Raw genomic sequence first — 251,528 nt, forward strand, 5'->3', positions numbered from 1 at the left:
TATTGAAACTAATAAAAGTTTGTTTGATCTAGGGAAGCCGATAAAATATCTTGAACAATAGATGGTTTCACTTTTATATTTGATCATAGGTTTAAATGTGAGGTGACTGTTTAATATTAAATATATGGGGTGTTGCTGGAGCGGACAGGGACGCTGGCTCTGACCGTGTGACTTGTGGTTTTGTCGGGACCACAGACGGTCTGTTTCCCGCTCCACGGTCAGGCGGGTGGGTCAGCTGATAAGACGCTGACTCAGCCCCAACTTGTGGAGTCCAGTCCACCACCACCGGTCGGTGATCAGACATGGCCGCCTCCTCAGACCTGTAGTCCTGATCCTGTCAGACCTGATCCCTCACAGCGGGATCTTTGTCCGGATCCTGGATCTGCTGGAGTCACGAGTTGCTCACGACACCGAAACAGCAGCAGTCACTTCCTCCACAGCAGCTCAGCTCAGAGAGCCGCAGCTCCAGCTCCAGCTCCAGCTCCAGCTCCAGCTCCAGCCTGCAGCGGAGGACAGGACAGGACAGGACAGGACAGGACAGTCGGACCTGGAGGGGACGAGTTTCAGACAGAGACCCACGATGCTTTCTGTGGACCAGGTGAGACAGAGTCTGGACGGCGCGGGACAGACCCACGTCCTCCAGTTCTGGTCGGAGCTGTGTGAGGAGGAGCGGGACGCCTTCCTGCGGGAGCTGTCCCAGCTGGACCTGGACGGGCTGAAGGAGCACTGTGAGGGGGCTGCGGGGGCTGCAGCCGGCCCCGCCGCCAGTCTGGACCAGCACCTGGAGCCGGTCCCGCCGCAGTTCATCGGCAGCGTCCGGAAGAGCGACGCCAGCTGTCTGTCGGCCTGGGAGGATGAGGGTGAGTCTGCGGGGGACAACCGGAGAGGACTGGGAGAAGAGGAAGAGGAGGAAGGGGGGTGGGGGTGGGGGGCAGGTTTGTGAACAACATGGAGTTAGTGTTTTTAAGTCCAGTTCTCTCTGCTCTGCTGGTCTCAGATTCATCACGTGCACAGGTGACACTGATCTCAAATCAGCTGCTCTGACAGGCGATCATGTCTGATATCACTGGTCACTGTATCAACACAGCCAATCAGATCTCCAGACCAAATCAACAGTAGTATCAACATCTGGAAGTCACATTTTGTACCAAACACACGTGAAACTGTTGATTCAGTCACAGAACACACACTTCCATAAATCTGATCAGAGACCAGTGAAGAAGAATTGAAGATTCACCAGTGCTTCATACCAAACAGGAAGTAGATCACTCACTATGGTACATGTTATTTCCCAAAATATGTACAAACATGGAAGAGGGGGTGTTGCTTAAAGTTTGTACAGACTTCATTGTGTATGAGCTGCCCCCTGTTGGAGACTCCTGCCTCACTGCATGGAGACATGACTAAGCCTGGAAAGTAACTGTAGATTTACCTCAGCTTTTTAATTGGTACGTCAGTTCTCGTGACCTCTCAGATTGACCTGTAGACAGAAGAGTTGTTCAAACTTCTTCCATTTCGAGCAGTTGGAGCAATTCTGAAAACTGAACTCTAATGCAGCAGTGTGACACAGTCTAATGTTGTGAATGTCACATCATCTAAAGTTTCTGAAGTGTCAGCAGTAAAAAAAAAAAAAAAAAAAATTGAATGGGATTGAAGTGAGGCTCAGATATATGATGTTGTCAATGCAGCACTGTCCTGAGACCAGTGAACAGCTCGCCTACACCATCGTAAACAGAGTTAAAGGTTAATGCAGCTTATAAAGTTTGATTAAAGTTTGACTCTGAGCTGTGACAGTTTAAAGCAGAGGTGTCAAACATATGGACCATTGGCCAAAACCGGCCCGGCAGAGGCTCCAATCTGGCCCTCAGGATGAATTTAGTGACAATTTGAAATTGCACATATTTTTATCAAGAAATTTCAGGTTGTTCTTCGTATGTTTTGTAAAAGGATAGCTGTAAACTACGGAAGAGGATTAGGGCCACTGTGAAAAAAAGTCAATTCTGACTTTAAACTGAGATTCTGAGAAAAAAATCTTAATTCACTTTATATTTCACAGTGGCCCTAATTCTCTTCCACAGTAAAAATCTTGACAATGTACTAAAACAAAGGGAAAAATTCAAAGTTTTTTCTATTTATACTAGGTTATCATGCTATTATTTTACTGGTCCAGCCCACTCGAGATTAAATTGCACTGTTTGTGGTCCCTAAACTAAAATGAGTTCGACACCTCTGGTTTAAAGGCTTTGATTTGCAAGTCAGTTAAGTTCATCAACATCAAATAGAGCTCACACGTCATCCTCTTTCTTCATCCACAGGGCTGCTGCAGATCTCAGAGAGTCGAGTCGGCGTCCTGCTGCTGGCCGGGGGTCAGGGGACTCGCCTGGGCGTTCAGTATCCCAAAGGGATGTACAACGTCGGGCTGCCCAGCGGCAAAACCCTGTACCAGATCCAGGCAGAGCGGATCCACAAGATCCAGGAGCTGGCAGGGGTCAAGTATGGATCCAAGTGCACCGTGCCCTGGTGAGAGCTCACTGTCACAATCCAAGGTCTCTGTGCAGCGGGGTGGGACGAGTCATTAGTGATCTGTCAGATTTGTGTTTTACGAGCTCATCATAGATTTCACAAAGTCTCTTCTGTGATTTCATCTAAACCACAAGTCTAATGTGCTAATTTGTAAATGAATAGATTGTAATTTGAGTTTGAAGGTGATTGTTAACAGATGGTAGAGAAGCTGAGAGAAAAGTGTGTTTTCATTTATTTAGGTCGTATTCATGATCCACTTCAGTGATGTTTTTGTTGCCAAGCAACTGATCAAAACGACACAGGTTAATTGGAGCAGCTGTGATGGTGTTAAGTGATAACACATGAGTGTTTGTCTCTGTCATGAAGATAACTTGAATAACACATCTTTTTAGTCACCACCTACAGACTCGCTTTTACTGGACTTCCTATTGTCTTTCTTTGATTCCCTGTCTTATAACAGCCTCGGTCTCTTGGTATTGTTTTCATTTCCTTCATGGAACCTTATATATTATTTATATATTATTTTCTTTATTTGATTTCTCACTGTTTTATATATTTCATATCTGTCTCCATTGTTTTTATTTGCTTTTATTGCTTTTTCATCTTATTGTGTTGCAGCAGCGGATCTTTTTCTATCGTTTACTTTTCATGCCCTTTTTATCTCTTCATATCTCTTTTTATCTCACCGATTCCCCCTTTTATTATAATTGCATCATTAAATCATCTTATATTTCACTGTGGTTCCTCCTGGTCTTACAGTAGTTTATGTTCCTCGGTTCTCATGTTGCCTGTGTTTCTTGGGTCCTGATGGGTTTTATGTCACTGTTGTTGATTCGTCTGTCATTTATCTTTGTGTGTTTCTGCTTTTATGTCGCAGTACTTTGCAAATCATTTTTTATTGGTGCTATATAAACAAAGGAATTATAATTTATTATCATTATTAATGTGACAGTGAAAACACCTCTGCTCTGTGGCTCCTCAGGTACATCATGACCAGTGAGTTCACTCTGGCTCCCACTGAGACCTTCTTCAAGGAGAACAACTACTTTGGCCTGGAGCCTTCGAACGTGGTCATGTTTGAGCAGCGGATGATCCCGGCCGTGACCTTTGATGGAAAGGTCATCCTGCAGGGGAAAGGGAAGATAGCCATGGCTCCAGGTGAGGACACGTCAGCTGATGTAGAGACCCAACACACACGCTGTCAGTCACACGATGCGTTCAGGACCGTGTCTCTGCTTCTGTCTGTCAGACGGTAACGGTGGTCTGTACCAGGCTCTGGTGGACAACAAGGTGCTGGAGGACATGAAGAAGAGAGGGGTGGAGTACCTGCACGTCTACTGTGTGGACAACATCCTGGTCAAGATGGCCGACCCCGTCTTCATCGGGTTCTGTGTGAGCAAAGGAGCCGACTGTGGAGCCAAGGTGCAGTAACTTCACTCAGTGGTGTAGAGCCAGAGTCTGTCACATGACAGTTTAGAGTCACTATTTAAAGGGATAGTTCAACATTTTGGTAACTTCTCCTACTGCCATAATCCCTATAGTCATAGCAGTAGGTTCATGACCTTTAATTATTGGTGCATGTTGTTTTGAGATCTGCGGGGCAGAGACGTGAGCCGCTCAGCGAACACAATGGAGGTGAACGTTACATTGCCCCCTGTCCCTCATCAAACTCATCAAATACACAATCCAACAACTCTAAAACACTCTTGTGGACAAGTTGTGACCTGCACATTCACCACGCTATGAGATAATCATGTATAATCATGCAACATTACGACACATGACGCAAATACTCAGAACTACTCCAATTGCAATTCGAAATCACTCCATCCAGCAGCCGTGTCTGGAATGTTGCTCCGGCTACGCATTTGCCTCGAAAACAACTCTGTCTCATAATGTTACATTATTATTTAATAGTGTGGTTGAACTATCCCTTTAACCTAATGTTCATGACTTTGGACTGTGGGAGGAAGCCGGAGAACCTGGAGGAAACCCACACAGGGCCACAGGTAGAACTTGCAAACTCCACCCAGAAAGATCTGAGGCATGGGGATCAAACCCAGAACCTTCCTGCTGAGAGGGGAAGGTGCTAACCACTGCACCACCGTGCCACCCCCAACTCGATTCACCATGACCCAAAACATTCTGTTATTTCAAATAGATGAAATTATATTTCACACACAGAGACACCTGACCCAAAAGCTGGACTCATTATTGTACACATATGGCCGAACTTTGAATTTCTGTCCATTGTTGTCTCACCATCATCGTGTCTCAGGTGGTGGAGAAGGCGTACGCTGCCGAGCCGGTGGGCGTGGTCTGCAGGGTGCAGGGCGTCACCCAGGTGGTGGAGTACAGTGAGATCCAACCGGAGACGGCCGAACTCCGAGGACCTGGAGGAGAGCTGGTCTACAGTGCTGGAAACATCTGTATCCACTTCTTCACCAGGGCTTTCCTGCAGGACGTAGCAGAGTAAGAACCAATATTGTCACAAAGATCAACAGGACACGCCCACTTTTTGTAAAGGTCAGAGTTTGACTGGTTGTCGGTCTGGCTGATGATCAGAGCTGATATACAGCGGTGACCAAAATTTATTAGAATAGCTGACATACCTGACCTATTCTGATGGACACATGATTTTGTTTCATAATGTTCAAGATGGTCGCTCTGAGTGCAATCAGATAAAGTGAGTCCTACTGTTTTTATCAACTTTTATATTCAATATTTGGTGTGTCCACCTTTTGCAGTAATTACAGCAGCACATTTCTCTGGCATAGTATCTGTATACTTCCTAAGAACTTCAACACTTATGTCATCCCATGTCTTCTGCTACTGAAGCCAAAGGTTTTCCCTTGATTGTAGAATAGATCTGTCCAGTTTATTTTCTAACTCATCCCAAATTTGCTCGATGGGGTTGAGGTCCAGACTTTGTAAATAATTTAGCTTCTTCTGTGGAGGAACATGATTGTGTGACGCTGACAGTGAAATAGGAAATAGCCTTGCTTGTTTTTTTTATAAGGAAAACTACCTAAATCTTCTGGCTCTATTCTATGGTTTATAGTGCAAAATTAAATGTCAAGTGCTCTAGTAATTTTGGCCACCACTGTTAGTAGCTTTAGGATTATTGGAAACATATTAATTTAAAACCAATCACTGATCAATGAACAGCTGTGGTTTTAGTGAGGAAGTCACTAAAAGAAGCAGAGAGCTGTGAGCAGAACTAGTGTAAGGTTAAATGTACAAGCTGCTGGATGATGAAGAAAAATCTAAATAAATCAGAGTTAGAGCCCTTCTTCCTTTAAAGTCATAAGGCCCTGTTGGTAGACTCATTACACCTTCACAGCACTGATCTCCTTCACCCTATGGTGTAGTGTAGATCTTAAAGCTTTCCCCCGCCATGTTATTGGATGGGATGTCAGCCAAGCTAAAGAGACTCAAAGTACATCTTTTTACAATATGTTTGGACAAACCCTGTAACTGATCTTTCTTTGACGTCATTGGGTCCTGAACAGGAAGTTTAAAGGGAAACTGAAACAACACGTCGCTCTCAAGAAAGTGCCCTTTGTGGACTCACAGGGGAACCAGGTCAAACCCACCAAACCCAACGGCATAAAGATGGAGAAGTTTGTTTTTGACGTCTTTCCATTCTCCAGGTATCGTTCGTTGATGATTGTTTCTTCCCTCATTCACTTCCACTGTTTAACTTCACATGAAACTAACTACAGCTGAAACATTTACTCTGTGTCTTGAAGGAACTTTGTTGCGTTTGAGGTCGTCAGAGAAGATGAGTTTTCCCCTCTGAAAAACGCCGACGGAGCAGCCACGGACACCCCGACCGTGGCCCGCAACTCCCTCCTGGCTCAGCACTGCCGCTGGGCCGCAGCCGCCGGGGCCGAGCTGCTGGACCAGCACGGGACCCCCGTCCCTCCCAGAGCCAGGTCAGAGAGAGGCCCTGTACAACAGTGGTTCTCAAAGTGGTCCCCAACTTTTTCTTGAAATTTTACCACTTTTCCTCTAATTCTTTTTTTTTAGTTTTTTTTTGAGAAACTTTACCACTTTTTTCTAGGTTTTTTTTTTTTGGGGGGGAGAATTTTTACCACTTTTTTCTAAATGTTTAAACATTGTTGGAGAAATGATACCATTTTTTTCCAGAAGTCTCTCTCTACAATATTTCCAAAGTTTCACGCTATTGGTCCTAATTTGAATGTACATTGACTAAAAAAGTATCGTTCTTAAGTCAAAATTTTGTCCAGTGGGGGTCCGTGGTCTAATTTGTATCAATTTAGTCGTCCTTGATGTATAAAAGTTTGAGAACCACACTGCTGTACAACACCCTGCAGTAACATACAGCACCAAACTGATCACCTGCTGGACCTAGAGTCACATACTGTAGTCTCATCTGTCCAGATGTGTGTTCATCCTTTCCTCCAGTCAAATTAGTTTGGGGAAGTTGACCACTCCCATCATGTAACAGTGATTCTGCAGAGTGATGTCATGAGTCAGAGACTGGAAATAATCTTATATTTATCTCTGTGTGTGTGTGTGTGTGTGTGTGTGTTTTCTCCTTGCAGTGACAGTTCTCCAGCTCAGTGTGAGATTTCACCACTTGTCTCTTACTTTGGAGAGGTGAGGACAGACATTTTAATCTGACAGAGCTTCCTGATTGGTGTTAAAGTTGCAACTGGAAACAAGAGTTGCAATCATTTGTTGTGTTTGTCATTGGGTTTGCCAAACATTACATCGTATTGTGGTGAGCAATGGAGGACTTATCATATATGTCTTATGAAGTAAATTAAAAGATGTTTTTCTTTTAAGAGAGAGAATTATCTCCTCTTGACTTTTTCCTTGTGAATTCCTATCAAGGAGAAGTAGTTTGGATTATTTTTGACTTTTGTACCACAGCCAAATAAGAGGAAGTCCTCATCCTGGCCTCTGCTTTATTTTTATTTTTTAATTCAAAACTTTGTTTCACATTACAAAACAGTTGTTCAAAATAATATGTAATATATAAAGCACTTTTATGGTATAGGCCAGGGGGAATGGCCTCTGCTTTATTTGTTCAGTGGTTGGTTGAAGCGCCACCTGGTGCCTCCTTGTGGACAGGAGGGGATATGGATGTCTAATGTCGGTGAAACCAATATGTCAGTAACCCCACTGAGTGAGCTGTGATTTAACCAGCTCTCCTTCTTCTCCTCCTCCTCCTGCAGGGTCTGGAGCTGCTCAGAGGGAAGACCCTGACCACCCCGTTCATCCTGGATGAGAGACGGGCCAAAGAGCTGCAGTGATGACCAGCAGCTGATCTCAAAACAGTGAAGACAATCTCTACGTGTCTGAGGAATGAGCAACTGTTTAAATACAGTTCAAGTGTGAATGTACTGTAATGATGGACAAATCAAACCTCTGATTCATCTCATGTAACTGTCACGTGATGTGATCACTTGAAAACAATAAGGGAGCAACAACAATCTAAAGGAATTTACATAAAGACTGTTTTGTTTGTGTCCTCTCTTCTCTCCTCCACCTGGTCAACTTAAAGCTCCTACAGTCACATTTCAGCAGTCTCAGGACACATTGGACACACATAGTGTTAGGGTTTACTTAACATAAGACACAATCAAACTAAACTTAAATTAAGAAACCAAGAAGGTAGCTAGGTAGAGTTTCCAAACTTGCCCATCAGGGATGTTAATTAATTATTATGAATTATGGGTTGATGGTAATTGTCATTAAATATAGCCTACAGGCAAACTATTAAATGACCACTGCAGAGGCAAAAGCAAATCAAACTGCTCTGCAGCATCTGACTTTTCCTGTCAGAAACACACATATGCAGGACAACAACTCTAACATTCCGTTTTCTGTAGCTAAATAAGGAAGAAAAACAGAAAAAAACAAAAAAAAATTAGTCTGTACTAATGAATAATGCACAAAGAAACAAAATCACATTAATACAAAAGAAACTTCAACAAATCATCAAGTTGCGCGGGCAACAAACACCACGCCATTACGTCATCGACGTCGACGGAAGAAGGTCGGTCACGTGCCGTGGAAGACGACAACAATAACAAATGCGTTAAATGGAGCGGAGTGTTCGGTGTTAGAGCAGCGTCTCTCGCCACAGCCCGCTCTTATGTAACTGGTTTGCGTCCATTCATTCTGTTTTCTAGTTCAATAATTGTTTTTAATCGCTCGACACTGACACGGACGGCTCAGCAGCAGCAACAGACGCTACAGACGCGACCGTGGGACCGTTAATTCCGTGACGCCGCCGCCGCCTCGCAGCTCCGCGGTGACGGGACTCTGTGTTCCGATGAGCCGGGGCAGTTGACGGCGCTGGGTCGCTCTCTAACGCTCAGTGGTCGGTCACCGTCCACTCCAGCCCTGATGGCGGCTCTATCATGCTGCTAGGACCATGTTCAAAAATGTGTTCGGCTCAGGGTTTCTGGTGAGAACAGCTCATGTGATTCTGACATGGGTCATAACGTTGATTCTCTTCCTACACGACACAGGTAAGAGACATTTACATCAAGCTCCTTCAGGGTGGTTCTCTGAGTCCGGTGCACTGCGTCCCTCAGGTTTACCTCACAGATGCTCGATTTAAGTAACATTTTCTGCATTTTAAAAGCCATAAATTGATGGATCCATGTGTATTTGGATTATAAAACACAAAAAACGATAGACGTCTTTCTTATTTATTTTTTATGGGTTGCTAAGGAGTAGATGACAGCCACATATGTCACTGTTGACCAGAATCACTTTTTCATTCAATTTAAAACAAATAAACAATTGCAATTAACCTCTCTTTTTATTAATATAATAATGTTCCTGACTACATTAACCAAAACAATACAAAAAACTGAGAAAAAAATTGGTATATTATGTATAATATATTATATTTGTGAAATAGCAATATTTTATCATGCCCCCATTGTTCAACCATCATTTCCCCCGTTTTAAATAATAATGGTTCAGTTCAACATCCTCAGCACTGAGAAAGTGACATCACTCGTCTTATAAAGAACATACTGCAAAAAGAGGAAAGTGTTAGCATCTTTTTTGACATTATATATTTCATTGCTTTTGACATAGTCAAGCTCAACCTTTCAACTCCATTATATGAATAAATGAAAAATAAGCAATCATGTTGAAAAATATATATAGTTTCATGATTTCCTGAAGTCATGTGATGCTACATGCCCTGGCTTATTAGGATTTCTGGCTAATTTTAGCCAAAATCTTTAACCCTGTAACAAAACACTGTTAGAGGATTGAGTCATTGTTACACGGTTGAAAGTTAAAAAAATAAAATAAAAATCAGACAGCCCAAAGTGCACCGACTTGAGAGAATCACCCACACAGATGTTAGTGGAGGGGTCCAGCTGCTGTTCAGACCCGTCTGGACCTGAGTGTGTGTTACTGAGTGTTTGTGTGTGTGTTGCTGTTGTAGAGCTGAGGAAGCAGGAGGAGACGGGCCAGCTGGTCCAGCCGGTGCTCTTCGTCCTGCTGGTGCTGGTGTCGGTGCTGCTCTATTTCGCCGTCTCTCTGATGGACCCGGGCTTCATCCTGTCTGACGACAGCGATTTACAGGTGATGACTGAGTCTGATGAATGTTTCTGACACCGTCACAGAAGTCTGTTCAGCCAGTGGACAGATGTTACATGGGACACTATCAGGATAAAGATCTTCGTGAGATATCATAATGATTATATTAAAATGACCTGTAATCATTTAATCAACACCTACATCCTCCCTGACCTAGCAAAAGTTGATGGATTCAGATGACAGCATCTCTGGCATTGCAGGTGTATTGTGTTGCAGTGCAGGTGTTGTGCATTTGATCTGGAGTCAGTTCATCTCTATGCAGGGGGAAGGGACTTATTATATTACAGATAACCTTTACACTGAGAGAGGTTTGTGTTGGTCAGGATGTTGGAATGTGAGGTAGAGTCATACAAAGACTTTTATCTTATGGTAAACACAGCAGCCCCGATAGACAGATAATGATAAAGACTGAGTGTGTGTGCTTCAGAAACCCTGTGAAGAAGAAGAAGAAGAAGAAGAAGAAGAAGAAGAAGAAGAAGAAGAAGAAGAAGAAGAAGAAGAAGAAGAAGAAGAAGAAGAAGAAGAAGAAGAAGATTGTTAGGGAGAAATTCTGAGTTGATGCAGGAAGAAGAAGCACCAGAGTCCTGGATGTCTTTATACTGACGAAGATTATTAGGCTGGATCCATCAAGGAGAACAGAAGAGTCATCAACACAACATGAGTGCGTGATGCCACCTCAATTCTGAGGGCCAAACAGCAAAGTTAAGATTCTTACACTAGAAAGGTGGACCGAGCCTGCAAGGGGAGATGTGTTAACATCCTATTGGCTATTGTGCATAAACATTAAAAGGATAGTTCAACATTTTGGCAAATTGGCCCATTGCCATAATCCCTATAGTTTTAGCAGTAGGTTTGTTACCTTTAATTGTCGGTGCAAGCTATTTTTAGAACGGTGGAGCAGAGCCGCGAACTGCTCAGAGCTACGCTACGGATGCGCATAAGCAGTTTTGCAAGAATTTACCTCTAAAACAACTCTGTCTCATAACGTTCTGTTATTATCTCATAGCGTGGTGAATGTGCAGGTCACAACTTGTCCATTAGAGCGTTTTGGAGTTGTTGGATTGTGTATTTGATGAGTTTGATGAGGGAAACCAAGAAATCCCATTAGCCTCCGTAGCGTAGCTCTGAGCAGCTCGCAGCTCTGCTCCGCCGTTCTAAAAATAACTTGCACCGACAATTAAAAGTAACAAACCTACTCCTAAAACTATAGGGATTATGGCAGTGGGCCAATTTGCCAAAATGTTGAACTATCCCTTTAAGATAAAGATTCACACCTCCTAGATAAGGGGAGAACAACAGTGGTTTCTCTCCCTCACACAAAGTGTAATCCAGTGACAGCACTCGTTATCACCTAGCTCTACAGCTGTGTCTGAAAAACTGCCAAAGAGTGAGATTTGCGAGGCAAGAGGAGGGAACGTGGCCTTGGCGTGTTTCTGGGAGAGAATGTGGGGCAGATAACTGTCTCTAGCAGTAAATCTCAGAAAGGGGCATCTAATGCTTAGCTCTCAACTATAAAGACAGAGGGATTGACCTTTAACCACACAAACTACACAGAGAAGTGTAACAATGATGATGATGAGCTGCTGTTTGAAAAGCTGGAGCTGAAAACCAGTCCTTTGTTCCCTGTGTTGTTCCAGTTCACGCTGGGAGTGACGGAGGAGCAGCAGGACATGATCCCACCCACCACCAAGTCCCTGAGACAGCGCCGCTGTGGCCACTGTCTGCTGCAGGTACACCCCCCACACACACACACACACACACACACACACACACACCACCACCACCACCCACTGGTCTTGTGTTATTGTATCACTCAGGTTAACACAGTCAGAGTACTTTTCATCTTCTTTGTATGTTTGAGGTCACACAGATGGAGAACAAGTCAGACAAGTAGCGTTTTGGTCCGAGGGGTTGGTTACAGTGGGTGTGGAGTCAGTCATCTGTCATCTCTCCGTAGTACCAGTGTCAAGCTCAGCTGAAATGTGACTCCTGCCTACAGCACTTAAAGGATCCTTCAGCGGTATAAAGTAACAGCTGCACAGCTCTACGTTACACACTCATTCTACACAAAACACCACACAAAGGAGCAGGAGTCCGGTCCCTGCGCATCACGGTGATTGGATGTGGGTCACGACACAATGTCCACGGCCTCAGAGACTCTCAGATCTGTTGTCAGGTCCGATCACACAGTACGTTTTAATGCCTGTGTTAAAAGCTGATGACTGAACTTTAAACTGTGACCTCAGCTTCACCGAATGGAGGAAAGTAAAAGATTTCACCTGTGACATCAGCAGAGTTCACCTCTGTGATACAAATGCTCATATAGAGAGTTTCAGCTGTTCTTAGTAGCTCATCTTTTACAGAGGCTCTTCACTAATGTTGAAATTAAAGGACAATTCCAGGCAAATTCAACCTGGGGCTCTAGTTTCCTAATATTTTAGGTCTAAAAAAAATGAATCTGAAGATTTTCTTTTTAATGTCTCCTGTTATGCAGTAGTTCTGTCTGTCCCCGCATCACCACAGCAGCGTATAATGGGAGCGGACGGATCTTAGGCTGTTTACATCCCACGAAACTGCAATTTCCTTCCACAGACAACCTCAGATGGCTATTCAAACATACACTGAGGGATTTGTTTACTTCAAGAAAGTCATAGCTTGATGAATGTGCAGGTCACAACTTCTCCACAGGAGTGTTTTGGAGTTGTTGGATTGTGTATTTGATGAGTTTGATGAGGGACAGGGGACCTGTACCATTCACCTCTGTTGTGTTCGCTGAGCAGCTCACGTCTCTGCCCCGCTGATCTCAAAACAACATGCACCGATAATTAAAGGTAATGAACCTACTACTATGACTATAGGGATTATGGCAGTAGATGAATTTGCCAAAATGTTGAATTACCCCTTTAACAAACATGTTCCAGGTTTTGTGGGAAATAAACAGCCTAAGAACCGTCTGCTCCATTATTCGCTGCAGTGGCGATGCAGGGACAGACACAACTACTGCATTAAAAAGAAAATATTCTTTTCGACCTAAACTATTAGGAAACTAGAGCTCCAGGTTGAATTTGCCTGGAATTGTCCTTTAAATAACGTATCCGGTATTTTAAAGCAGACCTCAGTATGTGTGTCCAATAAACGCCCTGACCTTTGTTCCAAGCAGCAGCCAATGAGATCGAAGCACTGCCAGACGTGTCAGCACTGCGTGCGGCGCTACGACCACCACTGTCCCTGGATCGAGAACTGCGTGGGCGAGAGGAACCACCGCTGGTTCGTGCTGTACCTGGCCGTCCAGCTGCTGGTGCTGCTGTGGGGGCTGCACATCGCCTGGTCAGTACCGCGCAGGTCTCACGTTGCCGCAGCGATGCCTCGTCCTCCGCACGTCTCACCCGCTCACCCTCCTCTGTCTCTCCTCAGGACCGGCTTCAGCTCGGCGCCCGCCTGGCCGCTGTGGCTGCGCACCAACGGCGTGCTGCTGGCCGTGGCGGCGCTGGTGGCGTTGCTGTCGCTGGTGGTGCTGCTGCTGCTGGGCTCACACCTCTACCTGGTCTCCCTCAACACCACCACCTGGGAGTTCATGTCGCGCCACCGCATCTCCTACCTCAAACACTGCGGCGCCGACGAGAACCCGTTCGACCGCGGCACCTTCCACAACCTCTGGGGTTTCTTCTGCGTGTGGGGCACCGTGGTGTGGGAGCAGGTGTACTTCAGGGAGGGCAGCGACCAGGTCTAGGACCAGGTCTAGGACCAGGTCTAGGACCAGGTCTAGGGCCAGGTCTAGGACCAGGTCTAGGGCCAGGTCTAGGACCAGGTCTAGGACCAGGTCTAGGGCCAGGTCTAGGACCAGGTCTAGGACCAGGTCTAGGACCAGGTCTAGGACCAGGTCTAGGACCAGGTCTAGGGCCAGGTCTAGGGCCAGGACGGACACACTGAGGAGACTCCTGACCACAATCTGAGGGGTGGGCTGTCCCTGTGTGTGGTTGACCTTTACATAGACGCCTGTGTTGTGTGATGACATCACTTCCCTTCCTGCTGAACATCTCCTACTTCCAGCTCTTCTTGCTGTCGATCCGTTCCACTCTGCTACATCTGAATGAAGACAGTGTTTCCTGAACAAACCTCTGTGGAGCAGCTTCTCCTGGTTCCACCTGTAGTTGAGCAGGAATCCTCCACAGCCTGCTGCACCTCACTAGTCTCGTTTACATGCGGCTTTTTCCTCAATCTGATTGAAAACAGTCAGATTAAATGAATCTTATTCGATCTGTATACATGACCGCTAAATAAAGCGATCCACATTCAGTCCGCCTATACATGGCCCCAGCTGAAGCTGATTACTGCTGTGAGACTGACCGCTGTGAGTGTTTTGGGATGGAGGCGGGGCTTACGACAGTTATAAGTGCTTTCACGTCTTTCACGAGTCTCCAAACCAGAAACGTCTTTAACAACACCGTGAAAAGTCGCTAGATTTGTCGCTAGTCATTTTTGTCAAAGAAAAGTCACCAGATTTAAAATCGCCAAGTTGGCAACACTGCTTTGACTTTCCTATTTCCTGTTTCCTACATCAATACGTGACTCCTACGTACTAGGGCGGGCATGCGCAGGATGAATAATCCACTCTATCAACCCAATCCACTCTATTCAGCCGTTTATATGCAGCATCAAGCTGATTATCAGTCGACGTAGACTAGCTCTTTCAATCCTATCAGAAATGTAATCAGATCCGGATGAATCTGATCCGCAAAGGTGTTTACATGAGACATTTTGAATCTGATTGACCTATTAATCTGATTATAAATAGAATTTTTGGATCCATGTAAACGCGGCTATTGTGGCGAGTGGAGCTGCGTTAAAGGCCTGTTCATACTCTGTTCTCGCTCCCAGCGCCGCAAGAAAAAAATGACACATCAGCTTGGCAGAACTTTTTTCTCGTATGGTGTCCGACAACTATTGTGTGATTGGTCAGAAGTGGGCGGGGTCAATGCGGAAATATTATACATGTCATATTTCATATTGAGAGGTGGGACACACAGGCCACCTCTGTTGCCTTTCTTTCCATCTCCTCTGCAGTCGTGCATAATATCAGTAAATCCTCCTCCTCCATCATGAGAAAACTGCCATCTCTGCCGTTGTTGTTGAGGTTACAGTGATTCCCACAGGGATTCCCTTAGTGCGCGTGATGTGTACTGCAGTGGGCGGGGCGTGAAGTATGAAATGCGCTGGCCTGAACGAACTTTGTTCTTGCCACCTCGAGAAAACGAAACAAATTTCCTTCTTCCTGCGGAGCATGAACAGGCCTTTCTGCACCCACGTCCCTCCTGCCTCCGCTGACTCATGTGTGTAGGAGTTAGTTACACAGCGAACCTGACTAACGGACTGTTACTTTATTCTGAAATTTACTCTCGATACCTGTGTCACTTACTGCATCGTTTGTGTAAATGCTGTTTGCTTTTAGGAGCATGTGTAGACGATCTGATCCCTGGTCAGTGCTGGTTTCTCACTGCACTCGGATTCGCGATCGATAAACTGGAGACACATTTTTTTCAGTGGTTTTTTTGATGTTGTTTTATTCTGTTGTTGATTCATGTGATGAATTGCTGTAGTTGTTATTTATTCTGCGGTCCAACAGGGTCACTTTCTGTCAGACCAAGTGAAAGAATCTGTTTTTTTATTTATTTATTCTTTTGTAAACCCAAGTTCATTCAAAATATGAAGGTGTGGACACTGTACTGTTGTTTCTTGCATTTAATTGTACCATGATGTACAGAAAACATTTCAGACTATTTTATATCGTGAATCATTTTTAAACTGTTTGAAACCAGACTTTTGTATCCGAGTGTTTTAATAGAGGAAGTGGAAGAAGGTCTGAGTGCAATACACCTGTGGTTCTTGTGTTGGAGGTTTTTCCTTGTGCAATAGTAAGACAGCAATAAACGTGGTGTTGGATTTAATGTACAGCGGCAGGTGGAGTCATTGTTGGTGGGAGCCCTGCTTTATATGAATTAACTCATGTCATGTACTTCTGAATTATATGCAATACTGTCATGCAATGTTTTTTACTACTTTGAAAATATGTCGGTAAATAAAAATCAAATCTTTGATGAAGAGTTTCCTGCTCCAGCAGTTCTCAGTTTATTCATTCATATTTCCTTCATGTAGTTTTACATACAACCTTCCTGACGGTTCTGTTTTTAAAAAATACATCCGTATGTGGCAGTACTGACTGAGAAATATCACTATATCACATCCCATCAACATAAAACAGGATATGTAACAACAGGTGGATGTAAAGTGATCCGAGTAGAAAAGTTTTCAGTTTCTTCCTTTAAATATTTACAGAGTAGGACTGAGGAGGCAGCGTGGAGCGTCGCTGCACAACAAACATTTACATAAAAAATCATCATCCCATCACTCTTGGCACTTGGTTCCATGTCCGTCTGGTATAAAGTAGTGAGGGTCGGACTGTGGCAGTGGAGCGTGACGGGCCGGTTCTGTAGTGCAGGAAACGGTCCACGGAGATGAAGTGGTCCTGTGACTGTGGAGCTGCGTGGACGTGAAAAGGTGCAGAGTCGAGTTTAAACGAGTGGTGTTCTATCGGAGGCGTCGGGTGTGGAGAGGAGCAGCGTGGGACGATGACGTGGCAGAGAGGGAGACTCCTCGGGTCAACTCAGAAAGGAGAAGTCAAAGTCAGAGAAGATGTCCTGCTGCTCTGCGGTGAGCACGCAGGGCGTCTGTGGGAGCGTGAGCACCGGCTTGAGCTGAGTGAACTCCTCGTCGAAGTTGCTGACGTCCCGCGGCGCCCTGATGACCGGCAGGAACGGAGGCTTCACCCTCTTGGCCAGGAGAGCGTTCCAGTCCAACCCCTGTCAGCACACAACACCAGGAATCACTGGCTGATTAAAACATTATACATATCTGTTTTCAAAACTTTATTTAAATTTAAATGTGTACGCCTCAAGTTTATAAACCTGCACAGAGACAGAAATGTGCTTCATGTGAGTAAATTCACACTGAGTTTGCTCTTCTCAGACTTTTTGCCTGGATTTCCACAACATCACACTCTGGACACTGGACACACTAGCTGCAGTTCCAAATTTAATTTTATAATTTATTGTAGAAAAAACTAATTTTTTATTTTTTATTTTTTTTAGATCTATCCAGACCTGGAAAATAACTACGGTAACATTGAAGACTTTGGTTCTGTAGATGTCAGAGCTCATCTACAGCTGCAAAGACTAAAACCTGCTGCTGTGATTTAAAGGAGACATATTCTTCCCCTTTTTCACATATTAAAATAGTTCCCAGGTGTCTTAAAGACATGTCTGTGACATGGTTTGGTCAAAATACGTCAAGGATCAAACATCACAGCTCTTTTTATCCTCTCAAAACAGCCCTGTTCAGAACGGCTGGTTTCAGTGTCTGTCCCTTTAAATGCAAATGAACCACTGCTTGCCCCGCCCCTTCTACTGGTACCAGGTAGGGGCGGGGCTATGCAAATTAAAAAACTAGTTACATCACTGGAAGACAACTGAGGGAACAGCTCATAAAACCACATGGATTTCCACATATGAAGCGTGCACATTACAGATTTTTTTGTCAATTCTCACATTTTACGGGCCAGAAGGCAAGACAAACACCTAAATACATCTTACCTTCAAAAAGTGATATTTCCATAATATATCCCCTTTAAAGTCAATCAGCAGTGAGTGTCGGTGAACTGAAGCTTATGTTGCTGTGAAATTAAAATGTTTGACGGGTCATGGTGCACATTATCATCAGACCAGTGTCAGACACTAGGGCTGGGAATCACCAGAGGCCCAGTAATACGATATTATCATGATATTTGTGTCTCAATACGATATTATTGCAATATTAAAATGTTGCAATAAGATGCGATATTATTGAGATTTATTTGCCTTTTTCAACTGAAAATGATGTCTGCAAATGAAAACTTTAACATCTGTTTTTTCTCAACTTTACTAAAGTCTTAGTCTGTTCAGATCGATACTTGGTGTCTGTATATCAACACAATATTGCCATCCAACATATGGACAAAATATGCTTTATCCATTTTTTACCCCACCTCTATCAAACAATGTTTTCAGACATGACACATCAGCTGCTTCTGACTGTCTGCAGAGATTTCCTCTGCTGCAAACACATCAACACTTAACTTTCTGAATCCTGAAGTAGCTTCAGGTTCTTTTAGGACTTTTATGAGAAATGAGCCATTGAGCTGCTGTTACACTGTATCACATGGAGCAGACTAACGACCTGGAAGAATCTGTGTCTCTTGATCGCCGCGGCGTCGTCCTCTCCTCCTCCCAGTCTCGTCTCTGGGTTTTTCTGGAGCAGCTGAAACAGAGTGAGAGTGATGGAGGAGGAGTGAGATCATTCAGAGACACCTGCAGCTCGGTTGAACAAACATCCACATCCACTGGGAACTGACCTTCTGAATGAGGGACACGGACTCAGGAGAGAGGAAGCGTGGGTAACGCACTTCATCGTTGACGATGCTGTCAAACACCTCCTCCTCATCATCACCTGGGAACGGAGACTGAGGGAGAAACACAGGCAGCACAGTTTTTATTTTCTCTCCTGAAACAGTCCTGGTTCTGCTGAGTCACAGTCTGTGAATTCTTTTATGAGACAACTCTTCACACTCCTTTTCTGTTCTTGTTTAGATTTTTTTTATCAACTTATATTTTGACATTTGAGATAAGATAAGATTAGATTGGATAAATATGTTGGAACCAGTTTAGTTTATTCAGTTCAGAGAATTGTGAATCAGAGGTCTTTCACTTCCCCTCAGAAAATGAACACACATTTTGTATATTCTACATGTTTGTAGATATTTTCTATTTAAAATATTTCTTAAGTATATATATTGAATCTACTGATCTGCAGTTCTGGTTTCTTTTTCTATTAATTCTTCTGAACCAAACACCAAAGCGAATTCACTGCTGACTGATCGTACTGACCTCCCCCACCAACATCTCGTAGATGAGGACCCCCAGCCCCCACCAGTCCACACTGCGGGTGTAGTTGTTGTCGGTCAGGACTTCAGGAGCCAGAAACTCTGGTGTGCCACAGAAAGTCGAGGTGCGATCGCCGTGGCCCATACCTACACACACACACACACACACACACACACACACACACAGACTCGGTCAGAGCTGATGACAGACACATCCAAGTCCATCATCCATGTTGTAATAAGTCACAGTCTGAGTCCTGTGCTGCCCTGAGCCCGAACCTGATGTCTAGATCTGTATCAACTGATCTGGAAACCACTGCTCACTGGTTGTGTGTTATAAATAAACAGTTTGCATTATACAGAGTCTGACTTTAGTTTAAAATGTCATTACCTTCTTTACACAAACCGAAGTCTGCGATCCTGACGAAACCATCAGCATCCATCAGCAGGTTATCCAGCTTCAGGTCCCTGACACACACACACACACACACACACACAGACATTATGCTACAGGCTCCCAGATGACATGCAGCCAGATGTGATGTAACCCAGCTGTGGAAGCAGCATGAGGAGGACTCACCTGTACACTATGTGGTTCTGGTGCAGAAACTCCAGACCGAGCAGCACACACGACGAGTAAAACCTGAAAACAGAAGTGAATAATACGGAGATGATGAGATGTTGAGTGTGTGTGTGTGTGTTTTGGTGAACCGTGGCTGAGGGAGGGAGGCGGACTCACCTGGTCTGGTTCTCGGTGAAGATGCTGGTGTGGATGTGGGTCATGAGGTCTCCTCCCGGGGAGTAGTTCATCACGAAGCACACGTGGTCTGAGGTCTGGAAGCAGCCGTGCAGGTTCACCAGGAAGGGATGTCGGGCGGCGTTGATCACTTCAAATATTCTCTTCTCGCACATGAGGCTGCACAGAGACACACACACACATGAAATTAATGCTGGGTAATTTATCGCTTAAAGGGATAGTTCAACATTGTGGCAAATTGGCCCATTGTTATAATCCCTATAGTCATAGCAGTAGGTTCGTTACCTATATTTGTCAGTGCAAGCTATTTTTAGAACGGCGGGGCAGAGCCGCAAGCTGCTGCTGCTGCACAAATGTAAATTTCCCCACTGTGGGACAAATAAAGGAATCTTAAGCTGCTCAGAGCTACACTACAGAGGCTAATGGGATTTCTTGGTTTTTTTCATCCAACTCATCAAATACACAATCCAACAACTCCAAAACGCACTAGTGGACAAGTTGTGACCTTCATATTCACCACGCTATGAAATAATAACGGAACGTTACCAGACACAGTTGTTTTAGAGGTAAATTCACGCAAAACCGCTGATGCGCGTTCCCTTTGGCAGCAGTTTTTCGACAAGCTGTCTCTGCATTTGCCTCAAACAACGCCATCTCATAATGTTCCGTTATTATCTCATAGCGTGGTGAATGTGCAGGTCACAACTTGTCCCCCAGAGCGTTTTGGAGTTGTTGGATTGTGTATTTGATGAGTTTGATGAGGGAAACCAAGAAATCCCATTAGCCTCTGTAGCGTAGCTCTGAGCAGCTCGCGGCTCTGCTCCGCCATTCTAAAAATAGCTTGCACCGACAATTAAAGGTAACAAACCTTCTACTAAAACTATAGGGATTATGGCAATGGGTCAATTTGCCAAAATGTTGAACTATCCCTTTAAAATGAACTGCGGTAGGATGGCAGGTTATTAAATGATGGATTTCCTACCTGTCCACTTCGTCTCGTGTCACAACGTCTCCTTTCTTCAGAGCTTTGATTGCGTAAAGTTTCCCTGACTTCTTGTACTCGGCCAGCAGCACCTGGATCAGTGACAGGACAAACAGCTGATGAGCAGTGACCCTCATGTCTGTCTGTTAATATCTGCCAGCTCTCTAAAACACAGAGGAAGCTGAGGGAGGAGACAGAGGGAACCTTCATGTCTCAGGTTGACAGGCTGCACACGTACCTTTCCAAAGTGACCTCGTCCCAGCACTGATATACAGTTGAAGTCCCCCATCTGCAGCCCCTCACTGCTTCTGCACGTGGACACACAGAATTAGCAACTGATTCAATCATTCATTAACCAGTTTCACAGATGTCATATTTACTAGTCCTGGTACAATTTTTACATTATCACCTGATCGCAATCATTTCACATAATTTGTTTGTTCTACTTGTTTTAGTTTCTGTAATCTAAACTCTCTATATGTGAAGCACGTTGGTCACTTCCTGTTGTTTCGTAGAAAAAAACTACAACAGCTGTCAGCGCAGATCAGAGCAGAAACCATGAGTGGGAGGAACCTGAGCTAAATTTAGAGTCATAACAACAACCAAAACCTTGCCCTGTATATTTGCCTAGCCTGGTCACTACACATGAAATAAGTTTGATTCTTCCAGGAGGTGAAGAGAGAACCTCCATGTTCCCACTGTTTGACTTACTGTGGAGCTGGACGGATGGAGGGTTGTCTCTTTGGCTTTGGACTCTTGTTCTCACCTGGAGACTATTGGATCAGGAGGTGAAACAGGGAGAGACATTAACTGACACATCAGACCTGTTTAATCAAGCCGCTCTCAGTGATGATGTCACTCAGTGTTACTGTGGTGGATGAGCTCACCAGTGGAGAGTCTTTGCTGCTTTTCCTGGAGCGATGTGGAGATCTACCAGACTGATCCACGGAAAGTTCTCTGAGGAGAGAAGAGTTACATGGTGGTGATGATGGTACAGTCAAAGCATCATGTTGGTCAAATTACAATATTATATATACTTATTTCTTATTTATGAAGGGAAAAAAACGACCCATAAATAACAAACATCTCATTATTATCTTGTTTATGATCTTAAAGAAGGCAGCTGTTAGTTTGGATGTGGTCTCTTGTCTGAAGCAGGTGCTTTAAGAGCTTCAGCCATCTTTATATTTATAGGACAAGAGCTTCTCATACTGTACATCCTCTGAGTAGCTACAGTGACCCCAGAATGAGGGGATGGACCAGAGCTGCTGAGCAAAGATGTGATAGGAACAAGAGTGTTATTTCTGGTGAATAAAAGAATCAAGACTGATGCTGATCTCAGAACATTTCTACTAGACCGGCCAGTAAACAGATGTTAAAGGGGAACTTTGCAAGTCCGGTCGTTTTTTCACAGTTTTGGTAACCATCCTCCTGGTTATGTGCATTTGTTTACAAAGAAGCGAGTAGAAAGCAATCCATGGGGCAGTGGATAATGTTATTTATCATATACGATGTTGCGATGTGTATATTTGCTTAGTCTTATCTTTCATTAAAAAAAGATGATGGGTTACGGGACACAAGTCACAAGTCTATTATTTATTTTTCCTTCACAATTACTCATAAGCTGTTTAATTAAGGTAATACAAGAGTGTTATGGTTGGTGAGTAAAAGAATCAAGTCTGATGCTGAACTCTGAACATTTCTTCTAAACCGGCCAGTAAACAGATGTTATTGATGCTAATGTTAGCAACGCAACAGCTAAACTTTATTCTAAAGATTTTTTTTCATCTTGAAAAACTTCATGACTTTGCCTTTAAAAACATTTCACATGTAAAAATAACTCTTAAGAAGGGAAAAGAGCTTGTTGGGGACGATGAATCCACATTTGGTGCTCTAGTGAATATTTGGGGCGGCAGGACAAAGTGTGTGTAACTGAGCAAAATTAACTAGTGTGTGTTGAAGGACCATGTCACTTAGCGACACAGCGAGACTCACTGATTTGTTTTAATAGTTCGTGGAGTCGCACGCAGTCCTTGCTGGGAGGAACCGATTAAATGTTTCAGATCTATACAAGGAATTTTGTAGACAAAGAAGAAAGAGAAACACTCCATAAAAGCATTGTGTCGAAATGTAAACTCTGAAATACAGGTCAGTGGAAACCCGGCCGTCCACTGGAGTCACATCCTCTCTACTCTCAGTAACATGAGTGGGTCCGAAAAACAGCCTCGAGTCATAGTGGAGAGCCACACAAAGATGTTAATGAGTCAGTGTTGAAGCAGCTCTTTCATGGATGTGTTTCTGGGTCACGGCGTCCACAGAGTCCTACCGTGACTGGCACACGGCGCCACTGTTGGTGCCTGGTAATGGAGGACTGAGGGGCTCCAGGGAGCTGCAGGGGGGCAGGATGCTCATCATCAAACGACCCCACGTGGCAAAGTTCATGTTCATCTGGGCAGCACGTAAGAAGTCCTTCCCTGGATGGACGGAAATAAAAAAAAATTGAAAATGTTATTTGGAGAATTATTTACATTGTGCTCTACAGCGCAAATGTACGCACCATAACTAAGTGTAAAGAAATGAGGCAAAACAACATGAACATGAACAAATGTTCCTGCCTTTTTCTTTAGGGAATATCCTCCTCTGTCTCTGGAGTTTGGATCGCCGCTCGATGGCAGGATTGATGAATGTCACCTGGAGATGAACAGAACAGCTGATTCAGGTTGGATTCAGTGGAGGTGCTGGTCCAACACCGGAGATAAACATTAGAATGAAGCAGATTTGAATGTTTCATTTCTAGAACGATAATATTGAACGAGCTTTGTTATCGTCCTGCAGTGATAACTTTCAGTCTAATTCTACAGATGCAGACGTAGAGCTGAAGGTAAGGAACGAGAGTGACACCTCGATGAAGAGGATGCCCTGAGGCTCCAGCTGCACAACCATCCCATGTCTCCGGTTGTCCAGGAAGTCCTCCAGTCGCAGGAACTTCACCCCGCTTAACGCCCGCCAGTCTCTCCAGTACACAGCGATCTCCAGCTCCCTGGACTGGACACACACACACACACACACACAGATAAGATAAGATAATCCTTTATCCGTCCCATGATGGAAAAACACTAAGACACCGTTACAAATACTCACATATTTAGCAGCATATAAGAATATAATATAATAAGAATATAAACTCTAAACCATTAGGGCTTTTCCCATATGAATTACTGAAAAGTGACCTGATAGGTGAGATCGCTGAGCACAGCATCTCTCTCCTACTCTGTCCCACCACATCATGTCCTGTTGGTCCTCACTGTGCTGACAAAAAATGCTCACAATATACTGAAGGGATGCTGTAATACAGGAAAGTGCTAACAGGTAGATATTAAATTCTCCTAGTTGCATCATTGTGAAAACATATGAACAAAAACAAACAAACAAACAAACAAACAAACAAACAAAAAACTACTTAGCCTTTGAAGAAGTTAACTACAACTCCCAACATGCATTTCAGAAACAAACATCTAATTACTGAGCTCAGGAGGAAACAGTGCTGAAAATTGAAATTAAAATGAAATCTTTTCACATTCTGAAGAATTTCAGATTGTTTCAGAAAATCACATACAGTAACAAAGTGTTTTGATTTTTGTCTAACTCTCTGTTTCCTCCTAATGTTTAAATCATTTAATTTGAGGATTCCCATAAAAACAAAAAAAAACAGGAAAGGAAAAACAGAGTAGAGAAAAACATCTGGCTCCGGCAGCTCCTCACAGTCACACCACCTAATCCTTCATTTCCCATGATGCAACTCTGCCTCCTTCATGCCTTTCATACTCTGGTTTATACATTATTCTCTGAACCAAAGCCAGATAAATCCCTGCTGAGGCTGTCATGCTGAGATCATGCACCTGTTTCCACAGGTGGTGACATTTCCCTCATGACCAGTCAACTGATCCGTGTGAGTAACGACAGCGACTTGAATGAGAGAGAGAATGGGCGTTGGCGTTGGGTGGTTCGGTGCTAAAGCCAGGTCTTCAGCAGCAGCACGGTGCCTCAGACCAGATTAGAGCAAATATCAGAGGATTAGTGTTGGATTACACGAGACTATCAGAGACTCAGAGGAAGATAAAAGTCAGAGCTCTGTGCTGGCGGCAGATGTTGGATATTAGAGGTCGCAGAGCCGACACGCTGACCCCTGTTAGTTTCACCATGAGACTGAGCCGCACTGACACAGAGGTGGTGATGACACGAAGACAAAGAGGTAGTGGTAGTGTTACTAATGTGCTGACAGATTAGAGATCAGATCAGCTCAGCTCATAACAGGAGGAAAACACATTCAGTAACTGATTAATATTTTCAAACTGAACATATTAACAATAACAGTGATGATACAGTTTGATGAACTTAAGACTTTTTAACATCTCTCCTGTGTGACACACTAAAACCTGCTCATTTCTACATATGGAAGAGAAAAGGTGAGTTTAAAGGAAACGTATGGTTCCTGTTTTCTTTTCAAAAACACAACACATGTTTACCGATCACCTGCAGTTAAATGTTTCAAATTTCAAATTGTTTTTTTTTCCTTTTTACTTTGTTGTTATCACATTGTCTGAGTATTCTGTTTTATGTTTTGCTTTTTGTTTTTTCAGGTTTTTTAGGTTTAGAATGGGCTTTATGCACAGCTCCACTACTTCCTGAAATAAGCCAGCTCTTTTATTTCCTGTTTTACATTATTGGACCAACTGATTAATCCAGGTGTGCCTGACCATTGTTGTGAGGTCAGAAAAGAAGAAAAAAGAAAAAAGAATGACTGTGTGGGTGGTGGGTATATCTTGTGACAGCCTTGTTTTGTATTTATGTTCTGTGATCTGTGAATGTTTCTGGTGGTTTGTATGGAACGTCAAACAAATTTCTTGGAAAGCACAAAATAAACTTAATCTAATCTAATAGAGGTTGACAGATTTGAGTTTTAGCTGTGAAATTTATTGTGAAAAAGTCTTTTAAATCTTTTCACACTGACAGTTTGTGTTGAGAGTACATCCATCCTTCAGCCGTACCACTTTCTTATTACAAGAACAAAAAACTTGCTTTCACTGGCAGATTTTTCTACTTAATTCAAGTGAAGATGTGTTTGAAACAAGTTAAAACTATCTAAAAACAAGTTAATTTTTAAGGTGATGAGCCTTATTTTAAGTGTAAAGAGAATAGTTTTGACAAGAAATGAGGCAAATATTCTTGGAAAGATTTTGAGTTTTTGCAGTGTGGGTGTGAAGTGGGGTACAGCTGGACAGGTGGCCTGTCCTCACATCCCGTCTACAGGCACTTTACATCACCAGTTAACCTGCATGTCTTTGGGCTGTGAGAGGAAACCCAGCAGGCTCAGAGAGAGCATGTAAACTGCTGCTGTGAGGAGACAGTTGTGACCATCTCACGTCCTGATAAGAGCAGAGGAGCGCAGTGATCACTGAGCCGTGTGCAGCTCGGGCTCAGCTGTAATCAAGTGAGAGTCACTGACCCGTTCCAGCTCGATGCTGAAGCTCTGGCCCCAGGCCTCTTTGCCCAGCTGTCTCCAGTGTGTGCGCCCCACGATCCTGTTGTCCAACTTGAGTACGGCGCTGATCTCCGCTGACACACAAACACAAAGAGGCAAACTTATACACACACTGCAGCTACTGAAGGGAATAAAGGCTGTAATAGACTGTGTAGGTATTTTAAGTACAGTTAGCTGCTGTAACATCACACACACATACAACAGTCCCTCTGAAGAGCAGATGCACTCCACTGTGAGCATTGTACAGAAGACGGCAGAGCTCATCTTGTGATTATCTATAAATATCTATATAAATAAAGCTCCACATCTCCCTCCATAAGAAGATATAGTTGTAGATTTGGAACCAAAAATCCTTTCAATCTAGTTTTAAATCTCCATGGAGCTCTAGTAACAACAGGCTGATGTTGTCCAATCAGAGGAGAGGAGGTTGTGAGCCTCATTTCTGTAGCTCTGGAGCAGTAAACCAATAAATAAACCACTGATAGTAAAGATGATGATGATCCACAGGTAAGATCTGAACTGTTTCAGCTTCTGTCACATCAGCCTGTTGTATTTTAAATTATTGTTGTGATCTATGTGTTGTAATCATGAGATAGTTAGACATAGTTATGAGTTTTAGCTTCAACTCTTAGAGCTGCCTCTATGAGAACACATCAAACTCTCCTGTGACAGATATTTCTAACTGGCAGTAAAGACTAATGTCATATCTGAACTGAATCAGGACCTAGTGAATCTGAACTGAACTGATTTGGGAGTTAAAGGTGTCAGGTTAACACTGAATGACAATGCAACAACATTCCACTTGCCTACACACAGGGAATTAAAAAAATTAGCTTAGTTGGGTTTTCACTTACAGGACAGTTCATCAGACTTGGTGGGCTTGCCATTGGTACTGCGTCCTGATAGGCCAGCTCTCACCTTCAGGGACTTTCCTTCAGACGTGTTTGCAGGCGCGGCCGAGGCACCGGTCAAACGGCCGCGGCCTGGAACCGACTCCAACAGGTCTTGGCAGCCCATCAGACAAACTTCTAACCGACCTAAGGAACAGTATTTAGATCATCAGTTCACTGCTGTGCTAATGCAATGCTGTTGTGATGACGAAACCAGAATCACAACCTTGTTGTTGTGTTCACCCAGAGTCATGTGACATATTAGTCTGAGATTTTGTCATATATGCTGTGTTAAGTCTTTAAAGGGGACATATTATGGAAATATCACTTATTGAAGGCTCTTCAACATATATCTGGGTGTTTGTCTTGCCTTCTGGCCGCTAAAATGTGATAAATGACAAAAAAAAATCTGTAATTTTCAGGCTCCCTAGGTTGAAATCCATGTGGTTTTACGAGCTGTTCCCTCAGTTGTCTTCCAGTGATGTAACTAGGACTCAAATTTGCATAATATCACCCCTACCTAGGACTGGTAGAAGGGGCGGGGCAAGCAGTGGTTCATTTGCATTTAAAGGGACAGACACTGAAAGCAGCCGTTCTGAACAGGGCTGTTTTGAGAGGATGAAAAGAGCTGTGATGTTTGATCCTTGGGGTATTTTGACCAAAGCATGTCACAGACATGTCTTTAAGACACCTGGGAACTATTTTAATTTGTGGAAAGAGGGCAAAATATGTCTCCTTTAATGGGTAAAAAATGTTTTGTGAGGTCACACTACACAGTCACGTTTGAGCTTTGACCACCAAAATCAAACCAGTTCGTCCTTTAATCCAAGTGAATGTTTGTAACAAATTTGAAGAAATTCCAAGACTAAACATCATGTTGAAGAACAACATGCTCTGACTGCATGGACGCATGGAGAAGAGTTAATCTAAATATTGGTAACAACCTGTTAGACTGGCTGGTTTGAAGAAGGAGGAGGACGCAGCCTTGGACTTGCTGTTTGGTGTGCCGTAGGAAGGGAAGGTCCCCGACAGTAACTCCTCTTTGATGGCGGCGTGATAAGGGTGGTCAGAAGGCAGCTCGCTCAAACGTCTCTCCAGGGAGAGACGCAACAAATCCACCTTCTGAGACGACTCCTGCATCCGCGTCTGAGCCTGAGGGATACGACAGGAAAAACTGATGAGCACAGATGGACTGAGACATGGAGAGAGAGGGATGAGTGGGTAAAAGTGTCCAGCCTGAATCAAACTGAGGATGATTTGGTTACATGTTTGGGACTTTTGGGGTGCAGAGTGGGAGAGACGGTGTGTGAAAGGTTTAATGTTTGTGGCCTGACTTTCAATCAGCTGTCCATTTGGGCTTCTCATATGCCCTCTGTGTCTGTGCACAAAGCTGGACTATCTAAATCTCTCTTGAGTAAACCTGGATTAGTTCAATCTGAACTGCATTAGTGGAACGACTTGAGGCTTAATTTGGGGATGGTGCTAGTTTAAGCCTGGCTTTTTCAGGTGATCTTGGCTTTCTTTAGCTTTAACACCTCCCTGGATCAGTTTGTCCGGCTCTGACAATAAAGTGGTTTATAACGACACTCCTCAGGGTGCAGCTTCAGGGTGGGTGTCCATGTAGTCCATTTCCTGAGCACTAGCTTCATTTCTGTATCGCCATAGAAACAAAACCCCTGAGCAGGTCTTTCAGTAGAGGGTTTAGAGGACAAGGTGTTCCTCAGTGCCGAGCCCTAACCTTAACATTTGTGAGCCAGCATTAAACCACTATATACACTGAGTAACAGTCTTATTGTTTCATTGTAAGTTTGCATTATACTTTGTGCAGCAGTTAGGAAAAACAGGCACAGTTTCTGGTCTGACTGGCTGCTGGAATGTGCCACTTCCTGTTGAGGGAGTTTTAATTTCATGATGTCAAACCAGCAGCCTGCAGAGAAAAACTCAGGTTGGCTCCAGACAAGTTGGTTTATTATCTACAAAAACAGAGATTGTGATTCCAGATTCGATCTTGATTAAATCAAAAGTTAAAAGCTACCGTAAATCAGATTAGCCGGTTTGCAGACACAGTGATAATCTGATCCCCTGGTCACAGACTAATACCTGGTGTACACACCTCTGCCAGTATGCGGCGGTCCTGGGTCTTGCGCCCACTCAGCTGCTTCACCACATTCTTGGCGCCTTCTGCGACGGCCGACTCGATCTTCATGTGGTGCATGAGCTCAGCCACTCGCAGGTCCAGAGGACTGATCATGTCCAGAGTCTGACCTGAGGACAGGCAGAGGAAGACAGTCCAGCAGATTGTTTCTAACAAACAAGAACTTCAATGGATCCCTCAACACATGCTCTTCTTTACTTCAACAGGATTTCCATTTTTTACTTCCTTGTAACCACTAAATCATAGTAATTACATAGTGACACCTTTATTGATAGTTGTACTGGACAAACAACAACAACTCCATGCTGTTAAATGTATCGGTACAGAAATTACTGTTCTAATTCACACTCTGTCGTCCTAATTGTGGATTTAAAAGTAACAACTCACTAAATTACTTATGGTTTAAATTGTCTGAGCTCATCCAAAGCCACTGGCTGCTTTTTCCAGGATTTAGGGTGACACGTCTCTTATGTGGGATTAGTCACAGTTAAGTTTCAAACACAGTTTCAGTGATACAGTGTGTCCCACATTTAGACTTCTCTTGGGTGCAGTATCTAAGTATATTTGTGTAGAACTTCTCACAGAGAGGACTCACTAAGTGCTGTACGGGTTGAGGTACATACAGGTAAAATATAGTAAATACTAAGATACAAAATCATACAGTAAAATAAAATAAGTGTGGTTGATTTACCATGTGTGCCGTCCTGCTCCTCATCTTTGGCTTGGTTGACTTTGATGATCTGCATACGCAGCAGCTCAATCTTTGTGCGACTGTCCTGCAACATCTGCTGGGCTGACGACAGCATCTTCCTGTCCTGGAGAACAAAACGCACAACTCAGGAAGAATCAAAGTGGTAGAACAATGCTAGTACTTAGAGCTCCTTACTGTGTGTGCAGATATCATATTTTACACACAGAGTAATTTATTAAAAACTAATTTTTACAACCTTTAGAACACTAAAAGAATAGGAAGGAAAAAAACAGGAATGAGTTCAGCATATGAGGTGTGTATGTGTATTTACATCCTGGTGTGGACTTAAACATGAATACACTCTAACCCACAGAGGAAAAGTGAAGTCCCCATGGGTGGAGACTGTTTCAGTTAATTTGAACATAGTTTTAGGATTACAGTTAGAACCACGTTTAGGACTTTTGACCTCTCCTTTGGGCCCACTTACTTTAATAATACGTTTTTTTTATATTTACTTAGTATATATGTTAATATTGGTTACAGCCATGTCCTTGTTTATATGAATTATTATTTTCTTGGTTGTCTGTCTTTCTTTGTTGTTATTATGGTTTCTGTTTTCATAAATATTATGCACTAGATTCAGAATAATCCATTAACATTCCTGAACACTACCTGATAAAAGTCTATGCCTGTGCCTGTGCATGTTGTGTTTTACACAGCTTTACCATCACATAACCTGACCTAAAGTTGGAATAGGAGCTGAAGGTTAGGATCATGTCAATAAGTTCAAACAAGTTGTGATGAGATGTGTGTACTCATGGCCGCCTTGTTGTTACCTTAAAGGAGCTGTTGGCGTAAGTCTGGATCATGTTCTCAGCCCCCTGCTTGACTTTGGTCTCCATGGTGAGCTGCTTCTTCAGGGTCCTGACTCGACTGGCCAGCGGTGACGTGACATCTTCCCACTGACACGACTCTGGTGACTGGTTGTCTTCTTTCTCCACAGAGCCTGAGCACAAACAGTCACATGGTGGACCTTCAGTTCAGTTTATTGTTACAGACGGTCATTTTTGTGAATGCAGCATCTATTCACAGGGTGAATGTTTTTTATACTGCAACACAAACCTGAAGTAGTGGTGTGCATTACAGTTCACAACATCCTTTTGATACCATGATGCACCATTTTTTTGTCTAGAATCTTCCAAATAAACTCAAAATGCATTTAAATAATCAAATCACCATGACGCACTCGGCTGGAGCTACTGAAAGTTAAATATTCAAACTGGAGGGAAATTGAGCGGCTGTGTTGTTGCTGTTTTGTGTTGGTGCTGATATTTTTGTTAAAATTGTACAACAATTCCATGTCCTAGAGCAAATGACTTACTCAATCTGACTGAGATCTGGGTGAAAAACGATGGCAGAACTGGCATGCTTTGGCCAGTGTTTATGTTGTGTATGGGTATTTTGTCTTTCAGATATACAGATCACCCCTGGACCTCAAATTCATGTAATTGTCCAGTGTTTTGTGTTTGTCTTTTGTTTTACCTTTTCATTTCCTGTACTAAAATAAGAAAACTATCTATAAATAAAGAGTTTATAATAAAAAACATAAACATTTGCAGATAATGTAAAAGAAATCTATGATTAGTTAAGATACAACGTTGTTGTTTTTTCTTTCTTTTTTTTCTCTTCCTCTCTTGTACTTTGGGTGGCTTTAAGGTTGGCGAGGTGCCAACCAATGCCTTTGCCCGTACTAGTATTTATTTTATTTTATTTTTACATATATTCTTTAACCATTTTTAACTTTCTTTACAGTTACTTTTGCGTCTTGTCTGTCAGTGTCCTTTTGAGTCATGTGTATTGTCTGTATGTACACCCCCTGTGCTTTGGAATTATTCACTCATGTTCTTTTCTTCTAACTTGAAAATTGAAATAAGATTTTGACCAAAAAAAACAAACAAACAGATACAACATTGTGAAGCAAAGGTAATATTTAAACCTGGCTGTAGTAAGGACAGATTGAAGCAGTATAATCTCCGGTTGGTTCTCTGTACCTGTGCTGCTGTCCTTCTCCGTGCCCATGGACCGGGCGTTGAGCTCCTGCAGCTCCCAGTGCAGCTTGTCCAGCTTGCGGCTCGAGGCCTTCAGCTGACCCTCCACGTCGGCCGCGCTCTTGCGGCTGGTGACGGCCCGCCGCAGCCTCTCGGCCGCCTCCTTGATCTTCAGCTCTCTCTGGATCTCCTGCCTGAGCAGAGTGCGAGCATCCTCCAGACGCTGCTGAAACTCCGGGTCCAGGATGTCGCCCTCTTCCAGGCCCTGGAGGTTACCGCTCTGAAAAACACACAGCAGCTTCTGATCAGAGTCGGAGCTTTGTGGTAAATGTAGCTGTGGAGTTTATATCATATACAATGTTTACAGTCTGTATAGTTACATTTACCACAGTCTTTTATTGAGAATATGCAACAGGAGCAGGAGCAGGCTCAGTGGGGAAATGCTGAGAAGATTTGCTTCATGCATTTGTGAGTAAATCTATAGCCTGTAATTAAAAACACCAGATGCTGCTGCTCTGCAAAAACTGATGTTGCTTTTAATTTTTTACTTCTGTAAGTTTACAGCTTTTCAGTCTCTCTCTCAACTGTGATGAATCAATTTATTTTTCATCCATTTTTTGTTTTCTTACAAGTTAACCCATGGACATTTAAATTAACATTTCTAATCTAAAATAAGTGCGCTGCAGATGGAGCACAGATCTATTTAAACAATGTAAACAAAACCCGCTAACACCCACTAATTAGTGTCTTATTTGTTACTGTTGATTAAATTCTCATATTTTATCAGATTAAAAACTAACAGGCTTTCTATATCAGCCGTGCGATGGCCTGCTGTCTGCATATCAGCAATTGAAAAACCCTTATCAGCCGACCATGAATGCAAAGGGAAGAAAGTCCAGCGGTACTGAGGAGCTGACACCCTCTACAGTACAAAGGTCATCGCCCACGGTTTCTACCAGACTAACTGCTATAAGGTCGAGGGCGACCATCTTCATCTTCATCTGTAATTTCAGATAGTGAATGGAAATGAGGCGCAGCAGGCTTCACTGCTCCATGCAGGATGTAAACAAAGGACAAGCAGCTTCCACTGAAAGAAAGTTCAAGGCAAGCAGGATGTGACGGTTACACTGATCAATACAAATGATGAAACACCGCCCCCTGGTGGAGGAGCTTCCACTATAGGGAGCTTTGATAAACTTATAACATCTAATCTAAGAGCTGATCCAGGATCCTTTCATCACTTTGCTTAATATTGTGAGATATATCTAAACACAAGATATTGTAGTATATTGATGTACAAAAAACATCAGTGATAGACAAATTATTAGTAATGAGATCATGACTGTACCGTTTGGAACTAGATCCAGATGTGGAATGACCAAGTCTGAGTTTTACTTCTTTTTTTTTAGCGATTAGTCTGTTGTTCTGTTGATATTTTTCATTGTATTGATTATTTTTCTCTTCAACACATTAAGAACAGTTGTTATCATCAAAACGCTAATATAAATTCTGAGAGTCCAAAGTGACGGCTCAAAGAGTCTTGTTCTGTTCAACCAACAGTCCACTGACAGTCATCTGGTCAAGGTTTCTGCTTGTTGATAGGAAGTTTTTTCTTTTGTCCCGTCACTGAACATCAGCTCATGATGGGAATTCTTCTACCTCTTTAATAAAAAAGAGAAGAGAGTTCAGTTTAGACCTGCTGAATATATCTGAAATAACTTCTGTTATTTGGTCCTCCTATATACTTTTTTGTGTAGATTAATTTACATGTATACATAGTGTGGAAGCAAAGATGTGGTGTTGGTGGTGTAATGTTGTGGGGAAGTTAGCTCCAGATTCACAGCTTCTCATTCAGCCATTCTGGGGAAAAGTGATGTAAACTTAAGTTTCACTAGACTGATATGGTATTTTTGTTATCAATCATCAAGGTTGAAGTCCCAGCACTTTTATAAACCAGACCATTTACAAATCAAAGCTTAATTCACAGTGTGAGCAAGAGAAGCTCCAGCTGCTCTGGCCTCATCTATAATCCTGCACTTCTGCTGAGATCATCTATCTCATGTTCTCTTACCTTTGTCTTGTTTCTGTCAGGCGTATTGAATGACCTGCGTGTATGATAATGCGCTATACAAATAAATTTGCAAATTTGCCTTGTCTTACTAGAGCCAAACAGACAGGTGTGGCTCGCACACCACTGTGCTTACATACACCTTAGTTACACCTCTGGCTCTCATGTGGCCGCATATCCACTTCCTCCTCCCTCCATGTTCCCTGTGGTGGTCCCGGACAGGTCCACGCTAAAGTACATCTGATCCAATCTAATGTATTGTCTGGTTCTATCTAATGACACAATGATCTTTGGTGAAGTTCAATCTTCCAGTTTTGTCTCCACCCACCCTCATTTCCACAGAGACTCCTTGTGTCAGAAGCTCTTCCTGCCTGTGTTTCAATGTGAGGTTTTGTAAACAATAACTTGGCCTGGTGTCATTTGTCAGGTCATCTGCTGCTCCCTCTGTTATTGGTAGCGTGGTTCTTCCTGTTCCTCCTAATCACTGCTGCAGCTGTGTTTTACGGCACGTTCAGTATCTACTCAACAACTCCTGCAGTTCTTCTTTTGAACAAAACTCTGTCTCTCGCCTCTGTTCATCTTGTCCTACAGCTTCATCATTCTCTTTACCTGGCTGGGACACACCTTTACTGTCGTCTGTTTCAGAAGGAACACAACTCAGCCATTAGTCAGCTTGTTATTCATTTCATCATTGCATGAAGAATTTCTTTGGAAACCTGTCTTTGACTGCATCCTACGCTAACACCTGCTGCTATCACGTCACTTCACTGCGTTTACATCTTGTCATTTACCACACTGTCTATTGTGTCTCTTGGGTGTAGTCTGGATATCGACACACCAGTAATAATAATAAAGGTTTTATTAATCTGACATGATGTTTTAAACTTTCTTTATCTTCTATGAGAGGATCCAGTACACACTTGAGACTAAGTAAAGGGTTTAGTTAAGGTTTTTTAATGCACTTTATTAATGGTTAATTTATGGTTAAATTAAAATTCTCAGTACAGCCACTAGTAATATCCAATTCACAGGAGCTCCAGTTCTTTGACATAGGTACAAGTTATCATAACATGCTGTCAAAGATGAAGTATTGCGGTGCTACAGAGAAGTCCTGTCCCAATATAACCTATAAGGGAACATGTTTGTTTGCATCACAGTATATTTCCTGTATCAGTCCATTTAGTTCAGAAATCTTGGTTTTAGTGGCACTGAGACTTTAATTAAGATGTCTTTCACAGTCTGACAGCCATGAGTGGTTCAAAATGAAACACTAACACTGTGTCAGTCATGATGTCACTGCAGTCTCAGGTTGTTATTGAAGCTAAACTTCTGCTCTGAGCTCCACTTCACTGAATGGGACGTTTTTTGTGTTTGCTCAAATCACTTCCCAGCTTTAGGAGACAGGTACAGGTGAAACAAGTGTCGTTCTAGCTGAAACCTGGAGGTCTAAACGGTGCTACAGAGCAGGTCAAGTTCCCAGGAGCTGCTGACAGCCACAGAGTAGCCAAACTATGAAACAGAAACGAGACAAACAGGAAAATCCAGCGCGCCTCCCTCAGCGAGGCAGCGGTTAGCGTCAGGTCAGAGCTGTTAGCAGCCTGACTCTGTTTACCTGCAGTTTAACTCTTTTTTTTTCCTTCCGCTGAGACTGGACGAGCCGAGGCGGAGCACATACCTGTAGAGTTACACCTGACATGGTGGCTGTCAGCGGCCGGACATTCACACGACGTCAACGGCCGCTCCGGCTACCGACGACCGCCGCTCCCCGTCCGTCCGGTCAGAGAGTCGGTGGCTGAGCTCCAGCAGGACGGACACGGCTCGGCTCGGCTCGGCTCGGCACGGTTAGTATAGGTCAACTTTGACAGGAGTGTGTGAAATTCAACGTCTGCTAATGCCGCTCACAGCCTGGCCACGACCCCGCGGCGCTGACCCCCGTACACACACACACAAACTAACTAACCTGGGGAAAGTTTGAATCGAGTTGAACTGGGGAATCACGAAAAACTGACGTCATCTGACCACAGCGCGATTGGCTGGCAGAGCAGGTGAAGGAACCAATCACAGTCGAGTATTCAGTGCACCTGCCGAAGATGTTAAGTTGAGTTCACCTGAGTGAGTTCTTCTTACACTGTTTGAACAGAAAAAAATAAATGTAGATAATGAATTTAATGAACATGTTTACATGATTACAAATGTAATCTGTATTTGGTCTATCTGTTAATTTAACTTTTTTATAAAAACCAAAACGACTGCGGTATGCGTTATTAAACAGGTTCTTTAAAACCTGCCTATTCTGCTGCTGTTAATGACCTAACGTGTTCTTAAGTAATGGACTGGACAAACTGGTTAAAAACCTTCAACAGAACTCCAGCTGACATAAGCTTTTATCTCCAGACTGTGGGCGGGGCTGTTGGGCTGTGGGCATGTCGTGTAAAGAAAAAGTATCTAGCCTACTTTTTGTCATGTTAAACACATAAAAGAGGTGGGAGTGGAAAAGAAGAGATGCCAACAACAGGAAGACAGAAACACACATTGACACCATCCCTATATGTTTTTTAAAAATCAAAGTGAGCATGAGGCAAAATAATAAAGTTGGATTAAATCGCAAATTATAATGAAAATAAAGTAAAGTAATAAAATAAAACTGCAAAAACAAAGTTAAGTAAGATGAAATTAACATTTTAAGAAGGTTGATTAAAATCACCCATATCATCAGACAATATTGATGTGTGAATATGTTCCTCCTCGGATATATTCACATTGTTTGTTTACTTACTGCAATGAATGGACGGATGTCTCCCAGACTGGATCTCAGAGTCTGACCGTGGGATGAATCCAGATCCACAGACCTGGAGTACAGCAGTCAGGTGTAGCCTACTTGAAGTGGAGACTCTTATTTTGAATGCTATGGATCAACTATGAATCCAAACATTTCAGACCGTTTACAGCTGTAAGGGCTTTTAAACACATTTGCATTACAGTCTTACAGTCTGTAAAAAGTGGTCATGACGAGTCACAACAACGTCTCTCCATACTTGAGTGGGTTTTCTCTTGGTGCTCCAGTTTATTTTCACTAGCCTATCCGTTCTTGAATAAAGTACAAAATATCAGTTCTTGAATAAAGTACAAAAACAAAAAACAAAATAAAAGCATTTTTGTTTAAATGTTTTTCTTGCTTTTGTTACCATTTATTGCCAGAATTTCCACTACAGTGCAGTACAATAAATGAGTCTGTAAAGTCATGTAAGGGCTGATGGGAATTTCATTATGTGAAAAGTATACAACAGAAAATTTAGGGTTTTATTTAAAAAAAAAAATTATTTACAGTCAGGACAGATTTAAATACTGACCTGACAATGGCACCAGGGTCAAAGGCCAAAGTTAGTACAGTTCATTGAGAAGGGACCATGAATATTTGCAACACTTCTCAGTTCATTCAACAGTTGTTAAAATAGGACCAGACCATCTCCTTTATATGCATTTTTTATTTATTTTGACAAAGCGTAATTTTTGTAAAATGCATAAAGTGTAATGAAGTGACTACGAGAATAACTTTTTCAACATGACCAGTAGGCTAATATTTATATACAATGTATAAATGCATTCAAATTAAAAAGGATACAAGAAATAAGGAAACAAAATCAAGAAAAGTTCTGTTTAATTTATTATTGTAAATTTCCTGTTGACATTTTGTGGGTCAAAAAAGAGCTGCCAGATTAAAAGTTCTGTTTTATATTATTCCTGACATTTTATTATTTAACTAATTGTATTAATTATATAAAATCTTGTTTTAATTGATATTTAATTCTTAAGTAGCTTTTAAGTATTTTATTGTCACTCCACTGAACATCAGTGTAGTTAAATTGAAAAATATATTTTGGGAAGTAAGGAATCCTGTGTGATACATTTTTCCTAACTTTATTTAGGATAGGAACAGGTCGTATCCATAATGGGTACCAAACAGTTGAGATGGGATCATCTGCAAGTACCGGTCCGTGCAGTGTCACACTCCGGCCGCCTGGGGGCAGTGGAGGACAATAAATATGTTCACTGACCGAGCGCCACAGAGGGAAACAAGCGTGCAAAGCTGCGCTCATTCCTCCTCATCGTGGGCTCCAAGACACGCAGTGTGTAAGGTGGAAGTAACTTTTATCCCGCAGAGAAGAGTTCCAAACCGCCCGGGACACACATCTGGTCCAAAGAGTCACGGAGAGAGAAAACCATGTCGGCCTCATCGGCGAAAGTCAGTAGGAAGGAGAATTCAAATCACGACGGAGCGGACGAGACCTCTGGTAACGTTAAGGAATGGCGGTTATCCTGTACAACGCCATTTTCATTTGTTTTTCGTCATTTTGTTATTTTCGCTGTAGTTTTCCCGTGTGCAGTTTCCAGTTGAAATGATACGCGTTTGTGGACGAACGGCTGATTTCACATTTCCCTGGATGTACACGCCGAGGTTAAATGCTGTTGTGCAGGACTCCTCAGTAATGTAGCGTGCTAGCGTCGGCTAACCATGTAGCCAGCGTGATGGGTTAGCTAGCTGTTAGCTTACACTGGCTACCAACAGCGAGAAGCCATGAAGGGGGGGTGGGGGGCGATATTTGCATTGATAAAGCGGCATACAGCGTTGCGTGCAGCCGCTGTTTATGCAGACAGTTTAGGGGGCTTTGTTGCAGGAGGCTCCTGTGTGAACGGTGCAGCTGCGCGTCTCCCCGTGCACGTTGTGTCCGGAGCTCCACACGGTTGTTTGCACACAGTACTAGCAAGTGCAACACTCACCGTTTCCCCTCGGTAAAGAAAGGCCGAGCGGTGATAACATTAACGTTAGCATTGCGGTGAGTTAACATCACCATGCGGGGGGATCCTGTCTATTGTATGCGAGTTAGCCGAGCGGAATGTAAACAAGCGCTTCGGCTGCGCTGCAGAAAGCTGGAGCGTCTTTGTGAAGCGGCGGGTTGGACGTTCATGTGTTTAATGCGCGTGAAGAGACCGCGGCGGAGCTCGCGCCGTGTTGTTACCAGCATGAGGCGAGCGGCTTTTTGCAGCGAGACGTCGTCAAGCCCCTCATTCAAACCAGGCCGCCTTTAGCAGCAACAGGAAGCACCAGACTGCAGGAGGCAGTGGGTCTGTCTGCCATGAATCCACCATACACACACACACACACAGTCGTACACACAACCCAACAGGCTGGCGTCCCGCGTTATTTAATACACCACACACGCAACGGAGAGACTGAGAGGAGGTCCCGTGGCTGCACAATCAGACTTTCACTGAAACCCAGATATACTTTAAAAACCGAAACATCTGATCACTCTGTAATCACGCTGTAAACGGCACCACTCAGACACAAGCGAAGTTTTTCAAGGATTACGTTGAGAATATATTTAAAGATACAGTTATTGTAACAAAGAAATCGGCTCAACGTCGGTCTATACAGTCGGAATCAACACGTTTGCTTCGTCCTTTCCTTATGTACAAAAGAAGCCAGGAAATGATAAGAGCAATGCAGCAGGTGTTAATGATTAGTCAATTATACTCAGTGTTGAGGTCACTGTAGTATTGAGATACGGAGTCCGTATCTGGCCCTCGATGAATGGATAATGTTCTGAAAGGAAAATCACATAGACTATAACTAATTCAGCCCATTAAATTATTATTGATAATAAGCCTATTATCAGAACTTTATGTTCAATAAAATAATAACTAATAAGATAATTTCTTTTAAGACAAAAAAAGTTAAGTTTAAACAGAAAAAATGTATTTGTAATACAAATCAAATGCCTTTGAAATAAAATATAAATATAAATTTGTATTTGTACTATCTTGGATCCCTTTAATTTGTTTTGACAATTTTGCAAAACATGCACTATATGCAGATGATTTGATTCTCTATCAATGCACTGTGGGAGTCACCACAGCTTTCTAAAAAAAAAAAAGGTTGTAGTGCAGCCAGCCAGTGTCTGATTAATAAGTTGAACAAATTGTAAATAAATTGTTAACATAAATCATAATGGTAACCCAGTATGACACATTGTTGAATTTAAATGTAACCTGAAATAAATCTTCCAGGGTTGACTTTAATTAGATACTGGACAGTTGCAAAATAATACATAGGCCAATAGAATTGACTGAAACTAATAAGTGCAAATTTAATATGAACTGGCCTCGGCCTAATGTTAATATTGAATGTTGTGCTATTTCCTGCGATATATATTTAGAATTTTTCTGTTTTGCAGTTTTTCTTTGCGTACTGCAGTTCTCAGTGTACTTTGGCATGTGACAAATAAAACTTTGAAGTGCTTTTGGGCAGTATCACGTAAACCTAGAAACATAATACCATCTTATTACAGTAACAACATACAAAAAATAATATGTATGATTAAAAACACTAGAATCACTTGTTTATTATAATCATGTTGTATATTATTAATAATTTACCAATATTAAATTAAAATAACACTATACTACAAACATAATGTTATCATATAGTATATGACTGGATTTGGCCCAGACTGTATCAATATAAAATTTTGTAATGGAAATTTGCCAACATGAGACCTACTGAATAAAAATACCAAGAGAAAATCAAACAATATTTAAAAGCATCTCATATTTTTGAGGGATTTAGATTTAGACAGATTTTATTTCAAAGAGAGGAGAGAAAATATTGGTCAGATCTTATTTGAGAATCTGTCAAAAATGGAGACTTCAAAAACCACATTTTATAATTATTCACAAATCAAAAACCCAAGACTCATCTTCAACTGTATCCAATAATTCCATCTAATAAGGTGAATATTAAAATGCATCAGGTTCACTGTGAGCACCACTTAGAGACTTGGTAGAGAAAAAAACTCCAAACTAAGACTGTGTGGCAGCGTGAGATGAATTTAATTCCATCATCAGACACACAGGGATGGATATAAACTGTTATTAGAGATCTTTAATTTGGAGAGAGGATACTGATCCCTGTGAGAGTTTGAAATAAACTACAAAATGATCTGGATTTTAAAAAAATCTGTGCTTGAGCGTTCATGCATTTTTTAACACACGTGTCGGCTCAGATGAATGAAACCAAGACGAGCTTGAAAATCAAGTCAAGAAACATCACAGATGATAGTAGTGATAAAAACTGGGCATCAAACCACCAACCCTGTGTGGGTTTATTGTAGAAAGTATGATATGATGTGGTGTGTGTGTGTAAACTCTGGCTTTGTTTGATGTTTGTTAATTGATGTTTTTCTTCTCCTTTCAGAAAAAGAGCAACAGGAAGCCATTGAACACATTGATGAAGTACAGAATGAAATTGACAGGTGAGTGTGAGTGTGTTGAGCAGTAACAGCAGGTGGTTCACACAGAGCTTTCTCATTAACGTCTTTGTTTTTTTCTCCCTCCAGACTGAACGAACAGGCTAGTGAAGAAATTTTAAAAGTAGAGCAGAAGTACAACAAATTACGCCAGCCGTTCTTCCAGAAGAGATCAGAACTCATAGCCAAAATCCCCAACTTCTGGGTCACAACATTTGTCAACCATCCACAAGGTAAGCGCACATTGACTTCATCATCAGTGGGACACTTCTCTTAGACGTTATTGTACATGTAAACTGACGGTGTGTGATGTCTGACCTGCAGTTTCAGCTCTGCTGGGGGAGGAGGACGAGGAGGCGCTTCATTACTTGTCGAGGGTGGAGGTCACCGAGTTTGAGGATATCAAGTCTGGATATAGAATAGATTTTGTGAGTTGTCTGCTTCACTTTGTGTTTGTACGTTCTGAGTGGACACGCTGTGACAGAGGTGTGACGATGTTGATGTTCTGTCTCCTGCAGTATTTCGATGAGAATCCATACTTTGAGAACAAAGCCCTCTCCAAAGAGTTTAACGTAAACGAGAGCGGAGATCCCGTCTCCAAATCCACCGAAATCAAATGGAAAGCTGGAAAGGTCGGTCTCACCTTCACTCTGCGTGTCTGTGTTAGTTGTTAATGCTGTCACACAACCTCCCAAACATAAAGGGCAGGAACAGAAGAATTGAAAAGTTTAGTTTCACTTTCAAATAAAACAGTAATGGACAACACATGAAAAATTAAAAATAATTGAAAATGAAAATAATTCGATTTTTCATATCTGAAAAGGAGTGGGAAGAAGTGAAACCTATTTACTCCCACCCCCCCATTCATAACTATCAAGCTTCCTTGTCATTAATTAATTAATTTATAAATGAATATAGCTGGATTTATTCTAATATATTATCACTAATCTTTATCTCTCTAATATATAAACATATACAAACACATATATACAAAGACAAACTGAAGGTACCACAAACAGAGCAACAAATAAAACTGAGAATAAAATTCAACAAATCTTAAGTTGCCTGCATGCTCCTTGTTAATGGTACTGATGTTTATTCTCACATCAGTAAACATTGAACAGCCTGAATTCTCAACCACATACATTTTGTCTCTCAGGACCTGACGAAGCGCACGGGTCAGTCGCCCAACAAAGCCGGGAAGAAGAGGCAGCACGAGGAGCCGGAGAGCTTCTTCACCTGGTTCACCGACCACTCAGACGCCGGAGCCGACGAGCTGGGAGAAGTGATCAAGGACGACATCTGGCCCAACCCGCTGCAGTACTACCTGGTAGCTGTCACACCACACAGCCCCTTGTTAACGCACCTTGTTGACTGTTGAGACAGGAAGCTGAGATCCATGAGTTTGAAGTTTCATCTGAACGTGTCAGCCTCCTCTGCTCTGTAGCAGCACTTAACTTGATTTCACATCTCTAGTAGCTCTGAGGAGCGTCTGGTTGTGGATTATCACTTGAAGAATCAGAATGTATCATCAACTGGTAATTGTTGTCCTAACGAGTCAATTAAGACCTAATGAGCCAATGAAGTTCTCAATTACTTCATACTGCACATGTTTTACTGATGCTGCAATTACTGAGACTTCTCCCTAAGCCGATGAAATAAAATCATGTCAGCATCAACACAGAGGAAACTAACCGGTGTGTAGCTTCAGCCTCTAGGGGTCTCTCAATCAAGACATGGTTGGTGATGTCACGGAATAGTTTGGGACAATGGCAGTTGTTGTCCTCTTGTGGTTTGGTTTGGATTCCTAAAGTGTCAGTGGTTCAAAAGGTCAGATGGAGACATTTGACAACTAACATCCTTCATCTGATTAAAACAAATAGTTAAAAACCACCAAACTGAATTAGCCTGACATGAAATGACATGTACTGTTAACCACAAATAAAATCACAGCTTTCTCTGGTTATATCAGATTAAAAAAAAAAAACTCCTATATGACGTTGAGTCTGTCCCTCCGTGTGGTGTGAGACCAGACTGCGGCAGTGACAGGGAGTGAAGCTCAGGCTGCAGCCTCATGCGGTGCTCACCTTTAACCTGTGAATGCTCCTCAGGTCCCCGACATGGAAGACGAGGAAGGTGACGGAGACGACGACGATGACGAGGAGGAGGGTCTGGAAGACATCGACGAGGGGGAGGAGGAGGAAGGCGAGGATGAGGATGAGGATGGTGATGGAGAAGACGGAGAGGTGAGGACAAAGTACCGTTGTGGTTCATAATGTTCAGTCCATGAGAAGACGACCACCCTGATACAGATGCTGACAGCTGGGGAGTAAATCTAGGGTTGATGTAGAGAGAAGTTGAAGAGTTGAAGAATGTCCTGGATTGGTTACACTGAAGATATTTATTGAGCTTGACCAAGGAGAGCAAAAGAGTCAGTGATAGTGTGCATGATACTGCCTCTATTCTGAGCAGACAGACCACAAACCTCAGTTCTTATATGAAACAAAGTGGAAAGAGTCTGTGTAGAGAGACGTTTAGGCATTCTATTGGCTAACGTCAAGATAAAGGTTTAACACTTCCTCGGTAGAGTGGAGGTACCAATTGTTCCATCTCTCCTCCGGCCCAGTGTTATCACACATGGCTCCAACTATCAGTCAGTTCTGCAGCTTTGTCTAGAAGAACGCCAAATACTGAGGTTTAGGATGGAAAGGGAGGCAACATGGCCTTGGCATGAGAGTCAGAGGGAGTGCAGGGAAAGATAACCGTCTCGTACGAGACGAGCTGAACCTCAGTAGGTTGAACAGAGCTGTTTGACCTCTGGCCACACAAAGTTTCTTGTGGAGCATCTCAGATCCTCCCTCACACCGACCTCTGTTTTTTCTTCTCTTTCAGGACGACGGAGAAGACGATTAAACGTTTCAGCAAACACCTTTTTTTTCCCAGTCCTCCCTCTGTGATCATCCTACAACCCACGGGAGCAAGATATTTTCTTTTGGGGTGGGGGGGTTTTGTAAAAAAAAAAAAAAAAAATTCCTGTGTGTTGTCAGCCTGTCCATCCTCCTTCCTCTGCAGCCAAGAGCCTGTCCACGCCACCATGTCTACAGACCAGCTCACCACGGCAGGTCTCCGCGGGTCGCAGTGGGGTGGGGGTGTCGGTGGCTCTTTGGAAGTCTCACCTGTCATTGTTTCTCTACATCTCCCAAAGACATGCAAAAGAATAAAAAAAAAATTTGTAGCATTCTGCACGTCATCCTACGTAGATTTAAAATACGTACAATAGCAATTTTTATGTAAGATATTAAATGACAGTTTCTGTTGAAGTTGTGAGTTCAATAAAATAAGCCATGGTGCAGTGATAACTCAATCATAGCATCTTTAGCCACTTTTATATATAAATGTATATTATAATATATCCAGTGGTGGGGGGCGGGATACTAAGGCTTATTAGAAGTTGCATTTTCCTTTGTGACTTATTGTACTAATGGAACTGATTGAAAGCACCAGCTTGTTCCTTTCAACCGTTGTAAATGTTTTTGGGATATTCATGTACCTTGGTAAGACAGTTGTTAATTGTACACACTTTAATGGGGGGAGGGGGTGTGGTTGGGCAGCAGGGCTTTGACACCGAACTCTGGACTTCTGTTGAATAAATTTTCATTATCTTGTTTTTCAGGCACCCACAACAAAGTTTGAAATGTACATTTTTTTATAAAAACAACCTAAAGATCTAATTTTGGGCGCGGCTTAACATTTTGAGATGGGAGAGAGATTTCTGCAGAGTCCTGTGAGGAATCTGCAGCGTTTCTCCTGTTCCACTGGAAATCTGTTCACGTTAAATTAAGTGTATCAGTTGCTTTGTTACAATAAATAAATGTGTACATGATACTCGGAGTAGTTTGGTCACAGGTTGGTAGTCGAGCCGCTGCTTTTTGATTAAAAAACCTGTGTCTGGTTTTCCCATCGGGTTCAGCAGTGAGGAGCTTCCACCTCTTGTGTCATTGAATCAGCAGATAAGCAGCACAGTATTTTCTTTCTGTTATTCAGTGGTTTACAGGCATGTCCAAACTATTCAATTATTCCTGCTGGTTTTTGTTCCACAAACCAAGAGCACACAGCTGGACCAATCAACTCTGAAGACTGAGAACAGTTGATTAAATGATTGAAATCTGGTGTGCTGCTTCATGGTTGGAACAAAAATCTGCAGTCACACCGGCCTTTCGTGGAATAGTTTGGACATGTCTGGTTTAAAACATACACTACTTATTACTTATGTACAGCCTGTTTCTGTCCATGCTATGTACATAGTTGATACAGGTGTAACAACGATGAAGACAGTGAAGGAAACATGTTATTACAGCAATAAATAAAACAAGCAACAGTTAATTGAAAAAATTTGTTATTGTAGGCATCCTGAGGGCATCCCGAAGTCCTGAAATGGCAATGAATAACGTTAATTAAACGAACTCTAATGTGACAATATGGAAAAAATAGTAGCATGTTGTAGCAACTGAAGGATGCACACACACACACTCCACACAGTGTGTTAATAGGATAGAAATAAGCTGCGCAGGTGTTAATGAATGTCACATTATGTAAGGAGCTCAGGGTGTTTATTCACAGGGCAGGGCTTGGCTACTATCACAGGTCTGCGCTGTAAACCTCAACCCCGTACTCTTCGAATTGTAACAATGGCGTCCATCGTTCAGTTCTCCGCCGACAGAGGGCAGACCATGGATGTATTATATTGGGGCAGACATGTCGTGTCTACAGGCCCGAGGCAGCAGCCAGCCACTACGATACTACATCGACATACTTATAAGACCCCTCAGTTACATATGTGATATAGGAAAAACGTATAATGTGTTATTAACTGTGTAATTACGGTTTTTTTTTTAACGCCATAAATGCGCAGCTCCAGCTGGCTCTTTTATTCTGGAGAAGAAGCGGAAGTGATGTGAGACTGAACCGGATATCCGGTCCGTTACCATGGACACGCAATCTTTGTAGAAAATGGCTCCGGCGTCTCCACGCTCCAGGTGCTGGGACAACAACAAACGACACTGTGGGTGTGAAAAACATCACGCAGGAGGAAAAGCCCAGACCCGCTAGCATTCAGAAGTCAAGTGTGCAGTTAGTTTAACCACTCGAGTCTAACGTCACTTAGCTTAGCCTATGAATGGTCGTTAATTGAACACGGCTGGTCCTTAATGAAACACGGTTAATAGTTAATTGAACACGGCTGGTCGTTAATTGAACACGGTATGTTTACAGACGAAGCCCTGGACTCAGTGAGTGTCCCGTCACTGTGGAGGAAGTCCCTGCAGTCTGAGCGAGAGTCGGTACGGTAACGTTAGAGCAGCAGCTCAGCCTTTTACCTCACCAACCGGGCTCCGTTAGCATGAGGGGCCGTGGACTGGTGTCTGGTGTGGACTGTGGGTGTGAAACATGTGGAGCTCGTTAGAAACACGACAGTGTAAACACAGCAGTTAGCTAGCTGTCAGAGGCTAACTCTCAGTGGTGTTATGAAGTGTGACCACGCGCAGTGGCGATCCTACAGTCTGTGGGGTCTGTACGGAAAGTTAAGAGACACTTAAATTCTGAGTTTAGCACCCAGTATAATTTTGTGTTCAAACATTCAAGGTAATACTTAAGCGCTTTTCCAGAAAGGCTGAGTCATATAACTGTTTCTGACATGTGGATCTTTAATTAAATTTGTGTAAAAGGGACATTACACAATACTTTTTCATCTAGACCTGACCACATTAGACCAGATCCTGATTCAAAACCACACGATTTACACAAATCTGCTCTAGATTATCCCAGGGAGGATTAAATGACTTCAAAACACAGTTTCTCATTTTGATGTTCCTGTTTTTGAAAATACAAAATACTGCATTTTTCTCTAAATCATTTGATTATGATTATTTGTTTATTTAATCTAGACCCAGAGATTAAGAGTGAAGTCGTTTGGTTTTTGACAAGGGTCTATTTTGGAAAAGTGGAAAAAATATTACTTTCTCCTTTCTGGAAAACATTACAGTGTTACTTTGAATATTAAACACACTCATATCGCATTAGGAGGTGCAATAAACAGGACCGGGAGCTCAGCTGACATATTTAAGTTTCTCTATGGGAGATACCGTAACTTCAGCATCTTCCCATACAAGTGACATTATATAGGTACTCCTGCCAGATGATAAAATTTACAGATTTCCCTAAACGCCACCTCAGGGGCAGGAGATGGATGGTTTCCTCTCCTGACTGTGCAACTCCAAAACCATTTGACTATTCATTTTCATGTTCAAATGAAAGTCTGTTGTATACAGCTGTAGCACCCAAAGCTAATATTAAGATTTTTTTAGTCAATGGAATATGAGTCCATTAAAACCTAAATCATCAGTATTACACCTGATTAAGTAGATTTCTCTGTCTAATTCAAACTGTGCTCTTGCTGTCAGTTAATGTGTATCCTTCAGTAAATAACTGGGTCTTTACTTGCTGTGCTGCAGAGAGGCTGTCAGACCAGAGCGGTGCGCAGTGCCGAGGCCCAGGTCCAGACCGTGTCCACCACCACCGGCTCCACCCAGACGGAGCCTCAGGACCAGGAAACAGAGCAGCTCCTCCAGCAAAACCATGACCAGCCAGACCCACCTGGCCTGAAGGACTTCCTGCAGCGGGTCGAGAAACTGGTCGTCACAGAGTTGGTCAAAAATGCAAAGAGTCACGCCTTCGATGGGTTCCAGGTGAACTGGGGCGATCACAGTCAGCTGGTAAGCAGGATCAACGAATCAGGAGGCTGCTTCTTTGCTTATGGAGAGAGTGGTGTGCAGTGCATAACGTCGATCTGTTGTGTTTGCAGGTTTCCTGCCTCCATCGTCTTCAACATCCCATCGCTCAGGAGAAAGGTCTTCATGTGACCAGTGTGTCCTGGAGTTGTACAGGTTCAGTCATTGCCTGTGCATATGGTCGGTATGTTATTGCACCATGTGTCACCTTATTGAACATCTCAAGCTCACTGATTATTCTCTAGTTGTTTTCACCTCATTATTATGTCATATTTTCATTCTTCATTGTTTTTTTGTTTTATTTTATTTGCTCTTTCCAAACCTGGGATTGGAAAGGAGCAGGATGAAGAGAATTATTATAATACCTGCTCCCTTCTTAAAACAAAAAATGCTTACATCAGATGAAATGCCATAATAATGAACTGCTATTCTACTTTGGTTATTGTATATTGTATATTAATAAAAACAAAGATAAACAGTGAAATTAAAATACCCCCCCCCCCCAAAACAAAACAAAACAATTCTTTATTATTACATGTTTTTTTTGTTTTTTTTATATGTTTTTATATAATACCTAAATACCTATGTCTGTAACATCCATTGCACGTCTGTCCGTCCTGGGTGAGGGATCCCTCCTCTGTTGCTTACCCTGAGGTTTCTCTGATTTTTCCCTGTTAAAAGGGTTTCCCATTCAGTTTTTCCTCAGTCGATGTGAGGGTCTAAGGGCAGAGGATGTTGTTATGATGCCATGTAAAGCCCTTTGAGACAAACTGTTTGTAAAAACGGGCTATACAAATAAAATTGCCTTGCCTTGCCTATTTTTTGCTTATACATTCGCTTAAACTGGAAAATTTTTGTACAGCTTTTTTCTTTGACTGTTGAGGAATTCCACATTTTAACACCACTACAGAAAAACACATTTGTTTAAACATAGTCTTTGCAATTTGGTTCTTGAAATTAAAATTTCTTCCATGATTGCTCCGTGCACCACAACAACGTCCCCAATTCGGCCAACTCTTTGAGCTTCAACAGCCCAGAAAATATATATATACTGTATGTATATTATTCTTAGTGCTCTTTTCTGCAATAAAAACAATGGCTTTGTGCTACTCATAGAGGTATTCCCCCATATTTCAATACAGTAACTCAAATATGGCATAATAAGTAAACGATACGAAATCCTCATTGTCAAACAGCTTAAACCGTTAAGCTCTTGACATGTGGTCGGAGTGGTTCAGTTGAATGTGTGTGTGGGTGTTTTGTGTCGCTAGGATTGATGATGGACATTGGACCACTGAGAAGTCGTTTGTGTGCACGTGGAACCTGCAGCGTCGAGGCCTGAGCTCCAAACAAGCTGATCTGGTGATAGATGCTCCGTCTGCCGTCACCGCTCTGTGCTGTCACCCGGAGCAGCCCGCCCTCATCGCAGGTACACACACTCTCTGTGTCAGTTAATAATGGTAGAATTTTATTATATGTTTATAAATGACAGTAGAGCCAGGGTACAGGGTATACTAGGCCCAGTTTAATATAATACACAATTTTATAAATATTTAAAGTATGGGGGTTCCTGCTTCATCTCTCCATCAGTTTGGGGTTCCTTGGCCTGAAAAAGGTTGAAGAACCCTGACAGAGAGAGATAATATTAATAGTGTGTGTATGTGTAGGTGGTCTATACAGTGGTGAGGTGGTGGTCTGGGACACCAGTCGGACTCAGGACCCCGTGCTGGCCCTGACTGGGATGTCAGCGGACAGCCACAGGGAGCCAGTTTACCAGGTACAGTCTGTTTCTAATAAGTGATGACAGGTTTTGGTCACATGAGCTCAGTGGAGGTTCAGTGTCACATGATCTTTAAAAAAACATCAGCCTGATGGTGTCTGTTCTATTTTCTCTAATTTCAAGTGAAGAAACTTTAACTTGGATTATTAATCTGATATGTAGATTAAAAGACATCATGTACACTTTGTGTGTGTGTGTGTGTGCAGGTCACCTGGGTTCCTCTGCAGAAGAAAGGGGAGTTTGGGGTGCTGAGCGCTGGCTCAGGGGGGAGGGTGCTGCTGTGGACCGTGGACTCTGAGCAGGGCGTGTTTGTCCTGAGTGCAGCCTACGCTTTAGTACGACAGCAGCTTCCTCAGAGCAGCACGCTCAGCCTCAAGGTGAGTGTGCAGAGACTATATCACTGTGGTCAGTCTCACAATATGTAAACAGGGAGTCCTAATGTCTTATTGTGGAACAGTTTGTCATAATAAAAGCACACTGGTCTTTGACCTGAGGGGTATTGCACAAAACCTAGATAAGGGATTAAGCCGGGATATGTTGGTTATCCTGGCTTAATTTGGCCTCAAGTCGGTTGCATGAAAGCAGCTCAAATCTATCCTGGTCAAGTTACCATGGTGATTCATTCTCTGCAGCTAGCCTGCTCCAGACCAGGCTAACAGCCAGGCTTAGTTGATTCTGTTGTCTTTATCTGTGAAGTCAGCAGTCACTCTGATCAGAAATCAACGTGTTTCAGACAGTTATTCCATGTCCTTATGTTCATATTGGCCTGATTTATAAACAAACAAAATACATTTACAAATCTGTGTCCATCTATGATATTTTATGACCACTAGTAGCTATATATTACTGGCTTCTCATAAAAAGCAATGTAGCAAAAATGGCATATAGATTTATTTTTCTATTTTTTAAAATAAAATGTTAATATATTGGCTTAAATATTGGTTGAGGTAAGAAAATGAGAATAAAATTGAGTGACTGTGAGCAACCACCTTCCAAATAATTTATACACCTCATGTGAACATTGTTATCAGCAATTTATTGAAGCAGCAGACTGCATAATGTTTTTATATTTACCGGTAATTCATTTTCACCTGTTGAACTTTTGGTCACTTTTGCTGTATAAACTTGTATTACTTGTTATGTACTTAAGATTATAAGGAATTTGGACAATGAATCAACTTCCACTGCTCATCATTTAGGCAAAGTGCACAACTGTTCATTTGTGAAAGGAACTTGAGTTGTGATTATAGTTTTGGATTATTCAATCAGTCCACAGTTGTCCGCTGCGCTCTCTCTGAGCTTTATGACAGCGGTGCTTTTTTTTTTTTTTAAGAGGTGAGTCACCTGACGTCAGCACTAAGTTCCTGTTGATTGGAGGAAAGTGGCCACACCCGTCCTCTCATCAGTGAATCTGTGATCAATGTCTGTGGTCTACTGACGAGAGAATAAGTTCCACCTGGCTTGACAAAGCCGCTGCTCCTCAGCCTGGCTCGGCGTTAGTGCAACCAATTAAGCCAAGATGCTCCGACCAGACTAGGTCAAGCCGCGCTTGCTCAGTTATCCTGGATTTCTTTATTCTACTTTTGTGCAATAGCCCCCTGGATCAGGTTATTCAAATTATGCCTGCAGATCTGATACCACTGCTGGACTGACTGAGAATTTATCTGAGGTTTCAGTATGTGTGTGCTGTCAAACACTGAGACCAGGGGCCTGTTGTTCGAAAGTAGAATAAAGATATCCAGGATAAGTGGGAAAGCCAGGTTGGACAAAGTCTCATAAGTCCATCCTGGTTTAGTTGGTTGTTGGAACGCCGAGCCAGGCTGAGGAGGAGCAGCTTTGTCAAGCCAGGTGTAACTAATTCTCTCGTCAGTAGACCACAGAGATTGATCACAGATTCACCGATGAGAGGACAGGTGTGGCCACTTTCCTCCAATCAACAGCGGATCTTAATGCTGACGTCAGGGGACACACCTCTCTTCAAAAAAAAAAAAAAAAAAAAAAGCACCGCTGCTGTCGTAAAGCTCAGAGAGAGCGCAGCGGACAACTGCGGACTAATTTAATAATCCAAAATTATAATCACAACTCAAATTCCTTTCACAAATTAATAGTTGTGCACTTTGCCTTAATGATGAGCAGTGGAAGATGATTAATTGCACAAATCTGAAGTAAAGTTTACAGCACATGGCCAAATGTGCAACAGGTGAAAATTTATTAAATATTAGAACATTATGCTGTTTGGTGCTTCAATAAATTGCCGATAACAATGATGACGAGGTCTATAAATTATTTGGAAGGTGCTCACACTCACTCAATTTTATTCTTATTTTCTTACCTCAACCAATATTTAGGCCAATATAATCATAACATATTTTATGAAAATAATTTTGAAGGCCTAATTATGAAAAAAAAGCCTAATAAATATTGTAAATGTTATTGCTAATGCATTTTATTTGTTTATAATTCTGGCCAATATGTACATAAGAACATGTATGAAACACATTGATTTCTGATCAGAGTGACTGCTGACTTCACAGATAAAGACAACAGAATCAACTAAGCCTGGCTGTTAGCCTGGTCAGGAGCAGGCTAGCTGCAGAGAATAAATCACCATAGTAACTTGACCAGGATAAAGGTATCCAGCTTTCCAACAACCGACTTGAGGCTAAATTAGGCTAGGATAACCAACATATCCCGGCTTAATCCCTTATCTAGGTTTCGAACAACAGGCCCCAGATCTCCAGTCAGTGCTCAGGCTGCACAAACAGCTTCAGTGTTGAGTTTAGCTGCCATCTGTCTGAGTAAATCACTGTTTATTGTGGTTTCTCCCCACTTAGAACATGTGGTGCAGCTGGATGGCAGACAGTTTTGTCAATTTCCTTTGTACAGTGCATTGTGGGGCAGTAAAAAATTAACCCTTTGCAATCTTTGGACTTGGCTTAAAGGGATAGTTCAACATTTTGGCAAAAATGCTAATCTCTAAAGTCTTAGCAGTAGATTTATTACCTTTAATTGTCGGTGCAAGTTAATTTTAGAACGGCGGAGCAGAGCTGCAAGCTGCTCAGAGCTACGCTACGGAGGCTAATGGGATTTCTTGGTTGTGACCTGCACATTCACCACGCTATGAGATAACGTAACGTTATGAGACAGAGTTGTTTTCAAGGTAAATTCATGCAAAACCGCTGATGCATGTTCTTGTCGGGGGCAGTTTTTAGGCAAGCAGTCTCTGTATTCACCTCAAACAGCTCTTGCGGACAAGGTCACAACTTTGTTTTGGAGTTGTTGGATTGTGTATTGGATGAGTTTGATGAGAGAAACCAAGAAATCCCATGAGCCTCCGTTGCGTAGCGCTGAGCAGCTCACGGCTCTGCCGTTCTAAAAATAGCTTGCACAGACAATTAAAGGTAACGAATCTACTCCTAAAACTATAGGGATTATGGCAATGGGACAATTTGCCAAAATGTTGAACTATCCCTTTAATCACTTTTGAACAGTCGTGGAAAAGTGACAGCTGTGTGTTGCCCACAGGCTCGAGGCAGCAGCACTGTGGGCGTCACCTCTCTGGCTTTGTCTCCATGGGACCCCGACACCTTCCTGGTGGGCTCTGAGGGCGGCCTGCTGCTCCGCTGCTCCTTCTCCTCCAAGACGCTGGCCGCTGCTGCCACTGAGGGTCAGAGTGTGACCCTGAGAGCTCCAGCCGTCTTCTCCTTCAGGCCATGCAGCGGTCCCATCCACTCCATCCACTGCTCCCCCTTCCACAGGTGACAGCTCCACACGGACCAGACTAACACTTGTGCTTATCATTCACATGGATCAGTAGTGACTTGGACCTGTGTCTTCTGTAGGAACTTGTTTGTGAGTGCGGGGACTGATGGTCTGGCCCATGTCCACTCCATGCTGCAGGCCAACCCACTGCTGTCTCTCAGGGTGTCAGAGTCCTATGTGTTCCAGGTGCAGTGGTCTCCAACCAGACCGCTGGTGTTTGCTGCAGCCACAGGACAAGGTGCCATAACACAACTGTCTGAGTGATGTGTTTTTATTTACACATCTAGATCTGTTACTATTTGTAGAGTGTAGTCAGTCTCTCTCTGCCTCCTCTCACTGTGTCTGTGTCTCTGTCCTAGGTAAGGTGCAGATCTTCGACCTGGGTCGCAGGTCTCTGAAGCCGGTGGCCAGCATCGAGCAGGGAGCTGCAGGACAAGCTGCTACCTGTTTAGCCTTCAACTGTCAGAGCCCCCACCTGTTGGCCGTGGGGAATACAGACGGGACAGTTGGTGTTTGGCAGCTGAGTGCTGATCTGACGGAGCAGAGCCCCAGAGAGAGCAGCCAGCTGGAGCAGATAGCCAATCAGGTGGCAGAATGAGACTCATTACCTGGAAGGTCACAGATCTGTTTTGTATGGGTAACTGTGCAGTGAAAAAAACAACATGTTCAAGACTAAAGACTCACAAATAAAAACAAGTGTGTAGAGGTTTCCAGTTCTAACCAGTAGCGTTTATTAAAGCACACTGCAGTTGTTCAGGTGTTGGTACAACATCATTGTTACTATTAGGTTCTTAATTTGATCGAAAGCACAAGCTAAAACAGCTAAAACAATCACATTCAGATGCAGACAGATCACTATGCTATCATGAAAAGCACAAAGTTAAGGTAGCGCGAGATAAATAGAACAGACAGTTGATATTAGTGAGATTTTGTGGTGCCACAGTCATGCAGTTTCAGCCGTGTGTTCGTGTCGAAGTGTGTGGGGAAAACGCGTCCCGATTGGTCACTGGGGGGTGAGGGATCAGTTGACGAAGAGCGAGCGCGTGAATTCAACGAAGTCGAAGGCCGACGGAAGCTCGCGGCCCTTGCCGTCGAGGTACGGCTTCATGTGTGAGAGACAGTAGTCGGCCTGCTCCTTGCTCAGGTTCTGAAAGGAAGAGAGGGACAGTGAGACATGGAGGACCAGACCAGAGCCTGAGAGCAGAACCACAGAGGAGCAGCGCTCTCACCTGGTAGAGCTCCTCTTTAGTCACGTAGGGTTTGTTCTCGGTGCTCAGAGCTCGGAACGCGCTCTCTATCTCCTCACTGGACTTGACGTTCTCTGTCTCACGGCTGATCATAAACGCCATGTACTCCTGCAGCGACACGTTGCCGTCCCTGCACACACACAAGTTTGTCACTTGTTAGGCATCATACACCAGAGTGCGCAAAACACAAACAGCCATACTGTTCCACACACAGACCTGTTGGGATCCACCGTGTCAAGTATGGACTCAAACTCAGGATCAGGTTCTCCCTCTTCCACCATGGGCAGGTCGTAGCCCAGCGAGCGCAGACACGACTTGAACTCCTGGTGGTTCAGACGACCAGACTTCTCCTTGTCGAAGTGCCTGTGGAGAAGCAGCAGAAGGTGAAGCTGTGACTCAGATCAGATGCTGGGGCACATCATGGTGGAGACAGCAGGTCAACGACACTCACTTGAACATCATGCTGAACTCCTTCAGAGCCTCTTCTGTCACTCCAGTGGTGTTTCTGAAACACAGAGCATCAAGTGATCAGCAGCAGCCTTAAAACACAGACACTTTTCCTCTTTCAGAGGAAACTGAGGTGACTTATTTGTGAGAGTGATGCTCTGGCTGAGAGCCAGTAGGTTGACTGTTGGTGTGTACCTGGCCTGTATCTGCTGCTCCAGGTTGTGCTGCATCCTCATTCCCAACTGGTCCAGCTGGTCCCACTGCTGGGCCAGGCCCACTGTGCTGTGTTCTGTGTACTTGTTGTCTAAGATCAGCGCCTCCTCCATGGCTGCTCCCAGGTCTTCTATCTTCTTCAGCTGGCTGCGCATGGCCCGGATCTCCTGGTGTTTACGCTGCGCGCGCACGCACACACACACACACACACACAAACAGAGGGTCACATGACGTCACCTCCGTTAACACGAGCTGCAGCAGCGCTGCTGTTAAACATCAGGGTCTTTACCTTAGTGGCCTCCAGCTGTGACTCCAGGGTTCCGGACTCTTCCACCATACACGACCTGACACCAACACACACCATGTTAGAGAGGCAGCAGAGTCTGGACAACTGCTGCACTCACACACTCACACGCTGTTAGACGACACATTCCTACAACCGTCTACACAAACCCTCATGAATGATTAAATGTAGTCTGGAGGTGCAGGTAAACTGGTTCTGGAGTGTTTCATTCAACATGTCACTCGTGTGTGGGCCTGTTATTCTGTCTCTATGTCCTCAGGGTGGAGATTAATTCATGTCTAAGATCTACTGCTAACCCAAACCATGCAGGGCAGGGCTCCTGCACACAGAGTGGAAACTGCAACATAGTGAAGCTCAATATCAGTAATAGAGGACAAATAAAGCACAGAAATAAACCACAACGACCAAATGAATAAGAACACTTGTGCAGTTTCCAGCTCTGCGGTGCAGACTACACCAGGTGAACACTAGCCAGTCCACCAGCTGGAAGCAGTGCTGTCTGCAGCCTGGTGCTTTAGGTCTGAGGACTGGGTGAGTGTTAGTAGAGCAGGGAGGTGCCCAGCACACGGCAGCTTCTATCTAGACTCAAGTGCATGAGGTCACACAGCCCTCACACCCGCGTGAGGTCAGAGGAAGCAAAAGGAAACAAGAGCGAAGCTCGAAAGAGAGGTTGACCTTCCAGAAAGATCATCAGCAACCTGGTACTGATAGACACAGATAACTCGTCGATAGGCTATGCTATTCAGAGAGAGGACCAGAGTCAAAGGTCAGACAGCAAACAGGAAAACAGTCATCTACATCAACTCTGAGCAGGAGGAGCGTGTGGTTGTAAACTGCTCCTGTGAAGCTTCATTTCAATACGACACAACAGTTACCTCCATCACCACCATCACCACCGCATCCCATAACACTCACACAGACATCATAAAAAAGATAAAAAAGGTGATATTAACCCATCCAGAAGGTACGTCCTGATTAGCACAGTGATCCCAAGCACCAGCGCAGAAGCAGCCAGAGGAAGAGGAAGGAGGGGGAGGAGAGAGAGAGACACAAATACACATTAACAACATAAGGCAACAACACACAAGGCTCAACAACAGTGTGCAGAGTGGTGAAGTGTCTGGTGCCGCCATATTCAGTGAGCCAAACACCTCACCAGTCAACAGAACAATCGGTGGTTCAACAGGAAGGCTGAAACAGCAGGAAGCACCTCGACTCAATACTGTCGTGGCTGAGACGGAGCCGTGTTCGAAGGAAATCTGGTCTTTCTTGGAAAAGTCTGGTCAGAATTAACACCGACTTTCACTAAAGGTTCAGCCTGCTGAATTTTAAAATTGAGCAGCAGGCTGAGAGACTGTGCTTTGTGTAAACGAAGGAGGCTACCGCATCTTCTTCCTCCTGCAGCTGTCAGAGCCGCTCTCAGCACTAAACACAATTCACAAGTGTGTATTTAGAATTCTTATTTACTATTTTGTCTTAATCATACTCCATTACAAATACTACTTTCTTTTTACTGCTATGTATTACCGGTCCAATACATTTCTTTGCTGTTGTCTGTACATTTCCCCGTTGTGACAAATAAAGGATTATCTTATCACATCTGGCAAAGTATCTTCAGTTTGAATCCCACCAGTGGCCCTTCCCACATGCGTAGTCTACGAACTTATACTCCTGCTCTGTAACAGGCTAAGTTACCATGGTAACTGAACTCTGAGGCAAGGATTATACAATAACATAAGCCAGGATTTCCCACTATCTGCCTTGATGGAAGCTTAAGCAGGTGGGCTGGAACAGGCCTGTACCTGGTCTCCTGCAGCCACTGGTGGAAGGCGTTGGCGTGCTGCGCAAACTCCTGACGCAGCTTGTCGTTCTCCTCCTGCCTCCTCTGCTCCTTCTGCAGCTCCAGCTCGCGCTCCTGCAGCAGCAAAGAAAACAAGGTCAGTGAGCCAACACCTGCAGCGGAGAGGTGGAGAGCAGGGAGGAGGAAACAGAGTGAATGTGTTTGGGACCTTGATGATCTTCTGCAGGTTCCTCCAGGTCTCCTCCAGGGCCTCCATGGTGAACCAGGTGTAGGGGTTGGACACCACCTGGTAGCTCTTGATCTCCTGGTCCAGCTCGGCCAGCAGGTTGAAGTCGGCCTGGGCCGAGCTCAGCGAGGAGCGGAAGGCCTCGTGGGCCTCTCTGAGCGCCCGGATCTCCTCCAGAGAGTTACACCGGACCGGGTCCGTCAGGTCCTCCTCCGCGTTCTCAAACCAGCTGTTGAAGGCTGAGGCTTTCTTGGCGAATGTCAGGAACAAGTCTTCAACCTGAAGCAGGAGAGATGTCATCATTATAACTCTTCACTGATTTAACTGATGTTACAGTTTACTTTGTATCAACATGACCACCATCAGGCCTCCTCACCTTTCTGAAGTGCTCCTGAGCCTCCAGAAGCTTCTTCTTGCGGGCGGCTGAGTTGGACAGCAGCCGGTTCCAGCGCTGCATCAAGGCGGTGTGGCGAGCTTCGATGGGCGTTGACTGGACGTGCTTGGTGGCCAGCAGCTGGTCCTTCAGAGCCGTGATGTTGGTGATGCCCTCCTGCTGGAAGGCCTGCAGGCCGGCATCAAACGTCTCCTGCGGACACACACAGACACACACACATCGTCAGGGGAGAGGAAACGCACAGCAGTGTGAGAGAGGAAGAGGAGGAGGAGAGGTACCTGCTTGGTGAGCAGGGTCTGCACAGACGACAGGTCTCTGCCGTAGTCGTCAGTCTTCAGGCTGTGTTCCTTCTCACCTGAACACAAACCACATCACTGGTTCACAACTGATCGAAGCTCAACAAACCAGAAGGACTCAACACACCGACACCTCACACATTCCTCTGACCATGTGCACACACAGGTTTCCACAACAATACAAGTTACTGCAAAGTGAAAGTATTGATATAGCATTTCATGCGTCTGGGCCCTTATCTGGTTTCCAACACGATCACTGAAGGAACAGATTTATAATGAAGGAAACGAGGAGTCAGGATGTTGTTAGCCTAGCTTAGCATTACAACTACAACCAGTCAAACCTGGTAGGGCTGTCACATCGAAATTCGCTATTCAAACAGACTTTGAATTATTTTCAAAAAGAGAATATTCGAAGGTGGAAACTGAACATGTGCCTTCAGCAACAAACAATTTAGTTGTTGTGCACGACGTAGAGCTGCAGCTTCAAATATACGAGCAGGCTTTTTTTTTGAATTGCTCGTTTATTCGGCTAGGGCGGTGTGCTTACGCGTTCCTACACTACACGCACACATTATTTATTTCTTTTTATCGAGCAATCCGTGGAGCACTTATGTGCCGATCACGGATCAACTGTGATCCGTTGAACTACCACTTATAATATTTCGATTTCCTTTCTTGAAGTTTTATTGGTAAAAGCTGGTAAAACTTGTGTTGCAAATGTGGTTGGAATGCCCTTACATACACATAATAATAAGCTGGTATAGCTGGATATAATGAGAAAAGAATATAATAGCCCTAGTTCTCTCTAATCAATGAACTCCTCTGAAGCTACAGAAACTCTCTGCAGGTGAAGGACATGAGTCTGAGTGCGTACCGATCCAGGACTCCACCACGTCGGCCTTCCAGATGAACTGCAGGAAGGCAGAGTTCTCGTCCAGCTTGGCTTTCCTCTGAGCCGCCGCCCTTTCCAGCTCCGACACTTTGCCTCTCAGAGCCGACATCTTGGCACTGATGTTGTCCACGTGATGGTTGTTCTGTTGGAGACACGACAGACATGTTAATACACCGTTCCTTCAAAACTCCTACAGATGAACCCAGAGACAGATCAGATGCAGTCGTCACCTTCTTGATGAGCTCCTCTCCGTTAGCGCACACGTCGTTCACTCTGTCCCTGTGCACGGTGAAGTCCGTCTCAAACGCCTCGTGCTTCTTCAGTAAACCCTGCAGACGACAACAGTTTCACCAACGCTCAGTAAAACCCATCAGAGCAGTTACAGTATGAACACACTGATGTGTTTGTGTGAAGAGCAGCACCTGCACAGCAGCCAGCGTGTCTCCATAGTCCTCACTTCCAACCAGATTCAACTTCTCATTAATCCAAGCTTCTTCCTCTTCCACGTTTGCCACAAACTGCTGGTACTCCAGCGACTCCTCCAGTCTCTGTCCCCTGGAAGCAGAGACACACACACACAGTTACACAAAATCACACAACATTTGTCTTCAGGCTGCAGCTGTGTGGCAGAGCGAGTCCCTCAGGACTTCAGGACCAGGTTTACCTCGCTCCAGATAAGTCTTTAAGTTCCTTCCAGTGGTCGACAAACTGGGCGAGCCTCTGCTGGATCTCCTCCTGACCGATGGTGTTGTCATCAGACAGCTTCTTCCCAGTGTCCAGCACCGACTGGAAACACACACAAGTTCAGCAGTTAAGGCAGAGGAAGTCTTGAACTTTAGGAGGAGCTGTTCCTCATGCTCACATCCTTCGTGCTAAGCTAACTGTGCTAACTACGTTCTGACACCAGAGCTGGTGCTGAACAGATAGAAATCTCCTACTTTTCTTTGACCTCTATGAAAAGAAGAAAAAGAAAACCCTGAGGTATCGATTTCAATGTTACTACCACAAGGAACTGTGGAACATCATCATCTCCCTTCCTTTAAAAAAGAAAATTTACTTTGAAAAACGAGTTAACGAGGTAGGAAATGATAGTAAAAAACTATGGAACATTTTAAATGATCTGACAGGGAGAAAAAACAAAACGAATCCATCCTTTATGGAGGCAAATGGCAAGTTCATCACCAAGTCAAATGAAATTGCAAACTATTTAAATGATTATTTTATTAGCAAACTAGAAAAAATAAGAGGAAACATGTCTAATCTAAGTAATGATATATCTCACCTATTAATAAGAAATAAAATCATGAATGGAAAAAACCCCAAGTTCAAACTGGAGAATATAAGCACTAACAAGGTAAAGGATTTCCTAAAAAATTGCAAAGACAAACCATCGGGTGTTGATGGCCTTGACAGCAGGCTTCTCAAAATAGCTGTTGATCAGATAGCTCCTGCATTAGCCCATATAATTAATTTAAGTTTTATGTGTGGTACATGTCCACAAGCATGGAAGCAGGCGAAAATAATCTCACTGCCAAAAAACAAGAGAATGCCCTTTTCCAGCTCAAATAGCCGTCCTATAAGTTTATTACCAGTATTAGGAAAAATAATGGAAACGATTGTATTTGAACAAATTAATAATTATTTATCTGCTAATAACATTATCTGTAACTCTCAACATGCTTATAGAAGGGCTCACTCCACGGCAACGGCGCTGACTAGCATGTCTGATGATTGGCTTAGAGCAATTGATAACAAAAATATGGTTGGTGTTGTATTTCTGGATTTCTCAGCTGCTTTTGATGTAATTGATCATCACTTACTACTAACAAAACTGTCCTGCTATGGCTTTGAGCAATCTGCACTTAATTGGTTTTATTGGTTTTATAGCTATCTATCACTCTATCACTTACTACTAACAAAACTGTCCTGCTATGGCTTTGAGCAATCTGCACTTAATTGGTTTTATAGCTATCTATCAAACAGGACACAAACAGTATTTTTTAACGGCAGCTACTCAGAAACCAAAACCACGACATGTGGAGTACCTCAAGGGAGCTGCCTTGGTCCTTTATTATTCAGTATTTTCACAAATGATTTACCGTATGTATTAGAGAAGGCTAACACAGTTATGTATGCGGATGACGCAACCATATATACATCAGCATCTACTAATAATGTATTAGAAACTATTATGAATAAGGAACTAGAAAGTGTGGCTGAATGGGTTAAAGAAAACAAGCAGGTCCCTGAACATATCTAAAACCAAGTGCATGATTGTAGGCTCAATCATAATATTGATAGAAATCCTGTATTAAATATTAAAATCAAAGATATCACTATAGACCAGGTACATGAGACCAAATTGCTGGGAGTGACAGTTGACAACAAATTATCATGGAAAAAACACATTAATAATATGATTGCAAAGATGGGTAGAGGTATATCAATTCTAAGAAGACATGCAACTTTTATAAATATAAACATCTTGAAAACAGCAATCCAATCGATAATATTATCACATCTCGACTATTGCCCAGCAGTTTGGTCAAATGCCACTGGAGACATGTTAAATAAACTACAATGTATACAGAATAGAGCTGCCCGCACAATACTTAAGTGTGACTACAGGACAAGGATAATTTCTATGCACAAGAAACTTAACTGGTTACTGGTCAAAGACAGACTATTGTACTCACTGTTTGTTGTTATTAGAAATATATCTGTCCTAAAAACACCTGTTATCTTGTTTAAAAAACCTCGCTTTTAGTGCAGAGAGTCATAAATATATCACCAGACATGCAGCTGTAGGAAACTTTACATTACCTAAAGCAAGATCTAACGCCATCAAGCGTACGGTGTTGTATAGAGGTATGAAAGAATGGAATTCACTGCCGAAAAATATCAAACTCACCACGAACACAAAGAAATTCAAAATATTAATAAAACAGCATTTATCAAAGTAAGACAACATGGTATATTTATATATGGAGTATATTTCGATGGATATAGGATATGTGTTATTATAATGTATATTCGGTAGAATGAATGTATATACAAGTATGATGTGTGATGTGTAATGATGTATACATATATGATACGTAGAAATGTGGGTAATCGGATTAGTATGTGAACAATTAATATAACGAAGAATGAAGAATGAATGAAGCACAGTTAAGAAATGTAAACACTTATTCTGTTTTTGTTTTGTTAGGTTAAGCATATCGCTCACTTGTTTTTTTTGTTTTAAATTTTTATAATGTTTTTGTTTTGTGTTTTCAACTGTATATTTGATACTGTTGGACCCCAGGAAGAATAGCTGTGGCGTTGCTGCAGCTAATGGGGATCTTAATAAACAAATAAACAAATAAATAATCACAGGGTACGACAGCCTCTACTGCCTCAACTCAGGTGAGATGGTCCAACAGAAAAGCTCTGAGCTTCCAACACAGTGTCAAATCAAATGAGTGGAGGAGTTGTGAAGGTGTCAGTGAGTGAAGCTCTACCTGGATGGCCGGCTCATGAGCTCCCAGCTCGGCCTCCAGTCTCTTGTGTTTCTTCCTCAGATTCTGTACTCCTGTCAAATCACGTCCGTAGTCCTCCGAACTCACGAGCAACTTCTTTTCTCTGTGCGGGGAGAGGAGGGGGGTTATGGTAAACATGTGGTTAAGTTGTGACATGACTCAGTCACCCCCACCTGGTTCATGTCTACAAGAAATAGGGTAACTGTCTTACTTGATCCAAGATTCCTCATCATCCAGGTCCCTGAAGAACTGGTGCAGGCGGTGGGACTCGTTCAGTTTGGCGCGGCGACCGGCCGCCATGCTCTTGATCTTAGTGAAGCGGCTGTTGACGGCGTCACGCTTGTCCTTCACCTGTGTGGTGTCGAAGGCGTTGCTGCCCATCAGGCTGTCGGCCTGGCCGTTCAGATCCTTCAGACGATCCTACGGGGGAGGGGGGGGGGCAGAGGATCCCACTGTGATTCTGCATCATGTGAATCTCATTTCTGGTTTTACTGCTACTATAGACTCTTTTCTAATTGTGACAAGTCAGAGACAGACAGCTGCTGTGTGTGGTGGTGAATACCTCATGGGCAGAGATGTCGGCCTCCAGCAGCTGGTGTTTCTTCAGCAGGTTGTTGACCGAGGCCAGGTCTTTACCGTAGTCCTCAGAGGCCAGAAGAGCTTCCACCTGAGAACCAACCACATGCATCAGTCTGTGACACGCCCACACATGGGAGATGATGCCAGTGTTTCCGTAGGTCACACACACACACACACTCACCTCAGAGAGCCAGAAGTCAAAGTCCTTGATGCCGGTGTTGAAGTTCTGCTGCTTGTTGGCCTCTTTCAGTTTCTGGCTCTTCTCTGCAGATTTGTTGACCAGGAACTGCCACTGTTCATCCAGAGCATTGAGCCGCGCCTGACAACAACAGAGAGATAAGAGTTACTTCCTGCCTGTGAATTTCAGTCACATTCATCAGAATGTAATGAAACATACAGTCAACAATAAACCTGTATTCTTGTCAGATGCAGCATTCACAGACCAGATCAACGTACCTTGACTGCGTCCTCGCTGCCAGCACACGCTCCTCTCTGGATCAGAGCGTTGCCCGTATCGATGACTCCACGGATCCTGTCGGCGTTGGCGTGCAGCTCAGCCTCGAAGGCCTGGTGTTTCTGGTGTTTACTCTGGAGGACGCAGGGACAGAGCATGAGAACCACGAGGAGGAAGAGCTCCTGAGTCATGGTGGAAATGTCTGGACTCTCCTTAAAACTGAGATGCACTTTAGTTTTAGATCACCTCCGGTTTTAGAGTCGATATTTCAACAGCTCGAGTCAAAGGTGAGCCCTGTTTCTACAACCTCTGACACATCATTGAAAAGACTGCTTAGTGGTGTCAGAGTGGAGAGGAACAGACCAGTCAGTCACTGGTCTGAGCCTCGTCCTGCAGCAACGTAATGAGCCACAACATCAGAGGAACAGAAGCAGAGGATGAGCCCAGTAGATCAAAACTGAAGGTGTTCTAAAACAGTGCTTCGGCGTCATTTAGCATTAGCAGCTAGCAGAGCTTTCATACTTACATTCAGCATCAAGCTTCATGAACCCGACACTGACATCAAATGTAAATGAGTGTTTCAATTGTGTTTGTAAATGACAAACTAAAATTGTGGAAAAAAAACAACCAAATGACTTCAACACAGGGCGGCACTGTGACAGACGATGTGTGGGACACTGATACACACACACACACAGGACAAACAGGTGAAGAACAAAAAAATGGCAACATCTGCAGCAGAGCCAACTCGGAGAAATCCTACTGGAGGAGGAGTCACTTTAAAGTCACTTCATGTTTGTGTCTTTCTACAGTAAGTGTGTCTTTATAGATGAGCTGCATCAGACTGTCAATCATTTAAACTTCTCTTCTCATAATTTAGGATTAGTCCATCATCTTGAAATTCATCATTTCAAGTTTGGATTTGATTTGTTTTCGTGTCAAATACTTAATGCAAGTTTAAAGATGACCCTCCTCAAGGACTAAAATTAAAAATGAAGCCACACCCAAAAACTAGCTGCTTTTGATAACAAACTTAAACAAACAAACCTGGAATAAAATGAGAATGTGAACAGAATTAAGTCAAATATCAAAATTAAAACCCAAGTGGAAAGAAGCCGGCACTCAACAGTGCTGATGAGGGACAAACTGAGGATGGACAGAATGCTTGTTCTACGTTGTGTCTACACACACAGCACAGACATGGACACATGGAGGAGAACCTGCTCGGTTGTTAGTCAGCTGACACACTACTCAACAACTTACCAGCAGCTTGGACAGCTAAAAAAAATAAGACAGTGGGAGAAAAGTTCAGTCTCACTTCAGACAGGACAACGGGAGGGATTTCATTCAGTTAGAGAAACGCGTCGTCAATACAACAAGACAAAACACATTAGCAGTTTTAATGCAGCTGAATTCACATGGCTCGGCACCTGAGCTAGAACCAAGTAGCTGCTGTGAAAATGTTTCAGACTGTCTGACATTTTCTTAGACACAGAAGCAGCTGCAGTCTTTTCTTTTCACTGTATCAGTTATTCTCTGTTCTCCTGTTAGACTAGCTGTGTGAAATGTCTGCATGTGTCTGCACAAACGTGTACCTGGATGTTTGTAGGATCCTTGTAGGACTCATCAGTAGCCGTCTGCAGTTTCTCGCTGATCCAAGCCTCGATCTCGTCCACGTCCCTGCTGAACTGCTGCAGCGTCTGAGACTCACCCAGCTTGGAACGTTTTTCAATCATCTGGGCCTTCAGCCGGCGCCACCTGAAAACAGCCACATGTGAAGAGCCAGCTCAACCAAAAATTTAATCTGATGGAGTCAGAGTTGTGGCGCTGCTGCCTCCACACCTCAGATAGAACAACTAAAGATGCAGCAACTGTTGCTCTCGTGTTTAAGTGTTGTGTTGATTCCTGAATTAATCCAGGTGTTTCCCACCTGTCAAGGACTTCGTTGCGGCGGTTGTAGATCTCAGGTTTGGCGTAATGATCAGCTCCAATCAGCTGATCAGCAAAGGACTGAAGAGCAGCGATCTTCTCCTCCTGCACAACACACAACAACAGCAACATTTAATCATTTATGACACAAAAACTACAGAGAAGGTTAAAACTTTCACTCTGGAGAAACATCCCACTGACCTGCACATTGATGGCCTTGTCAAAGTCTTCATGTTTCTTGATCAGAGCCTCCACACTGTCCAGGGAGTCGCCCTTGTCGTCGCTGGCGAGGAAGGCCTCACGAGCTGCCATCCAGTTCTCGGCCTGTTCACAGTCTCTGTTGAAGAGCTGGTGAAGAGGAGGACAGAAGGAGGACAGGAGGAGGACATTGGTCAGAGGGTGAACAGCTGTCAGTCAGTGGAGACAGGAACAGAGCCATCAGTGATGATGTGGTCATCTCACCTGGAGCTCCAGGCACTGGTCCAGCATCATGCGGCGCTGCACCCAGGCCTTCTCCAGGTCGGCGCGCTCGCGGTCCAGAGCCTCCAGTTTCTGCTGAATCTCGGGGCTGGCGTAGTGACCTCGCGCCAGCAGCTGCTGGCCAAACTGTTCGAAGGCCTGGAAGGTCCCGGCACGAGCGTCGATCTCTGTGCGATGTTCCTGCAGAGAAAAGGAACAGGGGGTTGGTGTTGTTGGATGGTCAGTGACCTGCACTGACGCCTGCAGACGCAGAGGGAGGACGTCGGTACCTGGTGTCTCTCCAGAAGGGCCTCAGCTCCGGTCACATCTTTGGCCAGCTCCTCTGAGGACACCAGTCCTCGGATGCCGTTGATCCAGGACATCAGGTCTCTGTGGACACGTGAGGGGTTAGAGCCAAACGACAACACGTACACGTTAACACATCTCACTTCAAACCTGGTTTTTCTCACCTGAAGTCAGACAGGAAGCGCTGCAGGTCGTGGGAGTTGCCCAGCTTGTCCTTGCGCTGGTCGGCGCGTCCCACCAGGCTGCTCCAGGCCGTGTTCAGCTCGGTGCATTTCTCCTGGATGTCGTCCACTGCCTCTGGGTGGGACTGGATCAGACGCTCTGCTGTCTCGCCAAGAGAGTTCACCTGGGTGTGGAGCACCGAGCGTGGGTCAGAATCTCAAAGGAGCCTCATGTCAAATCTTACATTCATCTCAAAAGCTCTGTGAGTGGCTGACCTTATCACCCAGAGCTGCCAGGTCTCTCTCAAACCCTTCATGTTTGCGCTGGAGAGCCTGAACACTGGCCAAGTCGTGACCGTAGTTGTCGGTGTTGAGGGCCTGGTTCTTCTCCTCGATCCACTCTTTGGTTTCATCAGCATCTCTGTGGAGACACAAACACAACGCTGGTCAGAGCGAGTCAGTGTGTCATCAAACATCTTCTCTGAGTGGGGCGATGGATCAAGTGCTGTTCTTGATAGGAGGAGGTTGTTTACATTTGCTGTAACTGACTGCCTAATTTCCACAAACAAACAAACAAACAAGTTTACAGTAAATCTATCTAAAAAATATGTTGATACACAAGTTGTTGTGTCTGTGCAGTTGTGTTAATCTCTTCTGCACCACTGGGAACAGCAGCGAGTCACTGAACAAATTAAAAAGGTATGAGCAGTGATTGAGAGGTTTGAACTTCCATTTGTGAGAAGTAGCAGAGATTTCCTTAAAATTCTCCCTCATCCTAACAGATTTATTTTTTGCCCACAAGTTCTATCTTTAACAGTGATTATTATTTATTACCTGGAATCTGCTCCATACAAAAGACTTTATACAACAAGTACATTGTGGACTCCACCCTTCTGGCCTGTATTTGATTGATACGGCTCCAGTAAATGTGGTAGAGGAAGGTTGGTACCTGTGGAAGCGCTGCACCTCGTGGGCACTGCCCAGCATGTTGCTCCTCTCCTCAGCCAGCTGCTGCAGCGACCTCCAGCGGTTATTCAGCTCCTGGACATCAAACAGAACATGAGACGGCGCTCCACACTTTACACAGTCTGTGTTTTGGTGAAAACTACAAAGATTTGGAATACGACATGTGACTGTGTGCTCAATTACAGGGGCAGCCAGTGGGTGATTCAGTCATGTGTCTGATTACAGATGTGTTAAAAGCTGGCATAAATCAGCTTTGTCAGAAGTTTTTACAGTGAGAATAGCCACGTATTAAATTCAATTTAACTGGGTGTAAATAAATAAATGAATGAATGAAAAAATAAATAAAAGTGTCCATCATAATGTTCATAGTTTGTGCTGATGTGTATTTGATGTGCACAGGCAGTGATGGACAAAAACAGGCAGGTGGATGAGATGCAGAGGACTGGATGCAGGGTCAAAACATTACAGGGCTGGATATCAGTATTGATCTCACAATTGAACTGATTTCTGTTCAAGTCCAGAATCGATCGTTTACATTTGATTGATAATTCTAATCCATCGGCTTTACACCACTGTGGTGAAGCTCTTGAGAATTTATACTGGAAACCTAGACTTCCTCTGTGTCCAACTGTTATTGGCCCATTAGAGGCTGGATTACAAGTATATTTCAGTTTTAAACTGGAATTTTTTTTGCCTCAGCAGAGGAAAACAAAAACACAGCACATATTTTTTTGGTTTGTATGCATAAACAGTTGAGCAAGAATAATAAATCAAATCTGCAGTACATAAAAGCTGTCAGCGTGTTTACAAGATAAATCTGTCCCCTACAGATACACATGGACTGTGGGACTTGATCACAGATCACAGACTGACACAGACTGACAGTCTGTCATCGACTCATTTGCACTGTTTGTGTTGATAGGACATCAGCCTGACAGCTGCAGACAGATGTTAGCCACACATTGTTCATTCTGTAAACTGATGCAGATCCCGTAGACTTCAAAGGACTGTTACCAGACCAAACATTTTCACAGCTGTGTGTTTCTGCTGAGAGAAGCTGCAAATACAGAGATGGATCTCTGGATTCTAAGACTTGATTCTGAATCATTAAAATATAGAAATTGTGATAAATCTTTTTTTTTTTAATCCAGCCCTGAACATTACACAGTGACAACGAAGAAACGAGCAAAAAGTCAACATCTACACAGAGATGCTGACAACATAACTCCAGTGTTATGTCATTCACACTACAGTAAACAACAGGATGGACTGTAACAGGACGAGCGTGTTGTCACTGGAGACAGGATGGGACCAAACTACATCAAACACAACCAGCAGGCTTCAGGAGGGACAGGAAGTGGGAGATCATGTGACATTAAAAGGAAGCTGTGAGGATGGGTTAGTTCTGTGATCACGATGCAGGACACAGACGCAGGTTGAGTCGTGATGCGGTCGGGGTCAACTAGTTCATCTTACCTTGATAGTATTAAAGTTAGCCGTTGTTTGAACAGCCAAGCGAATATTCTACAGGTGAATAAACATGGCAGAAAGAAGGGAAGGAAAAAACAGAACACCACACCAGTCAAGAGTGTTATGGAAACTCCACGAGTTTGTCTTGGTTGTTGTCAAAGACCAAACTAAGACTTCACACCAACCAGGAAACAGTCAGCACTGCAACCATGGCCCCAGCTGAACCAGCCCCACCCACTGAATTACAATCAAGATTCAGATTTACTCATCTTCTCACACATTAACATTCAGCACTCTGCCAGTAAAACTGTCTCATTGGGCATGATTGCAGTAAAATCCACAACAGATGCACTAGCATCAAAGTCATGCAGTTACAGGGTCAGAGTATTGATCACACTGTGTATCTTACCTTCCATGGAGATGCTGTCTTTGAATCAGCTTCATCCTGATGAAAGAATAAAGCATGATGCTGGTGAGCAAACATCTCACTGTTATCTCAAATGAAGCTTATCTGTGGTTCTTATAAATTCAATTATAATTGTGTGTAAATTGCAAAAAGGTTGACAACCTTGCCAGGAGCTGATCCAAGCATCTCTTGTTGCTGCAAACAGAAACAAACACAATCTTCATTCATTTAAATGTGCATGATGGAGGAGGGCTCAAACAGCTGATCCAGGGAGAGAGAGCTCACCTGAGCCTGAACCATGGGAGCCTCCTCAGCCATGAGGCCTTCAGACTCCAGCTCAGAGGCCACCTTGTTGATGTCCCTCAGACGAGACTCATTGGCCTTCAGGTCCTGTACCAGACAAGAAAACATCACACACTTTGAGTTGTGTCCAAAGAAGCTCCAATGATGTTGTAGTTCATTCCATCCATAAATAGCCTCAGGAGAGAGTTAAAGTGAATTTCATAGACACAGAAGAACTCATGTTGTGATGACTGTGTCTGTGGACATCACCTTCTGGAAGTCGTCAAACTTCTTCTGCAGGACCTCGACCTGCTCCAGGTCAGAGCCCATCTCCTCGTTGGTGAGGGCGCTCTCCTTCTCGTTGATCCACTGCTGCAGCTCGTTGGCTTCACGGAACAACATGAATTTCTTGCAGCTCTTTTCCAACATGTCCTTGCGTTTCTCTCCCAGTTCCAACAGAGTTCCATATCTAGAAAACACAGACAACAGAAAGAGCACAATGTTAGAAAACCAGTCAGTGGGTAAAAACACAGTGATCTGATGTGAACTGGGTTTGGGCAGGTTTCAAGACCTTTAAAAGACCTTTATGGATGAAACTGAAGAACTTAACTGACTTATTTCTGATCCATTCTAGTAAAAAAAAAAAAGGTACAAAGAATACAAAAAAACAACTCTTATTCAAGAAGAATGAGAAGAATGTGTTTCCTGGTTGGTCAGTTTTTGTGTTTTTCTGACTTCCTATATACCTCTTATGCATTTATATCCAAAGGTCCTCATTTGAGTGCTTTAAACATTCTGTTCATAACTCAGATACTATTAAACTTACACTTAAGTATTAAATAATAATGATAATAATGTAAAAATAATTAATAATGCATAAAGGTAACATTAACAGAAACTATTTCCACTCAATACTTGTACACATAGAGGAAAGGCCAGATTTACCTAAGCACGACACAACACAACACAACATAGCAGCTGCTCTGATACAGTTTACATCAGTGGTTATTGTTTCAATATTAGTTTTGTTTTGGAGTCTTCTTACTGTGCTCAATATAAGAAAACAGCTTCAGTTTCTGTCTCACACACTGACAGAGAGTTTCTAACCTGCTCAAATCCAATCCATTCAATCAGTGGTTTAAGTTACTTACTGAGTAGGACTGTGGAATAGTTTCTGATTCAAGCTTTGAGATGAGAATGATCAGCTTTCTGTTTTAGTTAACTTTATACTGAATCCTCTGTACTGTTGCAGCAACAAAACATATGAAGAAATCCTGGACTCAGAGAAGCCATGTCTTATATTTGTCTGGTATTTTATATACAAAATATCTGATGATAATAATAACTTCACTACTTTGTCAGAGGCTCAGCTCCTCCAGTCTGTCTGTGTAACCAATCAACCCTGCTGAGGGCGGGACAGAGGTGTCTACAGACAGGGAGACGTCACTGCGTTTTTAGCCATTGGTTAAAAGTATAATTTTCTATACTTCATATTCTACAATTGAAGCCCCACTTTGATCAATATAAGGAAATAATTATGATTTTTAAAAAAACATCATAAAAACTGAGTAACTCATGAGCAGAGGTTTACCACATACAGGTCGATCTATACATTGTACACATTGTCCCATGTCAATCAGCTGATTCCAGTTATGATTGCTGGACGTACTGGGATCAGCTGAATTTACAACCAATCAAATTGTTGATTAATTAATGAAGACAATTTCTTTGACTGGGACCTTGTGCGTCTGGCTTGAGGTGGAATGGATCGATGTCTGATGTGGTCGGAAAATAACTGCTTATGAGGAAAATTGTGGGTTATGAAAGAGTGAAAGAAAAGAAAAGAGGAGGTGAAGATCCACAGACAGGCCTGGGGGGAGGAGGATGTAGGAGGCGAGCACCACAGGTACTTCTATCCCTGCTCTGGATAGAAGAGGAGGTGACGTGGACACAGTGTCACAGCAGGACAGTTTGAGGGGTTGGGGTGGTTTGGGGGGGGAGTGGGGGATGTAAAACTGCTGATGATATTTAGCGGCATCATGATCACAACAACACGCAGAGGGACACTGGGTCCTACTCACAGCTCTTCCACCTGCTTCATGCGCACTGACACGCTGCAGGCCTCCTTGGTGACCAGCCTGCTCAGTGGCAAGGCAGCGTGAACACACAGCGAGGCAAGATTAAAGTGTTACAGCGAGAGGAGAGACAGAGAGAGGCCAGGGGCAAAGGTCAATAATGTTAACACTGGAGCAGAAAACTTGGTTAGATAGAAGTCAAGAGAGGTTAAAAAAGCAGAAGAGAAACAGTTCAATCGTGTAGGAAAGGAGGAGTGAGTTAGTCAACTACATCATGACTGGGTTTGTCGTGTGGGTTTCTTACTGGTTGTCGATCTGGTCTTGGCGCAGTGCGATGCTGCCGTGTTCGTCCAGCAGGTTCTCCCTGGAGGAGGACTGGGTGGGGTCCAGCTTCTTCACGTACGCAGCAGGAACAAAGCCCTGACGGTCGTTCACCTCCACCTTCCACCAGTCCTGCAGCAGGAAGCAGAGGGATATGAACGGATGATCATGATGATGTTAATCATTTTTTATGGTGTTCATATTTTATTTGGGCAAAACGCCTAAATGACTGTTTCATTTCTAGTGATATTTGATGTTCCTCTGTGCCACCAGATTAATTAACCACTGAAAATAGTTCGCAACAAATGCATTTCTTCCTGTTTCACTGATGTTTGTTAAAACTTACGGTGAGCAGATGTTTGAGGATTTGAATCTTTTCTTTCTTTCAAATTAAAACTTTACACCACAGAGCCACAGCACCATGGCAACTCACAGATGTCCGAGTAATACTGATTGTCTTGTAAAAGATCAAGTTTATGTTATGTGATGTCAAGGATGTGAAAAAATAAAGATCTGAGCGGCTTTGACAAAGATCAAATCGTTAAGACCAGACCATGAACAACTCACCTATTTAAGTATCATTCAACATGCCTCTGATGCAGCTGTCTATTGATGTAGTGAGTCTGACTGTGTGTGGGACACTGAGCTGGCCTCATCCCTACCTTGTTGGTGCTGTTGAGCAGAGTGAGGATGTCTCCTTTCTTCATGGTGACTTCTCTGGGGCTCTTCTCCTGGTAGTCATACAGGGCCAGGACCAGCTCCTTCCCAGTCTCGTCATCAGTTGGTGCCACTTGTTGCTGTTGATTAACAGAGTGGTGTCACTGGTTTGTGTTTTCTAAAGTGTGGGGCAGCAGCCCAGTGTTCAGAAGCTCTGTTGTGCAGTACAGTGTGAAGTTTTACCCTGCAGGACTGGGCCTGTTCCTTCAGAGATGAGATGCTGCTGCCATAGGCGCTCAGGTCAGACATCAGAGCCTCGTGCTTCTTCAGCAGAGCCTGTAGAAGACAAAGTGTTCATCACAACTGTGTCTTTGCTCCAGACAACATCACAGTAATATACAGTAACATGATAAAAGGCTCAGTGACTTTATACAAAGATTACAAACACAAGAAGATTTTGTTTTTCTGTTACTTTGATGATTTGTTTATAACTACGGCCAGACTTACTGAAGGAAACACTGTGTGTGCTGGGTGTTTGTTTTCTTTTATGTTGTAGCTTCTATGATCACTGTCTCCTACTTGGATAAGAAATGCGATTCATGTATATGTGTAATGCAATGTGCATTTATATTATGTATTTACAACAACAGATGCACACAGAGTACATTATTTTCTTTGTTTTATTGTTGTTGCTGTATGTATGAGCAAACCTGGTCCATTAGACTGAAAAGCTGCTGTTAAATCTGACTGAATGGAAGCTGCCTGCTGAATCTAGATCTTTGTCTGATCTCTTAGGGTACTCAATCTGTCAATGTTGTGTGAAAAATTCACCGGTCTCTTCAATCAAATTAATTGGAATAAAAATGTATGTGAAACTTAAATGAAACATGTGAAAATGTGCTTTTTAAAGGAATAATAGCATATGAATCAATATCTGGCCTTCGTCTCTTCATGTCCCGTACCTCAGCAGAGTCCTCGTCTTTGCCGTAGTCGATGCTCCCCACGATGGGCTCCTTCTCCCTCATCCAGGACTCGGCCTCGTTAGCGTCAGCGAAGTACTGCTGGGCCTGCAGAGAGTCCTCCAGGTCCTGTCTCCTCTGGGAGGCTTTAGCCTTCAGCGTGTCCCAGCGTCCGTGTAGTTCACCCAGCTTAACCTTTACATCCTCACCAGCAAAGTGCCCTGGGTGCCCCAGACGTGAATGATTAGCATGTCAATGATGGACAATATTTCCCTTTCAAAAGGCCAGAAGCAAGACTTTGAATTTAGATGAATTACCTTCTTCGACCATGGCCTCTCCCTTCTGACTGACGGCCTTGATGCGAGGTTCATGACCAGTGATCTCAGCCTGCAGGGCCTGATGCTTCTTCAGCAAGTTCTGGACTCCAATCAGGTCTTTGCCTGAAGAAAACACCAAAAAAACTGCATCAGTCATCTGAACTGAAGCATCGTCCAAATCCACTCCTTTTGTCGGAGACAATGTGCAGCACAGTTCTGGATTCGACAGTGATCTAGATGCGAACATTAAGTTTTACCTCTGTTCGTTGAGGCAGCGATGGGCTCCTTCTCACGGATCCAGGTCTCTTCATCCTCCACATCCCTGAACAGCTGCTGGAGCCTGAGAGAGTCAGACAGCTTCTGCTTGCGTGCGGCCATGGGCTCACGCAGAGCTTCATAACGAACAACTAAGGCCTCCTGCTTCTTGGAGATGTTGTCAGCATCAAAGTGTCCAGCTTCTTGGAACTGGCGGGCCTGAATTGTTATGCCATCAATACGATCCTGGGAGAGAGAAAAAAATGAGACATTTAAAATATATTATTTAAAACAATAAAAGACACACAGACGGTATTAGGTATTCCTTCATGATGAATGTCTGTTTCTGTGTACCTGGTGAGCAGCCACGTCCGCCTCCAGGAGTGCGTGTTTCTTCTGCAGGTTCTGGACGCTGGTCAGGTCTTTCCCGTAGTCGTCTGAAGCCAGGTGGCCCTCCACCTCGTACAGCCACAGCTCGATGTCCTCCACGTTCCTGTTGAACTGCTGCTGCTGGTTGGCCTCACGCAGCTTGATGCCTGAAATGAAAAGCAGAAAACGCTCAGGCTGAATCCAATCCTCTACATATGTATGATGTGTAGCAGATTGAGATTTTATTCATCACATTTTACTCATATTGGACAAGATCACAATATTCGACATTACAAATGTTATATCCATGAACTGCAATCATGTATGAGGATGTTAACTCTATCCATATACTGCAGCAGCTATAGTATCTCCAACCCACGCGTTCCTATAGCCGGTACCTTTGAGCTCAGTGGCCTCCAGCAGTTTCTTCCACTGGGAGCTGACCTCCTCCATGCGGCCGTCAACCTCAGTGGAGGCGTAATGTTTTCCATCCAGCAATTCCTGGCCAGACTTCTGCAGAGCATCGATGCGGCTCTGGTTCGCCGACAGCTCGGCTTCAAAAGCCTGGTGTTTCTGCACCTTGCCCTGGAGGTTGGATGGGTCCTGTAAAGAAAGCAGAGGCATAAAAGGTTGGAGGAGAGAACTGGCATAATAGTGGCATGTACAGATACATTTCAGAAAGCATTTTATTAACTACCTTGTAAGCTTCATCGGTGGCGGTCTTCATCTTCTCATTGATCCAGCTCTTGAGCTCATCAGAATCCCTGAAGAACTGCTGCAGGTGGAACGAGTCCTCCAGGGCGGCGCGGCGAGACTGAGCACGCTCGTGCAAGGCGTTGCGGCGGCTGAGCAGCTGAAGATATGAAATGTGAGAGAAGGTGATTAGTTTGAGGTCACAGAGAGTTTCTGCCTCAGCTTCCAGCAGTGACACTTACAGCATCTCTGCGAGTCGCCACATCTTCCTTGGCGTAGTGGTTGTTCTGGATCAGCTTGGTAGCAAACTCATCCAGGGCCTGGAGACACACAGGATAAAGGGATAAAGAGTGTGTTAAGTTTCATGATAGTATGAGTCCAGAGATAAATGTTGACTGTGATTCCACATTTTCATGCTGCAGGATCATCATCATCATCTTGCTTGAAGGTGAAGCAACTTACAGTGATCTTCTCTTCCTGGGCGCTGAGTGACTTCTCAAAGTCCTCGTGTTTCTTCAGCAGTGCCTCTACGCTGTCCAGGGAGTCACCAAGGTCTTCATTCAGGAGGAAAGCCTACACAATGAGAATACATTAAAAAAGTGGCAAATCCCATCTGCCAGACCACAACCCACCGAGGTGATTGTTTCCTGAAGAAGAGGACTAATGTCAACTGGTTTGTTACCTCTTGTTTGCTCATCCAGTTGTCCACCTGCTCAGTGTCTCTGTAGAAGAGCTGCAGGTCCATGCACTGCTCGTACTGCTGCCTGCGAACCTCCCACAGCTCCAGCAGAGACTCCTTCTCTTCAGTGAGGATGCCCAGCTACACACAACACATCACACAACATTAAACATGGTGCACAATGCTGGTGTAGATCTAGAAGAGTAACGTCTCAGAGGAAAAAAAAGTATAATATGGATGCTGCCATAGTCCCACCTTTTCCTTGACCTCGTCGGAGGCGTAGTGTCCTGTGTTGAGTAAGGCCTGGCCGGCTTCATCAGTGGCTCTGAAACTGTCCTCATGAGCATCGATCTCTCCCTGAAACACATGGAGGAAAAACACTTAGACTGAAGCAAAGTCATTACTAAGTAAGTGCTCTGTTTACTTTGTGTTAAATTTTACTTTATGCTCCTGGTGGCGGTCCAGCAGAGCCTCAGCTCCGGCGACATCATTGGCCAGTTCATCAGCATTGATCAGGGCCTTCATTTCTGTCACCCAGCTGGTCAGATCCCTGAAGTCAGCGGTGAAACGCTGCAGGCTGAAAGACACAAGAGGGCAGGAGTGAGCAGGGTTTCCTCTCACACTCAGACTGAGCTGCTGAATACAGATTTCATATTTCCAGGCATAGCAACAGAAGGATACAGTTAATACTCAAAGTGATGGAAAACAAGACAAGACAAGACAAAAACATCATATGAAATTATCTATTGGGGAGTTCTTACTACAGAGAGTTCAACTTCAAATTTCAGATAAAAGCAGTTCTTCTGACAGTTTATGGTTATATAAAGCTAACTGTCTCTGTATGACAAACTGTATCATCTTAAAGAGCAACTCAGGCTCCAATAGACTTACAGTATATGCATTATTAATGAAGGTGTTGATTGTTCCTGATCAATAATTTTGCTTTTATAAAGGACGAAGGCGTAACTAGGAAATGTTTTGCTTTATAACAAATATTAGGTTATCGCTTATGTCGCTTATGAGTCATTCATTAATCAGCAAGGACTTACAGCTCAAACAGTGACCATTCATGTGGTAAATATTAGCTACAGTCTGATATAAATTCTAGTTTAACATTCCAGTGCTGCTTCATCAGTCATCTCACATATCACTTCTTCAAAGGTTTGAAACTGGCTGCTTGAGCGAATGTGCCACAACAACTGTATGAAAACATTATGAAGTGCATGTCTGATGTAATGTCCGGTTAACAGTGAGGTGGCTCAGCGGCCACCTCACTGACTGTTCACCACCGAGCAGCGTCTGGTGTTTTACCGGTAGGAGTCGTTGAGGCGGGTGTGGCGCTCAGCGGCCAGGGTGCGAATCTGCTCCCAGTTGGTGATGAGCTCGTCCTTCTTCAGGTGAATCTGGGAGGCGTTCTGAGGATGTGTCTGCTGCAGGCGCTCTGCATCACCACCCAGTGTGTTGACCTAAATGAAGGAGGATACAATGAGAAATTAGAGCAAAGTTTTATCTGCATGCCGCTCTCTTTGTGTGTTGACGCTCTGCGGGGCAGCATGTGTCCTACCTTGTCCTCCAGAGCAGCCAGGTCTCTCTCCAGACCCTCATGTTTGCGCAGCAGAGCCTGCACACTGGCCAGGTCACGGCCAAAATCATCAGAGGCCATGAGCTGCTCCTTCTCCTTGATCCAGCTGATGGTTTCGTCCACATCCCTGTTGTCAGAGTGAAAACACACAGCCAGTTACCGCCATCAGTCAGGCTCAGTAGCAACATGACACACGATTCCCAAGCACACACAGTGTCCAAGGCTACGTGTGTGATGTTTACCTGTTGAAGCGCTGCACCTCCGCAGCCCCAAACAGCTTGGTCTGCCTCTGCTGGGCCAGACCCTTCAGGCGCTGCCAGGCCGCGTTGACCTCGTCCTGTTTGCGGACGATGAGCTCTTGCTCGGGATGGGTCTCCTGGATCAGTTTGGCTGCCAGCTGGTTCACTTCGTTCACGCGCTCCTCGTGGGCCGCCAGGTCTGTCTGGAACTCCTCAAACTTCTTCTGCAGCAGCTCCACGTGCTCCAGGTCCTGGCCCAGCTCCTCTGAGGTGGCCATGGCTTCCTACAGAAACAAAAACATCAAGGTTAAACACTAAAGATAAATAAAAAATGGCCTAATCATTTCATGAATTTTATTCACAAGGTTGAATGACGTCATTTAACCATAAAGTCAAACTTAGGGTTGCAAACTCTTCACGTATGCAGTTCTTTTTAAGAAATTTGAAATTGTAGTTTAAAAATAGAGAAATATATTGATTCACAATTTGAATTAGGATGTTATATCCAACCTTGTTTTTACTTTTCCTGTTGCATTTGCTTTGTTATTTAGCTCATTATTTCTGTGGCGTTTCATTGTTTAGTTTTTTGTTGCAGTTACAGATAAATAAAGTTTCTCTGTTCATTCCTCATTCAAAGAAACTGGTACCAACAGCCTCAGGGAGGTTTTAAAGCTGTGAATCTGACCTTGTCGCTGATCCAGTCCAGGGCATCTTCGCACTCACGCAGGTACTGGACCAGCTTCTGGGCCTGCAGTAGGCGCATGCCCTTCTCCTTGGTCCTCAGCAGCAGAAGTTCCCACAGACGATGCAGCTCCTCCAGACGAGTCTAGAGCACATGGGAGAGGGGGAAAAATATTTCCTTTATTAAAAGCTCCAAGAAGAGAATACAAGTAATCAAGTAGTCCATTTACCCATGAATTTCTATTCATATTATTAATATACAAATATCAATAAGTTGGTAATCTGCATGACAATGTTTCCACTGTAAATGAAGGTAAAAAACACTCCAAGTCCAGGCAATACTAGCTCTTTCTTTGATCTCAATTAGAAATCTTCTGGGAATCTGTATCTAAAATAGAAAAGTGGATCAAAGACTTTTGAAGGCATCTATTACACTTCAATGTCTGTTTAAAGAAAACACCTGGAAACAGAAAGATTTCCACAAGCACCGTTCCTTTGTGAAGTGACCCATATTAACAATACACAAGTCAGTTCATTCCCTCACTAGAGAACGACAAGAAGGAAAAGCCGATTGTGAAGAGCTGGATCTGGAAGAAGTTTCACAGCACTCAGAAGTCACACATCACTTCAACACCTACTTGTATATATTCACCCATATTGACACTTGTAAGTATGGGTCTCTGTTGTGTCCGGTAAGGCGTGTAGGACTGGATCAGACGCAAGGGGTTAACGGGAGGCAGAGTATCCGGGAAGTCAAACTTAGTGAGCCTCTGAGATTCTGTTTGCTCCTCAGTCACACAGTGTGTCACCATGAACCCACTAATTATTGTATGACGACACCATGAAGGATTGCATCTTTGTCAGTGTGTGCTTACTCGGATGGTTTCAGAGGCGAAGTGGCCCTCGGTGATCATGAGGTTTCCGGTGTCATCCAGTTTGATAATGGCCCCGGCGTTGGCCTGAACCTCAGCTTCGAAGGCCTGGTGTTTCTGCAGCTTACCCTGTAAACAAGACCACATGTGGGATTAATAATTAGCATAACAACACAGATAATTTACAGAATAACACTGTCAAAATATAGAACAATAAGAGGTTATCTGATTCTACATTGGGATCTGTGATTTCTGGGACAGTACTGTTGGCAAGACAGTTTTTATGGTTGGATTCAGAGATCTTCATGGGTTCAAAAACACCAGCATCCATTCAGATCCACTACAAGGGCCTATGAAGGCCGCTGTTTCAAACATACAGTGAGACATTAAGAACCAGGCTAACAGACCTGCAGGTTGGAGGGGTCCTTGTAGTTCTCATCGGAGGCGATCTGCAGCTTCTCCTGGATCCACTTTTCCAACTCATCGGCGTCACGGCGGAAGAACTGGAAGCGGTAAGAGTCCTCCAGCTTCTGCCTGCGCATAATCGACAGCTCTTTGAAGCGCCGGTAGCGGTCCAGCACCTGCCCCCGGCGCTCCTGGATGTCTTCGGCTGTCTCCAGCACTTTGCCCCCCGCGGTGTCCATCTTCTACAAAAAGAAAACAAGAAAAAAGGTTACACTCTTTAGTTTAGTCCAGTTTAAACTACATCAATACTTGATCAGTTCCCAAAATAAATCTGATTCGAATTCATTGCGTTCAACTTAGACATTTTACCTGTTCAGGTCACACAGACACTGACAGTTGGATGACAATGACTGAAGAAAGGGAAGACTCAGACAAGGCAGCCTATACAGTAGGATATCTCCTTGTACTGTAATAGGTTTTGTATAAGTCATGATATCCAAACAGACTGGTAATATTAGCCAATGGCTAATCTTAAAGATGAGTCCTTCTCCCACATATCACATAATTATCAGTCATAAACCATTTCATTAATAATTTATGCCTTTTTTAATTTGAAATTTCTTTCATCCAACATGATAGCACTGATGGTTTAACATTCAGTCTCTCTGACTGTCATCCTGTATCATTAGTATAAAGGCTCTAAGAACAAATGAGAGAACATTTTGGTCTCCAGGATCTTGAACCTCTTCCTCTGAACTTTTATCTTGACACAGACTTGGATCAATGAGCCCAGCTATAACAAACAAGGCTGTTTGCTTGAAAACGCACACACACGCCCCCCCACCCCATCCTGTCCCAGGCTGTGCAGCGGAGGGGCCGGCAGCTGAAATAGTAGAATGCCAAAGGGGGGTGGGGGCGGAAATTCCACACACATGCGAAACAGTAACCAGGCTTCGCTGCACAATGGGATCGCTGCGGTCAGCTTCTCTGTCCAGTGTTCCTCTGGCTCCGCGGCCGGGGCGGCCTCACACTGTGGGTTACAGCTCGCTAGGTTGAGCTGCCGAACCCCACTGAACCATGAAAAAACAACATCAGATCATCCACAGCAGCTTGTACTTCTAGCAACCAGGAAACCAAGAGGGCGTGAGCAGCTCAGGCTGAATAGCAGAAATGAAACCTAGCCAGAAAATCTAAATAAAAACAATTACCTGTGAACCAATTAATTATATCAAGACTTTATTCAATTGAATTAAACAAAACATAACTTATACCCCAACAAATCAACCTGTGTTATCTAGTGTTATCAAGCAGGGAAAATTTCAAAGCACTGAACAAATGAGTAATAAGCACATATTCTTTGTTTATGTGTCAGACTCCGCCCATCAACAGACAGAGACAAAGAGGAGGAGCAGGACGGAGGGAAAAAGAGAGAAAGAGAGAGATATTGATCTGTCTAACCCGACCAAGGTCAACCAGAGCCTAAGTACAATAGCTGACAGCCTGGCTGAGTGCAGGGTGGACTGGGGTGTGTGGAGTCTGTCAGACCTAAATGTAGATCAAAGAGGTTTTGTTGATGTTGCAGACAGTGATACAAAAAGCGATGGGTGGATGTGAGGCTGAATGGGAGGATTAGTGGAGTCAGCACGGCAGCTGAAGTGGGCTTTTTATCCAGGGCCAGCACCGACATACTTTGGTCCCAAGGGGTGCCATTACCTCTCCAGACGAGGCAGCATCCCAGTGAGCCTGAACATATACACAACACATCAGTGTGTGTATACTGTAAGCTGATTACAGCCATCAGTGCACTGCCTGGCAAATAGTGTCCATCCAGGAAGCTGGTTAAGTGTTTCCCAGACATTGTGGCAGCGTGCCACTGTATCAACATTAGACACTACATTTTCATCTTATTACGGTATTCGTTTTTTTTTTTTACAATTTCAAAGGTCTTTCATTATAAAGCTGTATGTAGCGATAAGAGGCTAAATCAATGACGACATGTTTGAGTTTTAAAACTCATATTTTTGGCAACTACAATGTAGAGTCCACAATCTACTTCCTGTTTACATCGCTACACCCACACCTAGTGCATGTTTGTGTGGTCATGTGATACTATGTGTTTTATGGTGTGTCAATATGAACAGTTTATTTCTGAAAAAGAGCTAACACACTGGTCTGGATGGAGAAAAAACAAAAAAAAATCCATTATGTAATTACTGTCCTACTCTGGTCGTCTGTGTAATTTTCATTTGGATAGCACCACATGCATGTCGTGGGACCGGGCTCACTTGCCAATCACAATATGCAATAAACCCACCTCCCCCTGTGTATCAGCTCCGGCCACAAATAGAATCTAATTCTGTGGGAATCAGTGCCAGTCAGCTCCCCTCCCCCATCTAAAAGCCTGTCCCACTTCACAGAGAGCTTAAATCATCTCAGGGATTTAACAGATCTCTACCTCATTCTGCACTGGGATGTCAGAAACAGGACACACAAATGAGACCAACACTCCCACAAACTTCAAACATGCAGGGCGACACATCATTACGATTACTAGACTAAACTAGAGTTTAGACATGAAATGGTACAGAACTACGATTAACATTAACATGCTCTAAAAATGTCCATGAAGTAACGAAAAAACCTGAAATCACTGGACCACTGGACCAAATGAATGTCCTGGCGTCTGTGTCACACCTGTCACCTGCACAGCACAGCGCTGTCTATGTGTGTGCGCTGTGGTCATGTGACATCATGCCAAACTGAAGGGCAAACTCTCCCAACAAAGTAAAAGAAGTTAATCGACAACCCAGATCAACTACTTTCATAGTCAACAATGAACAGCGATGTAATTTCACCACATATAGATATGTCCTGGAAATTTTCATTCCAAATACATGACTGTTGTTTGAAATAAGGTAGGGATGCCCTGATCGCCTAGCGAATACCAATCATCTATGAGTGAGATCAGCTGAGCCACAGTCCATAGTGATCATAACTGGCTCTATTGCAGGTCTCTGAACCGCTACACACATCCAAGTAAATATCAAATCTGGCTGTAGCTTGGTCAACATTCATTAGGCTGTTTTGGTGCCACATGTTCAGCCTACCATGTCGCCATATCACACTACTAGTGAGGTAAATCTATTAGCATCAGTAGCAAATATTCTCTGACATCACAAAGGAGGGTTAAAGTTGCTGTCATGTCGCTTATCAAGGTCAAAGTGAGAAAAATTTTAAAAATCTGTTTTTACCATTTAGATGCATTCGATTGCCCCTCTACTGTTATTGAACGTCATTACTGAAATATAGTGAGTAGCAGTGGCAAAAAACGTGATTGATTTTAGCAGACAAATGCAGTTTAGACAGAACTGTGCTTCCAAATGACTTTACAACAGTTTCTGATAGGCTCACCATATCGATTTAGTTTTTTTGGGGGGGTTTTTTGCGTTTGCAGTTTTCGTCTGCCCTGTTGCTGTGCCCAGCCTCATTTCATTGCGTCACCTATTGTACATTGTACCTGACATGTGACAAATAAAACTTCTCCTGTAATTATATGGCAAAACTTGCACACTGCACGGACTTACTGTGCATGGTCAGCTACATGTCTCAGTTAATATAAACTGTAAATGTGCTGCTGTTCTGACTCTGCCTGTAAAGCTCTGTTTAAATCACAACCTATGCACACACGTAGCATAAACATAGGTAAATACTGCCTTTCACACTGCATGATCTAAGTCATCTGATGCCGACTGGCGCCAATTTCAAGCTTATGGTGACGCAGCACTTTTTTTCCACGACCATGTGACGTCTTTCAATGTCATGTAGATATACGTCTTTCAACAGAACCAGTTACCTAATGAGCTGATGAGTAAAAGGGACAAAGAAACATTTTTCACAATATAAAGTCTAATTGTAATTACGACAGAATCGATCAGGCTTTAATTGAATATGAGAAAAGAGGACTACATTAGTGTCGGTGCAGCACTGCTAACAGCTCTGTGACGCCCTGAAATACTGCACTGCCACTGCTGATAGCACATCCTCCCTCCTTGTATCAGTAGATAAGAGCTTCCCTCTCTTCACCTCTCAGCTGCCTCTGTGGGGCTCCGACACCCACACACTCTGCTATCAGCCAGCAGTACTGCTATAGCCTCTGGTATTTGGATAGCTGGTCATAACCATTACTTTCATCATCAAGCTTCCAAAGTCCAACTATCTACTTTAACAAGCACATACAAGGCAAAAAGGCAATGCCATCGCTATCAACACCTTCTCTTTGGAAAATGATGCAGAATTTGTTTTAATTAATGATGAGATATTGTGTTCCTCACAGAGAGATGTTGCTACTGCCAGAGCTGGAACAGGACATGAAGCAACAACACGAGGAGGAGCTCAAGAAACCAATAATAAAAGCTGTTCCTGCGACAAGAAGCTGCCGATGAGGAGATGTGCCAGTTTTAAACAGCATCTGCTGATGAGAGGTGGAATTTGTTAGAGAAGTGAGTCATGCCATTTATCACAACATCTGCAGTGCCATGAGGATCCTAAATGGTGTTCAGTGAGACAACACTAAGATGTGTCGCAGCAGTTTAACAAAAGCCAGTGCTTCCCTCATAAGCTGTTACTGCTGCTGCAATGTCACAGAGTGGCAATTACACCACTCCGCACAACGGATTTCAAAACGACAAAGTGCAGTGTCGTTGTGGCGAAACCTGACTGATTCAAAGTGGTGTTTTAACGCACATGCACCACCCAGGTTAAACATGACCCTTCACAATCAGAGAGGGCACCGCATGTAACATGACTGTCAATGTATCCATAACAACACCAGCCCTGGAAAAGCTGCAATAACAGCATCAGTTATAAAGAGGATGAATAATTTGGGTATCAGATATGCACATGCTACACTGATAAAAATAAAAAGATATAAATAAAATAGGCTATATCTAAGAATGCACTCACCATTAATACTGAGAATTGAATTTAAAAAGTGATCATCTATCAAACAAATACAAAACAGACCAGTGTATATTTTTAGAAACACTGTATGTCCCAGGATGCATCTAAGACCTGAGAGGAGACATAAGACATGAGTGCCAGGATGAACACAGAGCAAAGGTTATTGATTCTCTCCATTAAAATGATTCTAATCTCCTCATTAAAAAGGGATTATATCCATTTGACAGCCTCACAAGGTTCATGCATCATTCCAGTTGGAAACAATTACATAACCCATCACAAGCCTGGTACACCAACAACAAACTGCCTCTGACCCAAAACACTGACAACAGCTGAGAGCAGATCAGACAGGTCAGAGGAGGTTCATCTGATTCACAGGATCAAACTCTCTGCAGACCAACAAACGGATGAACACACAAGTTATCAACAAGGCTGGACTCCAACAAGATGAGCCCAAAGCCTGTTAAAACACAGAACTTCCTTAAATAAATAAAAGCGTATTGACTATGTAGAGAATGTGTAAACGACCTGAGGGTGATGCTGTTAGCATGAAGGAAGGCTACACCCTCGTAGAAGACTCTGCCTCGGAGGAAACGGCAGACTTCACTGACCTTCCCCGAGTTCTCTGCTACCACCAAAGTTGCAGAGGGGAGTCGGATGAAGTCATTCATTTGGTAACTCCCTGCTACTAAGGCAAACCATCTGTTGTGAACAGGGGTCACACTGACACCATGTTGGAGGGATGGGGGCTGACGGAATGAGCAGGAAATGGGTGAGTCTCATGAGACTAGGCGAGCCTTTTTCCCTGACGGAGGAGAGAGGATGACGATGACGACATAACAACAACTACTCTTCCTTTTCCTGAAACTGGAATGTGCATTGCAGGAATTCTTCTCCAGTCACAATGAGCCGATATATGTACATGTTCACAATAATTACTGATAGAATGATCTGGAATTCTTCTCAGCAGTCCTCAATAGTTACTCAGCAATTCTTGAGCAGCAGTAGCTTTTAGCTAAACACTGCAGGTGTTAACCAATTTAAAATCCATACCAGACAATTTATGAATTACATTCACATTTACAATCTACAGGGAAAAAAGCAACACAAGGGCAGGAAGGAAGCATCTTTTCAACAGGACCTCTGTCACTGCTCCAGTCAGGCTCATAACTAGCAAACAACAAGTAGTGTCAGAACTAAATTCAATGTTTTCTGCAGATATTTAGCTCAGAATCCTGAGTCCACTTCATTTAAAGATAGGAGCACACTTCATCTTCATGCAAACACCATCACACCAATAAAAAGCATGCAGTAAAATCCAACTGCATACTTGGAGTGTGAAACGACTCCTAGCAGCATATCAACATGACAAACGCATGCACAGTTCAGATCAGCAGCCACTTACCAAATCCCTGTGACATTCAACTTAAATGAAACATTACAGCTTTATACGAACAGATCTGAGCTGACAGTCTGACAGGAAGAAAAATAGTGTAAATCCAAACCACACACATGGGATGTCTCTGAGCCGGAGCCTCAGGTTCTCTGGTGTTACAGATGATCAGAGGGCTACATCTATGGCCCGAGTCACAGTCTGCAGCAGTGTGTACGTCTGTGGTACAGTCCTCCACAATCTGACTGTGATTGAGGAGGCAAAGTCTCATCTACAGCAGCACAGACAGACGCAGTGCACCTGCAGTGACTACGCTGTACAAAAGAGCAAGCCAAGATGTAGCCCAGCCCATGCGGTCTGTGCTCCGCACCACCCGCCCCTCCCTCCAGCTCTCTCCCATCCCTTTACTCAGCAAAACAACGCCACCACCATCACCACCGGCCTACACTTCTCTCGAATCTTCCGTCCTGCACAAACAAACACACAAAAGGCACACGCAAACACAACAGAGGCACGCGAGAGTGACACAAATGTGGTGGTTACCTTGAGCTTGGGTTTAGTAAAGGTCGACATGATGCTGTGTGTCTGTGTGGGCTGGCTACGGGGAGGGCATATCATTGATCGCAGTGAACAGTAGGAATAACAGGATGCTTTCAGATGCAGTTCATCAAGATGAGGTTTCAACAGTCAATGCAATTAAGACACAGGAGGACTAAACACAGAGGCTCCGTGTGTAGAAATGAGTTCATGCCAGCATGAAAATGACAATGCATTAGTAGGATGTGCTGTATCTCCAGGCCTCACACCAAATCTGACTGCCAGGAGACAAGGAGGCCTATTTTCTATTTGGGTCATGGTCACACAATGGATAAAGACAATCTCTAGGTTGCATTTGTGGGGAGGGAAGAGGAATGGCAAAAAGCTGGATCTATACTGTGTAAATGTATAAATCAGTATTACTCAACAGCACAAAACAAATATGTTGATTAAGGATGTGACTAGTTGTTGTGATAGGTGTTTACATCTGGAATCTCAGCTAACTGATGCACACTAGTCAAGCTATACACCCTAATAATGGAGTAACATATCAACTGGTGACTCATATGATTAAACAGAGTTGTGGTAGAGGGAGACTAAAGTCTTCTGGGAATATCTGAGAAGTATTTCCGGCGGTGCAGCCATCCTATTTTGCCTCCATGCTGCATCAGTTCAGACTCCATCTGATGCTGTTCACATTACCAGCAAATGTTGGCAGCATAGGCAGGAAAGAACTACCAGCAGTTCTCCTACTTGAGGCCCTAATGGCTGCACAAAAAGCCTTTGTCATCCATGAGTTCTCACAGACTCCTGCCAAACAATATGGTGATGCATTGCATGCTGTATGTTTGTCGTTTCACATTAAGTATTTCTGATATTTCGAGCCTAAATGGCAGCAAAACATACAACATCTAACATCGCAGACCTCAGAAAATGATCATTACTTTATATCTGGATACATATTTCTATTCCTCATTGGGGCTTTCTGAATTTGGGGTTAATATAATTTGATCAGTGATTATATCGTTGGGATTAATGGTTAAATAAAATGCATCTCTGCAACAACCAGGTACTGATGGATGGATAAATCTACCTTAACCTAAAATCACAATCACACCTACAGTTTATACGGTTTTCTTTGTTTTTTCCAAAAGAAACTGCATAATCATACATGAGTAACTGTGATTGACTTTTGAAAAGACCACTGGACATCTCAGTTAAATAACACTCGTCATATAACAGGCTCAATCCCACACTGTTTCTGAGGTTAGTAATGATTCCTAAGAGTTACTGTGGTAGCCTTTCATTGCCATGGTGTTTAACCACTATCTTTAGGCCTTCTATCTGAATTCCTCCTCAAAGTGGGGAGGGGGGCAGTTGGTATGTGAAGCACTTGGCACCACCCTGTCAAATTCATTTGCTGGGACAGTCAAGTAGCAGAGGTGTGAGACAGCACCTTCTCATTATCACAAGTCTGCTTTAACTATTCCCAACCGTTTTTATGCAAACTACACTATCTTCTTCATATAAACTGGACAGTATCAGCCTGTGTTGAAAATACCACAGGGTCTCTTCGTGAGCTTGAACCACTCCTTAAAAAACGTGTAAATAATGACAACAATTTGACTGATTGATTGTGTATTTGAGAGCATCCGTCCACCAAAGTGCTGGTGTGAATTATTAACGGTAACACTGTCCTCGGTTTAATTACATGCAGGGACATAAGAGGACGAACAGCTGGGGCCATATGTCCGAAGGTATTCACCAGCACTGGGCGGCTCCCTGTCGGCAATGGCCGACAAGCTAACTCAGCTATCTGCTTTAACCTTGTTAGTTTTTCGTATTGACAATAGTTTCACTGAACTAAACACGCCGTGTACAAACATTGAAAGAAGGGCTGTGTCGAGAAGCAGGTGAAAATATTCACGTTAATTAACGTGACTGCATATTTGAACTAACTGACGGACGCTAGCAGCACACAGCAGTTCAGAGCAACCCGCTAACGTGCGAGCGATAATATACATATATATTCCATATAATACGAATATTATTATAACGTCAGCTATACGTTGTGTAGCTATGACAGTTGGCTGTGTTTTGTCGACGTATGGTTGTTAAATAAACCACTGTGTTTGAATGCAACGAAGATCAATGGGTGTCAATGCAAGCCTATGCCGTCGGGCAGGATGGCTAATGTTAGCATTTCGATTTTATCAAACCCACAAACGCTTCAGAGGGAAACTGTTTAGTTGTGTCTGCTGTTAGGTGCATGTTATGTTAGCTACGATACTGTAAATATGGTTCAACAATAGGAGGGGCTGCGCTTAGCTAACGATAAGCTAGCAGGAGCTGCAACTGACCGAATTCAACCGGGCAGCTTGAAAAACACCGTCTGTCTACACTGTGCATCTTATCTCTATTAAAATGAGCAACTCAACAACACAAATATAGTATTTCTTAATACGTATCGTACCTTGGTGTGTTTTCAAAAGAGCTTAGACGAGTGGTGGTTATCCAGGCGGATCGACGACGAAGGATGAGGGGTCGCTTTCAGGGATGGCTGACTTTTTTTTTTTCAACTGAATGTGACGTCAACTCTGCAGCTGTACGGAAAGAACCGATAAACACCGGACGCACCCGACGCCCTGTGGGCCAAAAAAGTAGATTTTACCACAATGTCAAACATCTTCACATCTTCATATTATATTATATTATATTATATTATATTATAAACTTTATGTATCAAATATTATCACTAAGCTTCAGAATGGCTACATTTGGAATTACAAATAAATATGACATTTTGCTGGGTTTCTGGGTAATTTTCACACAGGGAACTATTGTTTCATGTCTTTTTTTCTCTTTTTTTAACCAAGGAGGATAATGATTCAAAGCATAACATCTATATGTGATTTTAAAAAAGAGTCTTCCCCACTTCATTAGTAAGAAGATATAGAAAACAGTTAAATTAATAGGTAAATATACTGTATGTCTTTGAAACAATAAACATCTGGTGAACAAACATACTCAACACAAAACTTCTTTATTTGTCCCTTCATTTCATTTGACCCATGTTATTGTAATGCTTAGCAGTAATAATGCTTGTGGATCATCTTGACTATGTTTATGCTGCATTATCAATACTTTCAAGTCAAAAGCACACATTTTTGTCAGACATACACTGCTCATGTGCAGCTATTATCGTGTACGCAGGCCCAGGCCACAGCAATGACGCAGAACTCTGAGACAACCCAGTAACACTGAGAAGTAAAGATTCTTTCTGTTCAACCATGAATAAAAGGCATTTCAGCTCTTACGTAGCTTCCCCATGAATCATCACTCTTGTCTGTGAGAACTCTTTCAGCAGACACTATCAGCTGAATATCACAAGTGCTCCTCTGGTAGAAACATCATTTTCATCTTAACTGTCATTTTACCGCAAACTAAAAGTGTATAGGCTCCTAGATGTGACCACACATCTCTGCAGTGTTTAAATGTAAGTACAGACAGTTGTTTAAAGGGCTTGTTGTGGGCCCATCCTCCTAAGATGAACACAGAATACAGAAAATTGCTGCTGCTATTGGACAGTATGACAACAACAGAGTGATTTTCAATCCTTGGTGTTCCAGCATCAAAAGGTCTCATGTTGGCTTGTATCCTCTTTCACACTACATCACATAAACAGTAATAAGAATGAAGAAAAAATTACACATAACATAAAACATTAAGTCAATGTGATTCAAGTGAAGAAACTTTTTGTTGCATATCATTGCTGTGCGATTAGATAAACTGTATGACTGTTATTAAATACACTCTAGGAAACAGTTAAAAAATGCCAGTCTATGAACAACTTTAGGTTTTATGAACAGTGTGCTAGTGAGAATGTAAAAGCAAAACCACACTATCTTGTACTGTAGTAGCCAGAGGACAGTGGTAGCACCAGTGTTTCTAGCTCTGCACAGAGCAGACGCACTTTTAAACACATGTGTCATGGCTGAGAGCTGTAGAGAGGTGAATAACAAAAGATAAGTTGAAGGATACAAATAAAATATACAGTATATGTGAATCTCTGCTTTATTCTGGTTTACATTAGCTGTTGTCATCGCTATGTAACGCTAAAGAAAATGTGCAATTTCCATTGTTTTTGGCCTGGAAAATACAAACTTCAATGTCCAAACGAATTCCTCTAGAGGACAATCAGTCTGAAATGCTTCAAGGCACTGTCAAAGCTAACTGATGAGAAATATCAGCTTCAGGAAAAACGAGGGTATTTGGTGTTGATGTTTGTTCTTGAGGATTGAACAAATAATTCTGATGAGATGATGGAAAATATAAGAAAAAAACTGAAATATCTTAAATACCATTGAGCTCCAGCAGCTGTTGTGCGGTAGCTTTGCATAGAAAACACCCTGGGAGTTATTGTTGTCTATTCATCTCAGTTTTAATGATATTACATTTGAGTTGAGATGCTAATTGCACACAGTTCATTGTGTTTGCACATTTTGCACTGCACATCCTTTACCACCCAGCCAATGTCATAATTTGCTTTATGCTTAATAACATGTGAATCTTGCTTTGTTTTCAACATCCACATTCTTGGAGTTGCCGTTTGCCACTGTTGTTCAAATAGTACATTTATGAACTGTAATCCTATTGGTGATTTTGTTTTGTAATCCAGTGACAGATTTTATTTTGTATCAAATCTGTTCTAAATAAAATCTTAACAGGAAGTAGTCCTACACTGTAAAAGCCCCACAGATCCTGTTGCTCCTCATCTGACTTGTTGACAGTGTATGAAACAAGCAGCTGATTGACACTGTCATCGTAACAGCCTCCAGCTCTCATTAGTAAATCTAGAGACACACTCGTGTACTGGACTTAGTGTGTATAAAGCTGCTCTAATGGAGGGGCTGTCAGATGGGTGAGGGGGCCCGCAGAGCACTGCTGAGGGCCACATCTCCAAACACATTGGTGTAGGAGGCTTTGAGGAACTGGACGTAGTTCTGCAGGCTTCGGTTTGTGCTGTCTGACTGCTCCAGCCGATCCTTCACATCCTGGAGTCGGCTCTGGTAACGTCGCTCCACCTGAGTATCACAAAACACACACGTTACACACATGCTTACAGTTTACACAGGCCTAAGTTTGAGTTAACTTGAGTTAACTGTTGGAGGCCTTCACCTCGTCTTTGTTGCGTTTCAGTTGGTTGATTTCTGAGCTGGTCCTGCTCAGCTGGGTCTCCAAGTCCAGGATCTTGGCCTGGGTGGAGCGTTCTTTGGTGACAGCTCGTTCTCTGGTATCCGACATCTGGAGATAAATACAACACACTGAACTTAATGACAGAACATTACGGATATATCCATAAAAACATGAACCTCAAGACATAAAAGATAATTATACACATCCATACAACACAGGCTGCAGAGTCTGGGATTAACACTGAGGTTTAAAGGGATAGTTCAACATTTTTGGCAAATTGGCCCATTGCCATAATCCCTATAGTTTTAGGAGTATGTTTGTTACCTTGAATTTTCGGTGCAAGCTGCTTTTAGAACGGCAGAGCAGAGCCGCAAGCTGCTCAGAGCTTGTAACGCTCCGTTATTATCTCATAGCGTGGTGAATGTGCAGGTCACAACTTGTCCACCAGAGCGTTTTGGAGTTGTTGGATTGTGTATTTGATGAGTTTGATGAGGGAAACCAAGAAATCCCATTAGCCTCCGTAGTGTAGCTCTGAGCAGCTCACGGCTCTGCTCCGCCGTTCTAAAAATAGCTTGCACCGACGATTAAAGGTAACAAACCTACTCCTATAGGGATTATGGCAAAATGTTGAAATATCCCTTTAAATACACCTCTTTCTATGACCAGAGTTGTGCTAGGTTCAGGTACCTGTTGGCGAGCGCTGTCCAGAGCCTCCTCCAGCTTCCGGCTCAGCAGGGAACACTCCCTGGTCTTCTCCTCCAGACGGAGCTGGTTGTTGTGGATGGTGTCTTCACGTTTGGTGATGACCGCCAGCAGGTCGTTGTTCTGACTGACAGCCTCCTCCAGCTTTCTGCAGGATGACAAAAGACAGAGACAACAACAATAAACTGTTAATATTAACAGTTAACTATAGTCTGTCACATTTTTTACAGGCTTAGCACTCAGGATTCATTTAGAGATGATTCTCTCCTCCTCTTTTTCAAGCAGTTTGTAGAAGAGAGTGGTTTTGAGGGCGGCTTCCAGAAAAAGTTTCTTGCAATTAAAGAAGTAGAAGCTATAATAATTGGCACATTGCCTCTGACATACATCCAAGATTAGCACACAGAGGGCTGGGAGAAACTGTCATTTGAAATGTCTTTGTACAGCCATGAGAGCTTAACAGAGTCAGGCCAAGATCCCAAATTATGACTATATTTGTATGTTGTTGTCTACACTAATTGAGCTGGTCTTTTTTTTTTATTACTTGTCTTAAAGGGATAGTTCAACATTTTGGCAAATTGCCATAATCCCTATAGTTTTAGGAGTAGGTTCATTACCTTTAACTTTCGGTGCAAGCTATTTTCTTGTAACGGTGTTAAATACTGGGATTAATTGTGAAAACAAGTAATCAAAACATCCCTACTTGGCACAATTGAGTAATGACACAATGTCAGACCACCTCGGATCGAACAGTGAAAGGCAGCAGACTGACCTTTCCAGACTCTCCACCCGCTGCTGAAGCTGTCTGTTCTCCTCCAGTAGCACCTTGTTCTTGTGTCTGAACAGCTCCATTTGGCTGCCCTGGGTCTCCACCTGACACGAGACGACACAAGCACTTCACTGACCTGACCTTGCTGTGTAATTCTGACTTGAACTGGCATTTAGACAAAGGACTGTTAGGGACCTTCATGCGGAGATCGGCCAGGGTGGTGGTGAGCTCCACACTGCGTCTCTCCTGGCTGCGCTCCCTGTCCTGAGCCTCCTGCAGCTGGAGCTCGGACTGTTGCAGGGCTTCAGGAAGAGGCTCCAGCTCGGCCAGGCGCCCCAGCATCTCCCTGCGCACCTCCTCTAGCTCGTGCTCCAGCCTGGCGCGCACGGCCTGGGCCTCTCGCTCCGCCTGGGCCAGACGGGCGGCGTACTCGTCGGCCTCAGCCCGCGTTTTCCCCACCTGGACCGATGGAAAAAAACTGGGTTCAGACTTTTTATACGGACGTTACCGGTGTATGTGGTACCTGTGCTGTGCTGTACACCTCTGATACCTGGATCTTGTAGCCTTCCAGCAGACTCTCATATTGCCTGATGGAAGCTCGGACCTGCTGAAGCTCTGACTCAGACATGTCGAGCTTCTCCTCCACTGCAGACGCCGTGGCCTGACAGGAAGACACACGTTTACATCACATGTCATCAGTTATCACTGTAATTAACCAGAGGGTCCGTCCTGCTAATCTAATGCAAGTCAATGAAAGTCTATTAGAGTGAAAAATGGAAACAGGAAAGACGTCATCCAGGACACAGACACAGAACAGACATGTAGAGGTTCTGATGCTCAGGTTCACTGACAGTAAACGTGTCCCACTGGTTTCACCTTGAGGTTCTGGTTCTCCAGTCTGGCAGCGGTGCTGTCTGCAGTCAGTCCGTGCAGGTGATCCAGCAGAGACTCTCTCTCCTGTCGGCCTTTATCCTCCGTGTTCTGCAGCTGCTCCGTCAGCTCTGCTATACGACTGTCAGTCATACAACACGTCAGATGTCATTACCGTACAGTATATGACATTTAGTAGCCCAGGCGTTTAATATGCTAAATCGACTTGGAGCCTAGGCATTTATAAGAACCAGGCGCATATTTGCAACAGGCTACAATTTATTTTTGCAATGAGCAGCACCAGACCATTATGCAAAGAACAAGGAGGTCACCGTAGGACCACTGGAACAAAACTACGTTTTTCCCCGAAACATCTTTATTGACAATAAAGTTTGTCTGTGTAGCCGCGACACAGGGAGCTGATCAGAGCAGCCAATCAGATCAGTGTTATGAACAGTAACGGGAGCGGGGGTTGATCGCGGTAACACTACACAATTAGCGCATTTATTTATTTGTCTTTAGCAGTCCAGTGCGACCTGTCGTGTTTGTGTGTCTGTGTGTGCGCCTGCATGCAAGAGAGAGAGCGGGAGGAGGGGCTGACTGACAGAGGTGAGAGCCGGTGAAACGCTGTTTAAAAAAAACACTTTTTTTTCTGTGCAAGATGGTAAACACTTAATCGCCCGGACGTTTAATTGAATGGGTGTTTAATAAGCTGAATGAGGTCAGCTATTAGAGCACAGGCACGTGGGCGACTATTTGGTCGTATAAGGTATTTTTTTTTTAAATTTACAGTAATGAGTTGGGTTTTTTTGTCGTCTAGCTAGTGCGGACTAGTGAGACTTGTTGCGTACGAACTGATGAAGCCCCTTGGATAAGAGGCGAAACGTCTTCCCAGACAAATACAAGTCCAGTTGCCTACGATTCAATTTGCCCCAAAAAAACGATGACCTGGATGAATGAGAATATCCATAGACAATAATGAGTATTGAACCAGGACGTTCACCTTTTCATTGCTAATTAATTTTTTTTTAGAATGAAGCCACAGTTTGGTGACAGTTTCATACTTTTTACAAGATGAGTAACACTTCCTGTCAGTGAGATACTTCTATAGATAACTGCAGGTAGTGGATACAAAAATCAATCAATCAATTAATGGTTAGAATAACTTCTAAAGTTCTAATGAAGAAACATGCTCAACAACTGTGTGTTCTGTGCTGTGGCTAATGGAGCACTTGGACCTGATAGTGTCTCCTATTCATATCTATAGGAGCAGAGTGAGACAGATTCATTTCCTGATGTGAACTGACTCTCTCTGAGTGAAGGCAAAGGCACAAGACTCTCCAATCACCAGCATTTGAGAGGGGGAAGAGATGACCTGTCATTCTGAAAGCAATGCTTGTTTATTGTTTTATTAGTGGAGGTGAAATGAGCAATGAAATAAAGAGCCCTATCCACAGTGTCTCCTGCCCCCTTCTGATTTTTGGTAAACCAGATTCCAATTGGTAAACGTCACCAGGTGAACTTTGGTCTGGCGGCAGCTCAGGACAACTGTGGTGCTCTATAAGTGTGTGTGTGTGGAGCTGTTAGAGATACCTGTTCAACAGCGACAGCTCGAGCTCCAGTCTAGTCTTTTCCTTAACCTCTTGTGCGTGACGGCTCTCCCAGGTCTCAGCAGCTGACACGGCGTCTGCCACCTGCTTCTCCTGCAGAGAGAAACTAGAGTCACCATCTCCACCAACCAGACATGTTACAGGAAATGCGGTCACAATCTCTCTATAATTATTGTATAAATAAAACAGCTTTTATGAGGTCAAAGTGTGTCAGAAGTAATGAAACTCTCTCTGGGCGTTCCTGACATGTTGCCTTTACAAGAATGTGAGATCACCATGACCTTTAACCACTAAAATCTAATCAGTTGAAGAAAATCCCTCAAGACTTAACTGAGATAACATGTTGATGAGAATAGGACAGATGTACATCCAGAAAGCTCTCAGCCATCCATATTCTAAAAGGACCTCATGTTCCCCTCCCATCTCCTCCTGCTGCTGCATCAAAGTATTGATCCAATCCATCCTCATGTACTGTCCCACCTGCTTCTTCAACATGTTACCGGTATCTGTTCAAACTCACACGCATAACCACCACAGCTTCCAGAATAATTGGTCTCCCCACACCAGAACAGATTTAAACAACAGGGCCGTTACACGCATTGCAGACTCAAGAGACCAGGACATGGAGAGACAGGAAATGGGGAGTGAGAGAGATGGGGAACAACATGCAGCAAAGAGCTGCCAGGGGTGGAACTGAACCCAGGCAGGGCCGCTGCAGCGGGGGCTCCTGCCCTACCAAAACAACGCCATCAGTTGGCAGCCCTTTGCTGCGTGTCATTCCCTCTCTCTCACTCCCCATTTCTTGTCTCTCTGACTGTCCTATAGGCCTCGCTGAACAGGCCAGAGTGTGGACTTTGTTAAAGGGATACTTCACCCAAAATCGATAATTCACAAATTTTCTATTCACCGTCATGCCAAGGAAGGGTTTGGAGAACTTTCAGAGTTATCAAAACACTTTTGGAGTTCCAGGGGGGTCCGGCTCACCTTTGAATCGTCCAAAACACACACTATGAAACATCATAACACCTCCATATTGCTCGTCCATACTGACCCAAGGGTCCTGAAGCCGCCACATGAAAAAGTTGTTCGGAAAAAAATGTGATCTCTGTTTTTATCCTTGTTGTAGCAGTAGCTCCCAGTGGCTCTGTTGATGTTTGTGCGCATGCGTGAGATTTGCTGCGAGATGTTCTTCCGTGCTTACATCATACATCCAATTGTTTACAATGACGAACGAACATCTCTAAAAACAGAGATCAAATTAATTTTTTCCGAACAACTTTTTCATGTGGCAGCTTCAGGACACTTGGGTCAGTACAGATGAGCAGTATGGAGGTATCTGGATGTTTCATAGTTGGTGTTTTGGACGATTCAAAAGTGAGCCGGACCCCCCTGGAACTCCACAAGTGTTTTGATGACTCTGTAGTTCTCCAGACCCTTCCTTGGCATGACGGTGAGTAGAAAATTGGTGAAACATTGATTTTGGGTGAAGTACCTCTTTAAGTGTGGATGCTGTTCTGTTTTCTAATGTGTTTTCTTGTTCTGTTCTGTCTGTGAAATGGAGACGGTGCTGTGAGAAGAATTTCCCCAAGGGGACAAATAAAGTCTAAAGTCTAGACAAGAGCAGCTCAGTTCTCTCTTCAACATATGATCAATAGTCTATTCCTAGTAGGAAAAGGCCTGGTGAGGATGTCGACCTCAGCCTGTGCTTCCACTGTTTTTGGAGGAGCCTGTTCGCTCTGTGCTGCAGCCAGCCGTACCATGTCCAGCAGCTGGACGCTCAGATGTCCTGCGGTGACCTCGCTGCGCTCCGCTCGCTGCTTCTGGGCCCGTGTTGCTCGTTTCAGAGCCTCTCGATCCTCGCCGGCCTCCTGCTTCAGGGTGGTCAGCTGCTCCTTCAGATGCTCCATCTCTACCGTCTGCTGACTGGCTGCTCGCTCCAGGTTCTGGAACCAGTGGGAAGTAGGAGAGATGACCGCTGGAGTCGCAGTGTGTAGATCAGACAACAGCAAAGGCCCTTTGCACACCAAGTCTGTTTTTTTCGTCGGAAGTTGCTGCACGTCTAAAAATAAATTTGATCCCATGTTGTGTCGATCATGCTTCTACACTGACTTAAAGTTTTTGGAACAGGTTTGATTTCCTGCATCTGGTCCCTCCTGTATTGTAGCCCCGACATGAGAAATTGTTCCACCAGTCAGTGCATCACGCAAGATTTGCACTGACACAGGAAGAGCAGTGAACCGAGACACTGGGAGCTTCCGCTACAAACAAGCTTATAATATAGACTTATTTAATTTTTTTTCGGAACAGTTTCTCATGTCGGGGCTTCAATACAAGAGGGACATTACAGAAGAGCAGTATGGAGGTATTTGGATGTTTTCTGGTGTGTCTTTTTGGATGAAGAAAAGTGGTATCCATTCACAACCTTTATATGGACAAATACTGCTGCGCGGACCCCCCGTAACTCAGAGAAGGAACGGAGGACTCTGAAAATTCTCACAGCTCTTAGTTGACATGAGGGTGAGTAGATAATAAGTGAAATTTGAATTTTGGGTGAACTATCCCTTTAACGATTTTTGTCAGGTGACAGAAAAAAACACATACAAAAAAAATGGACTTGATGTGCAAAGGCCTTAAGATGGACTGCAGCAGCCATGGTAACAAAACACATTGATTTAAGTTGCGTTCACACCGAACCTTTTTTTTTTTTGTCGCTGTCATGTGTTGTCACTCTGTTGCTCAGCTGCAATCGATCGTTAATTTGGCACAGACTCAGTACAGTATTAGAGTAGACACTATGACAAACCTTGATCTGCACAGAGAGACGGTTGTTCTCAGCTTCTTTGCCGCGGAGCTGTCCCTGTAAATGAGCTCTTGTTGTCTCCAGAGTCTTGGACAGATCAGCTGTGCTCTTTGCGTTGTCCTGCAGCAACAGCAGAATGTACACTAGTAAGAATATGACCTTTTAAACTAAACAATAAGATAATTCTTCTTTAACTAAAGGATTGAGACTGATTAAGATTTGTTTAGTTTTGGATGGTTGTGAGTTCAGTACCTTCTCAGTATCTAAAAGCCTGGACAGCTGATTGACCTCTTTGTCTTTCTCTTGAAGTTTCACAACAAGATGCTGCCAAAGGAAAAGTGAGACGAGCTTTACTTCTGTATCACGTATCACAAACAGAGGGGGAAAATGCATGGAAAAGAGAGAAGAGACAGAAAATCTTCTCTTAAACTCACAGCGTTCTCTGCCTCTGTGTCTGCAAGCCTCTTGAGTAACGTGTCCCTCTGCTCTGAGAGATGCATCGACTCCATCTGTCCAAACACAGTAAAATGTTGTGAGGCAACATAAACAAAGACGAGATTACATTTCTTATCTATTTCCTCACACAGCTCACAGCCTCCATCTGGGATTCACAGTAGCTCAGACTAAATTTACATCAACTCCAGAACATACCAGACTTTGATTAGATGCAGCTCTTCATGTCTAACTCCCTCTGAATGAAATGTAGAGCTGGTCATAGTCGTTAGTATCAGGCATCGCTATTGATGACTTCTCTCTTATGAGTAGGGATGTCCGATATTGGAAATTTGCCGATATCCGATATGCAGGCTTTTTTAACCGAAAAACGAAAAACAACAACATAGCGAATTAAGTAGCGTCGGTCCACCGCTACTTATCTCACTACAAAATCCAGGCATTACGTTCAGGTTTTCATTATCGGCAGAAAAACCGATAACGAAATGGACAGATATTACATTTTTATGCTAATATAAGGCTGATATTATCGGACATCCCTACTTATGTGTCTCATGTTTAGTTCTTCCTCTGCCTCCTTTAGTAATAATGATACATGGAATTAAAGTTGTTTATTTGCCATAATGGAAGTGAGGCTCAGTGTATTGGAAGTGCTCCTCCTCTTCTCAGCAGCCAGGAAGACAGAGCAGCTCATTAGACTGAGGCTCAGCACTCTGCTGACCAGTGGTGGCAACACCATCATCAGTCAGACTCCAATATACATGATTACAGTGCTGAGCCTGCGTCTGCAGCGCAGCCAAAAAAACATTAGCTCATTAAATCAGAGGTCTATATTTACACTCATCCAGCTAGAGCCAGAATTATTAATGATAATGTGGATATTTTGTGACAGCACATGAGAAGGGGTCGGTCTGTGTTTGTGTTCATCAAATGTGAATTTTAACTGCTTTATGTCTTATGATAATAACACATTAAACTCTCTAAGACTTCATGTAGGAAATGCTTCACTCTTAAGGAAACAATATGAGCCACACCGTCAGACATGAATTCTGATCTTGGCACTTGTGCCACTTCATTAGGTGACATCACACATCCAACAGCCCAGTATTCCCTGTGTATCCCGTTCAAAACATTGAAATAAGACTCCCTGGTGTAGTAACAGATGTGAGGCCCCTCCCGTTGTCTTGGAGCTAGTCCTGACTCCTGGCTCACCGCTGTGTCACATGGGAGAGTTTATTTGGCAGCCGCTCAGCTGGGCCTCCCAGAGCAGAAAAGCTGCTGACACATCCAACACCTTCACAGCATGAATGCCGCTCACCACAGATCTCTTTCATGAACACACTCACCTCACTGTTGAGGTGAGTTTGCCCACATTTTTTCATTTATTATATGTAGATTTCTTTCTCTTTCTATTTTGAAGAGCCATCTACTGGAGAGGCCTTGTACTTTCACTTGTGAGTTCATTGTGCACCTGCTCAGGTGTGTCTGATTTTTCATCTTCTTTTTGAATTTTTGTGTCTCCCACCAAAGAGCACCCTCATCACATGTGTTGCAACTTCCAAGCACTCTGCTTATTTCCCCTCCCCTCACTCAGTACTTTTACATACACAGTTTAAAGCAGAAGTAAGCGGAATGTTTGTGTTAATATAAGTCTTAAATAGTTATATCTTCCGACAGCAATCACTTATATAGAGTGTTTGGTCTGAAACACGGGTCTGTCAGTCACTCTGCTCTGCTGTAAGCCGAGGAGAAAACTTTCCTTGTATCCTACAACCTTTATCCAATGAGGAGAGAGAACGGCATAAAGGGGCGGTCCTCTCTGTGTGTGCAGCCAAGGGATGCGCATGAATGTGGTGACGTGGGGACGAGGGCGGGGACTGCTAACTCCATCGGCTGACCGGATCTCGTTTCAGCGGGTTAATACGACCCCCTTTCCAGTTGACCTATTAGCCAGGCGTCAGACCGGCATTTTCGAACAACAGCGAGATGGTTAATCGTACAGCTTTGTTCATCTCGTACGTGATGCGCACGTTACTTATTGTGCAGATAAGGTGCATGCTATCCCTCGTGGTCATGGTGATTTAGAGAGGCAAACAAGAACGCCCTAACGCTACAACAATAGCTTCTGCGACTGGCTTTCTTGAATGTTTTTATTCCAGCATCTTACGCCAGCGCAGGGGGTGTGGAGCATGAGCAGCGTTGTCCAGTTAAACTCTGATTAAGGCGTATACATGCCGGAGAAAGTGAAATTCCAATTGCATTATCTGGGTGTCTTTTTTTTTATATATACATATTTTTTGGGCTTTTTCACCTTTAATGACAGTTCAGAGAGAGACAGGAAATGGGAGGTAGAGAGGGGGGGGAATGACACGCAGGATAGGATATGGGGCGGGTGCTCTGCCAAGTGAGCTAAACACCGCCCCTTATCTGGGTGTCTTAATCGGAGTTGGAGAACTCCAATATTAGTCCGACTGATGCGTTTACATGCACTTCAGTTGTCCAGTTATAGTTGAATTAAGGCAATAATTTGGTTTTCTCAAGTGTCATGTGAACGTACTGAGTGTTTCTTTGTCTTGTGTTTTAGTTCTAATAGAGTGGTTGTTTTTTAGTATAACTGCTCTCCCTCACTGTGACATTCACTTACCCACCGTATGACAAACACCTACTGTAGACAACAGTACCTGAGATCCATGTTGCTCTCTGAGAAGGTTCCTCAGGGTTCGGTTCGTGGCCTCAAACGTCTCCAGTTTCTGCAGCAACAGCTCCTTCTGACGGGCCAGCACAGAGGACTCAGAGCCAGAGAGTCTCTGATCAGCAAACACCAGACAGACAGGAACACAGTCACCACAAACAGTTTCTGACAGTCACTCAACTCATAAATAACAATGACATCAATCCTCCTGACTATTTATTATTTAGGTTTACAGATACTCACACTGCCGCTGGCACTGCAGATTTTAGAGACTGACTCCCGCAGGGCTGACACTTCCTTGGCAGCTGCTGTTCCATCCACCTCGGCCTCCATCAGCTTCCTGAGCAGAGCATCTTTGTCTGGTTGGACGCTGTCTCTGTCTAGTCTGCAAGGATGAGACAGGGACAACAGTCTAGATAAACATGGACTCATCTTGTCTTATTTTTGAACAGATAATGTCAAACAAAAGAATCATAATTCTTCTCTCCATCAATTCCAAAAAACAATGCCAGCACTGACGTTCTCTCTCTGTGTCCCTGAGTCTGTCTTAAAGATCAGTGTGTGCTGTGAAGTACACCAAGCTTTATTCTAGTGTAACTCTATGTGATCTAAGATTAGTTTTTGTCACTGAGACAAGTGGGAGATGGTCTGGATGAAGGATTTTTGGTGCAAAAAACCATTGTGTGTATTTGTAGGGGGAAAAACCTTGGTGATGGGAGTGGGAGGTGGAAGAGTGGGAAGCAGCCAATAGAGTTAACAGCAACTGATGCGTCAGAGCCAAGGGAGTTAAGTTGATGTGTTAGAAGCAGGAAAAATGGGCGGTGTATGGATTTGGTCCAGTTTGACAAGGACGACTGGGTCTCTCATCTGAAAAGCTGCAGCTCTTGTGGGCTGTTCCCAGTCTGCAGTGGTCAGGAGTCAGGATCAAAAGATTGGTACCAGGAGGTAATGAGCGTAGTCCCTTTGGAAAATTTGACTTATAGCTTTCATAATAACATGGAGGGTTTCACAAGGGTATGGCAACCAGTTTTATATGTTGTGGATCCCTCTGGACTGAGCTTCAATGTTCCTCACTAAGTGATACAACATGGATGACTATGGTGGAGCGTTTATGTATGTTAGTTTGCAATCTATGTACGGTAAGATGTGTTACTTGCTTTGTTATGTTTATGCATAATTGTTGAGTAGCTCATGCTACAGGAAAAATGTATGGTTCTGCAGAAATGATATGCAAAGGATAATATGTGGACTGCTTGAACTTTAAAGGGATAGTTCAACATTTTGACAAATTGGCCCATTGCCATAATCCCTATAGTTTTAGGAGTAGGTTTGTTACCTTTAATTGTCGGTGCAAGCTATTTTTAGAATGGCGGAGCAGAGCCACAAGCTGTTCAGAGCTACGCCACGGAGGCTCATGTAATTTCTTGGTTTCCCTCATCAAACTCATCAAATACACAATCCAACAACTCCAAAACGCTCTGGTGGACAAGTTGTGACCTGCACATTCACCACGCTATGAGATAATAACAGAACGTTACAAGACAGAGTTGTTTTCAAGGCAAATGTAGAGACTGCTTGCTGAAAACTGGCCCCTGACAGGAACGCGCATCAGTGGTTTTGCATGAATTTACCTCGAAAACAACTCCGTCTCGTATCGTTCCGAATAGAACAGAAGCTGGTAACAATGTTCAAGACAGCTCAGTGCTCTGCTGCTGGGAAATGAGTGGTGCATTTACAGACACCAATAAAAGGATCAACTATCAGGTGACATCAGAGTATCTGGTTCTATTCTGACAAGAGGAAATTTAAAGACTGAACCCCAGAGGTGTCGGAGCTAAATGATGCACACCTGACCACACAAACAAAACACATCATGTTCCTTCAGAGTCTATGGCATTTCTTCTCTAATTCTCTATATTAATGCTTGAAAATTCTCAGCCTCATCATTTTTTTCAGAATATTCATGCTGTAGTGGTGTCATAAGAATGTAGAAAAAGCTATATGATCAGAAAAAGAAAGGAAAATTAAAAAAACTGAAAATAAATTTCACATATATTTGTTTAATTTAGACCCGCCAAGGAAATAGATGTGCAAAGATTTTTGCTTTTTCTACATATATTTGTTGGAAACACAGAAAATTATCATAAACTTCTTTTTAGACACTATTGTTCTTTGAGGTCTTCAGGATTAGGAGAAAAAGAATAATCGCAATCATACAAGGCAACAGAACAACCACCTTAATGTAAATTAATACTCTTTGGCCCATCCTGTGATGGGGCAGGAGTCTACTATTGGACACGGATGTTTGAGGCAAAACTACTCTGCTTCTGAGTGAGCTGCAGACACACCGGTGGACTCTAAAGTAAAGGTTGAAGTGTCCCACTTTCAATAAAAAAAAGAATTACGTTGCTATCATTCAGCGTTTCTGAGATAGACGCGAAAGAGTAAAACAATACCCTTGCCATCAAATACAATGGCACCGACCTCAGAGGGTTGAAATATCTGTGGTAATATTTTCTTTGGCCCAGGCTGCCTGAGACTCCACTGTCTTTGCCATTATTTTAAAGGCGACATATTAATATCACTTTGAAGGCTCTTTAACATATATTTGGGTGTTTGTCTTGCCTTCCAGCCCCCAAAATGTGAGAATTGACAAAAAAAATCTGTAATTTTCAGTGACAATCAAAAGTATCTCCAGCCTCTGACAGGTCAAACATGGTGACGGTGTGTAGTGCGCCGCCTGCCTGCTGTAGTCGGTCTCCTCCAGCATCTTCCCCATGGAATGTCTCAGTCGCGTGTTCTCCCGCTCGGTCTCCTCCAGCTCCTTGGTCACCTCGGCCAGCTCCTCCTCCTGCTCGGCGATCACGCGCTGGGAGACGTTCAGGCGCTCCGACTGGCGCTCCAGCTGCTGCTCCCTCTTCCGCAGCTCCACCTGCACACGAGCAGTACAGATGTAAGAACACACACGTGGACGAACAGACACAGGTCATACACACTCTGATATGTTATGATCATCATCGATTCAAGTATGTGAGCTATGGTGGTGGAAAACCTGCATTAAAGGGAACATTTTGGCAACTTGGCCCATTGCCATAATCCCTATAGTATACAAGTAGGTTTGTTACCTTTAATTGTCGGTGCAAGCTGTTTTTAGAACGGCGGAGCAGAGCAGCCAGCTGCTCAGAGCTACACTATGGAGACTAATGGAATTTCTTGGTTTCTCTCATCAAACTCATCAAATACACAATCCAACAACTCCAAAACGCTCTGGTGGACAAGTTGTGACCTGCACATTCACCACGCTATGAGATAATAACGGAACGTTACGAGACGGAGTTGTTTTAGAGGTAAATTCATGCAAAACCGCTGATGCATGTTCCCATCGGGAGCAGTTTTTTGGCAAGCAGTCTCTGCATTTACCTCAAAAACAACTCTGTCTCGTAACGTTCAGTTATTATCTCATAGCGTGGTGAATGTGCAGGTCACAAACTAACCTACTTAGTTGTAGGTTCTACCAGAAAAGCTTGTGTTCTACCTGCACCTTTACTCCATCAAATGACAACATCGTGTATATGTAATTGCAAAAATGACACGTCTGGGACATGCAGGGGGCTGTGGCTGATTTCTCAAACCCAAATAACTCACATAGCTACTGCTAATGTTTGTGTTTTGACTATGTTTTATTCCCAACGTTAGATACCAACTGGCATCACAGCTCCACTGAGCAAACTGTCTGTGCAGCAGGTGAAGTGGGTGTGGTGACAACAGTGTCAGGAGGCTTTAACTCAGCTTTTTCTCCTGAGGCTCTGAGGGATATGATTTAATTTCTATCTCGAATTAATTACAGCCAGCTAAGCTCAAATAGGTGCAGCTGAGCTGACACATCAAGTTGATTGGAAACATTCCTGGAGTGACAACTGAAATGGAGCTGAGTTCATTTCAGCTCAGGTAAAGCCTGAGTCATTTTCTTGTTGATTGACAACAGAGAGAACTTATGGGTCTGTTACAGCCATAACACTCACTGATGCCTTACAATCCTCCACACTATTTGTAGGATTTGCTGATTTTCAGGATCAGATGAGTGCTCATGTCATGAACCCTTGAGAGAACTGTGAATAGATTTAGTAAATGATATTGATGTCATGGAAAAGACTTCTTTCTTCTTTTTTTCCAAGAAAAAATAATTATTTAAAATATTATTTAACTATGGAGCAAGTGTATTAAATATGTAATAAGGCCCCTGAGGGCAGATTTAGTGGAAATGTTAAACAACAGAGGGTGAAAAGTTATTTCACTCTGAGCTCAGCCCACCAGAGCCTGATGAGTGAAAGACTCCAATCTGGCAACAGAAGAAACTGACCTCGTTCTTCAGAGAGCTGACTTCAGTGAGTAAGCTCTCTATCTTCCTCTCATACTGGCTGATGCGTCCGTGCAGTCCCTCCTCTTCCTCTGACGTGAGGTCAGCCAACCGCAGGGCAGAGTGGGAGCGCTCGGGTTCTGGTTCAGGGAGCGGAGGTGTGATCTCTAGGCGGTGCATTGGCCCCTTGGTGTAAATTACACTGTGATTAGCAACACATCTTTGACTGCCTAAATGTTTTCACTATGCTGAGGTGTGATGTGAGATTTCTTACCTCCCACTTGTACGTTACATCGCGTGTGGAGGACTTTCCTGGTGGAATCCATGGCACTCGAGTTTTGACCTTGGCTGTGGGACGGAGGTTTCCTTTGTCCATCTTGGTCTTCCCCTTTGAATGGAAGTGTGTGGAGACACATGGCTTTACTATCTGTAAGGATCCTACACTGCATAATAACTGAAAACAGTAAAAATAAAAGGACATCACTATGACAGAGTCCCAGTATAACTTCAGTCCATCTCTAACCTGTGATCTGGCGGGACTTGTCCTGTGGCTCTTTACATGCACGTGTACCGGTGTGCTGTCGTTGACGTGCACATGGATCGGAGGTGAACTTGACCGGGTTCTCATTGCTCTCCTCTGTGAAACAGTGGGTGATGAGAACAACAGAGAAACATTTGAAACTAGGGAAAATTACTTCCTTTTTTTGCACAAATTCTGGAAACCTTTCATGATGCTGATGCTTGTCTATGCTGATGTAGGTAAATAAATAAACAATGATTAGCCTAACATTAATACAAGTTTTAAAGGGATAGTTTAACATTTTGGCAAAATTGCCATAATCCATATAGTCAGTAGGTTTATTACCTTTAATTATCGGTGCATGTTGCATGGGCAGTACAGGTCTCCTGTCCCTCAAAACTCATCAAATACACAATCCAACCACTCCAAAACACTCTCATGGGGAAGTTGTGACCTGAACATTCACCATGATATGAAATAATCATGTATAATACATATGTAACATTACAACACATGAAGCAAATACTCTGAAGCTTTGCATTTGCCTCGAAAAAAAACTCTTGTAATGTTACATTATTATTTCACAGTGTGGTGAATGCGCAGGTCACAACTTCTCCACGAGAGCGTTTTTGAGTTGTTGAATTATGTACATGATGAGTTTTGAGGGACAGATACCATTCACCTCCATTGTGTTGGCTGAGCAGCTTGCTGCCCGTGGATCTCATAACAACATGCACCGATAATTAAAGGTAATGAACCTACTGCTATGACTATAGGGATTATGGCAGTAGGCAAAGTTACCAAAATGTTGAACTATCCCTTTAACCTTCTGATCTGTGTATAGTTTGGATTAAATTAAAACCATGAAGCTTTGAAAATTTATTGGGATTACTAATTAATTTCAGATCAAATGACTAATGAGTCAGAATGAACTCTTAACACAGGCCACAGATCAAAACCAATCAGTCACATCATTAAAAATAGTCTTTCTGTTTGTTCTAACTGGGATTATTGATGGAGTTCACATATTGTCAGATACATATGAGGACACACTCATATACAAACACACTCCTGGAGAGCATGTGCTGTTTTATATACTACTATAAGGTTATTGTGGACTATGTTAATTAAAAACTATATTTAGAAGCTAACACAAGTTAATCCAATTTAAAATAACACAAGTTCAATCCCGTTGCTAAAATCAATATAAATAATTAGGAACTATGAATTTCAAACTAATGTAATGTATGGAGTATGTGTGTTTCAGTCTATAAAATCAAGGGCAACGGATCTTAGCAAGAAGTATACATGAGCCTGACATTAGCCTTAGCCTGTTAGCTCCCACACACAGCATCCTCACCAGCCTCTGTACGTGTCACAGACAGATGCTCCGTCTTACCATATGAGAAACCAGAATAAAGTCGTCAAGACTTGAAGATATCTTTCATTTACAGAACAGCGTTGGTTTTGGGTAAATAGTACAAGTGCGTTCATTAAAAAAAAGCCTGTTGGAGTAGCAGCAGCTTGGATAAACTTTATCAGGTAGTGACGCTTCCTTCGCTCTGGTTGGTCAGTTTGTAGCACGTGACATCTTTTTAAAACAGTTGATTGGACCAGAGTCGCCATTATTACGTTCCTTAGCAACGCTCTAAACTCAACAGGCTGCGGAGGAGGCTCAATCTGCGCCTGCGCAGAGTCACTGCATTCCGGTCCGGTTCGTTTCTGAGCGACTTGTGTTGCGTTCAAGAAAACGGTGAACTCGGAAACTTCGACTTTGGACTGCTCAAGCTTAGAACCTTTACAGTCTAACTAGCTCTGGGCAGAAAGTGATACAATCACATAGTAGAACAGAATGAGAAGCTGTAGAAACTTTGGTGATAAACTGTAAATATCGTCTCAATTACGATGAACCATATTAAGATAGTAAGGTCAGCCTTTATCTTTATTAGTATTAGAAAGGTGAGATATTCTGATGCTTCGTGTCAATAGAGTGACACCTATGTCTGAAATATAAAAATACAAACAAATAGAAAGTTTTGTATCATCAGTCAAGTTAGAGTCTACATAATTTGAGGATGAAACCATTGGAGTCAGTGTGCAATATGGCCACATGAAAATGGAAAGTTATTATTAAAAAAATAACATTTTATGGTCATAGTAATGACAGTTAGAAGAACAGTTAGAAGTTAATGATAAACATGAAACAATCCTAAATCAATTAGTCAATTTGTGAGACACCTCCTTTGGCTGAGGTGTATACCGGTGTCCTAGTCTTAGTAAACTTGGCAGATCCTGTTTTTTTTATTGTGCAGCTGTAACATGGAGAACACTCTAAAACTATTCCTCACTTTTGTCCTTGGGGCAGTTTAAATCTTTTATTACATTGCACTTTACTTCCAGATTTTCCTGTGTTAGCTGGTCTATTCACAATCATTTTGGAATTTTATTTATCTTTTATGATTTGATTTTTTCTTCCTCAATTAAGGCTTTGTTGTTGTTGTTGTTTTATTTCTTGGCACTTTTTCATTTTTTATTGTGTTCCCTGTTTCCTGTGTAGGGTCAGTTCCCACATTAAAGAAAAGCTTGAATGAGTGTGTGAGTGAGTGAATGAATGAATACAGTACTGTACACCTTTCCTGTGTGATCATGTTTGGTTCAGGAAATATGATGAAAAAATATTTTAGCTTTTTTTTTTTCCAGAAAGGAATATGGCCACAAGGAGGTGGCTCCATTTCTGAGAATGTGGAACTGTTTAATTCTTTTATGAAAACAGCTGAATTCTGTGTAAACAGGAGTGCGCAAACAAAACAAATAATAATAATAATAAAATAAAGGAAGCATCACTGTTATGTGAAGTCAGCTGTTTACATGATGTTATGAATGCCAGATAACAGAAACAGTAAAGGTGAGCGGTGTGTTCAAGTGTCATAAAAGAACATGGAGTTGTAATTCCTCAGGTTGACCACAGGAGGGCAACAAGGACTACAACCACACTGATTCCATCACATCCGTGCCCCATAAACACTACAGATCTGGCTCACACTTAATTAATAGGAAACAGATACAAGTCATAAAACTGTACATTCAAGTTCTATTAAGTTAATCTATCTATCAGATAGTGATGACAACAGAGTGGTGCAGTCACACACCCCAGCTAGTCCCACAATGAAATCACATATTGGGCCTTGTATTAAGCCAAACTTTCATTTTCTTTATTGGCTTCATCTGGCAACACACAGAAAAAAAAACAAAAATCATCTGATACAATAATTGATTTCAATCATTGTTAAGATGGGAAAGTGACAGTACAACAGTCTTTGGCACTTTCTATTCTAAACAAACATGCTGCTTACAGAGATTATCATCTGTGCATTTTTTTTAAACTTAAATACTGAAAAATCATTTGACAGTTTGACTCTAACTAAAAATTCACAACAAGCAAGTCACACATGTTGCTATAAAGGAGTGCTGCACCCAACTTGTGGACATTTTTTTTTTTTTTACAGGTATAAAAAGATAGAAATGACCCCTGTGTGTCTGGGTGAGAAATCAGGGTTGATCGGTTGGCAGTTATCTGTGATGTGGTGGGTGGGCCTCTCTGTGGAAGTGGTTCCCCTCTATGGAACAGTGGCCTTTGTGCTTGTGCCTCTAATGTCAAAAACAAGTTTAATTCAGGTGCTCGGACGGACTCTAACAGTGGTTATACAGGGTGAGCAGTGGCTCCTTTTTCTGTTGCTTTCATATTTTCTATGAAATTTCGCATTAGGGACAAAATTTAGAAAAGAAAACATTGATTCTGTGGTAAAATTCAGATGTTTACTGAATCTATTTCAAGTAATGGGAATATTTTCTACTGAGAAACTTTATCATAGCTCCTGGAAACAACTTAAAGTTCTCACATAATTTGTTTATAACAGGTCATTTGATACTAAATCAGAGTGCAACATTTAAATCACTCACATCTTTGAGCACTCAGTGGGTTGTAAACCACAGTTGGTGACAAATTACAGGAAAAACCTAGAAAAAAGAAAAGAAAAGGGAAAAAAAACAGATTTTCAACAGGGTCCTCACTCCTCAGTCCTCTGCCTTGGTAGATGAGTGGAGATAAAGGATGAGTGTCTAGAGACACAGAAGTGGCTGATGGTCTGATGAGGGTGAAGATGTTGTGAATCATGGGATGTGACCTTCACTGTCACCAGATCTCAATCTGGTTGAACTATGGGGGAGGTTGGAGCAACATGAAAGACAATGCTCTCCATCACATCAACCATCATTCAAAAGTGACATTCAGAGACTTGGACATGTATGACTAAGACTCTTTATGTTGTTGTCTCCTTCAGTTTGTCACCATCTGTATTATGTAAAGGCAAGAAGAGTTTCAGAGGGTTTTTTCTTTTTTTTTATCTTGGGTTTGTCACAGTATCCACCCTGCATAAGGCTTTAGAGTCCATGAATATAGTATGAACTCTATACACGACTGTACAGCTTCTGAGATCTGAACACTTCAGACACACCATCAAAATTATCATGTGAGCATAAGTTATGAGCTATCATGTTTACACAGGAGTGTGATATATATATATAAAAAAAGAAACAATCATCTTCCAAGACTTAAAGGGGCTATTTGTAAGTTTTGTCTGAATCAGGGGCAGGTGGTGGTGGTTGTTACTTGTCAGGAGCTTCAATCATTGTCTTTAAACAAGCGGTCAGAACACATCCTATGAGCTGGTATGTCTTCAGGACGGACCGGAGGCTTCTGACTTGCTATCGGAAAGTGAGAGAATGGGGAGTGCTAGTTGGTTAGCATGCTAACTTCAGTACGATAAAAAGACATATTGTTTACTCTTGTCTCTTAACAACACGAGTTAACAACGGTGTTTGTTTCCACCCCTGCAGACAGCTGTTGGTGAGTAAAGGGAGCTGTTAACAGCTGTTATTGCTAATGTTAGCTATGTAGCACTAGCAAAAAAAACCTTACATATAGCTCCTTTAAGTGGCCGCTCTGATACACCCATCAAAGCATGTGTAGCATGAACATCCATTCGCATCACACAGAATCAGTTCATGCTCTCTGCTCCATGTGCTGCTGGGTTGATTATACAAAAACTGAAACATGAATTAAAAACACAATCACACACCGATGAACAATGAACAACCCTGTTTGTGACGGAATACAAGCAAATTCATCCGGTGCTTTTCTCTGCACTAATGGTCCCACTGATGCTACATAATAAGTGACAGTTTTTTTTAAATATGAAACGCAAAAGACATCAATACAGCGGATGGTCTGAGAAGAAGCTAGAAGTTTGTCATTTATTGATTTCTTTTTTAATAGTTAGAATTACGATGGCGGATATTTTCCATTAGCTGATGCTTATTTTGTGCAGCTCTGCCACAGTCTTTGCTCTTTTCATGGGGTCTTAGACCAGGGAATACACCGTACAACATGTTATAACATAGAAACATGAGGTCTTGAGTCTTAATGTACAAACTTATCAACATGCAATATTTGACAATTTAAAGGAATACATTTCTCCACGTCTTCTTCTTCTCCTTCTTTTGTCCTAATTGACGTGCAAACATGTAAAAAAAGTTTCGTAGGTTCCTTTGGAAAGTAAAAAATCATGACTGGTGTCGCACTGAAAGCACCACGGGCTGTAAAACAGCAGGTTTTGATCATTCTGTCTCATTTTGTTCACCAACATGTTATTGCTGCCTCTTCAACACTGTTTGGAATCGGCTGACATGTTTGACACGTTTCAGGCAGAAGCTGTTAGAAAGTGAAGCAGCGACAAGATGAAGAGTTTCTACAGTTCAGCCGGCATGAGGAACAATAACACGCAGGGATTCGTCTCTTTTTTTTTCTCCCCTAAAGCACAACAAACATGATCATAGCAATATTAAACTTCATAAAATACAAGCCAGCAATATCTTAATCTTCTCAAACTGTCAACACAAGGGAATGTGGAGGCTGATTTTTACATTGAAAGTAGAAGAAAGTGTAGAAATGGCTCACTGTCCCAGACAGAAGTGAAATGGAGAAAACAGCTGTTTCCCTCTGCTGCTCTTCACGTCCTCAGGAAAGTTGGAATGTAACGTCTTTAGAAAAACGGCCAGAAAACAAACTGGCCTCATTAACATGTCGCTCTCCTCCTCGAATTCAACTTCATGTCATCACGCGCTTTGCTAAATACTGAACACACACACATCTGTGCAGAAACATTGCCTCAAATCATCTGTACACGTTCTCTTGCAATGTCAATAAATTAAATAAACACTACAGTAGTGTTCTTTCCCATCAACTCTGTCAACTCAGAAATCTCAATCTCATCTCTTTCGGCTCCTTCCTGCGTCATTTTGGTCGGGGCAGTTAACTGAGCTGGTTGCTCTTGACTCTATGGTGAAAGCCTCCACACTGCTTCCTGTCTGGAGTGGGTCAGGACAATTCAAAACATGTGGAACCTCAGCAGCCTGGGCAGTGGTGGAGGAAAGGATGTTACATAATGAGAGTTTATCTTCTTCTTCTCTGAGCTGAGATCAGTGAGTGTCACTGCTACGCTGGGTCACATGTTCCTCCATCACACACACACACACACACCGTCCTGCTGCCACTACAGCACCGAACAACCTCTGCGTGGGTTTGGCGTCCAGCTGGTTTAGTGACTAACATTTTGTCTTAAAAACAAATCATTGCACCATGTTTGGAAATGTGCTGGATGCAATTCTTGTCTGGGACAAAACGTATGAAAACTTTTAGGAAGCTCCTTTTCAGTCAATCAACATATTTCCCACATGTTTGCTGTAATATCTCACTGACGTCTATTCAGCTTGTGGGGCAAGAGCAGAGGTTACAGTGGTTACAGACCAATCTGATCTGATCTGGTTTTCTACATAATAAAATTCTGATAACTGAAATTAAAAAGAAACTATCATTTAACAGTTTAAATGGTATTTGAGCACTGTTGATTTAGTCCCTGCTCCACCATTGTTCCCATCACCACTTTAGTCACTAAGTAAATTATTTTCTTCTCTTCTGTTTTGTAATCTGATCCTTCATTTATTCTATTCCCTCTCTCTTTTCGTGGTTCCAGTAGCTGACGGCTGGAGCCAATTGGGTCTAGAAGTAATACTTTATACTAGATTTTCAGCATTTTGCTTTTCAAGTCATGATAAGCGGCTACAACACACAGGGAAACTGACTATCACTGACCTCTAGTCTCAATGTCTGGACTTAAAGGGATGGTTCAACATTTTGGCAAATTGGTCCATTGCCATAATCACTAGTTTTAGGAGTAGGTTCATTACCTTTAATTGTCGGTGCAAGCTATTTTTAGAACGTTGGAGCAGAGCCGCGAGCTGCTCAGAGCTACGCTACGGAGGCTAATGGGATTTCTTGGTTTCCCTCATCCAACTCATCAAATACACAATCCAACAACTCCAAAACGCTCTGGTGGACAAGTTGTGACCTGCACATTCACCACGCTATGAGATAATAATGGAACTTTATGAGACAGAGTTGTTTTTGAGGTGAATGCAGAGACTGCTTGCTGAAAAACTGCCCCCGATGGTAACACACATCAGCGGTTTTGCACAAATTTACTTCGAAAACAACTCTGTCTTTTAACATTCCGTTATTATCTCATAGCGTGGTGAATGTGCAGGTCACAACTTGTCCACCAGAGCGTTTTGGAGGTGTTGGATTGTGTATTTGATGAGTTTGATGAGGGAAACCAAGAAATTACATGAGCCTCCGTGGCGTAGCTCTGAGCAGCTCATGGCTCTGCTTCGCCGTTCTAAAAACAACTTGCACCGACAATTAAAGGTAACGAACTAAATCTATAGGGATTATGATGGGCCAATTTGCCAAAATGTTGAACTACCCCTTTAATATGACACAGACTTGAAATAATATATAATCTATACTTTCAACCATCATAGCAGCTGCATGAAAACAGAGGAGACCACATGACCCAGCGTTGGTTATAATTATATAAATATAATAAATTAACAGATGAAGGGCAGTATTTCATTAGTGCTCTCTCTCTCTCTGTTGCTCCGTCTGCCTCCATCTTCACTTACGACACATAAACTGGCTTTGGTGCTTCACTGTTTATGTTCCCTCTTTGTCACACATGCAGAGTGGAAGTGTGTGTGTGTGTGTGTCCTTCTCTACACTTCCTATAAATCCCCTGGCAGCCACAGGAGGCATCTCACTTGCTGTGCTTACTACACGTCACCCCTTCACCGGGTCCCCTCCTGTTGTCTCTCTCTATAGATTGTCTTCATTTGTTGACTCAACAGTAACTGTAAAGGCCCATGCAACACATGCAACGGCTCCATTTGAAAATCTACAATCCATCCAATTTTCCATCCTCACAAAGCGGAGGCTGCTCTTAGTGGGGGAAACAAAAAGGAACTTGAACGGATTCATTCCTTTGCCCGTGTTCATGCAGATACGGAAAAGAAACAACCACCACTTTCAACACTACGCACGGGGCCGAAGCCGTGGACGATGGACTGCTGGTAAATGACACAAAGGAGGAGTGAAATTCTACAACTAAAAGTGCAACACAACAAACCTCATGCACCTCGGCCTGCTACAGGAGAAGCTGTTTTACAGCGAACAAACAAAAGATCCAGAGCAGCTCTGACATTTATGGTGAAATCTTTCAGATTCCAACGCAGCGTGCGAATCTTATTATTATAAGAGGCAGGATTTATTTATCTGCCTGCTCTGCATTCACCACCTTCACTCCGATACGCCATGAGAAATATTATTCAAAAAACTAAACACACGACCCACATTAACACCTTTACAACCGTCTGACATGAGGGAGGACGTCCCAAACTGCAATTTCGGACGGGGAGTCTGTCCTTAAATCATCTTATATTAACAAGTGAAGCCGCTGGGACTCGAAAAAGAGAAAATTTACACTGACACTTAAACTCTCTGGCTGCACTACATTTTGCTTCCACAAGTAACAGTTAAATGCAGGATGTGAACTTGGATGTGCTGAATCGATCATGTCATTACCTGTAAAAAACAAACAAACAGAAAAAAGAAAAAAATCGAAGGACAGCGGAGGGCTCTGGCAGCTGAGTCTCTATGTACACGTGTGCCGTTGTGCCCTTTGCAAAGGTGTTAGTAGGCTTCCAGTGAATCATCCCAGAAAAGGCTCTGCACGTCCAGCATGGTGGCCAGCTCCAGGACGTGCTTCTGTAGGACGCTGCTCTCCACTGTGTCCTGCTTGGGCAGCTCAGGGTACGACTCTGGGAAGCTCCGGGACTCCTGCAGACACATCACAACACACGTCATTTAAAGGAGACATATTCTGCCCCCTTTCCACATATTAAAATAGTTCCCAGGTGTCTTAAAGACATCTCTGTGACATGCTTTGGTCAAAATCCCCCAAGGATCAAACATCACAGCTCTTTTCATCCTCTCAAATCAGCCCTGTTCAGAACGGCTGGTTTCAGTGCCTGTCCCTTTAAATGCAAATGAACCACTGCTTGTCCCGCCCCTTCTACTGGTACCAGGTAGGGGTGGAGTTATGCAAATTTGAAAACTAGTTACATCACTGGAGGGAACAACTCGTAAAACCACCTGGATTTCAACCTAGGGAGCCTGAAAATTACAGATTTTTTGGTCAATTCTCACATTTAGGGGGCTGGAAGGCAAGACAAAGACCTAAATATATGTTAAAGAGCCTTCAAAAAGTGATATTTCCATAATATGTCCCCTTTAAAAGCAATACCGTTAATGACTGCACAGTACACTGACAGTAAGTTCACATCAGGTTGGTTGAATCTATAAACACTTGGCTCCAGATCTCCATCAGGACTTGAAACAGCCTCTATACTGTGTAAATGTAAATCACCTGCTCTGTGTTTCAGGTCTGGGTTGGACAGTAATGAAACACTATGAGGGCATTTTTTCTGTTGCTATTTTGTTTGTGTAATTAATAATAATATTCAGTGTTTGAATGATTGATTATAACTGCTGAAAGGTATATATTGGTTGATGAAATTTCCTCCTTCCAAGAAATGATGTCATTAACGGGAGCAAGTGACAGGTGGCAGGGGAATTAAACTGAAAAGTTTAAGTTATGGAAGTTTAAGTTATGGAAGTGTTGTGTTTGATTTAAGAGAGATTGCAGTGATTGTTTTCAATTAAGTGAGTCAGTTTGGTGACCCATCTTCATCTCTATGAAGTAATCGAGGACTCATGGTGTTGGAGAAAAGAACAATCACAGCCAACTCCTGCACTGTCAGCCATGTGTGAACCTGTCAGTGTCCTAACGATGCTCCATTAGATAAAGAGGCAGAGGATTCTTCCTCAGAGAACATGATCTCATGATCTGATCTGAAGTCAGTGTTTGGACCACATGACATGGACGTCACCGCCTAAAAGGTCAGTCACAGTCAAACTTAGAAGAAAATGTTGAGGTATGAACAGGACAGTTTTTTAGCTGTTTTTATTTTGTGGTTGATCAAATCACTCCTGACAATTTCTATTACTATCATAGTGTAGAAGCTTTTAAATCAAATCCAGTTCTCCAGACTCCAACAGTTTCACTTAAGTCCAAATCTGTCTGAACTGTCACTAGTGCTGGAGTCACATCTGACCAGATGTTGGCTGTGAGACAGTTTAGTAGCTTCCTGACTGCAGAGACAATGAAGAACAGATTTAGATATTCTACTGTTGTTCAGTGTGTTCAGTGTGGAGCCACTGCAGACAGCTGCAAGAAAAGAGAGGGGGAAATACTCACTGTGCACCAAGATCACAACCGTTTACACACTCATCTGTGTTTTTAGTTGCACTTGGTTCTTATAAAAAAAATCATGTAAAAGAAGGACAGAAGCTTCAGGAAACCTTCTTTTCTCTTTCGTCTCTTCTCTTCAGCTCAGGAATGAGACACGATGATGATCTGCAGACCAGTGCACAGGTCCATTACCGACTGGTGCGATGCAGCAGTGATGCATTGTGGGATGTGGTGAGCCCAGAATAGATGCTCTGAAGTGTGCATCGAGTGTGTGGGTTAAGTGTATTGTGTGATGTGGGACAGTTTCTATGAGCCTGATGGAGCATGAATGTGACTAAAGTGTTGGAGAGCAGAAGCCTGAGCAGTAGGACGCTGCAGCTCCAACCTGCTCTTTACAAGGTCTGACGCAGCTTCATTTCACTGCTACAAGACATTGAAGTCTTTTATACAGTACTATCACCGGTTTATCAGATCTGAGCAACAAAACTGGACGAGCCATACTGATCATATTCAGACCTTTTGTGTGTCATAGATGAGCCAAAAGATGCTGGTTCAGGATCAGACCTACACAAGCATTAAAGGGATAGTTCAACATTTTGGCAAATTGGTCCATTGTCATAATCCCTATAGTTTTAGGAGTAGGTTTGTTACCTTTAAATGTCGGTGCAAGCTATTTTTAGAATGGCGGAGCAGAGCCGCAAGCTGCTCAGAGCTACGCTATGGAGGCTAATGGTATTTCTTGGTTTCCCTCATAAAACTCATCAGATACACAATCCAACAACTCTAAAACGCTCTGGTGGACAAGTTGTGACCTGCACATTCACCACGTTATGAGATAATAACAGAAGGTTACGAGATGGAGTTGTTTTCAAGGCAAATACAGAGACTGCTTGCCAAAAAACTGCCCCCAACAGGAACACGCATCAGCTGTTTTGTATGAATTTACCGTACCTAAAACTACACAAAAACCTTGTAATATTCCTCTATACTGTTCGTCCACTGCAATTCAAGTGTCCTGAAGGGATATAGTCCAGAGTTTACTCAAAACTATGTCATTTAGGACATTTTTACAACCTAAACCATCCTGTATTGAATATGCCTGGGGCAATGTGAGCGTGAGAGCACGCCCCAGGCAAATTATCTGGACTATATCCCTTCAGGACACTTGGATTGCAGCGGATGAGCAGTATGGAGGAATATTACAAGGTATTTGTGTAGTTTAATGGACCTTTTTGTGTTGGGCGCTATAGACTCTCATACTACAAACCCCCCTCCAGGGTCTCCAGATGCACTTTGAGGAATAAAAAACTACTCTGGAGTATTCATCAGCAAGAGGGTGAGTCAATAATGACTGAATTTAATTTTTTGTTGAACTATTCCTCTAAAGTCCAGCCTGATGCCTTCACTGTCTTCCATATGGCGAGGTATACAGTTCACTAATACAACGGTGGTAATGGATCGGTATTAGGTAGCACTGATATGTTAAGCCCAGGTATGGGTACCGCCACTGGGATGGAAAAAGCTGGATTGGTAAATCAGTAATTAGTTACTTGTTAGAATATCTACTGAATCTATTGCTGAGTCGAATGATGTCATATACAATAATAATAAAACAGTCAGAGCAATCATGCCGTCTTGGAGACACAACTACAGAGACAAATCCAAAACTAAAGTCTGATAAACCGACACCTCTGGAGCCCCACCCTGCTCTTCACTGCTGTCATTCAGATGAACAGGGCTCTGTCAGTGTGCAGCGACTCACCCGGAACAGTTTATGGAGCCTCAGAGCAGCTGAGCAGAACACGAAGCGGATCAGCAGCAGTCGAAGGAACTCGTCACCAAAGAACTGGAGGAAGGCTTGATCTGTAAAAACAGCAAAACATCAGCCAAGAGGTTGATTCATTGATCAGCTGATCAATAATAAATAACATGCAGCAATTTGAGTATTAATCATTCATTTCACTATTCCCCTGTGTTTTATTTACAGCAGCTTCTGATTGGCTGAGGGAGTCTTCTCATCTGGCTTTGTAAAACTCTTATTTAAGTGATCACACATTGCACTGAGGAACTGTCAGCTGGAGCCTATCATCAAGACTCAAAGCTGCTTCTGTTGTTGCCACACAATGTGAATGTGAATGAAAAAAAAAACAATAGTTTAAATGGGCGGGGCTTGGTGACTGCTTTGTTGTGACATCACAAAGTCACAGAAGTCTTGACAGCTGGTTTTAAGACTCATTTTCTGGATACAGGCTGTGTGCATTTCTCTGTGGAGTGAGACTTTGATAATACTTTCACAGTAATATATATATATAGTAATGGTAGTGTGTATATATACTATACACATATATATAATATAGAACCTAGAGCTGCTTTATAACCACACTACACATGGACATCTACCACACTGTATGTAAAGGGCTGTTTGCTTTACTCTAGCATCTAGCATTTTAATTAATCCACTGAACAATAAAATGTTTATAATATACAAACTTTTGACTTTTTTAAAAACCAAGATTTAAACTCTGTTTGACATAAGAACACATAAATAAAGTTTTTTCATTGTCCAGTCTAAAGTTGATGACTCATTAGCAGACACGACAGAAGCCTCAGGAGATTGTTACCTATGGTCCGTGAGCGAGTTATCATCTGCCCGATGTCGCGGTACACTTTCTTGAGAAATTCTTGAGCCTTGTCCCAAAGACCTCGTCGCACGCTATTCAAACCACAGACTGAGGAGAACGCCAGGAGAGGACTGTAGAGGAAGAGAGTGAACAGACTCCCACGCTGTGATTGATCTGGACAGGAGAGAGGAGACAGACACAGGTCAGACATACACAAAGTGAGGACATCATGATGGACAAAGACTCTGGACAGTTCAAACTCACAAGAGTGAAAATCATTGTAACAGCACCTCTGAGTCCGGGACAAGACCAAGTCCTAAACAAGTCATCATGAGCCTCTCACCTTAGGATTTGTTTAATATTGGTATTATGTAACTTTTTTCTATGTTCGTATGTTGGGATAGTTCAACATTTTGGCAAATTGGCAATGGGCCAATTTAACAAAATGGCATTATTTGTCCAGGTCACGGATGAAGCGGAAGAAGATGGATGGATGGATGGATGGATGGATGGCATTATTTGTTGGTGCAAGCTATTTGTAGAATGGCGGAGCAGAGCCATGAGCTGCTCAGAGCTACACTACAGAGGCTAATGGGATTTCTTGGTTTCCCTCATCAAACTCATCAAATACACAATCCAACAACTCCAAAACGCTCTGGTGGACAAGTTGTGACCTGCACATTCACCACACTATGAGATAATAACAAAACGTTACAAGACAGAGTTGTTTTCAAGGCAAATGCAGAGACTGCTTGCCGAAAAACTGCCCCTGACAGAAACACGCATCAGTGGTTTTGCATGAATTTACCTCGAAAACAAATGTTTTGGTGAATGTGCAGATCACGACTTGTCCACCAGAGCGTTTTGGAGTTGTTGGATTGTGTATTTGATGAGTTTGATGAGGGAAACCAAGAAATCCCATTAGCATCCGTAGCGTAGCTCTGTGCAGCTCTCGGCTCTGCTCCGCCATTCTAAAAATAGCTTGCGCCGACAATTAAAGGTAATGAACCTACTCCAAAGACTATAGGGACTATGACAATGGACCAATTTGCCAAAATGTGGCGATGTTTCGGTCCTTGGACCTTTATCGAAGAGCACATAATCTTTATTTGAAAACACAACATCATCAGATTAATGCTGTAGTAAACTGTTGTAGTGAGTGACACACACCTTGTACACTTTTAGGATACACTGTAGGTGATAGTAGACACACCAGAGGCTGGCCAAACAGATTCGTGAAATTCTGTTGGGACAAAACACAAACAGGAGATTACTGTAAATTCACATCATATACAGCATACAGACAGTTCCACATGTTCTTCTTCAGCCTCCGAGCTTCACCTGATTCAATGTGACATAAACTAAAGGAGACAAAAATCAAGTGTCAGGCTTCATCTGAGCAGGATTTAGGTTCATTAGTGGACTTCTATTTGGGTTTTTTCCTTTTCACCATTCAGTGTTGTGACTAGTTTATGTATATGCGACAGTTTGTCCCTGTGTTGTGGAGCTACATTTGTAAATGTTACACAAAATGAGAAATAAAATGTGAAATGAATTCAGGCCAGCATTGGGATAAAAAGAAAAGAAAAAACTAAGTAAAAAAAATAAGCCCGACTGATGCACATGAACATATCAGGGAGCAGGAAGCTGGCAGCAGATGATGAAGAGATGAAAACAGATTTTATGATGACAGCGTGATAAACAGCTGGATTGTTTTACACCTGTGATTCATTACTGAACTGCTGAGCTCCACATCCACAAACCCTCAGTGCTCAGAGGAAACATGATGAAGTTTCCCGCCAACGCCAGGGTTCATCTGGGTTTACCCGTGCATGATCGGGTTTGTTTTCATCTCAACCACATTAACCAAATAATGTACAAACAGTAACAGAAACCACAGTCTGATGGCACAAAAACCAAACTGTGTCAAAATGATGCAAATAGGAAAAGAGTGGAGAACGACAGGAGCAGCTCACGATCCAAAGCCTGCGCCTCATCTGTTGCTTCTGTTACGCCTCCATCAGAACTGACTCACTGTTGTTGACTGAAGGTTTCACAGCTGACAGAAGCAGCAGGGTGAACACAGACGTCCACAGGAGCTGTCTGTGCCTCACATTCACACAATTGCATCACACCACACTGGACCACATGTCATCATTCAGCGGGACAGACAACATCAACATGTGATCGACACAAACTCAGAGCTGCTCAGGATGGAGAGGTGGAGGGAAGATGATCTCAGACGCTGAGGATTTTCCACTAGTAAATATGATGATTTAGATCAGGTATGTCCAAACTATTCCATAGAGGGCCGTGTGGCTCCAGGTTTTTGTTCCAGCCATACAAGAGCACACAATGGGTTTCATTCATGAAACATGAGCGGCACAAATTTGTGTGTAAACTGTGTGCAGCGGGAAATGTATGTGGATTTCCGCATTCATCAATCTTTTAGTAGTGCCGATCTTTTCGTAACTCCTCACAAAATCTACTACTGCTCCTGACTGCATGTGGTGCTGGTGTAAATGTAGGAATGCACAAAAATACTGCTTCTCACTGTTCGACATCACAATTTTAATTCATATTTTATTCGTATTGCTCTCCCTCCTAGGGATTAATTAAGTATTTTCTATTCTATTGTATTCTCTGTTATGTTCACAATACGCTGACACCTTTGAAACACGCAATTTAAACATGAAAAACAGTAAGAAATATTTGGAGGGGGACAGTCTTTAGAGATAGGACATGCACACATCAAGGCGCCATCTAATGATGATATTGACCGGAAAACTGAACCGGAAACTAATTGCTGATCACCAGGGGGCGTGCTGTTAATTTACGATGGGTTGCTCTTTATGATCTTACACACGTGCTTACGAGCGTTCGTGAATCCGGAGTAGGGTTTTAGTAGCGTGAGCTTTTATGTGCAAATCTACACACAGATTTACTAACGTTTCATGAATGAGACCCACTGTGAGAGAGATCACTTGAACAAAAGAGTCAAGTCTGGTGTGCTGCTGCTTTGGACATCTGATTTAGATTAACTTCATGTGTATCTGACCAGTTTCTAATGAACCACAAAACATTGGACTTGGTACTTCGATGTCTTTTCAGAATTTATCTTTATATATTTAATCTGAACGTGCTGAAGCTCAGAGCCTGAGGAAGAAGAAGCGTCCACATACTTGGAGCCTGGGTGGTAGATGTTTGTGGAGTTGAACTGTTTCGTACCTTGTAGGCTGTGCTGTTTGTAGAATCCACGATGACGAAGAGCGGCTTCCGGGTGAAAGGGAATAAGTCTCCTGGATGAAGGCTGCAACAAGACAAACCAGTGAATAACCACAAACCTACACTTGTGTCGTTAGTCAGCCGGTGTGCAGGTCAGTGTGGTTGGAGCCTGCTCTCATCAGGGAGTGGGCAGCACTCAGACGTCACACTGACTCATGTACATGTTATCTGTCATTAGTCACAACAAGAAAAGAACTAAAGCACTGGTTCTTCTCGTGGGTTAAGTTTAGTAACTGAACACAGGAGGCTGTTAGCTTCGCTGTCAACAACCTGTGGAGGCTTCCTTGATTTATTTTAAGTAATTCATCATATCAACGGAACTTTTCCTGAACGAGGCAGGCAAAAATAATCTCCAGTGCAGAGGCGCTCTCTCACCAGTGCATTTCTTTCTGGGCTTGATTCCTCTTCTGCACCGTCTCTCCGTTCACCACGTCTCGATTCGTGTTGGTGAGAACTCCTCCAAAATCGTACGGCCCTGCAGGAGATGTTCAGACACAAAAAACTTGGTCAGGCAAAGATTTGTAAAGTTATGGCAGAGTCATATAGATACAGAATAACTACCACATGATTCAGGAAACCCTCAGTCTGGTTCACATATGTACTGCATATCCCAGGAGCCTTAGGGGCAGCCTAGAGAGTTTCTGACCACGAGCAGCTCTATGGATAATAAGTAAGTTGACCAGTCTTCTTTGAGTTGTACCAGTGAATGCATTAAAGGGATAGTTCAACATTTTGGCAAATTGGCCCATTGCCATAATCCCTATAGTTTTAGGAGTAGGTTTGTTACCATTAATTGTTGGTGCAAGCTATTTTTAGAACAGCGGAGCAGAGCCGTGAGCTGCTCAGAGCTACGCTACGGAGGCTAATGGGATTTCTTGGTTTCCCTCATCAAACTCATCAAATACACAATCCAACAACTCCAAAACGCTCTGGTGGACAAGTTGTGACCTGCACATTCACCATGCTAGGAGATAATAACAGAACGTTACGAGACAGAGTTGTTTTTGAGGTTTCCGTAGCGTAGCTCTGAGCAGCTTGCGGCTCTGCTCTGCCATTCTAAAAATAGCTTGCACCGACAATTAAAGGTAACTTACGAACCTACTCCTAAAACTATAGGGATTATGGTAATGGACCAATTTGCCAAAATGTTGAACTATACCTTTAAATACAGAAAAGGATCTTTAATTTCATGCACCATCTGAACTGTTCATATCTAAAACAAAAGTATACAGTTAAAGTATAACACCGCTAAGAGATGAAATTATTTTTCCTTGAAGAAAGACAATTTTGATGATCATCACACACCTTCATAGTCTGAATGACCGGCGGGGAAGACTCCAGTCGCTGACAGGTAAACCAGCAGGACACTGTTGGCAGGTAATTCCTGGAAGTTGGAGAAAAAAGTGTCATGAGACTTGTGTTAAACACCAGTGTGTAAGATACATGAGCTTCACACAGAGACGAAGATCATGCTCTCGGCATGAAACCTGACAAGCTACAGAAAACGTTTCTGTAGCTTCATCACAGCGATGATTTCGAGTCAGCCACAATAAGTAGGTCGTAATAGAGTTTGTGTGTAATTGTCAGTTTTGGATGGATTATATATTAGTGTATTTGTACATTTGACACAAGTAAATTTAACTTGATTCTTCCAGTGTATTCACAGACATGTCAGTGGTGGCAGCAGAGCTCAGTGATGTTGATACAGTAACAGTCAGTAGTCAGGCTCCTGTTCCAGTAGGTGATGTGGTGCAGGAGGGAGGAGGCTGACCCTCCCTCTCCAGACCCACAACCTGTAACCATGGCGCTATCCGTGGTGCTGAAGCAACAGACACATTCATACAGACTTTTCATCTAATATTATATTGTCTCCAAAGCAACTGTAAGTTCTCCAAGGCCATGTTAGGAGACATGAGGCAGACAAATATAATTCTTCCTTTAACTCCAACACAGTCCTAATTTCTACTTTGCTTTGCTGAAGGAATCAGGAAGGTTAGAGCTCAACCTGCAGTGAGGAGTCACTCTGATTGGATCTTCATAAACTAAGAGCAGCAGAAACAACAAAGTCTAAATTTCAACAGTGTTGCAAACCAGCTTTGAAAGTGGAGGGCAGCAGATCAGGGTTCCCACTCCCATTTTCAGCTGCTACAGTCTGACAGACAGGTTATCACGCCGTACACAAATACAGTACAACTGCTGTCCTATTCATGCTTTGGAGAAGTGTTCTTTTCCACAGTTGTAACTTATTTTGTACATTTACCAAGATTGTTTCTATGTTTCTTCCTCTCTTACCCCCAGAAGTCTGATTTAAAGATGTGCTGTCTGTGGCTCGAACTTATCTATGAATTTATCTTAATCAATTAATCAAACATGTTGTTTTTGTTTTTTAACCACGCCCCCTACAGCTCACTGCTGCTCCTCTATCTGTCACCCAGCAGAGGAGACAGGGAGCTAGTTTTTAGGAATCCTTAGTGGGGTCTGAAAAAGTCAAACAGTTCTCTGGTAGCTGAAAATAATTTTTCCCGACAGTTCAAGCTTTTTCCAGGACATTTGACTCATTTTCCAGGTTTTTCAGGATGTGTGGGAACCCTGCCTGAGTATCTGACACATCTACCAACTCATGTGTCTAATAATAAGCATCAACTTGTTGTGACTGAGTTGAGCACTGACCTTAAAAGAGGCAGACAGGAAGGTAAACAGCTGGCTGAACGTCGGCTTGTACAGCAAATACTTGTGAGGGTTTTCTCGTTTGGCTGGTTTCTCACTGGGCTCCTGCAGAGAAATAGTTTACATTACTCTTCATGTCCCCAAGTCCAAGTTTACTCACTGTGTGAGGCAGGGAAACTGGGACCAGTCTTCTATCAGGTCATCAGGTGCTTCCTTCTCCAGCCTGTGTAACGTGACCAGATCCACATTAAACCCTTCTCTATTGCTGGCAAAAGCCTGACGTTAGCAGGTTTGAGTCCTGCTCATCCACTCGTTGTCTCAGGTCAAATAGGTCAAACTTATTGTCTGAGCCCCCTCCCCGTCTCTCTCCATTCCTGCCCATCTCCAATTGTTCTGTCAAAACTAAAGGAAAAAAAAGGCCCAAAAAACAAGAAAGTGGGGAGAGACTGGGGGAATGTGACACCAGTCGTGTATATTTTACTGAATATTCTGTTGTATCCCTGTGTGGTGGTGTTACTTCCCAATTCTATTAAATGATTTTAATTGTTTATGGCTCCGACAACATTATTTAATTGCACAGTATGGTGCGTTCTTATGCCTTTGATTGTTTTTCTGTGTTTTCTATATTTTTGCACTGATCTTAATTATATCATTAAAATTATGTAAATAAATACACTGCCCATCTAAAAACAAAAGTCACCACTTGGATTTAACTAAGCTAATAAGGTAAGAGCCTCCCATTGGATAATTACTGCGTGGATGATTATGTTTCAGCTGGCAAAAACTTATCTAACCCTAACTGATGAAGTCTCATTTTTTAAACAACCATGTCGGAAGACACATCCTGTGGTCATGGAAAAGATGATTCAGAAGGGTCAAATTATTGGCATCAAGCAAATAAAACATCTAAGGACATTGCTGAGACTATAAAATTGGGTAAAGAACTGTCCAAGGCATTATTAAAACTGGAAGGAGAGTGGGGAACCATCATCTTCAAGGAAGAAATGTGGTCCAATGTGACCACAGAGTCCAGATCTTAACCCCAATGAGAATCTTTGAAAAATTAACGCAACTCTGGATGGAAATAAATGTTGTGACATTACAGAAGCTTATTGAAACGATGCCACATCAAATGCGTGCTGTAGTCAAAGCTAAAGGCAGTCTAACAAAATATTAGTGTTTGTCTTATCACTATTGATTCTGTAAAGACCTGACGTCACCTTGAGGTTGAGTAACAACCTCACCGCTGGTTCACACAATGAGAGTCAGACATGACGGACGTGACACTCACCAGCGCTCCTTGTTTGGAGGTCTGCGTGGCCAGGTTCACAGGTTCTCGCTCCAGAGCTTGAAGCATGCGGAACATGTCGATGGTCAACTCACTGAACTTCACCTGAACCAGGAGGGAAAAAGAAATGTAAATAACCCTGGAGAGATTTGTAGTTTCTCTAATGATGCAAAGTGTTTTAGTTGTTTCCAGATGTGAAGGTAGCACCTCCTGAACCAGGAGCTGCTACTTTCTGAATATGAATGAATATTTAAATCCACACCAATCATGTGTTAGTGAAGACTTCACTTCATCCTGTGTTGAAACATCCTTAACCTCGCTGCAGCTACTGACTGTGCAGTGCATCAACTACTGAAATACATTTTATTTATAATATTTGTTATTTTATTATATATAATATATGTTGGAATCATATTAATGGCACCGATTGTCATGCAAATGTTTGTCATTTCACTGCATCCTGGGCCGATCTCTTCCAAAACAATTGTTTGGTAACACTTTATAATAAGTACACATTATTAAGCATTAGTTAAGCATTAATAAATACTGAATTCTTCATTTATAACACATGAACACTCATTAGTATATAGTTTATAAACACAGTTAGTGCTTATCAATGATAAGTAAAATATTTATAAACTACATATTAATATATTCATTCATGTATTCATGTGTTATAAATGATGAATTCAGTATTTAATGCTTAACTAATGCTTAATAGTGTGTACTTTTATAAAGTGTTACCAAGTTGTTTTACAGAAACACACACAAACAGCAGAAAGATAATGGTTCTGGATAAAGGTGAGAATAATGCACATGAGTCATTAGGAACTGGGAATTAGAATTAGTGGGTTAAAACCTGGTTGTTACAGTTGCCGATGATTAGTGCATCTGCAAGGACGAGCTGCCCAACCACCATGCCTTGTTCCAGGGCAGGAACGCTTCCTTCCTGCAGCCGGTTGCTGATGACCACCACCGAGTTGTTGTCGTTCAGGACGACCACTGGGTCTGCCTGTGGGGACACAGACGGGTGGGGGGAGAGGGGGGGGGGGGGGTCAGTGGCGAGTTGGCCCCGAGGTTTGTGTCAGTGCTGGACTGTCTTACGTTTGGTCGGTTACCTCCACAAAAGCTGCCACTTCCTGTAGGACCAGGTTCCACTCCAGCTGGTCCTCCGTGTTGAATCTCTGGGTGTAATCTTCGATCTCCTCAGATAACTCCTGCACAGAGGGGGGAGGAGGGGGAGGAGGAGGAGGAGATGTTTACACTACAGCCAAACTTTGACTTGTGCCAAATTAAAAAAAAAAATCCATTCACATACAAATATAATGAAAGAAAAGTTCAGATTTTGTTTGTAAATTCAGAGCATTAGTTTCAATGTCTCACTCAGGGACATCACACAAACTCTCATAATAATTTGTTGTAACATGTGTGTCACAGGGGGCTGGAGCCAATCACAGCTGGCATGGGGTGAGGGGGCGGGGTTCAACCTGGACAGGTCCCCAGTCTATCACACACTCACACCTGCAGGCAGATACAGCCACAATGAACCTGTTGTACCTGTCTAACCCAGAGGGTGAACATCCCAGATCCACACAGATCCAAACCCAGAACCTTGCCGTTTTTTAGCGAAAAAAAGTATGTGAACCCTTTGGAATTTCCTAGTTTTCTGCATTAATTGCTTGGCTTTCCATTGCAGGCCTGAAGTTTGTCAGTCCAACGAAATTCATTTTTTGTATTTTTTTTGTTCTTTATTTATTTATTTATTGATTGTATTTTTTTGTACGTATGGTGTAAAAATGGCGCTGCATACCAGCATGTAAACATCATCTCAAAGGTGAGGTACAGTGGAGGGAGCATCATGGTTTGGGGCTGCTTTGCTGCCTCAGGGCCTGGACAGTTTGCCACCATCGAGGGCAAACTGTCCAGCTTTATAATAGATATATGGATATACGCAACTCTCGACTGGATCTAAATATCTCCTAATGACACCAAAGTTATATGGGTGAACAAACGACCATATTTTATGCCAATAATAAAGTCCAGGTAAAAAAACGGCACTTCTCCTTTAACAGGAGATTAAATTAATAAATTAATAGATTAAATTGAATTAAAAGGCATAGTTTCTTAAGCCTGTGCTTAATTAGCACAGTCAATTTTGTAATGTGGGCAAATAATAATCACAAAATCAGTTTCCATGCCCAGTGTGTGTAGGAAGTGTCACACACGTAAACAGGGAATTGGAAAGGGATTTCACAAATCAGCAGATCATCTAAAAGTCTCTGTGGATAACTTGTGGAGTGTGGTTATAAATGATGTTACAAGCGCGGTGTCGGGCTTGGATCAGGTCTGGGCTGACTTAGAGATACTGGCAGGTAATGGGTCGGGTCTGGTACCAGACTTTGTGCGTGTGGGGAGCTGTGGAGAGTGGGGGGCGGAGGTTCTGGAAAAAGAAGAGAATTCTGTCTTTCTTCCTGAACTCATTAAGTTGCTTAAAGGGATAAACTTTTTTATTTTACTTAAAGGGATACTTTAATACTGGCTGGCAACAGATTTTCATAGAGATAGCGGAAAGAGTTCACTTTTGAATCGACCCAAACACACACTATGAAACATCCAAATACCTCCATACTGCTCGTCTGTACTGACCCAGTAAAAGTTGTTCAGAAAAAATCCTTGGCATGACGGTGTGTAGAAAATTGGTGAATTATCGATTTTGGGTGAAGTATCCCTTTAAAGAGTGATCTTAAGTGGTTCTAAAAGGGTCACATATAGTGCTGAATGTACAGTATTACACTGACACACACTATTCATGCAGCCTCTTGTATAGATAAATCTGGGGTTCAGTACGTTACCCTGGAAACCGCGGATGAAACACCCAGCTCTTCTGTGGGAGACCCAGGCCACAGTGCAGACTGAAGATGCCTTCAGGTACAGTCCCGACAATTCCCTTCTGCACCTCAGCAGCATCTCAGTGCTGACTGACCATCACTGATTACAGTTACTGGTCTGTTTCCTGTGGTTGTCCCGGTCACATGTCACTCATAGGACAGCCAGCCAATCAGAAGAGAGGAGACAACTGATCAGGAGCTAGTCCACAGTGTGTGTGACTCCTCCAATCCTAACAGTAATTAGATTGTTTTTCGATTTTCCCATTTGTCTTTCAATGGGAAGTTCTACATAATAGCTTTTGTTGAAAAATAAAAATCAAGAGTTGTGATTTTCACAGAAAGAATTAGAACAAATTACAAAGTTAAATTTTTTTAAAACACTTATAAAACTTCTTCTTCCACATTCATTTTGTTTATCCTGCACCAAATGTGACCTTTGTCGGCATTACACCCCGGCAGTGTCTGCATCTCCTCTCCCCGCCTCGAGTCCCCAGGGTTTGAGAGAAACGTCTGAACCTACATTTAATCAGAGCAACAGAGAGGAAGCAGCTTGTCTGGGGCCGTTCATGACTCCTCGCTCCGTGCAGGGACCTACTTTCCTGGGTGACACGGGGCAGCCTGCCCTGTGGCCCTGACTTCCAAGTACTAAAAGTAGTAGGCTGCCGCAGAGAGGGCGCATCCTCCGCCAGGTCTCCGAGAGACTGCAGGTACAGTGTTTGAGGACTCTGCTGAGGTGCAGCAAACCTTCCCCTGCAATGGTCCAATCTAACTCCTGCTACACTTAAATGGGTGGAGGTGGTGGCGTAGGTCTGTGTCAGATGAGTTTGATGTTCAAGCGTGTACATAGTCCACAGTGAGACACTGAAATGAATGCTATGAAGGGTTGTTCAGTAACAAAAGCTGTAGGTCACACACACCATGCTGTAATTTAGAAAATAATGCTTCTATACCTTCACCAAAACTTTGACTAGGTCCATCTTGTTGAGCAGTAAACAGACGACTATGTAGCGAGCATAATACCGAAGCTTCTTCACTACTAATTCTGGCCTGATAAAAGACAAGAGAAGATTGTAAGAACACATCCACACTAAAGAACTGGCACATTTCAAAGCCTTGTACTTTGAGGCTATTTATAGTAAACACTGACTGTGGTTGAGTTACTTAAAAGGGATAGTTCAACATTTTGGCAAATTGGCCCATTGCCATAATCCCTATAGTTTTAGGAGTAGGTTTGTTACCTTTAATTGTCGGTGCAAGCTATTTTTAGAACGGCGGAGCAGAGCGGCGAGCTGCTCAGAGCTACGCAACGGAGGCTAATGGAATTTCTTGGTTTCTCTCATCAAACTCATCAAATACACAATCCAACAACTCCAAAACGCTCTGGTGGACAAGTTGTGACCTGCACATTCACCACGCTATGAGATAATAACGGTAAGTTACAAGATGGAGTTGTTTTTGAGGTAAAGTCACGCAAAACTGCTGATACACATTCCCGTCGGGGGCAATTTTTCGGCAAGCAGTCTCTGCATTTACAGTACCTCGAAAAACAACTCCGCCTCGTAATGTTCCGTTGTTATCTCATAGCGTGGTGAATGTGCAGCTCACGATTTGTCCACGGGAGCGTTTTGGAGTTGTTGGATTGTGTATTTGATGAGTTTGATGAGGGAAACCAAGAAATCCCATTAGCCTCCGTAGCGTAGCTCTGTGCAGCTAGCGGCTCTGCTCCACCGTTCTAAAACTAGCTTGCACCGACAATTAAAGGTAACGAACCTACTGCTAAAACTATAGGGATTATGGCAATGGGCCAAATTGCCAAAATGTTGAACTATCCCTTTAAATCTTATATTCTATATTTTTCATGCTGAGATGTAAACCAATAGGGCATGTGTCCTACTAACAGGTAGTGTGTGTACATCCAAAGTGTAATTTATCTGACAAAAACTATTAAAATGTGCCACTCCCACAGACTGAAGCTCACAGTTGGAGGAACTCGACCTCACCTGTCCTCTTTGTTGACCTGAAAATAGTAGGATCGCTGGCGGATGGCTGAGTAGAATGAAAAGGCCTCATTCAGGTAACTTGTTTCTGAGGTACGAAGGCTGAAAATCAGATTAAAGATGAGAACAAGTAGTGACTGATTATTTTCAAATATAATAAATTTTTAATGATTTGATTCTGTTAAATACAGCAACAATTCACACACTATTGTATTATCAGAGATGCAGCACAGAAAAGTATTAGACAAGTTTAAAGACGAACTATGCAGGTCCGGTCGCTTTTCCACTGTTTTTCTAACCCTCCTCTCGGTCATGTGCATTTGTTTACAACGAAGCCGGCGAAAAATCAATTAATGGTAAATGGTAAATGGACTTGCACTTATATAGCGCTTTTCTAGTCACTCGGACCACTCAAAGCGCTTTACACTGTAATGGTCGCATTCACCCTTTCACACACATTCATACAGCACTGCTCGCAGACAGGCTTTGGAAGATAATCATTCACACACATTCACACAGGGCAGGTGTGGGTTCAGTGTCTTGCCCAAGGACACTTCGACATGCAGACAGGGGGAGCCGGGAATCGAACCGCTGACCTTCCGGTTAGTGAACGACTGAGCCACAGCCGCATGGAGCTATGGATAACGTTATATAACATATACGATGTTATGTTACGTGTGTTTATTTGTGTAGTCTTAACTGTCATAAAAGATTACGGGTTACGGAGCGCGTTTGTGTCGCGGTGCGCAGAGACGAGAGCTGGGACACCGGGTTGGCAATCGAGTAACTACACTGATGTTGTAAGGTTGGTTTTCAGCCATAAGACGCCAGGTGGAAGACAGAGAGCCTCCATTCTCACTCGTAACAAGTCACAAGTCATGTAGTTAACTATCACAATTAGCCTGGAGCTTTTAAATTAAGGTAAAAATGGAGCATAGCCACGGGAGAAATCCTGCTTAGTTCCTCTTTAAAATTAGGAACCATGTCATCAGTTGAAATTAAAAGAAAAGAAAAGTAATCTGTGGACTTTCCCCATCATATCACTCACTAAATGCTCCAACAAAGACACCGAGCTCCCAATTAAGTTTTTTTTTTGTGCTGAATCCAATTCAGGTCCTTTAATAATGCTTCTGTGATGATTGCCAGTTTAATGTTAATTAATTCTGTATCTGACACTGATATAAGTGAGATAGCTGCAGCCTGCTTAATCCTTTTTTACTTGATCAAAATATTGAAGGTACAACACCCCCCCCACACACACACACACAAAGACCACACAGTATTAACCACCACAGGTTTTATGGTGATCAGTGATTAGAAGTCTTCATTATAATCCACATTTAACTTATTGTTAATGAACACTTTAAATGGCTGATAATGATGGGAGGTCACTTAATTGGGGCATCCCTAATTAGATCTGTTTTACCAAAAGCCAAATTGGGAACAAGTATCAATTAGCTGTGCAGTAATTGTAGCTCTGTGATGGAATCTTAAACTCTCCCAACTTTAGCTTAACACTTAACTTTCACTTTCATCCATACGACTTCTCTTTAATCACTCTCACACAACCATGAAATGTCACCAAGGAAGCCCTTCTCTATGGACAGGCTCATGGCTGACTCCAGTGTGTGGTGTGTTTGATGACAGTTGGTAAATACCAGCATCCTTAACTCACTCCCTCTCGCTGTCCTATCTCTGTCTTTCCCAAATAGTTGATGTTTCCAACTCCTCTGTCTTGGTGCTAAGAGCTTGTTGTTTCAGTTCCAGCTGGTGTAGTGGAGACAGAAGCAGACTTACTAGTAGTGGTAGTAAAGCTGTCCAATTTTGGAGGCGACTTCTCCAATCTGCCATCTCTTCAGTCCATACCGACTGTCCAGAACCTGCCTGTCAGTAAACACACACACACGACACAACACTGAGCACTAGACAGCAACGTAAACCAGAACATCTAACGCACCACTGACAGTGATTAGAAATACAGGCACATCTCAATACAGTAGAATATGATGGAGGTCATCAGTCTTCTCCAATGATAATGGAGCTACTGATCCAAACTAAGAGACCATTTAAAGGCTCAAGAACCTTTGCAGCTGATTAGAGTGTGACATCATTAGGTTACAATAGTGAACTTTTACACTAATTTTATTTTATTTAATCAATTTTGTGTTTTCATTAAATATAAGCCATAATCATTACAATCAAAAGACATAAAGACATTAAAGATTTCAGTCTGTGTGTGTAAAGAATCTATATAATATGAGTTTCACTACAGTATTTGAATTGAACCTCTGAAATAAATTAACTTCTAATTTATTAAGATGCACCTTTATTATAGGCTATAGATTCATTTTACGCACAGACTGAAATATTTTATGTTTTTATGTCTTTCAATTGTACTGATTATGGCTTTAATGAAAACTAAAACAAAATTCAATAAATCAAAGCTTAGATAGTGGAAAAAGTTCACTATTGTATCTGAATGGTGTCACACTAATCAGCTACTTAACTCAAAACACCTGCAAAGGTTTCCTGAGTCTTTAAATAGCCTCTTGTGCTGCGTTCAAGCCAACTCAGAGTTCGGAATTTCCCAGTAGAAAACTCCCATTTCTGTCGTCAAAGCTTTGGAGACGCATCAGGTCAGAATAACCAAAAAACATGGCTGAGCAGAACATTAAAAGTGCTTCACATGAGGCATTTAGACATGACACAACTTATGCATTTTAACCCATGTTTTATTACAGACGGCGCTGGTTCTGTACGGGAGATGCACCTGTACATACTTTGGGTTACTGAGGTGAAACAGTTTGCCATTGTATCTAAACGTTAGTTCACATTAAATCAAAGAGATGTGAGCTCTGAACAGCTCTGGTGATGATCATGTGGGAGAAGAGGAGGTGGAAATAACCTGTGCTGCTGCTGAAACTTCCACAGTTTAGTGTAGACATCAAAAGTCCGACCAAAGTAGGATTGCCACTGCTTGTGTCCATACTGAGGAAGGTCTCTGAGGAAGAGGAGGAGAGAGAGGAGACGTCACTTACATCTGATAACAGAGACGATCAGTTCACAGTCAAACACTGTTCACACGCTGTTGGTACTGTTTGTGGTGAAAGCATCCAAACAGAACTCATACTGTGCAGTTTGAATCACATTAACTCATAATTATTTTTCAGTTGTAGTTGTGTAACGTTCGTATTTATCTTCCAAGTGGTGATTCTGAACAATATGTTTTCATCAAACCCATTTAAACAAAAGGACAATTAAACATTACAGAAAAATAATTAGTTTAGTTCAGATCAGTGTCTTTACTCATTCAAACGTGTTTCTGTAAATAAGCAGCAAATCACCAGTGTAACGGAGGCTTGGTCTCATCACGCTGCGTTCTGATTGGCTCAGTGATGCTGATGAAATTTATTCATCGGCGCATATTGAATGAAGAGCCACTTTAAGATCCTTCAGTTGATAAAATAAAGATCTTTGATAGCCAGCTCTAATTAGATCTATACATCCTGATCCTGCTCCCATACATCAATTCAAACCTCTGGTCTCACAGCTCATTTGTCTAACTAATTCATATCTTGATGAAAAGATGGTTTCTATGTCACATGATCGCCACAGGAGAAGATGGAACAACCAGCTCCACAGTTTTGATTTGCAGTGTTTGGCTGTGATGTGGGTGGGTTCAAATGTCAGTCCAGTCTTTAGAGTAAAACATATATGATTAAAATGAAAAATATTCAACAAAACTGTTTCTTTTTTTTTTCCATTTCAGCCATTTGACATTGGTCTAAATCGAGAGACCTTTAAAAGCAGACGCTTCGGGCCGATGATCAAGTGAGTGACTCAAATGTGAAGACGTCAGTTGTGACTAATACGGCACAAACTCAGTGTGTCACTCAGCTCAGCTCGGATCAGAGGAAGCAGGATGCAGCAGAATCAAGGTGACGTGGTAAAGACACACGGGGAGCAGCGAGGGGGTGGATATTCATCTGATCCCTCCAACCAAGAAATCTTTCTCTCATCCGTCCAAGAGTCCGGTTCGAGGGCCTGGCCTTTTCCCTCTCTCTCCGTCAGGACCGTGCTGCTTGGCTCTCCACCACATGACAGGTTCACAGACTCAGCAGGAGCTGCTCCTGCTCCTCCAGATGGCCAGTGTGTCTGTTTACACTCCGCAGCATCTCTGAGCTTATTGTGATATTCACTGGAACGGTATCACAACCAAAACATCAAGAGTCGCTCTGAGGATCCGATCCTGGCCCGACGACGTTAACTAATGAAACCTGCTGCGAGGCGAGCATCCAGGTCATGGTGCAGGAGAACATTGATAGAAACAGTGTCTGGTGTGAATCATTTGTTCTGTAGAGACGACGCAAGCTTCACCCACAGAGAGGAGTCAACAGCAAAGCACAACATTTTGAGCAAACTCACTTTTGGAAGGAAAAACAATATCAAAACCCAGAGCCTAGAGAGTATTCACTTGGCAGAGTTTATCACTTTTTCTGAATGAAGCTACGATTCAGTGAATTAACTGATCATGAATTACCAGAGCGGTAGGCTGCATTAACACTATAGAGTTGCACACCTAAACTTGTACATTACATTGCACAATTGTTCATCCTCCACTAACTGAATTACTGTAAATATGTTTTATGTCTCCTTATAGTTATAGCCTTAGTTATTTTATTCTCCTAATTATCGTATCTTTATTTATTTATTTTTATTCTATTCTATTCTATTCTATTCTATTGGAGCTGCTGTGACACAATAATTTTCTGCAAAGGATTAATAAAGTACTATTCTATTCTATTCTTCTATTCTATACCCATTGATTGACTGATTGATTGATTGATTTTCAGTTGATTTGTTAATTTAAGTGTCATGCACATTACTGTGCCCGGCCCACATGGGTTTACAAGACACTAAATAATATAAATACATACATTCAAAGATAAAATAAAGCTAACAAGTCTACTCATAAATGTGTCCATAGACTCATGCAACAAAAAAAATCTGCGTTAACAGGCAGTTTTCCAAAATAACGGAAACAACAATAGTAGGTAGTCTCATGGATATAATGTTTTCTGTGTCAGAGTCCATGCTGCTTTTTCACTAAATCTGGCCAGGACATGGATCTCCTCCTTGAAAAACCAGCTCAACATATCACACTCAGACATCCAGAATAAGTAGGGTTTCTTCACCTGAACTTTTTCAAACATGGGTTTTCCAAAAAAAAAAAAACTTTAATAATTACTGGCCAAAATACAAGTCCAATAATGACATTTTTTGACAATTAATCCAATTATAATTAGCCAACATTGACTTGATTTTGCTACTTTTCAGTCCATTTGCCCTCTAAGCTGATTTGAAACAATATTAAATGTTGTTTTTTGAAGAGTCAAAACTGTTCTTGTTTTTGTTGTTTTTTTATTGTCTTTTATATTAGTTAGAGGCAGAACTATGATGTTCAATTCATCTTTACTCACTACATCTTAGCCTTTCTTACCCTCAGGTGTGTAGATAAATTACATTATAAATGTCAAGTTATCAGTATCGGTGGGGGAAAAAAGTATCGTGCATCCCTAATTTGAAGCAAATCATAAAAGACAAGCTAGACAACTCGACGACAGACATCACATCTGTACACAGAGTTCAGGCTGAGTGAGTCTGTGTTGTTCACTTTATATCAACATGTCACTGTGCTGAAATGTTATGTTTGTGAACTGACAGCTGTAGCAGCAACGCTCCACATGCAGCGTTCACAGTGGCTAATGTTGTTTAAACTACAGTAGAGAGAGACAGCTCATTACCAAGCAGCAAACTCCCAAGAGTGAAAGATAAAGAACTGAAAGTGACACTTCTCTGATGGCTGCTTGAAGCTGCCTCCAACAGACTGGGAAGAGAGTCTGACCAGGAGGAACTGTGTGCATCTTCGACATCTAACAAGTATCCAAAGTACATTTCTTTCCTTGTTAAACCTAAAACATCTGTGATGATGTGTGTATAACGTCGTCTGATCGTGCTTTTGCCTCCTCATGCACATGCACTGGATAAACAGCAGGAACCGACACACTAAAACAGCTCTGATAGTGTGATATCACAAGCACTACAGCGTTAATCGATCAATAAAATAGAACCATTATTGTTTATTGAGCCATCATGCAGATCTGTGACACATCATCATCTGGTCACTCTGTCATCCCTGAACCTCAGTGTGGCCACAGTGCTGGGCAGGGGACAGGTGAGTGTGTGAAGATATTGGCTGAATTGTAATGTATTGTACAGTATTTTAAGTTGAAGACAGTCTGCTGTTAAAACATTTTTTTAAAGGGATAGTTCAACATTTTGGCAAATTGGCCCATTGCCATAATCCCTATAGTTTTAGGAGTAGGTTCGCTATCTTTAATTGTCAGTGCAAGCTGTTTTTAGAACGGCGGAGCAGAGCCGTGAGCTGCTCAGAGCTACACTACGGAGGCTAATGGGATTTCTTGGTTTCCCTCATCAAACTCATCAAATACACAATCCAACAACTCCAAAACGCTCTGGTGGACAAGTTGTGACCTGGACATTCACCACACTATGAGATAATAATGGAACGTTAGGAGACAGAGTTGTTTTCAAGGTAAATGCAGAGACTGCTTGCTGAAAAACTGACCCCGACAGGAACGCGCATCAGCGGTTTTGCATGAATTTACCTCTAAAACAACTCCGTCTCCTAACATTCCGTTATTATCTCATAGCGTGGTGAATGTGCAGGTCACAACTTGTCCACGAGAGCGTTTTGGAGTTGTTGGATTGTGTATTCCATGAGTTTGATGATGGAAATTAGCCTCCGTAGCGTAGCTCTGAGCAGCTCTGCTCCGCCGTTCTAAAAATAGCTTGCACCGATAATTAAAGCTAACTAACCTACTCCTAAAACTATAGGGATTATGGCAATGGGCCAATTTGCCAAAATGTTGAATTATCCCTTTAAGTTGAATAGATGATGAGTAAACAGTGAGTAATAGGGTTAAATAATCGTGATTTCAATATTGATGAAAATAGTTATGATTTTTGCCATTGTGAGCATCCTGACATTAAACATCCAAGAGTCAAGGTGGTGACAGTGGAGACTTATAGACGACTCCACCTACAGCAGATCAGCATTGTGTTGCTGTTTTGTTACTGTCATTGCTTGTGTTGAAAATACCAAGCCAAAAAAATGTGAGATGACTTTGTAGAACTGTGACAGAGGAGCACCAGCCACTCTACAACCAATAACACTTATCCCATAAACGGAGTAATTAGGTCACTGACACTCATCTGATAATAGTTTCAATTACATAATCACTAGGAAAAAAAAGGTTTTCATTTCCAGATCAGGAAAGTAGTCAGAGCAGCCATAAATAGTCAGAGGACTCGTGTTCATGTTCACTGTGTAGACATGTTGCTCAGGTTGCATAAAGGCTGATGATTATTAACTATTAGTAACAGTTTTCTAGTAAAGAGGGAGATGGAGTGGGAAGAGGTTGTTTTTTTTAATCATCAGTTGATTTTTAGTATATTTTATTTGGGAAAATGTCAGAATTGGAGATAAAAAAATACACAGTGAATGTTTGTACTAGAAGTCGACCAATTGTGTTTTTTTTAGAAGGCTGCTATGATAACTGTTTGACCTAACAGCATCCTGAAGTGTGCGGCTTCATGTCATGATCCATGGACAGTTGAATTGTTTCTACCCTGATCTGACTGAGGACAGTCCCAGAAAACACACTGTGAGGACAAATGAGCTGACAACAGGTCAGGATGACATGGAGTCAGCCTCCCTGTAAAACCTGCTGCTCCACTCTTCACCAAAAAGGTTAGGTCCACATTTTCTCTAACTATCACCGGAATAATGTGTTGAAGGTTCTTTGTGTGGACTGGTGAATTATCTGTGGTGTAGTCTGTGTTGAAAAATATAATTCAAAGTTTGTTGTGTATTTATGGCAACACACTGATGAGTCAGTGCTTCTCTAGAGTTACCTCCTCATCTGTAACACTTTAACCAACTCTACTGGTGGATGAGTTTTACATAACGGTACCGTTTACTTTCATATCATTTTCAAACATTTCATTTCACTGTGCCAAACTGAAGTTAAATTATGAAAATAGTTCAGATCAGACTTATCAGTCATCAGAAAGAACAAACGACATACAGTATATTATATATTATGTTGCTTTCCAACCTCTGGAAACAACTGCTGGTGATGCTGTTTCCTCTAGACTGGAAATTAATCAGCTGCCAATATAAACCTTGGCTGTGCAGCAACAGCAAAACCTACAAAGAGCTCCTTTAAACAAAGTGTATTTTACATTTTGTCGAAAGTTGATACAATACTGGACTGACCCTCAAAAGGCCAACAAAGGACAATTACATCACTGGTAAGAAACAACTTGTTTATACCTATATAATGAGTGGCTTTTCACACATTACTTGTGGTCTTAAAAGGGATAGTTCAACATTTTGGCAAATAGGCCCATTGTCATAATCCCTATAGTTTTAGAAGTAGGTTCATTAGCTTTAATTGTCGGTGCAAGCTATTTTTAGAACAGCGGAGCAGAGCTGCAAGCTATACAGTGCTACGCTACGGAGGCTCATGGGATTTCTTGGTTTCACTCATCAAATACACAATCCAACAACTCCAAAACGCTCTGGTGGACAAGTTGTGACCTGCACATTCACCACGCTATGAGATAATAACGGAAAGTTACCAGACAGAGTTGTTTTCGAGGTAAATTCATGCAAAGCCGCTGATGCGCGTTCCTGTCGGGGTCAGTTTTTCAGCAAGCAGTCTCTGTATTTACCTTGAAAACAACTCTGTCTCCTAACGTTCCATTATTATCTCATAGCGTGGTGAATGTGCAGGTCATAACTTGTCCACCAGAGCGTTTTGGAGTTGTTGGATTGTGTATTTGATGAGTTTGATGAGGGAAACCAAGAAATCCCATGAGCCTCCGTAGCGTAGCTCTGAGCAGCTCACGGCTCTGCTCCGCCGTTCTAATAACAGCTTGCACCTTCAATTAAAGCTAACGAACCTACTCGTAAGACTATAGGGATTATGGCAATGGGCCAATTTGCCAAAATGTTGAACTATCCCTTCAACTGATTCACATCATTTTCCATGTGTTTCTCATACACACTCATGATTTGGTCACTGAATCTTCATCTATTGTTTCAATGTTTTATGCCGATGGTGATATGTTTTACATAACAAAGGAGGAGGCTGGAATGAACGATATGTGGGAAATACAGATGCTTGAGTAACATGAAAGTGTGTGGAATAATACCGAGTGATATCACTGACTGAAATGATCACAGTTACCAGAATTATCATGACAGTGTTAAAATGCACTGAAAATATTAAAAGCATTATAAAACAACCTGAAATCAATTTATGAGGTAAATATTTGCATTTAAACATAGAAGCCAACACATGTATGTCATTAGGGACCAGTACTGGGTGTATCTGTAATGTCTAATAAGTGAACGTGTTTCAGACACTGTAGACACACCCATCACCTGGCCAGGGTGGTGCTGTTACGTAATGCACCAAATGTAAAATTCATTCAGGAGCTGCTTATTCTTTTTTGGCAGGTTGCAGACATTCACACCACACCCAGAGAAAACTGATGAAAAGAACAGAAACCACTGCACCACCGCCCCGACATATGAATGACCTGTGTAATGACACTGACAAAGACGCTGGATTAAAGGTGGATAACTACCATCATAGGTGATACTTCAGCTGCTTCAAAGGGATAGTTCAACATTTTGGCAAATTGGCCCATTGCCATAATCCCTATAGTTTTAGGAGTAAGTTCGTTACCTGTAATTGTCGGTGCAAGCTATTTTTAGAACGGCGGAGCAGAGCGGCGAGCTGCTCAGAGCTACGCAACGGAGGCTAATGGAACTTCTTGGTTTCCCTCATCAAACTCATCAAATACACAATCCAACAACTACAAAACACTCTCATGGAGAAGTTGTTACCTGCACATTCACCACGCTATGAGATAACGGAACGTTACGAGACAGAGTTGTTTTCGAGGTAAATTCATGCAGACCGCCTTAACAGGAAAGCGCTGCGGGAAACCCTGCACTGGGGGCAGTTTTTCTCTGCATTTACCTCAAAAACAACACTGTCTCGTAACTTTCCGTTATTATCTCATAGCGTGGTGAATGTGCAGGTCACAACTTGTCCACAAGAGCATTTTGGAGTTGTTGGATGGTGTATTTGATGAGTTTGATGAGTAGCGTAGCTCTGAGCAGCTCACGGCTCTGCTCCGCCGTTCTAAAAGTAGCTTGCACCAACAATTAAAGGTAACAAACCTACTGCTACTATAGAGATTATTTGCCAAAATGTTGAACTATCCCCTTAAGAGTCCAGTGTCTGCTTCCAAACTGATACAGAGCAGTAACAGTGGTTACATAGTCAGGGAAACGTAACCGTTGTGATAAGGCAGGAAGTCTCAATTACCACCTTAACCTGTAGTGACACTGGAAGAATAGCAATCAAGTCCTAAACAGGAAAACATGAACACATTTCCTACAGTTACTTCCTGTATAGAGGTGTAGAATCACAATCCTTTCAATTGTATCACTCCTTCATATTTTTCAGTCTTGTAACAGAGACGTTTTACATTTTTTTCCTGACATGAGTTCATCCCTCCAGTCCAAGAGATGACAGCGTGTCAGTTTCTGCTCAGACATTCCTCTGTGACGTGAGCAACAATAAAGTGCAGACAGAGTGAGTGATGGAGACATAAAGGGAAAAGTCATTCAACCTGAGTTTGGACACATCAGATTTGAACGACTCCAGTGGATCAAGCAGTGCAATAAGACCCACGTTATCTGCAGCTTCATTAACATACCGAAGAGCTTAAAGGATCCAAGCATTAATAAAGTGACATTTAAGGTGTATTTATGGATTTCCAAATGTCACTAAGAAAACATTCCACCTTAAAGCAGCCCTGTAGCTGCCGTCAGCCTCTGAGCTACTCAGTGAATTAAACGGTTATAATACGTAAAGGTGACAACATCCCTTCATTCATCACCTGCTCCACACTAAGTGAACTAATTCAAAACACAAACTGCCTGCGTTCACTCACCTGCTGCTTCTTGACACTAATCACCACCTGCTACAGGCACGGTCTGATCTATGTTAAGTTTGTCGCTATTAGGAGCAGTGGTTACATAACCTCAGGAACAAGCCACAGTGGACCAGTGCAGGTGCATCACATGAGGTGCTCCCAAGGTACTCCAACAAATAGCACAACACCTCTGACCAGCATAATTATACGGAATACATAGAGTTATACGGTACAGCTATTACCATTGTCTTTGAATGACAATAGTTTTTGAATAGAGAGTAGAAACTGAATCAAAATGATGAAGTTTTCTGAATCTGTTTTGTTAACAATCTGCCCCCATATTGCAATATAGGCCATATATTGTAATTTTATTTTTCCAAAAGTCTATTCTTAGAAAAACTTTCAAAGTATATAAAACAAAGTTGCATCCACAAACAAATACAGTTAATTTCTATGAATTCAGACTCAGAAAAGTTGAATCTGCATTTGTATTTCATAGCTCCTATTATTAGAGGAAATAACATCTGCTTCAATCTGTGAAAAAAAAAACTTAAAGGTCCAGACAGGAAGGATGAAATAAACATTTTAAGAAATGGAATTCATTAACAGTGTTAACAATAAAGCACTGCATCTGAACAAAGGAGTTCCCACTGGTCGATGGTACAACACACACACAACCACTTCACATGCAAACTTGATGAAATACAGATGCAGCGCTCCAGAGAACTGATACAGTATCAGGTCATAAAATATAACTGTATATCAATATTTTCTCTTTCCCACATGGAAGCCCTGGGGGGATCTGCTTGATTACAACAACATGCATCCCAGCAGACAGGAGACAGCAGAGTGAGTAGAAACTGACCGTAGTCCATTGAAGAGTTGTTTGGACTTGTCCAGGAGATAGCAGAAGTCTGTGACAGTCTTCCTTTCACCCAATGGAATATCATCCTCATTCTCAGCTCCAGTCATGACACTGACTTTTCACACCTGAGCACGGACACAAAGAGAAACAACACAACAACTCTGCTTAAAAACACTGGAACCAGCAGCAACCGGACCAGAGAACACTCTGTGCCAAAGTGAGTTTATCATTACACCAACAAGAAACAGAGGGAATCTGAGTTACATTGTGCGATCCACTGCAGCAGATGTCTTACAGGTGTCCTAGTTAAGTATGAATAGAAATAAGAAACTATGGAGGAAGTGCGTCACATGGTCACCTTTTTTAGGTTGACCTGAGCTGTCCCAGATTTCACTCTCACTGTGGCTCCAACCTCCGGCTCGCTGAGACGAACAAGCAATCAGGTCAAGACAGCGAACGCACAGTCAGGTCACAGTGTTCAGCTGGAGTCTGATTAAAAATCATTTAAAAACTTTATTATGGTATTGATACGACTGACTGACCAGCACCACAGCCACTGTGTGTGTGCGTGTGTGGCTGCAGGAGAGCCTCTGCTGCTGTGTTTTATGTGCAGCATCTCAGCTCTGTCCCAGTATGCACAGCACAGGCAGGTTTACACCGCACATAAACTGTGTTGATGTGACGTGAATGGACATTGTGATACTGTGGGTGCAGCGTTGTTGAGCTCCTTCAGTCAGCGGACAGCTCTCATTCACTATCTGACAGGCCTCTTACGTGACAATGACAAGTCGTGTCCGGACGCAGTGATTGGAGAATAAAGAGCTGTAGCATCAATGAGCCACTACATGAAGGAGACGTGAAGAACAAGCACACGTACAACTCACGAGGACTCGTTCGCGGGTGGTGTTTTCTCATTGACACCAATTGTGAGCATTAACACAGCTGTATTGTGCCCTCGGTTGATATTAACACACCTACTAATGAGAGCGAGCTTAAATGGGCCGTGAGGTTGTAACACAGCTGGGTGAACACCAGGACACCGCTGCATTAACCGGCTCAACATCTGGACAATAACGTCCGGAACGACAAAGATAAAGCGGCGGTAAAGCTTAGCTAACACAGACACAGACAGAGCCACGGACCACCCCGGCTGCTGCAGCAGCTCCGACCCGCCTCCCCTCCTCACCTCTCCGGCTAACGTCGATGAACGGGAGGCGCCGCCGCCGCGGAGACGCCGCTGCTCAGTCACTGCTCAGCGCTGAAGCCTCGACGAGCTGTGCGGGCGAGGCGCGACTTCCTTGGCATCTCAGAGTGTGGAGGTGGCGGTGTGTGGTGTTGTGCCGGAGCCCCGGTGCTGCTCCTCTGTGTGTACGTGTGTGTGTGCGGAGGCTTGTTGTTCAGTGACAGGAGGCGGGAGGAGGCAGGGAGAGGGAGAGGAGAGGAGAGGAGGAGAGGAGGAGGAGGAGAGGAGAGGAGACAGCCGCTGGCTCCGCTCCAGTACAACGGGGCTAGCTACTTCCGGGTCAACATTTTCAAAATAGAAGCTTTTCCAACTCAAAACGTTGCTGAATACGTAACTATAGCACGTAACAGAGGTCTGTCCAAAAAAATAATTTTTTCCTTTTTTTTTTTGGAGTGTTTCCTGAAAGAGAAAAATCTCGACTCTCGCTTTTCCAACAACTAACTCTCTGCTCCGTCATTCCAAAATTTACTTTTTCCATCTATTTATCTCTATCTATCTATGGAGATACATTTGTGTCTTTATTATTCAATAAAAAAAAAGTTGATTGAAACAAAAAAAACAACAACAAAAAAGTGTTTGAATACAAAAACATATTTGAGACCCAAAAAATTGCATTTAAACCCTTTTTCCTTTGATTGTAAAGGTTTTTTGTTTTTTATTGAAGTAAGTTATTACTTGATATTTTGTTTAAAGCAACTTTTTTTGATCGAATAATAAAGACACAAATGCACATATCTATCTAATCCAGTTGATGAATGAGGCTGCGTTACTTCATGATACAAAATGCAAAATTTTGTATCCACAGAGAAATTTGTGTGATGAACTTGTAAGTCAATCTATTCTCAGAGAACTTAAATCTCTATTGAAGTCTCTAAACAAAGAGCTTTTGGGAAATTATGGAGACTTGAACTGGCCTACATACTATAACAAAAATCAATAGAATAAGAAAGAAAGAAGTTGATTAAAATAATTATCTCAAAGGTCGCCTCAAATAATAAAAAATGAACAATCTCTTCTAACAGTGCTTTGTAAGTAACACAAATTGTGAAAATGCTGTTTACATATATTTTTTTTTATAAACATTTCACACATGCATGAAACTGCGCTGCTGGTAATAAATTCAGTTTGCCTCCCAAGTCATTACCACTGCTGAAGTGCCTATGATCAAGTGGAGCTGCTCAGTGTGTTAAATAGGATAGACTGTGTTTGTGTGGAAAAACCCAAACCACTCACAAGTCAAGGGGCAGTTCACAAGATTTAATGAATAATGTTTTATTTGAATTACAAAAACTGAGGAACATTACAGAGACGTTGTCTGCTACAAATGTTACCATGGAGCTGAGCTCCTCAAGAAAATGCACCTGCACTGTAAAGTCTATTTCTTTTTTAAATGATAGTTTTTATAAAAGCCACTGTTGCATTGACAGTTCATCAGACTACAGACACAGTGATGACAACATGTCCAGACAGACACTTGTGGAAGTTTGCCTTAAAAATCACACAGCATCTTCAGTAAGACAGGATCCTTTAAAAACAATAAATTAAAAAGAAAATGACATTTAAAAAAAATGAAACCAGCATTTAAGGCAGGATGCTGTTGGATGGGCTGAGTGGCTGTTGATACAGTATGTGTCTGAGGAGGAATCACCAACAACAGTCTAGGTCCTGATTCAAGAACTGATCACACTGAGAGGAGAAAACAAGCATGAGATCAAACTCCTACAATCATATTTTAAGAAATATATTTATTTGAACATGTATTATTGGCACCACTTAGTTTAAATGTTTTATTTGCTTCAGTGGGATACACAACATCAAAACATTTTGCTTATCATGTAAATCTAAAATATCATGTAAATCTAAAATATCAAGAAATGTAAAAGTAGAATTTTTGTCGGGGTAGCGAAGGGGGTTTTTCCTCTGTGACAGGACAAAGTGAGCGTGGGACAGACTGTAGCCTGATGTCGGACACCTGAACAGGATGTTTCTCAAAATCTGTTGCATATAAGTACGTCTGAGAGTTGAGCTCTCTCAGGTGGAGAGGAGAGGAGAGACAGAACCGAGGAGGCTTATTAGAGGAAGTAGGGCGTGGTTGTCCGGGGAGGTATGACGCGCTCCGAGTCGGGAACGGCGCGGAACAGCTTGGGTTCCCGTCTGTTCACGTCCTTAAAGACCATGATGGACGCGATGTTCCCGCAGCGGTAGCAGTAGTTTGGCGCCGACCACACCGTCACCAGCTTCTCGTCGAACATGAACTTGTAGCCTTCGTGGACCAGCTGGTGCGCGCGGCAGATGAGCTTCAGGTTGTTGATGTGGACAAACTGAAACATGGGAGAAGTGAGAATTAACGTTCATGTGTAAAGAAAGAATTTGATTAGCTGCTTTCCATGAGGTTATATTATTCATTAATTGCCCCTTATATGACATATTGCATTGAGGTCTGGGGAAACACATACAGAACAAATACAAATTCTATTTTTTTATTGCAAAAAAAGGCTATAAGAATCATCAGTAATAAACCTTTCCGTGAGCCAACCAACCCACTATTTAGTCGCCTGAACATTTTGAAATTCAGGGACTTAGTTGATTACATTACAATACAAACCATGTACGAAGCAACAAATAAACTTCTTCCTCAAGATATCCAGAATCTGTTTAAAATGAAGGATTCCAGTTATAACCTGAGAAGACCACTATTATTTGAGAAACCAAAGACTCGAACTACTGTAAAAAATCACTGTCTTTCTGTTAGAGGGGTTAACATCTGGAATAATTGTCCTGATATATTAATATTAAATTATGCTGTACTCTAGTCAGCTTTAAAAGACTATAAGAACATCATAATTTCTCGTTACAGTATGGAAAATTAAGTTCAATGATTTTGTACTATTTTGGGTTATGCGCTGTGTACAATTTTTTATTTTGTTGTGATCAGAAATTTAACTGTACTGATTGATTTCAAATGTCTGTGATCTGATCCTTTTGTATTAATGCGTATAATTATTATTATTATTTTTATTTTTTAAGGTAAAAGGGGTAGGGGTATATCAGCTTTGGCTTCAACCTACACTCTTTCGGTTATATAAGCTTGATATATACCGAAATAAATAAATTCATTCATTCAGGTCGTTTCAGATGTTTTACCTCATTGGTGACCTTGGAGCCGAACAGCCAGCCGGCACCTCGGGGACTGATGGCCCAGGTGTCCACGTCCTCCGGGTCCGACCACACTAGATCGCAGAAGGCCCCCTTGTGGGGAATCTCCTGGTTGCGTTCGATGGTGCGGATCTGGTCCAAAGTCTTGATGTCGGGTGAAAGGCCACCGTGGACGCACAGCACCTGCTCGTCTATCAACTGACAACCAGAGATGAAAAGATGATTTGAGAAAATCTGAGAATATCACGGTGAATCTGACACTTTCCCACCTCCCCGCCCTACTGTCTGCCTGTGGGTTCAGATAAACAAAGCCCAAACTTAAGCTAAAATTAACTAGAGCCTTAAATCTGTCCTGAAGTCACCAGTTCCGTCTTTTAGTGAACCCCTCAGCCACATCGGGGGATAAAAACAAAATAACTCTGTTGTGAAATGTTGCGGGTGTTTAGTGTGTATGCTGTGTGTGCTGCATACTGTACATTACTGAAAGAGATCAGTGACAGTAGCAAAGACCCCCCCCCCCCCTAAATAACAACTGGTCAAATTACCCACCACTCAGAGGCTCAGTCATATAGCTTCTCCTTTGAACCTTTTTGTGACTCTCAGAGCTGCTGAAACCAGACTAAACAATCAAAACCGAAGATGACAAATAACAAGCTCTCTGATTGGTTGGAGAACTGACCAGAGGGTTTTAAGAGCACTGAGGGCCCAGAGCGTCATAGAAAGGCTAAATGGAGAAGCTAAATGATTCATGAAAAAGAAATGCACATTGAAAAGGGAATGCAGGTTTTCAAATACCTTCTTAAATATTTTTTTCAACTTCTATTATTCTTTTAGAAATGTCTTTTAAAGGTCCAGTGTGTAACATGGGGAGAAAACCGTGATATCTGGCTGGATTTTCCCTTCGGGCTGCCGTACAAAAATGGCGGCGCAAGATGGCGACACTCTCTAAAGCAAGACCCTTGTTATATGTATATATAAAAGAAGAATTATAAGGCTACGAAAAACCAAACACATTTTATTTTATAGCGATTATACACTTATACAAATATATTCAGGGGTAGTATACTCAGATTTTGCCAATAAACCTAGCCAATTATTATTACACACTGGACCTTTAAATGGTTTATTTAATGAGAGGTTTAAGGTGTTTTTAAATCTGAAGTATTTATTGATGGATTAAATTATCATTTATAAATTATTTTTACAACTCCTACTTTTAATGCTCTTGGAATTGGTGAAAGGGTTTATTACATTACAGGTTCAGGTTAAATGTTTACAACATACTTGTCTAATAATTATTTACACTCCCTGTTTAACTGAAAACAAGTATTTGGAAGCAGAGAGAATCTTCACATTTACTTCAGCACATGAACGCCCCACCAAGTACGGATCACTTCTCCATTTGAAGCTGTATTAAGTAGGTTTAATAAAATCAACGCGTTGCATTAGGATGAATTATCTCAGCTGAGTCGGGTCTCAGTGAAGTGATTAAATTCAGGTTCAGAGAATAAGACGCTGCCTGCAGGATTTATAAAATGGTTTTCAGTAATCTAAGATGTGAACACAGGATTTCATTGGATACATCCACAGTTATTGCTACTGCTAATTACAAACAAATAATCAAAGATTCAGGAGGTTATATCAAATATATTAAGATACATACATCGATGTACAGGTGTGTATGTGACCAGTGTGAAAGAATCATAAATGAACTTACAGCTGCCACAGTCAGCATATCAAACACCTTTGTGCAATACCTCCAGGCATTTGCATTTCCATATTTAGTTTGGCACTCATCTAAAAAAAAATGGGCAGAACACACACATACAACGACGTGGTTGGACAAGTTTGGACAGAAAACATGTGAACACACAAACAGTGAAGTGAATCAGATGTCACTCACCATAAAAGCCGTACACTTGGGTTATTTGTCTGCTCTCGTGATTTCCACGTAGAAGTGTGATACGATCCGGCCACTTTGCTTTTAAAGCCAGCAGGTGTGTAAACGTCTCCAGGCTATAATATCCTCTATCTACAAAATCTCCCTGGAGGAAGGAGAGGAGACATCAGAGCAGCCAACACACAACATCACAGAGCCTGCTGCAACTCTGACACAGCATCCTCTCACATCTACAGTATCAGCAGTTACTTTCAGCTGTCAGTCACCAAAGAACATTTAATATCAAGCGTGTGTGTGTGTGTGTGTGTGTGTGTGTCCTGTGCTTGGCGGCTTTAGACATCTTCAGAAATCTGTGAAACCATGGACAACTGTGTGATTGTGTATTCATGAGTTTGCAAAAGTGAAGAGAAAATTCTGTCATCTTTTGTGGGTGTATACAGGTGCATCTCAATAAATTAGAATATCACAGAAAAGTTTATTTATGTCAGTAATTCAATTCAAAAAATGAAACTAATACCCATTACACACAGAATGAAACAATGTTGGCCTTCTGAAAAGTATGTCCATCTATATGCACTCAATGACTTGAACTACTGGAAGTTGACTTTTCCATGATATTCTAATTTATTGAGATGCACCTGTATATTTGTGTATATGTTTTCTATCTATGTCTTGTAGTCCCATGTGATGAGCCAGATGTGTAGAATGTGGGACTAAAGGGATAGTTCAACATTTTGGTAAATTGGCTCAGTGGCAGCTTTGAGATGCTGCCAGTGAATAAGAGAGATGCTCAGCACTACATACAAATACTATGTTTTTAGGGTTTAGGGTCTCTTTGCACACTATGAATATATTTGCAATGCATTTTAAATGAATTGTTCAAACAATGACCCATCACACTCTGAGCTAACTAGTTAGGTTAGTCTCTGTGCTAAAGCAATGACAAATCAAACGATAATGACAAGCATTGTGCATCTGATATCATAATAAAAGATTACATAAAAATATTATGGAATAGATATTCAACACGTGGTTGTAAAAAAAGCAAGCAAAAGCAGGTAAACCAGGGATAGGAGAAGAAAATAACATCTGATGCTTGGTTGAACCATACCATTACAGTGTAGTAGCTGAACAGACGTACACCATAAAAACACAACACATCATGTATCCCTAAAGTGGCATTTTTTTGGAAGGTAGGACATTTTTGTGCGTATTTAATTTTATTGCAGTTTGCTCAGTCTGTATGAAAGAAAAACTAACTCACTCACCATGAAAATGTAATTTGTGTCTGGGACTTGTCCTCCGGTTCTGAAGAGCTCGCATAGATCATAAAACTAGACAGAAACATTTGGGAAGAGTCAGTTACTCCTGTGGTTGTTCTTCAAAGTCACAGTATTAGCAAAGTAAAAATACAAAAGTCATTTTGCATTTCACATGGACTGTTATCCAGTTGGAGAATTATTATATGGCATAAGTGAACCTTAAAACAGGTTTGCTCAGGCTAAAGGCTAAATGCAAGAGTTAAGTATTTATACATAAATAATTCACTGTTATGCAGTAGCTAATCTCTGTCCACTACATGCATGTAATTAACCAAATAAAGTCTCCAGGGTGGATCTAAGATAAGGATAACATTTAAATAACATTCATCATTCTCTAAGCAGCTTGAAGAAGAAAGGTTTGGCCTACCTGACCATGAATATCTCCACAAACAGTAACTGGAGTTGAGACCGGCTGAACATTTGATTCTTCCAGCAGCAAATCACAAACATAATCACATAATCTCTGAAAAAGTAAAGTAGGACAATGGTTAGCACCAGTCAGACACCTTGATGTAATGCTGCACCAGAGAAGAGAAAAACTATTTAACACTCGAGTTTCTGATGAAAATCAGATTTATTTTATTTATATTAAAAACAACTTGTCCTTCAGTGGGGAAACATGAGATCACCCCAGTTAAAATGCTGCAGTGACTTAATATTCCCAATGTCTTTACATACATTTAAACCCTGAAGAAAGGGTTAAGTTACCTATTTATATGCTTACAAAGACCATTAGTGTAACATGAAGCTTCAATCTGAGCTTTACTATTGCTTCTGCACTGCGCAGTGATAAAAAATGCAGAAAATCAATATATTATTGCTGACTATTAGAGGAGATGTTAGCCGACATGATCTAGTTAGAGACGGGGGTGAATTAGAAATGAAGCAATGCAGCTTTTAGTAATGGAGTCTGGCTTCAGTAGAGAGCACCGGTGCATGATCACAGAAGGTATGAATGCAGTAAGTGTAGCAGTGAGCTCCTAATGCAGACTGCTGATGACAGAGCTCTGAGCTGCGGCTGCTCCGCTGTGGTTCCCACCATTACAAACCTGTAACTGTTAGCTTGTAGCATTAGGCTAAGCACTAACAGCTTCCTCCCCGACTTCCCTGTCCACTCTGACATTTTCAACCGCGTTTGACAGCAGCCGGTCTCTATAATCGATGCCGCTGCCTATATGTGTTTAAAATCACAGTAGTCGTTTGCTACCTTCGAGTAATAACCAGTAGATAAGTTACTAGCCACGCTCCGAGAACAAACTTCGTACAGTCACGCCGTTGGGTCCAACTGATATTGTTATGTACAGTGCTACGGTGAATTTAGCGACATGAACTCACCTTTAGATCATTTTCCGGGAGGTATTTGCAGTGTCTCGCTATTTCAACGTACTTATCAAGGTCTAAAGGCGCCATTATCGAAGCGCTAGAATCGGTGGAGCTGTGAAACAGTTAGCCTGCTAGCTACTTCCCTTTCTTCTTCCTCCTCACCGCTCCTTCGTTGTCAACTTTGAGAACTGACGTCAAGTTTCCAGAACGAAGCCAACAACATCCGGTCTGGACCTTCAAAGTAAAATCGATCACCGTCAAGTCAGCTCTCTACTGATAAAAATAAATACCCAAAACAAATCATTTAAGTTTACACAATAATACTTAATGTAAAAACCGACTATCTCTAAATTTGAAACATGCTCAAACATGTTACCGGCTGTTTTTAGACCTTTATTTTGTAGTAAAATTAAAGGAACATTATCTCCGTCCAACTTGACGCCCTCCTCTCTGCCGTTAGCCTCCCAAGAAGATGCGACAGCGACCTCTGTTGATATAAGTATGGCACTTTATGGTGCACTAGAGCATTTTTTGAGCTGGAGACTTGAGTGGCTTTACTTATACATTGTTAATGTTTTATCAAACCTTTTTTTTTAACTTTGTTTTTTATTGAGTGTATGTTTTTATTGTGTGAGCAGCTGACCACTGTGGAATTTCCTTTGTTACTTAGGAAGTTGCATCTATCTATCTATCTATCTATCTATCTATCTATCTATCTATCTATCTATCTATCTATCTATCTATCTATCTTACGTTATGGCTTTGTTTTTTATCCAGCCACGTGATTTTGTTTTACTGATTATACAATTACTGTAAACACTGCTGCTGTGGCCTATATTCAGATTCACCATTCATCCCAAGTGCTATGCTACTATTATTTATGTGGTAGAGGAAATAAATACACCTTTCAGCTGGCTATAGCCTCCAACACATCAGCTCCAAGGACCAGCTCAGGTCAGAAACCTGTGAGGCTTCATGCAGTAGGAAGAAAATTATGATTCATTTTCTTATTTTATGGATTAAAATAAACATATATCAATCATACAATGATAATAAAACACATACAAGCAATTCGTAAGATGAAATAAATGAAATCATTTATCATGAAAAATATAAGTTGTTTTTTACTTTTATTAATATTTAATGAAAATTCCCATAAATGTCAATACTGTTTGGCCCACGACTCAGGTTAAACATTTTGGCCCCTTGTGTAATGCCTTCTCACAGTGGCCAGAATGAGAAGACAAGTTGAGGATGGTCAAGCAAGCTTCAGTTACTGTTTAACTCGCAATTTAGTGGAAAGCACAGCTCTGTTTGCATTCAGTAGAACAGTTCAATCGGTTCCTCAGACAGATATCCAATAGGCTTTATGCACAGCTCCACTACTTAAACAAATTTAAACAAGCTCCTTTATTTCCTGTCTTACATTATTGGACAAACTGATTAATCCAGGTGTGTCTGGCCATTGTTGTGACTACTGAGGTCAGAGCCAGACACACCTGGAATAATCAGTTTGTCCGATAATGTAACACAGGAAATAAAGGAGCTTGTTTTAGTTCAGGAAGTAGTGGAGCTGTGCATAAAGCCTAGATACCCGGACCGAATTTGTTTTCTACACTTGTTTTTCCCACGATGGTCAGGAGACACAAGCTAGCAGAATCACAGAGATCACAGACATCACATGTTGCGGGGACACACTTTGATCAGCAGATGGCTCTCTGGCTTTACTTACATGAAGTGGAAACTCTGAGTCACATCTTAAATCAATAGTAATCCCTCTATGACACATACATACAATGATTCTGACAATGTGGTTTATTCTTGATAGATATAGTCCTATATCTTCTCAAAACTTTATTGATCAATCACTTCCAAACGTATCACAGTGAATATTAAACCACAATTAACCTTGCAAACTATTCAGGTTTAAACAACAAAACAATTTAACAGAAACACAAATCTCTTACTCTTTCAAATGTCACTCAGTCACTTTTTTTTTTAAATCCATTTCTTATGGGCAACAATGTACAGGTCTATATAATGTTATGCATGTATAAATAAACTGAAATCAGGTTTCAAGCTGACTACATTTGTATTTTATCACAGGAACATTAGCAAAATGAGGCTTTTTTTAATTTATTTTTTTAGATTTCTTAAAGAGCTACTATGACTTTGAAGTTACCATATGAATGTTAGTTATTCACACTCACTTTCGCTATGACTGAAGTAAGAATAACTGTGGTATTTCATGGAGTTAGTGTGTTTTTATTGGCAAATGGAATTTCTTATTAAGTCAAACAATTAATTTTGAGGATGCAAAGAAATTTCCCCCACCTCTACTGCCATTAGGTTTGCAGTGCACCAAACCCAAGCGTTTATTCCTCAGGTCCAGAACTGCTGAACAATGACTATCTCCTGATCATTCCTGATTCACAACTCAGGATGTGAGGCAGGGATTCACCCCCATCCCTTTGATCTTATCTTCAAGAGTTGGATGTGGTGCCAAATCAAAGCACATAATTATTATGTCACAAAGTTGGAATGGGCTCAGTGGAACATATAAAGGATAGCATCATCCACTCCACTTACTTGCAGGCAAGCCTCCGTGGGTGGAGAAGTAGCTTTAATGTGAGATGTGAGGACCACCAGTCTGTAGTCATTATCAGCTTGTTGCTCTACTTGTGGTACCAGAACAAGACATGATGTTTTCTGCAGGACCCTCACCCTGTGGGTAGACTTTCGCTGAAGATCATGCAGAGGCTCAGCCAACTGGACTACACAGACCTTTAACAGCCTCATAGCCTACTGTACACCACACACCACACACCACCATCCCCAATGCAGTCTGTGGTGTATGTGGCGGCGGCGCACTGTCAAGGCCAGTCTCTTTGCTGTTATCATTTTCGTGCGACTCCAGCAGCACATTCCAATCTGAACACCCAAAACATCCATTTACGGACTAACTGGCCTGGAGACAGTTCCTGGGAGAACAGGTTGTTGCAGTCTATCTCAGAATACAGGGTTCGTGGGAAGGCTGAAGAAAAACTAGATTGTGATCTGATCTGCCAAATGGTATAGAGCTGTCGCAGTGTAAAAAAAAAAGAAAAGATAAAGGGTCTTTTTTTCCCCTTGTGTCAACATACTGTAGTGAGTGAAATCAGTCAGATGAGAGTTGAGAGTGATAAGGATAAAATCCCCTGGTATTGCAGTGAAAGCATCAGGGTGCTGGGTCTCAACTCTTGCAACATCACATGCAACTCCAGGCTCTTCTTGTGGTTGAGTACATATAATAACTGCACGGACTCCGCCATACATAGTTAGGTCCAAGGCCAACTGCTAATCATTCAATACCCTGACAGCAGGTCGACTTCTGACAGGGGTTGCACCCCATATTGTTCACAACCATAGCTGGTCCTCCACCTTTCTCCTCTCTGTGTCCACTCATACTGCAGTGAACCTGGATAAATCCACAGAGATCCAGAGTACTGTTAACCGAGTTGCTGTGAAACACATGAGACTACATCCATGATAGCTCACTGGTTCTTCACAAGTGCCTCCATCAATCTTGCTAGCCAGGTACTTGACATTCCTCCATGCGGATCCATTGTAGAAGGTGTACATATCTCCATCTCCCAGTCTTCAGCTTTAGCAGCCTGCAGGTTAACATCCATGATATATCCTATTAATCTCATCTGGTATGGGATGTTTTGGAAAACAAGGGGTTCACATCAGCACAATAGTATCTCCAAAAAAAAAAAAAAAGTAAAGATGTCAATCAACAAAAATACACTAGAATACTGAAAAAAAAACGATGAGCTTTGAGGACTTGCAGCAACTTGTTGCCACTACATCATTCAAAAACAACTCTATGACACTGAGTTGAAAATGCTGGCTGCTGTGTATGCTCAACAACTGCTCAGAGTCTCTGGATAGTACCCTGGAAAGGTTTCTGACTTCAGACTTTATAATTCTGTAGGAGGACTCCATTGGTCGCAAGGGCTTTCAAAGTTGCTGGAGTTAGTTCCCAGTTTTAGAAGGTGTGCTCCAGCCAGGTATCAGGGTATCAGTAAGTTACAGTACAAAAATGGACAGGCAGATTGGTAATGAGCAATAATGAAGCCTCTACTAGACCGTTGTAGCAAAGACAAAAGTGCTGAGCTGTGATCTACTGCTGGATGGTGCTTGATTATTTACAAATAATCAACATTTAAATGATAGAAGTGATAGGTACAATATACTGTCCCACAAGCCATCCAACTGAACAGCTGATGTACTTTTTTTTATTTTTCATTGCACCAAATTCAAGGCCTGTGTCTGTGTCTGTGTTAAAAAATTTTTTTTGGCTTTTCATGCCTTTATTGATAGGACAGTTGAGAGAGACAGGAAATGGGGAGGCAGAGAGAGGGGGAATGACACGCAGGATATGGCCCCTCGACGCGGGAATCGAACCGCCTGCAGTGAGGAATGTAGCCTCAACAAATGGGGCGGGTGCTCTACCAACTGAGCTAAGCACTGCCCCATGTTGTGTTTAATTTTTGTGTGTAATTCAGATTCCATGAAATGTCCAATTTCCCTATGGGGACTCTTGTTGTAAACAATATTTTTTTATTGCATACACTTTCACAGCTGTACTTTCAGGCAATGTCTCCCCCAATATTAAATATGGAAGGTGGCTCCATAATGCTTGAGCGGGGTGTATTATAGAAGAGAAACACACATTTTAGGACTGTTGACTTGTATCATCAGCACAGACATGTCCAGTGATTTTCAGTCTCCTTTCATATTTGAAGGGGGGGGGACTTGATGGTAATATTCTCAGCTGTCAGGATAAGACCCCCCCCCCTTAAAATATGAAAGGAGACTGAAAATCACTGGACATGTCAGTGCTGATGATACAAGTCAGCAGTCCTGAAATGTGTGTTTCTCTTCTATACATCTCAGAGGCGACGTCTTGCACATACAGGCTTCCTTCTCCTTTCAAACCCAGACCCCACCCCTCCCACAGAAATACTCTCATCGGATCCACATGAATCTCAGAGGTGGCCCATTTTCACATTAAAATGGTGCATTTCGCCGAAAGGTGAGATGTTTGCTGAGTGAAGATACCATCATCCAATCTGGTTTAGGCTGCATGAGCTCAGCCATGAAGATAATGTGAAGAGCTTGGACATCCGGAGGGGCAGCAACTATAAACAAACCCTATCAGGCACAACACACACCTCACTGCACGCTTTCCTGAGAAAGATGTGACTGACTTGCATTGGCTTCTCACATTAGTAACACACACAATCAAATCTAACAATAAACAAAAAAAGCAGAAAAACAAATCTCAGGCAAACTGAGCAGCTAGCATTAGCTATTACTTTTGAACATGAAGCCATGTATTTTGGAAATAGATCTTTAGATCTTTGTTGAGGCTGTGCATGTGTCCTTGTAGCCAGTTTCTTAACGATGGAGCCCAAGGGCTTACAAGAAGACAGTAAATGTCCAAAATGTGGCAGTACTAATGGAACTTTATTTAATTTACTCTGGGAATGCCATAAAATAAACTAAATTTGGTTGGGTATGTAAAACAATAACAACAGACTATTAGCCATATCAACATAGCTATTCCACTCACACCAGACCAGAGTCATGTTTATTAGGAGATTAACATAATGTATGTATGTATGTATGTATGTATGTATGTATGTATGTATGTACTGTATGTATGTAGTATGTATGTATGTATGTATCTCTGTATGCGTGTATATAAAATAACATTTTAAAAACAAACCAACAAAAACAATGGAGCCCAAGATATTCCTCAGTGCAACCGTTTTAACAGCACATTTAAACCTTATGATTTTTTTTCCCATTATGGGGCCAGTGATGAAATGTCAATATTAGAGCAAAAAGCAACTTTAAAGAATTGATAATCAATCAATCAATCAATTGAAATGTGTTGTGATGTGTTGTGTAAAATATGTTACCTCAAGATAAGAAAATGAGTTGAAGACTTAGTGATGTAATGCGTGACTCTGTGCCTTCTATTCCTCATAAGTGAGATAACCGAGGCCCAGTAATGAGTCACAGTGCATAGCTGACAACAGAGTCAGTATACAAACTAACATCACAATCACAACAACACTTCACACACCATCAGCTCATCTCTGTCCTGCCATTCACTTCCTCAGCTCAGGGGATTCCTGGGCAGTCTCACAGGAGTTCATATAAGCTCCCTCTTCAGTTCCGTCAGTGGCACTGACTGTGGAGCCAAAGGGGTTAAACCACGTGTGTGGAGTAGGAGCTCGTAAAAGTGTGGTTTGAAGAAGTCGGATCCCCCTGCAGTCATTCATCCCTCCACACACACACATCCTCACACATACACACTCACAGCCACTCTCTCCCTCTCTCTCTCTGCTTGTGGACGCGACGATGTGGACTGTGGTGTTTTGCGGCAGCATGTTGCCTTTGCACTTTTTCCTGTGCGTCCAGTCTCTGCCGGTGCACGACCGGAGGACCAAACAGCTCCAGGTGAGTCTAACACAGACACGTAGAGGCACGGAGATAAAGGTGGAGTCTGTGCCACAGATGATGCAGTGTTGGGGCTCCAGGACAATAGAAGATGCCACGAGTGTACAGTAACTGACCTAGTTCATAATGTGGTTTGCATTGGTCAAGAATCAGCTGCACTGTTTCTTATTCCTGAAGTAATTCAATAATATTGTGCTCTATAGGATACTTGTTTAGTTGTATTTAAATGCAAAATCACAATGTCCAACTTTTCAGTTTCCTAGCAGACTGCATTCAAACTAAGAAATGCTTTTGTTCTATGCTTGAGTTAACATGTAAGTGAAGAGAGGTTTGCTGACTGAAAGCTTGAGATGGTCGACTAATCAACAGGTTAGCTTTGTTCAGATGAAATACCTGACATCTGAAATCATTGTTAACCCTGGGAAGTGGGTCGTGTAGCTACAATTCATTTTGTGCATGAGTGTGCTTGTTTGTTGGCTGCTTTCTTTAATTTACAAACTGTAATTCTTCTGGGCATCAAAAACAAGTAACCACAGGAGAGAATCAGGAAAACATTATGCATGTTATGTCATTGTGATGCATGCATACATATACAGAACGTGTGTGCATGCATTTGAAATGTTGTGCAGCTTGATGGATTTTCCAACGTAGCTGTCAACAGCTTGACTGAGAGTCAGATTATACAGGCAGAGGCAAGTCGTCTGGCAAGTGGTGCAGGTTAAAAACTCAGCTTGTTTGCTGACTCAGGGAAAAAGGGAGAAAACAGCAGATAGCTACTTAGAGAGACAGAGCAGGCAAACAGACTGAATAACCCTGCAGAGGGGTTGAGCACAAAGAGCCTGCAGAAAACAAGACAACACTGTATCAGTTATAGCAGCCACAGTATATTCATCATTAGGCCCTTGATGCTTAAATCAGATTAGTTGTTAACAGATGAATCTTCCTAAATTGCACTCAGCACTTTGTGTGAGGAGTAAACCGTCACCTGGTGACTGACAATGGATGATTTCTGTTCACCTTGCTGGTTTGATGTATGTTAATGTTTAATGTCAGCATCTTCTGTTAGTGGCTGAGAGAGACTAAGCACATTTAGGCCTCAGGGTATGTGATTTTATTTGGGGTTTTCCATTATCTGCCACTTTATTATTTTGTTCAAGAGGAAAATGTTGTATTTTTTGCTTTACGTTTATATTAATTCAAGTTACAAATTGTGTTTCGCTTTAAACACATAAATTCTCCTCCACACTGTTAAATTAAATAAGGTATATTTAAAAATGGAAGCAATTGCTAATGGGGGAACTGATTGGTTCGTGTGAAACTGACTTGAATGGTAGTAACAGTTCAAACCCCGTATTTTCTGTGTGTCTTGTGTTTTGTTTGAAGCGCTCTTCCAGAAGAGGATATACTGTAATTGTGGTTTTTTAAGAACCAAAAACTATTTCAATGTAATTTCATACATCCTCTCCCAGGCTTCTCAAACAGGTGGGTGGGCTCTCATCTGATTGGCTGACTGTGAAAGTACGATTTCAGGTGAAACACTCAGAGAAACCAAATCCTGTAGGGTTGAATGGTTGGTGAAGATGGGCGGGGCTTAGGGAGGTGACTGCTTTGATACACAGTAGTAATGGTGTACTCATCATCATCATCAGCCAAAAATTTTAATTCAAACGTGTCATGTTTGCAATACATTCAGTCAAAACTGTTAAACATTGTTGACATGGAAATTAATGGAATTGAGCCTTTTGGGTATAATTGGGTGCATTTACATTTTATCTTTTTTTTTTAATGTTCATTAATGTACACTGTCCCTCTCGAACAAATAAAGGAAAAACAAAAAAATTAAACTAAACATTCTGTATACACAGAAAACATTGAGCGTGGCCGACCATCCCTGTACACTGGGTCAGGACAGGAAGGAGTTAGCTCACCTTGACACACATGCACACACACACACACACAGCATTGTGTGCTGAACAAGGCGAAAGAGGTCAAGACTCCAGCAACAGCTGCACTGTACAGAATAAGTTCATTATCAGGCCGACGTGTTTCAGCTTGTGGCTTCATCAGGGTCATTTCTCTGTGCACCTGGGGAGAAACTTTCACTTTGAATAAGGCTCAACAAGGTTTTTCATGTAGTCTGGGTGCTGCAGGTGGCACTCAGAGATTAGGTCAGACAGGAGCCACGTTGTCTGAGGTGGGTTGTTCAGTTCAGTCTATGTAACAGTATCAGCTTTCAGCTGCTTCGGTGCTTGGGTTTAGATTTTTAATGTTGTGATCCTGTAGAAAGGCCTGAGCTCTGGGTTAGCCAGGTTAACTGACCCTAAGGTAACCTTTTTATTTATTTTTATATATTTAATCAGGTGAGTCATTAAAAGGATAGTTCAACATTTTGACAAATTGGCCCATTGCCATAATCACTATAGTTTTAGCAGTAGGTTCGTTACCTTTAATTGTCGGTGCAAGCTATTTTTAGAACGGCGGAGCAGAGCTGCGAGCTGCTCAAAGCTACGCTACGGAGGCTCATGGAATGTCTTGGTTTCCCTCATCAAACTCATCAAATACACAATCCAACAACTCCAAAATGATCTCGTGGACAAGTTGTGACCTGCACATTCACCACGCTATGAGATAATGACGGAACGTTACGGGGCGGAGTTGTTTTCGAGGCAAATGCAGAGACTGCTTGCCGAAAAACTGCCCCCGACAGGAACGCGCATCAGCGGTTTTGCATGAATTTACCTCGAAAACAACTCTGTCTCGTAACGTTCTGTTATTATCTCATAGCGTGGTGAATGTGCAGGTCACAACTTGTCCACGAGAGTGTTTTGGAGTTGTTGGATTGTGTATTTGATGAGTTTGATGAGGGAAACCAAGAAATTCCCATAAGCCTCCATGCGTAGCTCTGAGCAGCTCGCGGCTCTGCTCCGCCAATTTGCCAAAAATGTTGAACTATCCCTTTTAGAACAAATTCGTATTTACAATGGTGACCTGGCAAAAGGCAGCGCCCTTTGAGGGAGAGTGAAGTGGCTAAAAAGGATTACAAAGTTAAAAATTATTAGTGCACCATCAACTGATTATGCAAAAAAGAAGAATTATGATAAAATCAAAAAAACAAAAACAAAACACATGAGAAATCGAGCAACAGGATGGTAGTATGTGAATGCTGACTTGGAGAGGAAATGGTCCAGTAACCACTGAAGTCACGCACAGCTGGACAAACACAGCTGAGTTGCAGATGGAAGTAAAAATGTGTTAACCTGTGAATAACAGGAGAAAAAGAAACACTAACTAACATGTATATTTTGAAAAACAAAAAGACACATGGGGCATCTCATATCTCACTGGGCTGAGCAAGCTCTCCAGAGGCAATAGTCCTCGCTGCAGCGGCCCCAGTTTGATTCCCATTTCCTGTCTCTCTTATTCAGTTAACATCAAACACAGACCATTCATACTGTGTTTTGTCGACTTCATGAAAAAAGTGATTCTATTTTGCACAAAACCAAAAAGGGAAACTCGTCACTGTGAGGGATTTCCAATGTGATAATCTGTCCAGAAACTCCTGCAGAACTGCTTCACTATGCATTGAAATTTTCATCCAAATAAAAATAAAAATAACGGATATAAACTACAAAATGAAGATGTCAAACGACTTGTTCCAAATCCTTAATAAAGTGAAATCTACTATCCATGAAATCAGTCTTAATCAAAATCTAAATCTAAATCCACAAAGATAACCTTTACTGAGAAGAAGGAGAGTTGAAATCTGTGATGGAGCGTGTATCTTAAAAGGGTTAGGAGGAGATGTTTACAGTGGAGGATCAATCTCTCATCTCCATTCATACTAATCCGCTTTATTATGTCGCAAACATTCCCACCACTTGGCAGAGTCAGCCGGTTTGTGTGCAAAACATGGAATGCCTGCAAACATCTGGGACTTTCTGTGGTCAAATATTTACCCTTGAGAGTTTTCCTCCACTATTTGCAATCGTTTATCTCAAGTTAGGATTTTTCATGAGCCGAAAAGATCTTATCACATCTGCTGAGTGGTGGTTTTTGGGGGGAATTTAAATCACATTCTCCCCACATTTTTATTATCGCGAGTCCTGAGGTTAGTCATCCCCGCTATTGTCAGATCAGCATCCTCCAAAACCTCCAATAACAGCCTAACAGCCTAACAGCGTGAGGGTGCAGACGACCTGATGTCATGACTGAACAGGGAATTTCCAGACATCTGCTCACTGAGTGTGATGGAGCTTTATGGGGGTTTGAGGAGAAGATTTGTGCGTGCGTGTGTGTGTGTGGTGCACAGTTTCCTAGCTATGTGCCTGTCCCTACCTGCATGCACACATTGTATTTACATGTTTGAGTGACATCAACAAAGACTCCACACTGTAACAGATGCCCCCTATTAGATAAAAACAACAATGCTCCCCTGTGTAGTCGGGCTCATGGACTTAATTTGGGTCGATGCTCGGGCACGTCAGTTTTTGGGCGAAACGCGGCAGCCGCACTGTCGTGTGGTGACATGTTGTCTCCATCTCTAGGATCCCCCCCCCGCACACACTAGCTTTGTTTCGAGCTTTGTGTTTGTGATTTCCTAAATGAAAAACTTGCTGCTGGGCCACACACTCGACTCAGCGCTGTCACTCAGCTCAAACTGTCGTGCAGCTCAGTCTGTGGCTGCAGCTCCGTTGAAGTGGTCGGACCCAATGTGGTGCAGCCATTGTTCCTTTCAGCATGTTTGTTTTTTGCTTCAGAGTGAAAATCCAACTCAGAGGTTAAATGATCACTCTCATGTGCAAATATGTTAATTATTAATTAATCTTTTTTTTTTTTGTGGCATTTTATGCCTTTATTTAAAGGTGCAGGGTGTAAAATGAGGAGAAAACAGTGACATCTATAGCATTCCAATTCTATTATTTGTCTATTATCTATTGTGTTTTTATGAACTTGAAACTCTTGAAACGTGCTCTCTGGTTGGCTGGATTTTCCATTCCGTACAAACATGGCAGCACAAGATGGCAGCACTCTTTAAGCAAGACGCTTGCTATATGTATATATAAAAGAAGAATTACAAGGCTACGAAAACCAAATGGATTTTATTTTATAGCGATTATACACTTATACAAATATATTCATTGGTAGTACCGTTTATTCAGATTTTGCCAATAAACCTTGATAAATATTACACACTGGACCTTTAAAGATTGAGTTTTATCTCCTACTTTACTACTGTATAAAGACAATAAGATTCAGATTCTAAATGTCATGCATTGAAAAAAGCCTCAGTCTGGAATCAAACCGGCGATCACCACTTCAGGCAATGCCAACACAGAGTGTGCTCTAACCATTTGACTATGGAGCAACCCCCTAATTAATCATTTTTGACACTTTTCATGCAAGATGACTCACTGCTATAGGTTCTCTTGGCACAAACACTGCACAGTGCACACACACTTGAAACATAAAAAGAAATGATTACATTAAGCTCCACTGCGTGTTCACCCTCTCTGTCTGGCACACATAGACCTGCCAACACAGGTAACCCAGCAACGACCAATGGGTTTACTTTCCGTGTGCGCGGCATCATCAGAGCTTCACCACGCCACTGCTTTTAAAAGACTGTGATTAGTCAACAAGCAGCAGCCGTCCAATCAGCTCGCCTGGCACCGATCTCCTGAGCCAGCGCTGCATGTGCCCACCTACACAGGTCTACTCCAGGTGTTCACCTCCCCAGCAGAAGATTGGCTGCTTTTCTTTGACAGACATAGTAATAAAGTGTACCATGGAAGTGATCACAAAATATCGTGTAGGTGTTTGGAAGTTACAAATTATATTTGACCATTTCTTCTCTTTTTTTAAATATATTTTTGGGGCTTTTTTTTCCCTCTCTCTTTTTAAACACAAATTGTATTGAAACAACAGTTTAAAAAGTCTTAAAGGGACAACGAGGAGTTTTGGAAAAGCGAAGCGTTTTCACACTACATTTATGAGCCTCCGCGCGCACCGTAAAATTCTTTGACCGGTGCAAGACAGACTCATGTTTTCATTCATCAAGAATTAAAGTCAGAGGTTCAAAGAGGTTCACATACCGTCGTAGTTCCGACCATAAACGGCGATTCGGCTGCGTTATTCTCATGACTTGTTGCGAAACCGAAAGTAAGGAAACGCTGGTCAGCTCGACCAGAATTTCCGCCACCACTAATAATAACAAAATAACGATAGAGACAAAACGATATATTTATCGAAAATGGGCCCATTAACAAGTGTGGGTAGCGGAGATTCATCCACATTAACATGAGACGTTTTTATAACCAAATAGAAACTCCTCGTTGTCCCTTTAAAAGAATAAGTATGTGTTGAGTTGTAAAGACTTACAAAAGTATGCAGGGGATTTGGTGGAGAGCAATTACAAAGATAAACAGTGGACCCTTCACCTCCTGCAGCTCATCGGCTCACCTTCTAAATGCTGACGTTTCAAACTTGTAAACTTACTTGTCAAACCCGTGATGTGTGAAATGTCAAAGCTTTTAGGTCCAATAAGCCCAAAATGAGTTAATTACCCTGATGACATCATCTGGGTTATTTTTTGCAGCTTTTAAAAGACCCCATTCAGAGCCCAACAGACATGACACAGATGTTTATACAGGCAGTGAAATCAGCGGAGTGGAGCCTTCTTGAAAAAATGTCGAGTTCAGCATTAAACTTTGTTCCTTAACTCACCAACATCTGTCATCAGAGGCCGAAAGAAACATTAATGTCTTGCACTGAAGTTCGACACCAACCATCTTGCAGCGCTCATCACCGACTCGCTGTAGCTTCCAGTTTGTCTTGATGAGGCATTTGTCTCATAAATGCAAAGATGAAGCTCGAGGCTTTCATCACCATCCGCCCCTGGCAAGAAACCACAATCAGCCCCAGGGAAAACTTAAACGACCTCTTTAATATTATATTACGCACATAACAAAACCATTCATGTCTCAAAACAAAGTATACATGATTAATTACAGATGCACTGAAATCCTCTTTGTGCTGTAGTAACATGACCTCAGCTGTCCATTCCAGAGGAAAGGCTCCATCCTCACTGTACTTGAATAAGCATATTGAGAACATAAGGGATATATGGATGTACTGTCTGTGTACACATCTTTGACTGCTTTGGGAACTAAACGTGTTATTTTGAATCTCTTACCATTCTTCACCAGTAACTCACCTCTGATGAACAGCTGGATTTGGCCCAGACGGCACAGCTGAGCTCACATCAGAGACTTTGTTGTTATAGGGCTGATCCAGGACCAGCCAAGGTTTTGATGGTGTTGTGTTGTATTTGAACAAGGTCGTAATCCTTTAACACAAGTGTCCGTTTGAAGTTTTGCTTAAGCACTAAAGTATTCTCATTGATTGTCTTATTTGCTTTTCAGGCAGGAGGAACAAATCATCAATAAATCAGCCTCTTTAATGACCCTCAGCAGTGGGCGGAGGAGACTCAGTGATATGACTGATGATTAAGACGAAATGATCCTGTTTGTTTCTCCGTTTGCTTCACAGAACAAAGAGTGCAGGTGTTTGTCTGAGCTGACAGATTAGTGGTTGTGGGGTTTTTTCTGGTCTAGATTCATATATCATGAGTTCAGTCTGACAAGCTCTTTATTACAGTAGCTCAAAGCTCTGAAACTACAGGTGGTCTTATGGCAGAAGAAAACACAGAAGGACCTGAGGGAACAATAGACATGTTTTGTCTCCATGTTTTTGTTGCTTCTTGTGTGACCATGGGATTGTGTGCCTGTTACGACCACCCAGTTCTATATCAATACCACGGGAAGACACAACAAGAGAGAGAGCAGCAGCTCAATTGTACTTCTCACTTTATATACTGTCTCACTTTAGCCCACTTTAGCCCTGTTTACAGTGGTGTGCAGTGGTCCAGCCTGTTGTCTGCTGGTTGAAACAGCCCACTCAGCAGCTCTGAACCTAAACTGTACCAACAATCATAGTCTGATGGCACAGCTGAGTCAGCAAAAACAGATAGAAAACAGGTCAACAAGCAGCTGACTTCAGCGTGTCAGGAGACACTCAGCACAGCAATGAGACACTCACATCATCAGATTAGATCATACATGACACTCTCTGTCAGTGATCAAATGATAAGTTAACACTGAAAACTTAAAGCAGAAGTAAGCGGAATGTTTGTGTTAATGTAAATCTTAGAGATAGTTATACAGGGTTCCTACAGCTTAAGCCAAGTTAAATTTAAGACGTTTTTAAAGCCACTTGAAATGAAATTTAAGACCGACTTCATAATAAACACAAATGCAGAAAAAAAGAAAAAAAAACACCACATCAATTACATAGGGTTAGGGACAATTTTACCCACTTTCCTATGTGATCCAAGGTAAAGTGACTGCTACATGAACATTGGATTGTGTCTCTTTCCAGCTGTCCTTTCAAAATAAATGCATAAAAAGTCCGGGAAAAAAAAAAAAACACTGACTCGGGAGCTGGTGGCGGTGAGAGCAGAGTGACTGACAGACCCGTGTTTCAGACCAAACACTCTATAAAAGTGATTGCTGGAAGATATAACTATTTAAGACTTATATTAACACAAACATTCCACTTACTTCTGCTTTAAGGGCATAATATCAACTGGCTAACAGTAAGCTAAATGCTTACTTAAAGCCAGGGCTGTTGCTATAAATTCTGGGGGGTTTGTGGGCCCTGATGGGCTCTGGGCCCCTAGAACTGTTATCATCTTTCTTCCCTATGAAACAGCCCTGATTAAGGTTAAAGTTACTCAAGCAGGAAGGCTACAAGCCAAAACATGTTGGTCAAGTAAAGTTGTGTTGCATTTTGTCCTTTGTAGGGCTAAAGTTAGAAACTAGCTAACATTAGCGTTCATTTTGGCAAAACACATTTTTTGGGCATAACTGATGAATCATCACACAACTGAACTCAAATGTCTAACAGGGTGAAATGATGAAGTGACGGTATTATATTAAAAAGGTCAGAGGTTGACTTCATTGTGACATAATGTTTTTTTTAACCAAAAATACTCCCAATGATTATCTAATTCAGGGACTTGTGACTAGTCTAGTTTAATTACACTGTAAAAAGCAAAAACAAACAAACAAAACAGTGAGTGTAACTAGTGTCATTGCAGCTATAATTATGAAAGGAATTTATAGCAGCAAATGGCACCACAGACAAACAGTGCAGCTGTAAAAATTCATAAAAAGAAGTGGAAAGGCTAAATCGAAATAGTAATTAAAAAAATACTATGATACTATGACATCATCTAGAGAGTCTTGACACATATAATGTGGAATCAAAATGGTATTCCTCCCTTAGCGTCCTCAACAAAAAACATTAATTCACACAACTTTTTAAGAGTTCATGAGAAAGTTCATTATAAACCAATAGCCTATGTTATCTGCAGAAAGTCTGGTCTATGGTAGAGCTGCTGCCACACTAGATGATGTCATCAGCATAGAAATGCACACTGCAATGCTCAGCGTGAAAACAGGTATCACTATTGCTATGATTTTAAACTCTGTGACTGTGACTGTGTTTGCAGGGATTGCCTCACAGCAACGGTCAGGTCAGCCTGAAGAAGAGGGGCCGGCATGAGCAGGACACATTAAATGAAGAGCACCATGTGAAGTCCGTGCCCACATCCAAAAATGACACCGAGTACTGGAATCGCCCCCGCTGTGGCGTCCCGGACTATCCCGCCTTCACCAAGGTTGACCTGTCGTACTACAGCCTGAAGAAGAAGGGAGGCCTGAGCAGGCAGCAGCGCAAGAAACGGTTTGCTCTGTTTGGAGGACGCTGGGAAAAGACTGACCTCACTTACAAGTAAGAAACACCAATATTCTCTGTGAGCACATTGGTTTGTAATCATTTTGTTTCGTCATTAGTCACTGCATATTAATAATGACTGTGCTTGCTTTTTAGTGAAGTGGTTTGTGGAGTGAGATTAGCACGCTTCACAAGCAAATTCTAAATTCAGACATTACAGAGTAGAGACTGTGACTGTCTCTCTGTAAGGTATTGGTATGATCTGAATCCCTTCTCCCATGCCACTCACACTTTTTAAATTAGCTCCAGTTTTCAAAAACACCACTGCAAGACTGACATCTTTATATAATCTCACTCTGACAGCTCTGAAGAAAGACGGAAGGCTGTTATTACCGAGATGCATGAGTGACATCATCATGTCAGTCAGTCTGCACACGCAGTTGAAGCGCAGATTAGCCTGTCACCCTGTCACCCTCTTCATCTATCCCTCCTTGCTGTTTTTTTGACATTCTTCAAATCTTTATTGACTAATAGATACTTCAGAATGGGAAGGTAGTCACAGCTGGGTTAAACCAGAGGAAGGATACCCACAGACAGTTTTTTTGTCTTTGTTGGCAGACTGTCTTCTTAATACGGAATTCTACAACTATACACCCTCATAATTATGCTTAATTAATTGCTTAATTTGTGATGCAGTCTAGCATTTGGAGGATGAAAGCACCAGTAGTATAACTGAAACCTTTAGTCTGTGAGTTTATTTTTTAAAGTGATAATTCAACATTTTGGCATATTGGCCCATTGCTATAATCCCTATAGTTTTAGGAGTAGGTTCGTTACCTTTAATCGTCGGTGCAAACTATTTTTAGAATGGCAGAGCAGAGCTGCGAGCTGCTCAGAGCTACACTACAGAGACTTATGGGATTTCTTGGTTTCCCTCATCAAACTCATCAAATACACAATCCAACAACTCCAAAACGCTCTGGTGGACAAGTTGTGACCTGCAAAATCCCTCAGCCATGAGATAATAACAGAACGTTACGAGGTAAATGCAGAGACTGCTTGCCAAAAAACTTCATCTTCCATCAGCGGTTTTGAATGAACCTTGAAAACAACTCTGTCTCGTAACGTTCTGTTATTATCTCATAGCGTGGTGAATGTGCAGGTCACAACTTGTCCACCAGAGCGTTTTGGAGTTGTTGGATTGTGTATTTGATGATGTAAATCCCATTAGCCTCCGTAGCGTAGCTCTGAGCAGCTTGTGGCTCTGCTCTAAAAACAGCTTGCACCGACAATTAAAGGTAACGAACCTACTCCTAAAACTATAGGGATTATGGCAATGGGCCAATTTGCCAAAATGTTGAACTATCCCTTTTAATTGAGTGTGCTACACACTTACTAGTTGCCACAAATTTTTATTTTATTTCGCACAATGTTTCGACCACAGAGGTGCTATTTTTAGGAACAATGGGACCACACCTACAGACATAAGCCACCAATAGGCTTGCACCTTGAACAACGTGATGTGCGTATAAAACCCCTTTTTCTCGTAAAAAGTGTCCCACATTGTCCCACATAAAAAAATTGTATTTGTCCCACATTTGTCTTTTTGGTATCTGGTCAATCTGTGGGTGATTTCCCAGGACAATGGCAGTGATGGCTTTACAGACATGAATCTACAGAGCTGAGCAGGTGAACAACATCCAAGCTGGCAAGACAAGACACGAGCTCAAACGTGGCAGTTGGCAGGAACATGAATCCAAAGCAGAAAAATGTAACAACAGCAAAACAACGGCGTTACTAAAAGTTTAGAATGACTCAGAGCAAATTGAGATATTGAGCCTGTCTGTGGCATGAATACAAAGAGAGAGAAGGAGCTGGTGAAGGGGAATAAGTACAAGTACAGGTAGAGGGGTGGACTGCATGATGCAAAGCAGCTGAGTATAGTGAGGAGAAGGGACCGAGATGAGACACACACACAAATAATGGGACAAATAAATATATGAGGTGAAAAAAAAGCACAAGAGGACAAGAAAAATACCACAAAGTCCCAGTTGTAACTCTCCCCTGCACTGCTTCAGCTAATAGACAGCCCCGCTCTGTAATTTGTCTTGAGGGTTTCATGACCTTCAAAAGAACAAACCCAGTTTCTCCGGGAGGACTTTAAAACAAAGCAGATGCTTTTTAGTTTGGTATGGACCTCTGAAATCAGGACAGGAGGGGGCGTGGAGACGGGCGAGCTAATGGGTATTCACAGGAAAAAATGTGTTTACATTTTATCTTCTACACCACAAGCACGAGGGCCTGTGGTATGGAGTGTTTGTAGATTAAATTTGTCGAAGCAGCAAAACGGAGCGGAGTTGTAGCCGCCCTGTAAAACATGGGATCACAGTGTAATTAAAAGCTTGGCTGTTATTATGTTTGCTAATTTATGTGTTTACCAGGATGGTCAGCGTGACTGAGTGGAGCTGTGTGTGGGTGCATGCATGTGTTGATAGTACAGTACACAGAGCAGATCTGAGCACGTACAGTGTGTGTGTGTGTTTACGGGGAAGAGGGGACTTGGTGAAACTGTCTTCTATTAGAATGCTTAACATGCAAGCTGGAGTCATTTACGCAAGCATTCAGCTTACGTCATTAGATTCATAGAAAAAAATCTCAAATATAAAATAAAATAACCAGGAATTTCTTTCGAGGAGGCGGCTGATCTCATAATAAATCAACTTCAAACACATAAACAACTCTAATACAAAGCAGTCGCTGGCAATCAGAGAGCTGTAACCCTCACTGACAGTGCTCACTGTCGTTCAGCCGATGTTTTATCTCACATCCCAGCATTTTATGCTTTGGTTCAGAGTTCTTTGCTGCGCTGTGCAGGAGCAGGCAGCTGGTTCCAATAATGAAAAAATCCATAAACCCACTGTCAACTGTGCCCTGAACCAAAGAAGAGTCAGAGCTATCTATCTATCTATCTATCTATCTATCTATCTATCTATCTATCTATCTATCTATCTATCTATCTATCTATCTATCTATCTATCTATCTATCTATCTATCTATCTATCTATCTATCTATCTATCTATAGTATCTAATTTAATTTGTCCAATAAATTGGCAGTGTTGATGCTATCCTCCAAGAAAACAAGTGAATAATAAGGTACTGGGGAGAGTGAGTGGATGGAACTAGTTCAAAAGTCATTACCCACAATGATCATGATATTTTCAGTGGTCACATTGATCAAACTTGTCATTTTAATTTCAATGGAGAATTTTGACGAGGTCATTTGAAAAAGCTCAGGTTGAAGGAGCATGAGACTGGGACTGAAGACCAGAAGGATGTGGAGGGGGAACATCACGATATGAACGTGACATGAATAAAGATATGAGCAAAACTCCTTCACTCCACAACACACCAGCTGCAGGAAGCAGACAGGATATGAGACCAGATTTTGGCAGCAAATTTGGACGGTCAGACATCACATCTTCAGCATGAATCTGGTTCAAGGATACAAATATGTGTGTGTGTGTGTGTGTGTGTGTGTGTGTGTGTGTGTGTGTGTGTGTGTGTGTGTGTGTGTGTGTGTGTGTGCCTGTGTCCAATAGGATTCTGCGTTTCCCCTGGCAGATGAGTGAGGGCAAAGTGCGGCGTGTCTTCCAGGAGGCGTTCGGTGTCTGGAGCGCAGTGACTCCACTGAGGTTTCGTGAGGTCACCACGGAGAAAGCTGACATCATCATTGACTTCAACAGGTAACAACCTGCAAACTACACACGCACAGGCTTCTAACAGGTTTGTTGTAGAGACCGTCATCATACGATTCAACAAAATTGGGTTTAAAGCCAATCAGAGCCCAGCCCACTGTCTGTTCTGTATTGTAAAGGGATAGTTAAACATTTGGCAAATTGACCCATTGCCATAATCTCTATAGTTTTAGGAGTAGTTTGTTACTTTTAATTGTTGGTGCAAGCTATTTCTAGAACGGCGGAGCAGAGCCGCGAGCTGCTCAGAGCTACGCTACGTAGGCTCGCGGGATTTCTAGGTTTCCCTCATCAAACTCATTACAGTAAGTACACAATCCAACAGCTCCATACAAAACACTCTGGTTGACGAGTTGTGACCTGCACATTCACCACACTATGAGTTGTTTTCGAGGTAAATTAATCCAAAACCGCTGATGAACGTTCCCGTCGCCGTCGGGGGCAGTTTTTCGGCAAGCAGTCTCTGTATTTGCCTCTACAAATAACTCTGTCTCGTAACATTCCATTATTATCTTGTTCTAAAACAGCTTGCACCAACAATTAAAGGTAACGAACCTACTGTACTCCTAACACTATTGGGATTATGGCAATGGGCGAATTTGCCAAAATTGTTGAACTATCCCTTTAAGTTCTAATATCTCAATATGTTATTCTGCAAAATAATTGAAAAATAATCGCGAAAAGAATGTTTACTTTAAATGTGCTATAATTTTATTGAATCGCTCAAAAAACAGTCAACCAATCAGAAGAGAGTCTCTGAACCTCCTCTCTTCTCATTGGCTGGCACCAACATGTATGGTGGTCTTTTTTACTGCAAATGTCACTCACTCACTCACTCACTCACTCGTGTCTGTTTCTGTAATGTATTTCAATAACTTGTGTCTAATTGTGTATATAAGAGTATGCTTGTGTAACCATTGGAAAAACTTAGTTGCACCAATGCCAGCAGTGGGAGAGACTTCAGCAGGTTCTGTGTTGTGTTATTCTGTTCAGTCCAAACATTGTTTCAATTAGATTTTATATAAAATTATATTTTCTTTTTAGCTGAGGAATAATGAAAATATCAAGCCATGTGATCATTATGAGTCTTTTTAGATGTAAAAAAAAAAAAAAATACAGATAAATGTAGAATAGTTTTGTGTTGCATTAACAGTAATGTTTGGACCAGTTTCATGCTGGTGTGTTTGGTGATGGTTGAGTTTGAGTGAGAGAACGGTTTATGAATTTTTGAGACTTGTGTTCACTGAGTGCGTTTCATCTCAAAACAATGACATATTCTCCACAGTATTCACTTGTGTTGTAATTACTGTGTTGAGAAATGCATTTACCCAGCTGTTGAAAGTGTAAATACAGGCCGATAGTTGGCAGTTGCTGTTGTCCATTTATCTTCTTTTTGTCACATTGACCCGGGAAAAACTAAATCAGATGTGTACCAGCCAGAAATCAAGAGCAGATCACAAACATGAATGAGCGCAGAGCCCGACTTGTTTGGCAGGATTTTTAATGATGCGCCCGCAGCTACAGATTTTATCAGACCGGATTAGACATTTTGGCTCTTGGTTTACGACACTTCCATGTCAAAACAACTGTCTTGGTTCACTGTATACTCACTGTGTGAAGTTTCACAATTTATCTGCCAAACTCTTGTTTAGTTTGAGTCTTGTCCTGTTTTTCTAACTCTCTTCCATAACTGCAATTATAATCTGTTGCAATTACATATTCATCCATCTTCTGTCAGTCAAGAAAATATGGCCTTGATATTTTGCTCCATGTTTTTGACTGACTGATTGAGATTCACTTTGCACACTATTGTTTTTTTTTAGCGTCACCACACAAACCAAATACTGAAAATAAATACGAATTAGAGAGGATATCAGTCCGTTTTATGCAGGGTTGGGCAAGTAATTAGTTATAGTTACTAGTTACTTTCCCCAAAAAGTAACTGAGTTAGTAACAGAGTTACTAAATGTTAAAAGTAATTAATTACAAGGAAAGTAACTATTGCATTACTTGCTCAAATATGTCAAATTACTTGGACTTCCCTCCCTAACCAAAGTTTATCTAATTACTGCACTAACCAACTCACTCAGTATTCTTCCACACAGACAGGCTCCATGACGCGCTGTATCACTCCGCCTCTTCCACAGGCCGCTGATCTAAACAGCTGACAGGCGGAGTGATACAGCGGAGCCTGTCTGTGTGGAGGAAGACTGAGTGGGTTGGTTAGTTCCAGATAAACGTCTTTTTTTGACCAGTTGATGAACTGAAAAAAAAAAATGTTATAACGTCCTACACTTCAATGGGTGTATTATTTTCTAATGGGACTCTGATGTCTAGTTACTCCATGCCTGGTATGCCCTGCATCCACATATGGGTTGTTTCTGAGCACTGTGACACTTGCATCTGCATTCATTTCCCCTTGGCCTGGTGGATCTTAAGCCCACCTCTCCCCACATATACAAATACATTCCATTCTCTTCACTGTGTTTCCATTGATACATATCTAGGAAACAGTATGTGGGAACTTCAGTGGCTTCTCCCAGTCGTGTGCTGATCCTAACAAGCCAGAGGAGGCGGTGCTGGCAGCTGATGTTGGTTCCTGCCCATCCCTGACCAAAGCAATGGTCTATCATGCTTGATAAAAAGAAAAAAAATGTAATGCTTCATTTCATGCACTTAATGCTCACTAACTGCCAGCAGGTCTGCTCTTGTTCATGCCCTGCAGCTGTTGTAGGGAGGTTTGTCTCACCTGACTAATGTCCAATGCAATTTACCTTAACAAGTGCTCATTTAAGCTGGAAAATTTAACCTCAGAAAAAAGATTGAGGTTAAATATTTTAATTGATCCAATTTAAATTAATTTTAGTCTCCAATCACTTGTGATGTTACTGTTTGACTTGTGTAGGTACTGGCACAGCGACTCCTTACCCTTCGATGGTCCTGGAGGAATCCTGGCCCACGCCTTCTTCCCCCGGACACACCGAGAGGGAGAGGTCCACTTTGACTATGATGAGCACTGGACAGTAGGCAACGATGTGGGTGAGTAAATGAGGCGCACTGAGGTAAAGACAGGTCTGGATTTATGATGAAGAAAAACCGGCTTTATTCATTTGATTTTACCAAATAGCAATAGCAGCATAGATTTTAATGGACTTGTCTGGTATCCTACATACAGGTACTGATCTCCTACAAGTGGCAGCTCACGAGTTTGGCCATGTCCTGGGCCTGCAGCATTCTCTGGAGCCCGACGCTGTGATGTGTCCTTTCTACAGCGACTCCTACCCTCTACGTCTGAGCGAGGACGACAAGAGGGGGATTCAGTATCTGTACGGCCCGCCTCGAGACATACCTGACATAGCAGAGACCAATGAGATTGACTATGGAATGGTATGTTGCTAATAATGGAAAAAAGACCTCAGTTTTTATGCTGTAGATTCATATTTTTGTAAAGATTCTCAAAAATTGACCTGCCGGTGTGTGTTGTTGTGCCGCAGCCAGATGTCTGCAGAACCACCTTTGATGCAGTGTCCATGATCAGAGGGGAGCTGTTCTTCTTTAAGTCCAGATATGTTTGGAGAATCCGTGATGGACAGTTACAGGCTGGTTATCCAGCCTTGGCTTCACGCCACTGGGATGGCATTCCTGACCCCATTGATGCTGCTTATGAAGACAGGTCTGGTAACATCTGGTTCTTCAAAGGTTAGTCACGAGTTTTTTAAGTTGCTACAACAGGTTTCTGTGGGTAGGCCCGTTCACAGCTGCCCATTGCTCAGTGTCTGCACATCACACCTGAACCACATCAAATAACTATCACTTTGACTTTGATGAATGTGAATCTGCACATTTGTGGAAAAAGGAGACTGTGAGCAACAACAGGACAAAAGATGGGGAAATGTAGAGCATGTGCTTCAATCTCTAATTTCAACTTTGCATTTAAAAGACTTTTTATCTTATAATTAGGGCTTAACTTAAGGATATGTACCTTCTTTCCCTGGTGGAAATGGGATTTCTTACATTAAAGAGGAACTATGCAGGATTCTAGCTGAACTATACTACATTTTTAACTTAATTAAAAAAACAGCTTCAGAGTAATTGTGATTGTTATGTAATTGTGTAATTGTGTGAGTTAAATAAATTACTTTTGCCTCTTTTGCCCAAAAACCAGCCTTACAAGATCAGAGCCTACCACCCGGTGTCCCAGCTTTTGACTCGGCGGCACCATGACACAAACACGCCCCATAACCCATAATATCTTGTTTATACAGATAAGGCTTCGCTGCACAAATTTACACGTTGTTACGCGTATGAATAACATTATCCACCGCTCCTTGGACTGCTTTCTCACTTCGTTGTAAACAAATGCACATGGCCGGGAGGAGGGTTAGCAGAACAGAGGAAAAGCGGACTTGCGTAGTTCCCCTTTAAAGTTTGAGCCGAATCACACTCAAAAGTCAAAAGATTCGATGTAGAGGACCGCATTTAGACTTTTATTCCATCTTTTCACCGTGACAGGTGACAGCTACTGGGTGTTCGATGCTGCGAGAAAGATAACAGGACCAGATTCGGTGCAACAGCTTGGCATTCCTGTGACGGATATCCAAGCAGCTCTGAAGCAGGAAGAGATGGTCTACCTCTTCAAGTCCAACTCTTACTGGAAGTTCAATCCTGACGAGAATCGAGTCGATAACATGCATCCTCACAGCATGCATGAGTGGGGAGGAGTACCCAGCCATATCGACGCAGCCTTTCAGGATGTGTACGGTGAGGAAATCAGGAGTAAACTAGTATTTTTTTTCTGCCTCTGGTAAAATTTGTGTTGTTAAATTTGCAAATGCTCTTTCTTGCCCTCTGACAGGATTTGCCAATTTCCTGAGTGGGCCACACTACTGGAAGGTTGATCCCGTGGCAATGAAGGTGGTGGAAGGTTACCCCCGCAGCGTTGGCATGGACTTTTTTGGCTGTTCTGCCTAAATACGTTCATACACATGTATCTGCAAAAACTCATGAGGGTTGACTTTTCACCTTAATTCCCCAAACAGAACATTCCAGCTATTTACACTATGGCTGATGTATTTGATTCCCCCTTTTTTTGCTGCAAACAATAGATTTGCATTGGATGGATGTACACGGTTGATACGGTAGCTGCTTAGTTTTAGAATAATTTGGTCAGTGTGTGATGCGACTGAGTCCTCAAACCAACCCAAAGTAACTTCACTGTAGATCTCAGAAGAACAGTCTCGCTGCACTGACCCCTATGAGTTGAGAGTTTGAAGCGAAGCCTTACGGTGCCAAATTCCAATGAATGTGTTGTAGAAAGAATATTTAGCCACTAGAAATTGGCAACAGTGCTAGCAGGATTCATACGCTTGGTTCAAGTACCCTTTAATGTGTAGGAGAGAAGAAGAGACAAGTGAAACAAAACCTTGTTTACCAGCAAAGCGGAGGCATGTATAACTCCATGTACATTTTGTTATTGCCACATAACTATTGTTACCATGAACAGCTTGTCCATTAGTACACAGGCTGACATGTACCAACGTTTTTGTAGCTGGTCAGCATCAGGTACTGGTCAGCTGGCGATGCTGGGACGTCCCACTCTGAGCTTCAAAATCACTTTTCAGAATCCTGTGGGTGACGTCACAAAGGCTACATGCATCTTAATTTATAATCCATGCGCACAACATAGGCTATGCCTTGGTCCTCAGTCCAGGTCTGGCCCATATACAACGTAGGCCTACTGAGAGTCTGACTGATTCTGATGTCCTCTTCCAGTGGCTTTAACTGTTATCTTATAGTAATTTGTGAATTTCAGAAATAATCCTTTACTTAAATATATAATGACATGACAGTTCAGTGTTAAGTGCTGCATTACTGCCCCACATCCTACCGGGAAAACAAACGCGCCTTCACCATTTCATTCACACTGTTCAGCTGTGAATCAATCCGCAAAAAACACACTACACTACACTTCAGCCCCACAGAGACATTTACCAGGCACAGCATCCACATCCAGTAGAAAGCCCCAGTGTATCAACTGACCAACACAATACCTTCTCCAGCAGCTTCATCCTCGTCCACCTCTGAACCACACTAATAACAACAGTCCATACCATACAGTACATAATTCAGTACGATCATCAAGCTCCTTTCAGAATAGTAATGTGGCGTCACCACCACTTTGATGTGTTCAGAGCTCAAGAATTCACAGATTTTACAATAGATCCCATTTTGATGTTCAAAGTCAAACTCAGCCTACAACTTAAACACTGGTCCATCCAGGTGAAAGGTAGTGCCAGAACTACAATCCTTTGCAAAATGATATTAGCATACCCAGTGCTGAGGCCCTTTATGTTAGATATCAACTTCTGCTAATTCGTAAAGTGTGTGCTAGCTTTAAATATCAACTGTTTCAGTGGGGCAACACCTTCCATTAAAACTCACACTTTCATCTTCAAGTTAATTATTACATTAACTTTAAACACACCAAGGTCATGCCTTGAGTTGTCTGATGTTTATGAACCACTTGGAGCCACGTAGGCCTTATTGCTGTTTAGCTTTAGCATAAAGCACTAAAAAGCTGGATTTCCCTGAGGTCTTCTTGGTAGTCTTGGCTTTTTATCTACGTTAGCATCATGGCCGAGGCTTTGGGGGTGGGGGGTGGGGGGGTGACACATGTTCATGCTCCTCTCAGGATGAACTGGAAAACTTATGGCGCCACCATCAGGCCACATTTTGACCTGATCACTATCTGCTGTTACAGGACTGACATCTCTGCAGTTCTGTTATACCTCGCCTCTGATCGGCCTGACACTTTGGCCTCTTTTTATTTGTGCTTGTTCTGTTTTCTTTGTACATTCACTCTGGATAAAAACACCATGCAGGGCAGACCCTGGAGCACTCTGTGTATCCGGTCTCCCCCACAAACCTCCTGTATACACCTCAACCACAGACTTGAGTCAAGTCAGGAAACGGGTCCTTAATTATTGCAGGGCAGCATGACGCCGGATAGTCTGTTATCTTGGCACAGGGCTGACATAGAAAAAGGCTGTGCTGATTTTTGCTTCGTTGTGGTGCAGGTGATCACGTGTGACAGAAGAATTAAATCAATAGTCAATATTGAAACTCAGCTTTTTGATTGATTCGTTTGGTTGAATAAAACCGTGTTCTACATCTTAGAACATTTAAGGTGCTATTTAAGGTCGCGTAGGCAAGGTGAACCAGTACCTCATATATCACACCAATCAAACCATTTGCGCTTGTCATTATTCACTGCATTTCTTTGGTGCTTTTTTATATCCAGCCACACCACGGTGCTCATTAGCTGTTGAAGAGCCTTGTTTCACTTCTCTGATTGCTGTCGTACCTTCATTAGCAAACGAATGAGGCTCGACAGAAAGTTAAAACCATGTTGCAGTTTTCCGACAGCCGAACATGGTCAGATGCGAACCATGGGTTTAAGTCACTTCACTTACTGTATGTTTTTTTACACTTTGTATTCAGTGTGTTACTGTTAATCAGTGCAGGACACTGATCATTCAATGACCTTTAAATCCACTGTGTGTGTGTCTGCAGCAGTGGCAGTCCAGTGTAGCCTTGACTCTGTCAGTGATGTTGTGATGTATCTTTGGCATACAGTGAGTGTACTGATCTGTTTGCCTTTATATTCAACTGTTTTCTTGTATCTCTGATGTGAATTAACCTGTAAAGTTTCTTTTTGTTTACAATAAAACCAAAAAATCAATTTCTGGACCATTTTTTCCCCTTGTCTCTGAGAATTAAGTATTTCTGTCCTGTTGTCATGTACACAATATTTCAGTTAACACATGATAGAAATTCTTCACATTTGGCATCAATATAAACTCCCAAGGATGAACTGATTGATTTTGATGGTCAAAGGTCAAAAGGTTAAAAAACAATATGACTCTGACTCTTGCTGACATGGCATCTTCTTCTTTCCACTTCATGAGTGTTTGTCATTTTTTTTGCATAGGCTACAGAATGATAAACATTCGTAAAATTCAAAGAGGGGGTTGGAGAGGAGCAAACAAGCATGAAAGGAAAGCGCCTAAATATTAACATTGCAAGAAAAAACTAAGTTTACATGTGAGTGTAAACACAGAAATCAGTGGTGGTGACTCAGAGCCAGACCTGAGTTGCTGTTTGCTCCAAATTCCTAATCTGCTTTCATCAGATCTGACCCAGTATTAGGGAGTCAGACATCTGAAATCTGAAGTTGCAAACTCAAAGTTGGATGATACATGTTTTGGTGTCATCAAAGTAACATTGAGTTCAGTCCCAATCCTCTAAGGCTAAGGGCCTGAGGCTGGGACTAGACACTGATATTCAGCCGGTGTGTTAAATCAACTCAAATTTTTATTCAAAGTTTGAGTTTATCTCAAAGTTTATTTATATAGCACTTTATAGCATCTAAAATGATGATCAAAGTGCTTTATATAAAAAATTAAAACTTACGAACACAGCAAGAAGAAGACAAACATCAAGACAATACACAATCCCTAACCCTAACCCTAACAAAAATAAACTCAAAACATGTTACTGTAAAACAGGAAGATGTCACAGCATCACTCAATGTTAAAAGCCATTCTGAATAAAAACGTTTAAAGGCTGGACTTAAAAAGCGGCAGGTCATTGATGGTTTGCAATTTTGGTGGTTAAGTAAATCTTGTAAACAAAAAGTTTTTAGTTTTATGTGTATCTTGTAAAAATTTAAATGGTAAAAAGCAAAAACTGTTACATTTTTTCCAAATTAAAAATTTAAGTTGTAATAAATAATGTGCCATTTAGCAACTTCCAGGCTGTGTCAAGTAGTCGAGAGTTATTTTGTGTGAATGATGAGTATGAATAAAGTTTTTCATGAGAATTATTTTGCTGAGTAGGACTTTCTCAAGTCAGTTCAGTGTCAGAGGTGAAAAAGAAGAGAGGAGATGTAAAGAGAATAGTGTATGACCACATGGTGACTTTGTGTTGCTGATCACCTCCAGGTTTGGTCTTGTGTTTTGTGGGCATGAGTCATGTTGCAGTCATCTTGCTGTGGTCGGGCTGGTATGCAGCAGATGGCAGTTCAGGTCAAACATGCAAGACTCCTTTGTTTTCTCTTTGTCACAGTGTCCAGTTGTTGTGTTGGGAGGTTCTGTCTTTGATAGTTCACTAGGTGTTCAGCCGGAGCTTTTATCACAGGGCACTTCATGTTTTGCAGTGCTATTGTACTTGTGCACGACAGTGAAAACAGACGGGGTCAAACAGGAAACCAGTATAAAGTTGTCATAAATCTGACCACATCATTTCCTCCCCACATAAATGATTTTGCATAATGCTGGAATTTATGACAATATTTTTCTAAGTTATTTGTTTTGGTTTGCTTTTATTTCAGCCACAATGGGAGAGACAAAAAAAAGTATGGAGTTGGGGAAAGAGAGAATGAAGGAGATGTAGCAAAGGTCCTCAGGCCAGAATCAAACCTGCAGTGCTACAGTGAGGACCAAGCTCTCGTGGTCTGTGCTCTACCAGAAGAGCTCCTCAGTAGATTCTTGTATGTACAACCCATAATCTCCCTTACAATCAGACACAGGTTAACAAAAGTGTTTTTTTTCTTCATATTTCTTTATTGTTATTTTTCATATAAAAAACGAGTCCACTATAAAGGTAAAGCAATTTTACAAAAGAAGAGAACAAGAAGCGACAGTACATACGGTAACATTGTTTACAGAGTATGTTCAAGTTGAAAATCATCATTTTAAAAGACACTGTTGGTTCTTATCGGCTTGTCGAAACCCCCCAGCCCAGCCCACCCACCCACCCCTCCCCCTCTACTTAACCAATAGCACTCGGTAAAAACAGAGGCTCCAGTCTAACACTGATGCAACAAGAGGCACAGTGCAAACAGAGGTAACAGTGCGAACAGTTAGTCCCTCATGCACAGGGGACTGTATGAACTACCTATGTTTTAGCATGCAGATGAACACTGGTGCGCACCACTGATGTGAAATCACCCACAGAGAACCAGAACACAGTCTACATGCTAAAACCACACAGGCTCCTATCTGATCTGGATCACAGTCTGAGGACCCTGCAGCCTAAAACAGCTCCTGTGGCTCATCAGCATCTATCAAAGCCCCCGATACGTACGGGGGGTTGATGTGGAGGTACTGGACATAAAAACTGATCCCAGAGAAGCTAAGAGACTTTAGAGAGCAAAAACAGAAGGAGTATTTAAAGGGATAGATCACCATTTTGGCAAATTGGCCCCTTGCCATAATCCCTATAGTTATAGCAGTAGGTTTGTTACCTTTAATTGTTGGTGCAAGCTATTTTTAGATCGGCAGAGCAGAGCAGCCAGCTGCTCAGAGCTACGCTACGGAGGCTCATAGGATTTCTTGGTTTCCCTCATCAAACTCATCAAATACACAATCCAACAACTCCAAAACGCTCTGGTGGACATGTTGTGACCTGCACATTCACCACGCTATGAGATAATAACGGAACGTTACGAGACAGAGTTGTTTTTGAGTTAAGTTCATGCAAAACCGCTGTTGCGCGTTCCCAACGGGAGCAGTTTTTCGGCAAGCAGTCCCTGCATTTGCCTCGAAAACAACTCTGTCTCGTAACATTTTGTAGTTGTTGGATTGTGTATTTGATGAGTTTGATGAGGGAAACCAAGAAATCCCATGAGCCTCCGTAGCGTAGCTCTGAGCAGCTCGCAGCTCTGCTACGCCGATCTAAAAACAGCTTGCACCGACAATTAATGGTAATGAACCTACTGCTATGACTAAAAGGATTATGGCAATGGGTCAATTTGCCAAAATGTCGAACTATCCCTTTAGAGTCTTCTCTACCCTGACCCACAGCCAGAGCCAGTATTTAACCTGTCTGGCTGAATAAAGGTTGTAACACATCTTGTTCCCTTGTTTTTCTCCTCCTCTCTGTTCCATGTGATCACGTTGTCTTCCTCGTGACTCTACCAGAGTGAGGCTTTTTGTTTTCTGTTCCTTTGGTCCTCCCACCGTCCACCTCCGGTCAGAAATGTTGGAAACCGTTAAACACGAGTTCTGCAACTCACAACTACAGTATTCTCATTGTTGATTCATGCGGATCATGTTTCAGTGAATTGTGACGATAACATTTTTAAAAAGTGGAGAAAAAAAAGGCAGCACTCCACAACGGTGGCCTTGAAGGCTCAGGGTACTGCACACAAAGATACACAGACACACACACACACACACAACACAACCAAATACAGAAACCTGCTCGACACAAGTGTTTCCAAGTCCTCACCGTGTTGTGTCGCCTGGAAACACTTGTGTTGACTATTTGCAGCTCATTTGTTGTTGAACTGATGAAGATGTTTTCTGAACTGGTTTGTGTTTTGTCTGTTTACACGTGTTTTCTTAAGCTGCAGAGAACTGAGCCTGCAGGGCCACCGTACGTCTCACCTCAGAGCTCATGGTGACGTCTTGTTGTGCAAGACAAACCCACACAGATGTTGAGTCCACAGCAGCAGTGAAGATGAGACGAGGACATGTACGACATCTTTTCACTATTTGAATCACTTTCCTGTTGATCTATTAATTCATTAATAATCCAGCTGTTGATCCTGGATGTTCAGTAGATGAGGATCTAATTGGACTCAGCCACTGATCATTCAGTCATTCGAGCCTGAGAAATTCAAGCTTCGGTTGTCGGCGTTGTCGTGGGCGACGGTTCAAAGACGTGCTCCAGATCAGTGTCACATCACAGACTCGTTGATAGAGAATCGCTGAGTCACTCAGTCATTGTTTCTGTCTGGTTGTGTAGTGTGAACGTCGCCTGGTGTGAGTAACAGTAACATTATAACACCAGTCAGCTACAGTTAGAGTGGAGTCGACTGACCTCCTACAGGCAGAGTGAAACATGATCATGATGTCGATGGCGTGTGTGCGTGTAAGTGTGTGTGTAAGTGTGTGCAACTCTCTGTGTATTTACTTAAAGAACAACAGGAGAGTCCAGAGGACACTTGGACTGGTGCAGGTTCAGGTCTCTTCCTACCAGGACGGGGCGGTGTTAGCCAGTCTCCTCATACGCCTGGAAGACACACAACAATTCATACTTTGGTCACAAAGACAATATTCTACAAAGGGATGACCTTTAATCCCATGGAGCCAGAAATAAAACCAACATGGTAAAAATTAACGTCTCTAAAACAGCCTTCTTCCATCTGAGCATTATTGTGAAAATCTGAAACATCCTGTCTCAAAGGGAAACTTGAAAACTAGTCCATGCAAGTCTTTGTCAGGCTTTGTTGAGTTGTGACTAACATATCAAACAGCCAGTCATAGTAACACAGGGTTCCCACCTTCTCTTTCAACTAATGTAAATGAATGATAATAAACTTTATGTAACAGCACTGAGCATGTGTAATAATATAAATGCATAGCACAGATGTGTGTGTTGGCACTGAGAGAGAGAAACACTGCAGCCTTACAACACATGGGCTGTAAGTACTCACGACACAGCACAAAGTGTTTCCAGGAGAGAGGGAGACACACAGAGATAGATAGATAGATAGATAGATAGATAGATAGATAGATAGATAGATAGATAGATAGATAGATAGATAGATAGATAGATAGATAGATAGATAGATAGATAGATAGATAGATAGATAGATAGATAGATAGATAGATAGATAGATAGATAGATGCTTATGTGCTGCGACCGTCTCACCTGGTGTTTCTGTCCTGGTCACGGATCTTCTTCTCCATTTCGGCGTCTGTGAGAGTCTCCAGCAGGGGGCACCACTGGTCGGCGTCGCCTGTGTTGCGGATGGCGATCTCTACTGTGGGCAGTGGGTTTTCACTGAGTGAAGAAAGATCACAGACATGACAGAGATGGGTTAGTGCAGAACAGACAGAGTCTTTAAACCTGTCAACCCAGTGACTCTATCTGTCCTGTGTGTGTGTGTGTGTGTGTGTGTGTGTGTGTGTGTGCTGTGAGTCACCTGAAGGCGTATGTCCTCTGGTGCCAGCTGAGCTGACCTCTGATACTGTAGGCGATGGTGGTGACGAACTCCCCGCCCAGACCCAGCTCCGAGCACAGCTTCAGGGCAAACGACTCGGGGGAGTTCTCTCTCTCCGACATGTCCCACTCAAACTGGTCCACCAGAGAGATGTTCCCCACGTGGATGTTCAGCTGAGGACACACACACACACACACACACATATTTAGATTCACAGTATATGTACAAAGAACATAACATCACTCAAAGACACCTGCGCTGAGAAAAAGGAAAAAATAGAAAATGTGGCTCATAACTTGTGACAACAATTTATTATAGAGAGTTAAAGTGGTGCGAAGTCAGCATTTTTCTTTTTATGGTTTCACTCCTGAAGTAAAAACATTATATAAATGTTGAATTTGTCCTTAAGACAAATATTTTCTGCTGATTTAAACAAAGCTGAAGCTCATCCAGCCAGTTTATTTATATTTATATACTGAAAAAAGTTTGAATATACCCAGAATTCATTGCACCAGAGTCGGCCTTAAAGCAGAAGTAAGTGATATATTTGTGTTAATATAAGTCTTAAATAGTTATATCTTCCGACAGCAATCACTTACATAGAGTGTTTGGTCTGAAACACGGGTCTGTCAGTCCCTCTGCTCTGCTCTGAGCCGAGGAGAAAACATTTATCGTATCCTACAGTTTTTATCCAATGAGGAGAGAGAACGGCATGCAGGGCTGTGTGTGCAGCCAAGGGACGCCGTGAATGTGGCGACGTAGGGACGAGGACTGTTATGGTGCGTTCAAGGAAACTCGTATTTTTCCGACCGTGAAGTGGTACCAGTTCGATCTGGTACGAGTTCACCGGTCGGAAGTTACGAGTGGCCGTTATAGTGACTTTCACCGGTAAAACAGGTCGGAAAAACACGAGTGGGTTGCCTGGAACGCTACAAAGTCGTAAGTTGTGACTTGAAGCTGTAATTTACGATTTCAAAAGCCTGCCTGGAACGCAGCATTAGCCAAAATGACCGGACCACTTACTTCTGCTTTAAGTCTATCTGTTAAAGGGATATTTCAACATTTTGGCAAATTGGCCCATTGCCATAATCCCTTTAGTTTTATGAGTAGGTTTGTTACCTTGTTACCTTGTTACTGCTAAAACTTGAGGGATTATGGCAAAATCTATGTCAAAGTCAAACCAGCCCCAGGTATATTCATGTGATTTCCCATGATTCCACTGGGTGACCGTTGCTGTGTGTGCTCAGCAGCACCCACCTTGATGATGACTCTCTGGTCTGCCTGCTCCTCCAGGATGCTGTCAGTGGGGTACGACTCAATCTGCTGACGTATGGCTGAGGCGATGGCGGGAACAAAGGCCAGAGGGTTCAGGTCCAGGTCATCACACAGAATCTCTGCAAACATCTCCGGGGTCATCAGTTTCTCTGAGGGATGAGGGTGTTAGAAAAAGCTTTACAAAAAGACAAAAGACACAGCAAAGAAATGAGGGTGAAGCTCTCTGACGTTTGTGTGTGTGTGTGTGTGTGTGTGTGTGTACCGTTCATGTTCCACGTGAAGGCGTCTCTCAGTTTCTGTCCATCGATCTCCATGTCCAGACGGATGGGAACCAGAGCCTCCACCTGGGCTGCGTTCTCATGGATCACTGCAGGGTCGTGGTCATCGAAGCTGAAACAATGTTGGACTATTGTGAGAAGTACTGGAAATACATTTTTAATCAAACTTCAAACTTTATTTATTTATTTATATAGCACCTTTCACACATTAAATGCAACACAAAGTGCTTTACATGTGAACATGTGCTCTTTGAGATACGGCTGAGCACTGAGGATCCAGGTGAGGATGAAGATGGGAATAAAAATGTCAGTACTGAAAGAAACATTGGGCCTCATTCACCAATATCTTCTTAAGAACCTTCTTAGATTCTTTCTTAAGTTGTTCTTAAGAGGTTCCTTAAGAAAACCCTACGTCAGATTCATCAACGCGTTCGTAAGCCTCAGAATTGTTCGCAGCTGTGTTCCTACTTGATGAATGCCATCTCCTCGTAAGTTGAGGGCGTGTGCCAGGTGAGTCTAATTAACATAGGATTAGCATAGGTAACGGCCCCATCAATGCCCGTAAAAGGGCATGAGACTGCAGGGCCGTGTGCACAGAACCCACAGGCACTGAGCAGAGAAGGTGAAGTGAGAAAGAAAGTTGAAATGCTCAAATGAAAATCTGGGAGGGAGCACCAGACTCCAAACGTAAAAAGAACTTTAGTAGTGAAGTGGCGCTACTGCGGCAGGAATGAAACAAAGAAACAAACAAAAAGCTTATATTTAGTTTATACTTTTATATTTATATTTAGGCTATATTTAGTAGCGTCAGCAGTGGATGCAGCTCTTTGGTTGTTATCAGAGAGACCACACTCTCATGTGTGCCATCATAAATATCATCATATTATCACATATGAAAAAAAAAAACAGTTGTGTGTAGCGTGAACACTTACAGTAAGTGCACTGTTGCAGCCCGCAATTAGGAAAAATAAATCATATCGGCAGCTGCCCCCCCCCCCCCTCAAAAAAACAAAAACTGATATGAATTAAGTGTCTATAATGTTTTTTAAGAGACTGCAATGATTTGTCAATTATTATTATTAATATATATGATTATTAAAAACATCAGAAAAGAAAAAAAAAATTCTTATTCAAATCATATAATATCATACAACTGCAGAACAAAAGAAAACGCTATAATCGGTTATTTTTGCAGAAGTCTCAGCACTTAAAAGTGCGTAAGTATACTCCTGACTGTTCGTAGATTTTGTTCTTAGTTAAGAACAAATTCTGGATAAGAAAACATTCATGAATGCCACAATCTTCGTAAAAACTTCCTAAGTAGGACTTAAGAACAAATTTGTTCTTAAGAACGGTTCGTGAATGAGGCCCAATGTGTCTTTACTGTGGCACACTGACAGGACACAGAGTCCGAGCAGCTTTCTGTCTCACCAGAGGGGGAATGTCCTCTTCTTGTCACGGCCCATCCTGTTGCGGTTGATGGTGGTGGAGCAAGGCACAGCATCGAGGTGGTGGGAGCTGTTGGGCAGCGTGGGGACCCACTGACTGCTCCTCTTGGCTTTTTGCTCCCTTGATAGAGAAAAAAAAACAAAAAAAACACAGCGTTGAGAAGCTGTTGCATCCTCCGGAGTGTGGGAGAAGTTTAGGATCAACAGAGGCAAAGATTTTGTGCTGTGATCCCATTCATGAAAAACTGTTCAGGTGATGTGAGAAACTAAACGAGGCTCTGTTTATTTCATGTAAGACAAGTGACAGAGATGCATTTAGAGGAGAATCTCTAGACCAAGTGACCTGCACGCAGCCCGTGTGCTCCCACTGTAGGACGGAAGAATCTTGGACCTCACTGTGTCTCCAGAGACAGAGCACACACCTCACACCCTACATACGGATGCATCTGAATGAAGTAGAATATATGATGGAGGTCAGCCGTCTTCTCCATGTTAGTGGAGCTGCCAGACTGAGAGACCATTTAAAGGCTCAGGAAACTTTGCAGCTGTTTGGAGTTGATCAGCTGGTTAAAGTGTGACACTATTAGTGAACTTTTCATTATATAATAATACATTCTGGGTTTTCATTAAATGTAAGCCATAATCATTACAATTAAAAGACATAAGGACATTAAATATTCCAGTCTGTGTGTAATGAATCGATATAATATGAGTTTCACTATTTGAATTGAACTACTGAAATAAATGAACTTTTCCATTATTCTCATTTGATGTGCCTGTATAAAGGCCTGCAGCCTGAAGATCGTTCATATATTTATTTTCTTCATTAATTTACAGGCAGCAACAGTCTCCATCTCTTCCATGGATTAGTGACATCAGTGTCCAACATAATATTTTTGTCTTACTGGCCCGCTTGGCCAGTAGATTTGAGTTTTAGTGGCCCCTTGTGTATTTTTACTGGCCCGGCCACCAAAAAATGAAAATAACATTATTTTGAACAAAACCATGTTTGTTAACTGGTCAAATTGTTCACATGGTAGGCTATTTTTCTGGATTAAAATGATGTGGTAGTGGTTGTACCTGGTGCTGGTGAGAAATTTAGCAGTGGCCGCTGTGACCAAATTCTCTATGCAGGAGAAACCCTGTTCACATTCAATTGTTTACATTTAACAGAACAGTGAGCTCTATGAAGCTAAAAAACAAACAGCTGATCACATGAAGCATTTTGATTTCCCCACGTGCATTCTAGTGAATCACGATGCATGTCGTTGTACAGGCCAGAGACCGGCCAATCGCTGATTACAGTGATTACAGTGAATCAACTTGCCCTGCATGTACTTTTACTGGCCCCGGGCCAGCGGGCCATGGGATATGTTGAACCCTGGATATAGTGGATTTGCTGCAATTAGAGGAAATTAAATACAAATTTGATGAGGATCAGGACCTCTCCATACTAATACTGACTACATGTTAGAGTGGCCTTTGGTTCTTTATGTAGAAGTCAATGGGACAAGAACCTCTTTTACACACTGTTGTAGGGCTGGGCGATAAAACGATAACGATATATATCGCGATATAACTTTACTCAATAGCAATATGAAACGTGGTCGATAGAAAGTCGATAGGTTTCATTCATTCATGTTTTGAAACAGCCAATGAAAACGAGAGTTGCGCCGCACTGAACCACTGGCTGAGCCAACCAGGTTAGATTGACACAGCACAGGAAGACTGTACACAGCACAACAACACGTGGTAATGTTTGGACTGCTGCAGCCTGGCGTCAGCAGCGGGGCATCACCAGTAAAAAAGAGAGAGAGAATGAGTGTTGCCTCGAAAGAAAAAATGGAGGAGAACGAGTGACCGCGAAAAGACGTGGTACGTCATGTTTACATTAACCCAGATTGATTGAACTCTAATATAGTAGGTGTAAACAACCCTAAACTTTAACCACGGAGACAGCAGGCAGTCGGAGCGGCTCGCCGTCACACATCAAAGGGAGCGCAGTCACGGCGTGGCCGCTCTGCTGCTGCTGCTGCTGCTGCTGCTGCTGCTGCTGCTCACACCAGAGCGACACTGTTCAGCTGTGCCGACCTAAACACTGGCCACTTGCGAAGCAAGTGCTAACCGCGGCGATTTCTCTTCCTATTTCTTTTTCAGCCGGGTTTAGGCTGAGAATGATCGCTAATTAGACGGGCCACGTCGGGTCCGGGTTTTAATTTTCACGTCCGTTTCTAACTGTAGCAGCAGCAGAGAGATGGAGCAGCTCCTGTATGGGGAGCCTGGCTCTAGTCTGACCTAATTCCTGTCTGATGTAATGTTAAATAACGCCTGAACAGCGGAGTGATAATGTCTGTAAACAGTCCCAGTGCTGTTGTACTGTATATCAGCACTCATGTCTCTTGTCCAATCAAATTATTTGGTTGAAACTATCTGTATATAATACCAGTTTTATTTATCTGAAACTGTTATTAGGCTACTCATTGCTTTTATATGTTAATCATTACATCTGAAATGTTCAATTTTTGACGAAAAATAAATATTTAAATCAGAAATAACCTTCTGATATCTTCAAATCTCACTTGTGAGTATGATGGAACATTTAGGCTTGACAAAAACAGTGACTTGAGTCCTATCGTGATATATATTGATATCGACTGATATGAAAAAAATTATCGTGATAGGATTTTTTCTCATATCGCCCAGCCCTACACTGTTGTATTATATATTAACAAACTAATAACAACAGAATTAGTTACCTGAGGTACGCTGGGGGCTCTGTGCTGATGGACACCGCCTTGTATTTCTCATCGTTACCCTCGAAGATCTCTTCACACTCTGATGCCTTCAGCAGAGTAACACTGGTGGCTGCAGCGAGGTTAGGACTGTTAATAACATTATCTGTAATCCAGACCAGGAGCAGTGTGTGAACTGTTTGAAGAAACGAGCCACTCACCATGTGATGATGCAACAATTTTCTTCCTCTCCTCCACTGACGCCAGCCTCCTCCATAGAGACGGGTATCTTTTATACAGAGAGCCTCTGAACATACGCAAGTAGTTTCCAACCTGGAGAGCAGAACGTCCAAAATCAATATTTGGCCTCTAGATTCAAACATGCTGAAAGTTTAAAAAATCCTGATCATTTGTGTGTTTTATTAAAAAATAGGTCACAAGCCAAAAAGTTGAAAGTGTACTGTGATTCATTATATTTGATTTACACAAGTTGGAGTTAGACTTGTACTTAAACAATACAATCCCTCCCATGACCCGAGGGATTGAACAAACTCTGATCTGACTCATCCTGAGATGGAAACAGTTTTTCATTTGCATCAACAACAGCTGATCGCACTTTGTTCAGTCCACTTCAATGATGTTTACATTTCAGTCTGTGGTCAAGTTATATCAACAACCAGGACTTCTTTAGAACTCCTTTATTAAAGCACATGTAAGTCCTGTTTTTAATCTGAGTAAATATTCACAACATCTCCAATATGATCAATAACTGATCAGAACATGTCATCAGTGCAGCCAGCCCCAGCAGGACACATGCCTCCTCACAGTGTCATGTGTCCTCAGCTTCACTCACTCACTCACTCACTCACAGAGCAGGTTTGATTCATAGACTAAGTTAGTTGAACTCACAGCAGCTTCTCTAGTCTTTCACACAGAGCTGTGTTGAGTAACGGTACACTCTTTTTACAGCATGAAACGTGGTTTGAGCTTAATTCATGAACACATTTTTTCATTCATTCATTAAAACATTTCAGTTTACACACCTCTCATCTGCTCCTTATTTTCTACAATAAGTTAGTGGGGGGAAAAAAGCCACCGCTGTATTATTTTTTGTTCTTAAATCAGTTGAAGACACAATACCGTTTACATGTGTTAGGTGCTTGTTCTGACTTCACCGTGTTATAACGCTTTTCCTTTTCAGGTTATTTCTTTGTTTATAGTTTGGGAATCCATCAATGGGACTCGTTAGCGTGCTAGCATTAGCTAGCCAGAATAATGGATAACTGGGGCTAACATTAGGAAGCTGAGCGCTGAAAGTCAATGAATAGACGTGCACGTACCTCAGAGCCGACCATGTAAAAGTCTCCATCTTGTTCTAACTGAAACTTCACCGGCTTCTGGCCAAACGTTTTACTTAGAGCCAGTTGCATCTTTGCGCAGTTGCTAACCAGCTAGCTAACTAGCGAGTAGTAGCGTCTTCTCCGGGTGCGTTCAGGGCTCACGGTAAAGATCGGGGGGTTTCTCCCTCATCCCAGCGTCCAGTTCACTTTACCATATTTAATCGTTTAAAATGTGAATTTCAGGATTTAAAAATTCATCTATGAGCACCTTTGCTCAATAGCAAACCACAACAAAGTAAAAACTACAAAAACATATCGAATATCCGACTTTGGTCATATAACGTATAGATTTCCCGAAAACCCCGAACGCTTCATTGACCTTACTCCTCGTTCGTTTCAAGGTAGAGGAACTGTTTCAAAAGTGCAGCACCGCCCCCTAGTAAGATCATATGTCCTTCTCAGATTTCTATCAATTATTGGAATTAATCTAATGAGCTATATTAAAAAACAAACAAGCAAATTAAATACGAAGTTAGAGTTTAACAAAATATGTAAATTGATGTATCAGTGTAAACATGAAATACTTAAATACAGAAGATTATGTTGATTATAACTTGGCCCACATTGACACCCCCTCATACAGACATGAACAGCCTGTGAGTCGGTGTCCACATTGTCTATATACGTACATGAAGACACAGGGATTCAGCATCACTCCCTGTGATTGAGTGTATTCATGTTTAGGATGAGGGGATAGGGGAGGTATTATGTTGATGAGTGTGATTGTAACTAAGAAAGGATCCTGAAGACACTCAGTGAGGTTGTTAAGAGTATTTCAGCAGTTGTTCTGCGTCTGTGGGCAGATTTTCTCACAGTGATCATGTCACTACTGTGCAAGAAGGTAAAATATGAAAGAATAATCATCAATCAATTAATACAAAGACTAATGTAATGTAATGACAGTCCTACTAATGTCAGTCCATGCAGCAGAACTCAGAAGATTTTTTTTTAATCCAGTGCAGGAATAATTCGATAAAGATTTTTTTAGTCCTACTTTAAATATGATTTATCACCTCAACACAATTAAACTAGATTATTACTTAAAAAAGGCTACAAACAACCTTGTCACATATAAATAACAGACAGGACTCAAGCTTTATGAGAACAGGTTGTGTAACATTTCAGCTGGTTTGCATCAGTGACATGAAAAAGTGGCACAGCTGTGACATCACCTCCTGCAGGTAGAAGAACAACTGGACTATCAAGCTGAGGACAAAGTATAAATCCTGGTATTTGTATAAGATGAGATGCTTCACAGAGAGCCATGTTACAACATGATGTCATTAGTGTGAAGCCTTTGGTTTCATGCAGCGCTACTACAGTCAACAGAGATGAAACCAAAGTATCGTTTGCCACACACATTTATTCTTTAAAAAAGTGAAATGAGAAAAAAAAATGCACTTGCCATCTGAACTAATTCATTTGATAATATTTTACGGCCGTTATTTTCCCCCTCTTTCACAGGACAGTTGTTGTGTATATCGACATGTTTTTTCAGAGATGAAGAAAAACATCACCCAGGCCCAAAGGCTCACTGTCCAAAGTTCTGTCCGAAGCTTGGGTTCTTCTCGAATAGTCTTAGAGCAACGATCTGGCATCAAGGAGAGTTTCTGAGGATGATTTAAGCCCATATACAAAGACAACAAATGGTTCTCTCCAAACCAGTTGTGGTTGTTTGGCATTCTTCACCCAGAACTAAACAAACACGTCAAAAACAAAGACCATGTTCGCTCCCTTCATCTCTCTGAGGGAATGTCCTTGGAAGTGACCTGATAATCAGGGACGATCTGAGGGCACGTTTAACCCCCGAGGCGCTGTCCCTCTCCCCAGGCGAACCCTCCAGGGCGCTCCTCAGGTAGGGGGTTGTAGTTGGCGTCTTCCTCTGGAGTGTCAAACAGCATCTTTCTGTTGGAGACACACAGGAGACGAGGGTGAGTGGTTTCTAAAGATGTACACAGCTCAACTGTTCATATCTGATGTGACTCTTTTTTTTTTTTTGAAGTATATTTACAGCTTTTTTGCCTTTATTTGATAGATCAGTAGAGATAGACAGGAAAGGGGGAGGCAGAGAGAGGGAAAGGTCTGCCCGACACGGGATTCGATCAGGTAGTCAGCCGTTCGATGGCAGAACTTAAGTTGAGGAAAAATATAAATAGAGTGTTCTCTTGAACTGATATTGGCTTTAATACTCCTTTTAATTCTCCTGCTGCCTCTCTAAACTGAGAAGGTCCCAATCTGAATTTACTGCTGCTAATAAACTGGCTCCCTAACCCTAAAATCTATTTTTTTTTTAAAAACTAACAGAAAACAATAAACAAAAAAAACAATACACCATGAAATTTCTTTCTTTCTTTCTTTCTTGATAGATATGTCAAATTTTGTATTCATTTGTTGTACTTTGTATCATCACATTGTATTTGCCAACATTTATATGTTTTATAAGGATATGAGGTCTTCACTACACTAAAAAGTGAAATTGTATAAAAATAAACAATAGCCTGCAAAAAAACAAAACAAAAAACTAAGATACTGTTAAGTGTAACACACATCTAAGTGTCAGAATGGCACACATCACCATATATGTGGATATAAGTTGGAATTCAACAGTGTTTCTGTAATTACTCTCACTGCCAGAGGTGGAGACTAAACGCCCTTGATAAAAAGCTTAGATTGGGCCCAAACCCATGCACATTCTGTCTGAGCTTGGCCCGGCCCATCCCATTAACTGGATTTATGGGGCATAGCCTGAGTTATAATATATTACAGTTATATAAGTTAATATAGTTTTAAACTACAATTTTGAATTGTTTGGCTGACATAAATCTGCTCAGATGAGAACTTAATGAACAATTTTGATTTGACCTCAACAATCTGACTCTGGGCCCAGGCCAGGTCGGGTTGGGCTGGTCACAGGCTTGGGGAGAAGATCTAACCTCCTTGATACCAGTCAGTCCTCTTCTGGATGCCACAGTCTGAGTATCATTGCTGATCATGTTCCCCTTCTAATGGCTACTTCCAGCAGGATCCTGCTCCATGTCACAAAGCTAAAGACCAGAACCCAGTGGGTGTGGACACTCACATGATAGATGGGGTCTTGAGCCATCTCCCACCTCCAGGCTGGTTGGGGAAGACATCCTCCAGGAAGAAGTACACATGACCAACAGCGATGCCTTAAGAAAATGTAAATAACACATTTTAAAACAAGCACCACTCATACTGTACGCAACCATTAGTTCAGCCAGTTCTCATTGGCTGTTTGCAGATGACAGCGACTGATACCTAAAAGATCCACGATGATGGAGTTGCCCAGCAGGAGTGAGAATCCCATCAGCACCCAGGGCAGGAAGGGCGCCTGGAAATTCAACAGGCCAAAGAAATTCATGCGAACGTTGGGGTTCCGTCGACTCCACACGTAAACCAGCATGATGGTGAAGGCCTGGCCCAGGAACACCAGGCTCACAAAAGTGCCGAAGATCTGAGGCCTGATTAAAGAACTGAACAGGACTGACAAACACCATGCTCTCTGATGGCCTCATACATGATATAAGTGTTTTAGGTTACTTACTTGAATGGATAGTTAAACATTTTGGCAAACTGGCCCATTGCCATAATCCCAATAAGTTTAGGAGTAGGTTCGTTACCTTGAATTGTTGGTGCAAGGTATATTTAGAACAGTGGAACAGAGCAGAATGCAGAGACTCCTTGCCGAAAAACTGCCCCAGACGGGGACGCGTATCAGCGGTTTTGCCTGAATTTACCTCGAAAACAACTCTGTCTCGTAACGTTCCGTTATCATCTCATAGCGTGGTGAATGTGCAGGTCACAACTTGTCCACCAGAGTGTTTTAGAGTTGTTGGATTGTGTATTTGATGAGTTTGATGAGGGAAACCAAGAAATCCCATTAGCCTCCGTAGCGTAGCTCTGAGCAGCTCGCAGCTCTGCTCCGCCGTTCTAAAAATAGCTTGCACCAACAACTAAAGGTAACAAACCTACTCCTAAAACTATAGGGATTATGGCAATGGGTCAATTTGCCAATATGTTGAACTATCCCTTTAAAGTGCACAACACTATTAACAGTAGCTCTAATTGACTTAATTTAAAACTGTATATTGAATAGTTAATCTATAAGAGCATTTAAACCCCTTCACTCTGGGCTTCCCATCAGTCTCTGTAGGTTTTGTACGGTTAATTGGAAGACGTTACACTCTAAACTGTGTCAGTTCAGTTTGCCTCAGGTGAACTCAACATCTGGCCTCATCTGGATGAAAATTAAATCAAACAGAAAGCAGCAGGTAATTTTAACATTGAACCAAACCTGAACCACAATGAAGTGAGCCAAACACATGCAAGCACCAGCCTGACAAACCTTTCCCCACGGCCTATGATGATTAGCACTGATTGTGCTTCCACTGTAGTAATGACACCCTAAGGTCGTAAATGTAAGTGGTGAACACCACACCTCTTCTTACATTAAAAACACTAAATATTGATACACGCAGAGGGACACGCACTGGGATTTCTAAAGAGTGGAGGCCCTGGTCCACTGAGGTTGGGGTTTGGATCACTGACTACGTTTACATGCGCAGAACACAAATGAATGTTCCTTTTGATGAGGATTTTCTGATGGGCGTATACATGACCAAATATTCCAGTTAGAAAAGGATTAACCCAGGGGTCATTTCCGGGTTTTTAAAAACCAGAATATGAGTGTATTCCGGTTTTTCTAAAGGGTTATTGGTGTTTACATGGCCGTGCACAACCGGGTTATTGCTAATATTCCAGTCAAGAAAGGGTAATTGACTGCATGTAAACGTAGCCTCTGTATGATCCAGGTTTCATTCACCATCTATTTAGTAATGTATGAAATGTATTTCATGAATACCTCATTATCTGTGATTAATGACACATTGTTGTGAAGGATACGGTCATGAGAAGACCTCCAAAGAGGAACATGAAGACGAAGTCAGCCGTGCGTCCCCGGAAGGAGCCCTCCTCTAGCATACGGCAGTATCTGTACCTGGAAGCAAAGGGTTAAGGAAATCTACACACAAACACGCGCTTCCTCATCTTAACAATCCAAATACACAAGAACAAGCAAATCATAACAGTACAGTATCTCTGTTCATGTGTCCAGACATGACCAGAGTTTCATTACCCAGAGTCTGGAGCCACACACACCGTCCTTCCTCTGTGAAACAGAAAGTATGCAAACCCACCTCACACTCTGGATGAAGTGAGACTCAGAACTGAGAAGGATACAGAAAAATCATATTGAACAGGAAATTGAAGCCAACTGGACCAAAAAACAGGAAGTTGGTTATTAGTCGCCATACCTAGAAAATAAAAGAGAGAAGACTCGGCTGAACACAACACAGACACACACACATAGAATAATTAGAGAGAATAAAAAAAACACAGAGAGTATAGTCCTCCCTGCAGCCAGCCCTGGATTGAATCCCGACTCGGGTGGCCCTTTGCTGCATGTCATTCCCCCTCTCTCTGCCTCCCCATTTCCTGTCTGTCTCAACTATACTATCCATTAAAGGCAAAAAAAGCCCCCAAAAACGTACTTAAACTAAAAAACACAGAGGTTATGTCCTGAACTCAACCTGGTGTATGGAGCCAGAACACAGGTGAAACTGTTGTGGGGCAACAACAGCCTGTTAATGCATCCTTGATGATGTCATTGAAACTGTATCGGTTCATTCTGAAAGAGCAAAAGCCAATAGGGAAACTCCAACACAGGGCGGACCGACCAATGGTGTCACTCCAGCACTTATCTAGTCAGCCAGTCAGTGACAGAGTGACTACAGACCGCAGGCTTTAACTGAATTTCCTGCAGTCAGTTAATGTGACATGTGAATGATAAGTATGAAAGAACTGATTATAATCTCATTTACACAAACATGGACTAAAGATATGACTTCAATTTTAAGATGTTTGACTCAATCTGGTAATCTGGCAATCTGATGAAATGTTATCCACCTTCCTAGGATGAAGAGTGTGCACTCACCTGGTAATTCCTTAGAATCAAATCCGGGTTGAAGTATAGCTGAAACGGTGTGATGATCTCTAGTTGCTGTTGGAGGAGACAAAACAAAGATAATATTTAAGATGATAAACGTTACTTTGTCTTCATAGAGGCTACTTCCACATATAATATGACAAGTAACAGCTCATTCTCATGTGCACATTTGTTGTGTTTTACTCTAGCGTTGATACACTCACACAGAAACAATGTGTTTGAATAAAAGATCCACACCCTAACAACATAATGAACAAAACTGTAGAAGATAAGGGTCAGAATATGTCTCTCAGCAATTTGGTCTTTGTCTCACTTTGACAGACTGATGCTCCAGTGAGGAGACAGACCACCAGCTAGCTGCTTAGCATCTCTCTCAAGACAGATGATGTGGGTGAGTGAAGTCTGAAGCTGAACTCACTCGGTTCCAGAGCAGCAGCAGAACTTGCAAACAGCTTGTGTACAAAACAGAACAAGGCCCAGTTTAATGAATGATAAGAGGAACTAATTAGGTCATATGACAGCATGTGATCTGCAGCGAGAGGAGGTGAGGTTGCACTTTTGAGGTTCATGCCAACTTGGTTTTCCTCGTGTTTCGTCTGTGTTTTGTAAACCAGCTTCAGCAGCTGCAGCTCGGACACAAGTAAAGACTTCAGCTTCAGCTTCCTCAACATCTACCTGTTTGGTTTTCATCTTATTTGTTTACAGGGCACAGGCTCATTATGGAAAGTCCTTCTGTTTTGTTTTTAGATGACAGTCAGCTGGAAAAGTTGATGCTGCAGAAAAAAGCTGAATGTTACGATAAGGAGCTCTGATGTTATGAGGAGCAGCAGAACAGAGTGTTCAGATGGTTTCACTTCAACAACAACAACAGATTCCTCAGATTAACACCGCAAAGAAAACAACAATATAGTGAAATCACCGCCAAAGACAATATTGATTTTTTCAAATTAAAAAAAGTTAATCAGAAATAAGAATAAAGCTTCAGAGCTCTGCCCGCAGGGTGAATCCAACAGTAGCTTATCAGTACAGATAATCATCTGTGGTTTATGCAGCTATGTTCCAAGTGCAGTGTTTTCTTTGTACATCAGAGACAATGAAGACCTGAGTCTGAGCAGACTGAGAGGATTCAGTGCAAAACAAAACTCTGATGCCTGTCATGCGTTTAGTGTTATTAAAAGCTTCACAATTATTTCCCACTGACTAAACAAGCTTGAACTAATTCTCTCTCATATCACCCATATTTAAAAAAAAAATGAGAACAATAAACCAGTCATCACATGAGCAGCAGATATTCTGCATTAAAATGATATTTGATATTTGACTTTGCATGTCAGCTTTCAACCTGATGCTTCCTGGTGATACGTGTAGGTTGTTATTCTTAGAGTAACCCTTCAAACTGAACTGACTGCACAGACATAGAAACACTCAAACAATATTGATGCTGTCTGCAGCCCCTTCAAGGTTCTGTAAAATTCACTAGTACCAAACCTTCCTATGCAGTGTCTTCTTCCAGAAAACTCACAAGCGCATGTTAATGACCCTGAATCACTCACGCAGCTCTAACTCTATGTAATCAGTTAACAATTCCACTTAAAATAAAAATATAAAATAATATATAAAAATATCAACATATATTCTACTTGCACGGAACAGAAATGTGTCGGCAGCAGGTCTGGGACCAGGGAGGAGAGACACAAACCAATCTGACTGACATGCACGTACATCAGGAGTTCTCCATAACTCTGTCTCCACCATCTCTCTATCACAGTAGCTGTTCAATGGAGATTCATGATTACAATCAACTTAGTAATGCACCTGAACTCTTTTTTGTTTTTGTTTTTTGACTTCTGCTCCACTGCACTTCAGAGGTACATGCTCTTTTTAATACACCACATTTATTTGAAATACTGTGTTGCACTAACGTTACATCATCCACCCACTTTGACCAGTCATACTGTATACACATGTTAATGTTCCATAATAAGAACACAGTCTCTTAATAATAAAATAATGTACACAATAATACAATGACAGGAAGCAGTACTTTTAATGTTTTACCTACTTTTACTGAAAACAGCCTTTACTTTAACAGGACTTTTATTTGTAGAGTACAAGTACAAGTACACTGCAGTATTATTGATTTATTTAAGTAAAATAGTTTGAATACATTTTCTGACGTTTATCCCAGACACACAGAAATATCACTAGATGTGAGTGTGACAATTGTATTTAATGAAACGATTTTAAGACTAACGTTACACGTAAGGAGACTAACTAGATGCTGTTTAGTTTTGTTAATAATGAGCCAATGTAGCTTTAAGTGCTACATCATTAATGCTAGTTAAAGATCCCTGACACACACTCAGAGAGGTTAAATATGGACACTCTGTGCCACTTCATATCCTATGAGGTGTAAACACACGTACACACACATGTGTGTCTGTGTGAGCTAAGTTACTGGGGTTCCCTCTGGAGACAACAACACAGTTAGCTCCGGCGTTAGCAGCTAAAGTCAGCCGCGCTTACACCGCTGTTTCACGGGTCACATCCAAACCGAGCCCCCGGCCACAGGTAGCTCCGCTCTCAGCCTTTTTGTGTGACTGTAAATATAGAGTCAACCTCCAGGAGAACCAGGTTAAGACACGTCTCCTTCCTCCAGCTGCTACAGCTAAAGCAGCTAGCAGCGGTGTAACGGCGCTCCGGCGGCGGCCCCGAGCGGCTCCGAGCGGCGGCTCTGCCGGACACAAGGAACAAATGAACGAGTCTTACCACAGCAGCAGTCGTGAGGACACATGCGGTTGTGTATGCCCTGGTAACAACAGGAATCTGTAGATACTCCTGCTGTAGGGTCTGGTAAGCCATTTTGGACAGCTGCTCGCTTCCGGCACTTTGTTGACACGTCATTCCACAAAGCGAAAGGTGCTGCGTTCAAGCACGTGGGACAAAAAAATGCAAAACATCAAACATCTACTCTGACGGAAAAAACAGGTTTGATCCAACACACAAAACAAGATTTGAGATAAATCGGATGAGAGGTGATAGAAAGGAGGCACAGCAGTGTCATCCTGTGGATTTTGAATAAACTACATTGAAATTATATGATTCAACACAGCCTCATTCCTTAATTTTCAATAAAATAGCCTAGATGACGTGAACATTTGTCATGTTCAGTCCAGGAATTACACAGGGTTCAGCATAATCCTTCTAAAAAACAAAACAAAACAAAAAACTAGTCCTCACTGACAAAAAAAAACAGCAAAATCTTGTGTGCAAGCTTATTCCTGATATAAGAAAAAAAGATAATATCACCATAGAAAAATAGTCAATAGTTTTAATGTCTGAAACCAACAGCCACTTTTTTTTCTTTTTCAAAGTTCACAGCAACATGAAACCATGCAGTCAGAGGATATTAATGTCAGCTATGCTGTCAGTGAACTCTGTGTGAGAGGGCGCCCTGGTGCCTCACCCAGTAGGAGCCGTACCATGAAAGCTTTGCATTGGCCCAGGTTTGAATCTGACCTGCAGCCTGTTTTTGCACATAACACCCCCGTTTTCTGTCTGACTTCCTCTGTGTCCATCAAAAAATAAAGTCAAAAACCAACCACATGGGTTTCTTTATGTGGACGTGAGCCTGGTTGGCATGCAGCTGCAGGAGAAAGAGAGAGAGGTGGAGATGACACAGTGACATCATGACATCAGTGTGAGTGCACACACCACATTTAAACTACAATCATAACTGTGAAGAAACACAGTCACAGGTTAGACAGTGCAGGTCAGTTTGTACCTACTACAGTTTCTCTGTAATCTGATGTTCCTCTCCTCCACAGTGCACAGAGCCACATGGCAGATGAAACAATGTTACCTGGGTCAGGTCATGTTCCTGAATCAATTAAACTGTGGTAAAGTTTTGTGATTTATTGCAGTTAATGAATTGGGACATTGTGTTTCTATTAGTAGGTTATATGACATGACAGTTGGAATAGAGTTGAAGACTGTTTAATAGATGGTAATTGATTTAATTAGATATTGGTTAGTCCAGGGGAGGGGCTTAGCTTAGCACAAAAACAAGCAGATCATTCAGAATAGATATCATCATCTTTATTATCAAGTGGGAAAAGAGTGGAGAAGATTAGAACACAGTATCTTCATATTCTGGGTTTGTGCTTATGTAGGTTTAGAGGGAAATTATAAAATGGAATTTGAGGCTGAGCAAACTCGCAGGAGTAGACCGCCAAGTCCCATTAAACAGAGCTGGAGCAGAAACATTCATTAGGATGTATGCACATCAGTATGGTAAGAATATGGGACGACAATGACACACAATTATATAATGGACCAGGACATGTTGGTGGTGGCAGGGGGGTGCAGGAAAAGACGGAAAGACCATAATTCATTTGAGGAAAAAGTCAGTTCAGTTCAGATTATTCACATATCAGTTTTATAGTTGTATTATGTGAAGTGGGACGCCCAAGGAAGCTAAGGAGCTTTGTCACACATGTGACAAATAATACAAACACATTGTACAGTAAGACAAACCTAAAAATGGCTATTATCAAACACCCACACTCTCACACAGTCAGGATTTACAAGATAAGTACATTGATCCACACACACACACACACACACACACACGCACATGCACACATCCAAGAAAAAAAAGAATCAAACAGGATTTACCTACTTCAGTATTAGGAGGACTCAAATGTCGCAAAGCAAAACATAATGATTTGTCATTCTCAGCTTTTGGTAAACTGCAAGAAAGATGTATGATGCCAAAAAATACAATGATTTTTTCCCCATGATCTCCTAATCCACACTTCAGTCCAGTCGGTGGCAGTCATGCACCTAGAAACTGGTTTGCCTGCCTCTCATAAAGCAGTAGCCTAAACCCTGAACCTTCACAGATTAAACTGTTGTAAGTGTGAGAGGCTACAAGGGTGCAAATGGTATAAGGAGGAAGAGGACAGCATGTAGGGACATAGAACATTTTGTTGGTTTGGCATTTCTGATTTTGTGCATTGAACTGTGCTGTTGGACTGAAGAGTGACTAGCACACATGGCAAGTTTAACCAGTTCATCCACCCACCTATAGCCAACTGAACTGAACTGAACTAAGTAGAGAAAGACACACACCTGCATATAAGATCCCATAATTCACACAATGCAGATCTCTAAACAGTAGCGAGGTGAACCCTACAATTTAGTAAATGAATATTAAATCATCGGTCATATGAAACCTTCTCTAATTGGAAAGAGTAACGATTGAAGCGCTGTCAGGGCCTGACTGTCAGCATCAGTATGTGAAGGATCATTCTCAAGTGACTTTACATTGTCTAATGTTACAAATCTGAGTTCTTCTTTTAGATTCAGGGGGTTAAAGAAAAACATTTTAGAAAGAGGTTCATCTTTTATCCCAGCTCCAATTCTACCATATATAGATAGATAGTAACTAAGATGAGACATCCATGTCCATCATCAGGGACTGATTTGTTGTTTCTTTTACGTAATGTCTCAGTGGACAGTTGGAGCTGGAGGCGTGTTGTGTTCAGGTTGTCTGCGTGTCCCACAGCATCTCAGTAAAACTTCTTAAAACTCCTCAAGGGACTTCATTTGACAAATATTTACATCGACTCAAGGATGAATTACACTTTTGCGTAATTCATCCTTGAAGGTCAAAGTCCATGGTGACCTGTTAAAACACTTTTTAACCATCACTTCACACAGAAATGATCTCATAATTTCACACAAATGGTTATATTTTATATGAGTGAATAAACAGGGATGTAACCTGTAACTAGTCATTTTTACTACAATTAAATGGGGAACCTAAATTTACATCATGTTTAGATACAACATCAGCAAAGTGAGAGATTGGCATTGACGTCGCTGGCAGCCAGTCATTGTAATATCAAGGAAGGTGACGAGGAAAGCTAGAAACACTGTGGTCCTCTTTCTTACAAGACAGGGTAACAGGGTTGTGTTCACATCAGGTAACACACCATTTTCCAAAATCTCTGTCTCATCTCACACATGTCAACATATTGTCAAAACATGACCTAAAGGCTGAAGCTGTCATGGTTTGTCTCTTGTTTCCTGTTTGTAAAATTCCCCATGTCTTGACTTCCTGTGCTCTCCCTCCTGTGATACCTCATGTGTCTCACCATGTGTGTGATTGCTCCACCTGTGGCTGGTTTCTCCCTCCTGTATTTAACCTCAGTGTTTTCTCTTTGCTCTTTGTTGGTTTGTCTGTGTTCATGCCCTGTGTTCATCCACAGTTTTTCCCCTAAGAACCTTTTTGCAGTGGCTGTCTCACTGGTTGGTTGTCACAGTGCTTATTACGGCCACACCAAAGGGCGCTGTAACTTTAGGCCTGCCATCTGCTCATTTTGCATTAGCCAATTTGTGAAACATGCACAAAATATTCAGGTGAGGAGACATTTTATAATCTTTATGGGTCAGAGGATTTTTTCATGTTGGTGGTGTTTTTGTGTTAACAGCTTGTAGGTTATTAGTCATTTAAAATAAAACACTTATTAAAAAGTCAAAAGTAGTAGGCCTAGCTCTGTGTTTATTAATGGGCTATTCTTTTCGTTTCACTGCACCAGTTCTTTTAGTCTGTTTGTATTTTGTGTCCTGTTAAAAACTGACATCTGGTAACAGATAAGGGCTATTTCTGTTACTTTAGTTTTCCAGGTTATCACAATCCATTTTAATCTCTCTCTATGGCCTTACAATAAATCTGGGACTGTTCATTGTTAAGCTCTATGTCAGAACTCCAAAACTTTTGGAGCTATTAATTCTCCAGACCAGTTAACACTCATCATATCCAAATCATATGGTTGTCATGGCAGGGGAACAAAGGGAAGTTGATCTGAATCAAAGGTCTGATAGATTTATGACAGACCTGCACAACAGGACAAGTTAAAGTTCAGATCCTCTTCAGTCTTCACCAGTGTAAGTTTAATAAATCTATACCAAATGTTGTGTTCATAAAGATGCTCATTAACTTTTTTTTAACAAGGCTCATGAGTCATCCCCCCAGACTGTGCAGGACAGTGTTTGCTGGCAGGGGGAGTCCTCAAATGAGGATGAGACACGGTCAGGATGTGGATTCTCGCGATAGCGCCCCGCTCCCTCTTCACTCAGTGTGGCTCGTGGAAAGATGGCGGTGAGCAGCATCCGAGGCCGGACGTCACGCAGCGGTCGGATGCGAGGTGAGACCCGGACTCTGTGTCAGCGGGACCCGGGACCGGGACCGGGACTGTGTCTAAAGTGGTGTGTGTCTAAAGTGTGTGTTTGTGCCGACAGGTCGGAATGACAGCGGGGAGGAGAACGTGCCGCTGGATCTGTCCAGAGGTAGGTAGAACCACAGAACCATAGAACCATAGAACCTGGAGTAGAATCATAGAACATGAAATAGAACCCGGGACAGAACCGGGAGCAGCTGTTGTGTGTATGTGTGTGTGTGTGTGTCAGTCAGTCAGTCTGTCAGTCAGTCAGTCAGTAGCAGCATCACCGGCTGCTGAGCTGCTGCTGCTCCGTCCAGGTGAGCTCTGCTCAGGTGTGTGTCTGTCAGTGATGTCACACTCAGACTAAGTTGAAATAGTTTTATTCATTCTGTGGGTGGCTCTGAACTTCTCTTTAATCCACGACACTGTGACATGTGGCTCCACTGAGTTCATCTGTAGTTCTGGACATGATTGCATTACAACTCCTCACCTGGACATGACCCAGCACTCTTTTTAAACTATTCTTTAAAAAAGAAAAAGAAAAAAAAAAGATTTGAGTTTTCTTTTGTTCCCACTTTATTTATTTCTCAGTGATCCTCTGTCCTGGTAATATAAATAGATACATCAATATGCCACTGAAAAATAGATGAATAAATAAATTTGTAAAAAGAAGGAAGCTGCTCCTCTGAATGGCCATGATTTTTTTTTTATTATCCCTTCATCTTGAGATGACAAAGTCATCAAAGTTATGATTACTCTGTTAACTAGAATTCTATTGTGCCAAACCATTGTGTAGATGAAAACTTTTTCACCAACCTGTGAAGTGTCAGTCTATAACATGTGCACGTGTAAAGGATTTTTTTTTTTAACAATACAGCTATTTATGGTGACTTTTAATGTGATGAACTATGTAAATTATATATGAATCATCATAATACTTAATGGTTGATCCAACAATGGAAAACAAGTGCAATTTTAAATACATTTATGGAGCAACCATAACAGACACTTATGTTCTGTTGACAAACTGTTTGGACCCTCAATCCAGAGCCAAAGAGTTAAATTAAAAATTAAATTATGTGTGTTTTTGTTAAACATTAACAGCTGCCATGCTGCACCTAATGCAAACTGAGTTGACCTATTGAAGCTAAAAACATAATGTGCACAAGTAGAAAAACATTGAATAAGCACCACAGTGCACATCCCATCAGCACTGCTCAGTGTGCCTTGGCATGTGACAAATAAAACATTGCACTGCCATGAGCTACAGCTGAATTATTGATATTGCAAAACTGGAAGAATCCATTGTATCCCAGGTTTAACTTGTGGCTCAGTGACATGGTTTCTGTTTTTGCAATGGATTTTTTATTATTAGACAAAATTCACAAGAGTTTTGTCCTGAGGGTGTGAAAGCCATTTTTGTCTTAGCTTGCAGAGTCCTAACTATTACTGAATAACTGACTTTTACTGCTGTGATGTGACTTTATTCTGTGTGGAAACCGTTTACAATTTAAAACACTCGCACTGTCCAAAGTTCTCACGTTGTCGAGCTGTAAATATCTGGCTGAAGTTACCACAGTGGCACAAAAGGTTGATGAAGAGAGGTTTCCCTGCTCTGCCAGGAAAAGAATATCCTGTCTTTGTGCTATTAGTATAAATGCAAAGTATCATTTATATCTGTTTTTCTCTGCTGTGTTCATACTTTCATATAATACATTTTGACATAAAAGATTATACATATTTGTTGTCTTATTACACCAACAACCACTGCACAAACGTGTGTCATGTGTGTGTTTGTGACGGTCAGTGGTTACAGCCCATCAGGAGCAGTGGCTGACGCTGTAGCTTCAGCTGGACCAGTTATTATGTAACAAGCAGGAGTGAGTTGACAGACCTCACCTGTGTATGAGAGCCATCTTGCCTCACTGCTGCAGTGTCTGGTCCACATCTTCTGCTGCTTCAGCCCTATCCGTCTACATTAATTTGGCTTTGGTAATAATTATGATCTACCAGATCTAACCAGAAAGCACTCGTCTGATTTTTGTTTCCCCTCCTTCACACAGTGTGAGAGAGGACACTGCTGACCTTCATTTGATACAACATGAAATTGCTAAAGTACTTTGTTTATTTTTGCAGGGCCAGTGCATTAATTGACAGTTCTGTAAATGCACCAGTAGTAGTCAAAAATAACAATTTGTCAGACAGTGTTTTGTAATTTTAAGTATTTTATAGTATATTTTATTGTCAGCTGCTACATCATGAACAATGTTATCCTGCAGAATGTGTGGCCTGGTGGTTTGTGTGGGTGTGCCCTGGGACGGAGTCAGATTCCTGGCCTGAATTATTGTTTCAGTCCATCTCTGCTAACAATGGATGTTCCACTGCAGCTCAAACCATCATTTGGCATTTATACAGGAATACCTTATACTGATAACTATTTTAAAGGGATAGTTCAACATTTTGGCAAATTTGCCATTTGCCATAATCCCTATAGTTTTAGGAGTAGGTTCGTTACCTTTAATTGTCGGTGCAAGCTATTTTTAGAACAGCGGAGCAGAGCCGTGAGCTGCTCAGAGCTACGCTACGGAGGCTAATGGGATTTCGTGGTTTCCCTCATCAAATGCACAATCCAACAACTCCAAAACGCTCTGGTGGACAAGTTGTGACCTGCACATTCACCACGCTATGCGATAATAACGGAACGTTATGAGACAGAGTTGCTTTTGAGGCAAAAGCAGAGACTGCCTGCCCGAAAAACTGCATCCGACAGGAACACATCAGCTGTTTTGCATGAATTTACCTCGAAAACAACTCCGTCTCATAACGTTACTTTATTATCTCATAGCATGGTTAATGTGCAGGTCACAACTTGTCCACCAGAGCGTTTTGGAGTTGTTGGATTGTGTATTTGATGAGTTTGATGAGGGAAACCAAGAAATTCCTTTAGCCTCCGTAGCGTAGCTCTGAGCAGCTCATATATCTATATCTATATGTATGTATCTATAGGGATTTTGGCAATGGCCGAATTTGCCGAAATTTGAACTATCAGGACTGTCAGTAAATAATCCCTCTGTTGTGGGTGCCAATATTTACCCCCACTGAAAATGTTATTCCACTTTAATGTAGTCATTCTTTTTTTCTGTTGGATGGTTACTTCAACACAATGCTGTATAAAATGGAGAGAGAGAATCAATCACTTATTGTGAGGGGGGGCTATTTACCACAGGAAGATATTGGTGGTGTTTGTGACGTGCTCCTGTGACTAAAGACCATGCTGCTCTGCTGATTTCAGATCCTGCAAAGAACCTTTGTGAAATCCTTCAAAACATCGTGAAGCAGCAGGGAGTCTCCAACATGCGCAAGCTGGGTCACCTCAACAACTTTGTAAAGGTTTGTGGGAGCAACACTGAAACAACAAAGCCACATGTAGACATGTGGGGAGCATGGATGTGACCGGGGGCGGCCATTTGTAGCTACCAAAAAACCTCAGACAAGATGGTTTTGTCAATTGAGAACACTGACAATCTGGGTTACAGACACAAATGATACAAGAAGGTCAGTGGTTTACATTGATGAGTCCCAGATAGAAGCTCTAGCCTAGACAGATGGTTCCTAATACTTTGACAGTGGTAGTAAGGCCTACAGTGAGTGAGGTACATATGAATGTATCTATCTATTCCTCCATGAACGTTATATTGTAAATTTGTGAATCTCCACCTGTTTGAGACATTGTTGCTGATAATATGAAGCGACAGCGGGGCGTACCGAGGGCTCTAAACAGAAAAAAGTAAACTCAAGGTGATGTGCAGTGCTCTAGAAGTAGACAAAATTCATAGGACACTCACTTGCTAGAGCCAAAGATTTTTGAATAAAAGCTTTTAATAAGTCAGGGCATCTTACATAAAAACAATAGTAAAACGCTGACTGGTTTTGGCCAACACTTCTTCAGGGCAAGGCTGTAGAGAAAGCAGAACTCCAGGTAGAGGACCCTCATAGGCAAAATTTGCTGATAAAACTGATGCACTAGATAACTCCACATGGTTCAGGCTGAAGTAAAGTTGTCACTGTCTGTATCCGTGTCCACCACAGCTTCTCTGCAGTGTGGGCCACTCAGAGGAGAAGCTTGGCTTCAGCTATGAGGAGATCATTATTTGGTGAGTATTTGAACATGTTGGCTGAAGCTAACAGTTTTGCAGTGTTATTGATTCAGAGTCTGTCCTGACCTTCCTCTCCCAAGTCTTCGGTTAGCGCTGTTGAACGAGGCCAAGGAAGTCCGTGCGGCTGGACTGCGAGCTCTGCGCTACCTGATCAGAGACAGTAATGTGCTGGAGAAGGTGCTTCGGCTGCAGGTGGACTATCTGATTGCGAGGTGAGTGAATAAAACACTGAGGGAGGCTGACAGTTTAATAATTAGTAGTGAATGGCCACAAAGGTGAAGTTAAAGGTCCAGTGTGTAATAATTGGCAATGTTTATTGTCAAAATCTGAATATACTACCCATGAATATAATCGCTATAAAATAAAATTTGTTTGGTTTTCGTAGCCTTATTCCGTAGCCTGTTCTTTTATACAAGGGTCTTGCTTTAGAGAGTGTCGCCATCTTGCGCCGCCATGTTTGTATGGCAGCCCGAACGGAAAATCCAGCCAGCCAGAGAGTGTGTTTTGCGAGTTTCATGTTCATAAATAAACCAACAAAGAAGAAGGCAGAAGGAAAGGAGTAGGAAACAGCTGACAGATCGTAAAATGGTTTAGATCTTCACCTCATCGCATCATGCTCCTGAAATACTCCCAGTCATCCTAGTCGTGTTAAGTTTTTTTGTCCTCGGAGGCCACCGTCACTTTGCCAATGGGAGGGGTGAGTGCGAGCAAGTGAGCGCTGCAAACTAGAATCTGATCGCTGGATATCACGATTTCCCCCCCATTTTACACACTGGACCTTTAAGTAGTTTCTGAAAGTATTATAGAGAAACAATGGGCCCCCACAGATGATTAAAGGATCTGTATTTCAGTCTTATGGTGCCACTTTTAATTATTTCACCTTTGTTACTTAGGAATCATGTTTTGGAGATGTCAGTGATACTGTAGATCTGAGTCGGAGTAGTAGTTGGATGTTTCTTAGCACCTTGGGAGTCATAGTTTTAAAGGTGTACAGAAATGGCCTTTTGTCCTGTTTGTCGCGCCGAGTTGTCACGAGCTGCAACACGAGTTTACCCGAGTAAGGAAAACGAATTTGATTGGTCGTTATCGAGCGGGCGGGATATTCAAAGCTTGGGGCGAGCCCGAGCTCCGTGTGTGTGTGTCTCAGACGTTTGAATGACGGATTACGGATCCAATATCAGTGGCTGATGAATCATGTACAGGCTGACGTATAATCCGTGCGCCTGCATTATCCAATGCGAAAAAAAATACCTCACTTTCATCCCGGATTTACTCAAAAATAGAATTTTGCACAAAGTTTGGCCTACATCGTCTGAAAGATGAGTTATTACATTCATTTTATGATCCAGAGTGGGCTCAAATTCAATTTTCTTCTCTGTACACCTTTAACTTCAACAGTTTATGAAAGACTCAGTAATAATTGTAGCTGTGTCTAATTTAACCTCTTCCCACCTTGCAGCTGTATTGTGTTTGTGTATTAATAGATTTCATTCCCCAGTCACACCAGTCACTCTGTTCTGTCCCAGGTGTATAGATATCCAGCAAAGTAATGAGGTGGAGCGAACGCAGGCTCTCAGACTGGCACGTAAGGTAAGATCTACTCTTGCAAAGTATTCACATTGTCATAGCTGCTGCTGCTGCTGCATATCAGAAACAAAGGAGATGCATTTAGCGTGACCAATTATACATTCATCACTCTGGTCATGAAAGGCAAGAGGATCATTATGTGTAGGCCAACCTTCACAACATCTCTACAAAGCTCACCCTCAATACAATAAAGACTTCATCCTACTTTTAGCTTTACATTCCTGGGTTGTCTGTCCATCCCTTTCTTTTTCTACTGTATGATATCTTTTTACGCCTTTATTATGATAGGATGTGGCTGGCTTAATGATGACCTGATTTAGATTTTAATGGTCAAGTGTTAAAGTGTTGAATCTCAAGTTCACTGTGACCTCACAAAAACATTTATTTGATCCAATTTGGTCTTTTTAATGTGATTTGTCAAGGTGACCCACTGGGTTAAAGCATTAAATGATGGCCACACTGTTGGATGGATTGTAGTTCCACATATACTGTCGTGCTTCCTAAACTCTTTTATGTGTAAAACAGTTTTTTATTACTGTATATAATTAATGGTTCTAAATGTTTGCACAAAAGTCAGTGGGAATTCATGTGATAGTTGTTGAGACATTTCGCTCCAACCACAAATGTCAGCCTTGTTATGGTTCCAGAGGACAGGTTAGAGGATCACCTAGTCTGCTCCATTAGAACCTGTCCATCAAACAGCAGTGGAGATATTTCAGACTCAGAGAGGCTCGACAACATCCCTCAGCGTCTCGGTAAATAAACGTGACTGACTGACTGACGTGTCGGTGCCTCACACAGATGATCACGGTGAACGCGCTGCTCTTCCCCTCCTCTGTCACCAACTCTCTCATCGCCGTGGGCAACGACGGGCTCCACGAACGGGATCGCATGGTGCGGGCCTGCGTCGCCATAATCTGTGAGCTCTGTGAGTGAAAACAAAGTGCGCACATACACACACACACACACACACACGCACACAGACACAGACACACACAGCCATTCCCCTCCCCTCTGACGTCAGCGGTGTAACAGTGTTGGCAGAACTCTGTGTGGCCCCTTTATTCTGCAGCCTTGAAGAACCCTGTTGTGGTGGCGCAGCGCGGCGGCCTCAGCACCATCCTGAGGAGCGTGACCGACAGTCAGCTGAGTCGCATCAATGAAGCCCTCATCACCACCGTCCTGCACCTCCTCAACCACCCGCACACCCGGCAGTACGTCCGCTCTGACGTCGAGCTGGAGGTACTCGCGCTTTACACGCTGAAGATGTTCAGGTTAAAGGGATAGTTCGACATTTTTGACAAATTCTCCTATCACCGTAATCCCTATAGTTTTAGCAGTAGGTTCATTAACTTCAATTATCGGTGCAAGCTGTTTTTAGATCGGTGGGGCAGAGACGCGAGCTGCTCAGCTAACACACAGGGACACATGGTATTTCCACGTTCCCCTCATCAAACTAAAGCTGCGAGTTACGGAGGCTAATGGGATTTCTTGGTTTCACTCATCAAATACACAATCAACAAATCCAAAACGCTCTTGTGGACAAGTTGTGACCTGCACATTCGCCACGCTATGAAATAATAACATATTTATGTAACATTACACAAAGCAAAAACTTGGAACTACTTGCGCTTTTGAAATCACTCCGCCCTGCAGGAGTGTCTGGAATGTAGTTCCAGCTACATTTATATTAAATTTCCATGTTTATTACATAGCATGGTGAATGTGCAGGTCACAATTTGTCCACGAGAGCGTTTTGGAGTTGTTGGGTTGTGTATTTGATGAATTTGATGAGGGAAAGCCAGAAATACCGCGCACCGTGCAAAGCTCACGTCTCTGCCCCGCCGATCTAAAAACACCATGCACTGACAATAAAAGGTAATGAACCTACTGCTATGACTATAGGAATTTGACTAAATGTTGGAATATCCCTTTAACATGTGCGTGCGATGCTATTTATGAAACAAAGTGTCTCTGTTCCCCAGCAAATCCTGGCCCCCTACACTGACTTCCACTACAGACACACTCCTGACATAGCAGAGGGGCAGCTCAAGTGAGTCCCTCCAAGTCCCAAGCAGCACGTCACATAAAATCTTGTGTGTTTTATTTTTTGTTGTCATTAATGTTATCTCGGTTGCTTCCTCCAGGGAGGACAGAGAGGCTCGATTCATGGCCAGTAAAATGTCTATTGTCGCCTCGTTTCGTTCCTGGTCGGGTAAATGTTGAATTCAGAGTCTTCAAAACATTGTTCCCTCTGTACACTGTGTTCATGTCTGCACGCCTCATTAACATTTCATGGTCGGGGAGCGTGTTAGGATATTTGACTGTACAGTACAGTTGGTGCTGTGTTCCTCTGACTAACTCCACTTCACCTTGCAGGCATCATTAACCTCTGCAAGTCAAGCAGCTCTGGGATCGAGTCGCTCATTGGTTTGCTCTGTATACCAAATATGGAAGTGCGGGTAGGTGATTAGTACAATGCAATAGTCACACTTGTTTGCTTTGAAGGACACAACCTTCACCCGATAGCTAAAGGCGTGCGCTTCTGTTTACATAGGGGAGGATCTAAATTATTTCCGTGCCACCAAATACACATGCATGTGCTGTTTCGTATTATGTGTAATAGATTGGAAGGCTAGATTTGCACCACCTCCATTTGAGTCAAGTAACGTATAAAAGGCTTGAATCCTGAAATTCAACTGAAGCTGCAGTCGGAAAGTGTTTTATTCCGAGGACGGTTCTGAACTAAGTGAAATGACCTGGAAACAGCCACGATCAGAGCTGCTCCACTTCTCGACATGATAAGGAGCTTCAGTGCTTCCTGTCTCATCTCCTCCAGCGGAGGAAACACTGGGAACCTCTGTTACAAAAACAAAGGAGAAATTCCATCCCACAATCCCCTGCTGCAGCAACATTTAAAGCAACACAACGTCAAACCCACATAAATGTAGGAACAAGAGAGCAGCTGTCTTGTGTTTGTGACTTGATCTAGGTCTGATGGAAGTCCTCTCCTCATTTGATTGACTGAAACCTAAATCCATAAATATCATATTCATTATATATCCATAAATATCTATGTATTCTCTTTAAATCCAATTTGGGAGAACAAGCAGGTTGAGTTTTGCTGGTTTTCTGCATTAATAGTCATGAATGTTATCTGAGCTTCATCTGAGTCACAAGCACAGACACACACAGAGTCTCTGAGCTGATATCACACACTGAATTAAACATTCTGGGAAAAGAAAGTGAACATTGGATTTAACAAGTAGTGCTTGTCATCTTATTGGTCGTCTGGGAGTCGTCTCAGCTGCATGTCCTCTTCTAGAGAGAGACTGAGACTGAACACTGTGACCCCCTCAGCTTCATACTCATCAACTCCTCTTCATCCTCAGTCTGTCAGGTCTTTGTTGTCAGTCCTGGTTCATATCAGCTGATGTTTTTCTAAATGTCTGAGTGTTTTTTTAATGAGTCTTTCCCTGTCTGTCTGATGGTTGTTATGAATAGTTGATGCATTTTAATGCCAGACATGCTAAAAGGAGAGTGGCGACTGAGGTCTCGTCTCAGAACCGTGTCTGGAGCAGCGTCACACTGAGTGCAGCTCTTCAGTCAGATGAGCTGCACCTGACTGAAATGCTGTAACCACATCAGCTAATTATAACTGGCTGTGGATTATTTTTCTCATAAAATATATAAAAGATTTTAGTTTTTATATCCTATCGTCATGTGTTAGTCTGACGTACAGTGATCAAAGAGGTAAAAGCAGCAGCTCTAAAATATCTAAAAATATCATTTGCTCTTTTTTATTGTCACTTTGGTGTAAAGTCTGAGTGTCTGTCTGATTCCTGTACCAGCGGTGACTCTGTTTTCAGTGAACTGATCTGACCCTGTTAGATTAATTTTAGATTCACTTAAACTTTAGATTAAATTTAACTGCTAACCAAGTTAAAGTGAGACACTCTGAGTGTCCTGGTTGCTCACCCAGGGCCAATGTCACAGTGACATGTCAGACTGGTCTGCAGTGTCTGTCCAGGCTAACTGAGGCCTCAGACTAATGTTACCATGGTAACAATCAATGATATCTGCAAAGGGCAATAAGTACCCAGAACCGAGAAACATGGTGTTTTTAGAGACTGCAGATAGTTTTTTCCAAATCAGAGTTTAGTCTGTGTGAGAGCTGCAGGGATACTGTTTTTTGATCTGTCAGTCTAAATCTTGTGAATGCGAAATCTCAGTAGCAGGAGATATTCACAAATTATGACCCAATCTGACTGAAAGGTTTTTGAGGATAATGTGAGTTGATGACATTTTATATCCAGAAGGTCAAAAGTCAATGATCTGCCAAAACACGTCCAGTCATTATAACTCAGGAGGAGGAGAATGGAGATTACTTCCTGATACTTGGCTGGTTGGTGGAGGAAACAACCACAAGGAGGTGATTCTAGTCTTTTTAAAGGGATAGTTCAACATTTTGGCAAATTGGGCCATTGCCATAATCCCTATAGTTTTAGGAGTAGGTTCGTTACCTTTGATTGTCAGCACAAGCTATTTTTAGAACGGCAGAGCAGAGCTGTGTGCTGCTCGCTATGGAAGCTAATGGGATTTCTTGGTTTCCCTCATCAAACTCATCAAATACACAATCCAACAACTCCAAAACGCTCTGGTGGACAAGTTGTGACCTGCACATTCACCACACTATGAGATAATAACGGAACGTTACGAGACAGAGTTGTTTTCGAGGCAAATGCAGAGACAGCTTGCTGAAAAACTGCCTCCGACGGTTTTGCACGGATATACCCCGGAAAAAAACTTGTCTCGTAATGTTCCATTATTATCTCATAGTGTGGTGAATGTGCAGGTCACAACTTGTCCACCAGAGCGTTTTGGAGTTGTTGGATTGTGTATTTGATGAGTTTGATGAGGGAAACCAAGAAATCCTATTAGCCTCCGTAGCGTAGCTCTGAGCAGCTCGCGGCTCTGCTCCGCCGACAACTAAAGGAACTAACCTATTCCTAAAACTATAGGGATTATGGCAATGGCCCAATTTGCCAAAATGTTGAACTATCCCTTTAACTGTCAAAACCTGTCAGCCCCGACTGCCATTCTTTTATTTTGGAAAAGAAAATAATTATTTTAGCAGAATTCATTGTACCACAGTGCAGCCTTAGATAGCCAGGAGCAGAAGTGGATTGTTCAGTGAATGAATTCAGCAGGTGTCTGTCTGAACACTATTTGTTATGTCTAAAAAGTCTGTCTGTCTGGCCACTGTGCACAGTACATACTGTTAAAGTTCGTCCTCACTACCGTAGTCTGGGCTTCATGTCGTCTTCTTTCTCACACAAAAACAACCAAAAAACGATAGACAAAATGAAGAAAACCTGAGTGAAGCCTACAGACAGCTGCATGGTGCAGGACATGAAGACATGTGTGACTTGCTTCAGTTTTGTGTTTAGATTGTCAAGCTGACATTGTGTCTCTCCCTCCCATAGAAAGCTTTGTTGGAGGTGCTGTATGAGATCTTCCAGCTCACCGTCCCTGCAGCGACTGCAGACTTCAGTGAAGCTCTGACCAGTGTAGGTGGGTGTGGTGACGTCACTGTGATGAACTGCTGTCTGCTGGACTTGTGCGATGTAGTGAAGCCGTTTCCTGTTCAGACCCCAGCAGGTTTCAGGACAGCTGGAGGTTCTCCGACGGATTTGTGGCCTCGGAGGCTAAAACCATCCTCCCACATCGGTCACGCTCGAGGTGAACACAGTGTGTACGCCTCATCATGTGAGCTGAAACATAATAATTTAAAGTGGTCTGTGTTTTAATCGGGGGTCTGGTTCTGTTCCAGACTGGACCTGATGGACAACTACCTGGCTCTGGTGCTCTCTGCCTTCATCAAGAGAGGACTGTTGGAGGTACAGTCACCCATCACAGAGGATTCAGCACCTTGTCAGTGTCTGTATCTCACTGTCTCACCTCCACAGGGTTTGGTCGAGGTCATCACAAGCAGTGATGATGCCACATCCATCCGGGCCACCATCCTGGTTGGAGAAATCCTCCATCTGGTAAAGTCCTCCTTAGAGACATTTTGAGAATGGGTGTGTATTGTGTGAAATCATCAGGCTAGAGTGGTAAAGGTGGTCTGAAATGATCTGAAATAACTCTCTACACATAAAATGTTCTCCACAGTTGTAGACAAACAAATAATCTTTCTCACAATGTGCCCGACAAAGCAGAGAGACTCACAGAATTGACACTATGAGCCTCTAAATGCGGCCAGTCCCATCCAGCTGCTCGCTAACCCAATACAAAATTTGGAGGTGATTTCCTGAGAAAATCAGAGGTGACTTTTCTTTAGGTTACAAGGGTTAAGAAAATATTTACTCTACAAACAAACCCAACATGGTCAGGAAGCGGTCTGACCACTTGTGGCCTGCTTCTTGTTCTGATAGGAGCAACCGTTTTGTCACAATAAGCCTAAAATACCTAAAACCCTTTTTCTCCACTTTTCTGCCTGGAGTCTGTCCGTCATCGTGGTAACCCCTCAAGTTTCCATGGAAACCTCTGAGCTTCAGGCCAGAGCCACAGCTGAAACCAATTAATTAATTATTGACTCCTCTGATATCACTGCAGTTTGTCCACTAGTTGACACTGACATTTGTGAACCCTATCTCCCATGTATTTACATGAACGAACACACACATGCACACAGGTAGTTAACTTTGTGATGACAATTAGGTTAAAGTTTCAACTGAAAAATCAGTCCAAACTAAGCATGCAAAATCACCATCGCAACTTCTGCGGGTAGGCTGACACACGTGTTTTAAATCAGATTATTAGAAACATCTAGGATGTTTGTGGTGTTTTTAGTGGCACTCACAAAATTTCTACTAGGAAATTTTCTAAGTAATGAGTAACTATAGGCTTTATGCACAGCTCCACTACTTCCTGAACTTAAAGGGATATTCCGGCGTAAGTTTAACCCATGGTCCAACGCACCGTAACACCGACGTTAGACCCCCCTGGAGAGATTAGTCTGCTAACCGCTAGCTTCTCCTGTTGTAGCAACGTTAGCAATGACCGCACCATAACAAACGGCGCATTATACGGATCCACTATCCACCGATCAAAAAGCCACTTATAGCCACAAATAATGCTCCGAACAGCACCAAACGTAATCAACAGTACAAACAGGGTCCCAGCACATAATATGAGGCATCAAACATCTGTTAGCTTAGCCTGGTTTCTATTGAAAAGAGACGAAAACAACTCACTCTCCTCCAGTGATACGCTATGCAGCAACTTTCCGCGTCCAGCACTTTTACAGTCTATGGTCCAGCATAGAGTCCAGGCACTGACAACACACCGAGGCCGACTGGCAGCACAGACATCTGGTTTACAGTCTATGGTGGCCACCGACAGGCATTGACCACCACACTGACCATTGATTCCCCCATATCCTATCTGTGATGTCTGCTTGTAGGCTACAGGTAGTCAGCTGGCGTGGAGGCGATTACCGAGTGAAGCAGAGTCCCGCAGCTAGGATGAATGTGTGTGTATTACTCCATATAATGCAGCCAAAGTCCCTATGTATCTTGCCTATCAGTTTATAAAAGTTATTATCGAGTGTTCACAGGGAAATGAACGGAGAGAATTACGTAAACAAGCGCGAGATTAGACGCGACGTCACACGCGCGATCAGGACGCCGTTCGTTGCAGGGAGAAGGAAGGAGACATCACGGACACGGCTGAGTTTACGGAGTTTGAGAACAACAACGACTGGTTTCATTTCGATGGGCGCCACTATCCGTTTGAGACCGAGTTTACTGAAGACAAGCTGAAGAAAATGGAGGAGTAAAGTGAAAGAGGGGCCGCTGCGGTGGAGGCTATGTGCTGGAAACGGAGGCTAAAAGTGACAGAGGGAGAGAGCTGGTGGAGTCTAAATGCTGGACCTGGGGGAATCAAGTGGTCAGTGTGGTGGTCAATGCCTGTCGGTGGCCGCTGAAACCAGATGTCTGTGCTGCCAGTCGGCCTCGGTGTGTGTTGTCAGTGCTGGACTCTGTGCTGGACGCGTCGCGGAAAGTTGCTGCATAGCGTATAACTGGAGGAGGAGAGTGGGTGAGTTGTTTTCGTCTCTTTTCAATAGAAACCAGGCTAAGCTAACAGATGTTTGATGCCTCGTATTATGTGCTGGGACCCTGTTTGTACCGTTGATGTTTGGTGCTGTTCTGAGCATTATTTCTGGCTGTAAGTGGCTTTTTGGTCGGTGGATAAGTTAGTGGATCCGTATACTGCGCTGTTTGTTATAGTGCGGTCATTGCTAACGTTGCTACAACTGGAGAAGCTAGCGGTTAGCTGACTAGCAGAGAAAAAGAAAAGAAAGAAAAGTATAAAAGAAACTGACAGAAGACAAAGCAAACAACAACAAAAAAACCAGAAAAAAACAAAAAATTAATAAATCATATTCATCAACAGTCTTAACATGCTTGTAAGGGAGTAGGAAGAAGTATAAAACTTATATGATCCTACCCCTTGTAAATATGTATAAAGAATTAAAATACAGAAATCACGAACTACTGTATGATCTAACTTACACAGTGAATTAATGATGTAACTATCAACTATTCATAAATCCTTTATAGAGGTAGTCTTATTGTGAAGTAGTACAGGCTCCTCAGACTCCCTCAGTGTGTAAACGTGGTGCTATCGCAAATGTGTGTATTGTCTTACAAATGTATATTTATTAATATGTCTTTGGTATTTTACCTCATTGTTGCTTTTTTAAGGTTGCCTTTTAACATCAGGCAGAGGGACTGGCGATGAAAATTAGCTTTTTTAGCAAACTCGGGTGCATTTACATTTGTTTTTTACAATGTTTTATTAATGTACATTGTCCCTTGTCAATAAATTAAACTGAAACTAAGACTGAAACATGACTGTTTCTGTCAGGCCAACACCATCCTCCCTCAGAGCCACAGCCACCACCTGCACTGCCTGCCCACCCTCATCAACATGGCCGCTTCCTTCGAGCTCGCCCCTGAGAAGAGACTGTGAGTACTTGAGCTTTGGTGGAGAGAGACAGCCAGAGATGAGAGGGGATGTCTGATGTCAGGTGTTGTTCCTCAGGAGGGCGAGCGCCGCAGTCAACTGCCTCAAGTGCTTTCACGAGCAGAAGAAGAGAGGAGTCCGACCTCACAGTCTCTACCTGGACCACATCCTGCGCACGTCAGGAGCGCTGCACTACTGTCGAGACCAGACCTTCAGACCTCAGAGAGACGCCTACATCGTCAAGGTGCACGCCTCACGTTACACACACCTTGGCTTCATTCACCTGGAGTCCCTCTTCTCCCTTTTCCAGCTGCTTTTCCTTTTCCCAGCTAATCGATTAGCTTCGTCATCCAGCTTCTCCTTGTAGCCTCTATGACACTTTGACCTTCAGTGCTGCTGAAACAATTCAAAATTCAAAATTAGTCATGGGATGTAATACGTTCTCTGATTGGTTGGAGAGCTAATCTGTGGGTTTGAACAGCACAGAGGGCCCAGAGCTCCATAGAAAGGCTAAATGAGTATGAATGAACTGTATTTTGTATTTATTACAGTGGTTCACCAGCGAGTGCATACAGTGAAGCCTCAGTTCTCACTGTAGTGACCTGGGTTCAAATCCCACCTCCAGCCTTTTGCTGCATTCATCCCCTCTTTTTTCTCCCCCGAACTGTCCTGTCTCTGCCACTGTCTCTATAATAAGGGCATAAATAGCCCCCCCCAAAATAACTTAGACAAAAAATAGATAACTAAATTGTTTACATAATGAGTGTTTTATGCTGTTGTAAATCCACTTTTAAATCTGAGGCATTGTAGTACAGTATAATTATAATATTTTTTACAATTCCTATTTTCATACCTAATGAAATATGAAACTAAACTGGTCCTACGTAATGAGTATATCTGCAAGAATAAATATTATTTGGCACTTGTGACGGGCGTTTTTTGTTTTTCTGCTGTGTCTAAGAAATACATAAGTAATGTATGAAACTATTTTTTTAAACAGTGTGATAATCTTGTGTTTCTTATTCAATCCCACCAGTGTTAAGCAGAGAGAGATGATCACCAGCAGCTTGTTCTACACCTCATAGGCCTATATGTTGTTTATATGATGTCAGATGTTCATGTGAGATCTTTTTCATTAGTTATTTCTTCACTTATTTTTAATGATGTTGATGTGTTCACTGTCATGTAGGACACTGAGGACGCTCTGATGGCCAACCTGAGAGACAGTCACATCCTCCACCACAAGGAGAACCTGGACTGGAACTGGTACCTCATAGGAACCATTTTAAAGGTGAAACTGTTCATGTCACTTTGGTTCACCAAAGATGATGCATATGAAGTCAGAGTGGCTGAGTGTTTCCTGCCACTGCTGCCCATATAGCATTGCTATTAAATGTGAGAGGTAAAGATGCTAATGATGTTCTATTCCTGTCTCTAGTGGCCAAACATTAGTCTGCGCAGCAATAAGGATGAACAGATGCACAAGTGAGTATTTCACAGATCATGTTTGATATTCATAAATCTGCTTTGTGCGTTAAACTGTGTGTATTCTCTTGTGTACAGGTTGGTACGGAGGTTGCTGTTCTTCTACAAGCCCAGCAGTAAGCTGTACGGCAGCCTGCAGCTGGAGCATCCCAAAGCCAGACAGTTGACCGTGGTCGGCTGTCAGTTCATAGAGTTCCTGCTGGCGTCTGAGGAGGTGAGAGGAACCGGCTCTCACAAACTAGTGTCACCTCTTTGTTTCTGAGACATAACAAATGTGCAACAGAAAAGAGAAAAATCCCTTCAACTAACAAGTGTTGCCCAACATCATCAAGAGAGAAAAGTGTTTAGTTCCACATGGCTGCACACAGTGTTGCAGTGTCACCCTGTAACCAAGTCCACTATGTTCTTTGGCTGTTAGGAGGGCCTGGCCTACTTAGAGGACCTGGTGAGGGACATTGTCCAGTGCCTGTTTTCCTCCTCTGGACCCAAACCTGAGCGCAGCCTGCAGGGCAACGGGCTGCTGACCACACTCAGCCAGTACTACTTCCTCTTCCTGGGCACCCTGTCAGCCCACCCACATGGGGTCAAGATGCTGGAGAAGTGCAGCGTCTTCCAGTGGTGAGCAGCTGCTGTACAATCTGTCTCTGTCTCTTTACTGTAATAGCAGCACCTTTAAGGACCATTTGGGCCTGTATTGGAACATCATTGTGATTGGTCTCAATCCAAACATGTCTTTCTCCTGTGCATAACATATTAGAGGTAAAAATGACATGGCTTTAGATTAAAATCCTTGATCCTGCATAAACATGAAATATTCTCAGGGTAGAATAGTGCACACACATCCAGTGTGTGAGTCCAGGTGCCAAACAAAAAGCAAAATAATTTGGTAACCCTTTAATTTACAGGCTGTTAATTATGTGATAATGTAAAGAAATAACCAAGAATGTCGAGAAAGCCCAGAAATAATGATTGTTTGGGTAGAAATAGCCCATAAATAACAGTCAATTGCAAGTTCTGGCCATTCCCAAAACATTCAAAGCATGAAAAGCATGTGTAATCTTTTGCATCTTATGAACAACATGGCATTTCTATGATATTGACCGTTATTTCTAGGCTATTTCTTGAAATCAGTGTTGTTTTTGGCAGGCATTTTAGATTTAGTCTTAGTCTTAGTCTTTTTGACGAAAATACTTATTAGTTTTAGTCAATTTTAGTCATTCCTATATGTGATAGTTTTAGTCTAGTTTTAGTCGACGAAAACTCAACAAGGTTTTCGTCTAGTTTTAGTCAGTTTCAGTAAAAAAAAAAAAAAAAAGTCTTTCAACAAATTAATTCAATAAAGGAATGGTTTTACACATAATGTTTCCACCCAATGCCAAATACTTTATGGTCTAAGGATTATCCATTAGCCTACACACAGATAAAGTGGTAACAGTAGTGCATTCAGTTTTTTTTCTGATGGAGTGACGGCAGGTGTGTTGAGCAGAATGTGCGCTGCATGCCAGGTGGTGGGCGTGACCACACAAGGATGCAGCAGTGTTGCAGACACTTGTTGATTTTAATGGACAGATTACACGCACAATAAGCAGAAATGTCATGCATTTGAACGTCTGACCACCCGTCAGCGCCGCGGAGCGGCTGCACCGCACTGACCGAGGTCACCAGAGCAGCTGATCACTACCTGCTGCTCTCTGCCGCTCTAATCACAAGCACCGGGCGGCGGCGCACCGCGGCTCGTCTCAGCAGCGTTGTTCTGTTGTTGACGGAGCCGTTGCTAAATCATGTGAAGCTTAGAGTAATGACAATCCATAATATGGAATGTAGAGGCGATCACAGCCCGACCACTAACATTTACGTCCGTTCTCGTCTCGTCAACGAAAACTCACACACGTCTCGTCATGTTTTCGTCATCAGAGAGCCATGTTCGTCTCGTCACCGTCTCGTTATCGTCATGAAAAAAAGGGGCGTCAACGAAAATATTTCGTCATCGTCATCGTTAACGAAAACAACACTGCTTGAAATTACTACTGACTTCTGACTTTGATCAACTGCTTGTTTCCTTTTGCTCCATCAGTCTGTTAAACCTGTGCAGCATGAAGAACCAGGAGCACCTGCTGAAGCTCACTGTCTCCACGCTGGATTACAGTCGAGACGGTTTGGCTCGAGTCATTCTGTCCAAAATCCTCACGGCTGCCACTGATGTAAGAGCCGACACAGTTCTCACTGAACGTAGCCTTTCATACAACCACAAGTGCATTGACAGTCTGGTGATTATGTATTAACACCACCTATCTGTAGTCTGAGAGTTATCATGCTCAGAGAGCTCCACCCACTTAGTTTCTGCATAAGAACAGCGTGCAGAGTTTTTATCGGTGCACTAAATAATGTGGATGTGAACATCACTGTACAGGTCACCCCTGATGATGATGATGATGATGATGATGGTGATGGTGATGATCATGACACTGAGAGTCATAATAATCTCTACTAACTCTCTGTGTTCACCGTAGACCTGTAGGCTTTACGCCACCAAACACCTGCGGGTCCTCCTCCGAGCCAGTGTGGAGTTCTTCAGTAACTGGGGCATTGAACTTCTGGTGACTCAGCTTCATGACCACAACAAGACCATTTCCATGGAGGCGCTGGACATCCTGCATGAAGCCTGCGAAGACAAGGTGAGGGAGCCAACACACGCAGCGTATCAAGTTTTGCCTCCGGCTCTTAAATCACTGGATCAGTGTTTTTCCTCCCTGTTCCTCCTCAGGCCAACCTCCACGCTCTGACGGAGATGAAACCTGCCGTCACACACCTGGGGGACAAAGGTGTGCTGCTGCTGCTCAGGTAAAACTTGTACCTATCTGTGGCTACAGGTCCACTCTGCCTGGATGAGCGTCTCTATAGGCGGTGGGCTTAGGTTAATCTCGTCCTGAACATGGATGTTTGTCAGTGACCTGGCTGCTCCTCCTGCTGCTGTCCCATTCTCAGAAACACCATGTCTCAGTAACATTGGACAGTTTAGGCTCTTTGAATGTGGTAACTCAAGGCCCAAACCCAGCTCAAGGGAATTTGTTTAGTTGTGGCACAATCTTGGACTTGGTTACAATGACCTCATGTTCTTATGAATGTAAAATATAATAAAAGTCAAATATTCCTTCTGACATAGTGTGACCGCGCTAAACTCAGCTAAGTAGGACACAATGTAACTCTGGATAAAATGCAGCGATGACATTTTATACTTAAATAAGGTCAACTTTACTGTGACATCATTAGGTTCTGCAAAAGACATCATCCCAACCCTCCACTGTGGGGATCACGTTTTCTTGACAGGTTAAAAGAGATGACTCTGGTCTCAAAGTGAATCCTCACCTATCTTGACTTTCTTTCTTGTCGTCCCTGTCTCTCAAATGTTTGTCTTTCCTCATGTTCTTTTCCATTTTGCCATCTGTAATTACATGTTGACTGAATGGCTTTGTATGTTTTCTGTTTTTGACCTTTGAACAGTGAGTGAAATAACCCCGTTTGTGTCGTCATCAGGTTTTTGTCCATCCCAAAAGGCTTCTCCTATCTCAGTGACAGAGGATATATCACCAAACAGATGGAGAAATGGCAGAAGGTACGTTTCATTCTGCATCGTTCTGGCCTTTCCTCCTGACACTGATGAAGCTGGGATGCCTCATGCTCCCGTGTGTTCCCTGCAGGAGTATAACCTGAAGTACGTGGACATGATAGAGGAGCAGCTGAACGAGGCCCTGACCACGTACCGCAAGCCCGTCAATGGAGACAACTACGTACGCCGCAGTAACCAAAGGTGACCTACAAGTGAAGTATTCCTAGAGTTGGTTTAATGCTGCAGCAGCTTCCCCTCCTGGTTTCCCACTATAATATTATATATTATAATATTTATTACACTTCTACTGTTTTTCCTTCCATATCGCGTTAGTTCAAGAGCATCACAGTCAACACTTTTGCTCTGTGCACCACAGTTTCCAACCCTGTTCACTGATGTCTTTCCCATAGATCTAAAAAAAAAAAAGAGGCATCACTTTGTCACAGTTCCTATGGAAACACCAGTTAGTTAAGCACCTGTGAGACTGAAGCACAAGCTACTTATAAAATCACTTCCCGAGGGCTCAGCATTTTTCTTTTTTTGTTGCATCTACGGCAGGATACAGAAGCCAAACGTTTACCTTCCTGTGCACTTGTATGGTCAGCTGGTCCATGATAAGACTGGCTGCCAGCTCCTTGAAGCCCAGGTGAGTTGAACTGTTGGTAGCTCCCCAGCTGCTGACCAAAGTCTGACATGATGAGAAGTTTGATTCATGGCTGTTTATCCACCGCACGGGTCTCCAACCTTTTCCCTCTGAGAGCAGCTGCACTTTTCAGAAAGTAGTTTCTCAAGAATCGAATGTGCTTCGATGTGATTTCATTTCTGTCAAATTCAATATAAAGGCAGACAGATGCAGTGAATGTACGTTGATAATGTCAACAAAAATCTAAAACCTACAAGCAGGCAGGAGGAAACAGACGGACACAGGTGCAATAATATGAAGAATAAAAAACGTATCAGTAATTATTTCTTTTTTTATACATTTTTTTTATTTCTATATGTGCCAGAGTTGATGTCTTTATATCATTTTTCACACATGGTGTCATTACCACCCAACCCCCCAGTCTTCAGCCAGTCACCCCTCCCCTCCCTTAAATCAGGCAAACTCAACCACTACTAACAGATTTAGCCTGTGGGCTCCTTTTATTTATTCACCAGGACTCAGTCTCTAGTGACTCATGGACCTAGTTTAGACACAGTGTTAAATAGGGCACTGAGTTAGCTGGTTAATTCAGAGGGAACTGTGCTTTGATTTCCTCTGTGTATACACTTTGATTCTTAGTAATCAACAAGCTCATTAATGTATACTAGGAGGATGTGGTGTCAGCTTTTCTGTCTGCTTCTTCCCTCAGAACGTGGTTTCTGATCTTAGCTTCACTGTTCGAACTCCGGTCCTGGACAAATGGGAGGGAATCAAACAGCTGAAGGCAGCACTGTGGGCTTTGGTCAGTATCTCTATTATCATTGACACAAAATGTGCCATTCAACGTGACCAGCCGATTTTCACATGGTCTTTCCTTTCAGGGAAACATAGGCTCGTCCAACTGGGGTCTGAACCTGCTGCTGGAGGAGAGGGTGATCCCTGACATCGTGGCTCTGGCCCACCACTGTGAGGTTCTGTCCATCAGAGGGTAGGACTCAGCTCACTGGACAAAAACAAAGACACTTGCTGCAGCTAGAGTGGGGTGGAAATTAGGTCTGTTCGATTTTGCCCAAAAATAAAATCTTGATTTTCTTCTCTGAAAAATCGATTTCCGATTACGATTTTTTTGTTAAATGACAAACCATTTTGTGTGCTGTTTGTGTCTTTTTAAATGGACCTAATGGACCGTGAGAGCTGTAACTGTGTAGTGGAAAAGGGCCGTTGGTCTTTTTGGCAACGAAATCCTCACTGGTCTTAGGAAAATGCCGACATGCTTGTTTACAGTGTGTGGGGAGAGCAGTGGGAGAGCGTGATGGGAGGAAGGAGGCAGCAGTCATTACCATAATTCAGCACAGCCCAGATTCATGAACGGGGGCTTACCGTAATTACCCTAGTTAGAGTAAAAAATCGATTTTTACGATTTCAAACAATTTATTTTTACAATTCCAAATAATCGCGATTACGATTTTAAATCGATTAATCGAACAGCCCTAGTGGAAATATCCACAGTATAGTGATTTATCATATCACCAGGCTGTGTCCTTACCTTTTGTTTAGAAACAGGGTCAACAAATACTTTAATGCTCCGTCTCCTACTCTCACACTGTTAAACAAATATCATGCTCAACAGAAACAGACCTACAGTATATCCTCTTCTTCAATTAGAATTTACCTCTAAAACAACTCTGTCTCATAACGTTCCGTTATTATCTCATAGCGTGGTGAATGTGCAGGTCACAACTTGTCCATGCGAGTGTTTTGGAGTTGTTGGATTGTGTATTTGATGAGGGAAACCAAAAAATCCCATGAGCCTCCATAGTGTAGCTCTGAGCAGCTCTGCTCCACCGTTCTAAAAATAGCTTGCACCGACAAATACAGGTAACGAACCTACTCCTAAAACTATAGGGATTATGGCAATGGGCCAACTTGCCAAAATGTTGAACTATCCCTTTAATAGAGGAGGGACAATACCTGAAAGTAATCATTTCAGTTATCAGTATGATAGAAGCTAAAAACATGTCATTTTCGTGAAGAGTGGGAAACACAGTTTTGTTTTACGAATGTAATTAATGTTACAAAACATGAATAGCTCTCGGCCATTTTCATTTTGTAAAAGTTCATTTTTGTTTCCTCTCAGAGGAAAAAAGGTTGGAGACACCTGGTCTAAGTAGTGAAAGCAGATTTCAGTGTCAGGGAAATAAACCGTCCCCAGGCCATAGACTGATGAATATGAACGAAACAGTTTGAGAATGAGAATCTGCAGCTCTCTTATCAATTCAGTTTTAATTTATGGAATATTTCAATGTTGAAATCAGCGAGTCCTTCAGCTGTAGTTGTGATGAGATGGCAGTTTTTAGCAGATGTCTGTGCTTCATGTGCAGGACGTGTCTGTACGTGCTGGGTCTGATCAGTAAGACGAGGCAGGGCTGCGACACGTTGAAGCAGCAGGGCTGGGACGCCGTGAGGCACAGCCGCGGCTCGCTGTGGCCCGTGGCTCTGGAGGAGCTGGAGCCGCAGCTCAAACCCTACAACCTGCTGTCCTCCGCCACGCTCAACGGCTCCACCAGCTCCACGCCGGCTGCCAGCATCCAAACCAGTGAGTCAACTCCTCCAGTGAAGCCAAGCAGTGGTTTGATCACTGTGATAACAGATGCCTCTGTGCTGTTTGCAGGTGTACATCATGTAGATGCAGTGTTGGGCATGTTACTATTAAGAAGTAATTAGTTATTATCTCAGTCACAGTTACTTTTTACTTCCCCCCAAAAGTAACTGAGTAAGTACCTGAGTTATTGCATTATGAAAAGGAACTAATTACTTGGAAAAGTAACTATTGCATTTTTTTTAACAGTTCAAATATTACTCAAAAATTACTTGGAATCGCCCCCCTAACCCCTCTTTATCTGGAACTAACCAAATCACTAAGTATACACTAAGAGGAATACTGACCCCCTAATCATAACCCGAACCTCCCGTTTATCTGGAACTAACCAACTCACTCCTCACAAGCTTGCCTGTGTGGAGGGATACTGAGTGGGTTGGTTAGTTCCAGATAAACATCTCTTTTCTGACTAGTTGATGGACTGAAAAAAATGTGTAGCCTATATAATGTACGCTTAAAGCTGGGGTAGGCAGGATTTGTTTTAAAAACAAATTTTTTTTAAGAAAATTGTGTTTTCCCATTCAGCTGTCAGTAAGGAAAGGTCTGTGTGTTTAGGGCGTTCAGTGTTTCTCTATGTCTCTGTATGCAGCGGCCTGAATAGATTTGATTGGTCAAAGATACCGGAGCTGAAGGCTTGTTTTCAAAACATATCCTGCCTACCCCAGCTTTAAACGGGTGTATTATTATTTTGTAATGGGATTCCTTGAGTCAAGTAACGGTGCATCTTATTGTCAGTAACTGTAACAGCGTTATAACGGGGGCAACAGTAACTTTTTGATTACTTGTTACTGAAAAAAGTTAGTACTGCTGTTTATTTATAACTCTGTTATTCCCATCCCTGTGTAGGTGATGAGAGGCTGGAGGGCTGTGAGTTCTCAGAGGACGTGTCTCTGTACATGTGTCCTAAGCTGAAGGACCGGGGTCCTCTGAACATGCTGGGCTCCGGCCGCTTCCGCAACCGTCTTCTTCACTCGCTGTCTCTGCCGGGGAGGAGGTGTCCCACCAGTCCACACCTGAGAGACAGCAGACAGAGAGGAGGGGAGGGGCTGAAGCCTTCCAGCCTCTCGTTCGCAGCGGCAGATACCCTCCCCATCTACAGCAGCAGTCCCTCAGGTGGGGGGGAGAGCAAAGCCAGTGAGAACGGCGGCAGCACGCCCAGCATCGAGGAGGGGGAGCTGGACACGTCAGAGGCTCAGACGGACGAGAACCACCTGGAGAGCACTTTCGAGCGTCTGGCTGAGGACGGGCCTTCAGGAGGAGGCGGAGCCCAGTTCAAGAGCCGCAGCCAGAGCTTCAACACGGACACCACCACCAGCGGCGTCAGCTCCATGAGCTCCAGCCCCTCCAGGGAGACCCTGTGCCCCACCGCCGCCACAGAATGCGTCAGCCTCAACACGGTGATGAGCGCCCACGCCGTCCACACCCCCCGGCCCTGCTCCAAACCGCTCTCCATCCCCAAGTCCTGCTCCACCTCGCTCATCCCTCCGGGCTCCTCCCACACCTTGCCCCGCCGGGCCCAGTCCCTCAGGTCTCCCTCGGCAACCACCCTCTGCAGTTTAGCGGACTACAGCCTGGTGCACTCCAGCTCCAGGGAGACGCTGGGATCATACGCCGGCCACAACGGCTGCACGAGTCCCCGGGACGCTCTGGGCTACGCCACGCTCAAGAGGCTGCAGCACCAGCGCATTCAGCCGTCCCTATCCCACAGCGACGCCCTGGCGTCCCCGGCCGAGGACATTCTCTTCACCGACGCCATCACCATGAACACAAACAGCCCCGACTCCAGACTCTCCTCACGAAGGTACCTGTAACAGCAACGGCACAGTAATGATTTACCAGCTGGTACTTGAACCTCAAAGTATGTAGTAGTTGTATGTAGTGATATGTTGAATGAAGCTTTAAAGGGACATTTAAACATTTTGGCTAACTGGCCCATTGCCATAATCCCTATAGTTTTAGGAGTAGGTTCATTACCTTTAATTGGTGGTGCAAGCTATTTTTAGAATGGCGGAGCGGAGCAGTGAGCTGCTCAGCTAATGCTATGGAGGCTCATGGAATTTCTTGGTTTCCCTCATCAAACTCATCAAATACACAATCCAACAACTCCAAAACGCTCTGGTGGACAAGTTGTGACCTGCACAAGTAGTTCTGAGTATTTGCTTCATGTGTCGTAATGTTACTTATTTATACATTATTATCTCATAGGTCACAACTTGTCCACGAGAGCGTTTTGGAGTTGTTGGATTGTGTATTTTGTTTAATGAGGGAAACGTAGAAATACCTTTCAGCTCGCGTGTCTGCCCTGCCGATCTCAAAACAGCTGGCACCGACAATTAAAGGTTATGAACCTACTCCTAAAACTATAGGGATTATGGCAATAGGCGAATTTGCCAAAATGTGGAAATAACCCTTTAAGAAAATAGTCGGAATAAGTTAATTTCGTACATGTGACTGATGATGTGCCCTGGTTCCTCTGCTGTCAGATTCCTGAAAGCTCTGAGCTTTGCAGCTCTGGATAAAGAACACCTGCTGAGCCCCATCAACCAGACCACGCTGCAGCGCTCCTCCTCCCTGCGCTCCATCGTGTCCACTGCCGCCTGTGGCTCCTCTGTTGACTACATGGGCGTTGCCTTGCCTGTCAACATTAACAACATGTTCCAGGTATGGCTGATAAACTGTAAGAGTGTTTACTTGGTTCTCCTATGAGGTTTCCTGAGGGATGAGACTTTTTTTCTTGGTTTCCTTCAGATTAAAGAAAGTGTATATTTCCAGAAGAAGACAAGTCCACCGTCTGAGGAGCACCCTGCTAAAATGTCCCCTGGGAACTCTGACGGTGAGAATTAAAACCTACTAGGGCTGGGTATACTGTAGCTACTGATTTACTGAATCGATTCGATTCCCAATTCGATTTCAGATTCTATTCAATATTGATTCATGAAAAGGTATTTCAATTCTAATACCAATTTTGCTTGGCTATGAAAGAGATTTTCACAGAACTAATGCTGTAATTTGCACAAATTGATCGTGATCACGTGGCTCTGTGATCTCGTCCAGCTAGTTGTTGCTAAAATTGTAGCAAGATTTCATGTAACTCATAAGAAAAAAAGTTGAGTTATGGTATAAAATAATGATGAGACATTTTATAAGTTCTTGTTGTACTGTGTATGATGAATCATGATCACTGACATGTATTGCTAGAACGGTGGATGTAGGTGTGCTACTGTATATAGTGTGTTTGTGAATAGGGATTATTCCCACTATCATGAGGTTAATGCATGACATTAATACAATAAACTAAGTCTATTCTATTCATTTATTCATTTATTAATGTCATGCTTTGTGTCCGAGGTATCTGATGTTTCTCATTTATTGTATCATGGATGTATAAATCACTCAGTTTGTTATCTACCAAAAGAGCTTGTGGGTTCTCTGCCGATTCTCCATCTTCCTCCCACAGTCCAAACACACATTATGTATTATAAGCATCTTCTTAGTGTGTATGTGTGCTGTATGTGTGTGTGTTCAGGCCTCGGTGACGGCCGTCGGCCAGCCAGGCTCCGCTCTCAGCTCAGCATCACAGAGGTGATGGCAGTGAGCCGTGAGGAGCAGCAGCTGATGCTGGGCTCCGAGGAGACGGGCCTGCAGGAGCACACTGACGCCAACTGTCTGTACTGCGCCGGGCTGTCTGTGCTCGGCTTCAGCTCTCAACACGGCAACTCAGGTGCGTTTCATTGAACTAAAAAACAGGAAAGCACCTCACACTTCTTAGACGATACAACACCTGAGTGACAGTGCGGTTCTAAACAACTCTTCTTCAGATCCACCAGAGGTGAGTCCGTTGTCCGAGTGGTGCAGTCCACCGGCTCCAGCGAACCACCTGGAGGTCCTGGTCCCAGCCAAGCTGTCGGGGGCGTCTGGGTTCAGTGACAGTGTGTCCCAGGGATCTGCAGGCAGCAGTCACAGCACTGAGCTCGTTCTGGGTAGGTCCTTGGAAATAATGAGCCGGTACAGTACATGATGTGTCCACCTCGTCGCCAACTATGTCCTCAGTCTGTCCTGTCAGTGCGTTCTCTGCACCCAGCGCCACTGTCCTGCATCTGTGTGCACAAGAAATTGCAGTGATGCTGTTTGAACAAAATGAGATAAAAACACTGGATTTTCTGGATAAATCAGGATTAACACTAAAGCACTACTGTATAAATGCATTTATTTTGAAATGGACAGTGTTACTCTCATCTCCATGGTGGCTATTTCTTTTCTGCTTTTATTTTGGAGTGACCAGATGTTGTAGTTCCTGTTATTTTGTCCTTCATTTATTTGATCACCTTTGTGTAGTCAGCTCTTCTAAACTTACTGTATTTGAGGTTAGAGCACAGTCATGTCAGATAAACTAAGAAGAAAACCATATACAGTAAATATACAGCATCGTCAGTGTTCAGACTCCTTCACTTCCAGCACTTAATTGTGAGTACTGTAATAATTACTGTAATCTGAGGCTATTTCAAATGATGAAACAACAGTTTTCCATGTGGTCAGCAGAGGGAGCTGTCATGTACACATATTAGTCAGTGAGGAGACGAGGTCTGGCAGTAATTTGTAAACATTTTTTAAAAATCAACTATGATTACTCCAAAGAGCCTGTCAGTACAGCTTTTATTGATTAGCATCATCATTATCACATTTGCTCTTGGCCCAGGAACTCTGTACTGGCGCATCTGTGGTTTCTGATGATCCTTTTATGTTCCTCTGCACCGTGACAGGGGTCAAGTCCATCCCAGAGGACACTCCGGCCGGCAGGATCCTGCTGAGGAAGGAGGTGCTGCGCCTGGTCATCAACCTCAGCTCCTCTGTGGCGACCAAAAACCACGAGACCAGCCTGCTGACGTGAGGCCGAGCTTCTCTCTGCACTGTTTCCATCCGTCCGGCCGCTCTGACCTAATGAGTAAATGTTCTCTTGCAGGATCAAGGAGAAGTTCCCGTACGCATTCGATGACATCTGTCTGTACTCGGAGGTGTCCCACCTGCTGGCTCACTGTATGTTCCGCCTGACCTCCCGCCGCTTCATTCAGGAGCTCTTCCAGGATGTGCCCTTCATACCAGTAAGCTCTTCTTTCACCTTTATTAGTAGAAAAGTAGTTATGTTCATTACTACAGCCTGTACACAATCATTCACATATATTTGAAAAGAAAGTATGTTTAACACGAGTATGGAGCTAGAACAGTCTAAAAATGAATACTATAAATGCACAAAAAAGGATTCAAAAAGCATTTGGGGATTTTTATATAACGGTAAGGGTTAAAAAAAAATCCACATTTAAAAAAATTAGATTTATAAACATATTTGTGATGCACACAAATATTTCTTGTTTTTAATATCTGCAAGAGAAATTCACAAATGTACGCATATAAAAGTAGTTGAAATTTTTATCAAATACATATTTGGAGGTTGTTACATTGGTGTATGAACTGTCCATCCTCCATTTACAAAGTGCTTTTAATTTGTAAAAATCCCCTGCATTGTGTGTGTGTGAGTTGTGAAACTTCCCTGATGTGACTGGATTCACACGTTCTAAAAATAGCTTGCACCGACAAATAAAGGTAACAAACCTGCTGCTATGACTATAGCAATTATGGCAATGGGCCAGTTTGCCAAAATGTTGAACTATCCCTTTAAGAAGTAACATCATTTAACATGGTTGACATGTCACCTCTCCAATGTCGGTCAGTCTCTGTAATATTCATGCACTTCATGCTACAGATTGGTGTGTGTGGAGGTGAGAGAGGAGCTGGTCTGTAGCTTTATTTATTCCTCTAAAGCTGTTGATGATGTAATGTGTGGGGCTGTCCAACTGTGTTTGCATTACACAGACTTGTTTCTACTATGTACCTTAGCTTCAGTGATATAAGGGGTGTAATGGGTTGGACAAAATAATTTTGTGTAGACGCATATGTTCCAAGTAAGTTTCAGTCTCCTTGATTACTAATATGTTGTATTGGTCTTGGAAAAAAAAACTGAATCGACCCCGTATAGTACTAAAAAAACTGGAGGAAAAACAAACACTTCTGTGATTTAACTTTTTGTTTTATACAGTTTGAATTTCCACTGTTTTAACAAATGTCATACTGTGTTTCTCAGCTGTATGAGGAGGCAGAGAGCATCCTGTCCATGTCACCACAGAGGGACTGAGCTCAGCGACCTGACCCCTGACCTCTGACCTCTGACTCATCCCCCCACTCATCCCCATTCTACCCCAACTGTAACTTCCCCCTCCCCTCTCCCGGCAGCCCCTCACCAACAGCTCACGACTAAAGAGGAAGCAGCTACGTCACAGTGAGCCGTCGACGTCTGTTGATACAGAGGTTGGTTCGTCTCATCCTGCTGCACTGCCACTTTGATTCTCAGTGTGAGTGTGTGTCTGCATCTCACTGCTGCTTAAGAAGAGCCGAGGATGACACGTGATGACACTAAACTTTTGTTTGCACATGAAGAGAGGGTATAAAGTCAGGCAGTCTTCAGGTTTCCTCTGCTCTCATCTTTAAGTTATTTCTAACTAAGTTAAATTGACGACATGAGAGTTGAGCTCTGAGGAATCTGAACGTAGCACTCACTGAATGTACTTAAGTTTGGCTTTGCCTGATGAATATTTAATAATATGAACATTGTTGAATATGTAGTGATCTCACTGTATTTATTACTACACCGTTAACAGCATAATCAGAGCTAAGATTTATTAAGCCTCATTAATTTGTTGCTACAAAGCAATTTTCAACCACAGTTACTGTATGTGGCTTCATTCGCTTCTTCACTTGTGATTTGCACAAAGAGCTGAAAACAAAAGTGTCTATACAGAATCTACAGTTTATATCAAGAGGGTTGAGATTACAGTTTTATTGAGAGTTTGACAAAGTTTTTATGCAGAATTGTTATAACTTTGACCTTGTGTCACTTTTTGTGTCACTGAATATAATAATGCGACTGGACTGACTGGAATCTAATATAGAAATGATGTAGATCTAGAGTTTTCTACAGAAGTGAAAGGTGACCGGACTTCCTGTTTTGGATCAAGACTTGTTGCCTCCCAGTTAAAAACCCTCATGTTACCCCTGGACATTTTTGTCCACCTCTCACAATTTCCCAACTCCCCACGGTCAAATGAAAGGTCACTGAAGCCTGATTTTTGGCAAGGAGGTGTATCTTTGGGTAAACTCTGGATGTTCCGAGTTTCAGAATGAAAGTCAATTCTTTGGACTCGTAATGCATTTTTACAACATCCATGATCCTTCAAGTGGACAAAAATGTCCACCTCTGCCTATGTTTTTTTTAAAAATGTATTTTAAGGTAAAAATTGTAACTAACAGATATCACCATGAAACTTACCAAATTTATCACTTACATTAAGATAGGCCTACTTTTTTTTTTTTTGTATTACAAGTTTTGTCAAATGTTATGTTTAGTTATGTAAATGAGGCAATATCTAATGAAATATGGGCTAATTTCCAGAACCAAAATCTGAACAATGGATAAAGTTTTTACAGAGGGGATTTTGGATATCTCTTTTTATCACTCTGTAAATGAGAAAATACTGTCACCAGCCCTAAAGCCCATAGAGCCCTATAGAAATCATGTGTTTTTATATGTTTAGTCAAGACCCAGCCCTATGTGTAGCACAAATATTTTGGAAGTAACTGATATCTAAATTTTGTCCAGGGGTCATGGATGTGGTAAAAAGTGAGGGAGCATCTAAGTTAAAGGCTGCATCAGTTGAACTGACCCAAAAGCCCCCAGCACTGGACCCCCTGTGTTTCCTATACTCACACCTTGTTGTATGTGTTGTGTTTCAATGAAAGCGTATGAAGAGCGGGCCTTCAGAGATCAGATGAGCACATTGGACAGAGTTTACACATGAGACTCATTAGACTGGCTCCACTGGACTGTGCAGTACAGATCAAAGCAACAGCAACTACAACACAACGACAATGAGCAGAAGCTGTAGCAAACAATTACGTGGTTATTTAGAGAGGAACCGTGTGTTTGAGGCTCAGGATTTAGACACACAGGGAAACAGCTCTGGTTAAGGTTACTAATGCTGTTGTCATGGTGTCAGACAGGGGACTCGTCCTGTTAGATCTGATGCGTTTGATCACCGGATCTTATTACAGAGACTAGAATGCGTCATTGGGATTAAAGAAACCACACTGTACTTATTACATAGATGTGTTAACAATGGTCCTGTTCACACCGGCTTTAACATACGTCTCCAGTGACCACTTTTGATCAGATCTCATACAAATAATAGGTGTTGTTTAATTGTTGTCTGTGTGTGTATGTGTGAGAGAGGTAGTATGGGACACTGAGCAAGTTAATGCACTGTTCACAGCTCTTACAGTAAAAAAGAGTTTTATCCATTTGAAACAGTAAAATACTTTGGCTCATAATGAGACCGCAGCAGAGGACGTCAGTAGAGTAGTTGGTCCTTTAACGTGGTCAGGACACATTCATGTTCACACTGCTGAAACAATGTTGACACTTGGTCTGGACCGACTCTGACTGTGTCTGATAGGACCTCAAACTCGTCCTCAATGTGTCTCAGACGCGTTCACACTTGACATTAGAGCTAATTATGTTAACAGGTCTGAAAAAGGCCAATGACTCTGCCGTGAACACACGAGTCATGGAGTTCTACATGATTCTGTGCTTTCTCCTTATACATGATTCCTTTAGGTGATATGTTTTAAAGACTCAACTATCAACTATCAGATGACCTGCATGGTTAACTTCTCAATTCAGACCAAATTGAAGTTATTGTACTCGGTGCTGAACACCTCAAATACAATATGTGAAAATATAGGCTACGTTCAGACTGCAGGTCATTCCAATTTTTTGCTCAGAATCGATTTTTTGTTTGGCTGTTCACATTACCATCTAAAATGTGGCCTATATCAGATTCCAGTGTGAACGGTTTGCGGTTCCGAACTGACCCGCATGCGCAAAAGAACAGTAACGACGACGCCCGGTGCAGCAGCTGTTGTACAGGAAACATATAGCCAGGGAATGAGTATTTTCACTTTTATTTCGAAATGTCTGTGAATTGGAAGCTGGAAAATGTCTCAGCAGCAATCTGCGGGTTCTAACCTGTTCCGCCCCAAACCAGCCACCCTGACCCTCACCCGCCGCAGCCGATGACATCACCCGCTCGGTCTATGAAGGCTACATGCAATACACACCCATGACAAGCCCCAGGTTTCTCCAAACCGGGTGTTCTGTTACACGTTTATGACGTTTGTGGTGCCCCCTATGGGCCAAGCTCAAAATGTTTTGGTGGGCGCGTCCTTAGTCCCCTTCTGAAGATATTAACTTTTTCGAGTTTCGTGACGATCGGAAAAACGGTTCATGATTATTGGGGCCGATATTCGCTAAGCCTCGCCCTTTGCGAGGATATTTTTCTTGACGGCGGCCATGTTTTTCAGGAACAAAGGCACGTAGAAACAAGGTTTGTGGCCATTTGAAGCAGAAAGTTTCACCTTTCAATTGATCCATAGTATGTGTTGGTGGCAATAATATAGACTACGCTGTGGCTCTACAAAAATTGTCAAAAATGGTCTAAATTGCCGGTACACTTGACTAAAACTTTGGAAAAGAGCGTGGCACTCAATGAGTTAAAAATGACTGCCTCGGTCCCCCGATGCCATATACCAAGTTTGGTGTTGATCCCATATACTGTATATTTCAAAAGTTCTATTAATTTTACTGTTTTCAAAATTATGCAAATGAGCAATAAATCTGTAATAGCGGGGTTGATGGTGCAAGAGGCTTTTCTATAGAGGACTATCAGGAGGTCATGTACGAAAAATTAGAGCTGGGCGGTATGACCAAAAATTTATATCACGGTATTTTTCATAATTATATGGGTTTCACGGTATTTGACGGTATTTTTTTTTTTCATGCATGACTGGGTGTTAACCCCATTTTCTAATAATTTAGAGAATAATTACTGCAGTAAATTGGCTTAGAATGACCTATTTTACTGTCACAAGGAGTGAATATTGTAGAAGAACATTAGTATCCAGACTAGTATTAACACGGGTTTGAATGGTCCCACAAAATGCTGCTGTTCACAAAGAGGTGGCAGTGGCACTCATAACTGTAATGAGGTGAAGGAATCAGAATGTATGACTGTTGCAGTCAAAATACAGAAGCCTTTATTAATATAATACAGACTAAAAAAATTATCAACTTGATTATATATAAAGATTTTTGCACGTGAGAATAATTATCAATCTAAATGCTATCTAATAAATATCTGTTCTCAAAATGAATTCATGACATCAAATAAACATTTCTTCACACACAAAAAAAGTCCAGGCCTAGCTACTGCTTTGCAAGTCCAGGGTTTCCGCTACATGTAATTGATCGTGGCGCACCGCCACGGCAAAATAAAAGCCGCCACACCTTCAGAATGATGATTTTTTTTATTTTTTTTATTTTTTTAATGTTAAAACAATGTAAAGCAGGTTTTCCACTAGGGGTTGCACAGACTAGTCCCCTGCTCCACAATGACGTTTTGAGCTTGACGTCGACTAGTCGCTGATCATGTAACAGTAGGCTACAAGAGAGGAGCGGCTTGAAACAACAGCTGAGTGCGCTGAATGAAAAAAATACGAGCGCCGTCAAGCTGGATAGAACGAGACCGTACCAGACAGGAAGTCAGGCACAGAAAAGGCGAGAGAATCCGGTCAATTTTCAAAATAAAATAACGGGTCGATGTTTGACCGGCGTGGAGAGAGAGAGCAGGAGAAACTGCCGCTTCCGCGGGCAGTGTGTCCGGGCTGCCAGCAATTAAAAAAAAAAAAAAAACTCCGCTCATATCGACAGCTTTACGTCGCACAACAACAACAGCAACAACCAACCAGGAAAAACAAAAACTGTGAGTAAAACTGTGACTGAGCAGGACTGTGATGGTGACGAGGCCTGTGTGTCGTTTTCCTCCCTAATTGTGTAATGAACAGTAGCTACAGTATTTTCTTTTGCACCTGTATATGTTACAACAAAACAAACTGATTTACAGTTTGTTGTTTATAAAGCTGCTGTACTGTGGACTAATTTCTGTGCGTGAGCTGTCAGTCAGTGAATACAGATTGTTGCAGAGCATTTCCCTCCTCCTGGGATTTTAGTTATGATGGGAAAAATATGAATGATGTCATCAGCGACTAGTCGACGATCCGGTCGCGCGCACCCCCCCCCCCCAAATAAGACCACCCTCGCCGCAGTGAAACACACCTGCGTTAGTGGCCTTGACTTTATGAAGTTGGTCACTTCGATGCTGTCGTTTAAAATCTCATGTAACACCAACCTGAATTCATAAAGTTTCCTCATGAAGCAGTCAGGAGGCTCACCGACATGACGTGCATGTTTTGTGTTGAGATGCGTCTGGAGATGAGCCAGCTTCATGCCACTGTTTGCTAACTTCTCCCCACAGAAGAAAAAAAACAAAAACACGATGGCTCGAGTGGGTTGCAACTCGTGGACGTAAATCCCTTCATCACAAATTTGTCTGAATACTGTCGGGATTTTACCGGCGCTGGTTTCGCCTTTTTTTATTTTATTTTTTATCACTTATCCCTCCGTGGTTTAGCAGCGCTGCTGCTGTTACACATCAACCCCGAGTCCGTTGTTTGATTGACAGCCGATGCCGGCAAATGCCAGGTTGGGTTAAACCATCTGGTGGGGGGGGGAACTCGGTGAAGTAAAAAAAACTTTTACAGATTATGGTTGTTTGATCAGCGTGAAATTTTTTTTTAAAGCCGAAGTAGTTCCTCTGTGGCTGTGACATTTTCTCCGTACATGTTATTCACCAGCTCAACCCAGGCATGTAGCTTGTTTGGTACAACTGCAAAACAGTCCCCCTCTCAAACAATGTCCCGCGGCGCGACGTTCCGCCGCCACTCTGTTATAGCGCCCCCATGAGGCTGTTTTGGACCAAATTTTTTGAGCAGCATTTGGATGTTGTTTATAGTCCATGCACCAAGTTTCATGTCCCTAGGTCCTTCCAGCTCGCCATAAATCAAAACACAAACAACAACGGTTAATGACGGAACAGGCCACGCCCACTTTCACCTATCAACATGGCACTCAAGATATTAGTTAATAGTCACCCCTAGAGCATGCATACCAAATTTGGTGAAATTCTGTTCAATGGTCTTTGAGATACAGATTTTTGGCATTTATAGCGCCCCCTATAGGCTGAGCTCAAAATGCTTTGGTAGGCAGCTTCCCAGTCCCATTGTGAACCTACCCACCAAGTTTTGTGACGATAGGTCAAAGGGTGTGGGAGTTATGGCCAATCAATTCTAAGCCCCTCCCATTTCGAAGATTCATTGGTACCTGGCGGCCATGTTTTTTGACTGATCTGGCTCAATTATAATAGAAATGTGTCTTTTCATCCCCCGAAGCCGTGTACCAAATTTGGTGTTGATAGAGTTAATCTTTCAAAAGTTCTATTCATTTTACTGGTTTTCCACATTATGCAAATTAGCAAAAAATCTAGTTAGGCGGTCTGGTTGGCTTTTTTGTAGAGCACATGACTGGACCTGTGTGTCAAATTTCAAGTCAATCAGACTTAGGGTGTGGTGGGCGTGGCCTCTCCCAAAAAACTTTTTAAAACGTGAATTACAGCGCCACCATCTGGCCAACTGGGATAATATTTTAATAAAAGTTGATGCACATTATTTCCAATCATTGGGCCAAGTTTAATCTTTCTAATAATAAACCCGCACAATCGTAGAAGCTTAGAGCTTTTTAAAACAAAACCTAGAGCAGGGGTCATCAACTATATTTGTCGAAGGGCCAGAATCTTTCTCAGCAGACACCTTGGGGGCCGGACATTCAAATAGGCTGAGATTGAAATTAAATTCACCTTTTTGCCTATTAATTTAGTTGTTTATATTTTATTTTACCTGTAAGCTCATAATTTTCATTTATACACATCTTTGGTGTTTTGTATGATATAAAATGAAAAATCTTGACAGCTGGACTTTCAGATAGCCTACATGCTGGAGCTTTACACTGCTGACTTGCCCTGTGATTTTCAGCCTAAATATGAAAGGAGGCTGACAATCAGTTCTGATTGATACAAGTCAGTAGTCCTGAAATGCTTGTTTCTCTTCTGTAATTCTACATCTGGGAGGCGACGTTTTTCCACACACAGAGCTCAGTGGGAAACAGTAGGAGAGACACAGGTGGAGGGGGAACCGGGACACAACACCAGAGGGAGAAGCAGGTCGACGTACAGAAAAAAAAACAACCGAGTGGCATCAAACATGCGCCGCTACCGAATCGTTTTTGTTTTGAGAGGGTGAATAGCGCGCATCTACACTGAATGGGTTTGAGTGCGCAAAAGACGCTACTGAACGGGCCGCCCGTGCACACCCGGCTGGTTTAACCAAGGCGGCGGCCAAAATCACCCAGGCAGCTCACCTCTTCAGACAGACAGGGAAAACCCTGCAGTCCAAGCTCCCTAAACTTTCATGCACGGTGCTTTGAGTACCGCGGCGTTTCCTAATCCCAGTGCAGGGGCTCACAGGCACACACAAACACGTTGAGCGTGTCTCCGTTTCCCAGCGCATTGACTTACAGGCGCACAGAGCCCGACAAATATAATGCTTGTAAACTTTTAGAACTCAGTCGCGGGCCGGATTGGAAGGTTCGGCGGGCCGGATTCGGCCCGCGGGCCGCCAGTTGATGATCACTGACCTAGAGTAAACATTGTAAAGTGACGTAAAAGTCGCATCAAATCCGCCTTAGCTGTTCACACTGGGGTCACATTGGAAAAAATCGAATCTGAATCTGATTCAGGACCACATATGGAAGTGGCCTGAATCTGATTCGAAAATGTCAGATTCAATGCGACTTGTGCTGTTCACACTGTCAAAAGCAAATCGGACATGGGTCACAAATTAGATACAGGTCACTAACTGCAGTGTGAACGTAGCCATAGTTAGGATGGCATTACCTCGGCCTCCACTGCTACAGTAACCTACCTTTAGTCTCTGACAGTCTTCTTCCACCTGCATGCCATTATTGTGAAAATCCGAAACATCCTGTCTTGAAAAACGAGTCCATGCATGTGTTGCCTGTAGACTGGACCGCTGTTTTCTGGATTTTCCAATAACTCAGTGAAAGGCCAAAATGCTGCAGCTTCAGCACTGACAGGGACAGAGATTCTGCTCCTTCTCTCCTACAAACCATTATCAGGCACCACTGCTCATGTCCCTCTCTCTCCATGCATATACAGTGCTTTGCAAAAGTATACATATGCAGACTTTTCAGATTTTTTGTAAAAAATCTTGAACACCATGTATCATTTTCCTTCCACCTCACAGTTATGCACAACTTTGTGTTGGTCTATCACATAAAATCCCAATAAAATACATTTAAGTTTGTGGGGTCTGAAACTTCTGCAAGGTGCTGTATATCACACTGCTGCATGTTGCCTCCATTACAGCAAATAAACTACTGCATGTATCATTATTACTAAAGGAGGCAGAGGAAGAACATGCTGTCTTCAGTAACAAGGCTTCATACTAATGACTAGGACCAACTCTACATATCAAACAGAGGGAGTTAGACTAAATAAAGAGCTGCCTTTTCTAAAAGTCTGTTACATCCTGTGGTTGGAAGTAAATAAAGACTAAACTGTTGTGGATCCCAGACGGCGGCTGTCAGCTGTGTGAGGGAGTAAATAAAACGGATGAGTCAGGGTCTGGGTCCTGTCTGCTCACCTGATGGAGCGTGTGCTTTTCAGCTTAATCTCTGGCCTGCAGTCTCACCTGTGGCCTTTTGCTGCACATGTTCTCTCTCTCTCCCAATTTTCCCATCTTGTCTTTCTCTACTGAACAAAGGGAACAGGAAAGGAACAGCCTGAGAAAAGTTACTTCAAAACGATTAAGATTAAGTTTGTCTTCTCTGAGTGATGATTTTACAGCTGAAATCACAGCTCCGTCTGTTTGGTGATTTTGACAACATCTCAGTTATAAAATCAGAATTTGACCACAGTTCCAGACATAGTTCTTGATTTAGTGTTTAGCTAAAGCAGCTGGAGGTTCAGACAGATTAAACTTGAAATGGAACGAACACTACCAATCAAAAGTTTTAGAACGCCCCAATTCTTTCAGTTTTTATTGAAAATTCTGCAGTTTAACGTCTCATTGTACTCTGAATGAAATGAAAGTATAGAGCAAATGAACAACTGGAACATGGAATGAATTTATAAACCAAAAAGTATTTTTCATTTTTGACTCATCAGAGTAGCCACCTTTGGCAGATATAACAGCAGAGCACACTTGTGGCATTCTTTCTACAATGGAAATCCAATGTTCTTCCCAACTCTGCTGCAGAAGTTCCCATAAATGTGTAGCATTTTGCTTTCACTCTTCGATGGGGTTTAAGTCTGGAGACTGTGCTGGCCACTCCATGTTTTTAAGCTGTAATTTGACATAGCTTGGACTTGTGTTTGGGGTAGATCTGCGGGCACATCCGTGGAGTCCGTGGATAAACTGCGGGTCGGGCGGATGACATGACGAAAAAATGTATTTTAATTAGTTTGGGCGGGTGGCGGTTGAACCAATTAGAAAAAATACATACATAGTTGTTGTATATCTAATAGATATACAACAACGGGCGGATGGCGGGCGGGTGTGGTTTTAAAAAAACGTTGGTTCCGGTGGATGGCGGGTGGATGACGACTTTTGTGATGCGGTTGCGGATGAAGTAATTGCCTATGCGCGCAGCTCTAGTTTGGGGTCATTATCTTGCTGTAGGATGAACCCCTCACCAACTGGGCTCATACCAGAGGGTCCTGCATGGCGCTGCGGGACGCTGTGGTAGCTGTTTTGGGTCAGGGTGCCTTTCACTCTGTACAAGTCACAGACTCTGGATCCAGGAACACAGCCCCAGACCATCCTCCATGTTTGACAGCGTGGTACAAACCTTGAGTTGTATTTTTCTATTCCAGCTAGCAGCTTGTCTAAGGGTCAACAGGTAGAACACCCTGGCATGTGTGACAACTAATTTGCAGTCACTTTATTTAGATTAATTTTGCTGAAAATATTACTTAAAACCACTTTCATACATCATTTTTGTAGTTGACACATTAAGGTTTTTAAATAGGCAAAGGGTTTCTGATTTGTTAGGGAAAAATGCAAAAAGTGTTACAACTGTCCCTGGTCTCCCCTAAACATGGCTGTCAGGTAGTCCCATTAAAAAAATTAAAATGTGGTAATATGTGCATGTTGCGGAGCCGCACAGAGAGGCTGCCTCTAGGGAATTACATCAAACGCAACAAAATACCGGAGTTTTCTGTGCAAAGCACCAGTCAATTTAAGCACATGAAAATATATATACAGTATATACGTATGTAAAAAAAATAAATAAAAAAAACCCGGACGCCCCGGACAGGACGTGAAGATGAACGGGTCACCCGATGCATGCTGCAACCACGTAATGTTACAGACAGGCACTGGCAGCATTATCAGATCTTGAGCATGTGATTTACCTCCGGGTACCGAAACTTGGCACCGAAAGACGAGGCATGTTTTGATACTCGGCACTACCGAAGGATTTCGGTCGGTGCCACAAAAGAACCAAAGTTCGGTACCCAGCCCTAGCGACAGCGAACAAAAATCCTTGCGTGATGATTTCAAATTTTGATTAATCAGTCCATAACACCTTCTTCCAGTCTTCTGTAGTCTATGCTGGCGTTTCATGGTCCAGCCATGCCTCTTTTTCTTTTCTTTTCTTCATTTCAAGCTATTCATTAGACTTGAACTGCCTGAATTTCAATAAAAAACTAAAACATCAAAATTTGGGGTGTTGACCGGTAGTGTATAAATGCTAATACGCTAATGGGCTAACTTACTATTGTAGGTCATGCAAACATTAGGTGACATCAGTGGCGTGCACAGATTTTTTGAAAGGCAGGGGCGAAAAGAAAAAGAAAGGGCACATACAGTAGGTCCTTGCCACTGAAGAGGGCACTTTAGCATGCGTTTTGGCTTCAAATACCCCTTTCCCACGGGCCAAAAAACCCGTTTAACCTTTTGGTGGCAGTGGGAAAGGTGCACCGACCCGCGTCAAACGACTCGGCAAGCGACGCGGGTTAAAGCAACATTGCGGAGTTTCAGCTCAGTGCTTCCACCATCTGGTTGAGAAGCGCTATCGTCTGGGGGGAAAAACGAAACTTAACGAAACTTATCAGCCAGCGCATCCAGCGTTTATTCCCATTAATAAACGACAGTATTTCCCACATGTTTGCAAGGAGACTGTGTGGCGGGTGGAGGGGGGAGCGGCGGTGACGACGACGACCGGAGGGGAACCGTAAGTTTCGCTTTTACCCACCACGTCTCTCCCTCGACGCAGAGGGGAGGAGGGGGGGGGGGTGTTTCGTACCCGTGCAGTTTCAGCCGACGCGACCCGGCTCAGGCTGCAGCAGCAGCACCATTCATCCTATTAACCATTTTTCTACCATTGCAATGAGTCTGGAAACATTATTTTAAGGCCGAAAAACTCTGCAATGTTACTTTAAAATCGGCTTCAATCGGCTCGACTCTGATTGGCTTGCAGTGGGAACGCCAGACCTGGGTCAACCCGCTAATTTACGTGATGACGTTGAGCGTTGGGCAACTGGTTTATGCAGGGGTCAGGGGTCAGACAGACCCCCCACCCCCGGCTCAGACCCGGCTCATTTTGGTCAATGGGAAAGGAGCCAAATGCCGATTGTTAGCGGGTCGACCCGCATTTAAAATACCCGCGTCGACCTGCTAATTTTAGTGAGAAAACGGCTTAAAAGGGCACATTTGCACGCCCCCCCCGCCCCCCATCTGTGCACTCCACTGGGTGACATGTTTCATATAAAATAGGCATACATCTGATTGTCTTTCTTAATTTGAAGAACAGGGGACAAACAGTGTATCACAAGACAGTACAACTATTACAATTCCTGAAATAAAACAGACCAAGTTGCCCAGTAATTCCTGATTTGTTACATGTGCAGACCTGTACAGTAGTTTTCACTGTAACTGACATGCAAACACTGTCTTGTGGAGCCATGAGGTGTTCCATACTGTGTGAGTGTGTTGTAGTGTATAAAGCTGCCAATGGTCGTGTGACTCATGTTGTTGTTGTTATGAGTGTTGATACTTCTATGCAATGTGCCTGGTTTTATTTCTAATGTAATGACTGACGAGAGCTAAGAAATGAACTGTTTGTAATTATATTGCGTTTATTCGGCTGGAGCTACTTTTTACAGCTAGAGACAATTGGACAGGACACTCAGTATTTGACTAAGTGATAAGTCTTAATGGAGGAGGAATTATGAGGGTACAGTTTCTGTGTTGTGCCACTACTAATTAAACTACAATTTGCACTCCTTTCCTGTTGTGTGGTCTTTGTTTAGCGCTCACATTTTTACTTTCCTCTGATAAACTCTACTCAGATTTAACCCTAACCCATGAATTAATGTAAATATGATGTTAAGTCTGGATCACAGAGCTGTTTGTATTGTAAAGGGGTTTCCTGCTTTATCTCTGTTTTTCTTTCTTTTTCTTTTCGTTGTCCAATCCATAAAGACAACTCTGGGTTATTCTATGTGTTTGAAACACAGACATAAATTGTTGAATCTGCTGAGAGTTTGTTTGCTCTGTTCAAAACAGGCCTCATATCAAAGTCTATTCCACCCTCAGATCCTGTTTCCCTCTCCCGTCCCTCAGCTTACTTCCCAAAATAAGATCATTGATTTGCTTTAATTCCAGTGTGTTAATAAATAATTCATCATTTATTTGAGTAATTTTCAAAAACACACACATGAATAGAATCATGAAGAGGTTTGATTCATGACAAATAGGCAGATTTCACACTGGATTTGGATAAAATCCTAAAAGCTCCAGTCTAATTTCAAAGACTGAACAGAGCGAACACACTCTGCTGTTTGAGAAGAGAGGTATAGCAAAATACATTTCCATCCTCCAAAGAACATCTTATGCTTTGATGTATGTTGCTTTAAAAGGAAATAATGCAGTAAGCGACAGCCTGCTGCATACTGATGGTAGATTATATCGGGGCTGGAGGTCTGATGTTTTCAGCTCTGTCTCTCCCGTTCTCATAAACATGAGAATTTCTGCAGATTTTCCCCTGGACTCAAAGATGGACTGATTCGACTTGGGTGGTCACAGATAAAGGTTTTTGGTATTCACAAATTCAAAATGACACAGTGTAACAAATGTCTGGCTCTTACTCAATACTATCACTCAGGAAGAGGAGATAGTGACCACATTTCCTTCAATGAGGGAGGTGGAGGAAACCAAGAGGTGATGATGATTCTACTTGTGCTGCTCTTAAGAGGCACTTAACTCACTGTAGGTTGACACTATTGGTAGGTCTATGTAAATTTACTTCTAATTGTTAAATTATGTTTTGGTGTTAAACAGCAGGAGTTGATCTACTCTATCCTCACAGTTATTTTGTATCTTTCAGTGTTACTTCTGTAGACTGGGTGATACAGAGTCCTTAAAGGAGACATATTCTGCCCCCTTTCCACAAATTAAAATACTTCCCAGGTGTCTTAAAGACATGTCTGTGACATGCTTTGGTCAAAATACCTCAAGGATCAAACATCACTGCTCTTTTCAAAACAGACCTGTTCAGAACGGCTGGTTTCAGTGCCTGTCCCTTTAAATGCAAATTAACCACTGCTTGCCCCGCCCCAGGGGTGGGGTTATGCAAATTCAAAAACTGGTTACATCACTGGCAGACAACTGAGCAAACAGCTCGTAAAACCATGTGGATTTCAACCTAGGGGGCCTGTACATAACTGATTTTTTTTTTTTCCAATTCTCACATTTTGGGGGCTGGAAGGCAAGACAAACACCCAGATATATGTTAAAGAGCCTTCAAAAAGTGATATTTCCATAATATGTCCCCTTTAAATTAAAAATTGTGCAGCAAAAGAGAGAAAGTGTCTGTCCATATAATAATACACAAGTCAGATTATCAATCAGCGGCTGTCAGCACCTTCAGATATTTTGATACAAAGGTTTGGCAAAAGGAAAACTACATTTGCCAGTGATTCTTGGTTCTCCTCAAATAAACACTGAGCTGCTCCCTTCAGGGTGGAGATATACCCCATGAATATATTATAAGACCTGGATAGTGGATCCAAAATTACACCAAATACTGTACCACTCTAGGCCTCTTCATTCAAAAAACCTCCTCAGACAAATATAATCCACCTGCAAAATCATACATTTCTTTCCTCTGTAGTGCATATCTCAAAAATCTGTTCTCACTATTTCAGATCATTTTGTATCATAGACATTGTTGATTTGCAGATATGAAAGGCTGCAGATTGTGAGCTGCACAAACACAATGAATGTCCTTCACAGTATCCTCCCAGGGCAGCCTGTGACCTCTCCAACACACACACTCACTGTGGACGCTCTCAGAGGCCACCAGGAGGCGCACACATTAAACAGCACATGGGACCTGCAGGCCAGGGGAATTACTCATCTGCAACATGTAAGGAGATCCTGCTGAAGTCTGGATCCATCCTGTTTCCCCACATCATTTATTAGGAGTGAGTGTCACTTGAATTGAAGGAACATAAAAGGCAATACTATCACTTTCTTTTTATAGTGGATTATCCATGTTAAGGCTGCTAATCTAAATGAACATGTGATCTAATCAAAGCCCATATATAAACACACATGCTTTGGTCTGCTGTTCACCACTAGATGTCACTTCTTTCTCTGACACTAGTGTATTTGTGTTGAACAATGACTGTGGAGGTGTAATACTGAAGAAGAAAAGATACTTTGTTATTGAGTCACAAATACATTGTTATGTTTTGTATTTCTACTGACTGAGTGAATTTATTCTGAGTGAGTTAACATGGTAAGACTCGTGTTTGACTTTGTGTATGTCTTTAATATTATCTGTATAGTTTTGATGGAGCTTCTAAGTACAATATCAGAAACACTCCCTTCCACTTTCACTTCATTGGCCTTGTAGTAGTAGTGATTTTCTTTCTTTCTTTCTTTCTTATGTGCAGAGTAGGCTACAACTAGAAAATAATATAATTAATCTTATTTGTAATGAAGACTTTATGAATGCTTTCTTTAATTTATGCTAGCCACTCAATTATTTTAGTCACTAGGCCAGGGCATATTGTTTTAATCGACATTCAGAAGGAGTGATTATCTAGAAATGTGTTTGTTTCTGCCTCCTAATTGAAACTGAAGGATTAAATGC

At 42.4% G+C, this 251,528-nt stretch overlaps 13 protein-coding genes across 34 annotated transcripts; 6 read left to right on the plus strand and 7 right to left on the minus strand.

The window, feature by feature from the left end:
- Positions 1 to 288: 288 nt before the first annotated feature.
- uap1l1 (UDP-N-acetylglucosamine pyrophosphorylase 1 like 1) lies at positions 289 to 8,087 on the plus strand. 2 transcript variants are annotated; one of them, XM_085794081.1, is made up of 9 exons: positions 289 to 860; positions 2,316 to 2,520; positions 3,506 to 3,681; positions 3,773 to 3,945; positions 4,802 to 4,995; positions 6,036 to 6,176; positions 6,276 to 6,461; positions 7,095 to 7,149; positions 7,731 to 8,087. In XM_085794081.1, exons 1-9 carry the CDS (start codon positions 581 to 583, stop codon positions 7,806 to 7,808), a joined length of 1,488 nt encoding a protein of 495 aa, XP_085650207.1. In that variant the 5' UTR covers positions 289 to 580; the 3' UTR covers positions 7,809 to 8,087. The 2 variants fall into 2 exon arrangements, with proteins under 2 accessions (XP_085650207.1, XP_085650208.1); XM_085794082.1 differs by having other exon boundaries at positions 7,101 to 7,149; positions 7,731 to 8,022.
- A 448-nt stretch (positions 8,088 to 8,535) lies between these two features.
- zdhhc12b (zDHHC palmitoyltransferase 12b) lies at positions 8,536 to 14,319 on the plus strand. 2 transcript variants are annotated; one of them, XM_085794083.1, is made up of 6 exons: positions 8,536 to 9,032; positions 9,971 to 10,110; positions 11,763 to 11,855; positions 13,286 to 13,452; positions 13,540 to 13,861; positions 14,042 to 14,319. In XM_085794083.1, the coding sequence occupies exons 1-5, from the start codon at positions 8,936 to 8,938 to the stop codon at positions 13,853 to 13,855; spliced, it is 813 nt and encodes a 270-aa protein (XP_085650209.1). In that variant the 5' UTR covers positions 8,536 to 8,935; the 3' UTR covers positions 13,856 to 13,861; positions 14,042 to 14,319. The 2 variants fall into 2 exon arrangements, with proteins under 2 accessions (XP_085650209.1, XP_085650210.1); XM_085794084.1 differs by lacking the exon at positions 11,763 to 11,855 and having other exon boundaries at positions 8,860 to 9,032.
- A 1,899-nt stretch (positions 14,320 to 16,218) lies between these two features.
- pkn3 (protein kinase N3) lies at positions 16,219 to 36,168 on the minus strand. The gene is made up of 22 exons (XM_085794085.1): positions 35,905 to 36,168; positions 32,165 to 32,441; positions 30,950 to 31,119; positions 30,114 to 30,237; positions 29,381 to 29,532; positions 28,212 to 28,419; positions 27,232 to 27,414; positions 26,342 to 26,451; positions 23,737 to 23,880; positions 23,451 to 23,526; positions 23,162 to 23,309; positions 21,723 to 21,792; positions 21,547 to 21,608; positions 21,074 to 21,143; positions 20,836 to 20,927; positions 19,836 to 20,012; positions 19,677 to 19,739; positions 19,488 to 19,564; positions 19,101 to 19,243; positions 18,569 to 18,676; positions 18,394 to 18,474; positions 16,219 to 16,982 (listed from the first exon to the last, which is right to left on the minus strand). The coding sequence occupies exons 1-22, from the start codon at positions 35,923 to 35,925 to the stop codon at positions 16,782 to 16,784; spliced, it is 2,757 nt and encodes a 918-aa protein (XP_085650211.1). The 5' UTR covers positions 35,926 to 36,168; the 3' UTR covers positions 16,219 to 16,781.
- A 2,156-nt stretch (positions 36,169 to 38,324) lies between these two features.
- On the plus strand, positions 38,325 to 45,419 carry LOC146977688 (protein SET-like). The gene is made up of 8 exons (XM_085794086.1): positions 38,325 to 38,521; positions 41,485 to 41,542; positions 41,627 to 41,769; positions 41,861 to 41,964; positions 42,055 to 42,168; positions 42,696 to 42,866; positions 43,648 to 43,782; positions 44,429 to 45,419. The coding sequence occupies exons 1-8, from the start codon at positions 38,452 to 38,454 to the stop codon at positions 44,447 to 44,449; spliced, it is 816 nt and encodes a 271-aa protein (XP_085650212.1). The 5' UTR covers positions 38,325 to 38,451; the 3' UTR covers positions 44,450 to 45,419.
- A 1,185-nt stretch (positions 45,420 to 46,604) lies between these two features.
- dync2i2 (dynein 2 intermediate chain 2) lies at positions 46,605 to 54,969 on the plus strand. Its single transcript, XM_085794110.1, has 9 exons — positions 46,605 to 46,875; positions 48,046 to 48,306; positions 48,396 to 48,505; positions 49,593 to 49,750; positions 49,989 to 50,098; positions 50,308 to 50,478; positions 53,627 to 53,859; positions 53,944 to 54,101; positions 54,223 to 54,969. Exons 1-9 carry the CDS (start codon positions 46,798 to 46,800, stop codon positions 54,459 to 54,461), a joined length of 1,518 nt encoding a protein of 505 aa, XP_085650236.1. The 5' UTR covers positions 46,605 to 46,797; the 3' UTR covers positions 54,462 to 54,969.
- Positions 54,571 to 89,761, minus strand: sptan1 (spectrin alpha, non-erythrocytic 1). Of its 20 annotated transcripts, none has more exons than XM_085794088.1 (57): positions 89,683 to 89,761; positions 80,323 to 80,562; positions 79,919 to 80,044; positions 79,048 to 79,188; positions 78,366 to 78,646; positions 78,106 to 78,250; positions 77,853 to 78,007; positions 76,983 to 77,118; positions 76,797 to 76,898; positions 76,545 to 76,682; positions 76,325 to 76,435; positions 76,105 to 76,182; positions 75,867 to 76,022; positions 75,568 to 75,772; positions 75,155 to 75,336; positions 74,803 to 75,046; positions 74,546 to 74,668; positions 74,232 to 74,449; positions 73,513 to 73,605; positions 73,275 to 73,409; positions 72,596 to 72,744; positions 72,298 to 72,354; positions 70,487 to 70,685; positions 70,220 to 70,324; positions 70,097 to 70,129; positions 69,938 to 69,973; positions 69,535 to 69,582; positions 68,042 to 68,133; positions 67,369 to 67,513; positions 67,096 to 67,277; positions 66,916 to 67,015; positions 66,629 to 66,826; positions 66,368 to 66,514; positions 66,168 to 66,271; positions 65,833 to 65,995; positions 65,501 to 65,515; positions 64,240 to 64,371; positions 63,965 to 64,102; positions 63,767 to 63,871; positions 63,416 to 63,624; positions 63,187 to 63,307; positions 60,348 to 60,469; positions 60,106 to 60,238; positions 59,914 to 60,012; positions 59,666 to 59,825; positions 58,774 to 58,850; positions 58,478 to 58,687; positions 58,084 to 58,380; positions 57,877 to 57,989; positions 57,028 to 57,045; positions 56,750 to 56,812; positions 56,060 to 56,114; positions 55,753 to 55,949; positions 55,562 to 55,615; positions 55,327 to 55,473; positions 55,093 to 55,240; positions 54,571 to 55,010 (listed from the first exon to the last, which is right to left on the minus strand). In XM_085794088.1, exons 2-57 carry the CDS (start codon positions 80,557 to 80,559, stop codon positions 54,885 to 54,887), a joined length of 7,503 nt encoding a protein of 2,500 aa, XP_085650214.1. In that variant the 5' UTR covers positions 80,560 to 80,562; positions 89,683 to 89,761; the 3' UTR covers positions 54,571 to 54,884. The 20 variants fall into 20 exon arrangements, with proteins under 20 accessions (XP_085650214.1, XP_085650215.1, XP_085650218.1 ...); XM_085794089.1 differs by lacking the exon at positions 89,683 to 89,761 and adding an exon at positions 86,792 to 86,997; XM_085794092.1 differs by lacking the exon at positions 72,298 to 72,354.
- A 2,226-nt stretch (positions 89,762 to 91,987) lies between these two features.
- odf2a (outer dense fiber of sperm tails 2a) lies at positions 91,988 to 108,743 on the minus strand. Its single transcript, XM_085794111.1, has 19 exons — positions 108,575 to 108,743; positions 107,179 to 107,292; positions 106,930 to 107,043; positions 106,659 to 106,841; positions 105,043 to 105,230; positions 102,542 to 102,683; positions 102,288 to 102,413; positions 99,588 to 99,662; positions 99,406 to 99,477; positions 99,157 to 99,273; positions 98,111 to 98,296; positions 96,337 to 96,446; positions 94,750 to 94,885; positions 94,424 to 94,534; positions 94,069 to 94,332; positions 93,877 to 93,977; positions 93,093 to 93,255; positions 92,388 to 92,513; positions 91,988 to 92,293 (listed from the first exon to the last, which is right to left on the minus strand). The coding sequence occupies exons 1-19, from the start codon at positions 108,575 to 108,577 to the stop codon at positions 92,123 to 92,125; spliced, it is 2,502 nt and encodes an 833-aa protein (XP_085650237.1). The 5' UTR covers positions 108,578 to 108,743; the 3' UTR covers positions 91,988 to 92,122.
- A 7,440-nt stretch (positions 108,744 to 116,183) lies between these two features.
- scai (suppressor of cancer cell invasion) lies at positions 116,184 to 146,067 on the minus strand. The gene is made up of 17 exons (XM_085794112.1): positions 145,839 to 146,067; positions 144,653 to 144,777; positions 135,590 to 135,685; positions 134,482 to 134,568; positions 132,688 to 132,786; positions 131,638 to 131,734; positions 128,918 to 129,016; positions 128,659 to 128,811; positions 127,803 to 127,904; positions 126,515 to 126,616; positions 125,150 to 125,228; positions 124,220 to 124,319; positions 123,788 to 123,869; positions 121,730 to 121,802; positions 120,560 to 120,733; positions 119,701 to 119,801; positions 116,184 to 116,464 (listed from the first exon to the last, which is right to left on the minus strand). Exons 2-17 carry the CDS (start codon positions 144,757 to 144,759, stop codon positions 116,318 to 116,320), a joined length of 1,698 nt encoding a protein of 565 aa, XP_085650238.1. The 5' UTR covers positions 144,760 to 144,777; positions 145,839 to 146,067; the 3' UTR covers positions 116,184 to 116,317.
- Positions 146,068 to 147,151: 1,084 nt separating this feature from the next.
- Positions 147,152 to 153,786, minus strand: ppp6c (protein phosphatase 6, catalytic subunit). The gene is made up of 7 exons (XM_085794113.1): positions 153,609 to 153,786; positions 152,641 to 152,736; positions 152,220 to 152,285; positions 150,955 to 151,096; positions 150,769 to 150,848; positions 149,040 to 149,249; positions 147,152 to 148,216 (listed from the first exon to the last, which is right to left on the minus strand). The coding sequence occupies exons 1-7, from the start codon at positions 153,681 to 153,683 to the stop codon at positions 147,968 to 147,970; spliced, it is 918 nt and encodes a 305-aa protein (XP_085650239.1). The 5' UTR covers positions 153,684 to 153,786; the 3' UTR covers positions 147,152 to 147,967.
- A 6,176-nt stretch (positions 153,787 to 159,962) lies between these two features.
- LOC146977694 (stromelysin-3-like) lies at positions 159,963 to 179,194 on the plus strand. Its single transcript, XM_085794114.1, has 8 exons — positions 159,963 to 160,112; positions 169,684 to 169,964; positions 173,508 to 173,651; positions 176,566 to 176,699; positions 176,836 to 177,047; positions 177,155 to 177,359; positions 178,173 to 178,421; positions 178,516 to 179,194. Exons 1-8 carry the CDS (start codon positions 160,014 to 160,016, stop codon positions 178,629 to 178,631), a joined length of 1,440 nt encoding a protein of 479 aa, XP_085650240.1. The 5' UTR covers positions 159,963 to 160,013; the 3' UTR covers positions 178,632 to 179,194.
- A 6,274-nt stretch (positions 179,195 to 185,468) lies between these two features.
- LOC146977695 (SWI/SNF-related matrix-associated actin-dependent regulator of chromatin subfamily B member 1-like) lies at positions 185,469 to 193,956 on the minus strand. Its single transcript, XM_085794115.1, has 9 exons — positions 193,746 to 193,956; positions 192,627 to 192,738; positions 192,430 to 192,538; positions 189,657 to 189,794; positions 188,210 to 188,337; positions 187,930 to 188,096; positions 186,655 to 186,845; positions 186,381 to 186,512; positions 185,469 to 185,738 (listed from the first exon to the last, which is right to left on the minus strand). Exons 1-9 carry the CDS (start codon positions 193,833 to 193,835, stop codon positions 185,699 to 185,701), a joined length of 1,107 nt encoding a protein of 368 aa, XP_085650241.1. The 5' UTR covers positions 193,836 to 193,956; the 3' UTR covers positions 185,469 to 185,698.
- A 1,197-nt stretch (positions 193,957 to 195,153) lies between these two features.
- derl2 (derlin 2) lies at positions 195,154 to 202,766 on the minus strand. The gene is made up of 7 exons (XM_085794117.1): positions 202,600 to 202,766; positions 199,819 to 199,884; positions 199,065 to 199,138; positions 198,729 to 198,822; positions 197,085 to 197,280; positions 196,885 to 196,975; positions 195,154 to 195,710 (listed from the first exon to the last, which is right to left on the minus strand). The coding sequence occupies exons 1-7, from the start codon at positions 202,732 to 202,734 to the stop codon at positions 195,605 to 195,607; spliced, it is 762 nt and encodes a 253-aa protein (XP_085650243.1). The 5' UTR covers positions 202,735 to 202,766; the 3' UTR covers positions 195,154 to 195,604.
- A 4,139-nt stretch (positions 202,767 to 206,905) lies between these two features.
- On the plus strand, positions 206,906 to 236,498 carry LOC146977697 (rapamycin-insensitive companion of mTOR-like). Its single transcript, XM_085794118.1, has 38 exons — positions 206,906 to 207,044; positions 207,139 to 207,186; positions 210,352 to 210,449; positions 211,149 to 211,213; positions 211,297 to 211,428; positions 212,743 to 212,806; positions 213,605 to 213,731; positions 213,876 to 214,045; positions 214,789 to 214,856; positions 214,951 to 215,018; positions 215,183 to 215,265; positions 218,290 to 218,377; positions 218,455 to 218,545; positions 218,637 to 218,703; positions 218,773 to 218,853; positions 221,738 to 221,838; positions 221,915 to 222,080; positions 223,026 to 223,127; positions 223,275 to 223,321; positions 223,400 to 223,535; positions 223,740 to 223,939; positions 225,396 to 225,522; positions 225,832 to 225,996; positions 226,086 to 226,162; positions 226,856 to 226,934; positions 227,020 to 227,129; positions 227,487 to 227,574; positions 228,281 to 228,373; positions 228,453 to 228,559; positions 229,953 to 230,167; positions 231,077 to 232,031; positions 232,714 to 232,891; positions 232,979 to 233,063; positions 233,757 to 233,951; positions 234,049 to 234,210; positions 234,991 to 235,114; positions 235,191 to 235,329; positions 236,367 to 236,498. The coding sequence occupies exons 1-38, from the start codon at positions 206,993 to 206,995 to the stop codon at positions 236,415 to 236,417; spliced, it is 5,004 nt and encodes a 1,667-aa protein (XP_085650244.1). The 5' UTR covers positions 206,906 to 206,992; the 3' UTR covers positions 236,418 to 236,498.
- The last annotated feature ends 15,030 nt before the right edge of the window (positions 236,499 to 251,528 follow it).

The sequence above is a fragment of the Trachurus japonicus genome, chromosome 12, assembly GCF_045865225.1.
Source record: "Trachurus japonicus isolate A0001 chromosome 12, Traja_1.0".
NCBI classification, from domain to species: Eukaryota; Metazoa; Chordata; class Actinopteri; order Carangiformes; family Carangidae; genus Trachurus; species Trachurus japonicus.

Bases quoted from the DNA above. Each gene is read 5' to 3' on its own strand.
- derl2 (XM_085794117.1), bottom strand. From the start codon at position 202,734: ATGACGTGTCAACAAAGTGCCGGAAGCGAGCAGCTGTCCAAAATGGCT. The intron at 199,139-199,818 runs GTGAGTGCACAC...TTTATTTTCTAG, and splicing joins TGATTCTAAGGAATTACCAG to GTATGGCGACTAATAACCAA. The intron at 196,976-197,084 runs GTATCAGTCGCT...CATTTTCTTAAG, and splicing joins CATCATCGTGGATCTTTTAG to GCATCGCTGTTGGTCATGTG.
- uap1l1 (XM_085794081.1), top strand. From the start codon at position 581: ATGCTTTCTGTGGACCAGGTGAGACAGAGTCTGGACGGCGCGGGACAG. The intron at 2,521-3,505 runs GTGAGAGCTCAC...GTGGCTCCTCAG, and splicing joins TCCAAGTGCACCGTGCCCTG to GTACATCATGACCAGTGAGT. The intron at 6,462-7,094 runs GTCAGAGAGAGG...TTCTCCTTGCAG, and splicing joins CCCGTCCCTCCCAGAGCCAG to TGACAGTTCTCCAGCTCAGT.
- LOC146977688 (XM_085794086.1), top strand. From the start codon at position 38,452: ATGTCGGCCTCATCGGCGAAAGTCAGTAGGAAGGAGAATTCAAATCAC. The intron at 41,543-41,626 runs GTGAGTGTGAGT...TTCTCCCTCCAG, and splicing joins GTACAGAATGAAATTGACAG to ACTGAACGAACAGGCTAGTG. The intron at 43,783-44,428 runs GTGAGGACAAAG...CTTCTCTTTCAG, and splicing joins GTGATGGAGAAGACGGAGAG to GACGACGGAGAAGACGATTA.
- scai (XM_085794112.1), bottom strand. From the start codon at position 144,759: ATGACTGGAGCTGAGAATGAGGATGATATTCCATTGGGTGAAAGGAAG. The intron at 131,735-132,687 runs GTGAGGTCGAGT...GTCTTTTATCAG, and splicing joins CAGGTCAACAAAGAGGACAG to GCCAGAATTAGTAGTGAAGA. The intron at 129,017-131,637 runs GTATAGAAGCAT...CCCTCTGTGCAG, and splicing joins TAGTCAAAGTTTTGGTGAAG to GAGTTATCTGAGGAGATCGA.
- zdhhc12b (XM_085794083.1), top strand. From the start codon at position 8,936: ATGTTCAAAAATGTGTTCGGCTCAGGGTTTCTGGTGAGAACAGCTCAT. The intron at 10,111-11,762 runs GTGATGACTGAG...GTGTTGTTCCAG, and splicing joins CTGACGACAGCGATTTACAG to TTCACGCTGGGAGTGACGGA. The intron at 13,453-13,539 runs GTCAGTACCGCG...GTCTCTCCTCAG, and splicing joins TGGGGGCTGCACATCGCCTG to GACCGGCTTCAGCTCGGCGC.
- LOC146977694 (XM_085794114.1), top strand. From the start codon at position 160,014: ATGTGGACTGTGGTGTTTTGCGGCAGCATGTTGCCTTTGCACTTTTTC. The intron at 169,965-173,507 runs GTAAGAAACACC...TGTGTCCAATAG, and splicing joins AAGACTGACCTCACTTACAA to GATTCTGCGTTTCCCCTGGC. The intron at 177,048-177,154 runs GTATGTTGCTAA...GTTGTGCCGCAG, and splicing joins ATGAGATTGACTATGGAATG to CCAGATGTCTGCAGAACCAC.
- LOC146977697 (XM_085794118.1), top strand. From the start codon at position 206,993: ATGGCGGTGAGCAGCATCCGAGGCCGGACGTCACGCAGCGGTCGGATG. The intron at 212,807-213,604 runs GTAAGATCTACT...TGCCTCACACAG, and splicing joins CTCTCAGACTGGCACGTAAG to ATGATCACGGTGAACGCGCT. The intron at 218,704-218,772 runs GTACAGTCACCC...TCACCTCCACAG, and splicing joins TCAAGAGAGGACTGTTGGAG to GGTTTGGTCGAGGTCATCAC.
- dync2i2 (XM_085794110.1), top strand. From the start codon at position 46,798: ATGTTTACAGACGAAGCCCTGGACTCAGTGAGTGTCCCGTCACTGTGG. The intron at 46,876-48,045 runs GTACGGTAACGT...GCTGTGCTGCAG, and splicing joins TGCAGTCTGAGCGAGAGTCG to AGAGGCTGTCAGACCAGAGC. The intron at 49,751-49,988 runs GTACACACACTC...GTGTATGTGTAG, and splicing joins GCAGCCCGCCCTCATCGCAG to GTGGTCTATACAGTGGTGAG.
- ppp6c (XM_085794113.1), bottom strand. From the start codon at position 153,683: ATGGCGCCTTTAGACCTTGATAAGTACGTTGAAATAGCGAGACACTGC. The intron at 152,737-153,608 runs GTGAGTTCATGT...TTACTTTTTCAG, and splicing joins TCCCGGAAAATGATCTAAAG to AGATTATGTGATTATGTTTG. The intron at 149,250-150,768 runs GTAAGTTCATTT...TCTGGTTGTCAG, and splicing joins ATATGCTGACTGTGGCAGCT to TTGATAGACGAGCAGGTGCT.
- pkn3 (XM_085794085.1), bottom strand. From the start codon at position 35,925: ATGTCAGGTGTAACTCTACAG. The intron at 23,527-23,736 runs GTGTCACTCTCG...GTTCATCTCCAG, and splicing joins AGGGCATCCTCTTCATCGAG to GTGACATTCATCAATCCTGC. The intron at 21,609-21,722 runs GTGAGCTCATCC...CTGATCCAATAG, and splicing joins GCAGCAAAGACTCTCCACTG to TCTCCAGGTGAGAACAAGAG.
- sptan1 (XM_085794088.1), bottom strand. From the start codon at position 80,559: ATGGACACCGCGGGGGGCAAAGTGCTGGAGACAGCCGAAGACATCCAG. The intron at 66,272-66,367 runs GTCAGTGGGATG...TGTGTTGTGCAG, and splicing joins ACAAGGCCATCAATGTGCAG to GAGGAGAAGATCGCTGCTCT. The intron at 64,103-64,239 runs GTACGTTGATCT...TGTTGTTGTCAG, and splicing joins GCAGCGAGGACGCAGTCAAG to GCGCGGCTCAATGCTCTGGA.
- odf2a (XM_085794111.1), bottom strand. The intron at 102,684-105,042 runs GCAGGCGGCGCA...TCATCCTTGCAG, and splicing joins GAGGAGACCGACTACAGCAG to ACTAGACAGAGACAGCGTCC. The intron at 96,447-98,110 runs GTACGGCTGGCT...TTCTCTCTGCAG, and splicing joins GCGTCCAGCTGCTGGACATG to GAGAAGCAGGTGGCAGACGC.
- LOC146977695 (XM_085794115.1), bottom strand. From the start codon at position 193,835: ATGCAACTGGCTCTAAGTAAAACGTTTGGCCAGAAGCCGGTGAAGTTT. The intron at 186,846-187,929 runs GTGGGTGCTGCT...GTGTGTCCTCAG, and splicing joins ACCAGAGAGTCATCATCAAG to CTGAACATCCACGTGGGGAA. The intron at 185,739-186,380 runs GTGAGACGGTCG...TGTGTCTTCCAG, and splicing joins GACCAGGACAGAAACACCAG to GCGTATGAGGAGACTGGCTA.